This window comes from Sordaria macrospora, chromosome 6 (assembly GCF_033870435.1).
Source record: "Sordaria macrospora chromosome 6, complete sequence".
Taxonomy (NCBI): Eukaryota; Fungi; Ascomycota; class Sordariomycetes; order Sordariales; family Sordariaceae; genus Sordaria; species Sordaria macrospora.
In genome coordinates, this window is record NC_089376.1 from 1,715,017 (window position 1) to 1,942,409 (window position 227,393).

Sequence of the window (227,393 nt, forward strand, 5' to 3'; positions counted from 1 at the left end):
TGCCCGCGAACCAGCAACGCTGCGAGCTTCGACACATTACGATACTGGTAGCCTCCGAGACGGTGTAGAGCGCCCTTAGATATAGTGTATAACATTTTGTTATTGTCCTACGAAGCTAGCTTTAGCTGTGTGTGGAATAGGAATGAGCAGGATCGTGAAGAGCCCTACTTGCCTGCTGGCCAGCGACAGCTGCCTGCCGCTATCTTACCAGCAGCGGCCTAGCAGCTGGCACCAGTCATTGGTTGAACTTGGCCATGATTGGACAACCTGGGGCACTCACGGGCTAATCTGATGGCATAAGTAGAAAACCCGTTTTGAACTATATAGGTATTCTAATAAAATTCCGAAGGAGAAGGTCTTCCGCGGCTTCTTTACCCTCGGGTTTCTTCGGTTTAGGAAAATCAGAAATGAGTTTGAGTGTTGGAGGCTGAAAGTCGAAGGCTTGAAGTAGCCCAAGTGTGAGATCGTTCCGAATTGTACTTGGAAAGAGGTTGGGCGGAAGACCGGGCTCGAGTTAAGCGTGGTTTCTTCAAACACGATGGAAAAGGGAATGAAGAATGCTGGATTCACCAACATTACGCCGAGGATTACTATGTCAGACTTTCCTTGTCCGTGAGCCCTTGAGACGAGCTGAAGCTGACCCCAAGATCTAAGTTCCTCTCTCTCCCTAGTCTGATGACCCGAGGATGAAGCAGCTGGGTCTCTGCCAGTCTGTAGCGCTGACACATGACATTGAGGGCTTCCTTGTCTATTTCATGCCTTACTACCTGGGGTGGACCCCGAAGGAAATCACGAACAACGCCGCTACTGGTCGCCGAGAGTTTTCGGGGAAGCCAACGCTCTCTGATTTTGCCGCTAAATGTGATGACTTGGAGGGACGTCGTGAGTGGAGACTAAATGCTCCGGACGTTGAAAAAGGACATACCCGAGCTGAGCCGAGGAAGACGCACCGGTGGGGAGCTTTGCCCTAACAGAAACTGGCAAATCCTTTGCCATCATTGATGTAAGAGTGTTAGTGCACATTTGGATGCAGGTGGAGGCCGAGTAAGGCTGAAGGCACATGCCCAGTCTGGGGTCAACCCTGTAAAACAAGTGTGACGGTCATCTCAGGTTTTTAACTTAGCATGTTGTTTTTAGATTATTCACAGAAAAGGAGATATGAGGTTTGTTTTAAGGTAAAGGGATCCAACCGCTCATCGTGGGAGATTAGGTAAGTAACCAGCCCCGGTCGGTGTTGTTGCCCAACCGGACATTAAGTATCCAATAGCTTCTGGGCATACACCATGCGGTAGATGAAGTACGGATGAAGGGTAGTGTTCTTCAACTCCTTCTGCAAATGTTTGATGTAGATGTTGATCTCCTCCGTGGTCCATCCCATTACTTTACCAAACATGAACTGAAGAATACCATCAAGGTCCTGGCCCATAGCGACATATAGGTACAGACCAAGTTCGTTCATCTTCTTGTCCTTGGACCATGGGGAGAGAGGGACCTGCAATTATCCCGTGGTTAGAGTCTTCGGAAGAAACAGAAGCTGTGGGAAGCGGAGAATTTACCTTGTAATCCTTCGTTACTATGTTTACGAAGCCGGCCTCCTTCATCGCGTTCTCCATTAGGTTGGTGCTGTGCAGATCAACTTCATACCCAATCCTCCTTCCACCCTCCTGCCACATGGGGCCCCACTGGGCTATGGCATGAATTTTGTTATCCACGGAACCATCGTCGGACAAGACAGTACCGGAGGCATCCATATGCTCAATGTAACCGCCCGGCTTGCAGCATTGGTAAGCCTTCTTATACAAAGCAGGCCAATCCTTGACGGTGCCGCTAAGCCACCGGAGGTGTATGAAGTCGAAAAAATTAGAGTTATAGGTCCATTCCTTATTGTAGTCGTCGATTTCAAAACGGACATTGGAGGGTACCCAACTGGGCTGGATGGGCGAGATATCAGTACCCATGACGTTGCAATTAGGGAATTTATCGGCAAAATCGATTGCCCACAGCCCTAAATGTCGAGTTAGTATTTAAGGAACAACCACCGAGATAGTGTAGAAAGTCGGTGTACCTGTGCCTGTGCCAAGATCAATTGCATTCTCAGGATTTTTGGGAAGAGGGGCATCATAAAGCCTGCCATCCAGACAAATGGTCATCACATGATGGCTAGAGGTAGGCAATATTTGGTTAGCTACAAGAACTCGAAGTCTCGCGTACATGGGGATGCCACGACAGGGTGCTGACGCTCCCGTGAAAAAGGAGAGCTACTGCAGGTTGTACGTCCCAAATCCAGACGGTCGAAGGGAAGTCTTCGATCCTGGATGCTATGAGATTCGACAACAATGGTAGCGTAACCTGACAGCTGTTCAGCAGCCTCATGGGGCCTTAGAGGCGGAGAGACAGATTGAGTGGCTCGGATAAAGGTATGCATGATAGGTCTAAGAGATCAAACCGATGCTGGGAAGCATGTTTCACTTACAAAATATCCAGCATTTCATTCTGCTTAGCGTCGTTGGGGCCCCTGCATGAAAGTTTAAATTACTTGTTAGCATTGGGTGTTTCCTCTTACATGCGCAGAGCTTCTCTTCATCCATACTCTGGACTCTGGGGTAGAAACGACACCTCACAGACCCAATGTGGAGGCCAGACTGGGCGCTTCGAGCCCTGACGAGTAATCCCAAACAGACTTACCAATACTCTCCATCCGTTACGCTATCGCTATGGTAGGTTCGGCCGTTCATGGTACGGTATTTGAGGATACTCGAACTAATCGAAGCAGTCGAGCTCTCAATATCACTTCCAATGGTAGAATCCCCATCATTTTCCTCCTCCTCCGGAAGTCCCTATAGTGCGTAAGTAAGGTAGAAGAAGTATGCTAGTGATCAATTCCAATTATTATTGGGTTTGTGACCAGGTGACGAGGAACGAGAGGACCGTACCTGTTCGGCCCAGTGAGATCCAGGAAGAGGGCCAGTCGTTTTAACAGCGGGAGGTGCAGGGCCGGGCATGGGTGATTGGGGTGCTGGCGACTGAGTTTTTTTCGCCGGAGAACTCATGGTAGAATCTTGGATATCTTATCTTCTACCTGAAATTCAAGGTCGGGTGAAGAAGATAGAATGACCAAGAAGTGGTTCGGGTGCCAGCACCGTCCGATTTATAAAATTCTGCGAGTGCCAAAATGACAGGCACCCGGTTCGGTTCATTACAGTGTTCAAATGTGACAGTGTTCAAATATGACAGCGGATATCAACTGCCATTCACCGCTCAAAAATTAATATTAGGCTATGTGACATAACTACAGTGTCTAGCCAAAAGGGCACTGAGGAATATGTGGGAGCTGCTAGCTGACGCGGTGGCTGGGCCGGATAAATCGATTGCATACCATTGTGAATCGACTGTGTGGATTGGATATAGCTAATGATAGAGTCATGTTCGCGCCTGCCAAAGTTTGCCATAATGAACATCATACAATTATCCTCACCCGAGCATTCAACCACCACGCATGTTGTCATGTGTCAGATCACATGCACGTTCATTCTTCCATCGCATCTGTTATTGCATACAATGATGTTATCCCTCTCATCTGATGTAAACTAGCTTCCTCTTTCTTCTTCATCTTTAGCTATTTGTCAAGAACGTCAAATTATTTATGTGTGTTACGAACCATGAGCAAGGAACACATGCCAACCAAGCCACCGGTACACAACAGCCACATAAAGGCTGGGCAGTGTAACCATGACAAAGAAGGAAGGCTCATGAAGGTGAGCCAGGCTCATAGAGACGAGCCAGGCTCACGAAGATGAGCCAGGCCATAGGCAGTGAGCCAGCACTAAGGGATTCACGTCTACGTGGACATCCGGAAACAGATATCTCGCAGAGGGCGGGCAGGTATAAAGGGACTACGGGAGAACTCAGATTGTCAGATAGTTCGACAGTAGTCAATAGATCATTATCACCGAGACCAGTATTACGAGCATACTTGTTGTGAACCTTTTGGCTTCACCGAACAGCACTGATAGTTACTACCTTCAGCTATCTCATTTAGGCAGATCAGACTGCCGTTCGTCACAATGTGCCAGAGCCGCTAGACCCACGTGCGTGACACATATTAGACTATATAAAGAAATAGGTATGGAGGCTTGTCCAAATCCAACCGCCTACTGTGATAAAACAACCAGCTCCGACCGGTAATCTTGCCCAGCGTACCTCAATCCTCAGTATCCAACGGCTTTTGCGCGTAAATTATCCGGAAGTCGATGAGCCCGTGAAGGCTCATATTTGTGAAGAACCGTTACAAGCGCAGGAATATTATCGCTGGGAATATAAGAATAAATGTAGCAGTAGCCAAAAGGTACTGATAGATCGTGATAGCTATTGCTTGCTGAGGAGCCAGAATAACGAAGGCCGAGAAGCGGCCTTCTTATATACTGGCCTTCGAATCCGTCCCGTGCTTAGGATCGCCAAGTCCCTTCGTCGAGCTCATGAATCTGCCTCCAATCTTTATTCCGCCATCTTCCACGCCTGGAGAGGTGAATGTCACGAAGGACATGACAGCAGGCTATTTCTGGAGGACCGAATTCCGGACAGCAAGAGCTGCAGATCGGTTAATATGTCCCTAGCTTTTCCACTGGTATTTTCGACAATCCCCTCGGAAAAGAAGAGAGTCTGGCACGAAACAGTCGTTAAGGTACTCTACGATGAAGAGGGTGGTTTAAACACTTCCCACAGCGTGACATTCATCATCACCAGGGCTGAGCCTCCCAGGCCCTGGATCGTCCCGGTGGACAATATTTGTGCTGTGATCAACCCAGCCAGCCATATGGCTTTTGTTCTCACCAAACAACACAAAATCGGAATGATGATAGCGGGTGGCTCTAGGCTAGCCATCTCCGCCCTGTCCGCAAAGAGATCCCTGAAGGAGCTTTTCTCCATCCAACCAGACAGGCGACGCGGAGTTACCACTATACCTCTAAAGTTCCGGATGCTCCTCGCACTCCGACTTGCATCAAACCTCCTCCAACTATTGCAAACACGCTGGCTTCCCAACGCATGGTCACACGGGGAAGGCATATGCAGTTTTCCCCCGTCACGGGCGAAGCGGCTACGCGGGAGAATCTCTCCCTTGCTATTGGAATATGCTGGCGGCGCTTTATCGCTAGGATTCAAACCTCGCACTTCTTTTCGTGGACTTGCACGAGAAAGGCATGGCGCCAGACACTCTGGCAACAGCACACTGTCGGCGGTGGCGCCGCTGACAACCTTACGGGGTTTTTACGGAGTAGAGGGGTGGAGGTTGGCCATGGCCACGATATTGAGAGGGTTACGGTGGACTTGGACAGGCTCGTTCACCGTGCAAGGAGACGGGAGGAGGCCTTGCGGGAGGAGGAGAGCGAGAGCGAGAGCGGAGAGGAGTGATTTTGTCATTTCTTTTATCTTTTTCTTTGTGCTACAGGTTCCGTCATATACTGGCGGCTCGCCCACTGGGCGATTCGATTACAAGTGTTGGGCCGCGTTTACGCTATGGGCAACACATGATTTACACTGGCAATAGGCCTCGGTTTGCCCTCGGATCGATGGTTTTGGTGGACAGTTAGGGCATTGCTCTTAATTTTGTATGCTAGACTCACCGGTGCGGCACGTCTCATGCCCTACGGAAGGCGGAAGTAGACGTTAAAAATAACAACAACAACAACAAAAGGAAGTAAAAGGGGAGGATTTCGGCCTGCGTCAACCGCCAAGCTGCGTTGCAACATTACCTCCAGCTGAGCTACTCCACGGCATCACCACGACCGGCGCCCCCAACCCTCAACCCATTGTCACTGGGCCCAAACGACCGGTAGACCATGCCACCCAAAATGGCGTCCAACTCTGAGCTCTCGGGAATCAAGCTACTTCTTCAATCCCTTGCCTGAGGATTCAAACCCGTCAAGTCCGATGTAGCAGAGCTCAAGAAGAGCCAATCGCAAAGCCAACAGAGCAACTCAACCTGCGCCAAATGCGCAAACGCCGGTCCCGTATTATCTACCGTTGAGAAGGCGCTCAGCGACACCGAGACTAAGCTGCTGGCCAGGATACGCGATACCGAGACTGCGGTCCTGCAGCTTGTTGAGGAGGAGAAGGTCTTGATTCATGCTGAGGTTGTGCAGCTCAGTCGCACAGTGGGGTCTGCGCTGGAGGATGCAAAGGGAAAGATGATGGAGAAGGTTGCTGAGGTGGTGGATGCAAATGACCCTAAGCGCAGCAGGTCCACGGCTGATCTCGACGGGGATGACGACGAGGATGTCACGAAGAAGCGGGTTAAGCAAGAGGAGGAGGGCGACAAAGATTCCGATAATGACCGTTCTGACAACAACGACAGGTGGGAAAAGCGAAGACGGAACTGCACCGCTCTTGACCGGGCTGTGATGGACATTTCGGATACAGCATATGAGGCCATCGACTGCGAGGAAGTTCCGCCGGAGTGGATTCTTCCGGCACTGATCAAATTCCACTCAAGTGCAACCGACGAGAGGATCGAGCGCTGGGTCCTCTTTCAAAAGGAGGGAGAAGTTGGCTTCGATTTCTGCTTGTACGGCGTCTTCTACCATGGGCATAGGCATGCAGAGGTTGCGAGAGGAGGGTGCTTCTGTAGGGCTCACGTCCCGCCTGGCTTGAGGCAGAGGGCTACCAAGTGTATCCGGGTTCAGCGAAGCGTTGAAAGTTCTGAGAAGGTGCTGTTTTCTTGGGAACAAGATATTGGACCTGCTCCTGTTCTTGGTCGCTTTGAGTGGGGTAGATGGCCAGCTGTATACTATGAAAGCTCAGACGAGCCAAGTCCCTAGATGTGCCAGGCTGCGTGATGACAGACCGTGTGATGGCAGCCTTGCAGTTGTGCCTCTCGACTGCCATCGCAACTATATAAGACCACTTGAGCGACCGAATTGCCAGCTTCGGTTACTTGTATCCTTTTGGAACATATCCTAGTGATGTAGTGGTTCGCCAGCGCCGTGACATATATGTGACGAACGGCAGTCTGATCTGCCTAAGTGGGATAGCTGAAGGTATATAACTATCAGTAAACGTTCAGTGAAGCCAAAAGGCTCACAACAAATATGGTAGCGTTATACTGGTCTCGGTGATAATGATCAATTGACTGCTATCGGACTATCTGACAATCTGCGCTCTCCCGTAATCCTTTTATACCTTGCGTGTGTCCTTGACTCCCGTATTCCTGAGTGTCTGCTCACTCATGATGTTGGCTCACTTGAAGGTCCTGGCTCACCTTGTGAGCTAGCTCACGCGTGAGCCCTCATAGTCCGTGAGCCCTCCTGGTTCTGCGCCCTACTGGCTCCTATGATTACACTGTCCCGCCTCTGCGTGGCTGTCGTATCCTGGTGGCTTGGTTGACCCGTGTGACTCGCTTAAGTTCGTAACAATATAGTATTATCGGGATCTGTATTTGTTACGAACTTATGAGGACACACGGGCCAACCACAAGGCTGGTAGCACAGACAGCCCAATAAGGCTAGACTGCGTAACGCCAGGACAGGGAAGAGCTCACAGGACAACAAGGCTCGCGCTAATATTACTAACACCATCCCACACATCTAGCATCAACGACGATGATCCTGACGACTGTACCACCTCCGACCCTGGTCAAGACGCAAACCGTAATGAGGACCAGGACAATGACCCTGCCGATAACGGCCCTACAATGTCCACCTACGGATATGTCAAGCCTTGGAGAGGAATGAATCAGTTCATGGCTTCTTACGGGACCAGGCGGTCGGCGGAGGGATATGAGGAGGGAAGGGACTTGGCGAATGAGATGATGGAGGTGGCGCACAAGAATGAGAACCTCAAGTGATGATGGGGATCGGGGGGGTGGGCTGGAATGTGGCAGGTGAAAGTTTAGGTGCGTAGGTAGGTTCGGATGCAGCATGCATGCACGGGAGTAATTGTGGGTTGTCATGTATCGGTATATGCAGTGGTAAGCTTTACCTTGAAGGTGCGTAAGGCAGGAAGGGGTGAATCGCTTGGGAATCTGGGTTTTAAGCTGTTCTTCCTAGTTTAATGACGTGTCTCTGGGCCGAAGTCAGACAGGCAGATAATCAGGGGTGTTTATCGTGAGTAGTGTAGCACTTTCCAACTTTTTGCTTCTTTCCTCAATATCCAACAGGAAACCAATGGGACATGATGTGGCTGTCATAGAACCAGTCGCGGCTACCTACTTCTCCCATCTCCTCTTCCCAAACATCCGTCTTCTACCTCCAAGCTGTCTTGATCATGGCAAACGCCTCAGTGCCTGACTGAATCACAGCCCCTGCCAGCCATGGTAAAGTGGTCGAAGGCTTTGCCAACAACGAAGCCAATACCGAGTTGGGGTTCCTCTTTGACCAAAAGACCAGTCCGAGCGTAAAAGCCGTCAGGGTGAAAAGCCGGCGGACGGTATGACTCTGCTTGACGATCTTGTTCTTACCCGTTCGGCCCTGTGATTGTCAAACACATTTTGTTAGTTCACACGGCCAGCTAACAATCGAGCCTCTTGTAGGATGGATAGGTAACGTCATAAATATGAAAGCGGACCCAAGACTTACACTGAACCGCCAGTCCTTCCACGACGGGAACACACACGAGTACCAATAATGGGCCTGGGACAGGGGATAGACCGTCGCGTTCCACGGTTTCTTGCCGTCAACGGCACGGTTGTACCAGCTGGTGCATCCAGTAGAGAAGACGGTGTTTTGGAGCGAGCTGTGCACCCATTGGACGTATTTCTCTTCTGCTTCGCGTTTCACTTCGACCACACTGCCCTTGCCCTTGAGGACCGGCTCGATGACCCGCAGAGAGTAGTTGACGGCATTTTCGACGGCCATGAGGAACGAGGTGTGGCCTGTTGTTGTGTTGGGACCTGGAGGAAAATTGTCAGTATTGCTCATACCTCTAAGACATTGAAGGGGTCCAAGGGCAAAGGCTTACCTCCCAGCAGGAAAAAGTTGGGAAATCCGCTGAGACTTTCACAGTTGTACGCCTCAGCACCGCCAAAGGACTCCCAATGCTCGTGGATGGTCTGTCCCCCGCGACCGACAATCTCGCAGTCAAGGAAGAACTGATTCGTCTTGAAGCCATTGGCCAAGACAATCACATCGGCCTCCACGATCTCCCCGCTCTTCATCCTCAGTCCATTCGGCAATATCTCCTCCACCGGCTCATCTGTCAGTCGCAGGTGTTCGTTATGCAGGCTCTTGAGGTAACCGGAGTCGAATATCCTCCTCTTGCAGCCGACCTCAAAGTCCGGGATCAGCAGGCTGTGGTACTTCGCCGGCGCCGTCGCCCGCATGTACGCCTCCACCTGCCTCTGTCTCTTCTTCCGCCACGCCTTGGCAATTTTCCCATCTCCGAAACCAATGTACTCCACTTCGGCCTTGACGAACGTTAAGGTGCGCTGGATCTGCATTGTACCTGGGATGTTGGCGAGCGTAAACATCAGCCAGAACGGCACCTTCTCATCGAGCGGCGGATAAACCCAATGCTTGGACCGCACCACCTGCGTCAGATGGGCCGTCTTGTCCACGATGGCCGGCACGATCTGGGCTCCCGTGCACCCGTTGCCGAACACCACCACTTTCTTATCAGTCAAATCGACATCATGCCGCCACCTGGCTGAGTGAAACATGGGCCCTTCGAACCTTTCCGCCCCGGGAATCTCCAACTCCCTCGGCTGATCAAAGTGTCCGACCCCCGAATAAAGAAACTGGCACTCGTGCACAATCACCTGCCCGGTATGCTTCTGCCGGATCCACATCCTCCACCTTCCCTTTTCCTCGATCCAGACGCACTTCTCGACGGCGACGTCAAAGGTCATCCTGTCGACCAGGTCATATTTGTGGGCTACGCGGTTGAGGTACTCCCACAGCTCGGTGTAGGTGGGCAGCACGCGCGTCCAGTTGGGGTTGCACTCGAACGAGAGCGAGTAGAGTGCCGAGGGCACGTCGCAGGCGCAGCCCGGGTATTGGTTCACGTGCCAGGCGCCGCCGAGCTTGGTCTGCTTGTCGAAGAAGCGGATGTCGGTGATGCCGTACCAGCGCTGGAGGGTGGCGCCGAGGGCGATGCCGGAGAAGCCGGTGCCGATGCAGGCGAATTGGGAGTAGGAGAAGACGGGGTCTTCTTCTTCTTCGGTGTGGGAAGCCATGTTGGCTTAAATGAGAATGTTGATGGATAGCACTTGACGGAGGGAGAGGGGATATGTTCAAAGATATAAAGATGATGGTATAGTAAGGTATGTGCAAGAATCTCCCAGCTGATGCCGTTTTAGGTTTTAAAGAAGGGAGTAGTGATACAAAAATCTCAACAGAGCAAAGCAGGAAGACAAGCGGGAGAGATAAGACAAAACACACCAAGTTTATACGACGAGCCACGAGTGAGTCTGCCGTGTTAGGGAACACGGTGGATGTGGAAGATAATTCCCCGTACGAGCGGCGTACGGGTAGCAGCCGGCCGGACCAGGGGGATGGGGATATGTGTAACAACGGAGCTGTGAATAATGGTGCGTGGTGGCGTCACAACGCAACGTCGTAGTCCGAAGTATCCGTAACAAGAAGCTTCGGGGCACCCTGGCTGCTGGGAATCCTTTGACATTGCATCTCCTTATCGGATACCGATTCTTGTCGTGGCTGTTAATGTGTCACCGAGCGGCTCGCTTCCGCATGCCTCGGTTCTCTTGTCTTTGGAGGTGAGGGGAATGGCCGATCTCATATCCGTCGTCAACCCCAAGACTTGTTATGGGTCTCTCCCCTTGTCAAGCTAATTGAGCGCTAAACTCCGCTGAACGCCGAGACATTGTGGGGGGTCGGCTAGCCTGACAGGGCATTCCCCGCTGTAGTGTACTGTAGCATCGTGAATGAAATGGAATTGGCCTCGAGGAACTGAATCAACATGGTGATGTTCTGGTACCGAGCGTGCTCTGGCTATGATGTAGATATGCTGAGTTCCTTTTTCGTTTTTGGAAAGGTGGAGAAATATTAATACTATCTTTGCGGTGCTATATCTCAGCTTAGTCTTAGCCGGATGGCGATAAATCTTACACAGTACAGCAGAAAAGTGAGATGAATGTCGATGCAACCCGCTGACGGGACATGTTTCGGACCAATTGTCAAATGATCCAACACAAGGCGGTGGTCTTGCGATTGTGCGTGTCTGGTCTGTTGGCTGTCGATTACTTTGGATTTCCCGCGCGAAGACTTCCACTTAGTAGGTACCGCATAGGTTCTTCGAATGTACTGTGTGAACGAATCGAATGGCTCCAAGGTAATTAGGCCTCATGATCCTCGAGCTTAATCCCCCCAGTCTCAACATCAACAACTTGGCGCCCCTTGAAGTCAACCGGAATCTTGACAGTGGATTCCCTTGCCATTCTCAATACCCACTCGGGAGCTCCCCTCTGCAACACCACAAAAAAAAGGTTAGTTCAGTTCGATAGGTGCATGAAAGGGCTCCGAGGAGCGGGAAACTTACCAGTGAGGTGAGATAGCGCATAATCCCCGGAAGATAGATGGTCCTTCCATACCCGCTATACAAACTATCCACAATCTCCTCGCTGACCGTCCTAACATGCAACAGCGGAAAGATAAAGTTGTTCTGTCGAGGATGCGAGGCTCCGATCAAGGGCGTCTGGATAAAGCTGGGAATGGCCAGCGTGAGCCTCACGCGCTTGGCCTTGTGGGCGTGCTTGAGTTCCAGCTGGAGGGACTGTTGTTGTTGAAAGGATCAGTGTCAGGTCAGGTTTCGCACCTTGCATGATAAATGGGCGGATATCGACAGGACAGGCGACAAAAAGTACAAATGGCGCTACTCGGTGCTCACATACCTCATGCAACATCTGAACCCCCGCCTTACTCGCCGCATAATCGCCAATATACGGCGGCGGCAAGAAGGCGCTCATGGAGCAAATATTGACAATATGGCCATGATTTCTCCTCACCATCTCCGGCAAGAACTCCTTGGTCAGCAAAAAGGGAGCCGTCAAGTTTGTCCGCAGCGTCGACTCGACATCCCCATACGAGCCCTCCATGATGGTGAAACCCCTGGCGATGCCGGCGTTGTTGATCAACACGGTCGGGTGTCCGACCTCCTTTTTCACTCGCGCGGCGACGGACCGGATCACGTCCGACTTGGTCAGGTCCGCCTGGTAATAATGGATGCTCTTTTGGGCATTCTCGGGAACCGTCCAGCTCAGCGGCGCATAGTCGACTATCACTACCGTCGTGCGCGGGTTGCGCTCCAGCAAGCCCTGAATGACATTCTGCCCGATACCGCTGCTGCCGCCCGTGACCAGCACAATTTCTTTGCTCCAGTCGGTCCACTCGCCGTGCGCCGGGGAGGTGAAGTTGTTGGCGAACAAGTGGGTGAGCTGGTCGTTGGCGGCGAGAGTGGCGCCGGCGATGCCAAAGCCTGTTAGGTAAGTGCCGATGCGAGAGAGTAAGGAAAGGTCGATCCCGAGCAGCTCGTGCAGTTCCTGCAGGTGGAAGTCCCGGTAGTGGTCTGGGTGTTTCTCGAAATAGACGATGGCGGCGGCGAGGGGGAGGGTAAGGTACGGGTTTAGGACGGTGCGGCGGATTAAGCGGCCGACATCGTCGATTGTGAGACCTTCGCGGGAGATGGATGTCGGCATTGTTCCTGGTCGTGGTGACGGGAGTTAGTGTTTGACTTTGGCGGCGTGCTGGTTGTGTGTTAGTGTTTGTGTCGCTATGTCGTGGCCGGCGACGATGTTAGTGATGGGGGCAAAGATGTGATGAGCCACATCTTCTTTTTGGGGCCAAAAGACAGATGAACTCCAAGAGGCCATCGTGTCGTATCGAGCCTAGGCTACAAAACTCGTGAGGGGTCGTGAACATGTGGGAATTGGAGAGTTCATGATGATCCCCTGTGGTTCGTCGTGATCGGACACCAAGGAGGGCTAACAAACCCCGCGATGAAACGGTAGTGGTAGTAATAGGTGTGGAGCATGGTTCTAGGCGTTCCGGGGTTCTCCACGGACATTGACCACTCAGCGTCCTTCGGGTTCTTCCCGATGCGGGGGTTCTGAATTGTCCAACTGATGGGCGCAGCTAAAAGTGCCCTGCTGATGCACCGCTCAGGCACATCACCACCAGACTGGAAGTTCTCCAAATCACTTCCCTTGCAACCACCAGACGCAGAATCGGCAGCCAGCCGAGGCTACGGGACCACTGGAACTTTCATGTCGCTCGCTTGACACGGGACATTTGTTTGTCGAGCATCTTGGCTTCGATTATTGTCATGTCTATTTGACACCGTCATCTCGCCCATTCGAATTGATCCCATTCGAATTGATCCCAACTCGCGTTGTAACTGCAACATCTTTCTGTCCACCAACATGGTGAGTACCTGCTAGGTGCTTTCAGTTCCAGTTTTGTGAATGAAGCCATCCCGAAGTGCTCATTCGAAAAGGGCAATAAGTCAACAAAAGAGACTTGGGCGGCTAACAAACCACGACATGGCAAACAGGCTCGCGCACTTCGCAAAAACCCCCTGAGGTTGTGGGAAAGACTTTACCTTCTCGCTCACCTGCTCACGATTGGTTCGTTATCTTCCCTCTCCTCCCCTCACGGTTCTCTTCAGTAGAGGTAGAAATGAGAAAACTGACATACACCTCCCAGACGCCGCCCACCTGTGTCTCAACCTCGTCACCTGCGTCGGTCTCGCCGTCCTCCGGGGCATTCCCATCCGCCACTACTTCAAAGTTGCCTACAACCGCTTCGCTCTCGGCCGTCTCTCTCCGCGCGAGATCCAGCATCTGAGCCCGTCCACCGCCACCATCTACCGCAAATGGATCGCCTCCACCCGCTCCGCCGCCCAAGCCCGCCTCGACTCCGGCCAAGGAAACCCCGATGACCAGTACATCCTGGACCACCTAATCGCCAACGAAGAAATCCTTTCCGACGGCCAGTCCTCCATCCTCTGGGTCGGTGACCGCCGTCGCGCCTCCAAGTTCGTCCTCTTCTTCCACGGCGGCGGCTACATCGCCCCCATGCAGGATGGCCATCTCGAGTGGTGTCTTCGGTCTTACCTCTTGACCAAAGGACGCCGCGAAGGACAGTATGTTGCGGTAGCCGTGCTGCAGTACACCCTCGCCCCCGAAGCCCGCTACCCGACCCAACTCGCGCAGGCCGCCGACGCCCTGGTGTACCTCCTCAAGCTAGGCGTTCGCCCCTGCGACCTGGTCATCGGCGGCGACTCGGCCGGCGGGAATCTCGCTTCCCAGATCATGAGCCACTTGTTGCACCCCCACCCGGACGCCAGGGAGATTCCTCTTCCGCACGGGGAGCGGATTGCCGGAGTGTTTGCTGTCAGCCCCTGGGTTAGTGCGAGGACAAATGACCGGAGCATGAGCGATAACGCCTTCATCGACATGCTTTCGCCGGGCATCATGGAGAAGGCGAATCATGAGCTTTTGGGGAACCATGAGAAGTATAATGCGGAGAAGAAGAGGGGCCAGGGGTGGGCGATGCCGGCGGATGTGAATACCGGTGCGTGGTATAAGGGGCTTGGGAAGTTTTTGGAGAGGTTGTATGTCACGGTGGGAACGCAGGAGGTTTTTAGGGACCAGAGCGTGGTGTTGGCCGAGGGCATCAGGAGGACGAATCCTGATATCGAGGTGGTGTTGGAGGAGAGGTGGGATGAGGCGCATGATTTCATCTTGTTGGAGGGCGGGAGGAAGGAGGACGGGAGTGCCACGAGGCGGATGAGGAGATGGGTTGAGGGCGTGTTTTGGTAAGTATCGTGGCAAGAAGGCATACACCAGGCTTGAATAACACAGGGCAGAGAGGTCTATTGGTGTACGTTTTGGATAGGAAAGTCTAGCTAAGATACAAGTCCAAGTCCTTCAGGTGGCATGCTACACTATTTGTAGTGCATCCCATCCCGCCTTCGGAAGCGCACGATGGAAACGCGGTACCAAGTCTGCATGAGGGGGAAACTGGGTGCCAGGTCGTGGGTATATACTGTAGGTACGTTCATACCCCTTTGTGTAACCTTCACATCAGAGTTTGTCCCTTTCCAACTTTGCGTCTTCCAAGACTCCTGCCCTCTCCGCCTCGGTCAGAATCAACTTCTCATAGTGCTTGTTTCGGACCGTCATATCGACTGGAAAAGGTTCGGATGTCGCATGGAAATGCAGCCGTCTCGAGTTATAAGGTCCAGCCTATTATTGCAAGAGGTCATGTCAGTCAGCCTTACCGTCAAAATCTGGACAAGGAAAAAAGACGAGAAAGAGTGAGTCTTTGGGGGCCAAAACACTTACAGGTTTAAGGTCAAACGACTGAACCAATCGAGAGAGAAGCAGAAAAAGACTGTTCTGCGCAAGCCTATACCCAACACAGATGCGTCTGCCACCACCAAACAGCCACAAGCCGTGGGCAATGTTCGTCTCGTGGCCATCCAACCAGCGCTCAGGAACGAAGCTGTCCGGATCCCGGGCCTCCTCGCCAAGAGCAGCAATGTTCAAGACGAACCCGGTTCCGGCAGGAAAGTGATAGCCCTCAAAGTCGATATCCTTTGTCGAGGTATGATCCGGCGTGATGGGCAAGATGGGCCGCCACCGCATCACCTCCTTGGTCATGGCGCAGATGTACTTGAGGTCCTCAAAATCAGCCAGCGTCGGCAACCGCGCGTTGGCATCCTTGCCACAAACACGATCGACCTCCTCGCGCGCCTTACGGAACGCATTCGGATGCTCCAGCGCCGCCATGAAGGCCACGTTGAGCACCATCCTGGTGGTGTCGCTGCCGGCCTCCACGAGCTGCATGGCCGCGTACATGGCGTCGTCGTCGTCGCCCGTGTACTTGGTGTCCGGGTGCAGCAGCACGTCGCGCACAAAGGACGGGGGCGCCGTGCCGTTCTCGACCTTTTTCTTCACGGGATCCCACCACCGCTTGTAGACGTCGTAGTTCCACTTGTCCAGCCAGCCCCACGACAGCCGCCACGGCTGCACGAACCACCACGGCAGCAGCCGCTCCAGGTCCGGAAACCAGTCGACGGCGCTGGTCATGATGCTGCTGGTGAAGTAGGTGACGCAGTTCTGCATGTCCTCGAGCTCCTTGCTCGACTTGGCCATGCGCTCGCCCAGGGCGATCCGGTGGATCACCGAGTTGGCGTACCGGTAATGGTGCCGGTGCCACAGCTTGGGCTGCAGCAGGTACTCGGCCAGCAGCTGCGTGCTCTCTAGCTCCTGCCACGTGCCATAGAGCTTGAGGTGCGAGCCGGAGAGCAGGGAGTGCATGGCACGGCGCGGCTCGGCCCAGGCCGCCTGATGCATGAGGAGGGAGCGCCGGTGGTTGTGACTGATGATGCCGCTTGAAACCGGGTAGAATGAGCGCTCGTTGGTGGTGCTGCCACGCTTATTGATGATCTCGGTGGCGACGCGGGAGCTGTTGAGGAAAACAAAAGTCTTGGAGCCCAGGTGTAGCGTGGTCATCTCACCATACCGCGAGAGGGCCTTCAATTTGGTGTGGTCCTGGTGTTCTATGCCTTCTTTTACGTCCAGGAGGCTGCCGAGAATGGGGAGGCCCGAGGGACCAGGAGGGAGGTGGGGGACTTTGCCATCTTTGCCTTTGCGCTTGCCGAGAGGCTTGAAGTACTCTGCCAAAGCAGTGAAGAGGAGCAGAACAACAAGGAAGAATGCACTTGTGTAAAACAAGAAAGGGTGTTGCGTCCGGAAGGACAACAGCTCGGATCGGCTCGTCGTCATCTTGAGACTTGTTGGACCACCGGTTGGTTGAAGAGCTTGGGAGTCATGGTTTCTGCTGGAAACAAAAGGTTCGAGCAGGCCATTCTTATAGTAGTCTCTGGCTCTGGTCACCAATCCGAGTGCCCACCACGTCACACTCACTGCCTTGCTTGAATCTTAATTTCCCGTCGTGGTGATGGACCCGGGAGTACGCTGTAGAATAGGTGGTAAACAACAACCATATAAAGGGGATCACCGCTTACTTAAGCGGCCAACGCAATCTTGAAACAGCCCGACTCGACTCGCCCCATGAAACCGGGTGGGCCAAACCACAAAAAAGACTATGTGCAGCATGCCTTTTCGACCGATCTTCCAGTACTTGGGATCAAGTCCCATCACTTCAACACCGCCGGAAAATCATAGTCATGGTCTTATTATCATATCAACCATGCGAGCCACATTCTTCAACTTCGCCGGGTCGGGTGGGCACACGGTGATGATGAGCATCGTGATGTGTAGTTGTAAGGAGGTTTTGGGTTTTTGGTGTTGAAAGGTCGGCAAGTCTATCTGATTGTTTATATAGTACAGCTCCACGCCCGCTACTTGTAAAAGTTCCGGTTAAGGTGTTAGTGCGTCTTGCGGGCGGACTTCATATCCAAACCCCTCTTTCACTATGAGAATCATAATGCACTGTCCAGAAGGTCCACCTGTCACCTGCCAAAGAAATTGTTAGGCCTAACAAAGCTCTGGTCATCTACTGTTAGTGCTTCTTCCGTTTGCAACCTCTACCGGTAAGTTGTCACCCATTTCTCGGGGGCTCATTACACAGTAAGGGATAGTGATAATCCATTTTAATTCACAGCTTCCTCTTTACCTTCCACGTGCGGTCTATCCCAGTATCCGGTACCAACCCGGGCCACAACCCTGGAATCAGCTTACGGCCAAATCCCGAACACTACCTCCTGTCTTGCCAAGTCATCACCATGCCCAAACCGGATGACGATGTAACCTACTCCAGACGCACGTCACATGGTTGGTCGAGTATCAAGGACCGGTGAGTCTGGGGAAAGCCTCGGCCTTTTGAACTACCCCACAAACGGACTTGGAGATGTCTGGGGTAAGGTAGCTCACCTGCTCACCACTAGCGTCGTTCGGAATGGAGCCGACGACTCCCCCCTCAGTTAGAGTTCGGTCGGTGGTTGGAGATCGGCTTGGATGGGAAACGTTGACCGTACAATGGCTTAAAACCTTGAGGCTGGATTGGTCCATCATCACACGGTGAAAAACTACTATGTAGAGGAAAACACTGTGTTATAATCACCTCCTCTTGTCACTTGTTCTAACACCTTGCTATAAAGTCCATAACGCGTACCGTAAGCAAAGAGGAGGAGACACCCTTAACTTAACACTCCTTACTTGCCAAAACACCTATCTTGTTCAACGGGTAACAGTAACAGTCAGAATGGCGTCAGAAACCGCTATTTCCACCCTCACATTGCCAAAGGCGGTGGATTTCCCGCCTCTTGCGGGTGATCCAGTCAGCCCGGAGAGCTGGAGGACACTGATGGCCATCATGGACGCCGTTGCCCCATCAGTTCAGCGAACAGACTCCCTTGCGGCAGACAACGCACAGGAATCCATTGTCAACCTCTCCAAGGAAGAATGCGAAGCCTCATTAGCATCGCTGAGGCAGTACGCCGCTCCATCAGAAGACAGACTGAAGCAGCAAGACCTGTTCGAAGCCTATCTTGCCGAGAAGCCATCAGAGAATCCAGTCTTTGAGGCGCTGCTCAAAAACATTCTCTCACACGTCCCGCCGGCCAAGAAGCGCAAGTTGGAGATGGTCCTGTCACTTCTTGGGTAAGAACCACTCAACTTACATTGCATCAACTTGAGACGTTAGACGGTTTACTGACAGAAAAATCATCACACAGCAACCGCGGCGGCAGTCTCCTTCTAACCGGCTACATCACCCCTTTCACCTCGCTCTCCATCGTGGACCGCACCAAGGTCCTGCATTCCTGGCGCACCAGCGCCCTCTTCGCTCTGCGCGGACTCTTCAAAACCTTCACCACCCTCGGCAAGCTCGTCCACGTCCGCACGAGCGCCTACCACTCACCCTTGACCGGCTTCCCCGCCACCCCCGCCTCCTGGGTCGCCAACACCTCCTTCCCCTACGAATTCCTCGATTTTTCCTCTCCCTCATTTACCACCAACAGCAAGAACGGCACCATCGAAATCGACACCGACGTCGTAATCATCGGTTCCGGCTGTGGCGCCGGCGTCGTCACGCACCGTCTCGCCACCACCTTCGGCCGCTCTTTACGTGTTCTCGTCCTCGAAAAAGGCCAATACTTTGACGCCTCGCACTTCCCGCTCTCCCAAACACACGGTCTTTCCTCGCTAATGGAAGCCGGCGGCGTGATCGAGTCCGAAGACGGCAGCATCACGGTCACAGCGGGCTCGACTTTTGGCGGCGGCGGGACGATCAACTGGAGCGCTTCGTTGCAGACGCAGCACTTTGTTCGGAAAGAATGGGCGCAGGATCGCAAGCTGCCATTTTTCGAGAGCGAAGCGTTCCAGAATTGTTTGGATAGGGTGTGCGGCGTGATGGGTGTTTCTGACGAAAAGGTGGTGCCGAATTTCGGCAACAAAGTGCTGTTGGAGGGCGCGAGGAAGTTGGGGTATGCGGCGAAGGTGGTGCCGCAGAATTCTAGGGGGAGTGAGCATCATGATGGATATTGTGGCATGGGGTGCTGGAGGGGCGAGAAGATGGGTCCGGTTAATGGGTGGTTTCCTGAGGCAGTCAAAAAGGGGGAGGTAAGGTTTGTGCAGGGGATGAAGGTTGATAGGGTGATTTTTGGGAAGAACAAAAAGAAGAAGAAGGTGGCGGTTGGTGTAAAGGGGACGTGGACCCCCCTTGGGGAAGGGGGCAGGAGTGTTAAGGTGGTGGTGAAGGCGAAGAAGGTGGTTGTTAGTGCTGGAACGCTTTGGAGTCCGGTGGTGTTGATGAATAGTGGGATTTCGGTAAGTAATTCCCCTTCCATGAAGGAAGAGAGTTTGAAGATGTTAATGACTGACCTTGAAAACAGAACCCTCATCTGGGGAAGAACTTAAAGCTGCATCCCGTCAACTTCGTCTCGGCTGTGTTTGAGCAAGAGACCAAGCCCTGGGAAGGTGCCTGTCTCACATCGGTGATCAACAGCTTCGAGAACCTCGACGGCAAAGGCCACGGCACCAAGATCGAAGCCCTCTGCATGCTTCCCAGCTTCGGCCTCGCTTTTCTCCCCTGGGTTTCCGGACTCGACTACAAGCTCATGACAGCCAAGTACCGGCACCTCAACACCTACTTCAGCATCGCTCGCGACCGCGACAGCGGCTACATATACCGTGATCCCGAGATCGGAACGCCCCAGGTCGTGTACACGCCCTCGGAGTTTGACCGGGCCAATATCATGGTGGGAATCGTCGCCATGTGCAAGATCCTTTACGTCCAGGGCGCAAAGGAGATCCATCCGTCGCTGCCCGGGTTCCCGCCCTTTATTCGGTCTTCCACTGCCTCATCTACCTCCAATGACGTGCTCGCGGACATGGACACGGACAAAGCCATCACCGACCCGGCTTTCCTCACCTGGTTGTCCGACCTCCAGGTCCACGGCAACAAGCCGCCGCAAACAGCTTTCGGATCAGCCCATCAGATGGGCACCTGCCGCATGGGCGCGACGGCGAGCGAGGGCGTGGTCGACCCGAGGGGAAGGGTGTGGGGCACCGAGGGCCTGTACGTGGCGGACGCGAGCGTGTTCCCGAGCGCGAGCGGTGTTAATCCCTTGATTACGAACATGGCGATTTCGGACTGGATTGCGCAGGGCATGTGCAGGGAGTTTGTGGAAGAGGGCGTGGCGGCTGTTCGGGTGGGAGTGAGCGATGTGATGGCGAGGTTGTGAGATTGAGAAGATGGGGGTTGAGGGATTGGGATTGGTAATTGTTGGGGTTTGGTTGCGAGTTGGTGATTTTGCGCGCAAGTTCATAAGTTAATGTTTTAGCGCGCTTTAATAATGAAAGCGCCAGTGGTTTAGTGGTAAAATCCATCGTTGCCATCGATGGGCCCCGCGTTCGATTCGCGGCTGGCGCAATTCTTTTTCGGGTTTTTTCTCTTTTTTTTCTCTGTTGAGTTCCTGCCTCTCGAATAACTCTACACGCCTTCTCTTCAGTTCAATGTCCTCTTGATCAATCTGCATGCCGCAAAGAAGGACCGATGTTTTTGGCAGTAAATTTGATGCAGGTACTGTACGTCCCAACATGACAGGAGCTGCTGCCAGTGGTACCCAACTTCCTGTCTCCAACAGTCCGTCCGCCTTGATGTTCTCCCACTCATCTTTCTTCCTTCTCCCAAACAACTCCTCGTTTTCTTCTGGACACCATCTACCGTCAATTTTTCCCCTTGGATGATTCCCAACACATTTTTCTCTCCCCTCTCTACACCAGCCTATAGCACCACAAAGTTGGCTCCTCCGGCCACAGTACATTCCCCGTATGTATACAGACGTCGCACTGCACCAACTGCACATTCAGTTACCGGGTGTGCGGGGTACTTGAACTCGCCGCCTGCCCCCCCCCCGGCTACGCGCCTGCATTTCACCTGACTGGCGAATCCCTCCAGGTCCTCACCACTCGATGTTGCATTCGTACTTCTTCCTACCTACCGTGGTCAACATCTTCAGCACTGCCCCGCTAGGCTAGCGACAATGCGGTTCCTGAAGATGATTGGGGTGTGGATGTGGGACGACTGGATGGAAACATGGACTCTGCTGCCCAACAAAGTCTTCATCCACCCCATCCCATTTTCAACCACCTACTTGTCGCCGAAGAACTCGAGCAGCGCCATTACATGGCTGAAGTGATACCCTTCCGCAGCCCATACCTGTACCCGATGACAAGCTATGCGCCTCTCCTACAATGAACCCTGCCTCGGCCATCGGGGTCGCCAGCAGTGCCATCGCTTTTCTAGAGTTTGGTGCCAAGCTGATATCGGCCACCAAAGCCATCTACGACTCCAAGGATGGCATTTTGCCTGAACATACTGCGATAGAACAGCACTACAAAGACTTGCTTGCCCCGAGCTCGAACCCAGGCACCAAGGCCATTGGCAGGGCCCCTTCGCCAGAGGACATCTATTTCCAGAAACTCTCGTCGAGCTTCAGACAAGACTGCCAGGCCGTCATTGACTTGTTGAATGCCCACCGGTGCAATGAAGGCAAGAGGAGACGCCGCATCATGGGGAGTGTCAAGGCTGCCTTGAAACTCACAGGTATCAAAGGACAGCTACGCGAGATTGAAGAAAGGCTGGACAAAACACAAAAGGCAATGCAATTGCATGTTTTCCAACAGTTAAGGTGCGTCAAAAAAAACCTTGGTGGAAAATCAGGATTCACAAAAACTGACTGTAAGACCCGCTAGACAAGAGATATTGGGTATACAGGTCAGTGTCGTGGCCATTCAAGATCACGGAAATACGCTCTCAGTGAGACTCGGGGATATGACGGTTGTTGACAACGACAAAAACCCTTCGTTGCTGTCAGAAAATTTATCGTCACAGTCAAAAGACCCATCATCCCCATCAATTCACGACCTTAGGACGCCGATGAACCAACTCTCTGGCCTGATGGGGACTCTAGAATACCTGCGTGTCGAGTCTGTCCTAGCCAGTCTGAACTACGAGACTCGTAAAGTTCGTCACGATACGATTAAGGATGCTCATGCGAAGACCTTTGAGTGGGCATTTGACTCAAACTTCCATCTCTCGAAATGGCTTCAATCGGGGGATGGAATTTTCTGGATTCCGGGGAAGCCCGGGTCTGGGAAGTCAACCCTCATGAAATTCCTGGCAGATAATACACAAACCAAAAGCTTACTCAAGGAATGGGCTGGGGACAATGAGCTGGTTGTGGCCCGTCACTACTTCTGGTGCTCAGGCACCCTGATGCAAAAATCATGGGACGGCCTGCTCCGATCACTAATTTTCGACATCTTCAGGAGTTATCCACTATCCATTCAGGAAGCTTGTCCCGAGCGATGGGAAAGAGCGGGCGCACCAGGGGCAGCTTCCACGCTGTGGACAATAACTGAGTTGACCAAGGCTCTCCGTGCTGTGGCTAAGCTAAAAGACAGCTCATCCCTGAGGTTCTGCTTCTTCATTGACGGACTTGACGATTATGATGGAGATCATCTTGAACTTTGTGGGATCTTCGATGACTTGGTGCGGGGTGGCAATTTCAAGATGTGTCTTTCAAGTCGCCCATGGCCAATCTTTGAGGATGGCCTGGGTAACGACCCATCATGCAAGCTGTATGTCCAGCATTTGACATACGTAGATATCAAAACATATGTTGCAGCACAACTAGAGTGCCATCCTAAATGGAAAACGAACAACTTGACGGAAAGGGAAAGAATGGAGATGGTCGAGGCTATTTCCTGGAAAGTGGATGGGGTATTTCTTTGGGTATACCTCGTCACAAGGCCCCTCCGCGAGGGTTTGTCAAATTACGACACAGCTGCCGATCTCAACAAGCGACTGGAGCACTTGCCAGGCGATCTCGAGAAACTTTTCCGCCATTTAATGGACAGCGTCAACATCGTCTACCAGAACAAGATGACCTGTTTTCTACTGGCTGCTCTCATTGACACTACGCCCTCCAGCTCCCCCGATGCAGGAATATACTGCAATATGGAAAAAGAACTTGACAACCCAGGCTACGCGTTACAATCTTGCCTTTCTCAAATATCTCAGGCATCCCAATCCAATGATGCGTCAGATGTGTGACTTCACGAGGACCAAAGGAACGAGCAACTTGCATCGCCGGAATTTCGCACACGTCTATTGGAGCGATACGGTCAAATGCGCCACATCATCAACTCACGGACAAAGGGGATTTTGGAGACAATGGATCATCCATTTCCTCGACCACCCTTAGTCAGATTTTTCCACAGGACCATGTATGATTTCCTACGAACAAAAGATATGAAGGAGTTCCTTGCCTCCAAGTTGAGCAACGATTTCAATATCCATATTTGGCTTATGAAAGGATGCCTTATTAAAGCAAAGAGATACCCGGTTTTAATTTACAACATCAACTCTGGGTTCCTTGAGCTTCGTTCAGGGTTGGCGCAGGAACTCTTCCGCATGCTGGGACATGCACTGGACGCGTTATCTACTCTCAAAAAAGCAGCCAAAAAGGAGCACTTCAGAGCCGTTTTCGCCTTATTGGACGAATATGAGAGGACGTTTCATCATCATAGCCTCCAAGCTTTAGCCTCCCAGCCGTCATGTAAGATGCTGCTTGTGGCAGAGGAGGATGGCAGGCGAGCTTACACCAGCCTTGTCTCATACTTCCGCGAGGTGGTTCTCTTCCATGCCTGTGGTTGTCTGCTGAGTGAATACGTTGAATCCAAAATCAAGGGCACCCCTGATTATCTGAAAGCGGTGGATGTCAGCGTGTTCCTCCACTGTGTTACGATCCAATCGTTGAGCCTCATGTAAGCTAGATAGATTGACCAATCAGATAGGACCCGGGGTCCCGAGTCTACGGGACCACGGGACGGGGTTGAAGACCAGTATATAAGAAGGCCTCCCGGCCTTCGTTATACCTGGTTCTTCAGCAAGCAATAGCTATCACAATCTACCAGTACCTTTCGGCTACTACTCCGTTACTCTATTGTTCTATCCCAGCGATAATACTCCTGTGCTTGTAACGGTTCGTCACACACTGGTCAGCAGTTCCTTTCTCGTTCAGGCGCCTGTCCCGGTTTTCTAACAAAACTTCCCTAAGACCATGTCGTAGTCTGGTCGAGCTGCTTCTTTCCGCCGGGGCAAAACTGAACGAGCCATTCACTGACGAAACTACCAAGCCCTATTATGATGAACAGACCTTAGCACGGGTAGAGTTGCCGTCCCAGTTGATAATATCACCTTGGGTGCTTCTCATGCGGTGTTGTATTCGTCTCTACGGGTTCATCGCATGCGATTGTCTTGATTGCGCGCTGTCACGGGAATTCTCGTTTGTTCTAACAGGCTTTCCGCTTATCAACCTCTTTCTGAACCATGGGGCTGATTCTAATGCAGAGTTTTGGGGCCCCACAGGGCGCTCACGTACATTAGTGTTCCAAAGATGGATGTTGGGTGTAGAGAAACAGCGATGTTTTGGGGCTCGACATTCCCATCCGTAATATAAAAGCCCACGAGAAGAAGGTTTTTAGCTACCCTACCTTCAGCCACCCGGATCTCAGGCGTCTTTCCTGCTTTTTCGCCTACCTCTGGTATCCATTCCAGCGTGTATTCCCCAAGAAAGTGCACGCGGACTACTTGGCGACTTTGGATGTCTTCTTCAGCAAACGTCCAAGCCTGGACCGTTACAATGATGTTGACGATTTTATCACAACTTTGGAGGTTGAAACTTCTTTGGAGGAAGTTGGAGAGGACGAAGACACTGGAGGATGGTTGGCTGAGGGTTGGATTGTTGTGAACGACAGGTCAAGTCAGTTTCCCCTTCGTCCAGTTTTGTACACACATATGCTATAAGGACACGTGGACCGACAACTCAGCTTCAAACCAGTTCCGGTCTGCGATCATCAAGAAGCTGATCGAGTACTGTGGGACCATAGAGGCGGATGACAGATTCTTCGATTTGTTGCTGTTTGGGTTAATGCAGGCCAAAAACTGCCCCAGGGATATTAAGCGGCCGCTGGTGATCTTTGTCCAAGAGACTCGAAACCGTAATGGCAGTAGAAGTGGGAGTCAAGAGAGAAGCAGGAGCCAAGACACGAGGAGTGAGAGTCACGACAACAGGAGTGGAAGTCAAGACAGGGTTGAAAGCCAAGACACGGTTGAAAATCAAGACAGGGTTGAAAATCAAGACAGGGCTGGAAGTCCATACCGGATTGGAAGTGCGGTATCGGTTAAGAGAACAGGGAGTGAAGGTCAAAAGTTGAGAGAGAGATCCAGTTATGATAGCTGGAAGTGATTCATTACTCTCTAGAAATAGCGATCAAGGAGTAGAGACGAAGGCCTGCATAGGAGAGGATCCTTGAACGTGCCAGAACCGCCGTCAAAAAAGGTGCAGCGCAATGGGCTAGCGGTCTGGGCACCAAATACCCAGAAATCTCACAGGAAGTTAACGGAGTAACAGTGGCGGAGCTGACGAGGTCTGAAAGGCTTTCTTTCCATGACAGCAGGACTTTTGATGGTTGTGAAGGGTTTTGGATTCGGAAGGGAAAACTTATGTGCACGCGTAAGGAGCTTGAAGCGGCAGGCTCATCTGTTCTGCGTTAAGGTCGTGGGTAGGTACTTCGCAGGGGAACTCTTGATATTTTGTGGGCAACTGACAACTGACCATGAGATAGGTCCTATGAGCTCTGGCGGCCTGTATGATATATACCTCTGAGTTCGGAACCTCGTTGTTGTGGCTTTCGTACACTGCTTTGCTTTTTTCTGCTTTCCCTTCTTTTCTGTAGTCATCGTTCTCAGTTACCTGTCCTGCTTTTTTCCTTGATCGTTTCCTATGTTTCCCTTGCTCCTCTCTTCATTACCCTTAGGTCTCTACAAACCTTTTTTTTTTTTTTTTGTGATCTGGTTTCGGGGGAGTTCAACCGTCCACGCCTGCCTTCGTAGTTTAGACCGGATTCTGTCTAACGCGTGATCACAGGTCGATGTAGCGTTCATTATCCAAGCTATCTTGGCAACGATATTTCCACTCATATGCGTCGGCATCCAGATTCTGACACCATATACTTCCGCAAGCACTTGGAACAGGGTGACTACAAACAGCTCAATCCGGAGAATGCCACCCGGGACTTACAGACAAATGCACTTCCAAGGAGCCGACGCAGTCGATGGTGATCTCTGACCTCCGCAGAGCCTTCGCTGACTGCCTCGAGCTCTTCTGGTCAACCTGCTACTTCTTCGCCTTTACGCTCGTCATAGCAGCTCTGACCTTCAACGTTGTTTACAGATGCGGAGGCCACATACCTCGAGTCTTTCTGCGCAGGTACGACAGCTGCCAGTAAAAACTCGATGGCACCTTCTGCGATTCACCAGCATAGGGTTCTGATGCATGAAGCATTCGCGTACTCAAAGACATCTGACGCATACTTGCCCTGGTCCTAAGGTTGATGCTGCGGCGACTGGTACACATCAGAATACCGGAGACTACGTCTACGAGTGCAGCGGATGACAAGTTAGAAGCAAACACAAGTCAACAATGATCCACCGAGACCACAGGCCGGCCTGTGTGCCACTGAATCATCATTCTTCCATATGTTGACAATGACAGCTGTCCGTTCATGACATTCAACTCCATGAAGCTCTTTCCAACACTTAGTCTTTCCTTTCTTCACCTGGAGTCTTTCCATCCACACCAGTTCTGGCCGTTAACCGATAAACAAAAGCTAAGCCAAGCTTCGACGCCGGATAATACTGAAACAATTTACAGCATATCCTTTTGCCGAAGGAATCCGTGCTTTTGGCGGACATACCTCCAATTCCTATTACGGCATCTTCCTCGGTTCTAACGCCGACAATGGAGGACTCCCCTTTAATTCCTCGACAGCCACAACGTCCAAGTTTTTTCTGCACCCGGGTGGGAGAGTTTGTGTTGCTCTTCTTCATCCTGTACTACACGCTAGCTGCGACCATCCTCCTGTTCATCGTCCATGACCACCCAAAAACAGAGGTTTTCAGAGGTAAGAGCCGACTGCCATCATTACCATCATTTGGGCGATCGCTAACATCTCAACCCATCCATCCTAGGCACCTCCACTGCATTCGACACGCCTACCTCCTTCCACATCCGCAATACCACATGCCTTACCGACCCGTGCCGCAAGCAACAGGAAATAGCCACCATCCTCGCCCTGGTTGCCGGGTTCGTCGCTGCCGACCAGTGGTACGCGCATCACTGGATCTTAGCTGTGCTGAAGACCCAGGTGATCATCTTCGTCGGGCTCGTATGCTGGGGGATTTGGCTTCATGGAAGACAGTTTCAGGTGTGGCAAGTCACGCTTCAATCGTGGCTTATAAGGGGGTTGCTTGGGCTGGCGGGATGGTGGTCGATTGACTTGACGCTTTGGGTCTTGGGGGATTATGGGACTCCGGAGTGCCCGATTGGTAAGAATAAAGATGGGGGTGATTAGTTCGTCGGTTGGGAGAAGGGGGAAAAGAACTGGGAAGGTTGAACATTTCCGGAAGGGAGCAGGAGCGTTGGTTCAAATGACCGGGAGTCAGGGGCGCAGGCCCCTAAACTTCCGATACTTATCCCTTGTGGGTGTTGTTGGTTTGTTAGAGAAGGGAGGCACTACGGATGCAAACAGTTGTTGCAACGGGAAGGACTAACAACGACTCCCGTCTTGGCCCCAGCCGGCGAACTGAGTATTGACAAAGCCCGGTGAGTCAAAGGCACGGATCTGAGGGACTGGCCGTCGTTGGTCCCAAGACGACGATTACCTTAACTAGGTAACAAGATGATCCAACACAACACCATTATCCCAGCCGGCTTCAGCAGCAGATGGCTTTTGCCCTGCGCAAGATTCTTATTCCATTGCTTGGACATAAAGGACAAAATGTCCATCTGCATTGCCTGGTCATGTTCCGGGACACATGCCCATGTCACCTCCCTCGCTCCTGCCGCTTTTCATTCTCCGTTGTGTGGATCACAGGCAGCAACTTTTCCATCCATCTCTTGTGCAGCCACCTACGTTCCTCAATGGCTCGGTCAAGCCCTTCCCCCGCCGATACTAAAACACAAGACAGGATGGAAAAGGGATCTCCACTCGTCACCAGCCGCGCAACATGGTGGCCCCTTCTCAACTCAGTCCATGTTCCTCGACGGTTGAAGGCCCTCTGGCCCTTCCTCCTCTTCTTCCACCTCCTCTCCGCCATCTTCATCATCGCCCTGATCGTGTTCATCCGCAACACCGCCACCGAGCGTTATGGCACCGCCGACAGTGACAACATAGATCTCAACCTGTCCCACTTCCCCTTCCCACCACCAACAGCATCTCCCTACCCCTTCCACTCCGTCAACCTCCACGACCATTCACCACCCAGCCCATCCAACCTGACCAAACGATGGGGTCACTTCGACCGCCTGCCCACCAGTCAAAAATGCTACCAACAAGAGCGGACCGCCGCTTTGATCTCTCTTTTTGGCGGTGGCGTCTTGGGTGCTGATCAGTTGTACGCGGGAAACTTGCGGCTTGGTCTGACACGGCTTCTGTTGCAGGTTGGCGCGTGGTGTTTGTTCGTCGTGGCAAGTTGTGTCGGAATGGCACTGGAGAGCACGACGGTTGAGGTGATGTGTGGAATTGCGGTGATCTTGGCATTGACGGATTTTGGTGTGTTTGTTTGGGCGGCTGTGGATTTGGTGAGGTGGACTATCGGGGGATATTATGGTACGAAGGGGTGTCCTGTCTGAGGCCTGAGGGGGGAAGGAATAGGGTGGTGGAGGAGAAAACTGTGGGTGTTGGAGTGGGAGAGGAGAGTGAGCCTGAAGTTGACAGTCAGGGGTTTTGACCTGGGAGCGCTGGTCGGAACTGTGAAACGAAATTTGATGCTACGTGTATAAAGCATTCAATTTTGATGACAATAGCCCGGGGATAGGTATTCATTCACGGACACTGGGTCGTTGATAATGGATCCATCTACCGGTCTCGTGTTATAACCAACACGAAGTGAAGACCCGACATCGACGTCAAAGATTTTCATCCGTCTACCTGCCTACGGGGAAGCAAGCACGCACTGAGCAAGGACCCCAATTAATGGGCAACAATCTGCGTTGCAAAATACTTTGAATCGCAAAGGATGTCGAACAAATATTCCAGCCACATCTGCATCTTCATAGCCTACCCAGCGACTCTTCATGTCTGTACAGTCCGTCCATAAATAAATCTCTACCTCGCTCTCTACCAGAAGCCAACAACTCCAACCCGAGTACACAAACACCTTCCCACACACGAGTTACTACCCAAAATCTCATATCAACTTCCCTTCCTGGAATATCACAACATGGAAACCGAATCTCTCATCAACACCCGCCCCCTCCGCTCCCGTCGCCAAATCGACCTCTGGCGAGTATGGGACATAACCTACCCCTTCCTCGTCGCCATCTACGTGACCGTCATTGTCATCCTTTCCATATCCGGCGTTCGCGCCGCTACAAAAGGTCATCTTTCCGATCCCGATTCCAGCACTGCAAACGATGCAATTTCCATCCAAGAGGCATACCGCGCCCTCCAATGTCACACGCAACAAACAACAGCCACGCTCCTGTCCTGGACTCCCGTAGGATTCCTAGGAGCAGACCAGATCTTCGCCGGGAACGTCATGCTGGGCTTGGGCAAGATGCTGGTGGGGACCTTGGCCTTGATCACCTGGGCGGCGTTCTGGACTATCGACAAGGAGAAGTATCCCCTGTGGGCGATGGATTTGTTGAGTTTGACGGGTGCGCTGACGGCGCTGTGGCTGTCGTGGGGAGGGTTTGATGCGGTGGCGTGGGTTTTTGGTTGGGTTTATGGCGTTCCTGGGTGTTAGTTAGGTAGTCTAATGGTCTGCTTGAGGGACTGGACTTGGCGGTTTGGTTTGGTTTGGTTTGGTTTGGGTGTGCGCTGTGGTTTTATGAATACCTCTAGGCTGTTGGGATATCTTAGGGTGGCCCATTGCATGGTAGCATTAGGTACTGGTAGAGTAGCATATTATATCAGGAAGCGTTGTGTTTAAAAAGACTGGAAAACCGAGAACTTTGAAGGAAATCGGAATGTAGAGGATGAATGTGAGAACATTTGATGCAAATATTTTGTTGAGCTTCAAGTCGGCGTGCAAACCTAGCTCCGCACCTTCGGTAAATACTCATCAGGGTTATCTATCTATCCCCAATTGACATCTAGCAGTCATCATCATTAGGAGCAAAGTAAACAAATCCATCGTGTTGCAACAGTCACGGTGCGGGTTTGCTGTCAGGTTTTGTTCATGGAGTACTTAGGTACATGTGAAATCCCTGTTTTTCAACAATCATGCAATGGCTGGATGGCCGAGCGGTCTAAGGCGCTAGACTCAAGAACTCAAGCTTCTTCTGCACAAATGTGCGGTGCATTCTAGTATCGAAAGATGCGTGGGTTCGAATCCCACTCCAGTCACTTCTTGTTTCCTTTTTTCCCTCTCTTTTTTGCCTTTTCTTTTCGTGCTCTCGGCGATGGGATGCTTCCTCTTTTCTTCTACTTTTTTCCTTTTTTATTTTGTTTTTGCTTCTAGGAAATGGCCCGCGGAGGCGACCGAGGCGGTGTCGTTTGAACGCAAAAGTGAAAAGGTGACAGACTGTTAGGGCGGACTATGCAATGTCTGTTTGTGCACTAACTCGGGTCACTCTTCTATTGCAGTTCGTTCCCTGAAGAAAACTGACATGGAATAACGGAAGCAGCAGACTTCGATCAGCTCCCATTATAAGCAGGCGCCCTCTCCATGGGACGGAGAAAGAGTCAATATTCTATTCTCAGCCAATGACCATGATGTTATCGCGGTTCTTGTATCTTACATGAGACTGCAGTTCCGTGACATCTGGCCTTTCCTTTCGGTACTTGTGGTGGGTTGAAGTCAATCTGCCATTTGAGGTTCACGGCCCTCCGCTGTCGGAAGCCCCTGAACCCCTGAGCCACAGGGTAGCCGCATTGGTCCCTGCGCCCGCACTAACAGCTCCACAGAACATTCTCGTCTGGCTCGATGGGAATGCCCTCTCTTTTCGCTTCCCGCTGGACCTCGTTGCCTATAAAATCCCTACGTGTCAGAAAACCGTGAGAGCAAAATTTTCAACTGTCTTCGATTTCCTCAGCAAAAGTTGGGCCAAAGGTGCCGTCTTGGGCCTTGCCCCAACTGTTTGATTAAGGTACTTTACATCCAGGAACACAAAGCGACTTGACGTTGTTTCATGGCTTGCACTTCTCAAACGGCCCTTTGTGCGTTCCTTTGCCTCTGAGCGCAACACGGTATGTTAGGCACGCTTTTATGGCTTGGACGATCAGACGGTAGGTATATCTCCATTTTCGTCTGTTGAACCGGGTTTGTTTGGGCCATTCAACGCTTTCACCCCATGCGGTCTGGCTTTCATTCCATCCGAAGAGCCATCCTAGCCCCGATGATTCTCTGGATCAACCTCGGCGAGCAGTGTGCATCATTGCCCAGCACCCAAGGGGACTGATCTATGTTAACAAGGTGGCGGAAATGCATGTATCTACATGATACACCGATAGTAGCTTTGATGAAGCCGTAGCAGCCTAATGCCCGTCGTGTTTGGGTGACGGTGGTGGTAGCTGACGCGGATGGTCCTGTGACGGCAAATTGCGGTAGTAACCGGACAGGTGGTGTGGGTGCGTGGGATAACTGTCCCAGCTGTTTCGCTGCTTCAGAAAGTTGTCCACTCGAGCCTCTCTGCCCAGACCGGCCTGTTCACCATACCGTTGTCGCAATTCCTTGTTGATAGTGGCGTGCTTCTGCTCGTGCTCGTCCAGAAGAGCGACACCGCTCTGAACACCATGCGTGGCGTGCTGCCAGCTGCCCATAATGACGAAGAAGGAAACAATGGCGACGAATGCGCCGTTGGATACGAATATTGGTTTTTGTTGCCCACCAGTGCCTCCCGACTCTTGCTCCTTACGCCATCGTTCCCAGTCCTCCCATGTAGCATTCATGCTCGCACTACCGGGGCGGCGGTGCCAGGCATTGATAGTCGCGCGGACGTCTTCGTTGGGCAAATCTGGATGGTTGCTCCAACCAAGATCGTAGAGATCATACATGCGACGCTTCTGCGGATTGCTCAGGATATCGTTGGCGGCAACGACGAGGCGATAGCGCTCAAGTCTGGTTGTGTGAGGAATCTCGTGAAGACTCGTGTGGGGATGCCGGTCCGGATGGTAAAGCTTCACCAGCTCATGGAAGCGCCTCTTATTATAAGGATCATCTTTCCTTTGTCCAAATATCTCGTAGGGTGTAGGGCTTTTGGACGCAGGCCAATGTGATGCGGGGTGATCTTTCGGCAGCTCAGCGTCTCCTACGCCGTGATGGACCGAAGCGAAACGGCGGGTCTGGAAAGCTTCTGGGGCAGTCGGGACGATCGGACGACGGTGAGACAAGACCGGATGCACATTCAAAGAGCCACACAAGCGACTCGTTGAAGTTGATGCTGCCCGAACTAGCGAGAGCGAGCCCTGGGACGCGAGGGCGGCATTGCCGGGCCAGATGACGGCGGTTGATTTCCAAGAAAACATGATGACGGGTTCAGGTGGTCATGTTGGTGTTCACTGAGGCTGATAGAGAACCATGGCTCCGGGCGCGACGATTCAGCGTGCCCAAAAGTCGAGTAGGAGTGGAAGCCGGGAAGGGGATGGTTGATGGTGGATGGTTTACGGTGGGTGTTTGGACTTTGGTGGAGGAGGGAGGGGAATGGTCAAATGGATGATGTCGGTTCATGCTGGGGGCTCAGACATTGCCTGCCGCACTCTTTGGGTGTGTTGATGTGGGGCAGCTCCGAATTATGTACCAAGTGTACAAGTAGAGGTACTTACACATCGAGGCCCGACTGCATTAAAGTGACGGACATGATGCATACTCTCACCCATGTGGCAGGTTTAAAAGATATTTGACTGTTATTCCAATACGAGAGTACATAAACTTGCCATTTCCCGAAAACTTTTTTTTATTTTTTAAGCTCTTCACCATTGCTAATCCGAGACTCTCTTTTGTCCAGTTTCAACTTGTACTGTATCAGATGGATGTGGATGCTAGCCCGCCGCCCATATCCCATCGGTGGATGACGTACAGGTACAATGTACATACTGGGCAACCATCTCGACTACACTACAACTGGAAGCCACGAACTGCCCCTGAGAGTGGAACTGGAAGGCAATGCCGCGGCCGAGAGTTGTGGCCTGCGTGAGTGGCGCCTTCACTAGGAGAAACGGGATATGGAAAGGGCGGTCCCGTCGTGGTGGACACAATGGTGAATGTACGGTACACAACTGGAAGGCGCAGTGTTCGGCAGGGAGTATAAAGGGAACACGTGATCCGGGACCCTCAGTGTGCCAGTGGAGTGAACAGTTTTGACGAGACGCTCCCGGCTCCTTCGTCCACTCACCAGAGTCCCAGCAAGTGCAGCACTCAACTGAATCACGACTTCCGCACCGCCTCGCCTTCGTCCAAGCTTCGGAAGTTTCCCTCAAACTCTCTGCCTTTCTGCCCCGCTTTCAGACGACCACCACCACAACAACAAACCATCACAACACACAGAAACACTTTACGCTGCAAAGCACCATCTCTCTCGTCCCACTCTCCCAAACGGCATCGCACTCGTCTCTTCGATTCGCCCTCCATTTTTCACAGGCCAATCAAGACCCAGCCGTTGACACCGAATCGGATTCCTCGCAGCCTCTCCCACAAAAAAGACGACGCTCCAACTTCGAGGCATAGCAAAAAAAATCAACGATTGAGAACGTCCTTGGTGCTCCCACACGAAACGAGCCTCCTTGCGACCTTATCTCCCTCTACCACCGTATCACCTTTGCCCCACGACGACTACTCGCGATAGGCCTCTACCTCGCCTAGCTACTCTCGTCTGGCCCTGCTCACCGTCAACACACCGAAACAACAACTAGAGAAAGAGGGGATTCCCGCCACCACTAGTGCTCCTCTCCCCCTTGCCAGTCACCTGCGCATTTCGCTATACACCCTCGGAGACGAAGCCATCCCGCTATACGCTCTCCTTTTCGCAACATCTGAGCCCCTACCACAGGTCCCACAACCGACCAAGACCCTCTGACAAAATGTCCGACCAACTAGCGGATCAGTTGAAAGCTACTAGTCTGAGGTAGGTTGACCGCCTTCCCTTTCTGTCCCATACCCAACTGACATTGTTGTGATAGCTCAGGCCCGGAAGACTGGAAAAAGAATCTTAATCTACCTGCCAAGGACACAAGACACCAGACCGAAGATGTCACAAACACGAGGGGTCTGGACTGGGAAGACTTCATACACGACAGGGATCTCCTGATGGGAATCTTCGAGGCTGGCTTCGAGAAACCGTCCCCAATTCAAGAAGAAGCGATCCCCGTCGCCCTCACCGGCCGAGACATTCTCGCACGCGCAAAGAACGGCACCGGCAAGACTGCCGCTTTCCTCATTCCCGCCCTCGAGAAGATCAACCCCAAGGTTTCCAAGATCCAATGTCTTATTCTCGTCCCCACCCGTGAGCTTGCCATGCAGACGTCTCAAGTGTGCAAGACGCTCGGCAAGCATCTCGGCATCAACGTCATGGTGACAACCGGCGGAACTGGTCTGCGGGACGACATTGTGCGTCTACAGGACCCCGTACACATCGTCGTCGGAACACCAGGCCGTATCCTTGATCTGGCTGGCAAGCAGGTGGCTGATCTCAGCGAGTGCCCAATGTTCATCATGGACGAGGCTGATAAGCTTCTGTCGCAAGAGTTCACCCCCGTCATTGAGCAGCTCCTGCAGTTCCACCCCAAGGATCGTCAGGTCATGTTGTTCTCCGCCACCTTCCCTCTCTCGGTCAAGGACTTCTCGGATAAGAACATGACTAGTCCGTACGAGATCAACCTCATGGACGAGCTTACCCTGCGCGGTATCACTCAGTACTATGCGTTTGTTGAGGAGAAGCAAAAGGTTCACTGCCTGAACACCTTGTTTTCCAAGCTCCAGATCAACCAGTCCATCATCTTCTGCAACTCTACCAACCGCGTCGAACTTCTCGCCAAGAAGATCACCGAACTCGGGTACTCGTGCTTCTACAGTCACGCCAAAATGGCCCAGCAGGCGAGAAACCGTGTCTTCCACGATTTCCGTAACGGTGTCTGCCGTAACTTGGTCTGCTCGGATCTCCTCACCCGCGGTATTGATATTCAGGCAGTGAACGTCGTCATCAACTTCGACTTCCCCAAGAATGCCGAGACGTACCTTCATCGTATTGGTCGCTCCGGTCGTTATGGCCATCTTGGTCTTGCTATTAACCTGATCAACTGGGATGACAGATTCAACCTTTACAACATCGAGCGCGACCTTGGTACTGAGATCCAGCCCATTCCTCAGATCATTGACAAGAGCCTCTATGTTTACGAGAACCCCGAGTCTATTCCCCGGCCCATCTCGACCTTCAAGCCTGTTACCCAGCAGCCGCATCAACTGCAGCAACTGCAGCAGTCGCAACGGCCCCAGCAACAGCAACAGCAACAGCAACAGCAACAGCAACAGCAACAGCAGTTCCCAGTACAGACACTGCCGTCGAACCAGCTCCCGCCTCAGCAAGCCAACCAACAACTTGGCTTCAATCCCCAAGCTCAACAGGCTCAGAGACCCATCCCCCAGGCCCAGAGTGATTGGCAAGGGCAGAACGGTCGCCAAAATGGCCAAGGTTCTTCTAACAACCAGCCTAGACCCACCAACAACTACCAAAACAACCGCGGTCAGCCCGGTGGCAGTGGGCCCCGCGGAGGTCGTGGACGTGGTTTCCAGGGCCAGGGAGGTCGTCAGAACCAAAACCAGAACTACGGTGGTCAGCGCGGTCCTCGTCCCCAAGGTCAGGGTCAGCCCCAGGGTCCACCCCCTGCCCAGTAGGGTAAACTCTCCCAACTATTAATGGAAGGAGGGGGCTATGTGGTAATATGAGGAGGCGTGTAACCATGCGCCGCTCCCCCGTTATTTTGTCTTTGGATTGTACATATTAGTTGCTTCTCTCGGCCATCTTTGTCTCTTTCTCTCGGACTGTGGATGGGCTGCCATGACGACAAGCGTTGTCCCCGGCCTGTCAGGTTTGCGTTTACGCAACGGCAGACCGGTATAGCACACTCTTTACTGCCGGCCCTGCAAACAGTTCAACGACACCAACAGGGACTGTCCTACGACACAATCTCTCTTGGAGTTTGCCCTATTTCACGGAATTTTCGATACGGTGCAGCTTAATCCTGTTCGCATTCACGGCTTACAACGCTTCAGCATGGGCGTGGAGTCTTGAGCGGTGTGGGGTTTTATACGTCTTTGTTGGCTTTACGGCGGAAGCGGCTTTATACTCCACGAGGCGCTGCGATATTTTCTCCATCGGAACGCCTTTCGTCTCTTATACCCAACACAGTTCCTCGTTCCTCGAATATCCAGCCGATTTCACCTTTCGACACGAGCAAATCGATTTCTTATTTTTGGCTCTCACATTTTCATCATTTGATGATCACACGGCTCAACAACATCGGCTCTACAGGCGGATCAAGCTCTAGGGATTACAAAAAGGCGCGCACGCAAAACATACATGACGGATGGATGGGCTTTTTGTCATGGCTGGCGGTTTCACAGATATTTCGTGTTAACGGAGGAGGGATCGGCTTTTGTTCTTTTCGTTATAGGGGCTCATATAAACGGCGTTATGGGTTTGGCTTTTGGGCGGTGCGTGGCGTGATGGTCAGCCTGGGTCAGCTGGCTACAGTTGATCATGGTTTGGAACGGATACCATTTCTAGGTTGCGCCTCGCTGGTTCTGTCCTCTTCTTTTTCTATTATTCGGACGACTTAGGGGTATGGAGCTCAAAGGGGAATTGCAGTGTGCTGCATTCATGGTGGCGGAAAGGGATATCGACTTCTACATAGCTCGTCGACGCTTTACAGGAGTGGTGGTTGTCTGTTTTGGGGGGAGCTAGGGTGGCGGGAACGGCCGGAATGCGACTTGGTCCTCACTTGTGCGACGACTGGTGGTGACGTCGTAGGATAGTCACGCACTGGTTCTCGGCAGGTAGAGGAAGGGAGAGAATGGCCCAACGCGTAGAAGGATTGGAGGATATCTTGTGAGTCGGAGGACGAGACATCCTTGGGTCTCGACAATTGGTATTGAAGTGAGCGGGCATGGGTGGATGTTCAGTTGCGGTTGGGGAGCTGTGTTTGGTGTTCCTTCGGGGAACTACAGTCAGCGCCATTCACATAGCTGGGTGACCAGCGAACCTTGGCGGTTTTGCGGCCATGAAATTACTGCACGACACAAGATCCTTATCGCAATGTTGAAGAGTGTCAGCCATTGCTCATCCATCACTTTCGCCCTTGTCCGGCTCGTGGTGTTTGTGGATGGCTGGCATACCTCATTGCGGGAAGGGGGCATATCGGGAATTCATGGATCCATATGCCATGACAACGACCATCACCTCTGGAGCCTTTGTCAAGACCAGCAGTCTTTGCCTCAAGCATGCGTGCGAGAGAGTCACTGCAGCACGGGCCATCGAGAGGCAGGATGCAAAAAGAGCGAAAATCAAGATAAAACAACAGGAAGACAAGAAAAGAAGCGGGAGACAGCCATCAGACGGACACGATTTGACGATCATGGATATGCGACCTTGGGAGCATGGACCGTGGCGAATTGTGGACCTCTAGACAAGGTAGATAGCATTTGATGTTGGATGAATGTTATGTTTTGTCCCCCGTAATATTCCTCTCAGTTTCTCCATTTGTGTTGGTGGTTGTGATCTTGACTTGATGCTCTTCACATTTCAGCTTCAGCAGGAACAAAAAGTGATGCGTGGACTTGAGGAGCCAAAATTGAAGAGGAGTACCAGAGACCCACCGGCCGATGGGATGGGAAATTTTGAAAAACGAAAAAAAGTAAGTAAATTGATCCGACCCAGGCTCGATCTGGGGACCTTCAGTGTGTTAGACTGACGTGATAACCAACTACACCATCGGACCGTTTTTTGTTGAACTGCCGCCTTAAAGGAGGGTCTCAAATACGTGACTGCCTCAATCTTGACAATAACTCCCACCGATAATCGGAAGGAACTGAGGTGGCAACCGAAAAGGTTGTGACACACACACGCGGAAGGAACTCTCTCCCTTCATGTCCACTTCGAACCACTTCTCCTTTCCCTTGCAGCTTCTGAATTGAATGTGGCCGAAAATTCTTCTTCCCAAACTGCAACTCAATTCTCCTCCCATTCCTCCACCATCTTGCGGGCTATTTCTGATTTTGCACAATCTTGCAAGCAGGTCCCTTCCGTTGAAACACTCAATCACCCGAACACCACCCAGCATGTCCCGATATACATCCTCGGAATTCCGGTAGCGGGCCCCCATGCAGCGGTCCGAACCTCCTCCCTTCGACTGAATGCATACTGTACGCCGCCCCCAAAGTGCAGCAGTCTTTCCAGTCGATAGTCTCAAGAAAAACAACTCATCAGAACCGTGACACAAACTTGCCAGTTTGCACCAAGAAGAATATCCACACTGAGCATGACACATACAAAGGCGAGCCATGCTTCTCCCACGAGAATGCAGGGATGTTGTCGCCGTCATCTGCCCGGCTTCATGGCACAGAAGGTGTCCCGTTGGCCAGCCTGTCATTCTCCCATCAAGAAAGGATGCCGCTGGCTTGCATCCTCCGTCCCACCAGAAGGACAAAGTGTCCATCGGATGTCTATTTACACCATCTGGTAGCGGTAGGGGGGCGGCGGGGTGTTAACCAGATGCGATGGGTAGTCATGGCAAACAAAGAGCAACAGCCTCCGGCTACTGAGGATTTGGCTTGGCTCGCAACGCCACCTTCCGGATTCCCCTTCTCGCAAAGACCTTCCAGAACCACACACGCATCTAGCGAGACCCTCGGGATCGGGTGTGCCATTTTGGTGTCTTACCCATCGAGGTCTAGGCGCCGTTCAACTGTCAATAATCCGACCAGTTCCCCCATGGGGTTTGTCGAGTGGACTCAGCACTCCCGCCTCACCTCTTCCAGCTTCAGAGATTCTGTCAACAGACTTCACACTTCTTTGTCTGTCTTGAGCGGCCAAGCCACGTCTTTGTCGCCAAATTTGCTCTTACCACACGATCCAGTCTAGGCAACCCATTTTCTCAATCTTTCTGCCCAAGGAAATAGTTCCGTCCCCAATACATACATTGTCCAGTTGACGACAAGTCGATCTTCGTTAATTGTTTTTTTGGCAGCAAGTGAATGTTCTACGACTCAATCGCTGGTACGCAGTTTATGAGACATTTCCACGTGAATACCCCCAAACTTCATTCATGCGAAACACCACTCAGGATCAGCAAGCAACTCGGCAATATCTCGAACAGATTAGAAGATCAGCCTGATTCCAAGTTTAACACTCAGTGTCAAGAACCAGCCTACTGCCATCAGGCTCGGTTCTTTAACAAATGATGGAGGCACCTCCGCCTGTTGGCTGGCGTCCGGCGGCCAGCGCTGCCGGGCCTGTCGACTACATTCTCACCGGCATATCGACAACATTGGGAACCATCACACGGTTTATACGCTCCGTTCGGACCGCACATGCGGACCTTTCTTCGGTCACCCGAGAGCTTTCTGACATGCGCCTCTTACTCGAGCTGTTGCGTGACGAACACAATATCCCTCTCTTGTTGCAAGCACAAGTCTTGTCGCTTCTGGAGGATACCGGTAATGCGCTTAGTCGGATAGAGAACATTCTGATGCAGTGTCGTGGCGCAGATGAATGGGTCTCTTCAGGTAAGGCAAAGATGGCGGAACTCAGAGGGGATATAGAGACGTATCGGCGTGCGCTGGGACTGGTCCTTGATGTTGTGAATTACCATCAGTAAGGTTTGCCCTGATCGCATACCTTCAAACTCTTCTTCACTCAATTTTTCTCTTGAAACTAACATCTTTTGTTAGGTCACCACTCAATTTCGACCCCAGCGACTTGCAAGCCTCCAAATCCCAGATAACGACCGAAGTAGACCGGTTACGCAGCCATACTGCGTTGACAGGGCTCAACAATAGGAACACCTGGCTGGAACCATACATGAATGCCGTAATTAATTGCTTGGAGATCACTCGTGCTGATTCCCCTGTGATCAAAGACAATGGCCCTCCCAAAGACCGGTAAGCCACATGAGACCATTGCAACGTGAGGATAAGGCCCGCTAACAGACCGAGAAACAGTGATTCAACGTCCACGCCCAATGTTGATATCGTACAGAACGGCGTGAGATCTTTGAGTTTCGAGTCACAGTCACCGGCAACACTCCCTACCGCCTCAACACAGCAAGAAGTAAAACAGTCATCACCAAAATACGTCATAAACAGCCTCTTCGAATCAGCGGGACCATGGTACCCCCCAACCGGATCCATGGCGCTTCCCTTTTACAACGACGTAGAGAACCGTGCATCAACTGCTCCAAGTACGAGGAGGGAACCCCAGCAAGCGTCTCCACGACTTCGGAATACGCCTCTGGATCACTCGAGACATGCCCCAATACCGGAGTCTCCTACATCTACACAGTTCACACAGAGGGTGCAGTCACCCCCTTCTAGCCAACAAAGTTGGGACCAAGGTTCTCCGTCCACGAGATCCGAACCTTTTGAAGCAAGTTTTGTACCACACCAGGGCTTACGAGCTGACCGATGGTCTGAACCTCAGCCGGTTCAGCATCCCGAACAATACGGGTTTACTTCCACGCCGCAATCGCCACATCAAATGCTACGCGCTGCAACGGCCGGCTCAGTTGCAAGTTCTATACCGCCCAGTGAAAGCTCGCGAGGTTATTTTCCCAACCCCCAAATGCCAGGGTCATTTGGCTCGGGTTCTTATCGCCATGGTTACGATAGTGAGATCTTTTCGTCGGCAAACGCGCCGTCTATAGCTACAATGTCGTCTGCAAGTACCTTATCCCCGGCTACTATACATGATTCCCGCTGGTCACCAACGTCCCATTCTCAGTCCCAAAGTCAACAATGGCAAGCCACCACCACTCCTCTCAGTGCCCCCCCTCAATGGTCTCAAAGCAAACCAATGGGTCACGTCACCGCATACAGCAGCAGCACGGTAACTGTACAGTCACACCGAGCCGAGCTTGTGCCTGTACGACATCTTACCGATAAAGGCAAAGCCTCCGATGTCTTCCATATCGACTGCTCACCAACCGCCTCATATTTGGCAACCAAGCATTCCAACAATACCGTTAAGATTTGGGCAATTGCGAAGAACACGGTCCATAGCACGATCAAGATCAAATCGTACGTGCCGGCGCAGCCCCGTTCAAGAGAGTACTTTGTCCGGAGCCATTCGATTCTATCCGAAGGCCCCACGTCTCCATGCTTCATAGGCATTACTACGCATTTCGGGTTGGATCTCGAGATCTACAACTTCACCAAAAGGGGATCCGGAAAGAAGGTGCAGGTTATCAAAGAAGCGCACCGCTGGGCTGCCAGCCACAAGCTCGACAACAGTTACGCCCCGTTTGTGGTATATCGGCCCGGCGCTGACCGGATCGATCGGTACTTCCTATCACGTACCCCGAGTGCAAAGAAGCCCTTCTGGGAAGACGCAAGCAGCTGCCTCGATTTGACAAGAGCTGATCTGCCCTTTCTTCCCAAGTACCCAGAGCTAGCCTTCTCCAACGACGCACCCTTCCTGATAGCCGCTGCGGGCCCCCGGCCAGGTGATCCGCCCAGAGACATCAACAAATCCAACATCCTCCTCGTGGCCTGGCATCTAACTCCAGTCAACGAAGCCAAGCTCGCAGCCCGAAGCCCCGTGAACAGCGTGCATTCGCACATCCAAGAGTCGGGCGATCACAAACGGCACAAACCCTACCGTTTCGTTGCGCCCGCTTATACGCAACTGCAGACCGCCCTCCCTTCGGTCCTCGTCTCTCACGGCAGCGTGACTGTCTCTATATGGATCCCCGCCAGCCACGTCAACATCCCGCTTCCCGGCGGCAAGTTTCGGCAAACGCGTGTCCCCACGCCCGAGCGCTTCGTCCTGGTGTGGGACATGCCCACCAGCACGACCAAACTGATCCCAATTCCCAATGTGCAAGCGTGCGTGTCGCCTGACTGTCGGCTCGTGGCTTACTGCGATCCGGAGATGCAGAAGTTTGTTATCCTGGACGTGACGATGACGACGGCGGCGGCCGGCGAGGAGGAGGTGTGGAAATGGCCGGATGCGGCCAAGGTGAGCGGGTTTGCGAGTTTTGGGCAGTTTGAGGCTATCAAGAAGATCACGGTGTTTGAGTTTAGTCCGGATGGGAAGTGGTTGATTGTGGGCGATGCGAGTGGGGCGTTGGGTGTGTATGAGGTTAGGGAGGCTGGGACGAGGTTTGAGTTGTTGGATCAGAGCTCGTTGCAGGGGGTTTCGGAGCTTAGAGGGACCGGGGGTATTCCGAGAGGGAATGTTGCGGAGTTGATGTAGTGAGTGAGTGGTGCTGGAGGTACTTTGCTTGATGTTTGCATGCATGTTAGTTTGCGGTGTTGGATATATCATGATTGGGGTCAGAGGCAGGAGGGCTTATATAGATGGAGCTTTTGGATATGACCATGTGAGGCATCTGAGGTTCAAATTTTACTAAGATCGTGAGTAAATATTGCGAGCTAAAAGGGATTATTATCATTCTCTCGTTGCAAAAATACAGCCTCGCAGTTTCTGTATTCACCCACCGATCCAACAATAAACCGTGGCATGTGAAGCACCAGAATCTCAAGGAACGCAAAAAATATCACAACAACAGAAATTCTCTCAAAAGGATACAGTGCAAAAAGAAAAAAACTGCAAAAGAAATGGGACCTGGGAGGCTCGAACTCCCGACCTCAGGATTACTCCGGTATTTACACCGGATCATAGTTAAGATATGAGACCTGCGCGCTAGCCAACTGCGCCAAGGTCCCTAGCGACCTGTTGTAGGCTGTTGATGATGAAACGCTCCGAACCGAATTGTTAAGTAAGTAATTTTGGTGGCGAAGAAAATAAAATTACCTAGGGCAACAACGCGACGATAGTGTCGAAAGGGACACTTCGACTTTTCTATCCTTCAATATAGCTTTTGGGACCATAGAGGTATCCTCGAGTGGAAGGTGGAAGGTGTTGAACGAGATGATTATCTTGGTATTCGTTTATCGATCCACCCATGGATCACTCATCTCAGCTACTATATATCGAGTCACTCTTCCGCCTTCCCTTTGATGTTCTTCTTTCCTCCTCTTTCAATCAACAAGTTCACCCCAACGCACTTTTCCAATTCCCTTGCGCACTCATGTTTTCGTCCACTTCATTCACCTCGGAAAGAAGAGGTATCGTATCACGATTGAAGCTTGTTGTCCAAGGCGACTCACTGACATGGTGGATCATTTCTTCAACTTCTATACCGCCTCCTCAGCTCAGCCCAACGCATCTTCAACTTTCTCCAATGAGATGTCGCCCCATAAGGGACGATGATCCATTGCTGCTTGCACCATGACTGCGCAGTATTTATCTTTTCATCTCATCCCAAGTGAATGGTCGGGCTCATCCACCGGTTTCTCAGTCAACCCCCAGGTCTCTGCTCACTTTCCGGTCGAGCTGGTCCCAAGCTGGACCTTGGTCAGACAACCAATGGTGACAGGACGGTCTGTGCCGCCCCGGAATTCACAGCTGGGGCGTCCGGGACACTTCCATCCCTTCGCCGGACTTCCACCTCATTCACTCCCGCTCTTCGCCAAACAACGCATCCAGCTCTTGCTCGTCCTCAAAAAAAAATCCCCGCTAATTCTAGGTTCTCCCACAGTTCTCCCATATCTCGCTGACTTTCTTTCTCCCCAAAACAACCAACCTCATCCACCACATTATCTCGGCGCAACACGGAACCAGCAACGGCGCCCCATTCTCACCTCATCATGACTCAAAAGAAGTATGCATCTCAGGTGGCGGCACCGATGCCACTGTTTAGCAAGCTTCCCACGGAGATACAGATCATAATCTTTCACGAGGCGCTTCGCAAGCCGCAGATTCACTTTATAAAAGCGACGCGCGAGCAAAATCCCGGCGAGCGCAACCCGTCTTGGACTGTAGCCCTGAAAGCCAGGGACAAGAGCAGCGACACTTCCGGCTATCGCTTGCTCAACAACATGGAGGATATCGCACGCTCCTTCCCCGTCGCGGCCGAAGTGATGCGCAAAAACATCCTCGAGCCACATCGCCTACCACTGATGCCCGTCCCGAAAGAGGGCTCATGGAGCATCGACGCCGCCACGGATCTCGTGGTTATCGAATTTGATCGCGACAAATCAGGGAAGATGCGGTTCTGGCATCCACGGAACCGAGTCTACACTTCTACCCAGGACGTCGATGCAATCCGCCATCAGCTTGAGGGGATCAGAAAGGTAGCTTTTGTATACGGCGGGGACCAACAACCGGACGCTGGTTCAAGTGAAAGTGTATTCCCATGCTTGAATCATCACCAGCGGAAACACGCGAGTTGGCAGTTCTGTCCGGAGGAGCTGCTGGGGTTCATTTACCAGCTCTCCCATGTCGAAGCGGTGTATTTTATCCTCAAAGCCCGGATAAATACCAAAGTCGTGAAAGAGTATGCGACCAGCTATTTTTCTAGTAAGTTGCCCTGCTCCTTTGTAACTCATTTTTCCTTTGGCCCTGATTCCCTTGTATTGCTTCTTAATCTCATTGATATGACTTCCCAACTGACTGAATGCCGCTACAGTCCCCGCCGCTATTCGCAACAGCTTCGGCTTCGAAACTTTCTACTCCACCACCAGGAGCTACGTAACCGTCCCCCTTCCTTCCTACACCATTGGACCGGTATACCACGCGACCTGGAAAACGAAAGACTGCGTCTGGCCGGAGAAACCCCTTCCAGTACTCATTAAGATAGCCCGCGCGTCGGCTGCGACCCTTCCCCCGGACTCCAAAGAGAAACAGTACGCGGAGCACACGCGCAAGCTCTCGCACCTCAGTCGCAAACTAAACCATCGTGACAAGGTCAGTCCCTTGGTTTCGGAAGTGATCCGCCAAATGCGGGCCGACCAAAATATCCCGGTGTCGGCAGACTATGAGTGGCCAGATCCACCGCCACCTCTGGTCAACACCGCCCGATTTAAAGCCCACAAAGAACAACACAGGCGGGACTATAATCTCGACAATTTCACCAGGGGGAGACGAGATAATTTGGAGTTTGGCATGTTGCTTATGGTGGATGATGCGGCCCCGGCTGTTAGCAAGAAGGGAGGGGAGAAAACCAAGGGCGCCAAGTGTAAAGCTGGTGGTGCAAACACGAAGAAGTAGACGGAAGGTGGAAGATCGGTTGCCTAAAGTTGTTGGACTGAAGGATGACAAGCAGCGGGAGCGGGCAGTAAGAACGCGCTTGGATGGTTTTGTTCGTCAAAGAATAATGGTTGGGAAGCACAAACGCTGTACTCCCATCTGAGCAGCTTTCTTACGCGTCAACGGGCCTGAGGCGTATGACTAGGACGACTGGCTCCAGCACATGGGCGTTATTGAGGACCTCCGCCGAGGTATTCGCGCCCGTCTAGCGAGGCAGGAGTTTGAAAGGACGACACTAGCAGGATCGACCTCATGGTGTTCGATTCGTTGGATTGCAACATAGTTCCGGGGTGGTTGAAGTTTGAACTCTTGGTTTCCACATGGGCGACAGATATGGGTTGGAGGAGATTGCTACCGCAGGTTGCTTCGCATGGGAAGATGGGGAAGATCCAAGATCTAGGGTTCAAGTGTCACTCAGGGAAAAAAAGAGGTAGAGCTAGATAGCAACACGTCGACTATCGCCCGTAGTACTCTTGCTTGGTGCAATGTCGTCTATGAAGGAGGAAGTATCCGTATACGTGCCTGGCCTCGCATGCTTCCTATCCAAAAAAAATGACTTTACAAGGATAGTCGCCAGAAATGATAACGCCTCACAAAGAGGTTTACGATAAACGCCATGTATGCTCCACAAACATACCATCTGATAAGACATCAAATATGACCACTTAAGTGGAAGCTCGATTAGGCACTCAAGCGTCCGGATCTGTATCCTCTTCCCAACTCCTCTTCCTCATCATCCTCTCTTTCATCCTCATGATCCTGCGTTCCATATCCTCAAGCCCGTCATCGTAACTACCGCTACCACCACCAGCATCACCTGAGTGCCCACTTCCCAAGTCAACTCTTTCACCGTCTCCTCGTTCCTGCCCCTGCTCGTCCTGACAGATATCGTCCTCTTCTTCCTCTTCTTCCTCTTCTTCCCTCCTTCTCTTCCTCGACGACGATCCCCTTCTTCCTTCCTGTAAACTTCCATATCCCCTCATTTCATCCACCCCCGACATCTCCTCATCCAACCCTTCCTCCATAACCTCCTCACAAGCCCCCCTAACCCCCTCCACAATCCCCTCTTTTAGAGTCCTCATCTTATCCTTCCACATCTCATCCCTTTTTTCCACAGCCTTCCTAACCGCACCCTGAACCCGGCCGCTGACATCGGTGATAACTTCCATCAACTCTTTTTTTTCGCGCTGTAGCAAGAGGGCTTCTCCGCGCAACTGCTCGCTTTCCATCTGGAAGTTCTTGATGGTTTCTAGAGCTACGCGCAGGGAACGTTGGGTGCGAAGGAGGGTGGTTTGGAGGGTTTGGTTTTGGGTGGCGAGGGTTGTGAGAGTTGTGAGTTGTTCTTGGTGGTGGAGGGTGTGGGGTTGTTGGTTTGGGTTGGGGTTGTGGTGGCGTGCGGAGGCGGAGGTAGTTGTGGACGCTGGGGCGGGACCAGAGGCGGAACCGCAAGGAGGATAGGAGGTGCGGGATCGGGTTGGCATGACCTCTAGCTGTTCTTCGTTATTATTGAGGTTGTGAATTTGAATGGTGGTGGCATTTGACGTCCGCCTCGAACTCAACATGGCTGAGGCTGACCCTCCATGTCGCGAATTAGAGCAGGGTGTTATGGGTAATTCCGTACCAGCTCCAGCACCAGGGCGGGTCATGGGCATCATTCCCATTGCCATACCCATACCCATACCCATACCCATGTTCATGGGGCTGGTGGTTGGCGGGCTGGGAAATGGTTTTGCTTTCACTGCTGTTGCTGTTGCTATTGCTGTCGCTGTCGCTGTCGTCGTTGTTGGAAGTGGACGGCGATACTGTACTCGACTGCCCGAAGGAGGTGGCGTACTACAATCCAACTGAGCGCGAATAGCCTCGCTGAATTGCGATGTGGTCAAGCTAAGAGCTTCCGTCTCCGAGCCCGAGCCAGAGCCAGTGTCATGGACCCGGTGATCCAAAGCCGTGTGGAAAGTCGGATTACTGGGTGTTTCTGGTGAATCCTGTGGTTGTTGTCGAGCAACATGATCAGCTTCCCTCCTCTTTCCCTCCGTTACCTCCTCCCTAAGCTCCACATGGCCCCTAACCTCCCTCCCATTACTACTCCCACTGCTCCCAGCCTCAACCTTCTTCCCGTTGCCAACCTCCGGCAACTCCAACTCCAAATCCAAATCCAAATCCAAATCCAAATCCACAGTATCGTCATCCTGAGGATGAGACCTCTCAATCGCTTCGTTCTTTTCCTTCAACTCAGCTCTAAGCCTTTGAATCTCCTCTTGCGCCTCTTGCGCTTCCTTCTCCCTTCTGCGCCGTTCGCTGTACACGCGGTTCATCTTCTCCTGGATGCTGCGCCGCTTGGGTTTGCTCCGGCCGTCGTGGACCTGGCTGAGGCGGAGTGAAAGAACCTGGGGAGAAAGATGCCCCTGGATAACCTCAATGGTGGATGGGTTGGAGGTGTTGCTGGGTTTTGTCGTTGATGGTGAGGATGAGGATGAGGATGAGGAGGATGATGATGACGATAATATCGCGCTTGTGGCAGCGGGAGCAGACCGTTGACGTGATGGAGTTACTGCTGCTATGCTGTGAGTTCTATATGTGCACTTCGAAGAGCCCCGCGCCGCTGGTGCTGGAGACGGGGGTTGTAACGATATGCGCCGGACCATGGGTGTAAGGCCAGTTGATAGTGAGAGTTCGTCCGCCTCCACCAGTTGCAGGCTATTAACAGCGAGACCCGAAGAAAGGTGTAAGTGTGTTTTGTTGCCCCTCCGGACGGTGACGGTGCTATTTGTTATCTTGTGCTTCCAGGTCCGGCGTGATGTCCGTGGTGTCGTCGGGGGCGTAGGTGGTGATGTCTCTCTCTCTCGTGTGTATGTGACTGCCCCTAAATTCTTGATCGCAGCACTTCCCACGCCCGAGATTCGGCGCACAGTTCCAGTTCCAGTTCCAGTTCGGCGCGTCCGTCTCAGCGCTATAGGGATGCTTAGATCATCGAGGTCGTGGTCGTGGTCGGTCATGTTTGTGTATGTTCTGGCTAGTGTGATGGAAGAAACATAAGGGTGGAGGGATACACCACGAATAAACAGAGTGGGAGTATGCACAATGCAAACGGATAGTATGGAAAAAAGCAATGTTACCAGCCAGCCAGGTGGCAGATGCAAGCCGTTCGAACGAGGTGATGCACGACGTCAAAGTGACAAGAAGACAGCAAGACTGATGAATGGATTGGGAACAGAAAGACACAGGACTCGGGACTTCTTAAAGGTTTCACGGCATCAAGGACGCCATCAAACTCGCATCACCGTCGCGTTTTTTATTTAGATCCTTTTTTCCCTCCCGAGACTTGCGGGCACAGACACCAATGTTGTGGGAATTGTTCGTTGTCTGTCTGTTTGTTTTCCAGTTTGGGAATGTGGGGTCAAAACAATCCAACGAACGAGAACGCGCGACACTCCCTGGAACTTCACTGTTCACGCAGACCTTCGGCATGCTATGTCTCATGTGAATGGAGGGTCCTTCGACGCTAACATGCTGTTGTGATGCTTTGATGTTTTGATGTTTTTGAGGGGCATCGAGACTGATAGCTTTATCATTCCAGTCAGCAGTGATTGGGGTTTAAGAGTTTACACTTACACAGAATCAAATCGTAATGTTATTGTTAGCACCCTCGGAGAAACCCTTGATCATCGAGAAGCAAGGGCCACTGTTGACACTGTAAGCCGAAAGCAAGGGAGGAAACATTATCGCGTTGATGGGTTTGTCTGCCTGCCACTGGTATCTTCTTGATCACGAAACGCCCCCGAAATATAAACATAAAGTGTACAACGCGATAAGAGCGAACATACCTAGGTAGTGTTTGTTTAACAGAACAATAAATATCCTTTTGACGCCCATTCACCTGTTTATCCCCCATGTGCCACGTTTATAACTCGAACAATACAAGACATAACAGTACTAAGCCCCCTCAATTGGTCCCATCGCGCTTGTTTTTTGTGGTTCATCGCGCAGCGCCCAGCATCCATCTGTTCCTGGGCAAGCTCTACGCCGCAGCAACCGCATACCTCGGCAGCAGCGCCATCTTCTCCTCCGGACTGACTTCGCTATCGCCATAAACCATGCGCATATTCTTGTCCTTGCTCTTGCCCTTCTTCTCCCCACCAGCAGCATCCTCTGCCCTAGCAGGCGGCTTGCTGCCCTGCTCCGCGGCACGGATAAGCTGATCGATCTCGTCTCCTTGAGCTCCTCCTTGCCTCGCAGCGCCAGACACCAGCTCATCGACAGTCGAGGCTCCGCCGGGGTATCCAGCACCTGGTGGCGGCACTGCGCCACCACCGTTGTAGTTGTTGTTGTTGTTGTTGTTGTTGTTGTTGTTGTTGTTGTTGTAGTAAGGTGGTCTCTGCGCGAGAGCGCCGCCCGTCGGCCTGGCAGGGAGGTTGAAGCCCGCCGGGCCACCGGGGCCACCGGGCAGTGGGGGTGTTGGGCCGGGAGGGGGATAGACGGGAGGGTAGGTGCCGACAACACCTGGTTGTACTGGAGGTGGGAAGGCACCGGGGACGCCGACGGGTGGGGGGTACGGGAATCCTGGTTGCGGGGGAGGGAAGGGGGATGCCTGTGACGTAAACGTGTATTGATTAGCATGTCTGTGTCTCTGGAACAACAGTTGGAGGATATCATGATGAAACTCACGCCTTGCGCCGGACTCTGGCCAGCAACGGGCGACACAGAAGAAACAGGAACTTGAGCTTGCTGCTGCGACTTCGGCACCACAACAGGCACCGGCAGCGTACCACCATTGGCCTTTATCTGGGCGACCTTTGCTCTGTGGTCGGCCAACCTCTTCTTCAGCTCCTCGGGGGTCTCGATCTTGATCTTCTTTGCGGGTCCCTGGCCACCAGCTTGGCCGGGCGGCGGGTTGCCGGTAGCGGCGTGGCGCTCGGCCTGTGCTGTGTAGAAGTTTGTGATGATGCGCTGGTTGTGCTGCTGGACAATGTCGTCGGGGACGCCCTCCATGCCGAAGATCTCAATGTCGAGCCCCTGTCGGTTGGGCAGCGCGTTCTCGACCTTGTCGAGCGATTCCTTGTGCACCTGGTTCATGTGGACCGACAGACCGCCGGCCGTGTTCAGTCGCTTGCCGCATCGGTCGCACTTGAAGTGCTTGGCTTTCTGGTGGGAGATGAGGAGCTTGAGATCCTCAAAGTCACGTTCGCCTGGGTAGATGCAAGTAGTGTGTTAGTTAGGGCTGTGACTCAAGAACATGAAGGAATGAAGTAGACAGATGGTAAGTACAGTAGTAGCACCATGGACGAGCAAGGAGGTCCTCGACGTCGGGGTGTCCTCTCTTCTTTTTGCCCATCTTGATTGATTAGGTATGGTGGTTTGTGCGACAGACAACGAAGATTACTCCGAATTAGATTATCTTGACAAGATTTGGGGCGGTTGAGGACGGGCGCAATGAAAAGTGGTGGTGGTCGTCGTCGTCAATGGGAATGGAAATGGTTCGTTGTTGTTGGTGGATTGGCGATGATGGAATTGCAGTCGATTGAAGCTTGGGTTATCGCGGCGGGTCGCAGCGACGCGCGCGGACGACAAATGTCCAGCCACAGGTGCAGCAAGCTGGGGTCTGCCTACTACCACAGGTCCACAGGCCAAGCCGGGCAGCTGTGGCTGGTAGCGATTCAGCATCCTCAGCCACAGGTACAGCACGTGACATCCCTCATCGTCAACATCACCACCGCTCCATCACCATCAGTCACTGTTGAGATTCAAATCGATGAGGTATCATAAGTAAGGATTCGCTAAGTATGTACAAGTAGCATGTACTCAGGACATGTTTGTGTGTGGCTTCCAACTAGACGAAAGAAACAACAAAAGGCCCAACTCCAACTCCACCACAACTCCAAGGCCATAACACATGTCCAACAACGGTGTGTACATAAACCGGTATGCAAACATCCATCTTCTAGCCTAAAGTGACGACGCTTAACCCTTTATCCAGCAGCAGCAGAATTCCCTCTTTCGCCAATACGCTATGCAACACGGCCATCCCTCACTCGTCCTTACTGCCAAAGGGAAGACCCCGACTTCCTAACAATCAGCCCAGCCCCAATGGTAGTTCTCCTATTCTTACCATCAAAAGAACCGAACATGCTCAGCCTGCTCATCCCCGATGCAGAGGATGCAGAGTTGTCTTCGTCTCCATTTGGACTCCTGCCACTTCCACTTCCATTCCCATTAATCCCCATTCCCAACCTCCTAGGCTGAGCATTCGTCAGACCAGCACTTCCACTTTTCGACCCCGAGTTCGGCATGATCCCGCTCTCCACCAACCACGAGTTATTGGGGCCCAAACTGACTCTCCTGGCCGCCAACCCTGTCGCACTCGTCCCGGTCCCGCTTCTAACAGGAGGCGAGCCCGAGATAGTCGGCAACGGAATCCCGCCCTTCCTAGTGGCAGACGCCGCTGCCGCTCCCGACTTCTCCAGAGTACTACTACCCCTCCGATGCCTCGAGATACCGTTCGTGGCGCTAGCCAGCGGACCGCCCGGGCCCACGCCCATACTGCTTCTCCGTCCAGCGCCTCCGAGTCCAGGGTGATGGCCGCCTGCACCGATGCTAGCCCGGTGGTGAGCGCCCATACTGGCTCTTCCATGCAGACTGCCTCCGAAACTGGCTCTGTGGCCGCCGATGCTGGACCTGCCATGGCCGACGCTGGCTCTATGTGAGACTTTGGCGACGTTTGGTCGGGACGCCGCTGGCCCTGGAGTCGAAGCCGAGCCGTTACCGCCGCCGTTACCGCCGTTACCGCCGTTCGAAACCGGGGCTGCACTAGATGCCCTTCGCTTGGCTTTGGCGATCGACGCTGCGGTGCCCGACATCAAGCTAAGCCTGTCGCGACGCTTCTTCTCCTGCAGGGCCGATCTGAGTTTGAGGGGGTCGATGACTAGGGAGTTATCCGAGTCCGTCGAGCCGCCAGAAGCCGAACGGGGCGAGGTAGAGAGGCGGCGCGGGATCGCCGAACCGAGTGACAATCGAGAGGAAGACTTGCGCACGGCGACGGGCGGCTGGTTCTCGTCGACTTGCGGTAAGGAAGACATTGATGGTGGGGTTGGAATCTTCGGGCTGCTATCGTGGTTGCCGTTGTTCATCGTGTTCATCGTGTTCGTGCTCGAAGAAGCCGCGTTCGGTGCCTTGGCGGAGTACGAGACCGGGGAAGAGTAGGCATTAGCTGCTCGACTTACGGGGATACTCCTCAAGGGCTGTGCCGGTTTCTCCTCACCACCCCCGTTCTGCTGTGAAGTAGCATTATTGCTGTTGGCCAGATTCAAGCTAAAGACCGGTGGTGGCTGTGCCTGAAGGACCCCGTTGCCAGTGATAGTCGCTCCGGGGGTTGATCCAGCCAGCGAGGTCCTAGACTTGGACAAGAATCCAGCTTCGAACCTGTTCGGCTTGCCGATAGACAACCCTGAGAGATCTAGAATCGATGGCGCCGCTGGCCCGCTTCCATCGTCCATCTCCACGTCTTCGTCGGTATTATCTCGCTGTGGAGGCGGGGGGCTCTTCATATCGCTGAGATAACTCGGCATCGACGGCCGCACAGGCGAGATGCCATTCTCAGGCTCGCCTGGACTGGAGTCCCATTTTTGCGGTGTTTTGTCGAAGTCGGCCAGTGTTCCTTCCTCCGTCTCATCATCTCTCCATCGCACAGAGTGCTTCTTCTTTACAGGCGTGAATGTAAACGACGTACCGGCCTTTTTGGACGCTGCGTAGGCGACCTTCCTGGCCTTCACCGGTGAAAGATGAGGAACCGTCTCCCCATCCCAGTTCTCCATTGGCGCCTCTGTCTCCGCTTCCGGCTCCTCTATCGAGATGTCCATAGCAGTCTCGGTCGAAGTCGAAGTTGCCGTACTCACCGCCGCACTGGGAGTAAACACCGGTTGGGGAATCGCCTTTGCGCCATTGATCCCACCGCTCTTCCTCCTAAGTTTGGGCACGTTGAGTCCTAATCCCTGATACCCAGCCGTCGAAAGACTTCCATCGGGCTTGACAACCTGCCCAGCCGCCTGAAGTCCCGTCTCCAACAGTCGGTTCACCATTCCCTTCGCATGCTCCACCGCCTGTCGCTCCTCCATCTTCAACAACTCCTCCAGGCTGGCCATGATCTCAAACTGCGCCATCAGCAGCGTCTGCAAGACCGCTGCATCACCAGCCTTATCCTGCTCAACCACCTCATGGTACGCATCGCGCATGAATCCGGTTCTCAGCAACTCCGCCTCCCGCGCGAGGATGTCCCTTTCGGCATTGCAACCTTCGCCGTTTCCGCCCATAGCAGGTAACTGCGAGATACTGTGCTGAAGCGCCGTATCGAGGGACCTTTCCCAGTTACACCTCCCCAGGCGCTGGTGTACGTGGTTCCTGTTGGTCTCGAGCTCGTTTATCATGCCGATAGCAGTCCTGCGGATGGCTGTCAAGGGCGCAGGCATCTCGTTTTCACTGGCGCACCCGCGCGCATCGCAAACGGAGTCAAAGGCCGCGATCCAAGACGACAGCAAGCCGATCCTTCGCTCAATGGCGCGCTGCTGCTTCATGAACCCAATCACCTCCATGCGGTCCTTCTCAGCATGTTCGTAGGCGGCATGCAGCCTGGCCAGGCCCTCTCGTACCACGGTATCGCGCTTCTCGCTCTGCTTGAGGAATTTTGCGAAGAAGACCTTTTCGGCATCGCGCTGCTGGGCTTTGAGCTCGTTGATGAGTGCCATCTGCTCGTCAATCTTGACCAAAAAATCCTTGACGTGGCGATTGACGTTGAACACGTTCCGCGTGACCTTTGTCTGGATGTTCTTGGCCCGGTTCGCGTACCGTAGCGTGTTCTGCGTCTCATCAAAGTGCTCGCTCGACGGGCTCACGCATACAATCATGACCGTTTTGCAGTTACCGCCAAGACTGAACTTGAGCAACCTCGTCAGCTTGCTGTTTCGGTAAGGGACATGGTTGCGCTTGCGCGGGTCGCAGAGCGCATTGATGCAGCTGCCCAACGCGAGGAGGGACTTGTTGATGTTGGCGCCCTCCAGCAGCCGCTCGCCGCGGTTCTTGGTTGCGCTGGCGCGCTCGCTTCCGGCCAAGTCGATGATAGAGAGCGTGGCCATGGTGTGGGGTTCGTTGACGGCGGCGTTGCGGTCCTTTTGCGCCACGTTGATTTGCAGGACAGCATGTGAGCGTGACGAGACCGCGTTGGCGGCGGTGGGGGATACGGTGCGGTACTCGTTGCCTTGCACTATCATGTCCATGACCTCCTGCACATCCTTGGGCTTGTGGCTCGTCAGACCGGCAACGCTGACTCCTTGATTCGAGTCCTCACGCAACATCAACCCTTGCTTGTTGGTGGCGCTGCCAGGAGGCACGAGCAGGTCCCGGATAGTCTCGTTGTAGATTTCGAGGTAGGAGAGGGTGACCTCTGTGTGCTTTTCGCCGCTGCGCTCGTTGATCTTTTCGAACAGCTCCTGCATGGTGAGGAAGATGATGCCTGGGGACTGGGGTGTTCCGGTAATTGTGTGGGTTTTGCCGCAGCCGGTGGCGCCATAGGCGAAGACAGTCGCGTTGTAGCCGTCGAGGACACTATCCAAGAGGCCCTTTGTTGTTCCTTCGTAGACCTCCACCTGGGAGGCGTTCTCGTCGAATATTCGGTCGAAGGCGAAGACTTGGTCTTTGACTTTTTTGCCCATGGCTGGCACGACTGATCGGGAGAATTTCTGGATTGGGTTGTCTTCTGGAGGATCGAAAACACTTGCCATCGGTCAACTTGTTAGTATCCCTGGTCTGCATATCCCATCAGTCCCGCGTCCACGGAAGAGAACCTACAGGCATCTATCATCCACGACCTTGATCACGGGCCGGATTCCCCTCTGGTTGAGTTTTGGGGTCGGCGCAGCCGCCAGCGACCCGTCTCCCAGGAATACCGTGCCCTCATCTCTCCTGACCCTGTAGTATGCGACGGCACCTGTCAGTCTCGGTTCGTCCAGTAGTACGTCGAGCACATAACTGCAGGGTGGTGGGTGGTGATTCTCACAGCTGGGCAGCTTCTCTGATCGTAAATGGTCGGACACGAACTGTAGCAATGCTTGTAGTCAGCAACCACGTTCTTCTCTCTAAACACCAAAGTAACGCAAATAACAAGCAAGAAAACATGAATGATGCGACTGCACAGACTTGCGAAACATACCTGCGACCGTAATGGACGAAGCGTTCGGGTCCGGATAGCCCGACATCTTGGGGGGTTTCTTATTCTCACACCTCCACCTGTCAGTCTGCCGTCCGTAACCGGCCCAGTCCACCTTGTTCTCCTTTGGCCCGGTTTATGTTGTAGATTATTGCAGCAGGCAACCGGCGTCCTTTTGTAGAATATGCGGATCCAAAGCGAGGGATGAGACAAAGGACCGTTATGGTATCTCGTATAATCGAATGTTAGGTTAAGTCGGTAGGCTGAAAGTGGTGGCGGTTGGGTCGATTCGGTATGTATCCTGTTTTCTCCAAGAAAGAATAAGAGCGATACAGCCAAGGCGATTTCTTGTTCGTCGTCGTCGTCGTCGTCGTCGTTGTCGTGTACTTTGTTGTTGTAAAGTCGTCTCGTAATTTTCGGGTGCTATGTTTTGCAAAATGTGGTCTGTTTCTCTGTCGGTATGTCGTGCGTGGTACGATAGTAGTAGGTTTTCGTTACAGTCCCCTCCAAGGCGTTGGTCGAGTTGTTTTGTTTGGTGTTGCGATGTTGACCATGGAGGGGGTTGGTTGGTGGGTGATGCCAAAGCAAGTAAATAAAAAAGAGTAAGGAACAAAACAATGGACGCGACCCGTGATACAAGACGAATGCAAGACGCAAGGGAGAGAAGGAGAGGCGAAGAAGGAACAAGCGTCGTTACGTATTGAGGAAAAAGAGCCAGTTCTTTACACTTGGTTAGTTTGCGAAAGGGAAGAATGATGGATGGACAAGTTCCGGGCCTCTCTCTCCAGCATGTTTCCAGCGCGCCGGGCTCCAAGGGAAGTGGAAGCATGTTTATCGGGCCCGCTGGTTGCTGCAACAACGATTTGCTGAGGTGGCAGGCCCCACTTGGTCCAATGCGATGTATGCCATGCCGGCGGGGGGGGCGGCTTGCTTGCCCGCTACTGCCCGCTACTGCCCGCTGAAATGGAACAGGAACCGAGTTTGTTTCACAGCTGTAGCTTAGCGTTGAACAAGTGGCTGACAGGTGGGACGACAGAGCGGCGTTACAGCGCATCACTTCCACGCTTGTTCAGAATAAACCGGACACATTATCACCCAACTTCGAGGGGAAGTGGTCGGTTCTTTTTGGTCCAAACGAACCCCCAAAGCTCATCCATCCGCCATCCGCCATCCTGGCAGGAACTAAAACATACACCATTCATCTCGATTGATCACCTGAATGTATCCATCTCGACCTCCACCTTCGCACGTGGCATCCATCTACAAGTTGTGGCGCCAATGCTTCCTCAAAATGTTGAAATGGACAGACAAGACTCAAGACATCGATACAGATACCAACTCATTTGCTCATAAAGCCATATCATTAAGAACCATGTGCTAGAAGCATTAAATGCTCACTCATCCCATCCACCATCCATTCATAACCGTTCAAATCATCAATCAAATCATGCCGCAGCCGCCGCAGTCGCAGCCTCCAACAACGCCCGCTTATGCGACTTCTTCTTCTCGTACAGCCCACCGAGCGTATCAACGTCGGCCAAAAAGCTAGTCTGGTTATACTTGCCCACCTGGTCCCTACTGACCATGAAGCTCTCGGGCGGACCAAAGAAGCTCTTGCGAACACCACCCATGTCGACAATGATCTTCTGCACCACAATACCGGGCATGAGCGCCTGGAACCGGAGCTTGTACGCGCCCTCCTGCGGGACCGAGAAGGTGCTGGTGGTGTAGTTGCCAACGGTGCCCCACACGCTGTCGGCGACGGCGTAGCCCCAGCCCTCGGGCAGGTTGGTGCCAACCGTGGGACCGACGGGGCGGACCATCTTGGGCGAGGAGGGGGCGGCTGAGCCGGCGGGGTAAAGGGAAATGCCGTACTCGAGAGGAGTCCACTCGCCGAGGTAGTTAAGCGCCGGAGACATGAGGATCGTCACGTTGGCCTTGGTGTGATTGGTGAAGAAGTAGAGGTCGTACTCGAGCGCGGGCGCCGTCTCGACCGTGAGCTTCTCCGTGTTGAGAGGCACGAGACCGATGCCGCTGCCGCTGCGGCCGTACTTGTTCAAAGTGTGGTAGGTCACCTTGTCGTTGAGCTTGGACTTTTGCTTGGGCGGGACGATGGCCGAGTAGTGGGCGCCGGTGATGGCGATGTGTCCATCGGACTCGACGAAGCCCTTGGTGAAGTTGGAAGGCACGGACCGGATCTGCACGGGGACCTGGACCATAGGCTCGGCGTAGCCGTTACGGTCAAGGCCACGGCACGAGTTGGTGACGTTGATGTTCACTGTGCTGTAGAAGGGGGCCTTGGGCGCCTTGGACCAGTCGATGGAAACCTGGACGCGTGTGTCGGAACCCTTGGGTCCAACTGTGCCGTTGTACTGCGACAACTTGACCCATGGCTGCCACGGAGCCGCCTTCCAGGCGCAGTCCTTGGTACCGCGAGAAAAGACGTCAAAGTAGCGAGTGGCCGGGCCATAGGGATCCATGGGCGGGAGCGAGAGGTTGTTACCACTGTTGGAGTGGTACTTGTCGTCACCCTGGACAGTCGCGTTCGAACCCTCGACACCAACACCGACGTGGCCAGCCAAGGAAACAAAATGTGTCTGGACATACACCATGGCAGGCAAGGTGTTCCTCATGGGCTGCTGCCAGTAGCCGTCATATCCAAGATGGGTCTCTGTCTGTTTGTTAGCACACAGCTCCTCTGAATACCTTTTGACGACGAAAATGGGACAACTTACGATCCATAAAGTGCCTCCACTTGCCGTTGAGCAAAGAATCCCAACGCTCCTGCAACTGCCAATCCTCATCAGACGCCGCCAAAACCTGGTTGATCACCTCATTGGCGGAGTTACGCTTCTGTCCAGAGTACAGCATGTTCTTCGCGCCACCCGCATAAATTCTGTGGACGACCTCACCGCCAATGGCAGGGTGGAGGATCATCTCGAAGAAGGCAGGCTTGTAGGCCTCGTCAAGCTTGTCATAGACAGCCTGGGCCTGGGCACGGAGCTCAGCCCACTGCTGCAGGACGGCATCGGCCTCGTTGTAGTTGATGACCGAGTACGTCTGAGGCTCAACAAGCTCGAACTTGCGTCTGCTGGAGTACATGGCATACTTGATCATGATGTCGCCGATCTCATCGGCATACTTGGGGCCAAACTCACGGGCAGCCCAGGTCTTGGCCCACTCCTCGGTGCTGTCAACGCCCCATCTCTTCATGTCATAGCCCAGGTCGAACCAGTGGTTGATGGGGATCTCGTGCGCCTTCATGTCGCCGACGTTGACGATCCAGATTCTGTCGGCGCCGCGAGCATACGTCATGTGCATCTGCTCCGTCGTCTTGGAGAGCTGCACCGTGTTGATCCACTTGTAGTTACGCGGGTCACCGACGTAGTCGAAGTGGTAGTAAACACCAGCGCCTCCGGCACGAGAGGTCTCGTTAAGCAGCGGAAGACGGCGGACATGGCCCCAGTTGTCATCCGCCCACAGCAGGGTAATGTCCTCGGGAACCTCCAGGCCGGCAAAGAGGTAGGTCATGACCTCCTTGTACAGGCACCACGCCTGGGGAACGGTGGTGACGTCGGATACACCCAACCCCTTGGCCAGGATATCACGCTGGTTGTGGACCAGAGTGGTCAGCATATCGACAATGTGATCAACACCAAGACCCTCGATGGCCGTATCGCCGGTGCCGCGCATGCCCATGGTCCACAAGCTGTTGCGCGCATAGGGCTTGGCTCTCTGGACGCCGTAGCGGAAGTAGTCGTCGATGGTCTCGTTGTTGAGGTTGTACGCCCACGGGCCCTCGTAGAAATGGCCGAACTCGTTCTGCGCACGCATCATGGGCTCGGTATGAGAGGTACCAAGGACGATCTCGAAAGCGTCGGCGAACGGCTGGTTGCCCGGGTCATCGACCTCAAACATGGTTCCCCAGAGGGTGGGCCAGAGGTAGTTGGCACGCAGACGCAGGAGAACCTCAAAGATGAGGCTATAGAAGGCAGGCGCGTAGCCGGCGCCATAAGGAGTTCTCTCCCAGTGCTCCTCGACCCAGTTGGTCAAGGCCGGCTGCTCGTCGTTGAGGAAGAAGCCTCGGTACTTGACGGACGGCGGGCCCTGGACCTTCTTCTTGTTGAGGGCGTAGATGTTCTTGTTCTTCCTGGTTGGCACATCGGCCCAGAAATACCACGGGCTAACGCCGATCTGCTCGCTGACGTCGTAAATGCCGAAGATGGTTCCGCGAGGGTCGCTTCCGGCAATGACCAGTGCTGAAGAACAGCCCTGGAAGGGGTTCTTGATTACCTGGCTGGTGAAAGACTCCCATTTGCCCTTGGTGGCAGACACGTCGAGCTTCTTGGAAGCGATGAGGCTGTCGATAATTTCCGAGTGTCCGATGGTGCCGGCAATGATGACGGTATCGGACGGGGAGGTGTCGGAGTAGGCAGGACCGGTGAAGTTTGCGACTCCAGTGGTGCTGTACTGTATAGTTGTCAGCTAATTCTGATCAGGCGGCTCGGGCTCTCTCGGTGCTCGCATGATACCTACATGAGTGTTGTTCATGTTGTTGACCGGGTTGTAGGTGTAAACGGCCGGGCCGGCACCCTTTTCACCATTGGAAAGGGTGTAGTTCGTGCCGGTGACGCGACCAAAGTCAAGAGCGAGATCACCAGCAGCGCGGACAACACCCCAGTACTCGTTCTTGGCCACGCGGATTTGACCTTTGGAGATCTTGCCACCGGCAATCTGGAGAGCACCCGGTGCTTTGTCGAAGGAGATGATGGGCTCCTGGCCTAGGGCCGAAACCACGGAGGTGAAGGCGAGCCATAAGGCCCCCTTGGCGCCCGTGAGGAGCATTGTGAGGAGGGCTCAATGGCACGCTATACCCAAGCTATACAGTAGCAACTGTATGAAAGATGGGTATCGACGAATGCTTGAGAGAGCTCTGTATCTGGCGGCGTGGAGGAGGACACGGTGAGACACCAACTTCACGATCAACTGGGAAGACGTCGGTATAATATACCGGAGCGACGAGCGAACACGAGGACGGCCCATACGCCCTCAATGACGGCATGAAGCTTCTGGCCTTTCCCATCTTTGTGGATAAATAAATTAACCAGGAGGAAACCCGTTGGAAAGGTCACATTCGTTCTTCCGGAAGGTCGTCCGTGACCCTGTTGACCTGGTTCGGTTTCCCCACGGAAGGCTAGCGAACCGGCAAATACCACCTTGGCCACACTACCGTACCCCAGGAACCAGAGTTGGAGATGGAGGAGGCGGATCGCTACTGGTACGGCGGATAAAAAGAAGCTTGGGGACTTGGAGAACTATCTTTTCCTCTTCATGATTGGTCAATGAGGTTCGTTGGCGAAGGACATTGTCCCGCAATTCCCGGACGTAACCCTCATTCCGGCGTGGGAGTGCTAACCGTGAAGCATCCTTTCATAAACATTTGAGTTTAAAGAATGTCCAACAGTGAGGACCTGTCTGGTCATGGCCATTGAGCAACTGAGACCATACGGTATTCCACTCACGTCTTCAGCTCAAAGGAAGCTGGTAGTCCCATCAGCCAGGGACAACTTGGAAGATATAATGTTCGCCGCTCCTGGGCCTTGACTTTGAGATTTCCCCGGCAGAAGCCGAGGCGGGTTGTCTAGTCTCGAAGATGACGAACGATGGAGACCTGGGGGATCGAACGAACAACCGAAAATTTGGGGAAAAAGCGGACCTAGCGGTCCTCCAGATGGTAAGGTATTGCGGGGAAGCGGAGAAGTGGCACTCTGTTTTCTTTTTATCCGGGGAGCCAACGTTCTTGGCGACCATCGGCCCTGACTTTGATCCTGATGTTCGTTTCCTGGGGAACTTGGTGATCTCGCGAGCTCGCGTGCAAATCGGATGGTTGAGAGTTAATACTAGGCCCTCGAGAATGTGGGCTGAATACCGGATATTCATGGCAGTGATTCGGGCACAAAGCATGGAGACGAAATGGGTGTGCCTCTCCCTCATCGACAATGCCGGGGCCGAGATATGGAACTATGGAAAATATTCTTTGGACCTCAGCTGGGAACGTCACGACTCGAAACTGTCAGCGTGGAATACAAGCGCCACACGGAATCTGTATAAGAAGTTTTCTCCTCTTCCTTTCGGATGGATGGTTCAAGCATGCACATACCGTATCCAAGCTGTCGGGTTGGCGAACAAGACCGTCTACTGTGTAGTGTACCCTCAAGCGCAACCCTCCACTTTTATCGCTCCTTGATCTTCGTTGCCCCGGACTGGTGGAAACTGGGTGACAGTTTATTTCCCTCCTATGAGCGTTGTGTTAGGCAAGTAAGTGGGTGTAGAAGTCTATCATGGAACCATGGTGTGAAGTGCACCTCTCCAATTTGCGGCCGAGCACGTTGCGGCGGTGTTCCAGAGTTAAAAGGGGGAGATGCAGGTACGGTCTATATAGATAGATTAATTTGCGTCAATAGCGGCATCATCCCGCTGCGAGGTCCCTCGATGACGTTCCCGATGCCCCGTCATTCATCCTGCTCCAGATCGCGTTACCGTAGCAGGCAGGTCGTTCATGTCCTGCTCCCGACCCGAGTCAAGAACATTTGGTCGAGACCGCCAGTTTTTGTATGTTAGCTAGCACTCGTCAGTTGGCATCGATGCGATTATTGAAATCTCGCGGTGTATTTACCTTGCCGTTGGAAGATTTCAGGTGGATTACCGCACACAAAAAGAGAAGATAAAACGAAGAAGAAGAAAGCCATGGCCGAGACTTCCTGTTTTACGCTGACAACGGCCAACGAGCAAGGTACCCCTGGGCTACAACCCATCAAGTAGGCACTAGCAATAGTGTCGAAATGACAGGGCAGATTCGGTCAAATAAATGTGTGACATCAAGTATGGGACCGAGAACGCAAAGGATGGTGGTGGCTAGCTAGGTACCTATCTCGAGACGAAGTTACCCTGGCTCTGCCTGGCCAAGTAGTGTAAACATTAATGGAAGACGGGATTTCCCGTATCACTTATCTCAGAGGTTGCTGTTGACTCACTCCAGTCTGGGCCAGGGGGTTCTTCCGTGTGTGTTCCACTTGGTGTAAGGATACAAAGAACTCTAGTCATTGGGAGGGTTGGGGGTGGAAATAATCCTTCTGCTAGCTTGCGAGGCATGGCGGCGAAACTTCCTGTTGATTAATGCCATATTATCGCAGAGAGGACGGCTTCACATTTGTAAATACGTCCTTGAGAGTTCCTCAAAGTATTCTCGGGTTCTAACATACACTCACATACACTACCCCCGGAGCCTGTTGTTGTGGGGGAAAGTAAAACTGTGAACGTTCCAAATCATATCATGCCCAGCATGCCTACTTAGGTATAATTAATTCTTGTAGCACCGCTACAAACTGTCCGATTCCAAGCTCGCCAACCCAACGCTAATGCTACTGAACCTCGAAAGCAGAGGGGAAAAAAAAAAAAAAAAAAAGACGGAGGCGCAATGCAAAGCAAAGCAAGCCTCTCTCAGAAGAAGCACAGCCATCCATCCGTCCATCTACTGCCCTTAAGGTACTCAATAGCTCACAGCCTTCTTCGCCGCCAAATCCCACTTCCTCACCAACCTCTCAATCTGATCCTGCATATCACAGAAAATCCGAATGGCCTGGCCCAACTTCCTCTCGCTCTCGCCCGCCTCGGCCCTCGTGAACGCCAATCTCCACTGACTCTCATCCCTAATCAACTCTTTTAGCCTCAGAATATCACCATTTGGGCCCGTAATCGCCGCCGCGGCGCCCACCGTGCCCGCGCCCGGCCATCCCGCCGCCGGTGTCGCCTCCAGCTCTGTCAACAGTGGCGGGCTCACAGTGATATGCTTCACCGCCCCAGCCAGCCTCATCACCTCGTCGACGCTGGTAAGCGAAGCAGCCATGACTTGCGTCTGCGTCTGCAGGTTCAAGCTACCATGAGCGGATTTGGCGGCAGAGGTGGAAGAGGCGACTTCATCGCAGTACCGCTGGGCAGCGCCGCAAAAGAGGGCCGCCCGGTCTTTGTTGGCATCTGTGTAGGTGGTGTCGAAGTGCACGCGCAGCTCGTTGACGTAGGGCGCCACGTGGCGGCAGCCGGCATCGACGGCGAGAGCGATTTGTTCCATGCTGAAGACGATGGTGGCTAGGGTGGCGATGGAATGCAGGTTTTCGAGCAGGCGGCAGGCTTGGAGACCCTCCCAGGTGGCGGGGATCTTGATGCACACGCGCGAGGTGTCGAAGTCGGGGGAGAGGTGTTTGACGTGGGCGATGATTCCTACGTAAGTAGATTAGTAAAGGTGGTCTTCGCGATGATGCCTAGGGCAGACACATGTGTGCTTTCACTCACTCTCAGCGTTCTTGACCGTCTTCTCGATGGAATAACACCATCTCGGGTTGGTCTGGATGTGGATGAAGCCGTTCAGGTGAGGAGTGAAGCGCAGGGCAAGGCCAACGGCCAGCAGCTCGGCGGCTAACTCTTCTACTGTGGCATCGGTCTGCTTTCCAAACATCCAGTGGGCAATGGGGATGATCTCGTCGATCAGACTTTGGTAGATGAGCTTTCCGTTGGCGTCGGTTTTGGTAATTTCAGAAAGAACAATGGCCTGGGTCGTGTAAGTGAAAATGCTATGTCTCATCGCATAGTTACGCTGACATTCGATGTGATGTCCTTGGAAAGTGTAGACATACCTGATTCGATGTACAGTCCGCAAAAGGGCCGTATATGCGCGCGACTGTCCAAGTGTGTTAGTCTGTTTCCGGCGGGGATACATACATCTCTTGCCTTAGGTTGTGTTGCTTGCTTACCATGGACGTCGAGAGTGTCACAGTCGACCGTACTCAAGCCACGAAGTTGATTAAGGAGGGAAGCCATGGTGATTGGTGAGTCTTTGTGGTACAGCTTGGGTGACTCCGGTATGGGAGGAGAGTTGCAGGATAGTTGGTCAGCAATGGACCGTGTAAAATACGTGAATGGATAGAACATGGAGAATAAGTATGGGTGAGTGATTGTGAAGTGGAAATTCGATTGTTAGGATGTCCCAAAGTGCATGTTGATCTCCCACCGCCCGTTCAGGGACTGTTTGTTTGTCCAAGGCTTGGGCTATGACGACATTGGCCGATCTGCGCCGGGTAGGGCACCCGCTAATACCTGTTTGGTCACTTTGGTGTTTCAAATCGCCTAAAGCGACAAAAGGAGGGGTCCAAGCGGGATGAAAGGGGAAACAAAACAATGAACTTGACAAACACAAGGATCAGGGGAGCCAAGCTGCAAAAGGCGACGGGACGAAAAAAAAGATGTTGGAGACTCGGATACCGGGAGTCGAACCCGGGGCTGTTGAGAGAGCAGTCACTCCTGAGAAGTGAGAGTCAACGATGTTACCGCTACACCATACCCGATTGAACTGATATGGTCCGAATTGTGGTTGAGAATGGTTCTGACTATACCTTTTATCAAGTCAAACACTCCCCGCAAAAGTAGAGGTAGGCTGAGCTCGACCATGGAGGCTGAGATCAAACAGGCACATTGTGGCGGATGTCTAGCCCTGAATCCTTTAGGATAGATACCAGTTGACGTCAATTACAGTCTGCTCTTGTCCTAACAATGCATTCAAAGTCAAGAGAACATGGGGAGGGATGTTGAAGAACCGCCCGAGCCGAAGCGTGGATGTCTCGGCAGTACCTTTGATTCCTATCCATTGACCCGAATATTGTAAAACCTGCAACCATCCATCCATTCCTCGGCCTTGGTGGGACGAACTTGCTATCTGAAGGTTGACCCCTTACCGTAGTGTTAGCCGCCTAGATCACCACAGAGGTCGCAGATTTAGGACCGCCGAGTACAAGGCTGAGGAGTCCCAAATATGCAGATTCGTTCCATCCGCCGGTTGCAGAAACGGTTTGCCGTGGTGGGACAGGGAGTAAAAAGGAGGAATATAGGATAAGCGCCGGTTATAGTGTGTCGCGGCAGCTCGAACTGACGTCGTAGGTATGGATGGTGGTGTTGCGCTGTGTCGGGACTATGTACTGTCCTGGACGGTATCAGGCGCATCAAATGCACGGCAGTTTAGATTGCCAAACGTAGGTACCACGACGAACTCCCGCACGCATAACCTGATCTTTTGGTTCAATCAACGAGTCCCTGGCGAACCGCGAGACATTCTGTGCCGGAATGTGGCATTTATTTCCGAGAAGGGAGGCGCCGTAAAGACGATACTAGACAACGTGTCATTGGCGACTTAGACGCCCTTCTCCGAGAACCGGCGCTTAGAAGCCGTTCAACCAGCCATCAACGCGATGTTACAGCGGGAGAAGCAAGACTAAAGAGAAGATTCCTGTTGAGATTCTGGAACTCGAGAGATCCTTCGCTGTGCTTTCTGCTGCAGTTTAAGACATTGCGGTCATATGTCGGTCATTCGATATCTGTCTGGGTGGGGGGTTTTCGGGGGAGATGACAGAATGCAACCGTCGTCATTGACGGGGAGCTGATGATGCCAATCACGGGAAATGGAAATGGAAATGGAAATGAAAATGGAAATGCAATGAAGATGAACTGGCCCAAGCTCCCATCTTGTCCCGCTGTTTTAGCGTGCCTTGGTGGGGCTTTCTTAATTCTTAGCAGCGAGGATGGAAGCGGGACGGCAGGGCATTTGGCTTCTGTGCCGGCTCCGGTCCAATTCCCCATTCTCGATTTCTCGGCCGCCCAGTCCCGTCCCGTCCCCCCCATTTTCCCTATCCTCGATCTGGAATTCGCCCGGAACGCCAACGCCGACCCCGGTCGCTTCTCCCGATTACCCAGGCGACGGACGATGGCGATTCGAGCCGGCACCTGAAATCCTTCTCCCCTTCGAACGATGCGGCCGCCGACGTCCACCCTCCGACGCAATGTCCTCCTCGACAGAGTCGTGTGTCAACAACAGAGACTACTAGGACTACAAGTACCACGGAGCAGCAGGTTGTTGCCCAGTACTCTCAGGACTCTTATCACAACTTCACGCGCCTCTTCGGCCTCGACCACCCCTTCTTCACAACGCCTCAAGGCCGGTTATTTCGTCTCCAACGCCTTTCTCCCCTCCCGCGTCAAGACCAATGGCATCCACGACTCGGCCAGCTCGCAACGGAGCAGCACCGTAGCTGCTTCCACCACAACAACAGCAACAACAGCCGATACCGCCGACGGGTCGAGCAGCTCTACAACAACACAACCGACGACGACAACATCCACCGACCTACCACCGGTCGATAATACCCTCCTCCCCCACCGGCGCCGACAAGCTCAACGAAAGGCCGCAGCCGCCGCCGCAGCAGCAGAAGCAGCCGGCGAAACATCAACAACAACACCCCTTATAAACCCCGACGCCCCGACCGCCGACCTAGCACCCGATGCCTCGTCACAGCTCGCCGCCGCCGCCGCCTCTGCGCCCGCCGACTCCCTCAAGCGGCGCCTCTCCTCCATGCTCTCGCTGTCCAAGCCTCGCCTGACCGTGCTGGTCGTTTTGTCCGCCATGGTCCCCTACGCATTATACCCGGTCCCAGCCTTCCTGACCTCCTCGGCGCTCGACACCTCGTTGGCCCCTTCCTTGTCCCCTCTAACCCTCCTCTTCCTCACGACGGGAACCACCCTCTGCTCGGCATCCGCCAACGCGCTCAACATGCTCTACGAGCCCGACACCGACAGCAAGATGACGCGCACGCGCACGCGCCCCTTGGTCCGCCGGCTGCTGACCACCAAGGCAGCCGTCTTGTTTGCCGTAGGCTGCGGTCTTGCGGGAACGCTTGCTCTCTACTTCGGCGTCAACCCCACCGTCTCCTTCCTCGGCGCCGCCAACATCGCCCTGTACGCGGGCGCCTACACGCCCCTCAAGCGCATCAGCGCGGTAAACACGTGGGTGGGCGCCATCGTAGGCGGTATCCCCCCGCTGATGGGCTGGGCCGCAGCAGCCGGCGAGTCTGCCACCGGCGACGGGACATGGCGCGAGCTTCTTTTCGCCAGCGACGGCTCTTCGCTCGGCGGCTGGCTTTTCGCTGGCCTGCTCTTTGCCTGGCAATTCCCGCATTTCATGCCTTTGTCGTGGGGCATCCGGCACGAGTACAAGGCCGCCGGCTTGCGCATGCTGGCGTGGACGAATCCTGCCCGGAACGGGCGCGTGGCGCTGAGATACAGCCTGGCCTTCATCCCGCTTTGCGTCGGGCTCAGCGCCACGGGCGTGACGGAGTGGAGCTTCGCGGTGACGAGTCTGCCGGTCAACGCCTGGTTGGTTTGGGAGGCGATCAAGTTCTGGAGGCTGGAGGGCCACAAGGGCAGCGCGAGGGGATTGTTTTGGGCGAGCGTGTGGCACTTGCCGGTGATTATGGTGTTGGCGCTGGCGCAGAAGAAGGGTATGTGGGGGAGGGTTTGGAGGAGTGTGTTTGGACAACCTGAAGAAGAAGAAGAGGAGGGTGAGTGGATTTATGAGGATGAGGAGGAGGAGGAGGAGGTGAAGAAGGTGGGAGATGTTGGAAAGTCGGTTGTGAAGAAGTAGATGTATTTTGTACGTGTGTATATGTGTATTCTCTATGTGTTTTTGGGAAATTCTTGGTTCATCAATCATGGTATAAAAGGTATATTAAAAGAAGCAGCATATCATATCGTTGAAGGGTTGTAACAAACTGTACAAATAAGATTGTTCTATTTGCCCCCTGTAAAAGAAAAACGTAGATGAATAAACGGGAAGCAAAGATGAAGCATGAGTGTACTGTACGTGGTTTTAATGTGTACTACTGGTATGAATACTATGGGTTTCATTGACTTCTTGGTCTGAAATTTGAATGGTGCAACATGGAGGCGTTTACACTACTTGATAACTAAACTTGACTGAAAGTGGCGAGGACAAGGAGGTGCAGTGATCTCTGGCAAACTGTTTTTTGGTTGGGTCCATATTCCATTCTGTGGTATTGAAGCTTATCGAGTTACCTCATGAAATGTTACATTTCTTTTCTATGGCAAAAGATCTCCTTAGATCATCATCATCATCATCACCATCATCCTCAAGACTGTTCGACGCTGTCCTGTCTATCCATGCCATCGTAAGTGACATTTCTAATGCAAGTTTTTACTTTTCCGTTGCCCATGCTTCTGTGGTTCAAACAATGAATGATGATATCCGAACAGAAAGTGCATATCAAGAAATACGAAAAAGAGCTTTGAGATCAACAAAGAAGGCAGGAGGAAAGATGGGAAATGCCGATAAGTGACTGTGGCGTAGATAAGAGAGAGCAAGAGGGCCGGGATGGATGCATATAGAAGACGGAATGAAATTCATAGAGAGAAGAAGCTGAGGTAAGAAAATCCAGAGATGCCCATTTGTGAAGCAAAACCCAAGAACAAATGTCAGATGGATGCAATGATGATGAAAAACCCCATGTAAGAAATAGAGATAGAGATAGAGATGGAGATAGAGATAGAGATGATAAATGCATTAATGACAGAGAGCGCGTACCCTTCCTTCCTTAGGACTTGACTTTGAAGGCCAACAAAAACACCCTTGAACGCCGTTTGCGCACGCAAGGAAATAACACCGAAAACGCCTAGAAAAAAAGAAACCCGTGAAGGAAAAAAAGAAAAGAAAAAAACAGACAAAGCGATGAAACCCAGATCATACAAAACAAAACGCCTTCTTGTGCACGAACTGGGGTGTAATGAGTGTAGTATTAGCCCCCAGTAAAAAACCGCGCGTCCGTCAATGCTCCTTCCCAACCCAACCCATTCCAAGACAAAGACGAAAAGACGAGATAGGTATGATACAATGACCCTAAGGAGACATTAAGGATTGTATGTAAAGAGACAGACAGGTAAAGAAAATGCAGGAAGATGACACAATCTCAGTTGGCATCACGCCCTGAACCGCGATTGATAATGTTGTTGATACCCATATCACCCACGCTGGGAAGACGATTACCATGACCCATGTAGGGACTCGTCCCCTGGCTCGAGCCGCCGTGGTGGGCATATCCGCCGGTAGTGCCCGTGCTTGACACGCTGTTGCTGTAACCGTGGTGGGGCTGGTAACCGTAACTCTGATAGCTGCTTTGGGCGAAAGCCTGGTGAGACGGCGTGCCTCCGCTGCCGGTGCTGCCGCCGGAAGTAGAGTGTCCGCCGTGGATGGAACCAGAGGGCTCAGGGCTGCTGTAGTCATCCACGTCGTCGTCATCAATGGGCGTGAGGCCGATTCCCGAGATGCCACTGTCATCGTCATATCCTGATGAGGACTGGCCGTTTGCCAGGCGTTCTTTCCGGCCATACGAGCGAGCGTGGGACTGGATGTTCTTGAGACCGTTGGACATGCACTGTTGAAAACATGTTAGAGTTTGGCTGATACAACCAAACGGGGTGGAAAAAAAAAGCATACCTGGGCCTCGACAACGTGCCACTTCTCGCCGCACCGATCGGCCAAAGGCTTCCAGATCTCCTTGCGCATGCTCATGTATTCCTTGCTGAGACGTTCAAGCTTGAGACTGTCGAAATCGGTCTGGCCCCGGCGTTCCATCAACCGCTCATGCCTTTTCCGGCAGGCATTGCCAGTCTTGTTTGGGAACGCCTCACGCTGGATTTGGTTCCAATTCTTGCCCATGGCACGGAGGGAGAGCAGTGCTCTGTCATCGTCCTGATTCCACGCTCCAGAAGAGGCGCGATGCTGTGCCGGTAGAGGTCCGCCCACGGGTCCTCCCATGGTGGCCGTGGGAATCTGCATCGAAGATACGGCGCTGACGGCATAGGGATCGTATGAAGACATGGCCATCTGAGGAGCAGCCGCTGTCGTGGAAAGATCTCCGTAGTAGGCCGAGACCTGACGAGGTTGCTGATAGTATGACATGGTCGAAGCGGGCTGGCTAAGGGAAACTGGGATATGTTGATATTGGTGGTGGTGGTGGTGGTGGTGGGCCGATGTTCGAGCCAAATCAGGCATGATGTTCGAAGATTTGTCGACTGGTAATTCTCTTCTTCCCTGATATCGGGAAGTGGAGAAAATGAAGAGATGAAAACGAAATGATGAATAAATAGAGACCGAACAGAAAGGTCGAGTGTCGGTTGAATTAGGCGACTACCTATTAGACGATGAAGAGATGATATTCGATAGATAACAGGTAGAGACTTGATGCAAAAAAAGGAAGATGGCTCGTATCAAACGATGCAGATCAAGGAGACAGATGGTGATAAGGAAACCGAGACCCTGAAAAGGAAATGAGACCTAGGAAAACAGAAGAGAGGAGAAATGCGGATGATGGGGAAATTGTTGGGCTTGATTCAGATCAGATGGGTCTAGGAGAGGAGCAGAGGGCCGACTTATAACTGAGATGACCTCCACCTCCACGTCAACACCAAAGTGAATCCACCAGCCTAGAGGTAGTTTAGACTCGGCCAGGGAGGGCCACGGCTGCGGGTAGAGATGTAACTCTAGCATGGCTGCCGGGTTGAAAGATCTGAAACAAGGGTAGAGGAAGAGACGGAGGGCAGATTTCTGATCTTGAAACCGACAGAGTGTATCCAAACGAACGAATCTCGCCAGCAGCGGCCTTTGCTAATGGCTGGATCGTTTCGGCATGGCGTTCATCTGGAGTTGGGCGGCTACGAGAACAGGCCCTTTTGGAGTGGAGACTTGTCGTCGTCAAAAGGAGGTTTCTGGTTGGACGGCGGCTAATGCCCTATGGGGGAGCTTGGGCTGAACAGGGGTTGTGTTTACATGGGAATATGTACACTTGTGTTGTTTGGGAACTGAAAATTCCTGACATCTGGAGACTCGAAAGAGAACGTAAATTCGAGACAAAGAAGAAAGATGAGCCTGCCAGAACAGTCTGGCTTGGGGTATCTATTGACCCAACTTGGAATCACCAAGATATGACAGATTAGTGTTGGCAAAATGTTTGTTGATGTCAGCTCGTAGAAGTATCTACACTTCCAATAACGTAACGGTCAGATCGCCTGACCAATGGCAACACAGTAGGCATTGGACGTACTACGCCGCAAATCTGAAGGATAGCCAAGACAGCTCGCGGTTCGCAGGACTAGACGCAGGTACCGTTACGCCATCAGGAACGGCATATGCCACCAAACACCACCACCTCGATGGGGGTTCGAGCAATGAGGGAGATGACCCAATGGGAAAGACTGGGGAAATCGTTTGGCGGAAGCGGAAAGAGACGCACGCTTGTGGAGTGTCAAAAATAGCCGAGCGAAGCGGAAGGGATGCTGTCCTCCGTCTAGTAACAGGTTAACCGCCAGCCAGCCTTGTGCGATTCCCGAGCCCTGAAGATATCGGAGGACATGTCTCGCCTCCCGGTCCGTGTTCTCGAAAAACAGACAGACTTTGAATGTGGCAATGCCTTTGTGGATGAAACCCAGGCTGCACAAGGTATTGGGTATGAGTGTCTGGAACAGCAGAGACCAAGCCCTACGGGGCATGATGGGAAGCTCATGAACCCGCCGAGATGGCATGGCCTCGCGATGCGACCAACAGCCTAAGGGACGCGGTACGGGGTCGCCGGCCGTCATGGCAAGCAGCAGTGAAAGAAAAGGTCCAACAAGCTTAATCCATCTGCCGGGGACACCCCGAAGGACCCGGCAGAACGGAACTGGCTGAAAATGAGTTTAGGTAGACGCTCAATGGCAGGGTAGCATGAACCGACTGCGTGAAGCGCGATGACAAGATGAAGCTCGAAAAGCTGTCGAATTCCCGCTTTTGAGCGTCAATGATGTTGCACCTTGGGTAGTGCCCAATCCTCCAAGGGACCAGCGTGGGATTTTGGCCGCCAACAAGGGGCAGCAAATGCAGCAAGCATCGGGACAGCGGAATATACTGTGTGGGTAGGAGTAGTAGCATTGCGTTGTCTTTGCCGCGAAAGTGTTTGCATGTTGAACTGAAGGGACCGCAGATCGCAGCCAGTCAACCTCAAACGCGCCCCCACTGTCAACAACAATGAAGGAATTTGGAAGTCGGAGAATGCCGTACCTTTGTGACTGCTACTCATAGTAAAGGTACGTACATAGTAAGCATCAGATTGTCAGTGAAGACTTACCTCTTCAAGAAGAAGTCGAAAAAAAAAAGATGAAACGGGAAGACAAGTTTGACGGAGATTGAGGTGTCGTCGGATTGGCTCGACTTCAATGACGGCGGCTCGACATCTCGCATCGCGGTCGTTCCCGCCTTCCATGACACTTGCCTGGTTTGGCTTGGGGTCCGAACGGAAATTAACATTTCGAATCGCCCACCGAAAATTGAACAGGCGCGCGTCAAGAAGGGGAGGAGCGACAGTGACTGCATCACGGCGCCATTGCACTTTCCCAGCGTTGCAGCGTCACAGTCGCAGTCGCAGTCGTTGTCGATCTGGGGAACAGAGGACGGAGGAAAGAGCCAAGGTGGGGGCTGATCTTCGTCTACCCGAGGGTGGCACGTGCGCTCGCTTGAACTGTCCAAGATCGGTTCTGTTTTGTCATGTTAAAACTTCTGCTGGGTTTCTGGCGAAACTAACGCGAAAAAGATAACAATGTACTAACAGATAACATCTGAATGCATCTGCCGTTAGCGCCCTTACTTTGCAGCCACGATTCCTGCGTCTTGTGAGGGCCACAGCGGTTTTCCATATTCAACGCATCTTTAAGTTCTTCCACCTCGTCGACAAAGGGTTTTAAAATCCGAATACACTCAAAACAAACGCTGGGGATTATGTTGTTTACCCCGTTTTGACTCTTACCATAGTTCTTCGCCGCACTCGTTTCCCATCGCCTCTTGATGATTCTTGCTGAAAATGAGGTGGGTGTACGATATGAGAACCAGCCGGTCCCAAACTGTCCTTGTTGGCCTCCTTCGCCGCTTCAGCTGCCGTGAACGAAGCCGATCGGGGCACTTTACCGCGGCTCAGTCGTTGAGTTGATAACGACGGCGTCCAAACTCGTTCGCTTGCACCATTCTTCTCTGGGACAACACTACATCCGCCGGTGTGTACCCGATAGCAAGTGTTGTCGCAGGTCCTAGACCGACGTTTGCATGTTTGGATCCTGTCAGCTTGCCGTTTGGGATGACCGGGCCCGGGTTGGCGGAATCATAAACCCCTTGATGTACGTTGAAGGCGTTGTTGCATGTCGAGCCATCACCGGCAGTTACCCTACACGGCACGACAACAATGTCAATGTTGTTCAGGACGCCCAACGCAAAGCTACGGCCCCTGCAATCTTCAAGCCAAACGTTCAATGTTAATACACCAGAGACTTATATATGATAGCCTTCATGCGCCAACTCGGAGTCTTGGACAAGCTTGTGTGACAAGTGTCGACGGGCGGGCGGAAGCCAAGGACGCCATAAAGCTTCACCTAGCCATCCAGAGCCTTGAGACCGAAGCTAAGCCTTTTCAACCGTTACGCTAACGCTCCCCGGAAAAGTATCGTTCGACACCATCACGACTCCCATGTGAAAGGAACAAAATCTTCAATCCACAATGACCCTGAAATCCTCTCCTCCACGTTCCTAAACCGCGACCAATGGGCATTTTACATAATCCGGGGTACAGCGGACCAATGGGCCTTGCTTGGGATATATCAACCGATTCAGGCTAATTGCCAGCTTGCCTGTCCCAGCCTGTTCGCTTTTCCATTACGCTTGTGACCACGCACCAGCTCGACCAGCTTCCCCAACCGGCGTCCTACTCGCCCCTTGATACGCCGTATTTGGAGCAGATCTGCACCATGGTCGTTGGCCTTCAAGTTCACTGACCTCCCCGCCTTGGCGCTATCACCAACTGCATTCACTCTACGAGAGCCCGGGCACGCCTCTTCAGACTGTCATAGTGTCTCCTTGACAGCTCAGACCGCATAGTCTCATCTCCCGGTCGTCGATGACAACTATTCGCGGGTTCGGATGTTATAACGGCTGCTACCGTTCGAGTGCGAGCTCGACGTTCCACGACCTAGATAATTTGGACGGGTGAGGTTCATATAAACTCAACTCCGTGCCACCGAAGTACGGCACGGAATGCATGCAGAAGCACCCATGTCGATGGGATTATCACCCGGCCCTACCCCTCATCTTCCCCCAGATGGTGTTGACAGTGTGGTTGGAAGGTTACAGTCTCTCGGCATGGAAAAGACCGACTATTACCGGGGCTGCTTGCGATGCGTGTGGTGCGGTTCTATATGATGCGCACCGGTAATATCACACGCTTACGCTTGAGTTAAATCCATAATACTGTGATGGGTTCTCTTCCAGTTCTAGACTGGCGCGTTGATGCAGGGCTTGTGACATGCTCAGCGTCCCTACCAAAGATTGTGCTGACAAGACTGGGTTAGTGTTCCATCTGGACGCTGTCCGTTGACATTAAATACTCTTCAATCGCCCCTCTCCGAAGTTGTGGTTCACATCTGGTTACCAGCCTTACCATTGGTATCATTGGCCATTCTTGTCATTACGCTTTGTCCTCGCCAGCAGGCTTGTTCATTGTCACTTACCCAGTCAAGTTGACCGAACAGGGTTTTTACTCCACCAAAGTATATCCAGCTATAAGAGACAAGCGAAAGTCGACTTTTAGGCAAGATGGGCGGCGGAGGCGGCTCCGGCGCAGCCGGCTTTTATGATGCCGCTCTACAGAGGCGTGAGGCCATGATGGGGAAGAGTGGCCCTGGAGCGCTTGTCAAGAATTTTCGAGTCTTCTCTATCGCCTGCTTCGCATGTATCGGTGGTGTCCTCTATGGGTACAACCAAGGAATGTTCTCGGGAGTGCTCGCCATGCCAGCCTTCCAGAAGCGTGAGTTGCTTTCCTTGAACTTGAGATCGCTGACTGTCGCTAATATGACTGATGACTGTCAACAGACATGGGCGAATACGATCCGATAGACCCCAACGCGAGTCAGACGAAGAAGGGTTGGCTAACGGCAATTCTTGAGCTTGGTGCCTGGCTCGGCACGCTTTTGTCTGGGTTCATGGCAGAGGTTCTTTCGAGAAAGTACGGCGTGCTAGTGGCATGCTTGGTTTTCATGCTGGGTGTGATCATCCAAGCTACGTCTATGTCCGGGGGACACGAGACCATTCTTGCCGGACGATTCATCACGTACGTTTCACCTGATTATCCTCGAAGTGCCCCATCTACACCTACTAACTCGACATTGCTCCATAGAGGTATGGGTGTCGGATCCTTGGCCATGATCATTCCCATCTATAATTCGGAAGTTGCACCGCCTGAGGTTCGTGGAGCTCTTGTTGCTCTCCAGCAGTTGGCTATCTGTTTTGGTATCATGGTCAGCTTCTGGATCGACTAGTAAGTCTCTCTCACACTTGGGTTTTTATCCAAACGTGGGATCGCTGACACATGATATCACGCAGCGGAACCAACTACATCGGCGGTACCAAGCTCGAGACCCAATCGGACGCCGCCTGGCTTGTGCCAATTTGCCTACAACTTGCCCCGGCTCTCATCCTTTTCTTCGGCATGATGTTTATGCCCTTCTCCCCACGCTGGCTGATTCACCATGGTCGCGAGGCAGAAGCTCGCAAGGTACTCTCCAACCTCCGTGGCCTGTCTCAGGACCATGAACTTGTCGAGCTTGAGTTCCTTGAGATCAAGGCCCAATCTCTTTTCGAGAAACGCAGCATTGCCGAGCTATTCCCGGAGTTGCGGGAGCAGACAGCCTGGAACATCTTCAAGCTCCAGTTCGTGGCTATCAAGAAGCTCTTCCAGACGAAAGCCATGTTTCGACGTGTTATCGTGGCGACCGTTACCATGTTCTTCCAGCAGTGGTCTGGTATCAATGCGGTTCTCTACTACGCCCCGCAAATCTTCAAGCAGCTTGGACTCGGCGATAACACAACCTCACTCCTGGCTACGGGTGTAGTAGGTATTGTCATGTTCGTCGCTACGGTTCCTGCAGTACTGTGGATCGACCGTGTTGGCCGTAAGCCCGTGCTTACTATCGGTGCAATCGGGATGGCTACCTGCCATATCATCATTGCTGTCATCGTTGCCAAGAATATTGACCAATGGGAAACCCATAAGGCTGCTGGCTGGGCTGCCGTAGCCATGGTCTGGCTGTTCGTCATTCACTTCGGATACTCTTGGGGCCCTTGTGCCTGGATCATCGTTGCCGAGATCTGGCCATTGAGCACCAGACCGTATGGTGTCGCACTTGGGGCTTCGAGCAACTGGATGAACAACTTTATCGTTGGCCAGGTCACGCCGGATATGCTGACCGCGATCCCGTACGGAACCTATATTATCTTCGGAGTGTTGACGTATATGGGTGCCGCCTTCATTTGGTTCTTTGTGCCGGAAACTAAGAGATTGACCTTGGAGGAAATGGTGAGTGCCTTCCACGAGATATATGCCCATCATTCGAACTGGCTGAATGCCATAACTAATTCCAACTTCACAGGACATCATCTTCGGGTCCGAAGGCACTGCGCAGGCCGACAATGAGCGCATGGCGGAGATTAATAACGAGATTGGCCTTACCCAATTCTTGCGAGGTGATGGTGCCAACCACGGCGCGGCTACTGGAAGCGATACTGGTTATGGTGCGGAGAAGGAGAAGAGCGAGCACTATGCTCAACGCGTATAAGTCGCCGGCAATCATTGACACAACATGTCATTCTCTTAGCTCGCCTTTCAAAAGGTGCGCCGTCCCAGGTTTGAGAATGGTCCGTCCGGCTTTATCCCCCTTGAAAGTTTACAGCAGATAGAGTTATACGAAGACTGCTCAACATAGAACATTGTGAAGCGCAAGATATGAGATATGTTCTCGTACCGAATAAAGATATCCGTCTCTCATCTGCCTTACGGAGAATTCGTATTCCGGAAATTCGGGTACATCAGCAGCACGTACCACGAAGTGCGTCCGGGTGCTGCAGGTCGTTCATGTCCGCAAATAGTGCACGGGCTTCTTGCTTTCGGTTCATCTGACGATATCCTGACGTTCGCGGACTCGTTCGCGAGCTGGGAACCCACAAGATGAACGTTCAAGTGACGTAATGTCAGTTGAGACTAACCCTGTTGGCACACTACACTGGCTGTGCCTACTGGCTACCAGGACATACCTGACCAGGTAAGGGTGGTACCTGACTGGAGGAGTTTGGTACCTTTGGTACCGAAGTACCCGATACAATTATATATACCGTAGGAGTAGTGGTATAAGTATATAAGTACTTAGGAGAGCCTAATGGGTATATAGTTGCGGGTTCCCCGCTCCTAAATAGAAGTAGCTTTCTCCATCAATCAATTGCACTTTGTACACTCAAGTCTTTTCAAGCGCTACGCTTACAAACCCAGCCAGCTCCATCTCTCTCAATACTTATTCCAGGCATTTCCTTTTCCCTTCATTGTATCAACAAAGGTCCTCGAAGCTCACCCCAGCTCACCCTAGCTCATGTCCTTCGTCCTAGCTCGCACTCAACCTTTAACCTCGAGGCTTTTCACATCGCCGAGTCGTCGCACTCAAGTTTCCCTTCACCGAACAGCTTCAGCTTTCTTCTCAACAACCACCAAAATGGGCGCCCTCACCGAAAACCTCGAGTTCCCCTTCCGCCGCGCCTCCGGCCTCGACCCTCCCCCGGAGTTCGCCCGTCTGCGCAAGATCGATCCCGTCTCGCAGGTCCGCCTCTTCGACGGCAGCCTCGCCTGGATGGTGACCAAGTACCACGACGTCTGCCAGGTGGCCACGGATGAGCGGCTGTCCAAGGAGCGCACACGGCCCGGCTTCCCCGAGCTAAGCGCGGGCGGAAAGGAGGCGGCCAAGAACCGGGCCACGTTCGTGGACATGGATCCGCCCAAGCACATGCAGTATCGTGGCATGGTTCAGCCCATCTTCAACATTGAGCATATCCAGGAGCTGAAGCCTTACATCCAGAAGACGGTGGATGACTTGCTGGAGAAGATGAAGAGTAAGGGATGTGAGGGGGGGCCGGTGGATTTGGTGCAGAATTTTGCGTTGCCGGTGCCTTCTTATGTGAGTTCTGGTCCGTCTGTCTAGGTGGAGGACAAAAATGCTGATGGATATGCGCAGATCATCTATACCATCCTTGGCGTCCCGTTTGAGGACCTCGAGTTTTTGACCCAGCAGAACTCAATCCGTACGAACGGAAGTTCAACAGCGCGTGAGGCGTCTGCTGCTAATCAGTACGTTTTTTTAATGTCCATGGCGTTTCCAATTTATACATGCGTAACTGATATCATCACAGGGAGCTCCTCGGCTACCTCCGCCGCCTAGCTGAGGATCGTCTGAAGGAACCCAAGGACGACTTGATCAGCAAACTCATGACGGAGCAAGTCAAGACCGGCAAACTCGACGTCCCCGATGCCGTCCAGATGGCTTTTCTCTTGCTAGTGGCCGGCAATGCCACCATGGTGAACATGATTGCCTTGGTTCGTTTCCCCCCACTACCCACCATCCTTTCCATTTCATAGGTATCAAACCTCACTAACCACGCTCTTCTTTCCACACACACAGGGCATCGTAACCCTCTTTCAGAACCCCTCCCAACTCGAAGAACTCAAGCGCGACCCCTCCGTCATCCCCGGCTTCGTCGAAGAGCTCAGCCGGTTCCACACGGCTTCGGCCATGGCCATCCGCCGCGTCGCCAAGGAGGACCTCGAGATCGGCGGCAGGACCATCAAGAAGGGTGAGGGCGTCATTGCCTCCAACTTGTCGGCCAACCGCGACGAGGAGGTCTTCAAGGACGCGGACAAGTTCGATATGCATCGCGAATGGCCTGAGAGGGAGCTGGGCTTTGGGTGGGGAGAACATAGGTGTATCGCGGAGTTTTTGGCCAAGGCGGAGATGAGGGCTGTCTTTGGTGAGTTTGCTCTTGTGTTCTACTGTTGTCCAGTGCTTGCTGGATCAGGGGGAAGTCCGGTGCAGTAGTGTGAACGGTATGATGCTTTGGGAAGTGACTGACTGACTTTTGTCTCACGAATTCTTAGGAACCATCTTCAAGAAGTTGCCGAATCTCAAGATTGCGGTACCCATGGACAAGATCGAGTACACGCCTCTCGATCGCGATGTTGGAATCGTTAAGTTGCCTGTCACATGGTAAGTTTGGAGAGCCAGAGTCTATTAACACAACATGGTTTGGATGTAATGTAATGTAATATAATGTAATGTAATGGCAGAGTCAGCTGTATACTAAATGGAAGCCGAAACTCCCGCCCCTGTCGTGCCTTCCCTTTCCATATAAAGATGCCCTTGGGTTTTGCTCTTACTCCTTCATTTTTACATACAAACTCTCCAATATCCAGTATTATGTTGTGATATCTGACGTAACCGATACCTTGGCACTCCATCAAGCCAGGCACCCCATGCGGAACGGGCCGAAACTGAAACGGTGATATCCGAGGTGAGTGACTCACTTCCGACACAACAAAATTTTGAGGATGAGTCAAGGAAATCCGAAAGACAAAAGCGAATGGCCTTCCTTCGCTTCATCAAAAGACACAAGTAAACAAAGCACCTTCTGAAGCTTCTCAAATTTCCCTCTCCCAATCCAACTAACCCTTCACCATGGCCTCATCACCGTCACCTCCCCGGCCCCGGGACACCGTCCTCGTCACGGGATCCTCCGGCCATCTCGGCCGGGCCCTGATGCTTTCCCTCCCGTCCTACGGCTACACCCCAATCGGCATCGACATCAAGCCCAGCTCAACTGCCACTTTCATCGGGTCCTGCGGCGACGCCTCCCTTCTACAAAACCTCTTCAACCCCAGCTGGCTTCGCGCCCAACCTGAGATCTCTTCTTCCTCCAACGATCCCAATGGAATCGAACCCATCTCGCACATCATCCACTGCGCAACGCTGCACAAGCCGCATATCGAGTCTCACACCAAAGCGCAGTTCGTCCAGACGAACATCGCTGATACGTTGACGTTGCTTGAGGCGGCTGCTGCTACCATTACAACTACCACTTCCGAATCACCAGAGACAGAAAGCAAGAAGGAAGAAAAGACAACAATCAAATCATTCACCTACATCTCCACCACCTCCACCTTCGGCCGTTCCCTCTCCCCCCTCTCCTCCGTACCTGGCGCGCCCAAACCAGCAGCCCACATAACCGAAAAAACCCCCTGCCTTCCTAAAAACATCTACGGCCTGACGAAATCCAGCGCCGAAGATTTGTGCTACCTCATCTCCTCCCAATCCTCGCTTCCAGCAGTAGTCCTCAAAACCTCGCGCTTCTTCCCCGAAGCCGACGACGACGCCGACCGTCGCGCTTCCCTGCCGGATGATGAGAACCTCAAGCTCTGCGAGCTGGCTTATAGGAGGGTGGACATAGCTGATATCGTGTCTGCGTGTGTGGCTTCTATTAGGGCGCAGACTCGTCCTCGTCTTCCCAGCACAGAGGGAGAGGGAGAGGGAAAGGGAGAGGGACCAAAAAGGATCAAGTTCGGGAAATACATAATCAGTGGCCCCTCTCCCTTTTTGGACCTGTCACCTGAAGATTGGGTAGCGTTGAATACCACTTCTGAATCAGACCCAAATGCAGGGGCAGAAAAGGTGTTTGCGGAAGTGGCGGAGAGGTTGTGTCCAGGGATAGGGGAGATGATGGCACGGAAAAAGGGGTGGAAGTGGCTGAGCAGGGTGGATAGGGTTTATGACTCTCGCAAGGCTATGGATGAGAAAGAATTGGGGTGGAAGCCCGAGTGGACTTTTCAGCGGGCGCTGGAGAGGATTATGAGGGGAGAGGAGTGGAGGAGTGGGTTAACGGCCGAGGTGGGCAAGTTGGGGTATCATGATCGGGCTTGGGGGGTTTATACTACTGAGTGAGTGAGAGGCATGGAGGGAGTTAAGGGGAGGTTAGGAAGGAAGGAAGGTGGGAAGGATTGGGCATCGTGCGCATAAAAGGTGAAGAGGAAAAAGGGGGTGGCCCGTGCGTTCGGGAGGGATCATCCAGATGTAAACAAATGATTGAAACATAGGCACAGGGAGAAGGAGTAATGGGTACTAACTGTCTGCATTAAGTCTCACTGGACGATACGTAGCTATGAAAACCTGGACCATGCGAAAAAGAAACGTAACTTGGCTAAGAAATTGCCGGAGAACCACGAGCAGAAACTGAACTAAACCGAACTGAACCCATTTTAAGAAGCGCACGACTTTCCCACCACCGGCGTGTATGAGAAAACCACAATCATCCCTCCTACCTCCCTTTTATTAAAAGCAAGGAAAATGCCACTAAATCTCTCCCTATCTCCCTCTCTTCATCTCGAATACCCCCAGTCAATCGATCAATCCTTGGTAACGTAAAGATAAACCACCGGCTTCTGTCCCGGCAGCCCACTCCTGCTCTTATCCCAACCCAGATCCTTGCAAGTCTTTTGCAGCAGCTCCTTATCGTCCCCACGGAACGCCAGCCCGCGATACCACCGTCCGTTCCCGCCCTGCACCACCTCAAACAGCTTGTTCTTCTTCTTGCTCGGGTTGCAGGCGCCGAAGCCGTACATGAGCTCCTGCACCGTGGTGCTGACGGGCACGTGGCAGGCGTGAAACGGCAGGCGCGCGTTGGGCGGCTGGTGCCACGGCGGGGTGGCGCCGCACTTGAACACGTGGATCTTGGTGTGCTCCGGCGGGAAGAAGTAGTTGTAGCCCGGCTCGCACCCGACGCCGCCCGTGCTGTTCATCATGTTGGAGGCGGGCATGTTGGGGTTGATCACCGGGTAGGGCTGGGGGGTGCGGCCGCTGCCGCCTAGGCCGGAGATGTACTGGTAGGGCTGCGGGAAGGCGGAGGGGGTGGCGGCCATGGCGCTGCCCCAGGCGGGAGGAGCGGCGGCTGGGGCTGCGACGGCGGGCTGCGCGTAGTACGCGGGTGCGACTGCGGGTTGAGGAGCGGCGAAGCCATAGGCGGGAGCACCGGGGGCTGGCACCATGCCGGGGAAACCACCGGCTGGGTTGGGAACGGAACCGGGAGGGTAAGCGCCGGGACGGGGAGTGCGAGGAGGGGGAGGGCCGGGGTCACGGCCGAAGGCTGGGTTGGAGCCACCGCCGAGAACGAAAGACATCTTGATAGATAGATGTATGTGCCTAGTAGTTGCTGTGTGGGTAAACGTTGACCCAGGTCTGTTGAATAGGATCCCAGAGTCTTTGCAAGCCTCCGGGAGCAGGGAAAGAAGGGATGTAAGTCCGGTGATCCTGTTGGGTAGCGTTCGCGTTGACTCTAGCTAGAACAAGGGCACGCTGACGGAGATAGGCGAAGTCAGAATCCTCGCTTCCTGTTTCGCTGTGGGCGTAGTTGTCCTCGTGCTCGGTGTCGTACTGATCAACAAAGCGAGAAAGTGCTCGATCTGCCAATGTTAGCTTTTCAGCCCAGGTGTGGTCAAGAATTTCGATAACTTACCCTCTTCAGCGTGAAAATCCTCGTAAGTCTCTTCAGATTCTTCGGGTTTGTCGCCAAGGAAGATCTCAGTCTGCCAGAGGATACGGTCGTTGGCGTCGTAGAAAGCACCAAGGACAAGAACAGCCCAACAGCGCTGGTCGGGGGATGCGTGGGTGACCCGAGTAATAACGCACTTGACGGCCGGGTACGGCAAATCTACAGTAGCTTCCCACTCTTCGATATGAGGAGAGGCCACGGTTGAGGTTAGGTGTCGGCGGTCTCCCAAAGTCGAGAGGACTGCCGGTTAAAGGAGTGAGTGTAAGGGCTGAGGATGGATATTCTGAGGGCAATACACTGGATAGTGAGGAGTGGTCGAGAGAAAGCTTGTCAGGTCGATGATCTTGTTTGTGGTGATGAGGAGAGAGAGGAAAGGAATAGAAGGGGTGTACGACGTAGGCTTTATGTACTCGAAGGGACGGCGGTTTTTCGACAATGAGTTTGCCAACTTCATGATACGATTGCTGTAAGAAGACTCCCGGTGATCGAGTTCTGTGACAGGATGAGGCCATATCGCTATCCTCTGGGTAACCAGGACGGTGAAGAGACGACTGGTCGGGTTGTTGGTGACAATGCCAACAAGTGATAATTTCCCTGACGGACAGCCTGGGCAGCTCGGTTCCCTGATATGGTAGAACTCCGAGACCGAACGGTTCCTGATCATGAAGACGTCTGCCCCATCTTGTCATGTCATGGAAACATCTATCCGGCGAGTCGGGGCCTCGACGCACATCGGACTGATGATCGCGTTCTCCCATCACTGATAACGAGGGGCCGGTGACTCGGTGTTTGCCATCCTTGACCGGCCGAATCTGAGCACGCCATGCTCTGGAACCCCTAGCCAGTCATCCATAACGTCCAAGGAGATAGCCAACGACCGGAAATGTTGGATAATGGATCAGCTGGCGCAGAACGACGAGAGATGGACCGACGCAGTGTGACAACCGAGGTTTCGAAGACTGGCTCGAGTCACTACAATCAATGCCATCTCTGTATGGGGTACGGGCTGCCTTGAGATGCGTTTGGAGAGTGAATCACCGATCATGCATCCCTCAACCAGATGAGGTGTTGGTGCAGTTGGTAACACCGATGCCTTCACCCGTTTCCACGGATCTCTTTTCCTGTTGTCCTTCTACTTTGGTTAGTCGTGACTTCGTGACCGACAGTTTGACACAGGGAAACAGCGAACACATGCACATTGAGCACCGTGACGAGGACTGAATTCCAAATCTTGTATTTACTCACATCCTGTAACCCGTGAGCGGTATGCACAACTCCTCGCTCTTCGATCTAAATGCCCCAAATCGCTGGTTCCCCTATCATGGTTGGTGACACATGTATGCACTTTCCCACGGAATGCGCTATGTGGTGACATGCTTCCTCTTATCCCAAGTCCTAACTCTGTCCCGATTTCGCAGGACATCCTACGTTCGGAACGATCAGACGTGGAAACATGGTTAGCGTCAATCGCCCACATCCACGTCTCTTCCGACCAATCTCACAAATGCCCCTTTCACTTTATCCTTCTTGGAAAGCGGTGGTGGTGCGGCCTGGGTTTCCTCTGCCTCTCGTTTCGCAATCTTCCTTTTCTGCACCTCATTCACCAATCCCTTCAAGTACACCTCTGCCTGGACAGTAGCGCTATACTCGCCAGGCGTCCAGCTCCAGATATTCTTCCTGCCTGGATCCGCCCCAGCGGCCAAAAGCGTCCTCAGCACCAGCAGATTCCCATTTCCGCTAGCAAAGTGCAGGGCCGTGTTTCCATCCAGGTCTGCCTGCGCCAGCGCAGTAGAAGCCCCGCCGGGGGCCCAGGTGAGCAGGATTTGCACAACGGTATCGTGGCCGTTCAGACTGGCCTCCATGACGGCATCGCGGCCGCGAATATCCTGTCGCAAGATGGACTGCGGGTCATTTTCGCACAGGAAGTGGACGACTTCGGTGTGACCGGCCGAGGCGGCTAGCATGAGGGCGGTTTGGTGGTCATCGTTCAGTGCGGGGGTGCCCTCCTCGTGACCGAGCTCGACGAGGATCTTGCATATGGAGAGATGACCGAGGGAAGCGGCTAGGTGAAGGTTCGAGTTCGCATTCCCGCAGACGGAATGATCGGGGTTGTGGAGGAGATTGGGATGGGAGCGGAGGATGCGCTTGACGAGGAGGTGGTCGTTCACGTGGATTGCGCGCCGAAGGCGGATCGAAGGATCAATCCTGAATGGGTGACCAGCAAGGTTAGTACATAGACTGTTTGACTTGATTTGTCGCGGGTTTCATTCGGGCGGGTTGGTTACATGTTTGCGTAGAGAGCGTATTGGCACGTCCATTCTCTAGACGACTTTTGTGTTGTTTGAGGAAAACCCCCTCATGGTAGGTGGTCTGATGTGGCGTCGGACGACTTGCAAGATGGATTGGGTGGTGGTGGTGGTTTTGTGTTGGCAGACCGATGCATGTTTGGTGGCCGGAGGATGGCGGGGCAATTGCCCAAACAAATGCGCCGTGAAGCTGCGCCTTGTGACCCTCGTGTGATTCAGCGCCAATCGATTTGGCCAAGCAATTGGGGAACGTCTCATGCCGTGAAGTCCGGTTTCTCGGCGCTTGTACTTGTAGGTCAAACATCACACACAGCAAAGGTGGAGGAATTGCCTTGACAAGGTGAAACCATGGAAGCCCATAGTGAATAGAGGGTATCCAAAAAGAGGACATTGGAGTTGAAATGTCAAACCGTGGATGGATGTAACGGAGAACGGGAAAGAAGCTGTGGGGCCTGTCAATCCCCCAAACTTTAGCGGGTTTAACGGCCATGCGACGTCACAATCAGTGGGGGTTCCCCAGACATCCGACACTAGCTCTTTAACACGGGCAACACGAATCAAACTGTTAGTGCCGCGTGCATGTTATTCTTACCTAGCGCCCGGTTGTCGCTCACCTTCCACTTCTGCGACGACGACGACGACAACAAAGACAATAATTAGGAACCAGAGAAAGGCGCATACGATAAGGTTGAATTGCGTTCCAAATACTTATAGAAGCTCTAAGTGAATATGCAGGGCTTCGATGACCAATAGGCAACCGTTGTTCTGCAATTCGAGAGTGTCCTCATGGTGTTCCAAAGTGTGTAAAACGCCAAGAACCGTGAATAGCTTCATGCTATGACCTTTTAAAAAGCTCAAGTCCTCAAAGAGCCGACTCCGGACAGTGCTCAAGGACGCTTATAAACTTCTCACAGGTTTCTTATCAGAAAGCCTCAGTGACGCACGGGCGAAAGTCAGTGCCATGCGGTTCAGCGAGCATGCATCACCACTCACTTCACACGATGGTCGAGCTCTTCCATGGAGGCACTGACCCTGATTCTCAGACAGCCACAAGGATTATGGATAATAATAATCAACAAAATGATACACTGAAGCCGGGTCGATGATCCATGAGAAGAGCCCTTTCGAAATCTGGATAACAAAATCCTTGTGAATCAGATACCTACGAGCCGAAGGCCCTTCATAAGGTAACTCACACTCCTTTAACGTGTCAGCGTAATGAAGCACACCAATATATCGCAAAAACAATGGATCATCATAACACCCAACTATGCCACGTATAAAGCCACCCTTGTGTGCCACTCGATCCCAATAAGGCATCCGGACACAGAGCAACGGTACTCCAATTGACACAACATGCCCGATATCGATTATTTCACAGACTCCCCTCCGAGGAGTCCGAGTCCCCCGCCCCCAGCCGAAAGCCGCATCCTAACCGTCATCAACAACATCCAACTCCGCGGCTACCACTGCCGAGCCCTTCTCCTCCCCTGGCCACACTCTCTCTGCTCCGCCATTCTCGAACCAGCCCTCCTCCGCACTCTCCTCCCCGACTTTCCCTTTCTCGCTTCCTTCCAGCTCGGTCCGGCCTCCATGCCGGCCGCTTTCCCAACTGGAACTATCTCTCACCACGATCGCCTTTTCAACCGTTCAAACCCCGATCTCAGACCCCTTCTTCATCACCAGGCCTCCTTGAACTTGAACTCCAACACCAACACCAATACCAATCGGAACTACGCCCTACAACGTCTCAGCAACCTGACCCAAGGCGACATAGTATTCATGTACATGGACATGGAAGGAAGCGGGCGCGGGCGCGATGCAAACCCAAGTCATATTCTCCGGCCCGGTCCCAATCCGCTTCTACGTGTCCCTGAAGAGCGATATGAGCTCAGGTACGATGACGATGACGATGATGACGATGGATACACCACCCAGTCCCCTATGGGACTACGACTTTACCCCCGCCTCCCAAGCCTCCCAACCTATGATAACACTCCAGAAGACCCAGAAGACGTTATCAGGCAAATGATCACGCACCACGCGGAAGAAAGGCTAGAAATAACATTTGAGGAAATAATGCAGGAGGCCCAGACACAGACACAGGGCCAGGACTGGGACTGGTTAGACTCCCAAGCTTACCCCCTCTTGGTTCCTGGCGTTTGTTTCCGAATCCCTATCCCTCCTGACCCAACGACGAGTCGTCATCACCATAATCATCATCGGGCAGATATCATGACCGTGCAGCGCAATAGGCTTCTTCGCAGCCCGGGTAGTGGTTTGAATTCGGAACCAAGGGGGATGGTTCTGGGTGTTGCGATTCATGAGACTTTGGCGGATGCGAGAGGGGTGGTTGTTATCGTGGAAAGGCTGAGGAGGGAACTTTGGAGGGAGGTTGTTGGAGATTTAGATGCAGACGCTGATCCAGACGGAAACGGAGATGAGGAGGCATGGTGAGGAAGAAAGGCGATGATGCTTGGGATTAAAGTAAAGTTAGTTGAGGTGGTTGATGGTGGCATGTACGCTTGCTTTGAGGAGAGGAGGGAAGGCCCGCTAGGTCCAATTATACCTATACCTAGAGGTAGGTACTCGACAGATGGAAACTTTTTGGATTGGCGTGCACGTTCCTTCTATCACGATAGTTTACTGACCACACCATCCCGATGTCGGTGGTACCGGTCGTGCTCAGTACACCAGGTTTGCAAATCGACCGCTTGTTACGATCCAATCGTTGAGCCTCATGTATCTAGATAGAATTGACCAATCAGATAGGACCCGGGGTCCCGAGTTCACGGGACCACGGGACGGACCCGAGGACCCGAGTTTACGGGACTACGGGACGGGGCTGAAGACCAGTATATAAGAAGGCCACCCGACCTTCGTTATTATGGTTCTTCAGCAAGCAATAGTTTTCTCAATCAACCAGTACCTTTGGCTACTACTACCGTTGTCCTACATCCCAGCGATATACTCCTGTGCTTGTAACGGTTCGTCACACCGCTGAGTATTGGGTCGTGACGAACATCGGTTTTGCCGTGCCAGAAGAGGGTGTGTACGTTTTTTCTTCCCGTCATGTCGTGCCGTGCCGTCTTGTTTCCTCCTGTTTCGGTTTGTGTTGTTTCGTTGGCTTTGTTTCGTTTTATTTTGTTTCGTTTCGTTTCGTTTCGTTTTGTTTCGTTACGTTTCTAGCTTTTCATATTGGCATGCCGGCAAGGTAACTTCCTTGTGTTCCCCGTCGTGGGAAACACACGCACGTGTCAAGGGTTTCGGGTTAGGTGAAGGAAGTTTGTAGCAGCACGACGAATGGCAAATGGCACGCGAGTGACACACGGCACGCATTGGCCGTCGTTCATCCGATGGATCTGAGAAACTGTTTTGCATGAACACCTGTTCGGTGATACAAGGGTAGTCCTGTTTATTGAGTTCTCCGCATAATGAGGGCTGGGAAAAAAAAAAAAAAAAAAAAAAGAATTGCGAGAAAGAAAGGGAAAAAGGGCGCGCATGGAAACTAGCTCGTTGACTAACATCTGATCGTTGAATACCTTGGTTTCGACGCGAGCAGAGCCAGCGATCAGCGTACTCTTGGGCAACGGCGACAGCGACAACAAACTCACTGATATCTCTTCCAGAGTACAACCTCGCCAATACCACCACTACCATGGACTCCAACAATGACGACACCGACGACACCATCAATCTGGCAATGACCTACCTTCGCCGTCGCTATGACCCATCCAATGCGACTGACACGCTCACCATCCGCACCAGCTGGATCCGCACCGTGCACCGAGCCGCCCAAGTTTACCTCCACCAAATGACCTCGTCTTCCACCGACGAGGGCCTTCCCACCTTGTCAGGGGCTGCTAGCAATATCACCGAGAAAGACATCCTCTACGCCTACATCTGGCACTTGTTCGCCAGAGCGCGAGTGCGTGGCGCCACCAACTCGACCGACCCAACCGACCCCACGGAAGTAGTAAAACTGTTCACCACCGTCGGGGTCCACGACGTCTCCTTCCCTCCTCGTTTTGGTCCTCCCAGACAAACAACCCTAAGCTCAAACCAGGAGTACTTGGGCAACTTTCCGTCTGCCTTCCCCGTCATCGTCACCGCCCCCTTACACCAATTCTTCCTCCAGCCTGCCGTCACTGACAAGACAGCCATCCCTCGGCTCCGACGGTACGCTCTGCTCGCTAGCGCGATTCGCTCAGCCATCGAGGAGGCTGTTCAGAAACCTGAGGCCGCGCAAACGCGACTTGGTCTACTTAGGCAGGTGCAACATGAGGGACAACAACGAGAGGAGGGGCAGGAAGTGGCGCCGCGACAGGCGATGGTGGTAAAGAAGGATGGGATTCAAAGATGCAAAGGAGAGCTGTTTATTGTTTCTCTTGAGGACGTGAAGGGACTGGGTTACTCGGGATCGCATGGGAGACGGATGACGACGGTGGAAACTGGGTCGGAAATGATTTCGTCGTCATCGGAGGAGGAGGAGGTAGGGAGTGAGGTACACACTGGGTATACGCCGTCGACGCCGGCGACCGGTGACTATCATGCGATTGTTTTGCCAGTTCGGGAGGGGGGCGGTAAATGGAGAGTGCAGCTGCATTTACATCCGCTGGATAGGCAGTGGTTGAGGAGGTGGGTGGATGAGAACCCTGGGGAGGCTGAAATGGTGCCGAGAGTTTGAGTGAAGGCGGTTTCAGAAGCCCAAGGAGATGAGGTTGTCAGGAGGAGGTCTGGGGATTTGGCTGCGTTAGTGACTTTGGAATTAGTAGATGAATGGAGGGTTTTCTTTTATTTAAAAGATCAAGGCATCGGAGGTAAAAGTTTGAGTTTCCAAGGCTTAAGAAGTAGTAATATCGACTTGGCATGTCTATCGTAATCAATGCCAACGTCAATTTTGCCAAGGTCAAGGACATGCCCTACGGGGTCTCCACCCGCGGGAGCTCGGTGCCTGAGATGGGATCTCTTGGCAGGAACCCGGAGACGGCAGCGGCCGGCACGGCGCAGAAAGGGCGGGCCGCCAAGTAGTCAAGTAGTATCCGGACTTGCTGTCGTGCCGGCGTGGAAGGAGAACAGGAAGGGGAGAAAACGCCGGGCCAGACGGTGCCATCTCCGTCCTATCTCTGATGCGTTCAAGGAGCGGGGAAGGGCGGCACGGCCAGTGATGACCGGAGCGTGACCTCGCCCCCGGTTGGAAACAGGTGGATGCCCGGAGCAGCCGTACGGATTCGGTGGTTGGTTCCGCCTTGCGCGATATTTTCATTATCTGCTTCGGGGATCGACGCCGGAAAGACGTTGTTGAGTACGTAGGCTCATGACGATTTGCGAAGAGAGCTTTTCCACATTGATTCTCCCTGCCGGGGTGGGTAAGGTGCGGAGAGCTTACGTGGACAGCCGGTGCCAGAGAATGAGGACTCCATGATGGTTGCAGTCGATGAAGCATGAAGCGGCGGAAAGGGGGGACAGTCACAGGCGTCCGGTGCACTCGCATGTTTCACGCTTCAGGCTGGTCGTGGAGATGTCGATCAGTGATGACCATGATTTCAATGGTGGTCATCGTTGGAGCCGCAGTTGACGACACAGTCAAAGAGCCGCCGATGCCGATAGGATGATGGAAAGGCCCAAGTCTCGACTGGTGATGAGACTTCCGGGATTAAATCTTTTGTCGGAGGCGAACAAGTCAACGGCAACCAGCGATTCTTTTGCTGTCCCTGGTTGGTGACGAGTGTACATACCTGACCATGTATGACAATGCAGTGTTCCTGATCTAGGACCCGGCCGGTGGTCCAGTGTCACAGTTCCGTCGGCGTCGCCTCCGTTGCTCGTGTGGTGAGACCCTTCTACAACGACTTTGAAGGTGAAGGCAACCAATATCCGTTTGCCCGCCTCGCCGTGTCCATCATCCACTGGGTGTTGTTCATCGGTCCAGACGGAGCGGGATGGCAGGCATTGCGGGATTCTGACAGACCTTGTGAATGAACAAACCCGCGGCGTTCCCTGCCATCACGGCGGGCGAATGCGGAATCGACAGGCACCCACGAAACCTCTGAGCAGCTCCCAGCCCTCACAGAGTCAAAGAGAAGAATTCGTCGATTCCAACGGCATGTGGTGTAGGTAGTGTAGCAACGGAGGCGGGGGCCGCTAGGGGTGAACGACGCCTTGCCAGAACCGGTGGTGATCGTCGGTCTTGTCCCGGGTTCTTTCCTTTTCGTCGGCTTTATCGACAGATTTTGTTGTGTGCGAAAGCCCTCACTCGGGTCCTCCTCAGGCCATCCCCACCGCGACCAGTGACCAACACACATTCTCACATCGGAGCCGAAGTGGTTCCCCAGCGGAATCCGGCGGTCCAAAGGAGGAGGGCTGGGGAGGACGCAGAATCCCGTTCCTGTTCTCTTTTCCTCTCCAAACCGTATGAGCCAAGAACAGACCAATTTCAAACTATTACCATCTGGACCCTTTTTTGGGAGCTGACGTGTGACGAATGTGCTGGGCTGATTTTACACAGGGAAGGCATGTTGTGTGCTCAGGCTTTCGGAGGAAGGCGGCGAGGGAAACGGGACGAGAACATGACGGCTGTCGCCTTGCCCCTGTACCGGTACCTGAGCTAACGCGTAGAACACCCGCCCAAGTCAAGTTCTCGAAACCTAAAGGGTACTTCTAGAGAAGGGCAGGAAGCATCGAGGGATAAGGATCGGCCGATGTCGCTCTTGCCGTCATGTCGCCCTTGCCGTCATGTCGCCATTGACGTTGGGTGGCCGCTCTTTCCTGTGGAAGCAACGAATCCGTCGTGAGTTCTGCGTTGATGGCGTTCCTGCCGCGCAGAGAAAAGGAAAAAAAACAAGCGCACAATAGAGGCACACCCTGTCCGACAAAGCCAAGTCATCACACATTTGTTGTTGGCCCCCTTCCTTGTGACGGGCGGGCAAAGGTGGGCCATTGGCTCCAGGCAGAGAGTTATCGATCAGATAAGATGATCAGATAAAAAATTTGCGCCCATCAGTGCCAGGATCAGCAATCGAACAGGCAGTTCGTGCGCGACTTGGCAGTGTGGAGCTCGGCCGTGGTGCGGGGCCCTTACGTTGCGATTGGCCTTGTGCGACCAGGGGCGTCCTAGCCTGGAACTTGGAATTGTTGGTGGTGGGGTTGGTCTTTCCAATCCTCTTCCGTCGGTCAGAATTACCGATTGATTGACACATGACGGTTTTCAAGTGAAAAGAGAGCGTATTTTAAGAAAGAAGCATGTTGGAGCTCTAACAGGCATGAGCATAAGTATTCGAAGATGTGTCAACTGTTCTCAAATTCGACAGAGACATTTGTGTTGGGGAGTCAACTGTCTGTCTACCAAGGTTCCTACAGCTCTTTGACGCAGGAACTGGAATAGCTTCCGGCTTGGGAGACGGAACCCCCAAAATGCACGACGTAATCGACCCATATCGTCGATGGAAAACACACCGCCGCTTTACAAAAGCTCCATGGTAATTCCCGCATTCCTTGAAACTGAAAATAACCATTTCCCGGTAACAATGGAATTTTGGTGCTATCGAGGAATTGGCCGCGAAAAAATAGTAAACGTTTTCGTCCATATCGGTTCTTGGCAGAACACTGAACACAAAATATATGTGGTGCCATCTATCAAACCACTCTTCAAGGTTCACAAAGAACACTCGACAATGTTCCTACTCTAACAATTAATTGGGTGTAGTGGATGAATTTCAGATCTGTATTGCAACCCTTGGTCAGCCCAGTACCTATCATTGTTACACAGAGTCCAGACTCCAGACCCAGATGAGTGCTAGAATTAGCAGTGCCCGCACTCCTCCGAAAAGCTTCACTGCAAGTTGGGGTGACACTGCATCATTCTCGCTTCATTCTTTTTGTCGCGTGGGTTGTGGGATACAGTCTTGTCCACTTTGACGGCGCCTTTGGGTTCCATCACCACGTTGGGTCCCTTCCTTCTTCAACTCCATCGCATCCTCCCCCGTCACCGGCGTCAGGAATAACTGCCCTGCATATTCATCACGGGCATGTAACGTCCATGGAGATATCCGTTGCCGCGCAACAGCCTCCGGGAGGAAGGGTCTGAACTCTTGAATGGGGAGGTACCCATCCAGCCATCCCGACCCTTCGCGGACCCCGTCTGACTGTCCCCGTCTCGGCCGGATTTTGCTAGAGGCTGTCGCCATGGCCGCGGGTCTCGAGGAGTCGGCAGAGACTCCAGAACGGCGCAATGTCCTTTTCTGTCTCTAGGGCCCTAGAAATGGCTGCATGGGGTCCCCACCACTTTGCCTCTGCAACTTCCACTTTTTGCAAGAGCTACCTGGCTCAGTGTAACCTTGCCATCCTTGCCCTCCACTCCCAAGTCCCAACCACACACTGCATTGGAACCGCAGAAGCAGACCACCCCACGGCACAAGCTCCAATCGAGCCCCACCGGCCATGCCGTACGTGCGTGGGTGCACTTTCCGCCTTGTGCACTTTGATCTGATAATATAAACTTCGCTCCCGCTCCCGACTCTGCCCTCCTCCCGTTCTCCTTCAATCTGATATCTCCGTTCCATCCCCAAGCTTCCTTCCCCTCACATCATCTCCATTTTCCCACCCTTTCTCCTTCCCACTGGCTGGAGACTGAATCCCATCTGACCCAGATTGTGGTCCATCGAGACTCTTTTTTCTCTTTCTTGATTCCTCACATCGGCTACTCGGCCCTATTCTTCTTCCACCATGAGGAGTCTTCTCCACAAGCTGGGCCGCGATGCGGCTCCGGTCGACATTGTCGAGGAGGTCCAACATAACCCCAATGACAAGGAAGCCGCTGTCGGTGAAAAGTCAACCACCAACGAGTCTGACCCGGGTCACGAGACCGACTCCAGCCAGGAGATCTCCAAGGAGGCTCAGGCCGGTATCCAGCGTGTCGAGGCCATGACCAAGGTCTGGACTCGCAACGACATGTATATGGCCTACGTCACGTATGTTCCATCCTTCCCTTCCGTCCGCATGCTGTGGCTGTTTGACTAACATTCGTTCGCCTCCAGTATCTGGATCCTCTACTTCGTCGATGCCCTCCAGTCCGGCATGTCCACCAGCTTCTACCCTTACGTTACCAGTTCCTTCTACCTCCACTCCCTAACGGCCACCACCAGCATCATGTCCAGCTTGATCGGTGGTCTCTTCAAGCTCCCCCTCGCCAAAATCCTCGATATCTGGGGTCGTCCTCAGGGTTTCTGCTGCATGCTTTTCTGCTTGACCATTGGTCTGATCATGATGGCTGCTTGTGACGGTGTCAAGACGTACGCTGCTGCCCAGGTCTTCTACTGGGTCGGATACAACGGCATCACCTACTCGGTCTCCATCTTCCTCGCCGATACTTCGGCCCTCAAGAACAGAGCTCTGCTGTTTGCCTTTGTTTCGTCCCCCTACATCATTACCTGCTGGATCAGCGGTATTGTTGCCGAGCGCTTCCTCGACGGCCCTGGCTGGAGGTGGGGTTATGGTGCCTTTGCCATCATTGTTCCTGCCGTCTGCTCGCCCCTGCTCTGGCTCTTTTACAAGAACCACGTCAAGGCCAAAAAGGCTGGTCTTCTCCCCAAGCACGAGAGCAAGGGCGGCTTCTGGCCCACGCTCAAGTACTACCTCATCGAGTTCGACATCCTCGGCCTGCTCCTCATCACTACTGGCCTGGCCCTGTTCCTCCTGTCATTCAACCTTTACTCGTACCAGAAGGACCAGTGGAAGTCTCCCCTCATCATCTGCTTCCTTATCTTTGGTGGTCTTCTCATGATCGCTTTCGCCTTGTACGAGAAGTTCTTGGCTCCCAAGACCTTCATCCCCTACCAGCTCCTCATGGACCGCACCGTCATCAGCGCGTGCATCCTTTCCGGTGCCCTCTTCGTCTCGTTCTACATCTGGGATAGTTACTTCCCCTCGTTCCTCCAGGTCGTCAACAACCTTGACGTCGTTAAGACCAGCTACGTTGTCAACGTCTACAGCGTTGGCTCTTGCTTTTGGTCTCTTCTCGTCGGTTGGGCCGTCCGCAAGACTGGTCGCTTCAAGTGGCTCGCCGTGTACTTTGGTGTCCCTGTTACCATTCTCGGTGTCGGCCTCATGATCCACTTCCGTCAGCCCAACGAGAACGTCGGCTACATTGTCATGTGCCAGATCTTCATTGCCACCGCCGGTGGTACCCTTGTTATTTGCGAGCAGATGGCGGTCATGGCGGCCACCTCGCACGAGTTCATTGCCGTCGTCCTTGCCATTGAGGCCATGTTCGCCAACATCGGTGGTGCCATTGGTCTCACTGTCGCCTCGGCCATCTGGACCGGTGTCTTCCCCCAGCACCTGGCCCAGTATCTCCCCGCCTCGGAGCAGGCGAACCTCCCCACCATCTATGGCTCTATTACCGAACAGCTGGCCTACCCGTATGGCTCCGAGACCAGAAACGCCATTGCTCGGGCTTATGGTGACTCCCAGAGGTATATGCTCATCGCTGCGACGGCCATCCAGGCCATCTCGCTGGTGTCGGTCATGTTCTGGAGGGACATCAAGCTTAGTGATGTCAAGCAGAACAAGGGCTTGGTGTTTTAAAGTGGCGAAGAAGAAAATGGTTTCTTTGCAAGGTTATTTGGTGGTTTGGATATTAAAAAGAGGCGGGGCAATTGGAAAAAGGAAACGATGCAGGATTTAGGCATCGTGTCAGGACGTTTTTGTTGTTGTGATGAGATATACCCGAGATGTTTGCTCCTTTTCTATAGTGGCGAGGATAATGTAATACGAGTAATGAATGCCATTTACAATTTGTGCACCGGTTGGCCCATCGTCAAAGTTGAGATGATTTTTGATTGAAGAGGATTTCGGAATTGTCTATGGCTATATAGGCTTAAGGTTTGGGTCACATGAGTACCAATGAACAGGGGTGGTCCTTCTGCCTGCGCGGTCCCCGCGTTGAATCTAAGAAACTCCAAATTGAAGGTCGGCCGCTCGTTCAATCCCGCTCGTGTCCCAATTTTCGAACTATGGGAGAGCTGCCTGGGCAAGTCCTAGGCACTCTCCCATGGTGAGTTCACACCTTAGCGTAGTATAGCGAATAAACTTATCTACAGCGAACATCTAGCGAATACTAACCCATAGCGAGTACTAACCAATAGCGAATATTGACCTATAGCGAAGATACTAACCTATAGCGAGCATACTAACTAATAGCGAATCTCAGCGAATATACTAACAAGTAGCGAATATATCTATCTCAAGCGAGATCTGGGTTTTCACCAAGCGGTTTCCCAGCGAAGTAAGTAAATATTTTGTTTGCCCATATCTCTTTTTTTTTCCCGCCTCTTTCCCAACGCTGCCCTGGACTGGTTGCTTGTCAATCGTGAACGCTTATTAGTCGTGAACTTGTGACAAACCTTGGGCTCTCGATGGGCTTCTCTTTGTCGATAACGTTTTAGTCAGGGGTAAGTGCGGGCGATAAGCGACTCTTCCCCACTTTGACGTCATGGGCGTTCGTCTGAAGTCCCCGTCCCTTTCCGTGTAAGACAACAAACAATACCATTTCAATCATACACAAACAGATCCCCTTTGGTGACACATTTTGACCAAAGCCCGCAATCTCTCAACATTAGCTTTCACACCGTATAACCTTGTTCCGCTAAATTCTTTCGAAAATTAACTGATCTCGAATCTCGAAAACCACCACCTTACCCGAATCTCAGACACAATGGCCGAAGTTGCTGCCGGGGCTCTGGTTGCAGAGCAGATTGTTGCAACAGGCGTCGAAGTGGGAGCAGCAGTTGCCGTCGCTGCTCCAACACAGCCTTTGAAGGTGTCTCTTAAACAACTTGCGAGAGCGACATCAGAGGACACTACGTATGCCCTCACCCTCCTCCTTCTGATCACTAGTCCACTGGCTGCTCAAGGAAGCAACTGCTAATCATACTGTATCCCTACAGGCGAGCCCTTGCCAGATCCAACCATACCATTACCACCATCGGTAACAAAGTCTACATCTTTGGCGGCGAAGATATCGACGGCAAGCTTTGCAACAGCGATGTCCATGCCATCTTGCTTCCGAGCAAAGACAACACCGGTGCCGAGAAGCTCCACGATCACTACCCAGCATTTCCTTTGATTGATGCAAAGACCGGTGAGACATACATACCCGCGCCTCGGACTAAGCATGCCGCATGTGCTTGGGGCAACTCGGTTGTCATCCACGGCGGATGCGACGAGCACGGTAACCCGATCGAGGAAGACAACTGTCTCTGGCTCTGGGACACGGAGCACATGAAATGGACTAAGCTACAGGGCCAGACACAACTCGGCGTGAAGCTGGCGCCTCGCTACGGTCACCACATCTTTGTCGACGACAAGCAGGAGTTTTTGATCCTCCACGGCGGCCACACTTCAACCTCAGGCGGCAGCCAGCCGGAGACAGAGACATGGCTCTACAGCTTCGACCGCAACGCCTGGACTACCCTCCCCAAATCACCCTCTCCTCCGCTCGCCGCCGTCTACACCGACAACACCCTCTACACCATCAGCGCCAGCCCGGACGCGCCCAATCTCAGCGGCACCATCAACTACCTCGACCTGCTCAAGTCCACCACCGACCGCGAGAAGCCCGGCGCTTTGGTCTGGCAGTCCATCACTTACCCCATCAACCCGCTCACGCCCGGTCCGCGACCGCGCTTCGGCGGTGCTTTGGTGCCCATCACTACCGGCTACGGCCGCTCCTACCTGATTTACATGTTCGGCATATCCTCTGACGCCGTCGGCGAGTCCAACGAGGCTTTACTGGAAGAAGAGAAATACTACGCCGACATCTGGTCCCTCCAGCTTCCGTCGCACGGGTATACCGCCGCTGCGGCCAAGGACGTGATCCGCGACAAGCTGATGCCGAAGGGGATTGAGTCGGGCAAGTTCAGCTGGGCGGAGGCGGAACTGGTGGCCACTGAGCAGAAGGCGGAGCTAGAGGAGGGTAAAGTGCATCCTGGCCCGAGAGGGTTGTTGGCTGCGAGTGGTTGTTTGGAGGGGAAGGGGGTGGTGCTTTGGGGAGGAGTTAATCCCAAGGGAGAGAAGGAGGCGGATGGGTGGGTGTTGGGGTTGGCTTTTGGGTATGCTGATAGTGATCGGTTTGAGTAGAGGGGAACTGGAGGGGGTTTAGTGGTAGCTGATCTACCTTTTTCTTTCAAGTGTTCACATGCGGAAACTTCATCGTGATGATGGCTTTAGGGGATGTGATATCTATGCAGGAAAATCCATGCGGGAAGGCTGTTATGTTAGCAACGTGCCAAGAGGTTATGTTATGATTGATACTTAGGTCAATGTCGAGTTATTCAAAAGTTCATATTTAAAATCTCGATTCCAGTAATGAAGTTCCCCTCTATGGTGCGCGAGTGTCAGCCATTTCCGGATCCCACCATTCAATTCCAACGTAGAGGTTAAGTTACGATCGTATTCCTGAGGTATCCCCGTCACTCAGCCCTTCAATAAGATACGATCTCACCCTAAAGTAGCAGCCATTCGCATCTGTGCCACCGCCGTACACTACTGAAGAAGGAGAACCCATAAGTCAAACTAGATCGAAACATAACCTCGATCCAGGTCCTTGCCGAACGGACATCTTCGCCTTTTGGGCAGTTCAGATTGTTGGTGTTTCTTGGTAGACATTGGTGTTCCTTGGTAGTGTCACGTTTTTCGTCTCAGCCACTGGCAAGTTACCTAGCTGGAATCGGGATTGGCAATGGGGCACGGCAATGGTACGTGTACAACATGAGGTGCTACTGTAGATCAGCTCAGCTATGGCGTAGGAACTACAGTACAGTAGCTCTACGTGTATGTAGCGCTTACGGGAGGTCTAGTGATAGTTGACAGTGTAAGGAAAAAGGATTACAGTAAACTCTCTGTGCGGCAGTGGTGTCGATGTCACGATGTCCAGTTGACTGTTGTCGATTCCCTTCTTTCTTTTTTTCGTTATTTTTTTCGCGGCCGGATGTCAAATTTCAAAGAACAAGACGGCAGACCGTTCGGCACCACAGGGCGAGTGTCCAGGTTGAGGTGATATGACAAGTGACAAGCGACAAAACGGAGGGATGTCAAACTCGGATTCCCTCTCCCGTTCCCTGTTTTCCTACGACTCAAGCTCTCTCAGTCTCACAGGGCGACAGAGCACAAACTCTGATCCCGATGGAAACGCTCGGATTTATTGCGTAGGTAGAGGTAGGTATCGGATGCTTGCCGCTCAGGTCAAAAATTCGATGGAATCTCATCTGTCAGTCAGTGTTTGTATCACCTGCAGTGCAGGGAAGCTGGAGATGTACAGTGATCAATTAAGTGTTGCAGGATTGTTGGGCGGGACCTGACGGGATAGATGCTGCAGGTTGCCTACTATTGCCCACCTGCAGTTTGTCATTTCATTTTTGATAATGCATTAAGGTGACAGATTCCGTGGAGGAAAGGGAACCGCTTCAGGCACAAAACAGGATTAAGCACCAGCAAGCAAGTTCGTAGCCATGGCCACCACTCAGCGACATCAATTCTTTCCATTCTCGGGGGCGCTGCTCTCTCAGTCTGCCTGTGATATTCGACATGTGCCTGAAGTGGCGGAGCCGTGCCGCAATCGCGCTTGTTCGTTCCTTCCCAGTCTCACCAAGTTCCCCCTGGCTGGGCCGCCGTTCCAGGCACTGCACTCACCTCAGTGGGAGGACAGGACAGACAGAACCAAAGAAAGCAAGGGCGAACGAAGGACAACAAGGGAACGGCAAGCCAAGCATGAATTAACTTTTAGCAGGGGGGGCAGTGTAGCCGGCGGTGGCAATTCGTGATTGGCCTCTTGGCAGCATCAAGCGCCGTGTTCGACTGGTGTGGCCCAGGTGGCTTGACCTATTTGGGAATGGCTTCCAGGCTGACTTTCCAAACTTGCGGGGATGGTCAGTAACAGGAGGAAACGGGCAAAGAAACGAAGATCATCCATCATTCATCATCCATCAGGCTGCAGGGTTCTTGAGGGTCTTGAGGGGAGGGTTCCCTAACCTTGTTTTGGCGAGGGAACGTTACGAGACTAAGGTACGAAACCCAAGCCACGCTCAGTCTCACCACACTTCTTCTTGTCCGTCATTTCTTTATAACTTGTCGCATGCGCTGGCATGAAAACCTGTCGGTCAACTTTTTTGCTCTTCTTGCCTTCCTTCCCCCGAGATTCCATCGGTTTGCGTGGTAGTTAGCTTGAGTTTTCCTCGCTCCCTTGATCACGACCCCTAAACAAAGAAACGACAACGACGACAATAACGACGACCGCATCCTTCAGCGACGAACAATACCTCAAGCTTAGCTGCGCAATTGGGGGAATATATTTTCAACTGGATATAAAATCGAATCGAATTTTCTCCAAGCATCAATCATCAAAGAGTGAATAACGAGAGAGAGAGCGAAAGAAAACAAGAACAAGACCAGCAGCAACCGCAAATCGCAACCATGCCTCCCCCACCCTATATAATCGGTGACTCCTCGCCATTCCTCAAGCGCGTGCTGATTCCCTTCTGGGTGATCCGCATAATCATCATGGTGATCGAGCTGGCCGCCTGCGGTCTCGTCGTAGCCGCCATCGGCATCACGCACGACGATCTAGAAGACGACTTTGGCAGCGGTCCGGTGAAGGGGGCGATTGCCATTGTGGCGGTCGAGATGGTGCTCGTCGCCTTGTGTTTGGTGCTGGACATTGTGAGCATCGTCAAGCGGTCCCGAAGAACGCTGAGCCCGAAATTCTTCCTCATCACGAACGTCATCCAGACGACTATCTGGGTGGTGTTTATTGTTTTAGGCCTGATTGGCGTTAGGAGTGCGGGACAGATTATTCTTGGGATTGTCATCCTGTGAGTTTTGTTTTTCCCTTTCCTACCGACTGTTTCCCGTCAAAATCACTGTCATACCTAGTCACACTAACTCATTTACTTTCAAAACCCAGCCTCTCATTCGTAGGCATGCTCATCTACGCCTCCATCATCTTCCACCGCTTCCGCAAGGGCGACCTCAACCCCGGCGCCAAGGGCGACGGCTACGTCCAGGCTGTCAACCCCGCCATTAGCACCGGCTTCTACGCTGCCGAAGACACGGCCTACGCTTCTCAGGCATATGCCGCCCAGGCTCAGCCTTCTGGTCAGAAGTATCCTGCTAGCCCATATAGCGTCGGCGTCACTCCTGTCGATAACAACAACGCCCTCGCTTATGGAGCACCAGCGACGCAATATCCTAAGCCGACGTATTATGATGCGCCGGTGCATGGTGGTCAACACCAGCCCCAGGGGTATGAGCTTGAAAGCCGCAACCCTTAGGGGAGGATGCGGATTAAGGGTTAAATTGGGTTAATGTGTAATGATGATGTTGATGGTTCACGTTCTTTTCTGGTTGAAGCTGGTAAATGGAGGTGATGTTGAATTGGACAATGGGGGGCTTTCTGGATAACGGACTGGATAGACGGCTGAGAGAAATACGGCTAATTAGCTTGGTGATACAAAATATACCCCTCAGGACAGCATCGGTTATTCCTTATTGAGCATCCTTCCACCTCACAAGTCCATCGGTCTGTCAATCCACAAGTCCCCTCCACTGACACCCATCTCAAACCCGCCCATACCAACGGGCTCACCAGCCAAAGACAGCACATCTCCTTCTCCCTCCCCATCTCCTTCAAATAACCGAACACTCTCCGTCTTAGTAGGACTAACAACCAGAACCTTCACCCGACATTGTTCCAACCCTTTTCCCAATCCCAATAACCTCTTCAACAACCCCATAATCGCGTCCTCATACCTATCCATCTCATAATGCACGACACCGTCAATAACACACACAAGCGTGACACTACCTGGTAGCCGTCTAACCAAGCAGTGGAAGACCTTCCACAGCGCTTTGAGCTTACCCTCCCTCGCCGCGATGATATCGGCCCCAGCTTCTTGCTCGATATGCAAAAGGTTGAGGTGCGGGTAGTAGCGGAGGAGTTGGGCGATGAAAGAACGGAACATGGTGGCCGGCCAGGAAATGGTTTCCGTGCTGTGAGGTTCCGACCGTTCTTCGTCTTCCTTGTCGACGTGTAGGCCGCAGAACCATATTAGGGGGATGTGTAACTCTCCTCCTGGTGCTTGTCCTTGCATCTGTGTCTGTGTCTGTGTCCGGGCTTGGAGGTTCAGTCTGTCTCGCATCCCCTTTATGACAGCGGCGCAAAGGGTTGAGAAGGCGGATACGTATAGCGGTGGATATCGCTCAAAGTCTCCCACGATCAGCAGCCGTTGGGAGGAGGTGGTGCCTGCGCCGAACCACCTGTGAAATAATTGCTGGGGTCAACTGGGGCTACCTACAGGCCTGATACATTGGTGATGGTACTGAGGCAAGGGCCTAAAATGGTGAGATGATAGCTTGTTGTATCTGAGAGCAAGGACGCAGCTGATGTTGTCAAGGAACATGAATGTGTATTTCAGCAACAGCTGGACCTAGAAGAGGAAGTGTAGGGCCCCTTCATTATCGCCTTTGCTGCTGCGCCGCAGCGGGGACAACCAACCCAATGTGGTGTGTATCAGGATGCTACCCTTGATAAGATCCTGGACAGTTTTGTAAGCCCTTTGTTCTTATCGTTTCATTTGCGACTCTTCCAAGGCGCATACCGAGAGTGCACCCAGACAATTGGGCATAAGGATTGGTTGTGGTCGACAATGTACTGTATGGAATGCATGCTTTCAGTTTATGGGGTCCCGTTCTGCAAACTCGCGTGATATTTGCGCATGAGAGTTTCTCCACCTAAACTGTCTCACGGCCCGTCCCGGTGTGGACTTGGGAAAGTCCATCAAACCTTCATCCAATCTTGCTCGCCGAGTTGATGACTCCACCTCTTTCAACTCTTTTTGAACATGGAAGGTACGGTGGCTACGGCCACGGAAGAAGGGGCGGCCGCGTCGACAGATGAAGCACCAGAGCCGGCCAAGTCCTCTCCTCCGACCGCGACTCCTTCTCTGCCTTCCTCGCCTTCTCCGGCTATACAGCAAGTGAAAGCCTTGCAGTCCATGGCTCCAGCGATATCCTCAACCACAACTGAAATCCCCCATGACACGACGTCTACGGAAATCACGACACCAATTGTAAGCACCGACACAACAGGAGTTCACGATGACGCGAATGCGACACTTGATGATGGCGCTGCTCGGGTTGCGCCTCCATACCCGCCGTGTCCGACCTCCTTGGAAGAGGTCGGAGAGATAATGGAGATAATCGAAGAGACTGAATCCCGGATAGCCCGCCACCTTTCTCGAATTTATCTCAGTAATCAGACCATCATCTTTTTTAGTCAGGGGGCGGCCTGCAGCCCGTACGCTTCGCGTATAATTAATTGAGTCTTTCTAATACTTGGCTGTCAAGGGAAAAGTGAGACATTTTGCCAACCTCCTCTTAGAAAAGAGAGGGAATTTTTTTCAATGGGACAGCAAAATATTATAAGTCAGACTCTATATTATTTTAACACCAAACTAACTTAAACATATTTGTACTACTATATTGTACAGGGTTATTTACTACTGCAATGTAACCATAAAGTCTAAAATACTACCCAATTAAATAAAAATAAATGAACTAGCTATCATAGGATTAGCCTGTGATGGATGCAGCACGTGATGCCTGCCGAAGGCAAGTCATCACTGTCAGACCATGTTTGACTGGCGTACGCACGTGACCACGTGCCACGTACGTTGTGCGTGCCCGGCTATGCCCTTTATATAAGGCTTAGCTAGCATACTACTTCCTTTCTCCTCTCCTCGTACAACTACACATATCCATATCCATACCCAACGTCGAGTCCACCCGTGATACTAGGGAATTGTATTATTTGTTTAGTATAAGTACCTTCTCTAGTACCTTCTTTAGTACAAATATAAGTACAAATACAAGTGTAGGTACTTCCCTTTTTCTTATTAAAGTACTTCTTATAGCTGCTCTTTTTACTTCTATATACAATTTTATGATTTTCTTTATAAGCTTTATAATACTCTAATATAATATTTCTTCTAAAATTCTTATCTAAAATAAGATAGAAACAAAAGTAGGAATTAAGCAAAATAATATAAAAGTAGCTTTTAGGAAAACGGGTAGTAGTAATTTCAATAGCCCAACAATAAGCTTAGAAATAATGGACGAGTAATTAAATAGCGACTAATATATATAAGCAAATAGCAAAATCTAGTCTTCCTCCTCCTTTCCTCCCCTTCTCCTCCTCTTTCTTTTCCTCCTCTTCCCTATTATCTTTCCTATTGTATACTACTCTAATAAAATCATCGTCTTTATTATTATTATTAGTATCAAGTGTACTTTTATTTTCAAATAGTACTATAACTATTTACGTATTAAAATAGCGAATAATTTTGGTAGTAAGTTTAAAGATGAGCGTATTTATAAGAATAATAACTTATTCATTGATAGTTATAGCTATTTAAAATATAATTTTTAGTAGAGAAGGAGAACGAAGAAAACAGGAGAGAAGTTTTTGCTGTTATTAAGTAATGAAAAAATTAATTATAGTAATACTAAAGAAAGAAAGAAAGGGTTTATTATTGAAATTAAAATTGAACGAATTATTTGAAAAGAGGTTATTAAGCGGGTTATCCACCGCCTGCTAGAAAGCTCGTAGTAATAGAACACTCTTTTTATTCTATTAAAAAAATTACCTTCTTCTTTTATTAGCTTATTGAAAATATTTTATTCGAATGTTAGAATTTGATCGCCGTTTTTTAACTATTCTTATTTTTAATTCTTGAAGTAAACATTTTAATATACTTTGCTTTTACTATTACGATTTTACCTAGCAATTTTATATTTAGTTCTAATTATTCAATTCTACAATTTAATAATATTCAATTATTTCTTACATTCTATTACTATTGCTTTCTATAGCTATACGATTACTCTTTTATTAAATTCCTGTTTAAATAAATTAAGCGAAAGAGTCTTCTTAAAGATTGTAATAACCCCCCCTCTTAGCTTTGGTTTAAATTAGCTGCTCTTTCTTTATTTCATTCATTACACTCTTATATATGATTATATGATAGTAGGGCTTTATAAACAACAGTTTAAGCATATAAGGAGTATAGCATAGTTGACACAGATGCTGGTCAAAAGAATCGATAAGGTTCTACGAAGAGAGAAGGGAAGAAAAGGACGCTCCTTGGGCAGTCTGGCCGGCTGTCTTAAAGAAGAGACGTGCGCGCGCACAGGCCAATGTTGCCTGCCGCGAGAGTAGAGCACTCGCCTGGCAAGATTGCCAGGCATTTCAACTACAGGCACTAGCCTCATAACAAAGTAAAAGAATAACGCTAATAGGTAAGCAAATTAAACGCATATAAGTATTTAATTTTAGTATACTTTAAAATAGTGATAACTTTTTTGAAGCGGGTTTCATTAGAAAGTAATAAAATCAATACAGAGTTAAATTCCTTAGATTACTTTCTTTGAATTTATATAAGGATTTGGCTCCTATTAATTAATTTTATATTTGTATTCATAAAGTTGTCAAAAATATTCTACGGAATTATACTATTGTTGTGGATAGTTTAAAATATTGGAAGTAATATAGTAAGTAAAGTAATGAAATAGGGATTAATAGTGAAAATAAAGGGAAGGAGGAGAAAGTTAAACCTTAAATTTTTTAATAAAGGTCATCTGGGAAAAATCATATTCGCTACGCTTAATAAATTATTTTAAAACGTTCAAGTAATGGTTTTTAATAAACGAAAATACTTTAACGTTAAACGGTTGTATTATATGAGTAAAATAAGGAAGTAGTGCTATTAATATAGAGTTGAAAGTATTAGAATATTCTTTAAATTCTATATTATAATAACTGCGAAATTTATTGATAATCAATAATCAATAGATAACTTTATGTACTTATTTAAGTCAATTTCTACCATTAATATAACTGGGTAGTTTCTTTCTTATAAAATTCATTTTAAATCAGTTATAATTGTATGAATTTATAAAAGAGAATTCTTTTTCCTTTTTATTCCTATGACGAACAGCAGTCTGATCTGCCTAAATGAGATAGCTATGACAAGCTAGGGTGCATATGCTCAGACGGCCAAACCTACAAAAGATAGGACGATGTTCTGCTTGCAAGGCAGAACTCAGAATGCACACTATATAGCTAATGTCAACCTGTGACAGCCTGTCATATTAATAGATATTTCATATACGAATACAATATTATTAAAAAAATAGATGTATCTCGCTGCACAGCTGATTTGTATAGGTTTGCATATACCGAAATTTTCGCGAATTAACCCGCATTCGCGAATTGACCCGCCAAACCCCAAGCGAAGTCTAGGGTTGCCCAAGGGCGTTTTTAGCCCAGACGAGTATAGACCCATTGAAAAGGAAACACCAGCAGGCATACAAGCTCCTCGCGCCGGAAGACATGCGCTCTGCCAAAACGTCTCGTCCCATGCCGGAGCGCATTTGGATATCGTCTCCATTGATAACCGCCATTCTCGATTCCATGGCCATGGACGGCATCAACACCGCCCACCGCTCACAATGGAACCTGGAAGCAACCAGTGGTAGAAAAGGATTCATCATGGTGAGACCCTTCAGGGCGCTTTCCTATTTGAAAACCCAATTACTCCACCAGTACGATGTCATGAAGCGCACATCATTGCTTCAATACAGAGCCGTGAACCAAAGACAACTCCTAGCACCCCACAAAATCATGTATCAGATGCTGGCGAAGTCAAGGCGAATTCCGGGAATATCACCCCAAGTTCTACCAGCAAGGGCACCCCAGGAAGTGAGTCGGGTGCACCTAGTGTTTCAAGCCAGTCTCTCCAGAGTGAACCAACAAGTGATGACACGAAATTCAAGCATCTCAAGTGCCTGACGAACTTTATGACGGTGGATATTGATGAACGGATTGAATACCTCCACAGCCATTATGGTGAAAAAGCGAGTTTTTTTGATCTCTGGTACTTGTTCAAACCAGAGGACGAGGTCATTGACCATGAGGAAAACCAAGCCTACCATGTGTTGGAAGTCTTAGGGCCCTATCGCCAAACACCAGAAGTTGCTTTGGGAATATTCAGTGATGCAGGTTCGAATACCAGATCTTCCATGACTATATCTTGCTTTTACATCAACTTGATGGTGAACGGCTGGGTTCCGTCAACATCACATTTGACATTCCAAAATACGACGGAGAAAAGTCCGTGACCTCGTTGCCGGTTTATCCACTTCGTTTTGCCGACCGCAAACCGAACACCGGCGACGAAGATATGGGAGAAACCTTTCGGCAACGGTTGATCGAACGAGGTGTGAGATTTATGGAATACACAAAGATTACACACGGCTATTACAATGGCTATACGCTCGACACAAACGAAGAGGTTGACAGTGACGTTATCACTGATCCCGAACAAGCCTTCTCACTCCTGGCCAGGACGACTGGAAACCAGCACTTGAGAATTTGATCCAAAGCCAACCAAAGGGACAGTCAAGGGTCGTAACCCCTACTTGCTCGGCGGTTTGCTGCAGGGGCGAAGAAGTTTACCCAGATGCAGAGATCGACATCCTTCGCAACAAGGAGTACATTGCTAGCCTGAAACCCAAAAGGCGTTATATCGATCCATCCCTCATAATCTGCCCACGACCAATTCATACTTACAACATGTCAGCGTCGACCGGAGGTTCCAGGAGTAGTCGTGATGAGTTTCCTACTAACAGTGAGTTGGTAATTATGTCGTATCGAGTCCTTGGCTTCATACTCAGGCTACGCAAATTGGGTACGTGCATTTTCTTCAAGGTTCCAGAAGCCGTAACTCTAAAACTGATTTCATCTTGTAGGGAAATTGAACAACAACTGTTTTGCCCCGATTGATTCGGCAGACCGGAGCAATGGCATGAAAGGACAAACGTACGTGCATTGCGACAACGAAAAGTCTATAATTTGTTGCAAAGATGGAAGTTTAAATATCAGACACGGGAACAGAAGACATCATTCGAACATCTGGTTCTTCCATATGGACACAAAGAGATCGTTCTGTCCCTCATTGCCCAACACTTCCGAGACAAAGTGGCCCGAGGATCAGAAATCAATCACCGTGACATAGGCCGTGGTAAAGGTACTCTACGCTCCTAAACTACTGGCCCTTGTCTTATGTAAGTCTCTTTGTTTCTTGGCTCGCGTTTGCTGATATTTTGGTCCTTCAGGAAAGGGATTGATCATCCTACTACACGGAGCACTGGGTCTGGGAAAAACAACAACCGCGGGTAAGCAACGAAAGGCAACGAGGTCATTTTTGACCCTTGATTCAATCCCACTGACATAGCTGTTATAGAAGGTGTCGCACCTCATTTCAAGAAACCCTTGTTTCAGATAACCTGCGGTATGAAAAGTCCTTTGGCCTGTCCAAGACAATTCCTGGGCGTGAACTAAGACTTTTGATGTAGGTGACCTAGGCACGCAATCGAAAGATGTTGAAGCAGCTCTTGAGCGGCACTTCGCATTAGCTAGCCGATGGGGTTGCATCTTGCTGTTCGACGAAGCAGACGTATTCCTTGCCTCCCGTACCCCACAGGATCTTGCGAGGAATGACTTGGTTGTTACGATCCAATCATGGAGATTAGACTAGCCGACCAATCAGATCGGACCCGAAGGGAGGACCCGAAGCCCCGGGTCCTAAGCCCGGGTCCCGGGGACCCGAGACGAAGGTTCGGGTCCACGGGTCCAGTATATCGGGTCCATGAAGACCGGTATAAAAGAAGGCCTTCCCCGGCCTCTTGTTACCGGTTCTTCAGCAAGCAATAGCTATCACAACCTACCAGTACCTTTTGGCTACTACTCCGTTACTCTATTGTTCTATCCCAGCGATAATACTCCTGTGCTTGTAACGGTTCGTCACATTGGTTTCCGGTAAGCGCAGCAATAACTTGAATGATGCCACCTCAATGCTAATCACGATGTCAAATTATAGTGCTCTTGCGAGTATTGGAGTACTATAACGGAGTTCTCTTCCTAACCACGAACCGTATTGGAGACTTTGACGAAGTTTTTGCCTCTAGAGTTCATGTCAGCCTCTACTACCCACATCTCGATCTTCAATCCACGCCAAAGATCTTTGAGCTGAATCTTGAAAGAATTGTCAAACAGTCTCAAGAAAAGAACAGGGCGATCACCATTGATCAAGAAAAGATCATGCAGTTCATCCACCTCCATTGGGAGAGCAAGGACAGGATGCGATGGAATGGCAGACAAATACGAAACGGCTGTCAAACAGCGCTGGCTTTGGCCGAGTTTGAGGCGCAGGGCGGCAATCTCGAGCGAGTCGTTGATGCTAACGCAGAGGTCAAAATTACTTACAAGCATATCAGAATCGTTTCCAAGTCGTACCGGGAGTTTAACCATTACCTCGAAAGAGTTTACGACCGTGATTTGGACAGAAGGGCCAAGTACATGGGCATCCGCGCACGAGATATTGGAGCTACATCAGGCCCTTTTGGTTTTGAAAAGCAAAGTGTATTCAGCTAAGAATCCGATGATGACCTGGGAAAAATTACTAAGAGCTTGTTCGGACACTTCAGTCACGAGAGTTTACCCAGTATTCCGGCCCATCCTCAAGGGTTTCAACCACATCTATTCAATACCCAAAACACGACAATATTACGGACAACCACACCCTCCAGCACATTCTCAGATACAAGGAGATTCCAACACTTGACAGCATCCAACGTCGATATATACACAAGGCTCGTATACTTCAACACAAGCAGCCTACAATCAGAACACCGGCTCAGGCAACGGTCATCCTCAAGCGGCTTCATATACTGGATATGCCCAGCAAACGTCGAACGCTTCAACCTTCCAGGGACACATGCAGCATACACCAAACGTGTCCCAATCAACGCCGTCACTACAGCCTAGTGCACCGCAAGGGATGGTAGGCCTCATGGCTATGCAAGCATCACCGCCACCAATGCAACCACAATCACCAAGACCGGCAGGTAGTGGAACGGATGCCCAACAGGACACAACCCATACCCTCTACAACCAAGCATATACTCAGCAACATCAGTCTCCGTACGGACAGGTTTCGCCCATGTCACCAGGTCAAACATTGCAGACTGCCACTGGGCCTGCACCCATATTGGGGCCTCAATTAGCATCGGCAAACCTGCTCGGGGTGACTGGAACAGAAGCATGGCAATTCCAGAATATGGCGGCAGCCTATCAAACACAGAGCTGGCACGGTCAACTTACGGTCAACTCTACTGGCCAGGCTCAGACGCAAACACTTAGGGACAGCAGAGTGGACAGCTATAGTACAGTAGAAACCCTGTTAATGCAACTAATTCTGGCAGCCGGAATCTTTTGCAAAAGATGGGAGTTTGCAAAAGGAGGACCAAGCGCACAGATCATACAGGGTTTTTGGCCATTAGAGAGCCGCCGCGGGGCCCAAAAAGTGGATCCTCCAAAGCGACTGTATCTCAGGTAGAGGGGTATAAGTCTGCCTCTCCCACTAAAATTTTGCTCCTGTTAATGCAAAATCCGGGCCGTCAGCATTGCAATTGCAGTTTGCAATCCCGCCCACCAGAGGAAATGCAGGCAGACCAAAGTCTTTGCAAAAGGCGGGGGTTTGCAATAGATATATATATTGTCTTATCACGCTAAACTATTTACATAGTCTACCCAGTGGGTATGCGGTACTGCTTCCGTTCTTAGTCGGTGGGAAAAACCGTACCGTAGCCGGATGAAAACCCTCCGCTTCTCTATTGCAACGACGCCGTGTCGACGCCGTGCCTTTGATGTTTATCTTTCTCTCGGTATGACCTCACCGCCATTCCCGAGGCCCGATCTTTGATTCCGCTGCGTGGTTCCCCGACTTTGCAATAGATAGTCTTTGTATTAACAGGGGTTTCTACTGTAGTTGAGAAGGACTGTGTGAGGGAGGAGACTGAATGGATACCGACCATTTTGAACATACTTTCACTGTCCTCGCATCGCATACCTGGTAGACCAATAATGCACTTGACGACACTATTCCTGACGTAATATCATTCCCACTTCGAATGTGTCATCGAGGCTCAAATGCTTCCTGGATCACATCCTTGGTAGAAAAATTGCGGACAGATGGGATATGGTTCCGAACTATGTATCAAAGCTTTTCAGGGTTCGACTGCAGTAGGATTTCTAGACACCTGCATCTTCCAACAAGCATGTCATCTAGCATAGTAGTATTTGAAAGCTGGGAAAGGTCAAGCGCCGTTATTGGACTAAGTGGATCACCAGAAGGGTACGGATAATGGACGGGAGTTCGCTCCGCATAGAGACCGGCTAACGGGTTGTGATCGACTCCTAAGAACATCCTGTACTGTATTGACCAAGCACTTTTTTTTTTCCAGGAAGAAGCTTCACCAGTTACAGTAGCCAAAACACTCGACGGTCGCTCACGCAGGGGGTTTTGGATGAAACATGGAAGATGGGCGTCAAGAGCTGAGAAGGCGTCCTTTTTCGGCACCCCGAAATGTCTTGGTAGTCTGTCCTATCGGCTCGTTGGGGATGGGGGCCAGCTGATCCGCTTGCTGTTGGTCGCCAGTGTCTGCGGCGTTGAAGCCTAACGGCTAGAACTAGAGGATCTACCGACAATCCTTTTTTCTTTCTGTGGAAGCCTCACAGAAACAAAGCACACTCAACGCACGATGACACCAGGCCTTTTAATCCTTGCAGCCCGACTTCGATTGCAATTCTGGGCAACCGGCTACCGGGATTCTCGGATTTCCCCCCAGTTTGTTAGGGAATTTGGGTGTTTGGGAGTCACTGTACTCCACTGAGAGCAACGGGGTCAAGTTGTGCATTCCAAAAGCCCCAACCCACAAGTGTGATGGAATCTTTCAATCACCGGCTTGGCGAATGCAGTTCCTTCAGTTTGGACGTGTGACGTGGCTTTTGGAAGCCGGCACATGCAAGAACGTCATATCACAGAACTTGAAAACCAAAAACGTTTTCCTGGACTCACCTCCCGGGCGAGCCGGGTTGCCCAATATTTTCCCCTTTACCCACGCTAAAACCATGCATAGCATGCTGCCTGCACGTCGCGTTTCTCAAAGAGTTTTAGCGCCCTTAGTGGCTCCAGTTTTGTTTTTTCAGCCGCTGCAGCAAATTCCTGCTTTCTGCAGCACGGCACATGGTGGTACACATATAATCGGGGCGGATAAGCGACCGTATGCCTTGATAGAGTGACCGTATCGAACTTAAAGGAGCCTCTCCACCTGCATAGTTTGTTAGCTAAATGTCAGCCGTACCAAAATTTAATGGTAAGCAGTATGGTCATGCACCATTAATATATTGTGAGATTGAATATGTATTTTATACTATATTGTTGCTTGTAACAGGGATAGCATCGTTAACACAAGTGCTGGTATTATTGTCACAGGTTGACATTGGCTATATAGTGTGCATTCCGAGTTCTGCCTTGCAAGCAGAACATCGTCCTATCTTTTGTAGGTTTGGCCGTCCGGGCATATGCACCCCAGCCTGTCACAATTATAGCTTAATTAAGGTTCTATGAAGAAGAAAAAGTCTATCTAAGAAGCGGCTTTATTGCAGGAGCGAGGTTTTGATGTGGCGGCACCGACACAGCTACAACGCTACATGCTAGTTCTGGTCGTGGACCAGAGCTACAGTGCTCAGGCGGTAGCCCTATGACATTGCTATTAATATTACTATTGTTATTCTAGTATTTACGTTTAATATGCCTCGCTTTATTTACTTTATAAATATTTTCAAGCTTGCAATTAGTGTAATTGAGCTTATTAGCGACTGCAATGCTTTTTCTACTATTATGCCCATTGTACTTTTTATTATAATTTAAATTTCTAGCGACAACAAAGAGGAGAAGAAGTGTCTTTTATAGTTGCGGCGCTTTTATAAATAAGAGTGGTAGGATTATATAATTCTCTTTTATAACATTAATTACACTATTAAAACTGAGAACTTTTATATTATTATTAATTATAGTAATAATTATATCAATAGTCAATTCATTAGCTACAATCTTGTATATCATGAAGATAAAGATGAATATATTAATTATATTTTAAAAGATATTTCCAATACATTCAGCTTTAGTAGGAAGGGCTATGAATAGAAAGTAAAGGTTGTAAAATATAAAAAGTTTAATATGATGACACCCTTGCAGTTGTGCCTCTCGACTGCTATCACAGCTATATAAGACCACTTATGACAGGCTGGGGTGCACATGCCCAGACGGCCAAACCTACAAAAGATAGGACGATGTTCTGCTTGCAAGGCAGAACTCGGAATGCACACTATATAGCCAATGTCAACCTGTGACACCACTTGAGCAACCGAATTGCCAGCTTTGGTTACTTGTATCCTTTTGGAACATAGCCTAATGATGTAGTGGTCCGCCAGCGCCGTGACACTTAGTAGTATTTGGAAGTTCGGTTGTAATTAATATTAGTACAATTATGATTTTAATTGAGATACTACGGCGTATTTATTTAGTTATTACTAGTTTAAGTATATTTTTAACTAATTGGGAGTATTTTTAAGTATAGTAAATAATTTAAAAATATATTCAAGAATATTACCCTTGTATTGTAAACTAAAATTTTAAAGGTTAAAATTAGAAATCGGGACGTATTGAATATATTAGCCGCTGTTAAAATTGACAAGGTTAGCGCTTTTATTTCAGTTTAGTAGTTTTTATATCTTTTGTAAGAGAAGACATTCCGATACCGTAGGGAAAGGTGAGAGAGCCCACGTCAGGTGAAAGAAACGGTGGTTGGAAGAGGCAACTCGGAGAGAGTGGATAGCGAGGTGGCACGTTAGGGTGGCCGAGGCGATGAGCAAAAGGAAGAAGCTGAGTGCCGTAGAGGCGCGTGCGCGGTTCGATGGAACCACGCTGCAGTACCACACATGGCCCAGTACGGATGAGAAGTCATCTCCACACTACCTCTCAAAGGCTATGAGCTTACTCCTGGTGCAAATCAGAACGGGCAAAATTAGCTTACGGGCGTTCCTCTTCGAGAGAAGAGTGCCGGAGGTGACAACACCGTACTGCCGGTGCGGGTTAGCGAAGGAGACGTTCGAACATGTTGTCTTGGAATGTAGAGAAACGGAAGACACATGGTTATGGGGAGACCCAACGTGGCCGACAAACATTGAGCAACTCCACGACGAACTCGGGACAGTGGCGGGGGCGGAACGAATCCTTCGCTGGGCTTTATGACTGGGACGACTGCAGGAGTACAAGCTGGCAGTGAAGATCGAACAAGCGAAGGAAGCAGAAGAGCTACTGGGCGGTTCAGATTGATCTTTGATTCTGGAGAGCGGGAGTACAGTAGGGGGACCACGCAGCGGAATCAAAGATCGGGCCTCGGGAATGGCGGTGAGGTCATACCGAGAGAAAGATAAACATCGAAGGCACGGCGTCGACACGGCGTCGTTGCAATAGAGAAGCGGAGGGTTTTCATCCGGCTACGGTACGGGTTTTCCCACCGACTAAGAACGGAAGCAGTACCGCATACCCACTGAGTAGACTATGTAAATAGTTTAGCGTGATAAGACAATACATATAATATATATATATATATATTAGCTATAATAATAGTAATGAACGGGCGGGAAAAGATAAAGGCAACTGGGTAAATAGGTTTAGGAGCTGATGTAGAAGCGAGGTTAGAAACTGGGTTACTAATAGCAAATAGCTTTTAATACTAAGTATTTTAAAGAATTAGTAACATATTTAATTAAAAGATCACTATTAACTGTATATATTAATAATACTACTTTTATATCTTCCAATAGTTTTATATTAAATGCTAATAGTATAATATATATAATCAAAAGTTATTTTATTTCAATTAATTACTAGCGCCGCCTGTTAAATAGTAGTAAATACGCAAGTAAAAGTAGTAGTTTAATTATGTTTATTACTATTATGATAGTACATTAGATAAATTAGTGTTTTCAATTTAATAATATACTCATAGTAGCTATTCAAATACAAAACGTAATCAGCAGTTGAATCTTTATATTTTTAAATAAAAATGCAAGGTTAGTATAGTCCTAATACCAAGAAAAAGGAAATAGAGAAATTTACAGGTAAGTAGAACTTTTGATTTCCTTTTTTAAGAGTATCGCTCTCAGTCTTAATAGTAACAGCCGGCGGAGTTTTTTTAATAGTATGTAGGATACGGGTTTACTTTTCCGTCGAAGAAAAGGAGAAGTGGGAAATTATTAAAGTATATTCTTTGACAAATTAGTAAAGAGAGCCAAAGAAGCTGAATACGTAAATAAAAAATAAAGTATTTACAATAATTAAAAGTTTGTGATAGGAACTGTACTAGAGCTTATAATATTTACTCTAAGAAAATGAGCGAAGAATGAAGGAAAAAAGAAGAGAAAGAAAGAGGAGAGAAAATTTAAGAGAAGATAAATATTTATATGTAAATTTCTAAGTTTGAATAGTAAAACTGTTGTGACAGGCTGGGGTGCATATGCCCAGACGGCCAAACCTACAAAAGATAGGACGATGTTCTGCTTGCAAGGCAGAACTCGGAATGCACACTATATAGCCAATGTCAACCTGTGACACTACCTCCCCTTAAAGCGAAGTTATCTTTCAATAATCTTCAAGATAAGGCCCCGGCCCCGGCCCCATTTCCGAGGGCGACAATGTCGCGGAGGATTTATCGCAATGCGACAGCTTATATAGCACTACCTGAAAATGCAACTTCCCGCTAAGTTGGACATTTTCCAACGGGCCGATACGTGGCATTTCGGTACTCTTCGATTTGCATACATGGTCCTCAATTGTCATTGCATTCTTAGGAGCTGTGCTCGACTAAGTGCCGACAAGAGTATCCCAAAATCGCCCTCGAAATTGCCACGGTCGGGAATCGAACCCACCGTTTAAGCAGAACATACTGTGACAGGCTGGGGTGCATATGCCCAGACGGGCAAACCTACAAAAGATAGGACGATGTTCTGCTTGCAAGGCAGAACTCGGAATGCACACTATATAGCCAATGTCAACCTGTGACAACTGTACTACTATCTACTAATTCGCATAGTCACTATGTCATTACGATAAAGTAGTAGAAGTAATTCAAATAGAAGATACAAATATATAAAGGAGAGAGGAGAAAGTGGGTAATATTATAAAGCTACTGTCTGAATATTATAGCTCTAGTCTACAATTAGAATTAATATATAGCGCCATAGCTATACCAGTACCGCTTATATTAAAATTTCGCTCCTACAGTAGACCCGTTTCTTAAACATACTTTTTCTTCTTTATAAGATCTCAATTAAACTATATAACCAGCACCCGTATTAACTATACTATCGCTGTTATAATAAATTTAATTCTTATAGCTTGCTTGGTGATAAAAGTATAACTATGTTACTCACTGCTAAATTCTGATGCGGCTAATATTCTTATACTATGTGAGGACTTTCTCCTTTTGGTTAGATACGGTTACTCTATCGAGGCACACGGTCACTTTATCCGCCCCGCAAATAAGCTGCAAGATAAGGGCAGCGGATTGACAAAATGGGAACGCCTTCGCCCGCTTGATCGGCTTCAATGCTCGACCGGCGAAAGTGGAGAGAGCATGGGGCAGGGCAAGCTGAGGCTCCGCGTGGACTAAAAAAAGGTATCCACCAATCTTTTTTTTTTTCCTTCCATGTTTTTTCCTTCTTATATATATGTCTCAGATATTTAGGGACCTCCCCAAGTTCCCGGGTCTTCTCCCAATCCAGTTACCTACCTCTACCTACCTTACGCAAGAGGGAAGAAAGGCAGGACCCTACTTCCCCAAGTCCTTTAATTCACTTCATCACACTCCTTATTGACCAATTTCAAAACTTTATAACATCTCTTATCTCACACTTCACATCTCTGACATTCTACCCTAACCCACCATGCTCGTCAATATGGGCCACCTTCACGTTCACATTCACAAGATGGGACGATCACGCTCATGCCACTTCAAAGAGGACAACGGGAGATTTAGCATAGCTTCCGCTCTCTCTCAACATATCAAAGACCTCCCCGCGCCGGCGCACACATTTGCCCCAGCCCCTTCGTCACCCGTCAAATCCAGCTTCATCAGGAGGAGTCCCGCGCCGGCGGCACACACGTTGGACTCTTTGTCACCCACCAGATCCAACTTCACCAGGAGGAGCAGTAACAAGTTCCACCCAGTAAGGCCAGCCCTGCCAGCCATCTCCACCATGAAGTTCTGGGACAAGATCTTCCGTCCAGCAATGCGTGAGCTGCAGAGGCGGGAGGGCCCATCCATTCCTTTGCCTGAGTACAACATCCGGCACAGATCCAGCTGGGAAGAAGTCGAGGACTGTCTTGTCAGGGCATGGGCGCGTTACGACGGGGATCTGGGCCGTCGCCGAGGGAAGTTTAAGGATCAATGTCGCCGGGCGGTAGCAGATTACGGCCACGTGGGAAAGCAGGCGCTGAGGTTTGGGAAGGACCTGGAATACATGTCGGTGGTTCTGGGGATTGTTGAGATACTTGTTGACGTAAGTACCTTAGTATGGAAGGCTGGGTGTAATCAGGCCATAGATATTAACCATTCTCGTCTCTCACAGGCAGCAGTCGTAGCATCAAGAGTACGCGAATATGCCAGGTCGGCTCTCGAGCTTAGAGAGCTCAAATATCAGTTTGGCCAGATTGAGCTCCTTATGATGCTCCACCCACATGACACGAATATCCAGGAAGCGGCGACGGGGCTTGTAGTTCACATCCTCGAAGCCATTGAAGAAGGTATTGCCTTCTTCGTCAAGCCTAAACGTAAGTTTCCACCGGCGTGCCCCCAACGGCCCATCCAGTCAAATCCCTTTACTTCCCCCTTCGGCGCGCCTGAACCAGGCGTTTTCATTGTCCGTCTCCCTCCAAGTCAAATGAATGATGCGGCTGACATTCCGATTCATAGATCGGCGTGCCGTGGCAGCCATAGCACAGGGTGATAAGTATCAGCAACGGTTTCTCAACAAGCTGGAAAGCGTCAAAGTGAGCTGCGAGCGTCTCAGGGACAACGGGCAGCTATCCAGCACGTACTTCATGATCCATGCTTTCAAGAAGCTTCTCGAAGGTACCTACCTAAGAAGTAATCCCCGAGCTTTTCTTTGGAAATGAATGCCCAAGCTTATACGAGGTGGGACAGATCAAGCAGCGAACAGAGGCACGCAGGGCGCATATGGACATCAGGCACAACAACAGATGGTCACTCTTGAAGGTACGTTTTTAATAATGCATTGCTTGACTAAGTTCCCTAGAACTAACATTGCTCTAGTTCCTTGTCCTAGAACCAGTCACCTAGAATTACTCGCCCAGAGACTGGAGGGTGGCCTTGACCGTCTCGAGACATTCGGCCACAAGCTCGAATCTGGAGTGTTGCGAGCCCTGTGCAGCATTTCGTCGAGTGTCCCTCATGTGCATGACGTGGATAGTCAGCATCAACTCAGCCTGGAGCAAGAGTTGGAAGGACATGACCACATCATCCGCGTGCTTTCGAAAGTGAAGATGCTGGAGGATGAATCTGATGACGAGGCCGAGGAAGCGTTCTCGGACTGAATAGGGAACGAGATCGTGGGTTAAAATCTTGGAAACCGGCATTGGCGTTTTGGTGTTTTGCTTGGGGGTTCGGAGCTTGGAAAGAAAAAATGGTTGGGTAACATGGCGAGGGCTGGTCCCTGGCACGGAGTTATGACGGTGCAATTTGATATTTCTAGTCCTGGGAGGGCTTGGAGGGAGTTGGTAAATATACCCGGTGCTTGGACGAGCTTCAGTTCTCTCAAACTATATCAGGTCATCACATCTGGCTTGCGAAGTGATTAACTCAAATAACACAGAGTAAACGACTTTCGGTAGGCCACAGCGACGACTTGTGGGCTAGCGCAATCGTAAGCTCTGCATCGCCGAGCTCCTTGCATCTCAAATAGATGCCTGACTCGGGGAATTTGTGTGCGTAATCGTAACAGCCGATCCAGGTCAAAAGCTCCTTGGCACAGGTAGAACAGGTTCGAGGGTTAGTAGATCCGTAGGCAACCTCAAAAATAGCATCGCTGCACCCCTCGTCAACCCAGAACCTACTCCAAGCATGGGCTTCATGTTGGTGTTCCATGCGGATGCTTTCAATTTGACCTTCCTCCCTGAACAGTGGGATTTCCCATTGCTGCAAGCCGACAGTAACTTTCGGAACTTGAGAGATGGTGCCCTTGTGTTCTTTCATGGCTTGGTCAAGGGCCGAAGCGAACCGCTTGACGTCAATGAGTTGATGCGCATAGTAATATTCATCTGCAGTTGCTAAGCCGGGCTGTTAGATTGAAATTCTCGAAGAATGATGAGTTGGTAGCCCACTTACCGCCCTTTGTATCGATTTCGACCACAGTCGTCCATCTTACCCAGACAATTTTGGTCCAACGTACTGTTACGATCCATTCAGGGATCACTTATGTAATCACTTAGATAGACCAATCAGAGCCGCGCTGGGCGCCAAAGGGCCGGGGTTGAAATACCGGCGCATCGGCGCCATACTGAAGGACCAGTATATAGGAAGGCCTCCCCAGGCTTCCTGAATACTGGGCTCTTCAGCAAGCAATAGCTATCACAATCTACCAGTACCTTTCGGCTACTACTCCGTTACTCTATTGCTCCATCCCAGCGATAATACTCCTGTGCTTGTAACGGTTCGTCACATGTACATCTCCATTGCAATGCTCGATCTCGAAAGCGTGGTTACCCAGTCGTTTGTGTCTCCTTGTGTGGGCCCAGACGACCCCAACGACAACGCCCCATAGCCTTGGGGGCGTCGGCATGACTGGTATTCTGAATGATCTCCACACGCAATGAACCGAAGTCATCCCCGGTGTGTAGAGCGAGTGACTGATGGAACCCTTGATTCGACCAATTTTCAACTCTGCTCCCCATGATCGGTACTCCTGGAAGATTCACGCGACAGATGACCTCAACGGTGGTGGCATCCAAAGGAAGAAGGGTGGTCGAGTTAGGATCTCCAAATTCTTCGTTCTTGCTCTGGGAAATTAGTGACTCAGGGGTGAAAAAGGCTGCTTCAGCAACCCGGTTACTTCCACAGGGGTCCATGGTTTGCAAGAATGAAGGCCGTGTTGGCCGCTTGGGAGAAAAGCGAGAAGGTGGGAGGTAGGTGGTCTTGGAAATCAATGGATCTTGTTGAGGCAGTCGTGGCAGTTGAGTAATTGGACGTCGGTTGCGAAGGAGAAAAGAGAACTTGACGACACGGAAAGGAAAGGGGGAAGCAAGAAAGTGGCTTGCACTCCAGGTTGGTCTCTGCAGCTTGTCCCCAACTTTTGCCCTCGTTTGGTGACAGGATAGGGGGGAAAAAAAAAGTAACTCTGTCAGGCAGGGCTTGAGCCCTTTCCTTCAAGTCGTCTCGTTTCCGGACAAGAGAAGGAACCACCCACGATGGTAAGTGAAGTCAGCTACATATGGCCTGCTAAAGTGCTAGGCAGCAGAATTCAACGCGGCTGCTCTGGCCATTGTTAGAAAAAAGCAGGAGTAGATTACAAGTACTTCAGTAGCGACCGTCTATCAGTAGAAGGTGCCGCCAGCCTGGGCCCTCCTGGGACATCTCTGACATCTCTGACAACCAACTGAGGAAGGTACGATGATAGTCTGAAACGAGGAAGTGGGCATCCAGCGAGAGTAACGAGGTGCGCCCTCACGCTTTCCAAGTTCCCAAACAGTGGATACATCCAATCTTTCACTTTCCAGTTATAATCCCACTCGCAAAAGATTCTGCCCAGGCATAGCCAAAACCCCCTCCTCTTCCTATATTGCGCATCCACGACCATCCGTTCTGTTTTGTTGAGTAGCTCAGCGCTTTCCAACTGTTACTGGGTCACTACCTGGGAAAGCGGTCTCGCTCGTTCTCATTCCAACGCGATGTCAACATCACCTGGCAAAGCTGAGCTCGACGAGCTGTTCGCTCCCTCCATCGAATCCATGATTGCCAAGGGAGTGCGCGAAGAATTTCTATGGGAGCGCAGCACGCTCACGACCCATCTCCCTTTCGATCCCACCACTCTCGAAGTTCTCTTCCGACTCAACCTCCCAAAGGTCATTCTTCGGAGAGACTGCAACTTCGATGAGGTATTCTTCACTGACTACAGTTTTGGACGCACAATCAAGTTTACCTGTCGACTACACGACCAAACCAAGTCCGAGGGATCACCAAGTAGACTAAGCCTGACGATCAGGCAGAGCGACGGCTACGTGAATGCTGTCAAGACAATGAGCGAAGCTCTTCGAGGAAAGGAACGCAAGACCAGGAGTGAATACGTGCCTGCGAAAGGCTCGTATGGAAATTACAACCTGGAGAATCGACAAGCAACGGCATTCATTTGGGTGCGGTTTACTACTGTGGTTGAGCTACAACTTACTAGCCCCGGTCAGTCCAGCAGCACCCACCACGTCCGAGAGAGCAAAATTTTAAATACTAACCATTAATTTACTTCAGATTCCGACACCGACGTGATGATAGACGCTAGAGGCCTCGCGACAGCACTCGACGAAGCCATGAAAGATCATGAAGGGCCCACATCCACAGTTCCAAAGGGGTGTATCTATGGTGCATTCATCCCAGCCCGCTTTACCATCGGCAATATGGAGCTGCTGAGTTTCGAATTCAGCCCTAGTACCGATTCCAACAGAGAGTTCGCTGTAAAATAAGAGGGAATGGCATTTGAAGTAAACAAAGCTTTGAACCACAGTCCAGTTCAGGGTATAACGGCTTCAGGTGATCTAGAAAACAAGCTTCAGGCGACCTGTCGAAAGGTTGAAGCGAAAGCACAGCTGGTCATTCGAATTGCTCACAAAACTTCGATGTGGCCTACCGAGAAGGTGTTTGAGTTACAATGCTTCAGTCGCTTTGAGGGGTCCAACACCGACGAGAAACCAGATTGCCTAAAGAGCTTGGGAGACTGCGAGGGCCTGGAGAGCTTAGATAGCATTCCCAAAGACGAGTCTGCTACTTCCTGAAGGCTGTCAGCTTAGGTCTTCGAGGTCACGGAACATGGTGGGAAAGGGACCTATTGTCACTAGTGGTGAGAATTGAGTGAGCTACAGTCCTTTTGAGCTGGTAACTCCGTAGGGAATGAAGTTTCTCTGCCTAGAGTCAAGCATGTACTGCCCCGGGAAGATGTCGTGTGTTGCTGCGATGGAAAGGCTGTACTAAGAGACTAAAGTGAGTAAATAAGAAAACGGGGACGGACATACCTCAATGAGACGACGGAGCAAGTTGCAAACCACAGAATGCATGGAAGAATTGGGGATAAGATTCAACGTCAATGAAGAAGATGATGTTGATAGAGAACGAGCAAAACACGGTGTGAGTTGGCGCAGATCCCTCAAGCCCGTGTAGCCAACTTGTCATCAGGTAGAGATAACGAGGCACTAAATTACAGACGTTGCCGATCGGTGACAGGAAAGAGAATGAAACCGTTTCCATTCCTCGGTGGTGTCATCAGATAAAGCGAGCTATTTTTTGAGCCGAGACTGAATGAACTACTCGTCAGGTTTCAGAAAAGCGCCCCTACTCCTTTCCATCTAAGTGTCAGAAGGCGATTCAAACTCTGACGAGTACCGGATAATGTCACAAAAATCCGACACCCGAAGGCAGGCATGAGGCAAGATTGAAGGTGTGAAGAGGAGGAATTTGAAGCTCGGTACAGACCTGGTCTTTGCAACCTCGCGGGTTATCAGGCAGCAAATCACGCACAACCTTCACGAGTCGTCCCGTTTGAGGAGTAGTTGAGATAAAAGGAGAGAGAGTTTTCTGCTCAGAGTCGGTAAGCGAGTGACAGAGATAGCACGAGATCAACACTCCTGACAACAAACAAGCCATTTTGGCGACAGAACTTTTCGTCCCTTTCTCAACCCGTGTTCGAAATGATTGCGAACACTACGCACCTCTCTGTCCCCATCTCTGCCTCTAACTCCGGTTGATCAGATCAGACTGAATGGAATAAAACGCGGCGGGGATTCAAGGAGAGATCAACCTTCCGCTCGAGGGATATAAATAACCCCCCTCACCCCCCACGAGAGAGTCCTGACTTTTCTCCTCCCTATCACAACTTGCCTCTCGGTACTTCTTCCTTCATGAGAGAGCTTTCTCGCAAAGACATTGACGGACATCATCACACCCAGTCTCACTCGCTGGTTATCTGCTGCGGCAACGTTACGGCCCCTCGACCAACAACATCGACGGCTATTCTCACCCCAGCCTCACTCCCCGGCTCGTCTTTGCATCAACGTGCTGCCTCCTCCTCCAACAAAATCAACGGACGTCATCACCACGGCCTCGCCTCAATGACTAATTCTGCGCCAACGATGTCAGACACAGACTTCAGAGACGAAATTGCCGAGCTGCTTGCTCCCTCAGTCGAGGCCAGAACCGCAAAGGGCCTCAACGAGGATTTTCCCGACGATCCCAACTGGACCACGCATCTTCCCTTGGATCCCAACACCCTGGAGGCCATCTGCCGCGTGAACCTTCCCAATTTTCTGATTGACCGCCACAGTGTGGCCAAGAGGTTTAAGAACCATGGCTTTGAGCAGAGTGATCTTGGAATGTCGTTCACAGTATGGTGGCGAACCCGCCTATTACCTCGACGTCACAGTCACCCAGTGTACTAGCTACGTCAATACTATCAAGGCAATGAGGGATGTGCTGGAGAACGAACTCGCTTGGGATTGTTTTGGCCCTACGGACCACAAGCTTGGAAACTACATCCTCGAGCAGAGTGATGGATCGATTCTTATCTGGGTCAGATACACCACGGTTTTCGAGTTGCAACCTCAGGAACAAGGCGACAGTAAGTAACTTCCGGTAACCTAGGAGGCATTCACATAAGGAAGATTGTGTCTGACTCTTTACCATAACTAGCCGACTGCAAATTCGCATGGAGAGACATAGGACGTATCGTTGCAGCGCTTGACAAAGCCATGACGGAACACAAAAGATCTGCATCCGAGGTGCCGAAGTCGAGCATTTTCCGGGCCATTCTACCAGAACGCTTCATTGTCGACAAATTCCAGTTGGTGAAGTTCTTTTTCTCAGAGGGTGCTCATTCCCATAGAGAGGTCAAACTGGAATCGTACAACGCGTCTCCGATGGTGGACTTCAACGGTGTTCAACGCCCACATGGGGTTATCGACACCGAGTTCAGGGTCATGTTCGACTCCAAAGGGATGGCAAAGCTTGTGGTTCGAACTGCCCACAAATCTTCGCTTTGGCCCAGCGAGCACGTGTATGAGTTGGAAGCTTGAGACATGGGGTATGAAAGTCAGAAGACAGCTCGTTTGGGTTACAACGGGCAAAGCGGACGGCAGAGGCTACTTTGTGTACGCGGTGGTGCCGTGCAGTTGCGCCATGCGATGGTCAGGACGTTGCTTCCGGGCGAGCCTCAACATAGCGTGGCCTTCTGGGCAAGGATCAAGTTCTTCGCCAATTGCGTCTGGGTTCTATCCGTGGACAGGAGACCGTGGAAGGGTGTAATATCAATATTAGCAGTAATTGCGCTGGAAATTAGATGATTATTGAAGTATTGGGTGTTATGCTCCTCTCCAGAGTTACGCTTTGAGCTGGTCCTCAAAATCGGAAAAGAAATGAAAGCGGATTGTCCCGCTCCTTGACAGCCTCAACGAGGAAGGTCCTTGCCTCGGTCTCATAAAACACTTTGGAGGTCTGACAGTCTAGAACGTAGACTTGGGAGCACGTCGGCCGTGAACCCGGAACCTATGTCTTCCAAAGACTTGGCGATGAGGAAGACTGGCATCTGGCATCCACTCATCTCCAGAAATGCACTTGGGTGAGCGTGCGAACCAAGGTCCAGATTCGTTTGAACTGCCGCGTAGTTTCACTTCTCAAAACAACAACCGGGAAGGCTCGGTAGGCACCGAGGTAAGGGAAAGAAGTATGGTCTTTCGTATTTCGTCACCAATCCGGCACTTGCCTTTTAGCAATAGATGGATGGGTAAGAGTCTGAGACATCAGTCGGAAAATCTGCACAAATCTGGGGAATGCCAAGGGGTTCGGAGCAGTAGATGTAACGGCTTGGCGACTGGTCTGTATCGAGTTCGGGCTACATCGTGAGATGAGCTGACAGAGCGCGGTGGTGATGGCAGCCACGTACATGGCGGACTTCTTGAGCTTGGCGTTCGGTCTCCGGTCTCATAATAAACTTGATGTTGCGCCTAAAGGTGAGTTGAGGAAAGGAGTAGCAATATCAATTGCGTGCCAGCGTTGGAACGAGAAAAAAGGGGAAAGAAAAGGGGGCCCGGTGCGAGGAGGATGCAAGGGTTAGGGTTGATACTTGTTATTCAGATGTAGTCAAGTCGGAGTTGCCAGCAACCCACTTTCAGCTTGTCGAACCTTCAGGAACGGTCACTGTCAGCGGTTTGCCTGGCTTCCGCATAGAGATCATTGAAGAGTCAAAGTGGCATATGGCGGTCATGGTTGACGTCGTCGTGGCTTCGGATGTTGCGGACGGGCTGTCAAATGTGCCATGCCGGCGTTCGTCTCCCAATTCCGATCTTGCTCTGAGAACTGCGGTGAAACCATCCAGTCGACGCATCGTCAATTCGTGGATGTCCAGCAAGTTGTGGATTTCTTGGCCTGTTGGGTTTGTCTCTCGACTGCTGTATCGCATCGCTGGATCGCTGGATCGCTGTGCTACTTCAAGTTTGAGTCAGTCAGGTTTTGTCCATATCGTTGTCGACGCGCACAGCGTCTCTTGGCAGGGAGGCATTTGCGCGACTCAAAAGTAGTACATAGTCAAGAGTTGAAGAGGGAAAGATGTGATATTACCTCCTGAGATTGCAAACATCAAAGTCCGTACCCCTTTGAGCATTCAGTTGTCAATATTGGTGCCAAGTTGTGTCAGGCAGATCGATAGTTCGGTATTACTCGTGTGAGTAAAAAAGGAGGGTTTTGGCCGCTAGATTCTTGGAAGCGCAGATCATGATAAGGTTGGACTGCGCCCTTGAAGCCGCGTACGACCCCTGATGGCATTGGTATCTGGTAGCTGTTTGGGACCTGCAATGGCTTGGGACATTGCGTATTTCCAGGGCCTCGCAGGGCAGAGTTGACGAGTGGTTGAGGGCACGAGGGCCCGACGATGGAGCGATCTCGCGATGGGCAATCTGCCAAGCCAAGCCCCCGTCTTGGCGCTTCATCTGTGTGGTTTGGGACCAAGACTTTTGGCGGTTGCCAGTGGTTTGAAGCTGTGTGAGGCTGTGAAACTGCGTGCGTATTACTGTCGTTGATCAGGATGACGGGACCTTACAAGACGGAAGTGTCAAGGTTAGAGTTGCCCGTCTCACAACTTGAACCAAGTCTGTTTGGTGATGAGGCGCTCGCGGGTCACGATGCCAAGCCAAGGATCTGCAGCGAGGATTAACACCGGTGTCGGCTTGGCGACCGCCCAGAGACCGCCAAGCCGTGCAGTGCTGTGGCTCATGGCAGGAGCAAAGTCGAGGTGAACATGTCCGTTCCAAACCGGTATTTTTTGAGATCCGGAGGTCGATTGGAAAGAACTGGCAATCTTGTATGCAGTTGGAAAGAGCGGAAGATGCCGTTGCGTGGACAGTTGCTGACTTGCTGTTGCTGTTTTCCAAGCGACATGGTGGCCCGTGTAGCGATTGCTTGGCCCAACTTCCTCCTTACAACCCCGGATTTGCGACAGGCATGCATCGACAAACTGGAAATGATGACACTATCAAAAATAGCTTCATGTGAGCAACGGATATCTCCATCAATCGGGGTGAGTTGGCAGTGGATAGTGGTGAACTCGTGAGCAGAGCAAGAGTCGCACTCGGCAGCAACCCCGCAGCAGATATCCTGAGGTTGCTGAGCTACAGCTGCCGAAAGGTGCAAGAGGAGTCGGGTGGAACTCGAGCTTGCCCTGTTCGTCAAGGTGTGTGTACAACAACACGCGCCCGTGACACCACACTGCAGTGGGCATTTGCGCCATTTGGGGTCCAATCTGGGCCAATCTGAGGCTGCCGGTACATTAGCCTGCCAAGAACACCAAGCATCAACACTCCGACACCACCGTTCGCTGCATCACCGACTCCCTCCATGCCCGTGGTTGTGCGCCGCGGCGGGCATTGGTGATTTTCTGGTGGGGGTCCGCGTGTCTCCTCCATCTTCTTCATGAGCCCATCTACACTACATATCCCGCTCTGCGTCTTGGCTTGAGCTTGGCTTTTGTGGTCTCCATGACGAATGTCATATGTATTTCCTCTCCATTATATTTAAAGGCCTCATTCCCATACCTCACCTCCTCTCATTCCACTCCGATTCCCAACCCACATCTCCAAACAACCACAACAACAACAACAACAACAACAACAACAACAACAACAACAACAACAACAACAACAACAACGTCTTCAGAGCTTCTCCTCTTTGGGTAACCCTCCTCACAGTCAGACGCATTCACCATATCTGTCTCTATTTGACACTTCAAGTCACTCCTCTTACAACAGCTACTTCACCACTCAGTCAAGTCAAAAGCAAACAAACATTCAAAATGGGCTCTTCCATGTCTAGACACCAAAACAAGCACGGCGATTTCCTCTTCAGCAGGCCCAAGTCGCCTCGCCACCGCTCGCCTACCCCCTACCCTCACGATAGGCGCTCCCTCAACGACGACAACGACAGCATCCGCGTCCTGTCAAAGGTGTCATCAATTGCAAAGCCTACTCAGACACCCACCAAGATCGCCGAAAGACCCCTGGCTCGTCAACACATTAGTTTCGAAGACAAGCCCGCTGTCATCGGCTTCGAAGTCCACAACCCCCGAAGGTTGAACCGCTTCGAACGCCTCACCAATTGAATAACGCCCAACGATCAGGAACGGATTATCAAAACCCGGATTCCATTCAGCACTTCGGCCACGCAACGCACCAGCCAAAAACCACCAAAGCGCCACAACTGAGCTGCACTGGATTTCATGATGAACTCTCGGCACTGAAAACGCATGGAATTTGCTCCATTTTTGGTCTGCATTAGGGCTTGGAAATGGCGTCGGACCACATTACGAACACGTCTACGGGTTAAGGTTCTGGCTTTGCATTGCATTCATTGCATTGACGTTGCATTGTTTACCTTTTGTCGACCTCTGTCTTTTTCTGGTGGATCGATCACATTCATTCGGCATATGGCGCCAAGTACTCAGCGTTCGGCAGTCAACACGATCTCGCTCGGTCTTGTGCCACCATCATCACCGCACGATACTGCTCGGCAACAACTCGGACTACCTCGAGTTCACCGACCACAAAATGTCAGATCTCACTCAGAGAGACCAACATCTGATATTTCAGCCAGTCAGCTCGTCAAGCCGCGCATGATGCCCCCTGTCCCCGTGTGGCAGTGGCATTTGCGGTGATGGGCTTGGCACGGATATCCCGTCTTCTTGGCTGCATCGCAGCAACGGCCAAGGAGAGCGGCATTCAGGGCACTGGACGATCACTTCTTCCAGAAAAGGCCCGAAGGTCAAGGGACATGAAGCGAGGAACGTGTGAGGTGGAAGAGGATAGCACAGCACAGAGGAGAAAGTACCTGCTGGCTTGCATCGGGAAAAAGGAGTTCTAGTAGATGGCATATGCTTCTTGGTGGCTTCTTTTGCTTTCCATCACGTTGGATTCCTTTTTATCGGCGTCATCGTGCTTTGGTGTTGTCATACCTCGTTTGCATTTCACAACAGGAGGTTGCCTTTCGTCGGAGATATCCTGCGGCATTTTACCTTTCACGACATGAAGAGGGATGTTAAACTGGCATGCAGTCATGACCGAGCCAGCTTACGGGCTAGCTTGAGAGAAAGGAACTGAAGGAGAAGACTGAGGAACTGGACATGACAGTCACACTGCTGTCGGAGGAGGATGCATATATCGCTCATGGCACTTTTTTCCTTCCGGTTGTACAACAAAAAGAGGAGTTTTCTTTCGGAGTTATGTACATGTGGTGTACCTGGTATACAACAGGATGAGTGTGCAGAGAAGGATAGGCAGTTGGCATTATTGTATTACATGGAGGTTATCTACACCAGTGGGCATCACAGACACGGCGTTATTTCGGAGTCCTGGGAACTCACAAGGGGTAGAATCGACTATAGACCTGCTCAAAATACGTTCTGCCATCACTTTATGGGCCTCATGTGATCTACTTTGCTACAATCTCTCCTCGTGGGAATCTTGATCGCTTTCAACGAATCGATTCGACCGGCAACCCCGGTTTTGGATCTACTTTCCGCAGTCCTGAGTCGGCAGAATTCAACTAGTTACCTACAGCAGAATTCCGGCGCGTTGGGTTCGGGGTTGGGACTAAGTTGGCAAATGTGGCCAAATCTGAAATGTATACCTCTACAGCATGCAGCGTTCAAGCCCACCAAAAATTCTATGCAAGACGGTGGTGATTCTGAATGTCCCTACACTCCCTCCAGCTCGCTGTCCTTGACGGGTGAAAATGATATGGTATCCATTGGAAGAATCTGATTCGCACTGCCCTACCGTAGGCTCTATAATTGTCTCCCCATTATTTTCTGCGGGTATAAAAAGCACATATTTGAGCAGTGCACAACCGCAGAATTCCGGTAAACAAAACTTGTGCTTCCCTAGTTAAGCCCTAGAAAATCCACATAAAATAGGTGTGTTCTGCAAGGGTTTAACTAGGAAAGCCCAAGTTCTGTTTACCGGAATTCTGCGGTATGCTTGCGTTTTCTGCTTGCCTTGCCGTAAGTCTCAAAACGAGTTGACCGGACTGGAGTTATGCGGTACCTCGGGCTCTTCTGGCTGTCTCCCCTAAATGATTCTTTTCTCGGGCATGAAAAGCACAGCACATATTCTTGCAGTGTACGTTCATTAAGATTTTGCTAGATTTGGCCAGCTTAGTCACATCCCCGAACCCCAGACGCCCCGGAATTCTGCGGTAGCAGCCCGCCTGTTGAGCCTTTTTCATCATCGCAAAGACACTTGCCTGCCTCACCTGCCTAAGCACAGACATGTGACACATGAGGCTTGGACTGACGGTGTTTTTTGCTGTCAAGACTGGACTCACAAATCTCACTTCTAGTGCTTGGCTTTGATCTCACCTTTGCATCACAACTCCTTTGGTTGGTCCCGTGGATGTAAACGGTGAGTGCAGGCCAAGCTGCGGCGAGATTAGATGCCATCAATTGGCTCATCTTTTGCTGGAGAGACCGATACCTCGGTGTTTGCTCCGGAAATTCAACGATGTGTTCCTATCGGATGACTTTCTTCCCCTTCTATTCACGATTACTGCCCCGAAGGCTGCTTTTGGGAAGAGTCGGGTTATGATCTGATGACGCAAGCGATTGAGCTGATCTGGTGAGAATGGCATATTTTGTCGTTTCATCTTGAGAGCTAGGAAGGTGCTACGCAAGTACCTTCCATATCTTGGGAATTGAGATAAGATTATTTCTAGTCGTGACTTCCGCCTCCAAGTTCTTGGAGCGTTGGTTTACTTCGGTTAGAAGGAGCATCCGTCCCATTGCCTGTCAGGTACTTTCTCGCCCGTTGCCTGTTATCTCAGACTTTTCATCCCCAAAATGCCTTCGGTAAGAGGAGGAAATCATGAATCTAGGAAGCAAACAAGAAGTGAGGCTGGCAATTTTTCTTTTCTGCAGAGAAAGGATGATGGCCTTCGAGATGAGATTGAGACGATTGCAAGTTCCGTCTCCAAATCCTCGGCATTGTTGTTGGTCCCAATGGCAGGAGTGTCGGGTGCGGTAGGTAGACGTCAGAGTAAACGCTACCTGAAAAGAGTGACGCTCTTACTGTCTGGTACTTTGGTCGGTTTGCTGTTTACTGCGGGACCGGTTCTTCATTCGAACTACTCTCGAGAAATCAACCACACATCGATCTCACCGGCCAAGAAGTACGTCTTACGATAATTCATCTTAACTAGAGATAAGATGGCATTGGAGTCAGAATTGCGAGTTTTGGGCTCTCGACACCTTTGCGCCGTGGCCCCGCTTCCCAAAGGTATAAAGGCTCGACCTTTCTTCCACTCTACACGCTTCTCTCCGTCCTTTCTCCTTTCAACTCAAAAACTCATCAGTCCAAGCTACGCCCGTCGAGTGGCATCAAGCACACAAACCCTCATACCAACAACACAACCACCATCATTCATCAGCTCGGCAACAAGAAAAATGCCATCCACCAAGTCCGAGATCGCGAAGCTACTTGAGCCTGTCCCGTCGGTTGAGTCACTGATTGCGGCGGGATTCAACGAGGAGTTGCCCAACTCCCAGCGCACAACTCTCCTTCCTCTGGACATCGGAGCGCTGGAGGTCATGTGCCAGCTTTATCTTCCTGGGGCCCGGCTTGAGCGGCTTTCGGTCAAGGAATCATTTCTCGATGAGCCCCTTGGCTTTCAGCAGGTTGCCAGCTTCTCCTGCGGTACCAAATTTCGCCCCTTTCAGATTGCAATCACGCAGACTACCAGCCATATTGATGCCATCAATGCTATGAAGGTGGCCCTGTTCTCCATGATCAACCAACATGGCGAACGTGATCTGGAAGCCGTGGAGGACAAGAAGCTGGGAAACTTCGCCGTCAAATCCCCGGATAACAAGCTTGTCGTCTGGACCCGTTGGACAACAACCATTCAACTGAATTCCCCTGGTAAGCAACTTTGATGTCTTCGTTCCTGGGAGGTGGCCGTTTTCTAACCGCGCTATAGATCTTCCCGCGTATTACGGCAGGCCGTCCGTGGACATTCTGGCCCTTGCCACCTCCCTTGATAAGGCTATGAAGTCCCACAAAGGAACCATCACAGAGGTTCCGAAAGCCGGCTTGCTTGAGGATCTTGGAGTGCTGGATCTCTACGACGTCAACAACCCTGCGACTATCAAAGCCAAATTCGACGATCAAATTCACCAAGTGAGAGAATACAGGGTGATCCAAGCTGAGGGGGGTTTCGTCGTAAGAGATGACGTTGGTAAGATGTATGGCAACACCCTTAATTCCGGAGGCCGCTTTCGCTCTGATCTGAAGGTGACTTGGTACAAACACAACTTCCCGCTGAAGATTGTTTTCCTCATGGCCCACAAGTCTTCACTGTGGCCAGTCATGGATGAATATAATATGGATTGGTAGGTTGCTGTTTTGCTGGAACTTACATACAATTGGAAAGAAGAGGACTACGGGTTAGCAGTCACGATTCTGTCACGAGATCACCGCTAAGATGGAAGCGTCTCACCAAGTCCGAAGTTATCAACAGCAATGTTGTCAAGTTGCGACTTATTGCTTATCAGTAGAGCGGGTCAAACATAGCACAGGAGGGGAGGGACAGTTTACCACGATTGGGGATATTTCTAGGATCTCAACAAGGTTTTTTGTTGACGAGCTGCTTACTTATCTGCTCCATGATTTGCGTCTCTCAGTCTTAGGACAGCCCCATTTAGTTGGCAGTTAGTAATGGCAAAGAGATCAAATTGGAAGAGACCTTCGGGTAGCTAGCAAAGGCAGGAAGTCGATAGAAAACATTTCGAAGTTCGCCATTCACAGTCCTCGCTCTCTGGCTCAAATAAGTTCCTTAATCTATCTTCCTTAATCTATCTTCAGCTGTGATTTTACATGCCCATGGTCTTTTGAAGTTCTGCCGAGTCACGAAGACAACAGCAGACAGGGGGTGGGGATAGCAAAGCAAACGCTGGCCATTGTCCGGAAATGCATCCTGACGTCCCCGCTAGCCTTTCAATGTTTCTTGTTCATTGAAGGGGAAATTCAAGTTGCATCCGAGCCCCGGTAATGCCGGCTTTGACTCCATTGTCCGGAGTCCGGATGGCCTTGCCCGCTGATGTGGCGATTTGATGGAACGCGATCCGAAAATCCGCATGGAAGAGCGACTCACTCGGAAGCAAAACATTATTCCATGGATCGAGGTTGATAGTTTTTGAAATGCAGGTGCGCTAAACTCCGGGGCCCCTGTTTTCTGTATTGCTTACCTTTGGTAGGTACCTAGCTGTCTCTTTCCTGTTTTTGATGTGACTGCAGGCGCATGTTGGCATCGCGATGTCTTCAATTTCATGTACCTCTAGATATGCTGTCATCCCGACAAGCAAATGAGACACTTGACCTTTTCCACGCCGTGGAAGTATCAACTGAGTGGAATTTATTCTGGTCTTGGCCATGTGAAGCTTAAATATCCAGGTCCACTTCCCGGCGTTGGGCTACGGGTGGAGGAAGTGGCCAAAAATGCCCAAGGGAGTTCCAAGTGTCTGCCAAACTTTCATCTTGATTGAGGGCACCTCAACCATGAAGCCCGGGCGTACCTTCCACTTTTCATCGGATGGCTACAAAGCAAACACTGACGCACATAATAGCTTGGACAAAATGATTCAAAACATCAAACGAAATACACGCACTCCCCATTTCAGGCAGCAGGACTAGTCAAATAGTGTCCAAGACAATAACAGGGCTGGATAGACTCACTTCTTATTCACTACAAATTCAGCAAGGTCAGCAATACCAAGGCCCCATTCACCAGATGCTTTCTCGTGTATATATTTTCTCATTCTGCCATTCTCCCTCTTCTCTGAGGAATCACAATCAACATCACCCCCTTCACAACAGCTTCTCCCTCGCGCTTTCTTCATCACAAAGCAACTCTTGCTCTTTCCATCTATCAACACCTGGCCAAACGACGAACACACTTTCCTCAAACGTCATATTCACTCGGCGCAAAGCATTACCGCCCTACCTCGCCCTTAATCAGCCACGTCTCACCTGCGTGAGTAGTGAAGGAAAGTATTCACCACCTCACCAGCCTTTCGCGCCTTCCCAAGCGTCCATACTCGACCGCATCACTCACCGAACACTCCACAGCCAGCTCACCAGTCCTCCTTTACCCCGCCAAAACTGCCATCAAAGAACATCACAGAAACGAGACACAAAAGAAAATAAGTCAAAATGGGTCGCTCAGGTTACGAAATGCCCAACAACCGCTCTTCCATGTCTGATCCCGACGCGCCGCCTCCCCGCAGAGCCGGTGTGGGCTTAATTGGCCCCAGCCCCTCCTGGTCGGCACAACAAGACCCCAAAGGAAAAGGGAAGGAGCGCGCTGATGCACCTCCTGCTTCATCTGATGAGGCTCAGCGCATTCCTAATGCGCACCTTCCTCCGGTTAGACGGAGCGCGGATTTCCGCGAAGCTGTCATTGAGCCTTTCCCGGTTCTGCCTGAGAGCAGGAGGCGCCACCGTGGATTTGGACTTGACGTGGGTCCTCGAACCTACACTCCGGTTGCCGCCGGAGGTGGTGGTGGTGCCAGTCGCGAGACTCACGCTCGTCCTCGAGCATTGGAGCTGAGGGGTGGCAGTAGCAACCAACCCATTGATGTCGACATGGGCGGCACATCCGCTTCGTTGTCGGCTGGACCAGGTGGCGCTGACAACGGTGATGGTATCGACGATGATGACCTGGAGACTCCTCGCGCGTCCCAGTTCGCGTTGCCGGATTATTCACCCAGGACTGCTTCTCAGTCTTCGCAACACCCTTTACAACCTCAACACTCGCAAACTTACTACCAGGGGAACAGACAGTACAACAATCTCCCTGCTCCTCGACGCGTCCTCCCCTCACAAGCCTCTCAGTTTGGCCTCGCCGCCAATAACAACAGCAGCGGTGGTAGCGGCAACTTCCAGTCCCACTCCCAGGCCTCGCAACCGGCCTTCAACTTCAACAACAACCCTCCTCCGTCTTCGTCTAGGCACAATGCCTTTACCTCAGGTACATCTCAGCCATCTCAGTTGTACGGTTCGAGTGGCTACGGAACTGGCGCGTACGGTTTGGACTCCTCCTCCTCCTCGTCCTCATCCTTTGGAATGAACAATGCAAGGGGCATGGCAACCCCCAACCCAGGTTCGATGGGTTACCCCCCGGGACTGGGCCCAATGTCTGCAGCGGCAAGCAGCAACCCCAGGACCGCCTTCAGACCACCGTCCGGATCCAGCTCCGGATCCAGCTCCGGATCCAGCTCCGGCTCCAGCTCCGGCTCCAGCTTCGGACAGGGACAGGGACCGGGACCCAGACTCGAGGACCGCAACTTCTCTTTCTTTCCGCCGCAACCACCAACCCAGGCCGAGAAAGACCGGCGCAGAAAGGCGGCTCTGGATGCCGGGTTTGAAGAGTTGTTGGCTAAGAGGCAGAAGAGGAACCACTAGAGGAGTGAACTTGTTGTGAGCAGTTCCAGTTCTTCTTCTGGTGTTCACGGACGTGATACTAACTACCTTAGTCGATTTTGCAGTGTTTCTTTCCGCCCGCCAACCGAGCACATAGTTGGTTGCATCGGATAACTTGCCTCTCGCCTAGGAGGTCCTCTTCACCTCCAGGCTCGTATCGGTCGCTAAGTATTGCCGACCTATCAGCACTACCTCCCACTCCAAGTGAAAGAAGTGCCTGCCAAGGCTCTTTTTTGCTTTCAGTCACTTTCATTTTAGCTATTAGACGCTAGGTCTAATAGCATCGCTTTTATGCTCTTTTTCTTTTCTTTTCCTGTTTTTCTTCTTTTCCTTTTTCTCGCCTTTCCTCGCCTTTTCTCTTTTCCTATTTTTTAGTCTCTCCTTTTTTTACATCTTTTTCTCTTCCTCTCCTTTCCTTGCTTCTTTTTCATCTTTTCCCCCTTCTTCTTTGTGTTACTATCTATCAGTCCATGCCTAGCAAGGTCTAGACATGGCCTCAATATTTTCCCAAAAGACATCTCCATCAGTCCAAAACGTATTATTTTTTTTCTCTTATAGAGATTCCATGTCTTTGCAAATGCGTATAAGCTACTTGCCAATGCATTTTTGACCACTTGAAATCCCTTTTACGTTTTTCTTCCGGCGTTTCGTACTTTCCATAACTGACTGACGGCTTTGCTGGTTGAGTAACCGGCACATATAAACAAGTTTCCACGACCCTTGAAGATCGTAGTCTCAGTCGTAGCACGGATCCTCGTAAAGTTCTCTTGCCTCACAGAGCACCTTCTGGTATGTATGGCAATTATCCTCATCCCTGGACAGGTGGTCAGGACTGTCGCCGTGGTTATAATTTAACTTGGCATAACGATACTGTGAATTGTTCATCGTGATTTCGAATTCGAAGTCGAATGTTGTAGGACTAAGCAAGGTGCGAATAATGCAGCGAGCTAACATACATGCCCAAATGAGGACTAATCAGGCTCACAGTATCCAAAATCTGAAACTCTTGACAAAATTGTACTTTATTTTTCCATTAGAAAGTTGGTAGATGCCGGTTCTCATATCTGTCCCGGTCACCAAGATAACCGGGCTCTGGATTACGCTCTTATATCATTACAAAGCAGTATGTAATACCAACGTCCCTGCCCAAACTCCGTGTTCCCCGCTAACAGATGTAATTTTCCTTGTGCCGTTGAAAGCTTTTTGTCTTTGCCGGCGAATATCTGTCTCTTCCAGATGTAATTGCTTAGAAATACCCACGAAACTCCAGCATAGAGCAGTGAAATTTTCTGTTCTGCTCCGTATTTTCCTTTGTCACGTCATTCATCAATACTAAAGTAGCATCATCAATTATTGAAAGTCCCAGCCATCACACGCCGCCACCGTTCCAATCCACAAATGTGTCGTGGTCGTTATTCAACAGTGGATCAGGCTCAGTATCGTATTCCCTGGACTTCTCTGCCTGTATTTGAAAGAAAATAGGTGTGCCTTCGTTTTGTTGTGCAGATTGCGAGTATGACGAGCCTGACTCGTCCGGATCAAGGGGCTGCTGTGACAGGCTGTTATACATGTCATCGAAATGCTCAGAAGAACCATCGACATAATTGGGATAGAACTGAGGCTCGCTAACCATCTGGTTTACAACCGCCGTGGAAGATTTCGGGGGAGCAGCGAGGTGGCCTGGCTGCGTCGTCGACATTACGGACATTTCTGACTGGGGAGTAAGAGGGGCATTGGATCTGGTTGAGGCAACCGAGGACTGTCGATAACGACGCTGCATCAACGTAGAGTTGTCGAAGTTATCTTGGCCAAAGGTTGGGGTGAGAAGTCCCGATAGCGGAGGTGTGCCATCGCCGACGCTTGGTGTGAGAGCTGGAGGTGTCGAGGTCTCGGACATGGACGAGTTTCTTGTGTGAGGACCGGCAGGGCGGTCGGAGACAGACATGGATGGCGAGCTGGTCGATCTGGGTAGGACAGCAGAAAGTGACTGTGTCCTCTGTCCAAGGCCTTGAGGCATATCAGAGTTTGTTGAGTTTCCCGAGTTTGCTGATACTAAAGGGACGTTTGGGGCCGACTGTGTCCTCTCGTGGAACTGCTGCATGCCATGGGTTGGCGGAAGACCGTAAGAGGGAGCTGAGCTGATGGTCATGGTCGACATTGTTCGCGGCTGCTGGGGCATGGACATGTACTGTGGGACAAGGGGCATCGCCGGCGGTCGGTTTAGAGTTGGAAAGGCTGCTGCAAATTGGGCATCGACCCTCTGGTAATGCTGCTCCAAGGCATAATCCTGAAAGTTGGCGGCGGCATATGGTAGCCGGGCTGTTCTGGGTTCCTCTTCCTCCTCGTACATGGCGTCGTTCAACACAGCCTCAGTGGTGATCTTGAAGCCCTTGCCGGTACGCTTCTTGTGGATTTCAGACGCCAACCTAGCCGAATGGATACGGGCCTCGAGACTGCGGTCTGAGCGGCGTGATGCCGCGACATAGGCCCGCTCCTGGTTGGCTTCATGGGTCCGAGCATCTTGAGGCTTTGGTAGGGTTAGCATGCCTGGTCCTGAATTTCTGGGGACTGTCGAATGGTCGACGTACCTTGGCCTTTGGCTTCTCTGTTCGACCTGCTACAACCTTTGATCTAACCTTCTCTGTTGTGTTTACCTCGATGCTTTCCTGTGTTGTCGGGGCTGGTTGGCTGGATTGGGAGATGCTCCCTCCCCTTTGCTTGTTGGCTCTCGGATCTCTCGGTGCCATGGTTAATGCCTGTCAAGGAACCCTCTCTCTGGGCTCTGTTCATACAAGTATACACCGTAGGCCAATGGGTGGTAGTTTGCCCAGGCTGACTACACAGGACCCGAGAGACAGGATATCTGTGCCTAGACCGAGCCGTGCCTCGAGAATGGTGTGGGTTGTCGGGCAGTGGCTCGCCAAGTGTTGTTTCGGAAGTCGAGGAATTCACACACAGCCTTTGAGAATAGTAGTAGTAGGTTTGATGGCTGTCGAAGCTCGTGGGCGGTCGTAGTATCAAGCCGAAATTGGGAGCATGAGAAGGGCGAAGACAGGGTGAATAGTCGGAATGGTGGTTGTGGATTGTCGACTTGGATGTGTACCGGTGGGAAAGGATTCGGGACAGGCGGGGGTTTGGTAGGAGAGCAAACGGTGTTTTATTTCGACGCTGGGAGCCTGACGTGTTTGCAGGTCTGTTTCCAGTCAGCACGGCGAATGCGTGACGAACCCGCCCAGATCGGGATCTGGGACAAGTCAGTGGTATCTTTGACGCAAGCCTGCAAGGGCGAGCGGAGACAGCCTTGGAGGTGGAGAGGGCAGGTGCCGGGTACCCTGACTCTCGCTCTCTGCGCAGGGGCAATACCGGTAATTGATCTGTGACCCCCTCGCACTTGCTCTGGTTGCCTGGTACGTACCGCTAGCTGAGGCCCGCCTACAGTACGTACATGCCAGATCCGTAGCTTCGGCCTGGGGCGAGTTCAAAGTCGTGTCTCTCGTGCCTGGCTCCTTGTTCCTGGAAGTGCTCACACTAGCAATAAGTGTGGAGGTACCTAACAGTTGCTCCGGATGGGGGAACAGGATTGGCCTATTTGGCGAGTTTCTAGTGTACGGTACCTCTACGGAAACTACTGTGGCTGGCAACAAGGGCGACAAGAGGGACGGTGGCTGCCATTGGGACAACTAACAAGGCGTACAGTAGGAACCTCAACTGAGGCGGCGCTGGTTCCGTCCAGAGTTCTATCCAACAATCGATCCACAGGGCCGCTGACAGACAACAACAGCAACAACAACAACAACAACAACAACAACAACAACAACAACAACAACAACAACAACAACAACAACAACAACAACAACAACAACAACAACAACAACAACAACAACAACAACAACAACAACAACAACAACAACAACAACAACAACAAAAAGAGTGTTGATCGATCGATCTCGATCGTGGTTGTGGTTGCAAGCTCGCAATGGAAGGCTTGGCTGTGTTGTTAACGTCGCCAAGTCGTGGTTCAAGTACTGATAAGGGCCAAAGAGGACACTGTGGGACTGTGTTGGATTCCGGACCAGGTTACAGCCAATCAGATAATAACTGGTGGTGGCTGCGGCCTGTCACTTGAGGTACGTACCCCTCGGCTAATCCACTTGAGGTGCCCACTGCCCCGCTCTGGTTTCGGTACTTCGGTACCTTGATGGACGGGAGAGCTTTGGAGAGCTTCAGAAGCTTCAAATCTGACAATGGCTTCCAAATAAGCTTTTGAGCTTCAGTCTTCGCTATGTTCGCCTTCCATGTGTCCGTTACACTTCTTTTGGCTACCTTGATACTTTGCCAGAGTTGGTGGACCACATTCCGTCGTTGAGAATCCAGCTGGACATTACATTTGGTGATGACATTTGCCAGGACCAGGTCTGTACCTACAGCTCATCGAGGCATCTCAGCTTGCATGCCGAGCTCAAGCTCAAGTTGTCACTGCCACCTCTCGTTGGTGCCCGCTCTGTATGTAAACAGCTGTCTTTGGAGTCTTGGTAGCTTTCCGACTTGTTGGTCGTGCATTGAACTCGGGGTAAGCTCGTCTGGTGTTGAAGCTCTGTTTTGGCCGGTTGGAAAAGATCTAGAATCCTCGAGTAGCTTACACGTTAGTTGTCTTGGTGTCTCGCGTAAATCTCAACTCAATTCGGAGACTACGTCTCCCAGTTTGTTGGCACTCAACGTTGACAACCTCTGGTGAGCCAGATGAGCTCGATTGGGCCCGTTCACTTCGAGGGGGCATTCAAACATTGCTCAAACACCCCGATTGGGGCCAATTCAGAGCTGCACGAAAGACAATTGTTCCAGACCCCGGGGAGGGAGTTGCAGATGTGGAAACCGCCAAAGTCAAGGCTGGATACTACTACGGGGGGAAGTGGATGGTGCCAAAGTCGGCCAGCATGTACCGGTAGCAGTACTGGTACCTCTACGTCATGTTGACGAGGAAGCCTGGATACCCTTATAGGTCGAGAAGAGAAACGTAGCAGGGAGGTTATTAATGGGATGGTCAGATATCTTTATACGATCCTCCAGACTGTAGTCTACCGGACGGCAGCGGGGCTTGACCTGAGCTTGCTGCATGAAACTCCTCCGAGAGCATGCATTGAGTCTGATTGAGCCATTGACAACAGCTTGAGCAACTCCGCAAGGGCTGGTGCGTGTCTGCAGTCAAGAAGTGGTCCCGGTTTGACCCAAGTGGGAATCTCCCGCGACAATGACTTCAGATGAAGCATCTGGACGTTTGACAAGCAAAAGTTGGGGTCCAGGGGTAGCTCGGCGGGGAAGCCTGGGCAGGGTCTCAAAAGGTTAAACAACAGAGGTGAGGTGATGCCTTGCACCCTGGGAATCATTGGCTTCACCGTGAATAGGTAGAGGGCGACAGTGGAAAGGTTCCCGGTGATAACAAACTTGGAGATGGGAACACGAGGGTGGCACGGTGGTTATCAAAGTCCGATTGTTATCACCCTAGATAAGTCGATGTGATGCCGGATTACCGAGGGAGCTGGGCTACCAAAAGAGAATGCCCGGCATCGATGAACAACCACACAACGTGCAACATATACACATAAAGGAGAGCATAACACTGTGTCTTTGCGAAATGCATTCCATCGAGATTCTGGTATCGCCGCTTCTGTGTCGTGATGGTTCAACAGGGTAGGGTATTGGCGCCCTGTTGTGCTGCTCGATTCTGTCCTTCTGGCCGTGGCGTTATTTGGGCTTTGGTTCTTCTGCGCAAAAGGTGGCCCGGAGAATGTGCTCCGGCCAAGCAGCCGAGAAAGGACAGTGCGCATTGCAGACCGCGGGAGACTGGGAAGGTACCTGCTCCCTCAGAGCGCACTAACAATTCTTTCCCCACAACTTTCTTCTACACTACAAGCTTCGCTGACCAATAAGATAACCCCAAGTCCTCACACATCTAGAAATCGTACCAGTTTTCTCCGCTCGCTCAGAAGCTTCCTCTTCTTGCGTTTCAATTCCGATGCAGTGGTTCCATCCTCTTCAGGTTCAACTTTGGTTGCAACGCTGCTATGTACACATATTGAAGAGATTCCTGTGCCTCCACAGCTCCTGCCACATGCAACCGCCCCGGAGCTAACCTAATCGTCCGGAGAATAGCTCCTTGCAGAGCCTTTCAATTGTGATTGATTTCTCAGCATCCATGGTGATGTGCAATGTTCAGTGTGCCGAGATGAAATATATGGCCTGACATGACCACAACTAGCAAGTGACAGTCCTCGCTGACTTGACCGTGGCGATGCAAAAATTCAAAAGTGCGACCCGAGCGGTTGGCCGGGATAGGGAAACACGAGCGAAGGGGGGAATGGAGGGGTCTTAGAGAGGGGAAAAGATTGCCAGTGGAGTTAGTGTAAAGTACCTCTAGCGTATGGGATTTCGTCTCTCTTTCAGAATGCCATGTCTCCGACGGACTCTCCGCTGCCATGCGATTGACGTTTTTGGTTCCCGTCGCTTGACCCCACCTGTGCCGTGCCTGCCCGGCTCCACCGTTGCGTCATTATTACAGTACCTTACCTTGTCTTATCGATAACGGTCGATTCCCACACAATTGCTAGAATTGCCCAATTGCTCTCCCGAATTCCAATTGATGTCATATGCTTTCGACGACAATTCGAGAACCGCAAATCTCAGGGTCGCGCGGCTCCATTCAGTCCCGTCCATCCGTATGACTCCAGATCCCTTGCTCTTCACCGAGTCCGCGATTATAGCATCATCCAAATACCCAATGGTGCGACTACTGGATATACAGTCTCTGCAAATTATCCGCTGTCAACAAAGCAGTAAAAGGTACTCTAGGCACTCTGCTCTTGTGGAGCAGAAAACGTTGACAGTTAGTGACATGCAAGTCACTTGAGACCACTAGAAAGCGCTTCACATGCTGACATGCCATGCCATTGTAAGCGACATGCACGTTCAGATCAATGTTGGATCTTCCTGTATCCCATTTGCCACGGCTACTTTTCCGACAAGAATGGAACCCCTGCAAGTGTCCTGCTACCCGCTCACTCGGCCCTTGCAGCCCCCCGTCTTTAGGCACACTAGCCCCTTAGGTAACATCAACCTCAGAAGAGGAGGTCTACCGAAGTGCAACCAAATGTTGCCTTGAATGCTTTTTAAACCTACGGTCAGGCTTAGGTATGTCGATATCGCCAACGTGTGCCCATGGCGACATGCTCAGTGTATCCCGAAGAGCCTCACCACCTTAACCCGTGCAGAGTTTAGCTCGACCCACTATGGTAATGTAAAACCGGCACTTTCACCCTATACTGGTAGGCGCCGTGTCTCTTTTTTTTTCACTCTTTGGTGCTAATCCTATCCCAGTCCATTGAGAGCTGGCTTACCACGCTACCAATGCAACAGAAATTCTCGGCAGCACCGTTCCGACAGCACAGAAGAAGAGCCAAACTCAAAGCCAAGCTCAAGCCCATTGCCATGATCGAACACGTTTTCAGACGTTATAGCCTTGGTCGAGTACACTCACACATGTCTAATCAGATATAATTCGTCCCCTCGCTTCCCGTCTGGGAGTTTGTTCGTGAGCATCTCTCACTTTTTCCAACTGTACGTTGCTGCGGTACCTTGAAGAGAGTCTGGCCGGAGACTTTACTCCCCGCACCCGCACTACTCATCATTCGTGCCTTTGTTCTGAAAATTCTAGCAGAAGCCGGAATCCCCTCCGCATACGGCGACTGAGATTGTCATGCTTTCGTCATTTCTACATGTTTACCCCAACGTCCAAGCGAACAACATCTGCGCCTATCTGCGAATTAGACGATTCTTCAAGCGATCTCAACGGAATGGAGCCTTAACGCCGGCGTGGTAGGGGACCGCGGCTTGGAGGCCATCAGTAAGACTAGACCACTCTCTTAGGACCACATAAACGCAGTACAGTAGTATCAATCCATCGAGGACCCTCTTTGTCAACAGAACCGCTATCGTAAATATGACGTCGGCAGCCCTCGCGCGTCTATCGGAGCCAAAACTGTACAAGTGTCGAAATGTTTAATCTGGCAGCATCAGCCACGCAGTCAGCCCATCAGGTTCAAGCCACGGCCGGGGAATATCGCAAAGGAGTTTAGACGCGTGCGGACGGGGTAGGTATGTAAGCCACCACCGCGAAGAATTAGTCCCGTCATCAGCAGCTAGAGATCGGAATATTTCCGTCCGCCTTACACGTGTAGCATACACAGACAACATACGCAGCACAGCACAGACACTCGTGCTTGTAAGGATTATGTTCATAGTGTAGTATTAGATCCAAACCCGGGATACTGCTAATTCTCATTCGATTTGGATACCTTAAATGGACGTGCTAAACTTCTAAGAGTAAAGACTGGCCCCCATCTGCACGCCCGCTGTCACCCTCTGAGCGCCAGACACTCGCTTGAAGACTTAGATCGGGTATGGCGGCACGCTAAGAGGAATCCAAATCGAATGAGAATTAGCGGTATCAAGCGTCCCGATCTTTCATCCCGATCCTAGGATGTTCTCTCCCACTCGAGCGGGACGGGAATAAAGGAAAGGGTTGGTGCGCAACCGCAGCAGCACCCTCTTCCTTCATAGGTAGGCAGGCGGCTATAGCACCTGTGTGAAACACCGTGTCCATTAAATGAAGTCTAGTCTGTGCGTGCGTGTATGTCTGTGTGCTTGTGCCGCACGTTCACACGCGGAAACAACCTACACATGGGCAGCACATTCCACGCACGCAGTGCATTCACTGAAGCAGGACCAATTCCTCCTGGACTATCAGACGAAACTAACCCCCCTCCTCGCGCCGGGAAGTTAACAACCCTGACACACCAAACACACATGGGCAGCCACATTCCGCGCACGCATTGCATTATGTCAAAGCAGGACCAATTCCTCCTGGACATCAGACGGGACGAAACTGCCCGGGAAGTTAACTTCCCGTGCCAGCTGCGCTCGAACCCAACCCCGTTTCCCGTCTCTGGTACAGTACAGTAGGTATGGCAATGGCAATGTCACGGGAATACGCGGCAAAGTCGTACGCCAGAACAAAACTCCTCTGCCGAAAGATGGTGGCGGAATCCGGGTCAAAGTCGTGTAACGTCAGTCAGGTTGGCTCACGTCTTTGTGCCTGTATATGTGTGTCTGTTTATCTGTTTTCGTCTTGATGCATTTTCCCTTCCCCTCTTTGCGTTTTAGAAATCCAATTAGATCCTGCCCACGCCGATTTTCGCTTGCATATATCTGATAATATGAATGTAGAAAGAATGCCCGAGAATGGCATATAACGCAAGGAGAGAAAAAAACCCTAAAGAAGAAAGCAGCAAAAGGCAAGGACAGGCAAAAGAGAAGGGGGGGAGAAGAAAGAACAAAAAAGAGAAGGCGCAGAAGACGCCGGGAATTGAGCCCGACGTGGGGGTCGAACCCACAACCTTGAGATTAAGAGTCTCACGCTCTACCGATTGAGCTAGCCGGGCAGCTGGAAGCTGCCATGATTGGTTAATTGCAGGCCTTGGAATAAGATACTATATAAAGATCAGGAAATCTGAGCTGGATATGTAGCTGACTCAGGTTGCGCTTCAAAGCAAGAGAGTGCATGCAAATGCTGGAATGCTGCTGGATTAGGATGACACTCGTGCTTTCTTCGTCGCGAAATCTGCGAACATACCTGCCCTACACGTTTTCGTTAGATGTGGGCTAAGGAAGAGGAAAATATCGATGCGGCTTCGGAAACAATTTGATTCTCCAGAGGATGGCACTGCGCGTGCAAAGCGATGTCTGGAACACTACCAAAACGTGGGAAAACTATTCTATTGGCGAAGTAGAAGGAAACTTTCGCCCACATTGCCTACATATGTATTTAGTTAGAAGTCCTAATCGGTAACCTTGCACTGCCTTGTAACCCACTAACAGCTGAGAAACTTGTCTGTCTGTCTGGACTTGCCAGACTATAGACATTATTATTCCTCAGTCGTTCCTACGTAGCCCGAAATTTGTGTCAGCTCCTTCTTGTATCTAGGAAGGCAAGTCTGTCACTACTCGCGGAAGTCGGACTGGACCTCTTACAAAAGGCATATCTAACCAATCATTATGTTTCACGGATGGGGAGCGAACACAACTACAAAATCCATGTTCACAGAAGAAGTAAAAAAACGTAAAGAAAAGGACAAAAGAAACAAAACATAGACAAGACAGTTCAGCGAACATGGAGAGTTCAGCGAACATGGAGGAGTTTCACGCAAAAAAAATGCAAAAATGTGGGTCTCTCCCGCCGGGAATTGAACCCGGGTCTCGAGCGAATCGAACCGATGATGTTCAAGCTTGACAAGCTCACATACTGACCACTATACTACGGAAGATTTACAGTTGTAAGGCAACTGTCGTAGTGTTTGTTGCAGAATTGCTCGCTAAAGTGAGTTTATATCCAAAGTTCCAAACGGTACCGTTTTGCTTAAGATGAAGATGAAGATGCAGATGCAGCTGTAACTTCGCAATCCGACGAACATGTTGTTGCCCCTGACATTCACATCACATGCACTGCAAATGTAAAGTTTGGCTACAATTTGCATGTAAAAGAAATTGATAACTTTAGAACTATTGTCTAGAAAAACTAACGTTCCTGTAGTATCGTATCATGAAGTCGTAAAAAACATCCACCATTCTTTCCCATGGCCTGCCTCTCTGTCTGAAACGCCATTTTATCTCATCTTCCTTCATTCATTTCTTCTTGAGGTATCTTTCATCCAATCCTCCATCTATCAGAACATTTCTACCGTTCTATTCCTCTCACTACTGAAGATGCTGCTCACTAGCCACCCTCGGCTGGCCCTTACTCCACAACCCCGTATGCGGCCACGTCCAGTTCTTCAAGAACGGCGGGTCCATACCGACCTCAAACGCCATCGTCTTTGCCTTGAGCTGCTCATTCCTCAGCTGCTCCCTGGCGGCAGCCCCACGATTACCCAACAAACCCGTCATGTGGTCGATAGCCTCCATGGCCAAGCTAAACCTGTCCGTACCGTTGCGGATGGCCAGCTCCAGCGGCGTGTCGATATTGCCCTTCTCGCGATACCCGCGCACGTGCACGTTGTGCGAGCCGGGACGCTTGTAGGTCAGACGGTGGACGAGCCAGGGGTACGAGTGGAAGTTGAAGATGACGGGCCTGTTATCGGTGAAGAGGGCGGTCCACTCGGCGTCCGTCAGGCCGTGCGGGTGCTCGTCGTGCGAGATGAGCTTGAAGAGGTCGACGCAGTTGACGCAGCGGATCTTCAGCTCGGGGAAGTGCTGCAGCAACAGGTCGATGGCGGCCAGGGACTCGTGCGTGGAGATGTCGCCGCACGAAGCCATGACTAGATCGGGCTCCTCGCCGCGGTCGGAGCTGAACTGCGGCCAGATGCCGATGCCCTTGGTGCAGTGGATGATGGCGTCCTCCATGGGAAGGTACTGCAGGTGCTCCTGCTTGTCGGCCACGATGACGTTGACGTAGTTGGCCGAGCGCAGGCAGTGGTCTGTTACCGAGAGCAGGCAGTTGCCGTCGGGCGGGAGGTAGATGCGGACTACCTCGGGCGACTTGTTGGCTACGACGTCGAGGAAGCCAGGGTCTTGGTGGGTGAAGCCGTTGTGATCTTGACGCCACACGACGGCCGTCAGAAGAATGTTGAGGGAGGCGACCTTGTTACGCCATTCAACCTCCAGGCACTTCTCGAGCCATTTGCAGTGCTGAATCCAAGGTTAGTGATATGACGATGTGATGAGAGAAAAAGGAGCGAAACATACCTGATTGACCATGGAGTCAATGACATGAATGAAAGGCTCATAGCTGTTCAGGAGACCATGGCGACCGCTGAGGATATAGCCTTCCAGCCAACCCTCACATGTGTGTTCTGAGAGCATCTCCATCACACGACCCTCGAGGGCCAAGTTACCGCCGTCCTTGTCCTCCTCAAAATATTCTCCCAGCCAGACCTTCTTGCCCGCCTCGTAAACCTTTCCGAGCTTGTTGGACTCGGTCTCGTCAGGACCAAAGAGTCGGAAGGTGGTAGGGTTCTCTGCAATGATATCCCGGAGGAACGTGGACATGTTGGTCATGCTGGCGGCCATGGTCGATGCCGGCTTGTCGACCTTGAGAGCATACTTGCGGAAGTCGGGCATCCTCAGAGGCTTCCTGATGGTGCCGCCATTAGCGACGGGGTTGGCGCTCATCCGGCGCGTTCCAGTCGGGCAGAGCTCCTTGAGATCTTCGCTGATCTTTCCATCCTTGAAGATGCGATCTGGCTCATAGCTCTTCATCCACTGCTCAAGGATCTTGAGATGCTCGGGCTTTTCGTGCACATCTGTGATGGGCACCTGATGAGCACGCCAGAACCCTTCGAGGAACTTGTCGTCGATCTTGCGCGGACCCGTCCATCCCTTGGGGCTGCGGAGGATGATGACGGGCCACCTGGGCCTGAAGGCCTTGCCGGACTCCCTGGCCTGCTGCTGGAACTTCCTGATCTCCAGGACACAGTGCTCCAGCGTTGCGGCCATAGCCTGGTGCATGGTATCGACATCGTCGCCCTCGACGAAGTATGGCTCGTAGCCGTAGCCGCGGAACAGGTTCTCCAGCTCGAGGTGGCTAATGCGGGCGAGGATCGTAGGGTTGTTGATCTTGTAACCATTCAGATGCAAGACGGGGAGGACGGCACCGTCGGTGATGGGGTTGAGGAACTTTGTGCTGTGCCACGATGTCGCTAGGGGACCGGTCTCGGCTTCGCCATCACCCACCATGGTCAGGGCGATCAGGTTGGGATGGTCGAAGACGGCGCCGAAGGCGTGGGAGATGGAGTAACCCAGCTCACCACCCTCGTGGATGCTGCCTGGTGTTTCAGGAGTGGCGTGCGAGCCGATTCCGCCGGGGAAGGAGAACTGCTTGAAGAACTTCTGCATGCCCTCCTCGTTTTCAGCCATGTCTGGATACACCTCACTATAAGTGCCCTCCAGGTATGCCTGCGACAGAACGGCGGGCGCACCGTGGCCAGGGCCGGAGATGAAGATGGAGTCGAGATCATACTTCTTGATCAGACGGTTGAAGTGCATCCATGTGAAGATTTGGCCGGGGGCGGAGCCAAAGTGGCCGAGGAGACGGGCTTTGAGGTGTTTTGTGTCGAGAGGCTCCTTGAGAAGAGGGTTCTCGCGGAGATAGATCATGCCCAAGCTGAGATATAAGCTGGCCTTGAAGAAGTCGTTGTACTTCTCGATCTCTTCCTTGGTAAGGGGTTCTCCCTTGATTGTCGAGCGAGCTAGCCCATAGGGGCTGATGCTCTCGACCTCGACCTCATTCGAATCACTCATGCTGGGCAAGTTCCCGCTGGAGCTGTACGAACAAGAGGAGGTATGTTGTGTAGCGTTGTAAAGCAAGTACCCAACCAGGTGGCCAGGTGTTGTTCGGTGGTTAAGAGAAAGAAACCCTCGGTTGGTGTCTGGGGTTTCACTTGGAATGATGTTGAGAATGATCGAAGGAGGGGTAGAACCGAAAATGAAAGCATCCAGGAGGGCATTGTCTCTTATAGCAACCACCCTCCCTCTCCCATCGTAGTATTACACAGCATGAGCCACGAGGTGTGTGGTGACGAGTGGTGTGCCTATACTTGGCACCTCAACCTACCCTTGGCCACCTGGCTTTTGCCTTTCTCCTCACGAGAGTCCCAAACCATGCGGGATTCATGGTGTCGGACGACGAAAAGGGCACAACTCCGTGTCGGTCTCAAGTCAATCATTGCTATATCGGCCCTCTCATGGGAACCTCGTTACTCGACCCGTACGCGGACAGGTTGCTGCTTGACGGTAGGGGTAGCAATCCATGGATCGCATTGGATCGCATTGGACCCCATACCCAGCACCCTGGCACGACAAAGTCTGTCCAACGATAAGCCACTGAAGGATGCTGAAGGGAGCATTCAAAGTAACCTGTTCTTGGGAATTTGGAAGCGCGAGAAGGGCTTCCAGTCCCAGTGCCAAGGATCATAACAGGCCATTATCGCAGTAACCGGGAGATCTGGGAGAGGTGAGCACGGGTTGAATGGCTGAAATGGCTGGGGGTCGAGAGAATGGGGAAGAGGTGGTCTGATGTTGAACGATGACGGAAGGTGGGTCACCTATGCCATTGATTCGCGTATGTAGAGAATTGGGTGACATGACTTTTGGGGACTTTGACAGGGCGGCATTCCCGGCATCGTTCCTAGGTATCTACCACCATTAATAACAGCATCGAGCATCCAGATCGCATGCTAACGACTGCAAGGAATCCTCCAATGGAATCTCAACGGCCTCATGTTGAACCAACCATCTCGTCGGATTGAGCATGGTGTGGGGATATCGTTTCCTCAGAGGTTCGTCGTCTTGGGGAATCTTCAGACAGGGGGAGCTTCGTTTTCATGGCGGGGAGCTAGTAGCTAGCTAGCTGTCTGCTCACTGCTTATCTCATGTGTGCCCGCACGTCGAGCCACCCCATGTAGAGATAGAGCTGGGTAGAGGTAGTCAGGTACTCACTATCAAGGCCCGTCTTGCCGCCTCGTCTCATGTTTCTTTTCCATCCGGACAAGCTCGATCCAATCGGACGAACCTGCTTTGCTTTGACGAGATGAGACACCAGACGGACGGCAGACAAAGAACAAGAAGACCGGATGAAAGCCACATCACCCCGCTTTGCTCTACACGCTCGTCATCTACTCTTTCAACAACCATCAGTCTCTTCAGACGTCAAGCAGCAGGGATGAGCAACGTCGATCATTCCTTCAAATGCGGGCTGTCAATATTGCTGTTATTAAGAAATCGAGAGTTGGCATCGCGATCGTCTCCCTCGTATCGAAACATGTCGGGTTGTCGGCGCTTATGATTTTGCCGTCTGGTCCCGTCTGGTGGGATGAAAATTGGATGGAATGGCGGGGGGGATGAACGCAGGCCGGCAGGCTGGGCAACCCCCAAAGACAAGGTAGAGAAGTAGCGGGCTACCCGGGCCGTTGCGGGGACGTCCGGGTCCATCGGGGCCCTGTTAGGCTGCTGCCCTGCTGCTGTGGCCTGCTGCAGCCGAACGCTTTTTAGCGGGCCCTGGCACGCTGCACGGCGGGGTTCGACGACAGGTCGACGGTGGGAACCGAAGCCGGGGGCCGGGGCTCACTTTCGTCCCGGCCTCTGCCCATTCACGGCAAGTTCCCCCTTGACAGTTCGGCGGGGTGCGATTGGAACGTCGTTGTTTTGAAATGCTCGAATCACCAAATTTAAATTTTCGGGACGATAAGTCTAGTGTATTGGATGGGGTGATGATGGAAGTCTCTGGTGAAGCTAAGTAAAAAGGCTGAGGCTGAGACATGCAGTAGTGAAAAAAGCTAGATGAGCCCACGCAGGCCATGATACAAATGACGGATGACAAGTGTGCTTCAGGCGCCGAAGAGTGGTCCAGACTCCCATGTGGATGTTGAAGGACCCCTGGGGCCTGACCACCACCGAATAACTTCCTCCCGTACACCACTACAGATTGAAGAAACTCATGAGTCACGATAACATCGCGGAGCGCTACCGAGCATTTCGACTACGTATTTACATGTCTACATCCTCTATACTCATTCGATATCATGGATGTTTCGATCACTGTTTACCCCAGACACATAACGTTTCTCGCTTCCAGGGTGCCCCCACACGTCCGTCCCCGGCCGGTATTTTATATATCGCCATCCCAGATCAAACACTTAACAGGTGGTACTGTACCTAAGTAATGTACCAGGGGCGGCACGACATTGGCCACGGCATGCATCCATCTAGGTCTGTCATAGGACGAGACGATGACTGAACCATTGCGGGGAGGTAATGTAGATAACCCATACACCTGCGATGAGCTTATCTTACGCCTATCTTCCCGGATAGTACCTAGGTAGTATACATACATCCAATGTCTCTTCACTCCCCATCCTCCTCTCCCCTCTTGTAACACGTCCCTTTCCGTCTCCTACATTTCCGCTTCTCCCGTGTCAACTCACCTACCCTTACTTCTCCTTTCCATAGCGCAGCCTAAAAAAAGTTGAGAACCCAGTTTTAACATAATTCATACAGCGAGAGTATAGAAGATTAGAAACCCAAGACACAACTGAGAGAGAGTAAAAAAAAAAGGGTATCCCAGCTCGACTTGGAAGTCGACCAATGTTACTTTTCCCTAGATTAACATGACACGAAAACCACCCTCCTAGTCTTCTTCCACATTTGTTCATTCCTCCTCAGTCAGCCAAGTACAACAACCGGCCGACCCGTCACCCAGTCCAGCGCGCCTTGCGCTGCGGACCCGCCGAACTTATTAGAACCAACCCTCTTTGGTAAAAGGTGAGGAAGCCAATCGTACGTGGGTATCATTGCAGCCTCGCCGTCGGCTTTTCTCTCTGATATAAAAAAGGAAACTCATTCGAATCTTTCGTTTCTGATCACCGGCTCCGCCAGTTTATTCGCATCCTTCGCCTTCTTCCCCGCCTTGCCCCAGGGCTTTCTCAACTCTTCGCTCCTTTGCCTCCATTCCCCCCGTTTCAACGCATTTGCCCAACATCTCCGGCATCATACACCCCGTCTCGAACCCCTCGAAACTGTGCCTGTGTGTCGCCCACAGCTTCCCGTCCTTTGTTCGACTCGCTCCTCCAGATTATTAAGTAGTACGTAGTAAGTAGTATGTAGTATGCGTAAAGATGATGTTCAATCCATCCCAAGCCAGGCCAGCCGAGCGGGATCGAAATCACTCTTCGTGGGTGTCGTTGTTCGTTCGTTCGTTCGTTCGTCCGTCCAATTCGTCCGTCCGCCGAGTCCCCTCCAGTTGCATGGTAAGAGAGGGGGGAAATCCATACCGCGAAAAGCCAGGAACAGCAAAAAGCCAGAAGACATACGAGAGATGATTAGGTACATGAGGAAAACACAAAAAGTGGATCCTGCATTGAAAACGAGAGCGGCATGATTGACGGTAAAAACGAGGTGAAAAGAAATGTTTCGTAAAACGACAGGAGGTATAACCAAAACGACCAAAGATAAAAGAGAGATGGAACATCAGCTCGCTAACTATGTGCATATATATACGCAAATAGAAACGACCATGATTCAGAGATGTTGGGATGACCGATGGGATGAAAGCCGGAGGAGGTCAGGCGGGACCACCCCGTTGCCCCTCTCATCCGGGCCAGGCCAGTTTTGTAGGTGAATGGGTATTGTGAACGACGTGAACTAGTGGGAACCGCAAAACGAAAGTGGTATCAAGAGTCAGATGAAGAGACCGCCAAGCAAAAACTCCACCAACTCCTTGTGAAGGACATCAACCTCATGGTGATATAATCCTTCACTTCGCAACGCAAAGTAAAGCCAGACTGGGTGATATGTCTACCACCCCTTCTTCCGGGCGAAGCGCTTGTTGAGTAGCGCGAGAACCTTGGGGACGTTGAACTGCACGTATTCGAGGTCCAAATCGTCCTGGTTGTCCTTCTGCATTTCAAGGAGATCGTCGAGCTTGAGATCCAATTCGAGGAGTCCTCGGTTGCGACCTACAGAACTGTCAGTGATGTCCATCAATGATGGCAACTGCGGAGACTCACCCTTGTAGTGCAGCGAGATGACAAACGTTCCCGGAAGTGGGCTCGTGAAGTTGAAATAGATGTTGGCCCTCCTATTATCAGGGACATTGCTCTTTTGAATGACACCCTCTTTTTCAAGCTGCTGATGGGTAAACTTGTACGGGCCTAGCACCTGTTGCTTCTGTTGCTTTCTGGTCTTGCCCTCGCTCTGGCTTCGTACGTTGTGGAGATAGCTCTTGTAAGTGTCCAACTGGTTGACCAAATAGGCGTTATGGTCACGGATGGTCTTGTAAACCTCCTCGAGCTTGATAGTCTCGGCCATAACGACTTCTTTGAGAGAGCCGAGATGTTGAAGTTCCTGCTCAACCTCATCTCGTAGCAACGAGAATTGGTCGTTCTTGTCGACAACCTTGAGTTCCTGCAGCTGACTTAGCAGCTCCATCGCCCGAATACCTTTGCGGACCATAACCGCATCATTCTTGGACGTTGCAGCCGCTTCTGCGACGCGTTCAAGCCGCAGCGGCCTCCTAACTACTGACGAATTCGCGGGGATTGTTCGTATGATCTGCACGAAGATCGACTTCGCTTCCATAAAGAAAACCTCTTCTTGGGTAATGTCCAGGGCGGCGGTCAGGTCGTCAATGGCCGTTTCCCACCTACTGAATAGCGGCAAATTGACGACCCTGTTTTCCTTTCGCGGCACCTGAGGTGGAGCAGGACCCAACTCTGACATGATGATGGCCAGATGTGAGTTCTCATCCTTGTAGAGCTCACCAGCGTGCTTCTCGAGCAATCCGTGCATAGCGTAGATCTCGTTAAGTGTGATGTCCAGCTGCAAATCCTTCTTGGAAAGGGCAACATAGTTGTCCATCTCAAGTGTCTCGTAGAAATCTTGCACATCGCACAGTTCGAGCATGAATCGGTTGACCTTGTCCTTGTTTGCATGGATGAAAGGTTGTAGCTTCGCCATGTACGGTTCCTTGGCGTATGAGGGTTTGTTGGCCAGATTCTGGAGCATTTTTGCGACGTAGGTAAGCGTCTTTCTCGGCTTCTCCGCGGGTATGCCGTCAATGAGCATATACGACTTGGGCGTGACAATTGCTGGGTTGATGAAGCGAAGGAAGAAGAAACTGCCAATGAGTGTGCAAATGACCTGGTCATTGGCATCGGGATATTTCCTCTTTGTCAGACTCCGAATCTGCTTGCAAATCCACCGAATTCCGTATGGGGTTTCTTCGAGACCATCAATGATGGTTTCCAAAAAACCATTGGCAATCTCTGTCAGCATTGTCAGCCGCGGGTTGATGATCTCCTGCACCTTTGGGTTCTCAGCGGCCTCTTCCTGCGTAATTCCCTTGGGCAGCATTGCCTCGGGGCTCTCAGGGTCTTTCGCTTCGGCCTCTTCGATCATGCGCTCATAGACCTTGAGAGGGTTGATTTCGAGGTCTAGATCCTTGAGCTCAATCAGGCTGTTGATTCTATCAGCCAAAACTGATTTGAGAAAGGTCTGACCTGGACCTCTTCTCGTGTATGTCGTCATCATTCTCGAGACCGGGGTGTTGGCGCGAAGAAGCGAGGAGTATTCGGGTGTACTGTCGAACTGGTAGGTCAGGACAGACTACGGCAGAGTTAGCAAATCCTTCAAGGTGACGACCTAAGGAGAAGGGCAACACTAACCTGAAACATGGTCAAGAGCAGATGCTCTTCACGGCTTTCGTATTGATTTCCGTAGATGGTGAACATAACCGTCTGAAGCAGTGAATCAATCTCGGCCATGGTGACAAGTCTACACAGATGCGCGATATGCCTGGGCTCGGACTGCAGCAGGAAGAGCAAATTCCCGTATTTTTGTGTTCTGTCGTCGTTGGGGAAGGAGCCTTCTTGTATATCGGTTGCGTCTTCCAGGTGACTAGCGACTTCGTTTTGCTGTAACACGAGTCAGCATGCTGTGTAGGGAAAGAAATCGCCTAGGCGGCATACCTCTTCTAAAGCCATGCGATTTTGGATCAGCAGGGCAATCCGCGAGTCCAGGTAGCGAACGTCCTTCTCAAGCACGAAGTTCTTTTTCGATTGCGAAGAGATCTTGGTCTTGAGGTCCCGCAAGACCTTTTGGGCTGTGGCCAGAGTTAGTATGTATCATCGACCGAGTTGGTGCACATGGGACTGCCAACCTCTAGCAAGCTCATCTTCGATTATGAGGTCGGACTCATTGGCGGACATGGACATGTACAAGGCCGACATGGAGTACCGCTTGGACTGGCGGGCGGACCGTGAGCCCTCGTAGGAAGACATGGTGTTTTGTCGGGAAAGAGGTTGGAAGGAAGAGTTGGATCCGGTAGAAGCTCGAGAAGGTGTCTGCAACATCACAGACATTCTGGCAAATCTGGCGGGCGACGATGAGGTGTCGAGAATGGCAGACGCGTGGCCTGATGGAAACGATTGCCGGATAGAGGCAACGCCGACGGAAATGAGTGTTGTTGTATTAAGTATTTAGGATTGATGGGTCGCGCGACTGCGGTCGGTTCGACGTTTAAGCGTGGTCCCGCTAGGACACGCTGATGGAGATTAGGGTGCCAAGAGATTGCGAAAGGAGCGACGGTCGACGTCCACAAAGGTCGCACGAAGACGGTTTCGGCAGGGAGCGAAAGCGATGGTCGTCCAGCGAGCGCCACAATAATTATCCTCTCGGGAGCAAGTGTCGATGTAGCCGACGCAGCGGACGGGGGAGGGGGAGCAGGCGGATGTCGTCGTGACAGGTCGAGGTCGACAAAGTTGGAGTAGCAATTGGGCCTCACAGTCTAGTCGCTGGGGGATGGCGAGAGGCGGTCGACTTGTAGCTGGACGCGGCCGTGATGGCAACGATGCGACTCGAGAAAAAGGAAGGAAGCGGGCGTTGACGTGGTTTGTTGATGTGCTTTGGATAAAGAGACGGATCGGTTCGAAACGGTGGGTGTTGTTGGTTGTCTATAGGTGAGGTAGACAAATGCTAGGGGCCTGGGTCGTTGGATGGCCGATGGGTTTGGTGCGATGGGATAGTTGGACCGTTGGACGGGGTTCCGGTTCCTCTTGGAATTGCGGGAGGGACCCAGCGCAAAACTTCCGGTTGGACTTGGGCCTTTTTCTTTGTTGGGGGCGAGACCTGCTTTGACGTGCACTGCGCGCTGGGGAGGGGGTTGGTGCAGCACGAATGCACAAGAATGCAGCAGGGAATTTGGGAGTTTGGGAAATTTTGGGCAATGAATGAATGCGATGCGATGCGATTGTGGTCAAGCCGCCCTCGACTCGACTTTCGCTGCAGGTAGAAAGAAGGTGAAAAGAGAGACCGCCTCGATCGGTCTGGAGAGACCAAGAGAGGTTGAGTTGAAGGTGAAACTGTGGAGAGGGAAAAGAGGGGGAAAGAAACGCGTGGGTGGGAACCCTTTGGAGCGAAAAATCGCAGGTGCAACTGTGCAAGTGGTTGCAGCGGTGCCGTGGTGGGTGCAGTGCTTGATACAGCAAAATACGGTATAGTCTGGTGGAGTCCAGCCCGGGACCTGGCGATGCTTTGGGTTTGGCTTCAGTTCGGGGGCGCCTGCGTCCGTAGCGCAGCTGTGGAGGTAAATTACCGCGTCACCACACAGTGGAGGATGATGACCCCAAGTCCTCAAGATAGCCTTTGTTCCAACAATTGGGGGCAGGTGTTATGTGTCGGAACAGTGTCTTTAGTGTCTCGAGTTGAGTGCCGAAACAAGCACGTTATAGTACCAAAAGAAAATGTGCGGTCCGTCTCAAACTATCAAGTTCACCTCAGTTGTCGATGGTAGGTAAAGAGGGGACGGGACCAAAAGGCATGGATTGTAGTCAATGGTGGAGCAGGAGACTGGAAAAGGAAAGAGAGGATCCAAAAGTGAAGGAAGGGTTCAAAAAGGGTTCGGAGCCCAATGACAGGCTGGTTTCTCTGATCATGACCCTGCGGGAACAATGAGAAAGAGACGGACGGGAGGCAGGGCAAGGGCAGGTGACGGGGATGTCTGTTGCAGAATCGCCTTTGCCGGCTTCAAAGTCAGGAACCAGAAACACTTGGCTCAAAGGCAACCCCCGTGCACAGTTCCATCGCCATGGGACGCCGACTCGAAATGGTTGCTGCTGAGGACGGGAGGAAGGTATAAAGAAGTCGTGTTAAACATGGTGTCCGCAACGGGGCATTGGATGGACGGCGCCGTTGGTGATTCAACCTGACGGGCGAATGAGAGGCCAACTTGAACTACACCCACCCACACACAATCCACGACAAAGAAAGGAGGCTGTCGCATTCGACAAAGCAACCCCAATACCAACTCCCCCGAGAAGAAAGAAAGTCGCCTTGGTGTTTCGGGTTCCCCATTGCAGGGCAACTTTGAAGCCATGTGAGAGAGAGACTGATGGACGTCACAGACAGTGAGGTGGGGGGGGGTTTGCTGGGGATGCCCTCAAAGGGAGACAGGGGAAGTCGACTGTCCATTGGTCAGAAGCACCTCCATTGCGCTAAGGCCAGGGGTAACACGAGAGAGCGGGGCCATTGATTGGGACGGCCGAACACCCACAGGCCGCCGTTCACAACTTCCACTTCTCCAACCTGCATCTATCCCGCCGGGCCCAGGGCAAGTGCCCACTGCCCACGGCCCTGGAGGGTGCCCGCCGATGTCGATGTGTGCCGGCGGTACAGTGTCAGAGTGTCCACTCTTAGGAACTGTTTCCTACCTCAAACCTCTTCTTTATTATTACCTCCAGGTCAATTCGCTGATATCAAAAATACTTCGTCCAAAAGGGGACGGTGGACAGATCGAGCCAAGTCCAGATAATAAGACCATCACTGGCATTTCCTTGTTTTGATGTCCGCTAGATCGACATCATTCTCCATCACGACCCAAAAGGGGATCCAAGTCTCATTCCGATTATCCGAAGTATATGTCTAACACTCGTTGCCTGGTCTTCCGTGCAGTTCCTGATACTCGAATACTCGGGGCCTCTGTTCTCTGGGAAAGGAGCCGCAATCTGTCCAAATTGTCATACACTTCAGTCATGCAGCCAACATTTTCATCTCCGTCGCTGGAGGCTCTTTCTCTCCAACCAATTGTCATATTTGGTTAAAAGATGAAGATGGCATCATTTTTGCTCACCATCTGCGGAGAAGTCTCATCACACCATGATGTTCCTGCAGTGCGTTGCATCGTCCATGTTCGAAACAGCCTAGCTTGAGCTCTGTGCGTCACTTGGGAGGCCCCGTTCGTGGCTAAGCCGGCAACAAAAAGATTGCACCTCCAGTTTTACGGTTGCTATTTTCCTTATTTCAGCCGCTTACGGTATCTTTGCGTTGCTTCGTCCGTATCAGTCTTTTCCTTTCTTTTTGTCACGGTTTTAACCCTCCTTCATATCACATCCTCATCACCTCCTCGCAAACGTGGTACATCGCACCGTTCGGATCCAGCAGCTTGGAGCACATATCGGGTAACCTTACCGGGTTGTAATATCATCCATCACACAAGCATGACGTTTGGAACTAAGCAAACCCCCCGTTATGCACAACAGCAAATTACCACACCAGGCACAGGCGACCACGACAGCATTTGACAGTTGATGTGTGTGTGACACAGCTTCTCCAACAAGTTCAAACCCCCTTGAGATTCCACCGGTCTATCTTGTCTGAACTGTCCATGAACTGGTCATCGAGGAAGACGATTTCCACATGCGTTCGTCCCTGGATTAGCAAAAGAACAAAAGAAACAACAGCATCATCAACATGTGCAGACAAACCGGAGCACGGCCATGATAGGTATAATTCTAATCCTTCCAATGGTTTTGTTACCCGAATAACCTCAAATTCTGCTTGTTATGGCCGCCCCCTGTTCCTGTAAAAGTAACAAGCATGCAGACAACGATCTCTCCCCCACAAGCATTCCAGTACGTATGCTGCTCTGGATCGGGCCCTTGACGAAGATGATGACAATGATAGGATCAAAGAGTGACCAGAGCTTTTCTTTTTTCCATGGGTTTACCTTGACTTTCTATTCTCTCCTTTTCCATCTTCACACTTCCATACCCAGCACAATCGACCACCCAGCCAGTAACCAGTCAATCGTACCTGACAAGGCGTGAGTTAAGCGATGTCCCTGGGAGCAAGGAAGAAAGAGAAAAGAAAACAAAAACAACCCTACGCCCGTTTGGCTTACAAGGATGATTCGACTGGTTGGTTGTCTTGGTATCACAAGATTGGCTGCAATCCGCGCGCTCTTGGTTACACACACAACTTCACTCAAACAAAAGCATTTGGATAATTTCGCAACGGCATTCGGAGTTGAGTATTTCTGGACCAAAATGCAGCGTTCATCTCCGACGACGCGGCCGGCGGCTGGATGGACTGAGCTGAACTTCTTGAGAAACATTTTTTTCGTGTCTGCCGTACGGTTCCTGCAACAAATGAGCACGGCATAGATAGCATTGTTGAAAACCAGTCAATGTATGTATGTACGTCTGTCAGGTCAGGTCAGGTCCGTCTGTCTGTTGAGTAACCTCGCTCACTAGCGGATGTCAGTGGGCAAGCCCCGGGAGTAAGGTGAATGAACGCCGGGGCCCTATCGCCGTCGACGATAAGTCGAAACACAGCCAGCTGGAATGTAGCATGTGAAAAAAAAAACCCTGGATTCGTTGGTGAAGATGATTATGGTTGGTCACTGAAAGTAATACAACCAAAATCTCGATTTGGTTGCGTATCATCTCTTTTGGTGGTGGCTTTACACCCACCACAAGCACACAAACAAAACAACGAATGAAGGCCTGTGCACTGCAAGAACCTCCTCTCTGACTTTGAGTGCAGTGCTTGTTGATGCGCGACGAGATGACGGGTTGGTGCGCTACGAGATTGCATTCATTCCGAGGCAAATCAAATCAAATCAAATCACTTTTCAGAGATACCGCAAAATCGAAGAATTGGAAATTAAGAATGGAGAGGAGAGAGACGTGGTCGTTGTTATTATGCCCGATCAGCAAAAAGAAGAAAAAGGAGGTGGAAGAAAGGGCGGCGGAAACAGAGCGGGCAAAAAAAATTGGAAATAGAAATGCGCCAGCCGCGAATCGAACGCGGGGCCCATCGATGGCAACGATGGATTTTACCACTAAACCACTGGCGCTGATTTTAAACTGGTTAATAACTTTTCCTAACATCAATACCTATAACTGGAAATACGTTATTGTCATCATGGCTCGGAAGAATGACGGTCAACCCATCGAGCTGTTGCATCGACGTTCAGGTCATAAACAACTGGTAGGGCCCATTATAAAAGTTCAAATATCCGAACTAAATGTTACTTTAATGGGTATGTAAAGACAGCTTCTCAACAGCGGCGGACGTTACAAAGATATCTTGGAGTGTCTACCAAGTGACCTTGAAGTGGACTTCTGCAAGTAAAGCCGTGAATGGAGATGAAGATTGAAGTGTATACATGTCGTTTCTTTGAAGTCAACAACCCGTGATTAAGCTAACCCGAGATTATAGTAGCTCGTATGACACCATAGTGGGCCAGAGATTTGGAACAGCACCACTCGAGTCTCTGCCCCCATTCTTGGGCATTGTGAAGTACTTCAATGAACAGTCCCTATGAAGTGAACATGTTATCCCGCCGACTATCCTTTGAAGATACATTATGACTGAGCAATTCTTTCATCGGGATAAAGGAGTAACAGACAGAGGCCTTACACAACCCCTCTTTCTCTCTTGACGTCCTCGGCACTTTACCAAGAGAACAATGCCCATAGAAGCCAAACATGAAAGACATGAACAACATGATTTTTTCTACAAATACCCCGGTCCGGAACCCCTGATCCAGAACCTTTCCATTCAACCATCACCAGCAAGCGCAAACGACAACCCAAAGAACTATCCAAGGTAACGTCCCACCGGACCCAAACAACAATCGCCCACCATGTCCTGCATCGACACCGAAGCCAACCACAACCTCCTCCTCTCCATCTACAACGCTTCCTCCTTCGTTCTTATTCTCCGCCACTTTCGCGACACTAATCCTCGCTCCACCTACATTTGTTATGACTGTAAACGTGAATTACTTCATGCACTCGTCTACGGAGCCTCCGATCGCGCCCTCTGCCACATTCTAGGAGGCGTCTTCCCCTTGCACACGTTGCTCAGAGACGCCGGACTAACCGCCTCCAGCAACTACGGCCTCGACAAGTCCGAGTCCCGATCTTTTAAACCGGAAGCCCGGGCTTACATGATGGCACTGGGATCTCCCGAGAAGTGGCATCGAGTGTTGACCAGGGGATGGGGCTCGTTCTTGGCCCAATACCTGATGTCCAGAATGGACCCGAGATACGTGCACTCAGAGGATGAGCTCTTGCAAAAGCACGGAGCGGAGCTGGCAAGCCTGACCACAAAGCTCCTCTTCCTCTGCAAGGGAACGTACACCGCCGTGGACCTGTATCGCGGCCGTCCGTTTGGCGTCTTTGTCCAAGAGACGACCGACCTGCTCGCGACGCTGCAGTGTCCCAAGGGGTCCTGCGGCGCCTTGAAATGGCAGGAACTGGTGGGTAGAAAGAACCGGTGCGATTTCCCCGCGGGAATGGTCAAGTCGATGGATGGCGAAGACGCGGTCGCTTGGGCCAATTCCGCCATGTTTACCGTCCGGTCGCTTCTGGATCCCGCGTTCTGGGAGCGTATCGACTTGTACCCCGGTCTCGTGCCGCATCTCGAGAAGGACTTTGATCCGAGAGTGGTGATGCCGTCGGCAGCAAAGAAGTACGCGTGGAGGCCTCAGCGTCTTGTTCACTTGCTTATTAAGGACGCGGCCGAGGCCTTTGACGCTGCCAGAGAGAAGAGTTACTTTGATGCTTTGATGATGGAGGGCAAGGAGAGATGGCAGTTGGCAAAGGATTTGAAGGAGGACGAGGAGAAGGAGGACTATTATGCCTAAGTTGATAGGTTTGCTTCCACTTCTTGTAACCTCTTTCCCTGAGTTTCTACCATGTTTTTTTTTTGCGTCATATTGGGTTTGGATACGCGATTCTGGTTTGTCTGTTTGTCCTTCAATTCTTCGATTGGTAAGTACCAGGAACCACCCTTTGAGGGGATTGGTTCCGTATCAGGAGTCGCGAATAGGTAGATATAGTGATAATATAACGATCACCTGGAATAGCTATGAAGCTTTTCTTACGAGCTCAAGTCCAAATGTGTGAATTGATCAAGTACAATGTATTGTATGTAAATGCGGCGAGACGGGTGTTATTGGTGATATCTGTACGAAGTGCTGCGGGTCGCCGGCCCAGGAACTGCCGAGAGCGGGGCAGCGGGCTTCTTCCTTCCCGAACACTACACGGGAAGCGATCTTTGCATTCCAGTACCTCCATCAATTCTGACCTCCATTGATCACCTTTTATACAAACAACGATATTTGCGGAAAGCAGAGGATTATTTTCATCCCCCCAAAACCTCCACCCAACACGATGGACCGGTCCGGACAATGGCGCGGTCCCCGGAAAGCAGCCGTCTGCCTCACCTTGGACAACCTCGGCGAAGCACAAGACGTCTACAAAGGAACCTGGGACAAGCCCATTGGCAGTCATCCATCCGTTACCGACCAGCTCCCACGAATGCTCGACCTGCTCAATAAGTACAACATCAACATCACCTACTTTATTGAGTTCTGGAGCCTAGCCGTCTATCCAGACGTGGTCAAGGACATCATCGCTCATGGTCACGAAGCTGCATGGCATGGTCTCCAACACGAGCCCTGGGCTTCTCTTTCCCCAGGAGAGGTGCGCGACAAACTGGCCAGGAGCTTCAGGATAGCTGAGTCGTCAGGGATCAAGTACGTTGGGTTTCGACCGCCTGGGGGAGGGCTGGGAGATTGTACTTCGTGGAATCTGATGAAAGAAAAAGGGTTGGAATATATTTCTCCGGTAGACGATGAATTCCGGTGGTTCAATCATTTGAATGGTATTACTGTACTGCCATTGGAGTGGCCTAAGGTAGACGCTTTCTACTACATGGAGAAATTCGATGATAAAAGAGAGGCGTTTCGAAAGCAGAGGGAGGTCATGACGCCAGCTCAGTTCAAGGAGCACTTGATGAGCAAGATCGATCTTGCGTTGGAAGAGGAGGGCTTTTTGTCGATTCTATTCCATCCTTTCTTGCAAACCAGCGAGGAGAAGCTCGAGGTTTTTGAAAATGTGCTCAAGCGTATTGCAAATGATTCGGACATCTTCTGTGCCCTGTGTCGGGACGTTGCGAAGATCGCTTCTCGGTGGCAGGGGAATGAGAATGGAAAATAGGTCAGATGTCCCGAAGGAGTGCGTCGAAGGAATACAATTATCCCGTCTCACCCTCGATTCGACCCACTTAATCATTCGACATTCTCCCGATAACGTGGAATTACGTCGTGTTGGTCAGCCAATACCTGAGGTAGCAAATATTATCCCCGCTTACCCCGGCCAAGATGGTTTCACCACTTCTATCTACTTTCTGTCTCCTCACTCAGTCACGACCTCACTCCGCCACAACCTCATACCAAAATGGCATCCCGCGCATTATTCGACCCTCTCACTCTCCTCCGTCTCGCCCCCATCATCAGCAGCACCGCCTCCCTAGCACTAGCCTGGGACCAGCACTGGATGTTACGCATCTTCACCCTTCCCGAGCTCGAGCGCGACAGCGCTCAATACCTGCCCAAATGGTTCTCCGCCTTCTTCCGCGCCGGCTTACCGAGCATGTTGGCTTTTCTCTCGGTCACCGTGGCGACAGCGACAGTCAATCTCTGCACTACAGAGAGTCTATTACTCAAGCAACGGGGTTCTTACTACTGGTATGTGGCCGGGGCGGCGCTGGCTGCGGGACATCTGCTTTTTGTTCCAGCTGTGGCGCCGAGGATTCAGGCCATTGTTGCGGACGAGGGCAAAAAGGGAAGTCGGTGGCAGAGCTGAGGAGGTGGTTGAGGGTTAACGCTATCCGTGGGCTGACTACGGATTTGGGGACTTGGGTGTGCTGTGTTATTGCTGTGGTTAAGACTTTTGGTGTGTGAAAGAGTGTGTGCTCTATAGAAGCTCGGCGAGAAAGGGTGCCAATGGGCCATGCCGTCTGCGACAAAGGCATTCAGCAATGGTCTTTTTCTTACGCCGACGGACTCTTGTTCGAGGACCGAAGGAATTCATTGTCGTCGACAATGCACTTGTCGATGGTCCATGGTTATTCGGATATCTTGAATGGAAACTGGACTCCCATCCTCGACCTGCACAAAGAGAATGGCCTTTACCTCAGTCATTGTGCGAGTGCCGGATCGGGGTTTATCCACCATGCTCAAAAGCCTTTAACGAGTCAAAAATATAGAACAATGAACTTGCGATCATGGGAACTCGAGTTTCTTTGACGAACAGAGTCACGGAGCCGAGAAGAACACGCTTCAGGGAAAAACTATAAGATCGGGACGGGCTGTTCAGTATCACGATGTTAACTGCTCTGTTCACCGTTCAGTTCAACAGCTCACACATCTCCAACATTCAGGGGAAAAGAAACCAATAAACAAAAGCTATACACCAGCAAGGAGCATTCGAGCACTAGTTAGTAATACCTTACTTTGAAAGCAACAGAAAGAAAGAAAGACCAAAAGAATGCCACCAAAAAAGGCCAACCGCGTCACCAAAGGCGGCAAGCTCGGCCACGGCCCCAAATGGACGCCCTTCGAAGCCTGGAACTTCGAGCGCACCGTCCGCGAGATCATCCCGGGAGCCGTCTGCAAGCAAATCGAATCCTTCTACGCGGACCCTCGTCGCTGGACCGTCTCGGGCCGTCCGCAACGGCCGCGCCTGACCAAGTTCCCGGCCACAGAGCAGGACTCCAAGTCCGGCTGCATCACGGACCACGCGCGCGCGGCGGTCGCCGAGCCCGTCGACAGCCAGGGCGTGGCCTGCTTCACCTGTTTCGAGTGCGGCTGCAACCCCGACGATCCCGCCTGCGGGGTGGACTGTTACGATGCGATCCATTCCGGCTACGGCAGCAAGGGGATGAAGACCTTTTTCAAGAAGTGGCTTGAGATCCGCCACACGGGCAGCGCCGATAAGGGGTACGGGATCTTCGTCAAGAGCACTGGCCGCTACGAGATCCCCCAGGGGTCGTATCTCGGGCATTATGTCGGCGAGATCATCCCCGGCCCGCCCAAGACCAAGGGCAAGGATGCCGACAACAGGTACCTCTATGAGCTGCAGGTTGGGCTGGAGTGGGATGCCGATCGGCCACTTGTGGATGCGAGCAAGATGGGAAATTGGACGCGCTTCATGAACTCGAGCTGCGATCCGAATGTGGGCGAGAGGATCATGCAGATTGGGAAAGTGCGGGTGATTGCCTTCTTTGCGAACAAGATGTTGAAGAGCGGCGATGAGCTTTGTATCTATTACGGGGATGATTATTTCAATGGCCATGGGCTGTTGTGTAGTTGTGATGAGATCGCGGGCGGACCGCATGATCCCTCGGCTGTTGGAGCGGGAGAGAGGGCTAGGGAGAGGCTGCAGGAGGCTCTGGCGGATTATTGATCTTGAAGAGAGGTTGTTTGGCTTAGTTGCCTTTAGATGTACGTCTTTGGACTGGCGCTGTAGGATACCCGATGCATATAGACCTGGTTTTTGTTTTTGGATATATATAAATCTTTCTTTCAACTCGATCGGTATTTTGCCTACGTGTGAAACTCCAATTAGCCAACATCGCTCTTCATCTCCGCGAAGATGAGCATGGGAAAGGCGCACACTAGTAGACTAAATTTGTACAAGAACTTTTCAAAACTATATCTTGTCATCCCATAGGGTATCATATCAATCAACTCTCAGCATTCTCTTCATCGATACGGTGCTCTTACCAAGCGGCCCGGATTCATTCGCTCCTTCTTCTATGCCTCCGCCTCCTTCTTCTCAAACTTCTTCGCCGCAAACCCCTTGAGCTTCTTGGGATCAAAGTTCTTTCCAAGATATCCCTTCGGCTTCTTCTCGGCCTCCTCCTTCTCCTTCTCCTCCCTCTTCCTGGGGATCGCCGCTACTCTCGCCGTCTCCGGGTCCGTCTCCTTCGCCCACCTGACCCAATCATGGCGTCTGTGGCTCCACATGTCGCCCTTCCACGTCCGCCACACGTTGCGTCCCAGCCAAGTCTCTCTGAGCTCACTTTCGTAGTTCGCAAGCTGCGAGATGATGTTCTCCTTCATGTGGAAGGGGACCGCAGGCGCGTTGGGCTCGGCCGGCTTGGATGGCAGAGAGATGATTTCGTTGAGGACGGCGGAGCCCTGTTGCGAGGTGGCGAGCTCGTAAACGTGGGGGAGAAGAGACGACACGAGGACCTTGTGGAAGGTCGGGTTTGTGGCAGGCGTCTGGAGAGCCTTGACGAGGATCGAAGAGGTGTTGTGAGAGGTCGTGGCCATCTTCATGACCTGTGCCGGCTTAAGGGCGGCAAGTGACGCTTGGATGGCCTTTGAAGGCTGGCCGGGAATGGCTAGCAGGGCAGCGACGAGTTGGCAGCCGTGGTTGAGCATGAAGGCCTTGTTCTTGGCTTCTTGTGTTTGGAACTTGGGCTGTAGCTTCTCCTTCTTCTCCTCCTTTTTTTTCTCCTTTTCCTCTCCTCCTTCCTCGGCCATCTCTACGTCTGGCTTTTGTTCCTCCTCGACGACATCCTCATCGAGCATGCAAAGCTTAGGCACGAGCTTCTTCCAGTCGTTGCCGTAAGCAGATGTAAGAGCCTTAAGAAGGGCGTTGATCTCATCAGTTCCATTACGGATGTGGCAGCGCTCGAAAAGGGTCCTGATAACGTTGAAGCGACCCTTGTCGACGAAGCTTGCCATCTCGGGCAAGGACTTCTCAACGGCATCAGCGAGATCTTCTCTGCTGAGACGGTTGAGAACCTTGATGGCGGGGTAGCAGGCGATATCGTTGCGGAGCAGACTCTGGATACGGGGACCGAAGATGTGTTGCTGGAGACCCTTGAAAATCTTTCCAGGGCAGTGGGTGATGAGTGTCTCAAGAAGTCGGGAACCGATCGGGTCGTAGATCATGGAGTTGACGAACTCGGCGGCCTGGGTGGTGTTATCGGCAAATGCGGCGGGTGCGTCGGGGACAAGCATGCCCAAGAGCGTAACCTCGGATTGTGTCTCTTCCTTCTTTTCCTCCGCCTCTTCATCGTCCTTCTTCTGCTTGTTCTTCTCCTTCTTCTCCTTGCCCTTCACGAACATGGTCAGCTCCAGCTCCAAGAGCAGCTGCAGTGTCGGGTTACCGGTAGGATGCTTCGCCAGCACCCTCAATGCCGTAGCATCCATTGTCATTGTGGAATCGTCAATGATCTTCTTGATCGCCATGGTAAACGACGAAGGCACCGCTCTGATTTGGGAGCTCAATTCACTCTGGTTTGCCGCAGCGCCCTCCACTGTGATGTATTCCTTCTTCCTGCTCTGCAACATACTCTTTGTACCCGCCTGATCCAGCGGCCTTCCGGAAAGGATGACGAGCAGCGCACGGATGGCGTGCGAGCCGAACCTGTCAGTGAGCAAATACCCCAAGTGTTCCTCCAACTCGTCCAGCGTCAGGAGGAAGAGATCCTCCATTGACGACTTCATGGCCTCCGTCTCCTCCTCGCCCTCTGGCAGGGGCTCCTGCTCGTACTCGCCGCTCAGCTCCTGGGTGACGACGGGCGCGGATTGCAAGAAAAGCTTTTCGCAACAATGACTGGCAAAACGATGGGTGACAAGCGAGATGAAATGGCCGCCAAAGGCGTCGAACAGGCTCTTCTTCTGGCGGGTGTTGGACAGCAGGATCAGGCGTTCCATAAGGCGCGAGCATGACTGACTGCTGGCCACCTTGAGCTCCTTGCCGCGCAATTCTTTGTATACGTTCTGCAAAAAGATGTCGCGCTCCTCGGTGGAGGGGAAGTCATTCAGCTCGAGCAGCTCGTCGGCGTGGCGGAAGTACTCCTGCTCCTGTTCGGCGAGCATGCCGAAGAACTCGCGCTCGAAGTTGGTGTTGGGGCCATTGCGACGGCCCTCCTCAGGGCCACCTGGGAACGCATTCTCGTCGTAGGTACCGTCGAGGGGAGGAGGAACATATCCGGCGTCGGTGACGGGAGCGAAGGCGTCTTGGTGGGCTTCCTCTTCGCGGCGTTGCTTCTTGATGTCTCTCTCTTCTTCGTGTTCAATTTCCAATCCTCTCTTCTTGGCACGTTTCTCGTCGCGCACCAATTGGCGTTTTGACTTTCTGTTCTTGCCCATGTTGCCGGCCGCTCGGTTTCTCGGTCGATCGGTGTGGTGTAGAGTGGTGCAAAGAGGTGCGGGGTGGAGAAGATGATGATGGGTGCTGGATGAAGTTGCTAGAATCCAAATAAAAAGTTTCGTTATCTTATCACTGAGCGAGGACCTTGGGAGCTTGGGTTGCCAAGATGGATTCTCTCTTAATTTTGATTGGGTGCTGAACCTGAAATGACGGAGCTAAATGCCCAAAATGGGAGACAGTGGTGGGGTTCTGTTTGTTTGGCTGTCATCGGGGGCGTTGTTGGTTAGACCCTAACCCTGACCTTTATCTGGACAGCGAGTGTTGTTGATCATCACCGATGGCTTCACAACATCAGTGAAAGATTCATCGAAAGAAACATTGACGGTGAAATACCATTTTAATTTAGCAAAACTCCTCTATAGATGGACCCTTGATCCAAGTCCGTTCGTTGGAAGTTCCAACTACGACACTCATCCCGCGTCGCGTCTCTTGACCCCCGTCCAACGCCAACCATCACCCAAGAGAAGAACAATCCAGCATCATTGCTCTGCATGAACAGACGTCTGGAGCAAAAAGATACACGCGATTATGATTGTCCGTTAAAGAAAGACCAGAAGGAAGCCGACTCAGGAACGAAAAAAAGCAAAAAAAACAAAAAAGCAAAAAGCTCGGATGGCCCCGTGGTCAGGAGTCGAACTCGAGACCCGGCGCCAACTTACGAATACACCACTTCAAGCAGCACACCTACCACGTAGGCTACTGGGGCATTTTCGTACTCAACCAACGCGCTACTAGGTAGGCTACTGGGAGTTGTTGGAACGTCTGAACCCGAGGCTTATAAAGTCCCAATCAGTCACGGCAGTACCTTGATCCTGCCTGCCACTAATAAACAGCTGGGGACCGTACCGGTCGGTGTGCCTGTTGGAACTTCCGTTGGTGGGTCTTGCCCTTCCATTCCGCCTTCACTTGATCCGTCTCATCACTTTCTTCTCTGCATCTACTCATTCCACCCAGCATAGCCTTCTCTTCTCCAATCACGGCTGGAAACGCCGGCCCAAGATCCGATGCTTCCCCCTCCCACAACGACCTTAAACCGTCGCAGTCCTAAGCACTGGCTTATCATCCGGACTCCTCCCGTTCCTGTACTGCCACAACCTACTCAAATCCTTAACCTTCACCTTAGCCGGCTTACTCTCTCCTCTCCTCAACCTCATCGTTCCTCTTCGCTCCACGGTAGGGCTATGGCCACCATGAACCGCAACCCCTCCCACATTATCGCCATCAACCGCACTCCCGTTCCCACCAATCCCATTAGCAAGCCAACTAATCTCCATCGCCTCCTTAGCAGCTGTCATCTCGCTGCCCGCCTCGCCAACCGTAATCTCGCTCTCCATAAACTCATTCTCGTTCTCCGAGGCGCCAACAAAAGCACCGGTCTTGGGGTCCTTTTCGAGCGGGAACATGCCATCAAGGTAATGCTGACAAAGCTGGTGGCCGCCGCGGACCGTGGTGCGAGCAAACACCCGTCCGATGAAGCGCGGCATGGTGTGCTGCCCGGGAATGGAAGTGGCAAAGTGCAGGATCCCCCACAAAGCGACGAAGTCGGTTGTGTGCGCGTAGTGCTCGATGTGGCCGATGGCGCGGCCCGAGACGGCTGAGGGGGTGCTGGCGCTGGTTTCGGAAGTGAGGGTGGGGATGCTGGGCTCCTCTACCCAGGAGGAGGAGGGATCCTCGCCGTTGGTAGTGTAGGTGTCCTTTGCCGCCGCCGCCGTGGTTGTACCTGCAGCTGCGGGAGTGGTACCCGTGGTTGTGGTCCTCTGCTGTGCCTGTGGGGATGTTTCGCTGGTCAGGGGTTGGTTGTCGGACAGGGCTTCCTGGGCTTGCTCCATGTTCCCACTTGCCGCTGTCGTGTTGGTGGAGTCGGTGGATGCCGCCAGAGGGTTGCTGATGGCCTTGTGTTGGGACTGGATGTTCCGATGCGGGTTGTTGAAGTGGTTGGCGGCATTTCCGAACGTGTAGACTTCCAGCTTTGAAAGCAGGTTTTGGGGTAGTTCTTGCAGAAGCCAGTCAATGATCATGCCTCCCTCGATGGCACCCTGGGAATGCAGGACGAAGATGACCTTGGAGTACTGCGGGTTGTAGAGCTTCTCCTTGATGATCCGGTAGCAAACACGCACGTCTGCTGTGGCGTAGCCGAGGTTGCGTTGGACGAGACATTCGATGACATCGAATAGGATTCCGGCACTGGATCGGTGAGCTTAAGAGTGACACAAAGAGTTCCCGAGACGGTATAGGGACTCACGTTTTATTGTGTATCCCAAGGATGGGGCGCTTGAATGTTATGGCTAGTCGGTTAAGGTTACTCTGCATCCAGTGCTCTCTACCATCTTGTTAGCTCAGCTCGCTCATGAACCGTGGGGGATTGTGAGACCAAATCTCAGCCAGGTTGACCTACCCTACTGCCACACCGTTGATGAAGATCCATTGTTCATGGGCATGCTCAGGAAGCGCTGGCGCGTATTTGGGATCGGAATGGTATTCGACTTCCGTTCCGTTCAGCAGAGTGCAAAGCCAGTAGTTGACAAGCATAAACAGCCCGATAGCCAAGGCAGCAGCCCAAACTGGGAATAGGATTAGTGTTGGGAGGGTCACGATAAACCCAAGCTGCAACACAACAAGCACCGCGTGAAGACCAACACAGAACAGGTTTCCCCGCGTGATGGATAGCTCATCCAAGTCTCCTGAATCCGATGGCGACAGGGGAATCAAGACGTAGGGAAGAGCCCATATGAACTTGAAGAAGTAGTAGATATCAAAGGCCATCAACTTCAACGGTCGATCCGTATAGCTGTAGTTGATGACCGACTGCTCCCCGATCTGAGAGCCAAAGAACTTTGTGTTGTTGGAGGTAGGCGTCTCCGCCTTTCGCCATTTGGACGCCATGAATGCGAGTGAGGCAAATATGGCCACGATGGTGAAGCAAGATATGACGAGAAGAGTTGGCATCGTCAGTGATGAAGAAGACTAAAAGAGGCCATATAAGAAGGGATCAAATCCTGTGTAGAACTAGCGCAGCCTTTTTATGGTTACACCAACTCCGATCCAAGTCGACTCCGTTCGGCTGAATGATGACATCCACTCAGTCCACGCCTAGCAAGTCTGGCTGGCGTCAGGAGGGTACTTAAGAAATGGATGGATCTGACCAAGGCTGAGTCTGAGTTGGCCTTGTTTCGGCAACTTGGCGCCCAATTGGCGGTTGCATCCAAAACGCGGTTCCCGCCCGTTCTTGCAGGGCCAACAGTGCACGATGATTGATGAAGCCTTCCAACAAATTGGCTGAACCCCAAAAGATTATCCCCGTTGGGACGTCAGATGCCCTCCCTGAACCATTTTGACGATTGGTCGGCATGATGGCTGGTTGGCTTGAGTTACATCCAGCCAAGACACGGCCAAGAAAAGACGCATCAGCCGTGCTGTAGGGCTGATCCACCAAGCCATCCAAGCCTCCCCACTTGACGTTCTCATGGCGCCAGCTGATCGTGATGGCGTCAAGGTGCGTTCCACAACTGGCAATGCTTTTTTTCTCTTTTTTTTTTTTTTTTTTTTTTTTTTTTTTTTTTTTTTTTTTTTTTTCAATTGTGAAGCTGAGTCCAACCAGCCGTGCCGGTTGTTTGGGGCATGTTGGGAGCAAGATTCAGTGCCTGCCGTCCCGTCTCTGCTTTCCTTTCTTCCCGCCTCTGCTTTCCTTTCTTCCCGCCTCTGCTTTCCTTTCTTCCCGTCTGTGCTTGTGGCATAAACATGAATGCTGGATTTTCCACATAATAAATCCATTTCCAGTTACTTGTTGGTTGGAAGGCGGAGAAGAGTGATGTATAAAAAGGAAAGTCAAAAAACCAATGTCGTTTTTTACATTTGCGGGCGACCGCAAAAGAGCATTGGTAGTTGGTGCGTTGTGCTGCCGACACTATTGCTGAGGTTAGAACGGTTGAATGTGAAGGTAGATGATGAAGTATGGATGGCATATGCATTGCGCCATCAGACAAACGATGATATCTGGAGTCTACATAGAGTAAATCAACACAACCTATGTAGTAGTTGATGTACGGCTAAGGTACTTCCTTTACATTGCGGTCGGTGGTAGTTCCCTCAGGCCGAGCCGTTATTATGATCAAGGTCAAAAGCACGATAATATGCAATTTCATTAAGAGCAAAAGGGTATAAAAACATAAAACCAACATATGCCACCAAAGCACCGCTCCATCAATTGCGACGACGCCGCAACCCTCTAAACGTCACACGGCTTTCTGTCACCATTTATCTACTTCCCCCAGCGTTTCCCCACCGTCCCGTCAGCAACGCTTCACTATCTCCCTCTTCGCCCTCGGGAGTCACCACCAGTGTCGGAATGCTTAGACTGCGCGCATTGGCCAGTTCATAATAATCATGGTAATCGTCCTCGGTTTTCCTTTGTTCGTTCGCGTCAATGTGATGATCTTCGGACGTATTCGGGCCCACCGCTCCAGTCTCGGTGACCCAGCTTTGGGCCCTGTGCAACTCTGCCGGTCGGGTGGGCACGCCGCTCTGAACCGATCCGGCCGCAACAACTATGCCGGAACGCTCCGTAACGCTGCCCGACGGACGGCTTCCCCAGCCGAACTCGGCGCCGATTGCCTGGTCTATTTTGGATTTCAACGCCTCGGGTGTTGGCGACGGCTCCCTCGTGTTGTTCTTCTTTCCGCCCCATATTTTGACGGTATAGCCTAGTTTTTCCGGCCCACGGGCGTTGCTGTAGCTATAGCCTCCTGATTTGTTGTAGGCCAGGTCGTAGGCTTCGAACTTTAAGAGGCGACGATATGTGTAAAAAGCGTAGAAGAGCACTATAAGTGTTGTGCCACTGGATCAAACGTTAGCCTAGCAGATTCACAACATTCAAGACGGCGCTCTGTGCTTACAGAAGGATGCAATCCATAGCCAAGCCAACTATGGAGTAGTGGCGGTCCGGATATCTCACATAGACGGCAGCATCTAAGCCCAGCATTCCGCTGGCCAGTGTGGATTTCATGAGATGTGTGCATAGCATGAAAAAGGGCGTCAGCGCCTCAGACCTCGCCTTCCATAGTTCCGCTACCGTGAGAGCTACAGAGATGAAGGAGAAACCAACTTGGATGGATTCCCAACTAATGAAAGGGCCTTTGTGTTAGCGCGCCATTTGTTTGGCGGAAGAGTGTTGATACGTAGAGTGTTTCCTGACATACACTATTTGAACTATAGGATCCCGGCCATGAGAAATCTCGTCGTCGTAGGTGTGACAGGTTACGGAGAGTCGGTAGGCAAATAGTCCAACCAGGCTGAGAAGAACCCCAACCTGCATTATCCAACATGGTACGAGGAAGCGAATGCGCCATTCGGCGCGTGCGAACAGCACCTGGTCCAGGTTCACAGTCATGGTGGGATATTGTCGATTATTGCATGCAAGATGCCCCGACGTATAAACGCGTGTAGGTGTGAGTGAAGAATGCGATTGTTGGTCGAGGTCATGGAGCGCTGTTCATGAGCGTGGATCGCGTATCCTGTCCCATTGATGCCGGCCACCCCACTTCTAGGTCCCCGGTAACTATCCCAAAAGTGGCAGTGAAAGTCGGTAACGTATAATGAGATCGGCGGAGGTATGTTGGCAGCTAAAAGGCATTTTCTTTCCGGATCCGCCGGTAGGAGCGGAGGGAAGATATTTGTCGGAGGAGAACGCTTCGGCATTTTATCCGTACCTCTTTGCAGCTCAGCACCCGGCAACCCAACGAGAAGGAGCTGAGAAGTGGATTCCTTTAGGGCTCAAAAGGGAACAAACCGCAGAGGTCCACTGGCTCATGGAGACAAGCCCCCGTTTGTCCTTCTGGGTTCGTTGTCTCGGAAAGCGTTGGCTGGGCTGTATCAGTGTTCCCAGATTAGGCGGTGGCTGTCTCGCGGCCGCTCCATGGCAAAGCAAGGAACAGGAAGATCGATAGAAGCCACTTCTTCCTGATTGGGTTTGTGAAAGTGCATGCATGCCCAAGTGGGCTAAAAAGCATGAGCTAGTGAGCATTAGGACTCAGAGGACAAGAGGGTGGTGGGAAAGCGTCGACAAGTGGACGACGACATGGTCACAAAATGGACCCGTACACTCTAGGAACCAACAGCGCTGCCTCCAGCGCTTGTCGCGATTATTACCCGTTTGGCGAAAAGATAGAGCTCATATTGCCCGACATCGTGGATTTCTCATTTGAGGTTGTCTAGATTATAATGAGTTGTCGTGCATATGGGGATTGGAGGATGCGTGGTGATTACAAGCGCAGGAAGCGGGAAAGGAAGGGAGAGGTCCAAAAATAAAACCAAGCGCGAGCGAAGTTGCCAGACTGACCAATGATCGGATAGAAAGAGCGTTGCCTGCCGGCTGCGCCTCAAGGAAGGAAGCGACAGCTTGTGAGACCCACTCACGCTACAGAAAATAATCCAAGAGGGCGGCCAAATATTCATATTTCTTGGAGCGGTCGGTCATTTGTCACTTTCTCTTGAACAGCCAATTTTTGTCTGACATCGATTCGATGCGAGAAACTCTGCAAAACCAAAGTGTCCATTCTTTATTGTAAACCTCAAAACACCCAATTGCCCTGCATTGACCTGGATTCTCCATGATCGCCGCCCCGTTCGATCATGGCATCGGCTATAGGCAGATGATGGCGGTCTACACTACTCAGTCCTGGAGCCCGCAAGGGACGCCAGCCTCACAGCGAAGCGCCCAGCAAGATCAACTTCCTAGGCCATCCTCACTTCCGTCCTGTGGTGGTTGAGCATCCTCATTACAGCCTCTCCCTTATGAGCTTGGCCCGGACACGCCATGACGCTCCTTGATGCCCTGTTTCCCCCACTAGCCCTGCCCTGTGGGCATCGGCGTACAAATGTATTGTTTCCTTCATTTTCGCTCCTTAGCCTCATTGTCCGTTGGCAGCGGCACCTTTGAAAACAGAAGTGCTGCTGAATGGCACGACGTTACCGCTGGCATCTGACATGGCCGGTACACTGGGATCAACGTCATGCTGAAGGTCCTGACGTCTCACAAGTTGAGCTGCCGCTTATGTTAGTGTCGTGAATAAATCACACTTCCACATGAGCTTGGCTTACTCACCATTGCTGATGCCGGTGGGATAAGCCATAGCCACAGAGACGAGGGCGAGCACAACAGCACTAATAAGCTTCATTGTGAGAGTGTCGTCGACGTTGATTAGCTAGGAAAAAGCAAGTGTTGGGCGAATATATAAACGTTAGAGAAGTCGTAAAGAGTCGGCCGGCGACGATGGTAGAAGAGACTGAGAGTGACTGGAATTGAAGCGAACGGCGCGGATATCAGACTGAACGAGGGCGATGAGTAAGACTGGTCCAAAGTCAGATCCATTGATGGCTATTGCTGACTATTTGTAGCATTGTGTCCAGAAACATTATGAATTCGTGGTCGAGATCTGCTTGGTTTCGTGAACGATATGCGTTTCAGGATACGATTCATACAAAGCACTGCCTTCGGGTTGAGTACAAGGTGGTAGCCGAGCGGCTAATCCACTTCCCCAGAAGCTTGTTTGAAACGCGGCAAGGGTTCCTATCCACGGTAATCCAGAGACGCCAACTTTCTCTTGAATTGGGACGGAACTGAAGGGGGAACTGAAGCTTCGGTGGTTCTAGGGTCCGGGAATTCGATCATAATCGCGGTTGGCAGCTATTTGCAGTCTGGACCTTGAGTAAGAGCCGATTCCAGTACACCGTCACAACGGTGATCTGCGGGCTTACTACTGGGAAAGGTCTGTAGTATTCGACACTTGCTCCGCATCTTCCAACTCAGGCATTGCACTGGTAATATCATTACTCTACCTAGGCCAGAAGTAGTCGGTCTTTGACCGTCCAAATTGATCAGGTTTCCAAGGCTGGATTCCGTAGGATTCAGTGAGACCAAGACTCTGGACTTTTTTTGCATTTGGAACATTTGCAGCGAGGATCCAACACGCAGTACCAACCCAGCCTCTATCCTTATAGTCGCAGGGGGCTGAAACTGATATTCTGGAACTCCGGTCGGTTAAGATGTTGCAATGGCTGCCCCAGAGCCCCGGTGGCTTGCACATCAAACCGTGACGGGCCTCTTCCGGGGTTCCGTGTTGCAGCCCTGGCTTCCCCCTGTCAGAGCCTAGAACATCTAGCATTAACGAGCTGTCAATCCTGTTTGATATTCGCCAACTTTCCCATCTCAGTTTCTAACGGATGAACGCCATGAGAGGAGTCGATCGCATAAGTGGCAGAGGCGTAGAGCAGGGCTCTCCTTGGTCGGACCGTGATACTGATAGGGGAGAAGGTTTATTGTATAGAAGCGTGCGACGACCGCACAGGATGAAATACGGGAGCCACAATTTGTCCACTATCTCCATACTTGGAGGCCATGTGGCACAGTCGATAGATACCGGCATATGTATATCAAGGTAGCACACCAGCGGGTGACAGTCACCAGTTGCTTTTGACATTCCACAGCTTCGGCTCTGCGAGACTTTGTCGCTGTTTTCGAAGCCCACGTCAACTCCAATCACTGACGTTGTCCAGAATCACTTGCCAGACTCGCAGGCGTTGCGTATACCGCACACGTTGCCAAAGTGCCCGAGAGAGATCATCGATAGAATTCGACGCTGGGACATTCGTACGCTTATCGTGGAAGTTTGACCGCAGGGTTGGACTTGTGATCCGTTCAAGGCTAGAAGAGCCCACGGGTGAAGCCTGAAGTCAAGAGGACTTATCGATAAGGTCCAGAATCCTCTGGATCGTCTGATGACAAGAGTCTGGGGAGACCTTGATGGCTGTTGTGGTGGATCTTACCGAGATCCACCGAGATCCACTGAAACCCGTCAGCTCCACAGGTCACTGTCGAGGTGACGCTAACATGCTTCGGTGCCTCAACTCTAAATGGATGACCTGGACTTATGTAGGTGGCTGTTGTTGTCTTCACAGTTGCAAGTCATTGTCGCTCTGGATTGACTACCTTATAACTCTCTGATAAATGATGAGCGTGGAGAGGCCGGACCTCTTGGAACGAGAACATCCAATGCACCCAAATGGATCAAAATTCAGACAATAGTCATCCATCGAAGCAAGGACGGGATTGAAGAGAAAGACTTCGATGTTAGGGAACCATCAGCAGCAACCCCCTCAATCCCTGCTGTCTTGTCCCACCCTGGATTAGTGGCCACTGTCGTTGACCGGAGACCCGTCGAGTTACCCCTCGCTTTCGACACCTTTCTTCCATTCATCATCTGTTTCCGTTTGTGCTTAGAAACCATGACCCGGAAAACGACTCAAGAATGGTGACCACACCATTTCCTGACTGGCGGTCATCCTTGGCCTGGAATTCGGATGGATGATTCAGCCACGGCTCCATCCGCCTGACTACCGCTCGTGCTGATGATGCCCTACCTGGCTGACGACTGCACGCCGCTGTGGACGGAGGCACACCCACCCTGCCTGCACAGCACACATTCCACTTCCACTTACAGCCCAAGCTTGACGGTCCTATCGTCCCCCACCCCCCGCACGTCGTTATCCTCTTCCTTTCCTTTTTCTCCGTTGTTGTCTTCCTTTCGAAGAGCATGGTAACCTCTTCCCCCTCCTTTTAAATGTGACTATCACCAGTTTGCAGAACCAGAAACATACACCCAATCAGCAGTCGCTATCTGCTCTACCGTCATTATTATTCCTACAGCTATTACAGCATCACCGACGCCGTCAAGACGTTTTTGTACAGCCACGTTCTCGCCAAGAAACGCACTCCCCTCCTCCCACCTCCTCCCACCATGGCCACCGTCGAGCACTGTCTCTGCTGCTTCGAAGCCCTCGTCGCCTACCATGAGCGTCGCAAGCCCATGAGCCTGTCGGAAATCGAAAAGTCATGGGCCGAATACATCAACAACACCATTGATGACGACGACGACGACAAAGAAGCTACTGCTGTTTCCAGCAGCAAAGCCCCCCAAATCCCCGCGCTCCGTAGGCTGGTTGAGGCTACACTGCCGTCATCATCATCGTCTTCCTCCTCAACATCCCTCGCCACAACCAGTAGCAGCAACAGTAGCAGCAACAGCAACACAACCTTCCAATCCGGCATCTCCACGCCTGCCACATCCATTGCTTCCTCCGCCTCCCCCGCACCGCCTTCAGCACCCGCACCCGTTTACGAATCCCCCCTCTTCGTAACCTGGAACGTCGTCCATCATGACTCCTCATCGGATGATGACGATGACGATGACAATGATGACAATGTCTCCCTCCGCGGCTGCATCGGCACCTTCGAATCGCAGCCCTTATCCTCCGGCCTGCCTTCGTACGCCCTGACCTCCGCTCTGCAAGACACGCGCTTCCACCCCATCAGCCGCGCCGAGCTGCCTTCTTTGCAAGTGGCCGTGACGCTTCTGACCGATTTCGAGCCGGCCGCCGACGCCATGGACTGGGAGCTCGGCAAGCACGGCTTGCGCATCAGCTTTGTGTATCGCGGCCGCCGGTACGGCGCGACTTACTTGCCGGACGTGGCGCCGGAGCAAGGGTGGACCAAGGAGGAGACGGTGGTGAGCCTGATGCGCAAGGCCGGGTGGGAGGGAAATAAGGCGCGGTGGAGGGAGGTGGAGTTGCGGGTGGTCAGGTATCAGGGGAAGAAGGAGAAGTTGAAGTACGAGGAGTATAAGGCTTGGAGGGATTGGGTGGATGAGAAGAGGGCGGCGGCGGCGGCGGAGTGAACGTTAAGAGGAGGGGGAATTGCATGGATCATAGAAGGGTTGGTTTGGTCGAGGAGTTACGGGCTGGAGCATATGGAGTACTGGTAAACCGACGAGGTGTTTGGCGTACTTGTAGAGGCATGGGGCGTAGATGGTGATTGATGGGAAGGAAAGTACGCGCGCGCGCGACACGCTTTCAATGAAGAACCAGAGTAGTAGGAGCACAGTTCAGAAGACAGAATGGGGGGGATTTCACGAGCGTCGACTTCTTAGGAGTCTATCTAGGGCATATCGGGAGAGGTTCATACACCACCATCTAGAAAGAAAGAGATTTCAATACCGATGCAAAGAACTGGACGATGATATGGTTGGGCAAGAAAGGACATGGAGTCATGCATGATAGACAAGCACAGTCAAGAATAGAAGAATGCAAGCCGACAAGAGAAGGCCGAAAACCGACAACCTCGAAGAACGTAGCCCTGTAGAGAGAGATATGCATCACATTACAACTTTTGAAGTCAACAAGACACAATCATATGTTTGAAATACCCTCTGCGTTGTCTATGGCTCCAAGCATATGGAAACGATATGGGAGTCAGTTCAAGTTTCAGGATATCAGGTACATTTCATGATGAACCAGGACCTAGACCAAGAATTCCTTACTGTATATACATTTCACTTCTTTTTCTGCCAACCATGCCCATGAATCCAATCACAATCCATCATCAATGGTCGCTTCAGTCAAACAGTAAGGGAAGGGGGAAGAAAACGACATGACCAGAAAATGAAGCTAATTGTAAAATGGCAAATAAACCGCCGCGTGTGGTATCTTGATCTCTTTTTCGAGTCGCCTCGCCTGCAAGCAATAATAAGACAGAAAACAAGACAGAAAACAAGACATGCTGACCGCCGATAAACGCCTACCATAACCAGCGACTCCAATCCCAGTCCGACCTAATCCTGTGAATTGAGGGTCATTTAAGGCCCAGCCTTATTTGGCCCCCATATCCACGAAAAGCTTTGCCTAGCAGCGAAAGAAAGAAAGAAAAAGCATCAAAAGCGTGAACCAAGCAAGCCCAATCCAACTAATCCTTCTGGTCCTACCAGCACTTCAGAGACTTCAAAAACCTGCTGGCCCCTCCCTTCTTCTTTTTACTCCCACCCTTCTCATCCAGCCCACCTTCCTTCCCATCCTTGGTCGGCAACGGACTCAACGGCTTCGTTCGCCCCCTACTATTCCCCAACAACTCCTCAGCCGCCTCCTGATCAACGCCCGTAATCCCCAACTCCGCCAGCCTCCTCTGCTCCACCACCCTCCTCACAATCAGCGCAAACGTCTCCTCGATGTTCACTTCCAGGCGCGCACTCGTCTCCATGAACCCGCACCCCCTCGACCTCGCCCACTCCAAGCCCGTAGCGGCTGGTATCACCCGGTTCTCTGACAAATCGCATTTGTTTCCCGCCACAATCTTCACCGGTGGAACAGCCTTGGCTCCCGACCCTGCTCCACCGCCCATATTCGATCCCGTCGCGTAGCGGTTGGACATGCTTCCCGAAATCTGGGCCGGCGATAACCCCGCCCTCCGTGCCCTCGCCGCGTTATCTGCCCTCGTTTCGGCCTCCATGTCGATCAGATCATTGAAGTACTGTAGCGCGTCGAGGCTGTCGCGCGAGGTGATGTCGTAGACCATCAGAAAGGCGTCGGCGCCCAGGTTGGACGAGGCCCACATGCCGCGGTACTCCTCCTGGCCTGCGGTATCGGTTAAGCTCAAATGGTAGGTGACGCCGTCGATGCGTCGTGTGATGCTGTAGCTGTCTTCGATTGTGGGGTCGTAGTCTTCTGTCCATTGCGAACGGACGAGACGGAGCGTTATGGAGGATTTACCGCAGCCGCCGTCGCCGCAGATGGTGATGGAGATGGGAACCGGTGGTTGTTGGGATTGCTGCGTGCCTTGGGTGGGAGAAGAGACGGTGCCGGCGGTTTTGGCAGAGCCGGTTGATGCCGAGTGCCCGTGACTACGGGGGTTTTGGGATGGCATTTTTGAAGTTTTTGTTTTGTTGTTGGGCGAATTATCGTTGGCCTTGTTTGGTGAAAGATGGTTGGTGTTGTAACTAGCGGGGGGTAAAACGCCTTGCTAGTTCTGTATGTGATATTCCAATGGCTTTGGAAAAAGGGGGTGCTGTGCCCGCTTTGATATTGCAATTGAATTTGGAGAGGCCAAGTTGGCTTATCCTTAGGTAAGATATGATTTCGAAAGGAGGGTCAGAAAAAATGGTATGATTTGGGTGGGAGCAATCTGAAAGATATTTGATGGTAGACGAGGACAGCTCCGTATAAGAGGGGTCGCAGGTCGGTTGGGTCGAGGTGGGTTGCAAGATAAAACAAAAGTTTGGGTCGAGCCTAGAAAGGAGGGGTGGGCGCACAGACAGGGCGATGATCCGGCCTTGTTCCTGGTGAGTGGTGGTGCTTGATATGATGCAAGGTGGGATCCCTCCTTTTTCTTTCCTTATTTTTCACCCCGAGGTGCGAGCGCGTCGTCGCAAGAAAGTTTGGTTCGACGTCACGTTTGACGGGAAAACCAGGAAGAAGCGAGGAAGTGTGGGGCGAAGTCAGGCCGAGAAGCAGAGACTGCAAAAAGGAACTGAAAAAAAAGAAGGTTGTTTTTAGTCCGTCCGATAAGCTGGTTGTAAGTAGCAACTGCAGTGCGGTGCCGTAAAAGCAAACAACTGAGCGAACGAACGAACGAGCGAGCGAGTGTGCGTTTTAGTCTAGTGTTTCTGGTCGAGTCGTTGCGTTGGCTCGCAAGGGAGAAGTGGCGTGGTTGGCCAAGATGGATTGTGATGATGTTTTTGTTTTTGTTTCCAAAAGAACACCAAAAATGAGGGGCGTTGAGAAAATAGTTACCGTATTGGCTGACAAACCTCCAAAAAAAGTGAGAGATGAGGAACAATGAGGGCCAAGGGAAGAAAACCGGCTCAGCTTTCGAAGATGTAAAAGAGAGGACGGAAGATGATGAATGGACTCCTCCTCGTATCATGGAATATCAGTGGGAGAGAGCAAGAGTCCAGATGGGCCGTATTTGTTGTTCCTTCCGGGGTTCGTGAGTTCATTGAATTTGATTTGGGCCGATACCCACCTTTCATCTTGCCCGCAATTGGATGCCCACAGGGGTGACGTGCATGGGCACAGCGATGGGGCCTCCCGGGGAAGAGCCCTCATGCGTTGAATGCGACGGTCACCAGGGGAAAGTTGCAACTGTTCCCACCCCCGGCGTTCGCCGGAAAGAAGACGGCGTTGACGATGATGCTAGCTATGATGCACACTGCTACGCTGTAATACACGGCAGGTTGGAAAACAGAAGCACAGCAACGAGGCATGGATGTGATCATCCTTGGGCACGATCTTGTCTCTCGTCACCGGATCTGGCCCTTTCCGCCGTGGACAAGGGAGGGTGGACATTTCGCGATGGAGGCCATTCATCGTTGATAACCGCCATGCACTACGGTATAACACAACAAAGCTGTCTGTCTGTCTAGGTGAAGCAAGTGCAACTTGCAACCGCCCGCTTTCTTTCTGTTGCTTCTTGGACGAAAAAGACAATGAGTCTTGTTCTGTTTAAGATGGACAATAGGGGTTGCAAAATGCCCCTTTTTGCTTTTCCAGGAGTTGGAGAGGATCAGCATGACATGATAGGATTGGTTGGCTGTGATGGAAAACTCTTTTGTGCAGATTGTTTTTCCCGCTAGGCGCGGTTTGTTACTGGCTTGTTAGCAGCGGGACCATCCCCAAATGCACGATCGCTCAACCGGCTGCGCTTCCGGCAGGGCAACCATGACAGAATGGCGCACTGCGATTGCATGCAGCAGGCGGTGCCCGGGTTGTGGTTGCGTCCCCAGGAGCCGGCTTGCAGCTGAATGGGATTTTGGGGAAAGCTGTCACATCGAAAGACGGTTCGGTTGGAGGAAAAACCACAGAAATCAAGTCAACGAATACAGAACAACAAACGTCTTTTTTAGCTTCTACTAGCCGCAGAGCAAACCAAACCAAAATACCTAATGGGATTGCCTTCATCTTGAAAACGACAAGTCACATGTCAGAATTGGGCAAAAGATGGGCGAACGGATACCGAATGGAGGCGATGCGGAGATTGGCTGAAATGATATCAATGCGCAAAGCGAGAGCCCCACAACTTGTCAACAATTGGCCCACTGTTAACGGAGAAGGTCAGGTCCCCCATGTGCGATAAAAGGTCCACACAGCCCGCCGGTCGCCGGGCGGCCGCATTGCCATTGCCTTCCGTTGTCTTTATGCCGGTCGCCGTTGCTAGACACCCGAACAACCGGAAGACACTGCCTGTCATGGTGTCTTCTGGAGAGGGGAAGAAACCGGAGGTAATGATGTGTCTTCTTTTCTCTTCTCTTGACCAACGCGATAAAATGCAAAACCAACAACAGGCCCAAACAAAAGCACTGCACAGCAGGTCACAGTTTGTCTGTTTTTTTTCTTTTATTTTCCCTCTAGTGAGCTGCCAATGGACAATGGTGACCACCAACAGCAAGAGGTACGACGAAGCAATGAAATCCTTCCTCGGTTGCACCGCCGCATTCGCCATTCTTTCGTGATTCCTTTTTTTGGTACCGAGTGAGCGGGGGTCGTGGGGGGATCCCAAACCACTCAAACGACATTTCAGAGGTGCATCTCGTTAAGAACACCGATGTACAGGTGGAGTATTTTCATCTCTCCTCATTCATCACCTTTTTTGCTGAAGAGGTATTATACATTCAGCGTACACTACTGCCCTACCTACTGATCCAGAGGAGCATGAAAATCCCACAATGAATATTGGTCCACGGTGAGGTCATATTGCGAAGAGGTCGGGTGCAGAGCCGATTGGATCCCCACTTGTCCAAGACAGCACTTCCATGCTCCGGGGACGGAGGAGTCGCCGGCGGGTCTGTACGCCAAAGTTTCCCAAATCCAATGCGGCCATGTGCGGGATTTACGGGCTCCGCCTTCCGGGCTGCCCTGCGGCTAAAGGAACGGCTGTCGGCGGAGCGTTGACGAAGAGTGGATTCTTGAACTTCGGGGTGGACCGGGGGCCGCTGACTTCTGTGAGGCCCAGACGTGAACCGCGGTTCGGTTCACCCGTTCCCTTGTTTACGGCGTATGTGACGGCACGCATGGGGGGGCTGTGGGTGAGTGCAAAAACTCTGACTCCTTCGGTTTCTTGCTTTGTTTCTTTCTTTGGCCATGGATTCTCTTCTTCTCTCTTCCGCTATACCCGGCCAATCCTGTTCTTGATTCCACGTTCCTATTTGGAGATTAACGGGGCAAACACAAACACAAACGGTGAACAATGAACGGAACTCACAGTACGGACAAGTCTGCTCTAAACAGGGCAGGCGAGGTTGATCGTGTAAGTCCAATCAAGGATCCTAACTGCTAACCCTAACCCCCCTCATCCCCATTGCACCCCCCAAGGCCTCAAGAAGTCCCTGAGGTGGACAACATCCACTCAACCACATTTTTTACTTTCACCAAAATACTTGATTAGATAAGATTGAATCTCATATTAAAGGAAAAAAGAAAGTAAACTAACTCTGATTGTCTCCATGAAAAGCTCATTGATGCGGTCAAGTCCCTAATCGTCCCCTTCATCCGGGACGCAGACAACGCCGCCTCCTTCCGAGCCACCGGCCAGCTGCCCCCAGACAACCGCAATGTCCTCGTCGAATCCCTCCGCCCAGAGCAGCTCGTGAAGCAGCTCGCCCTATCCCTCCCGCAAGGTGAGGGCGCAGGTCAGGATGGTCTGCTCCAAACCATCCAGTCCATCCTCTCTCACTCCGTCAACACCTGGGACCAGGGTTTCATGGACAAGCTCTACGCCTCCACCAACGCCGTCGGCGTCGTCACCGAGCTCCTCCTCTCCGTCCTCAACACCAACCTGCACGTCTACCAAGTCTCTCCCGCCTTGACGGTCATCGAGAAGCACACAGCCAAGCAGTTCGCTTCCCTGTTTGGCTTCACCGGCCCGCGCGCCGGCGGCGTCACCTGCCAGGGTGGCAGCGCTTCAAACCTGACCTCCATCGTCGTTGCCCGCAACACGCTTTTCCCTCTCTCCAAACTCCACGGCAACAACCACACCGAATGCGGCGCCCCGGGCCCTCTGATCCTGCTCACCAGCGCGCACGGGCACTACTCGGTCGAAAAGGCCGCGGTAACATGCGGTTTCGGCTCCTCATCCGTCTGGACCGTCCCCGTCGACGCGCAAGGCCGCATGTGCCCCTCCGCCCTCCGGGAAACCGTCCTGCGCGCCAAGCAGGAGGGCAAACACCCGTTTTACGTCAACGCCACGGCGGGCACCACGGTCATGGGCTCGTACGACCCCCTTGACGAGATCGCGGACTTGTGCGACGAGTTCGGCATGTGGATGCACATTGACGGGTCCTGGGGCGGGCCGGCGATTTTCAGCGAGAAGCATAGGCATAAGATGCAGGGGTCGCACAGGGCAAGGAGCTTGACGGTTAATCCGCACAAGATGCTCAATGTACCTGTTACGTGCTCGTTCCTGTTGACGGATGATGTCAAGGTTTTTCATAAGGCGAATACGTTGCCGGCTGGGTATCTGTTTCATGGCCCGGCCGCGGCGGCGGGGGATGACGAGGGTATTGATGAGGAAAAGAAGACGACAGCAGAAGAAGAGGTGTTGATAAATGGAAACGGGTGTGGAAACGGCAACGGCCCAAAAGAAGTCTGGGACCTGGCCGACCTGACGCTGCAGTGCGGCCGCAGAGGCGACGCGCTCAAGCTGGCGCTGTCGTGGATCTACTACGGCGCAGCCGGGTTCGAGCGGCAGATCGACGGCGCCTTTGAGATGGCTGCGTACCTGGCCGATCTAATTTCGCAGCGCAAGGACTTTGTTTTGGTGTCGTCGAACCCGCCGCCGTGCTTGCAGGTGTGCTTTTATTATGCCCCTGGCGGCAAGCTGGCGGAGGATCCAGAGGAGAACACGCGGAGGACGAGTAAAATGGTGGAGAAACTGATTGCGAGAGGCTTCATGGTGGATTACGCGCCGGGCGAGAGGGGAAGCTTCTTTAGGGTGGTGGTTAATTGCCAGACGCTGAGGGGGACGGTGGAGGGCTTGGTTAAGGGGTTGGAAGCTGTTGGGAGGGAGGTTGTTGTTGTCCCGCCAGCGATTTGAAGGCAAAGGCTCAGATAAGGTATAGTAATTTGCTTTTGAGCACCCACCCGTCTCCGGTCAATCATTTCGATACCTATTCTGGCGAGAAAATTTGGATACCTACTCGTCTGGGCTAGAAACGCCCTTGGGCGACCCCAGGCTTCGCCTGGGGTCTGGCGGGTCAATTCGCGAACGCGGGGCGTTTTTAGCCCAGACGAGTACCTCCACGATCAAATCCAGCACAACTTCAAAATTTCACAATTCTACACCATGCGGATCGACTTGGGCGTCGTTGCAGCACGACAACCAAAATTAAACGGGTTTGATATCACGGTTCCGGCAACTTATAGAGATGATAGAAGATTTTTTAGACCCAGCTGGGCTGTGGCCGATTTTCATTCAAACTGGTTTGGCCTAAACATCGTACAATGTGTTCAAAGATTTCCCGGATTGATTCCGACGACGACGGCAAACATTCAACTCGGACATCTGGCAAGTTGCACATATAAACTCTCCCTAACCCACAACCTCCAACGTCCTACACAAGCCTAGTACTTGTCGTTCTGAGCCTTGCGAAGGTCGAAGACGCGAATGGCCTCATGGGCAGCCTTGACACCGCTGAGAGCCATGGCTCCAAAGGTAGGTCCTGTCGTTACCCCCAAGGTTAGTATGCAAATCGATCAACCAAGAGAGAAGAGCTCAACATACCCATGCGGTTAGCGCCATCAATCTCGGACAACTCCATACCGCCAACGATCAGACCTGGGACAATCTCGCGCGTGTTGTTGACGATAGCATCCTCGGCAGACTGCATATCCAGTCCGCGCATGCCATTCAGGCGCTCCATCTGCTTCATGCTGACCAGGCGCTTGACAGAGAAGGCACCAAAAGGACCATCGTGGCCCGTAGTGCTGATGATAACGGGAGCGTTGATGGTGTTGGGGTCCATGCAGCTCTGGTCATCGTGGTGCATAGACACCAGAGTCCAGTTGGTCACCACGCCTGCAATCCTGACCTTGGCCTCGTCCTCGGCCTCGCCATCATCCGACAACGACACAGACTCGGCATGGTGCTTCCTGGTGATCAAGTCCTCAACGGTCGTGGCATTGAACAGCTTGACATTGGGCCGCTGCAAGACTTTGCTCAGCACAGTGGAAGTGAACAAAGCAGCATGCTTGACCACCACGTAGTCACCCTCGTCCTCATACGGTACGCCAACCTCGTCCAGGAAGACGTCGGCAGGCTTGCGCATCACCATCGCGCTGAAGAGCTGTCCGCCCAACCAGGCGCCGCCGCCCGGGGCGACGCCGGCTTCGATCATGGTGATGCGCAGGTCGGGGCGCAGAGTGGACAGGACGTAGGCGCAAGAAAGACCGCAAGAGCCGGCGCCGACGATGACAATGTCGGACTCGGCGTGGGCGTCCAGGTCAGCAAAGTAGCGGCGGGTCATGGCGCGCGAAACAGTGGATTCGCGAATGGGGGAGAAAGTGAAGGCATCAGTGCCGAGGGTGGGCATGAGCTCGAGGAGAGGCTTGGACAAGCCCCTGGTATCACGCTCGACACTGGCGGTGGCATCGTTCTTGCCGGCAACCTTGAGGCCGACATCGACAAGAGCGGGAACGCTCTGGGGCTCGAAAACGGAGGGAGACATGGTGATGGATAAGGTAGATGGTTATCTGGGAATGTTAGGATGACTGTACAGGGGAAGGGGCAAGTAGGGGGAGGAAGTTGAAGCATGATCCTTTCGCTGGTATTATCCAGATCAAGTTCGTCGCCGTATATTCTCAGCCTGTACTCCTCCCCCTAGTATAGGTCACTTGCTGCCCGTTCTCTTGCTAGAAAGCTGAAGCGAAGCAAACCTATACACAGGGGAAAAGTTGGCACCGGCTCATGCATTCAGATAGTTACCTCTGAAAGTATGTTTTGAACGTAATCGACTCATGGTATAATCATCCAGCCAAATGGGAGTCCATAGCTTCAGCCCCTCCTGACGAAATGGTTGGTGCCATCTTGGTGGAGGTGGTGGGTGGTCTATACCCTTGTGTTGAGTTATCTATCTCTGGGATAGGGGTATTAGTATGTCAACATGTGGTGGGAGGAGGAAGGAGGCCGAGTATGGAAGCACGGTGATACTTGCGTGTTGGTATTGACGGTAGTCCTTGAAATCGACGGCGAAGGTTCGCGTTAGAGAGGTGGGTGACGGTGGAAGAGAGAATGGGAAAGAAGAGGAGAACATTATGGGGGGAAGCTCTTGCCCTTTTATCATCGCCAGAGGTAAGGTAAGACAGGTGCACTCGTACGGTTGCTGCTTCCGGTCCTGTTCGCAGCTGCATCCCCTTGCATCCACTTGCCCCCCTTTCCATCCACAGAGGGCATCGTAGCTACCCGAGTTCAAGCGTTATCTCAACATGCTACCTTCCCACCCTTGGTTATCTTCCATGTCTCCCTTCCCCTCCTTTGCCGAAGTTTCACGACATTGTCGATGATCCTTCCATCCAGTCCATCAACATTCTTCTCCCGTCGAGCTATCAAGTTACCCCTCTTCATCCCGTCCTCTTCCCATTTCCAACGAGTGTTCACCCGTTATTATGGTATCTCGATTCTCGACAGTGCGTGCAGCTTGCATACATACCCGACGTCAAAGCGCGAACCGAACACCCAGACACCCCCACTCCAGACGTCGGACGAACTCGCTGAATGGCGTGGAGATGAGGAAAGCGAATCGGATAGCCACGGCACATCAGGTTGACGATATCTACAGTACCTCGACCCCTCATTCCAGATCCAACAATCAAAGTTACGAGCGTTAGGATGAGTGGTACCGCCGTGTGACAATATCCGACACCTTGCCGACGCCGAGAACCTTTGACGGCTCCAACGTTCCCTTCTACTGGCTACGTTTGTACTTACACAGTACCTTATCACCGTCCACCGGGAATACTACCCGCCCACTACGAGAAGCCAACACAAAAATCATGTAAGTGCTCTTCATGGAAAGATATTATCAAGGTCCTACTAACAAGTATCAACATTACAGACGTTACTCTACCGACTGACTTTTTTCGTTTCTCCATGATATTTTCCCATACAACCGTATCCCTGCCAACCATGTATGCATGTTTCCTCGCTTCAGTTCGCTTCTGAATAACACGACCATGAAACTCCCTCATCTCCATCTCATTACAACATGACTGACATACCAAAAGGACAGCCTCTCACATTCATTTACTAACCACACTTTTGCGTGGGGGTGAAGTGTGACTGTGTGACTGAAGCGGGGCAAACCGACCTCAAGACTACCAATCGGTTTGGTCAACTGAGCAAAATCACCACAATATACCCAAGCAACCCTAGGACCACCCCGGCACCAGCACGCCTGGCCTCGATGTTGGAACCCGGAGCACCGGCTAAGATAGGACTGTACTCTGGCCCGGCCGCCATTGTGGGGCGATATGGAACAGCTGTATTGGTGACCATCACCGGATCCGGGTCCGGAGTCGGCACCGGTGCTGTTGGAGTCATGGCGGGCCCATGTGAGTCACCATTTGACACTCCTCCGCTCCCTACCCCCGGCGCTCCCGGTACACCTGGTGCGGAACTAGATGACTGAGGATCGTGAAGAGGAGGAGGAGGAGGACCGTAGGTATACCCAGCTGGGTCGTGCTCATTGTCGCTACCACCAGGTGTGGGGGGATCGGTATGAATCGGGACGATAGCCGGTGATGTTCCCGTTACCGATCCTGCCGAGCCTGGTCCTGGGTATCCGCCGCCTACTCCAACAATAGTCGATGTTGTACATTCCGCCTCATTACTAACACTTGCTGCCGGTCCCGCTGGTTGAGTCACAATGATTGTTGGGTTGAGCGCCGAGAACCACACCTCCGAAGAAGGACGACCAACACCCGGGTCAATGACTGTCACCGTTGAAGTAGCGTCTGGTTCGCCGTATGAACTGCATGCATGGCAAGGACCTCCCGGTGTGTGTCCAGGAACAGTTCCAGTATAAGTTAATGTCGTGCAGGTGTTGCAGGGCTGGATGGTGACGGTTACGGTAGGCTCCGTTGCGGTTGTGCACGACGTCTAGATGGGCAAAGGTTAGTTACAATCACACATCGATGTCTGTATTACTGATGTTGGAACTTACCCTAGTAACAGTGAAAGTATGATCAGACGAGGTATGAGTCCCCATAATACAAGGGTAACATGGGAGGTTCGTTGCTGAAGTTTGGCAGATAGGCCGAGACATGGTGGCAGTGGTTGAGGTCGTTGTTGTCGTGACTGATCCCACTCTATGTCAGTATAAAGCACTCTAAAATATCTCTGGGACTGTGGCTGACTTACCTGTAGCCCCTTCAGGACACACCTCGATCTCCTCAATCATATAAATGATCTCGACACCGATCCACCTATCACAACTCACTGGGGTTGCTGTCGGGAAGGGACTAGTAGCTCCGGATCCTGAGAATATCGGAGCACCGGTACCAGCACCGCCCGATCCAGCACCGGTGGGCGCAGAAGAAGAACTAGCTCCTGGCATGGTTCCGTTTACGAACCCAGACGGCCCTGTATGAGAAGCTTCACCACCACTACCAGTTCCGCCGTTTACCTGGCCTGTAGAAACGGCAGAGCCTGGGCGAGTGTTGTTTGGGTCTTGTGTCAAAGTCCCTCCAGACGGAAGGCCGGGCAGGGTGGTAGGTGATCCAGAGCCAGATACGGAAGTGGCAGTCAGTGATCCTCCAAAGGATCCAGATATGGGTGACCCTGAAGTCAACGACGACTGACTGTTCGAAAGTGAACCAGACGCAGTACCACCGACAGGCTGTCCACTGCTAACCGCCCCTGAGGGACCCGAAGTGAGGGAGCCACCCGCTCCTGAGCCGCCATTAGAGGGGTTGGTTGTGCCTGTCCCCCCAGGAGCTTGTGCAGATCCCGTTGCTGAACCGGAATTGCCACTACCACTTCCATTGCCGTTACCACTGCCAGCACCACTGCCAGCCGAGCTGCTGCTTCCGCCCATAGTCGCGGTACCTGATCCTGATACAGGGACAGGTGTAGCAGTTGCAGTGTTCAAAGAGCCTGCTGCTGGGGATGAACCAGAATCCTCTGTTGGCTGACTACCGGTCACGGATGATGCACGTGTTCCCGAGGAGATGAAGGTAGCAGTTTGGTTGCTGAACGGCGGGTGACTGGACGAAAGTTGCGACGCTGTCCCCGCTCCAGCCCCAGCCCCAGCTCCAGCACCGGCACCAGATGATGGGCTTGCAGAGATAGGGTCTCCCGAGGCTGTTTGAGCATCCGCATTGGTGCTGGACGGGTATTGTCCAGAGTCCGTGGGTGTAACCGGACTATTGGACGGCGGCACTGCTCCGGGGTTTCCATTTGTGTCGGGTCCCTCTGTATCAGACTCGCCGCTGGCGCTGGGAACAGCCGTCACTGTTGATTGAGGGGTTGTATTCGCGCCCGAGCCCGGGCTGGATGGAGAGGATCCGTCAGGTTGAGAAGATGATGATTCCTGACCACCAGCACCGGTACCAGCACCACCGCCAGATGACGGCTGCAAACTGCTTTGAGCTGAGGGTTGAGCTGTCGCTGTCACCTGGCCCCCAGAGGCGCCGGGGACATCACTAGACACGCCGGGCAAATTCGAAGGCGAGGCAGAGCCTGAGGAGCCCGGGATGTCTGAGAACGAACCTCCTCCTGGTGCTTGAGAGGACACAACCGGCTGGTCAGGCGGCTGCGCCGTCACCGTGACTGTTTGTGCTCCCGACTGTGGACCAGAAGAGGAAGGAGAGCTTGGAGGCCCTCCAGTGGCAGTGCCAGATCCAGGTGCTGATCCCGCAGGGGAACTGCTCGAGGATTCCATACCAGGATCAGCCGTAGCTGTTTCCGATGATGGAGGTGCATTGCTATTACTGGGTCGACCGGATCCGGAAGCGGTCACAGTGACCGGCCCATTGGGTCCGCTAGACGCCGAACCGCCGCTTGACTGGGACGACGGGGATGAAGAATTGCCAGACTGCGAGGGCATTGAAGACGGAGGAGCGCCGCTCATGAATTGGGGCAAAGCTGTAACCGTGACGGGTCCTGATACAGGGTTTGATGACGACGGAGAGCCGGAACTTTGTGGAGAAGTTCCATTGCCGGACTGAGATGACGGAAGAGCTGTGACTGTGACTGGGCCTGAACCTGATGGCGATGAGGGTGGTGAGCCACCAGAGTTGGACGGAGATGATGGCTCGACGGTGACGGTCCCCGGTGCTGATCCTGATGGATCTTCAGGAGGTGGAGGTCTCACAGTGAATGTTGGTGGCAGAACCGTGACGGTTCCGGGCGGTATTCCTGATGGAACATCTGAAGGGAAAACAGTCACCGTTGGAGGGGGACGGGGAGGTTCAAGCGGCGTGGTGCCATTGCCGTAAGACACGCTCGAGCTGTTGTTTGGTGGAGCAACCGAGGAAGGCACAGGCGCAGGCATAGGAGTTGCGGTAATTGTCGGTGGAGCACTCGAAGGAGAGCTGGGGCTGGAGGGATAGACGGTCACCGTGATGGGATCTGTCTCCGGCCCGGTAGGATTAGGAGTGCTGGAGGAATTGGTAAAGGTGAGATTTCCCGTCATGCTGCTGGAAGGCAGCGCTGCCGTGACTGTAACAACGGGCCGAGAAAAGGTTGAGTTTGCAGGGAGTGAAGTGCTCGAAGCGATTGTACTGCTGACTCATGGTTAGGAACTTTTCATCGGTCTGTTCCGCGGTTGAGAAAGTAACTTACCTAGAGTTGCTAAAGACCGTGGAACTTGACATCTGACTGGTAGTCGTCGATGTGGTATTGTCTTTGGGACGACACACGCCTGGACTGATCATGCCATAGATGCACTTGCACGACGCCGAGCAAAGACTCTCCGGAGTACCGTTTGCCTTGCCTTCGTCGCACTGCTCGTGGAACTTGGTGTCCGTCACGTTGTTTCCGCACCCAACAGGAGTTGCTCCACGTGCAATAATGTAGGGAATACCTACGGTGCCATCAGCAAACTCCTGCTGCCCCGGACCAGAAGCTTTCACGGCCACGGCAAGCGCATTGAAGCCACCAGACCCTTCTCGAGGGTAGTCCGAGAACACTTCATGGACACTGCAGTTCCAGTCGCTTGCCATGCCGTCGTTCAGCGAGGTCATGACGTCGGATGTAGCCACAAGATGGGCGTCGTTCAGACACGGGTGGCTGAGGTTGCCCCGGACCTGGAAGTTTCCAATCTCGGACAGAGACTGGACAGCCATCTGGCTGGAGTTGCTTTGGTAGTAGCACGAGAGCGAGAAGTACATGCCTGTGCCATTCTTGTTGCCGAGCGTGACGTGGCTGATGGCGTCCTTCATCATGGCATAGGCGCCCGGAAGCCCGAACCACTTTGCGTGGAAGGACGGGTCGGTGCCAATGAGGACCATGTTCCCCGTCACGGCCGGGGACCATACCTTTTTTGTATCGTCCAGGAACTTGATGGTGTTGAGACTGGTGTTGCAGAGACAGTCGGGGACGATGATGGCCTTGTATTTGGCAAAGTCTGCCGTGGTCATGCTGTACCATTCCGCTTCATCTTTGCAGGTGTGGACTGTTTTTGTTTTGTCTTTTTGTCAGTCTCTTTTTTTCCTCACGATGACATTAATCTTTGATGATGATGCTAACTTGTCTCATCTTAAGAACTCACCTGATAGTCCCAACTTGACAGTCTCATTATACTCTGAGTATTTTAGGCCATGCATATACGGGAACAAGACATCTTGAGCCAACGCAATGCTTGCCAGGCTGGCAAGAGCCAAGTGAATGATAAGGACGAGCCTCATGAGGGAGTGAGTTATTTTGGTTGTGTCGGACTTTTGTTTAGTCAACCTTGGGGAAAAGAGGGAATACGGATGCGATAGATGCGATAGATGCGTCTATCAAACTGGTTAGTTGAAACTGCAACGTCTGGAAACGAGCGAGTGTAACTCCCGCAGATAATGCCGAAAAGGAATGCAGGAAGGGAAAGAGAGACTGAGCAAAGTCAATTGAGGAAAAAAAGACACCGTTCTTCTAATAATCCAACGAGAAAAGATAATAAGTGAAGTGAGGGCGGATCTTGCTATTTGAGCAAAAGCCGATGCGTTCAGTGAAAGCATAAGATTAAGGAGAGTCAAGGTAACCATGGGGTTCTGGGATCTCCATGGAAGCAAGTTACAAGGGGGAGTTGTCTGTCTGAAGGATCTCAAGCTGACATCTTGCTGACTTGTGCTGTCACCACCACCTCTAGGATCTCGTCCACGCCGCCGCTGAACTGAACTGAACTTGAAAGAAAGCTAACATGGTCTGGTCTATATCAGGAATATCATGTAGCACACTCTGTAACTCCGATATTAGACATAGTAAGATATCCATCTGGGGTTCGTCGAGGAGAGCCAAGAGGCAAAGAGGCAGATCAGACACACGAAACGAGCTTCCTCTATCTGCTCTAGAAGCAACGTTGGGCCATGCCATGCCATACCATGCGTTGAGCCACGAGACTGAGAGAGATCTAGCGTGATGAGACGGTCTCTTCAGATCCATCTTCAGTGTCTCTCTCTTCTTTGCAAAAAAAGCCGACTTTGTTTTGTCATGTCATGTCTGTCTACAGCCTTCGGCTGTACCATGGACTGAGGTAGACACTTGGCAAGGCATTTCATCACGCAGCTGACAGCTCGTCCAAGATTCAAAACATCAGCAAGATTTTGGTCATGTCTAGTAATGCATGTAATGCCGAGATTCCCCGTAGGCGTTGAGGTACTCCCAGATCTATCTCATGTTGTGAAGCGTGGGCGTCAAAACACAAAAAGCGGAGAAATTACGCAAAAAGCTTTTCCAGCCGCAGGAAAGTCAGTCAGTCACCGAGCCTCTTGGCTTGCCTCTACATCTACCTCTAGTCAGCCTGGTCTGAGTCTGACATGATTCGTCTTCACTTTCCCTGATAAGCAAGATGCCAAGACGGGCAGTCAGTCAGTCAAGCACATCCCCTCATGTTACACATAATGGACGTTAGACATGCGTGCAAGCCACTTGGACAGACAGACACACAGGCAGGCAGGCAGGCAGATCGATGAAATTTATAGTGAGTGAAAAGTGGCCAGGGCCAGGATCCAGGAACTAAATGAATGCGTGTGCGAGACAAATTTGTCTTGGAGTGCAATTTTATCTCAGTCCTACCTACAGAACCTACCTACTTGTGCTTAATTATCACTCACTCCTACAGCAGCAGCAACATCTTCGGTAGTTATCAAAGCAGAGAGAGAGACTTAAGATCTGGAAAAAAAAAAGTTCAATTCAGTTCAGTTCAGCAAGGCCATACCTACATAGCTCAGTTTGATGTGACTGGCGGACATACTAGTAGGTGGACGGACGGTGGCGGGCCAAGAGAAATATGTCTTGAGCTCTTGAGCTCTTGAGGGTTTTGGAGAAACTCAGCTGATAAAGGTTTGGAAGTAAGTACCCGTTCAGCAGCTAGCAGATAGCAGTCAGCAGGTAAAGCCCATCACTCATCACTCACCTCTCATCATCCACGAAGAAGACGAAGCCAAGAACGCAACGAAGAACGATGTTGATGTTGATGATGATGATGATGCATGCATCATAGTTCAAATATTCCCGTTCCGTCCTACTCTGGAATCATATATATCCGGAAAGTTGGTAATGTCAAAGTCCGTCCGTCCGTATAGTAGTGTTTAACTCTGACTTTGACCGAGGGAGAGAGATACTGAGAGAGAAAAGATATTATTGGCATATCGCTCGCTCGGCCAGTTGAGTTTTGAGTCTTGAGTCTTGAGTCTTTAACGAACAGCGGAGCGGAGTGTTTTGGTTTCGGCTGCTCTCTCTATCTCTCTCGTGTCCGTGACGGGATGACTGACTGACTGAAGAGAGACTTAGACATACATAATTTGATATCGGCAGCAGCGGGCGGGATTGGAAGGCCCTTTCTCGTGTCGTGATGACCGAAGAAAGACATATCGGATACCGGCGACAGCGGGATTAAAAAGTGAAGCGGAAAAGGGAAGAACTCGAGACTATGATGTCAGACGAAGACACGGTTTTTTTTTCTCTTTTTCTTCCCGCTCGTCTCGTCGCCTAATTGCGCTCCTTCCTTACCGTCCACATCTTCTTCTTCCAATTGGAGAAAAAAGGAAGGAGCTAACGGCGGAGCCGGAAAAAAGAAAGTCCATCGGGTTGAACGAGTTGTGGAAATGGTGTTTTGGGAGGCGGGGGCAGCAGCGCCCACGTTTTCCGTCCCGCGCGGAACCTGAAGGCTTGAATGCCGTTTCATCATCTAATAGTGGCGGCCATATCGTGTTGGCTTGGGCCGTTGAACTAGCATTTACTACCAGAATTATTAAATCGTGGAGATGCATCGCGTCAGAACTATGAATGACCGGTAGAACCCTTTTTGCTGGAATTGATAACACCATCTGGAGATGCAGAATCTACATATCTACCCCAGGAGATGAGGTGGCGCGCCGTCAAAACCCCCAGCCAGGAATGCATCATGATTGTATTCCCAGTCCCTCGCTCCTTCCTGTCATCTAATATCGGGTGGTCCATGTCCTGACAGCACCTGCCAGGGTGTGCTTGCCCGATCCAGAGATTGTGTAGATTAGTCTCCAGATGTGTTAGGAAGGCAGGTACGATGAGATCTGCCTTGGTCCCCTGTGCAAACCGAGCTAGTGCCTACCTGTGGAGATGGCCAAGGGGTCAGGTTATACACAGATCCAGCACTCTCTTCCTCTCGTGCCTCTCAGTGCTAGTAGTCAGGCCAGGGCCACCATTGCTGCACCATATGTCAATTTCTCAATTTCCACCATTTTACCACCTCCCCAGATCCGTCCGCCTACTCCTTCCCAAAAGCCCAAGCAGGCATCTTGTTCACATCCCAGATCTCAAACGGATCCGCATCCGCCTCGCTCACGAGCACCTCGGGGTGCTTGACGCCCTCCTTCTCCAGCTGCGCCTGCAACTGCGCCTGCAGCCTCTTCTTCAGAAACTTCCTCTCGCTGTTGCTGTGGAACACCGTCACCACCACCTTCCCCTTCATCGTCAGCGCCAGCGCGTAGTGATGCGTCATCTCGCCGGTGACAATCAGGTCGGCGTCGCAGTTCTTGAGCACGTCGGCGCCGCTGCCCGCGCAGATGCCGACGCTCCGAATGGTCGTGACCTTCTTGTCCTTGGGCGCGGCGATCATGATGTGGTTGAGCCCGCCAAGACCCTCGGCGTACGCCTTGATGATGTTGCCGAGGTGGACGGGGTGTCCGAGCTCGACGAGGCGGCCGTAGCCCGAGTTGAAGAAGGCCGGAGGCAGGGAGGAGGTGATGGAGCTAGAGATGGGCTGGCAGATGCTCCGCTTCGTTTCGACGCCGTGGCCGTCGAGCATGTCGGCTAGCCAGTCGTTCATGCCACCCGGCGCGGCGTCGACGGCGGTGTGAGGGGAGTAGACGGCTATGTTGGCTTGGGCGAGCTGCAAGAGGATGCGTTGCTGGGGGTCGGCGAGGGTGACGGACTTGAGGCCGCGGAAGATGAAGGGGTGGTATGATACGATGACTGAGGCGCGCTTGCGGATGGCTTCCTCGGCGACGGCAACGGTGAGGTCGTTGGTCAAAAGGACGGTTGGGGAGACATCCTGGCCGCTAACAGCAATGTTCTCTTGAAGCAGGCCGACGTTGTCCCAGGCCTTGTCGGCGAGTTGCTCGGGGTAGCTGGTCATAGTTAGTATCAGTCATGGAAGTCGGCCATAGAGGATGAAATCGTTCTTTAGACCACAAGTTGGGAGCACTTACAGCGCGCGCATTGCGGCTACCACCTGCTTGGTGAAATGGGGGCTCTCGAGGGTGGATGTCATGGTGAAGGCAGGGTTATTATACGTGTTTTGACAATAACGTCTGCTGAAAGATCTTGAGAGAAATAAAGATGGGTTATATGCAAATGCGACAGGTTTAGTGAATAGCCTGGTGGTGATCCTAGTCGGGATCTTGAAGACTGCGCTCATGAGTGTGCCCGGGGCAACTTTGTGTTGTTGATGACTTGATGCTCAAAAGTGGGCAAGCTCCGGGAAATTTTGAACTGTGGTTGGGTCAGCGGGGTTTCATAAGAAAATGGAAGAATAAAATGAAAGTTTATTTATCGTCTCCAATTGATACCAACATACAGATTGGGTTCTACTCAAGCCTTGTTGTCCTTGTCAATTGCTCAAATGAACTGTTTGTTTGTTTACAACCTCGACTCGAACGAGGGAACTCCAGGCGGGGTGGGTGGGTGAAGCCTGTTCCATCCGAGTTCGAACCTTGCAGCATTATTATTTCCACCCCCAACCCTAACCCGTCTTCCCATTTCCTAAGCTAAAGCTTGATGCCAAGACCATTCAATTCGCGGGGCATCATCTTTCTTCACACTTTCAGGTTCAGTTGCTGCAGTGGTCCCTCAATCATTATCCATTTCTTTATTCCCACTCCATCTTTTCCGACTCGATCATTTCCAAGATCTCCAAATATCAACTCTCCCCCCTTCTACACCAAAGACCAGACATAAGGTACAGCCTTACAAAAGGCATAAAAATGGCCGACATCCAAGAACCAGCGATCACGGAGGACTTCCTCTCCGCCGTCCTCAAGACGAGACTCAATGCCACTCACGTAGAAGTAACAGACATGTCGGGTATGTACATATTTTATTTCAGATACATCACTTTATTTACACAGTATACAACTCCTTCTCGACCTTATACACGCTGCACATTTCCACCGAGCACCTACCTTCTCTTGTCCCGACGTCATGTCACCGCCGGTTCGGAGCTCTCTGGACAATCTGATGATCTGATAAAATTATCTCCATTTTCCCGTCCCCGTCGAAACCCACTTCACCTCAGTCATCATGTCATGTCACATCCCCTATTCCTATTTCTTCAACATCTATCTGTACACACACCTAGCTTGACTAACACCCAAATTAATACAAAAAAGGCGGTTGCGGCGCCTCCTTCACCTCCCTCATCGTCTCCCCCGACTTCGTCGGCAAGAACAGTCTCAAGCGGCACCGGCTGGTCAACGCCGCGCTCAAGGAGGAGATTGCGCGGATCCACGCGTGGAGCGCCAAGTGCCAGACGCCCGAGGAGTACGCCAAGGAAAAGGCGGCTACGGGGGGCAACGACGGCCCGCCGATGGATGGGACGAATGCGCAGGGGAAGGTGGAGGGTGTTGCTGAGTGAGTGGAAAGAAGAAGGAGTGAGGGGCGAAGGAGGGAGTAGGGAAGGCAAAGACCTTCCATTGTAGATGCAACGGAAGGGAAGGGACTCAGGTCAGGAAGTGGGATTCCAGGGGGCCTTGGTTGCGGTGGTGTACCCCGGCGAGCATAAACAGCGCGTATTGCTCAAAAAGGGCGGCATGAGATCTCGTGGTCATCTTCTGAAGTCATCTGCAGCTGATATGGGAGATAAGAAGGAATGACAGGAATTATCAAGCTAAGGTGACAGACGGTAAACTGAATCGATGCTTGTTGTATTATATTTCTTCTCGATATGGATATTCACTCGCACTATATCTAGGACAACAACAGACAAAGCAAGAAAAGAACACAATCTCATATGCATGTCTCGACACCCACCCAAGTTTTTGTCTATCGAAGCGTTAGATTTTCGAGCGAACAGCTACACCTGCTCGATCCTCGCTTCATCACTTGCAGCCGGATCCTCGATCTTTCCTTTGTTCCTCCACCATCTGAACAAATTCCAGCGATTCATGTTTATCATCAAGGCGCAAAACCCTCCCATCCGTTCCATCATCGTCCGTGGTCCTCCTCCACGGATCTGATGTTGAGGAAGTAGACCATGCCGGGACCCTCCTCTCTTTGCGACAGACCCGGCTGATAACTTTGACGAAGACACAGAGTATGTTCTTTTGTCTTTGAGGCCAGGCCTTTTCCGATCTCCTCGCCTCTCACCTAAGTCCTCGTTTCCATTTGCCCTGGACGAGTGGTCCCTCAGTTTGCCGTAGTCACCAGTCGTCTGCCATGCGTTCGTCGAGGGCGGCTTACCAAATAATCCACTGGTATATCCTTCAATCTTGTTCCCCCACTTCTTGGCTTTTTTCATCCCCCAACGAGTCTGGAGGGCAAAGATGACCATGAAGAAGGGAATGCAAACAGTAATTAGAGTAACGGAAAACCGCCAATCGTCGACCGATATCTCGAGAGTGGTGATACCGAAAACGGACTGAGACTGTGTTAGAGATTCCCCTGGGCATGCGTAGGATTTCGATCCATTACGAATGGATAGGTTTCTCGGGCATGGAAAGGGCAGATGTGAGGGGCTGGGGAAAAAGAAAACTGGTAGAGTACAGGCGTACGGTGGTAACACGACGAAAATGAAATAATGAACATGCGGTAAAATGAAGTGGCAACAATGTAGGATCAGAAAAGAATAGGGGAGGCTGACTCCTGACTCACAGTAACAAAGGTCAAAGGCAGAAAGAGCATCGACACCACGGTAAGGATTTTGATGTTGTCTCCCTGCTCAATAGCCCTCCTGGACTCCTTAACACTGCTCCCGCTGAAAAGTTGGTCCCTCAGCGAAGCTATCTCATCTTGCGTTTTCTTATTCTTTTCTCGCACCTTCTCCAAATTGTTCACTTCTCTATCCAGCTCATGTCTGAGGACGCCCATGCATTTAGCATAAGCTTCACCATCACTCGAGTCCGGATCTGGGTGCGCCCAAAGCTTCACGAGCTTCCCTTTCCAGAAATCATTGGTAAATGTTTCCTGGTAGGCTGATATCATCGAGTCGATTCCCACATTGATCACACCGAGGGTGTTGTATGCCCAAAAGTAACGGCGGGAATACGAAAAATCTTCGTCTTCAAAGAGGAGACCGTCTCGAAGCTCAGAGTTGAACATGAAATCGCTCTGTGATCAATGCGTCAGTTGATACCCCCTGGGTTCTCCATGTGGTAGCACTCTTACCGGCGGTGTGATCAACTTGGTCACCTCGTCGTTGATCTGACTGTATCTTGTAACAGCATCATGGTATTCCAGGGCCAAACTATCCAGAAACGCAAATGGGCCATTGCAAAACGGTCGTTTCAACCCCTCGCTAGTCCTCATTGTGTGCTCGTCATCTGGGAAGCACTGGATACTGAGGAGTTGCCACGGCGCCGAAGTGTCAAAAACCACATGGTCCTTGGTATCTCTTTTCTTCACCTTTGCCCGGTACCGTTTGATCGGATCACCGCCGAGTGACAATGCCAGGATTGAGCTGCACTCTGCGATGTCGACGTGATCGGGACATTTTCGGTCAGCTGGGCGTCTATCATGACTTTGCCACGGTGCAGGAGTGCACTTGTTCTCGTTGACAACTGTATAGTACTTGAACACGAAGAAGAACGTTCTTTGCCTTAACGGGGTTGATTCGGTACTTCGATCCATATAAGCCTAGATTTGGTATGTTCTGTTAGCATCCATGAGGTGACTGGATGATGATGTTACCGACTTTGGTCATCCCATTGTTTCCGTCCTTGTAAATGAGATGTTGGAGTAGCTCATCCATGTCAAAATGTTTCTTCAACGTCATGTGAACCGCCCCGAGTACAAGGGGGGGAACCTCTTGAAGAATACTTGGAAACTGTTAACAAGAGCTTCAAACTTCCGCAATAGTAAGCTTCACTCACATTATTCTTCCGACCGCCTCTCCATTTTTGTTCACCTCTTTGAGGGTATCCCAGACGCTCTTGACGCTGAGGGATTGCTGAGAGTCTTCTCCGTTCTCCTTATGCTTGGCGACGGGAATGCATTTCTGCTCACCACTCCCGGTTATCTCATATACCTCATATGTTGCATTTTTGTGCGCGCCGTCATCCCTTCCATCCCAAAGCTCCAAAAACTGATCCGGGGCGGTGATGTACTCATCGCGCCATTGATCCTGCAGCTTGGTATCCCTGGCCCAGGTGGTGTCGTTGACTGATTCAAGATGATTTCTCAAATCCTGGTCTGTAAATGACTCCTGCTCGATTGGCTTGATCGTGCAAAGAGAATGGCTCAGAAGATCATCACTCTCGTTGTCGGCCATTGATGGAGCCCGCGATGCTCGGCTATTGAAAGCCACTTCGGTAGGAAAGTGATATGGTCTCGAGGTATGCAGCTCGTTCGTTTGACGCTAACAACGGTTGGAACCGAATGTGTACCAAGAAAGACTGTCGTGGGAGAAACCTGAGCCTCTAGGTGGCGTCGGTGGAGGGCTGTCGTGGTTGCGTGAGCGTTCGATGCCACTGCTTCGAGGGAGAACGGAAGGGGAGTTGTTCCTTAGGGTGAGGTCATGAAGGAGCCGAAGATTGGCGATATATAGTTCGTGGTGTTGCTCCATGGCTTTGAGGAGTTCGTCGGGATTTTGGGAGGGTTTCATAATGAGCATGCAAATGACAAAGAAGTGGGCTAGGGGAGTTTCAACAAGAGACAGATGGGGACGAGGATCAGTCGGGGCAATCATGCTTCAAAGTTCGTGCTTTAGGAGAGTGATCGCTCATGGAAAGCTTGTCAATAATGTAAGCTGAATACCGTGAACCAAGTCTCTACTCGGGTGGTGGATGACAAATATTTGGCGGCTGATTGTGAAATGCTACAAAATGATGGACGAAGATCGAAAAGGATTCGCAACAGACCGCCGCTGAGGGGTTGAGCAAAGAAAAATGATTCGGCTAGAGTTCTAGGAGTGGAGGGTAAGGTGGCTGTGAGGTTGTGCTTCGGGAAAAGTTGGCAAATAAAGGATGAGGAGTTTGGTGTCCCAACTGGGGGAGCCCCCAAAAAATGAGAAGTGAGAAGTGACTGGAAGGAGGAATCACGAACCTTGTTCCGAGTTGGTAAGTACGATCTAAAAAGGTGGCGTGACTGAGGAGTGCCTGTGTAGGTATGTTGGTCGCACGCATCAAAGGAAAGAGTAATGAAGTGTGAAGTAGGAGCCTTCCACCGAACGAAGAACGAAACGAACAAGGAAGTTGCGTATGGGCGGGTATGTCCCTCCTTCTCTTTTCTTTCATCAGCCGATCAGCTCCCAGTGAACGAAAATGTCTACCACATCTCCCTGCTTCCCTTGCCGGCCATCATATCACTACATATTAATTGGCCCCATACTACTCGTACTACTATGTATTTTGGACGTAAACATGCACTCAACCTCTTCCTCGTTCTTCTGGCCCTCATACTGACCAAAGTCTTTCCCTATGCCAAGCTGAACTCAGGGATCTCGCCCATCTCGGCCTTTGCTTCTGCCCCAACCTTGTATGATACCCTCCACCTGAGCTTCACGCTCTCTACCTTCTTGGTCTTGTCCGCGGTGTACCATACGTTGACTGACTGAGTAATGCCCCGGCTCTGCTTAGGGGAAAGGGTACGTCCTGTCTGAGGCTGGAGTTGCAATTCATATCCCTGTTTGGGCCGCTTGGTCAGCATCTCTATTAACAGAAGATACATGATGCAAGTAAGCTTACCTTGGTAACAGCCAACTGGAAGTGTATCTCTGTGATGGGTTGCGCTGTATTGTTGCTGAAAGCAAATTGCATAGAAATGGCTGGAGATGGGCCGTTTGACAGAGATCTGACAGCCACCATGTCAATCCTGACCGCAGTGTTAGAGACAACGGCCCTGTGCTCCTTTGGTTGGGCTGGTGCCGTCTCAGGGGGCAGTGCCGAGGAGAAAGACCACTCGTCATCGTCGTTGCTGGTAGCAGCTGGTGCTGGGGCTGGTGCTGGGGCTGACGCTGGCGCTGGCACTGGCGTAGACGAAGAGGAGAGAGAGGCTAAAGCAGAAAATGGGTCGTTGGACGCTTTTGACGACTCAGCTGGCGCGGCAAAGGCGGATGCCATATACGCGGGAGGTTTGGGAGTGCTTGATTGGGAAGCAGCTGGCGATGAAAATGAGTTGAAGTTGTTGAGAGAGGACGGGCCAGACTGAGGGGAGGGGCCCCTGGCGGTGCTGTTTTGCGTAGTGGACGAGAGCAGTGCCGGTCCAGGAATGTCTGTGGTGAGCGTTAGTAACAGTCTCCCTTACGATTCTGCAAGTATAGCAACGAGTTGACGTACTAGTGTTGGCACCGAACCCAAGTGCAATGCCGCCTCCTTGACCGAATGAGCTGGTTCCCCCCAATGACAAACCAAGCAAGTCGTTTTCGAGACTGTTTCCTCCCTGAGATGCCGTCTGGCTTGCTGAGTCTCCTTCACTCGGCTCAGCATCAAAATCAATAAGCGACAACTCTTGCGCCGCACTCTTGCCACTACCACTGCCGTTGCTTGTGCTCGTAACCGGCGCGCCACTTGCCAACGCCTTGGCACCTTCTAGGTCGCCCCTCTTCAGCAACCTATACCTCTCTACAGTTCGGTGTATGCTGTCGTTGATTTCGAGAAGCTTTGCGACTGCTTCATGGTCGTCCGACTCTTCCTCGCACATTTTCTGAATCTTTGGCTGGGCGCTAGACAGGGCGGCGGCAAGCTCGGAGAAGACGTCGCCGTCCACGATCTTGTCACCGGGTTTGAAGGCTTCTAGCCTCTCCTCGAGGAGTCTCGCTTTTTGTTGAATCTTCCCCACATCCTCGGCGGCCTTGGCGCGGTAATCGACCTTGGATCTCGTGTCATAGCCAGCCATAACCTTCATGAGTCGATTAGCCTCCTGGAGATCCTCGGGAGTACCTCGACGGATGAGCTCCTGCAGCTTGGCAGATTGCGCCTCGCGTTCCTCCGCTTCCATCTCCTCGACGGATTTAAGGTTCTGTAACATGAAAATTAGACATGCTTCAATACTGGCACAAGGGGGATAAGGAAGGGAAGACTTACATCACTCGGGTTAAGCACAGCTGCATCCTCCCTTCTAACTTCCGGGAAGGTGTACCCCTTATAACTCAGCAAGCGGTGCATGTCCCTGATGAAGCCCAAGTCCTCCTTGTACCTGCTCGTCTCGCAAATCGTACAGCGCCATTCTTCAATGGCCTCGAGGATTTTGAGCTGAACGCGGGTGGGCCGGATCGGGGGCCGCTCGGGAAAGCGGCGTACCAGCTCATTGAGGAACTCCTTTGTGCTGATCTGTAGGTGGAAAGGGTAGCCGCAGTTCTTGACGCAGATGTCGAGCAGGTTGAGGGCAAGCAGAGAGACGTTGGGATTGCGGTTGTTGATGTAATTGACGATGGCCACCGAGGCCTCTCGAGGGGCGGAACCCTTTTTGGAGTTGATCAGGTCGGCGATCTCGAGGTTCAGGGCCAAGTTGGGCTCGTAGTTGTCGGGACTGCAGGCGGCCGTGATGAAGCGCTGAAGCTGGGACGGTGCCGGGCGGCCCATCTCGGCCCACCGGTCACGCGTGGCGTAGCGGGCAGACGCCGCCTCCATGTTGCCGGGGGTATCGGAGAGTCTGAGGAGGAGATTGGGTTGCTGACGAGATTGACGAGACTATAAGAGATGGACGAGGTATTGGGGCCAGATTGCGCAGCTTGGCGGGAATCGCCTGGGACAAAGGAAGTTGGCGGCCAGGACCCAAGCCTCGGTCGGTCAAGCTCTATAAAGGTGTCGTATTCTATAGTGAAGCTCTGTTCCGGGATTGCCGTTGGGATTGACCTCTGGTTGGTACTCGGAGCAAGAGTAAGGTGTTGTGCTGGTGTTCGAGTGAGATACGTATACTACGGTTACGGAAATACAGAAAAGACAGAGTGGATGGTATGATTCGATCCGAACTTCTGGACAACAAATGACGGGATTGTCCATCGGATCGCTGGCTGCAGTGATGGAAGGAGGAGGCCTGGGAGCCAGGCTGCTGCCAGGGGATGGGAGCTTAGACTCGTGGACCCCTCTCAGCGCTGTGGATGGGTTGGGCCTGTTGCCTGCCGTTGTTGGGGCGCAAAGGGACGGGCAAGTGGAGCCGTACACCCATTTGGCCATATTTCGATACGTGCATACATCTCTCGTAAATGAAAAATACCCTCTATTTCATTTCCGTCAGCTCGACAAGCGCCGCGGAGGCGCCACCGTGACAGACGCCTGCGGATTTGTCCATCGCGCAGCAACCGGTGAATTGCATGAATTCGGGGAAGATGTCAATCATTAAGGTCCGCAGCGGACCCCACCAACCCACCTGCATGACCCCAAATCGATGTCGTCAAGGTCTTCAACTGTATTGATAACTTTTTCGCCATCTGCCACTTCGAACTTAACACAGCGCAACCAATTCGGGGGGTCCAGCATATAACACGTACATATCCGCAGACACCCGCCACTTACCCAATTTTTTCCCTTTCCACAACAGGGCAGTGCTCGTGTCAGAACCTACCGATTGCGACATAAAAAGCTCGATCAACTGCAAGCCTCGTCCTTGAAAACACACCATACACACGAAACTCAGATCTTCATCATCATCACCATCACCATGGTCCGCCACAAGAAGGACGGCTTCTCCTCCCGCGGCGGCAAAGGCGGTTACGGCCGACACCCTCCCCGCAACAACCCGCGCGCCGGCAAAGCCTCTGCTCAAGACGGCAACAACAGCGGCGGCGAAGACACCACCGCCAACCCTCACGACCCCTCCACTTCCTCGCGCCCCTATCGCCCCCCGTTCAAAGCTGCCTGCTGGGACCTGGGCCACTGCGACCCGAAGCGATGCTCCGGCAAGAAGCTGATGAAGCTCGGCCTCATGCGCGAGCTGCACATGGGCCAGCGCCACTCGGGCGTCATCATCACCCCCAACGGCAAGAAGGTCGTCTCGCCCGCGGACAAGGAGCTGCTGGAGCAGTATGGCGCCGCGGTGGTGGAGTGCAGTTGGGCGCGCACCAAGGAGGTGGACTGGAGGCGGGTGGGCGGCAAGTGCGAGCGGTTGCTGCCGTACCTGGTGGCTGCCAACACGGTCAACTACGGCAAGCCGTTCCGGCTGAACTGCGTGGAGGCGCTGGCGGCGGCGTTTGCGATTTGCGGGCATCTGGAGTGGGCGGAGGAGATTCTGGCGCCATTTTCGTACGGCAGGGCGTTCCTGGATATCAACTCGAAGCTGTTCAAGATCTACTCGGCCTGCAAGGACGAGGACGAGATCAAGCAGGCGGAGCAGGCGTGGAGGGAGAGGCTGGAGAAGGAGTATACGGAGAGCAGAGACGTCGAGGCGGATGATATCTGGACGACTGGAAACACGAATCGGAGACCGGTCATGGACGACTCGGACGAGGAGGATGAAGACGACGATGACGAGGAGGAAGACAGCGATGACGAGGAAGCCGGTAGCGACGACGAAAATGACAGCGTAGACGGTATCTACCTCGGCACCAAGCCACCACCTAAACAGAAACAACCAGCCGAGGAGGAGTCAGAAGAGGAAGAGGAAGACAGGGACCCCTTCGCCATATCCGACGACAGCGACGACGAAGCCGAAATGGAGGCCATCCGCCGCAAGATCCTCGCTTCCAAATCGTTTGCCAACCCCGAACCGCCCAAGAAGACGGTGGAGACCATTACTCGACCCCAGGGACAGTACAAGCCGGATTCAGATGCCGAGCCGGACTCGGACAACGGGGAGGAAGATGACGAGTTTGACAACATCATTGCGGCCACGCCCGTGACCGATAGGATAGGGCTGCAGAAGTTGGAGAAGGAGCGGTCGCGGGCTACACTGACAGGCACGTTCTCGTCTGCTTCCATATCTGCGCCCAAGGGAGGAAGATAAGAGGAAAAAGGAATGGGCCAAGGAGGGTTTATCACTTGCTCGTAAGTTTATTTGATGAGACCGAACAGTATGGACCACAAATGCATTACATCTTAACATCATGAATTCATCCAATTTAACTACCATGCTCAGTTGTCTTCAAACCTTTGATCAGTTCGCACACACGCCAGACTGTTGATGTGGTTCTATCATGTCTACAAATATCTACCCCAGTAGCTGCTGATATATGCAATGACTATATATCCGCCATCACCCATCCATCTTTTGACTTTTCCCTACAAGTGCCCAATCTTTTTGATATCCCCGGTAATTTGTACAGTCGTGTAGTGTAGTGTAGTGTGTATGGTGTTACAAAAAGGAACAATCCAGTTCCTTTACAGATGCCTCTTCTCCACAATCTCCTCCACGACCTGGATAAGATCGCCTTCCCTGATATCATCAAACTCGTCACCAAACTCAAGACCACACTCGGTACCCTTGCGCATCTCCGTAACCTCCTTCTTACCGTGCTTGACTGAGCTGATGGTACCTGTTTTGTTTTATCATTGTTAGTAATTGCCCAACCGAAAAGGGAAAAGAAAGAAGCGGGGGAAGGGAGGGAAAAAATGGAAAAAAAAGACAAAAACACTCACCATCATAAACAACCTCTCCCTTCCTCTGCAACCTCACCCGTGCATTCCTCGACACCGCTCCGTTCCTGACCTTGACACCCGCAACATTCTTGTACTTGCGTCCCTTGATATTAATAGCAAACACCTGCGCGATCTCGGCCTCGCCAATCACCTTGTACGAGATCGTGGGGGCCAAAGATTCGCTCAGGATCTGCCGCACCTCCTCTGTCAGGTTGTAGATGATGTTGTGGTCCATGATCTTGACCTTGTTCTCGATAGCCAAGCGCTTGATGTGGCCCGGGATCGGGTTGTTGAAGTTGATAATCGTGCTGCCCGAAACCGCAGCGTGCTCGACGTCCGACTCGGTGATCTGGCCCGGGCTCGACAGCAGCACGCGGGGACGCACCTCGTTGCTGCCGATCTCAAGAATCGACGCGCACACGGCCTCGACCGAACCATGCACGTCGCCCTTGACAGTGAAGTTGATGGTCTTGGGCCCGTCTGGCTTCTCATCCGCCGCCGCCTCCTCGGTCCCGGCTTCGGCTGCGATCCGCTCGGCATCGCGCTCGCGCCTGACCCGCTCCATCTCCGTAATCTGCTCCATGGCCTCCTCGCGCTCCTTCTGCTCGATGCGGTAATGCACCGCGATCTTGGCCTTGTCTTCGTCGGGCGCCTGGAGGACCATGTCGCCCGCCTCGGGCGGCTCCTTCCAGCCAAGAATCTCGACGGCTGTTCCTGGGGGCGCCTCTTCGATCTCAACGCCCGCTTCGTTGCGTAGACTGCGCACCTTGGCGAAGACACGGCCGGCGACGATGAAGTCGCCGGGACGAAGGGTGCCACGCTTGACGAGCACGGTGGCCACGCGACCGATGGGCTTGATGCTAGACTCGAGAACCCAGCCCTCGGCCATGCCATCGGGCTCGGCGCGGATATCGAGCATCTCGGACAGGGTAAGGATGTTGTCCTCGAGATCGTCCATGCCTTGACCGGTCTTGCCACTGACGCAGACAACCTGGACATCACCGCCGTAGTCCTCGATCTCGACGCCGTTGGCGGCCAAGTCGGACTTGACGCGCTCGACGTTGGCTTGATCCTTGTCGATCTTGTTGATGGCCACAATCATGGGCACCTTGGCGGTGCGGGCATGCTTGATGGCCTCGATGGTCTGTGGCTTGACACTGTCGTCGGCGGCGACGACCAGGATGACAATGTCGGTGACGTTGGCGCCACGCTGTCTCATGGACAGGAAAGCAGCGTGACCAGGGGTATCCAGGAAGGTGATTTGCTTACCTGAGGACATCGCCACGGAGAAGGCACCAATGTGCTGGGTAATACCACCGTGCTCACCGGCTGCGATGGAAGACTTCCGCAGGAAATCGAGCAAAGTGGTCTTACCGTGGTCGACGTGGCCCATGATAGTAACAACCGGTGGCCGTAAGGGTACGGTAGACATGTCCTCAGGAGGAGGGCGTGGCTTCAAGTCCTCATCCTCACCAGCATCAACTGTTGGGTCGAAGCCGTACTCTTGGGCAACCAAGGCGGCCGTCTCGCCGGTCATGATGCTATCCTTGGCGATATCCTCGAACCCGAGCTCACCCAGTTGGGAGATGAACAGGTCTGTCTTCACGCCAAGGGCCGTGCCGAGGTTGGCAACGCTAATGAACTCGGGAAGGAGAATGGGGATAGGGCCAGTCTCCTCAAACTGGAGCCTTTCCTTCTCGGCCTTCCTGGCCAACCTTTCACGACGCTTATACTCGTACGCCATATCATCGAAATCGTCGTCTTCCTTGTAATCGTTCCGCCTGCCTCCCTTCTTCTTGGGCTTCTTTTCCTCCTTGATATACCGCGAAGGAATCGGTATCTCTTCCAGCGCAACCCTATCGTCTCTTGCCTGTCTTGCGTTATCCCTGCCTCTGGGCTTTTCAAAGTCTTGGTGCTCCAGCTTGTTTCGAGGCCTTTCAAAGTCTTGGTGCTCCAGCTTCTGTCCTGCGTTCTCCTTAGGCTTTCTTCCGTAGTCGTCAGCCCAATCCCACCCATCTGACATCTGCTTCTTGAACGCCTCAGTAGCTTCTTGAGTCCTCTCGGAAGTCTCCCCGGATTGTGCTGGCCTGGTTACATATCGATCTTCAGCCTGCTTCATAAAGTCGGCACTATCTCTGGGCCCCGGACGTCGTTCTTCCTGAGATGGGGGGGCAGACTTGACAAAAGCGTTATTATCAGAAAAATTGTTGAAGGTTCCCTGATGTGGAATGCTTGTACGGCGGACGAGCCCCGACCATTGCCTTTCAGTTTCACGCGGAGAACTTGAATCTGGTGGAGGTGCAAACTTGGATGAGATTGACTGGTAAACCTCACGAGCTGAAGTTCTGGGCGGTGAAGGAGCAGGAGGCTGAGCGGCAAATATGTCATCCCATGCGTCTGTATTGTCCGCACGGCGCTCCTCTTCCTCGGCATTCTGCAAGTTGTCCTTCAGAGAACCCGTTTCTTGACGTTTCCGTAGATCCTTGGCCGAGAATTGACCCGTCTGTCTATCATGGGCAAAAAGACCATCAGCAAGGCTTCTCAGATTCTTTGCAGGGGTCTGAGGCTGGTTCTGAGCATGTCTTTGCTGCAACCGAGCCCTGGCTGCTATCTCGTGGGGAAGGAGCTGTTGTGTCTGGGGTTGGCTGGTTGGCTGATTAGCGGCTGAAGAGGCGCCCCAACTACTTGTTCCCCAACTGCTCGTTCCCCATCCTCCACCGGCCGGTTCAATAGGTTTGCTGGGCGCTGCACTGGCGGCTTCCAAAGCATCCCAATCGCTTTTCCCTGAAGTCCCATCAACTTGTTCACTAGCTTGGCTGGTTTGAGCCGGCTTTGGTGATGTCCTGTTGGAGAGGCTCAATAGGCTGCTGACAGTGGGTTGACTTTGAGCTGTTGGTCCCTGTGCTGGTCGGCTGGGAATTGGTTCGCTAGGAGTGGTTTGACTGGAAGTTGATGGCTTCGGAGTTTCTTGAGGCTTAGGCGCCTGTGCCGGAAAACGTCTTATACCAAGAGGCGCTGATACCGTGCGGACCGGAGTCCCAGCTTTTTGAGTTTCACCCTCGGTTTTGGGTCCTGGCGTGTCTCTGGTAAGCTCTTGACCTGGTTGTTTCGGACGCAAGAGCATCCTGCGCACTACAGGTCCCTGCTGTTCCTTCTGCGGCGCAACCCCCTTGTACTCGTTCTGTTGACCTTCAGGTAGCCGGCGCACCGGGCGGTCACTCGGGGCGCGTATGAAAGGCTCTGGTGCTAGTTTTCGAGCGGGCTGAGGAGCGGGCCTAGGAGGAGCGGGCTTAGGAGCCACAGCGGCTGCAGCCATTTTCAGCAGGCGCTCTCTGGCGGCGATCTCGTGAGGAAGCAAGCCAGCGTTAGGGTTGGCGGGCTTGGGTTGACTCTGTGCCGTTCCCGTTCCGGGTGTCGTTTGGGTGGCCGGTTTCCAGGAACCACCCCATCCTCCTCCTCCTCCTCCTCCTCCTTGCCCTCCTCCATCTCCTCCAGCGCCTGGTGTTACGGGCTGTTGTTGGGTACCCCAGCTAGGTTTATCGTCCCACGAAGAGTATACGCGGCGGGTATTCGGCTGGATTCGTTGTTGATATTGCTGGCGAAGTTGCCATCTGTGGCGGCAGAGCAGACACACAGAGGAAGTGCCCTGCTTCTATTATTTCCAGAATGATGGTCTCCACGTTAGCTAACCATTGACTTGGACTGACCTGCTCTACGTCGTCATTAAGCAATGCGCGCATGGGAGTCAGCAACTTACCTGCAACAATCCGCCCCTCATCATCTTGTTTTATCACAGGGCATAGTTTGCCCCAGCAGGAACAGAGAGAAAACTTAGAACAGGAGCCTGGCGCGACAAGCCAAGGTTGGGATTTTGCATTGTACTATCTTACACGGGCGATCCGTTTCGTCCCGCACTTCAATCCGCCAAAGCTTCCATTCGTACTGGTGCTGCAGCACAGCGCTACATAATTAAAGTGGGTACCCGGCTGACTGATAAGATAAGACAGCTCCATCGTAACGTACTGTAGAGGCAGCTGCAACTGCTGCAGTATGTACAGTGTAATGCCCCTGCGAGGGGTCAATGTCCGGCAGGCAAACACAGCAGGCGGGTTAGGGTTCTTGCGGTACCTTGGACCAAAGGTAGCGTCAGGGGCTTACAAACAAGACAGGTACGTACCGTCGAAGCTTTCCCCTGACGTGGACCCTTTCGGCCACTCTCCAGAAATTTGGCCGCCCCGACACTTGTTCTCAACGAAGTCAGGTTGTCAACTTTCCCTTTTTCTTCATTCCTTCACCGTCTTCTTTTCTTCTCATATCGGCTTCCCATCCTCACGCCAAACCCAAAGCATGGCGCCCAAGAAAACCAGCAAAGGCGCAAAGAGCAGCTCCTCCTCCGGAGGGGGGAGTGGTGCTCTCGAGCCGCCCAAACCCTTCCGCGTCGCTCCCGATTCGCTCAAGCCCTTCACCTCGTCGCTCTCCAAGAAACACGTGTACATCTCGCACGTCGACCAGAAGCCGGCCTCGTTCAAGCGTAAGATCTTCTCGGTGCCGATCCTGCTTAACGCCTTCGTCTTCGCCATGTTCCTGTGGCGCATGTGGTACATCATCCCCTACTACGTTGAGCTCCTCAGCTCTTCGTTCTTGGGCTACGAAAACTCGACGACGATCCGCATGGCCGACCTGACCTACCGACAATTTTTCATGGTGGCTGGCCGCCGCACGCTCACTTTCCTGTTCGACTTTTTGCTGGCCGTGTTCGTCTGGCCGTGGCCCATCGAGTTCGTGTTCGGGCGCAAGCACGGCAGCCCCGTGTCGTGGCGGACAGCGGTCGGGTTCCGCGACAAGGAGATTTACGTGCGCCGCTCGCGCTCGTGGGACACGCAGGTTTATGGGGTGGACATCTTTTCGGAGAAGCCGCAGGGTAACGAGGCGCGCAGCATTCTGTGGGGCATGGTCCGCAACGCGACGAGCCCCATGCTGCTGCAGGAGAAGACGGGATATCTGACCATGAACGGCGACTGGGATTTGGACTGGAAGGCCATGGTCAAGGCGACTGCGTTGGTGGATAAGAAGGATATTCCCCTGGACGCCTTCAGGACGCTGGTGCTTTGCCACCACGACAAGTTTGGGTGGATTGCGATTGATATGAATGCTTCCGGGGAGAGTGCGCAGGAGGATGAGCGCAGGAGACAGGTGTTTGCGTTCCGCGATGCGCTGGCGGCTGTTGGAAAGGAGAACCTTTTCTATCGCTGGATCGAGGTCATTCAGTTTGAGACCCAGCAGGGCGGTTTTACGCAGGAGAGGCAGCTCGAGGTGGCGCAGAAGATTAGGGATCTGTTCAAGGAGAACGGGGTTGACTTTGACGAGTTCTGGAAGGAGGCTGTCGGGTCGGATCCTTCAGTCGGGATATAATGACCCATGTTCGAAAGCGAAGATGAAAAAATGTGGAGGGAAGAAGGCAACGACATATACACACCGGCTGAGTTGACCGGAATAGGCACATATTTCACGGGCAACACATAGATGATAATGCATATACAGGTATACACGGCTGGAGAATAAAAGGTACCGGAAGAACCCAAATAATTACCGCTGCATATTCGCCGCGGTCTATAGAAAAATAAAAATGACCAGAGAAAGCAAAAAGAGAAATCAAGGTTCCACCCTCGTTGCCTTTATTTCTTGCTGCTCTTAGCCTTCTTCTGGGGACCAAGGGCGGCCTCGCGCCTCTTGGCCTCCTTAGCCTCGAATTGTTCCCTCTTGAGCTTCTCCTGGGCTTCGCGCTCTTCCTTCTCGGCCTAATAAATTCAAAATCCATTAGAATCGTGTTCGGGGTCTCATGCACTTCAATGGGATCAACCGAAGATATGCCACGTACCTGCTTCCTAGCAGCCTCCTGTTCTCTCTTCTCACGAATGAGCTTCAACCTGGCGAGATCGGCCTTGGCCTGATCCGTCTTACCGGCCTCATGCAGCTTCTGATACCTCTCCTTCGCCGCCGCCGCCGCAGCCGCCTCGCGCTCCTTCCTGTTGCCCGGAGCCGAGTCCGCTATGCTGAGCTTCTTAACACCGGCGGTAGGCTCGTCATCCGATTCCGCCGCAGCCTTGGGGGCGGCGGGCTTCTGGGTCTGCTTGCGCGCAGCCTTGGAGTGGTTGGGGTTGGCGGGCATGGGCGCATCATCTTCGCTCTCCTCCTCGGAATCGCTGGGGGGCAAGTCGCCGACCTGCACGGCGGCAGCCTTGGCGCGGGCGATGGCGGCTTCCTTGCGAGCCTTCTTTTGCGCCTTGAGCTCCTCACGGGTCAGCTCGGCCTTGGGGGCCTTGCTGCCGGAGGGACCAGCCTCGTCCTCCGAAGACTCCTCCTCCGAAGACTCCTCCTCGGACTCGGAGTCGTTCTTCTTGGCGCCGGCGCCCCACATGCCGATTTCGTTACCATCAGCGTCGAGAGGGCGAAGATCGCGGGAGAAATGGTGACCACCTAGAAGGGGAAGGGGGTTGATGGTTAGCATCTAGACCGGTTTTGCAGAGGTTTGGGTAGAGAAGAGTACTGCCGCGGCAGACCTTGTGTTTCCAGAAAACATACCTCCACGAGTGTACTTCTTGAACTTGCCGCCGCGTCCACGACCAGCCGGGCCAGCACCGCCTGCCATTTTGTCTATTTTGGGTTTTGGGCGTTGGTTGGTTTGAGTTTGAGAGTTGTGATCGACGGTTTTCCGGTCGAGTGTGTCGTGGGGTATTTATCGACTTTCGCTTGAATAGATCGATGAGTCGCAGAGAAATATCTAGCCGATGTAAAAGACTAGAACAGGAAGTCGAGTATGAGTTTTACAACAACAATGATGGATGCAACACAACGACGGCACGGCCTTTTCCTCGAGTTAAGTCGCAGAAAGTTAATGGGGACTTCCTGGAACAGCCCGCATCCACCCCCTCGGACTCTGGCAGGCTAGCAGTTGAGCAGATGCCCCGCATTAGGCAGGTACGAGAGTACATGCGATAGACTGAGTGCGACCGCACGCTTACGCCAACCACCTAACCGGCAATCCATTATTGGCTATCCCGCTTATCGGGGTCTTACTCCACTGCAACTTCAAGAGCCCCGTTTCCAGTTTGTGGCTCAATTCTTGCATGAGGCAGTGCACCCCACCCGCAAAGGCACAAAGAGTGGCTTGCGTTTACTTTAAAAGTCTGTCCCGTGGCCCAAAATTTTGGGAATCTTCTTTTTCTTTTCCTTTTTTCTCTTCAACAACACATAAAACATATGTTCCTTCGTATTCACTCCGGTTTCCGTCTACTGCAATGACATTCTGGAGGGGAAAGCGGAGGATAGAAGAGATTTACTTCAAGCTCTTACCCTCTACCTTTGTTCTCTGTCGAGGAGTAGAGAAATATTTTGCCTGGGACATTTTGACACAAACAATACTCTTCGTTATTTGAGGGTATATGCTCCTTTGCCATTGACTTGCCTGCCTCACGTTATCAGTCGCGCATGTCGTTATATGCGATTTGTGCCCATGGCAAACCAAATGAGCCGGTCGCCTGAAGAATGCACATTGTCTTGATGAATACCCGTAGCCTGACGATGACTTGAACGTTCTTCGCCTGTTGTATTCGCGCGCAAACAGGAAACGCGAAATGCAACCGTTGAACGTGCTCTCCGTGTGTCACTCGCTCTAAAACATCAATGAACGGTCATGTCGGTCCCTTTGATGGAGGTGTGCACGCTACATCATGTATCAAAATCTGTTCCACGACGCCTCCAGGTTGTTAGGACTCGAGGAAGGCGCCAGTTATCACAGACACGACATAGAGCTGGTCTCAGTTCTATCCCCGCGATGTGTTCGTCTTGTCAAATTTTTCTCTAGCTGTCTTAATCACCAAGGCCTTCCCTTTTGTGGAAATCGAATATTTTCCAGGCATTTTTGCTTCGTAGTCTTTTCCATCTCAGCATTTTCGTTTGTTGAACCCGCATGACAGCTAACAACATACACCAGACTGACTTGACCTGGATCGTCAACATAGCTCCACTTGGGACGAAGGAAACTGAACAGCACATTTCTGGCAACATCATCGTCATGGCCACCACACAGCACTGGCCTCGAAGCTCACATATGCTGGGCAATCGAGCGAAGGAGACCGTAGCAAAACACGTATTTTGAGTTCCGCAAGGCAACTCTCAACTACCCAACTTGATAACCACTACTCTAATCCCATCCGTCCCTCAACCTTCTATCTCCCGACACAAGACATCCTACGCTTAGTGACCCTCCTTTTCCAGAGCCTCCAGCTCCTTAATCACGGAGGACTTGGTGGCGATCTTCTTCAGCTGGGTATCCTCCAGCTTCTCGCCACCAGCATGCCTCATCTCGAGGTCCTCAATGGCACGGATCTTCTTCTGGAGAGACCTGATCTTCTTGGCATTGGCGCTCTGGGCAGCCGCTGTGGCGGCGTCAACGACCGGGGCAACCTGCTGAGCAGGAGCAGGAGACTGGCGCACGTTCGAGCGGCTGCGGTGGTTGTTCTGGGTGCGGACAGCCAGGTTGTTGCTGCGCGACTGGCTGCGCGAGTGGTGACGCTGGTGGCTGCGATCGGGGCTGCGGCCGTCGCCAGACTCGCGGGGAGGGGCCAGACCACCCTCATTAGGAGTAGTCGCGCCCTCACCCGCCTCCTTGGTCTTCTTGTTGCGCTTCTTCTTGTTCTTCAGGGCAGTCTTGGACAAGTTCTCATCGTCCACAACGGCGCCAGGAACAGAAGGTTTCGCCGGCTCGGCAAACTCGGCGCCAGGGATCTGACGGCGCGGGCGGCCGAACCCATTAGGACCGACCTGAGGCACGCCGTTGCTAACCGAGTGAGCAGCACCTCCCTCATCCTCACGCTTGAAGTGAAGAGGAGTGGAAGAACCGCGGGCGCCGGGCGGGCGGTAAGCACCGACAGGCTTGGAAGGCGTCTTGACAGTACCAAGGTAGGCCAAAGCCGAAGGGTGAGGAGTGGGAATGGGGTGCAGCGGGTCAACGTTGGGAAGGCTGGCAGCAGGAACAGGGCGCCAGATGACGTTGTACAACTCAACCATGTCCTCGTTATACATGATGCCGCCACCAACGTGCCAGAGCTTGATGCCGTTATCGACACGAAGACGGGGAGAAGTGGTGGCCGTCAAGATGTAACGGCTGTCGGGAGACCAAGTGCAGACACTAGGGTTGCCGCTTTCAATGGTAGTGATCTTGCGGTAATCCTTCTCGAGGTCGTAAACATCGATTTGACCAGCCAAGTTACCGAAACCGGCAACCAAGGCGAACCGGCCAGTAGGCGAGAAGATGATGGTGTTACGGGGACCAAGAGGGAAGGAGTGGGTGGCGACGGCACGATGGTTGAAGATGGTGGTCTTCGCGGGCATGTAGCCGTACACAACACCGAACTCCTTTGAGTTGGGAGACCACGACACGTCGTGGATAGGGCCCTCCTTGTCAAGAGTGACGCGAGCGTCGAACGAGCCGTTGGCGCTCAGGAGGTACATGTTGGTCTCGCCGTAGTAGCTCTTGTTGGACTTGTCAACCTCTGTTTGCGCCAGCACAATCAGAGCAGTTCCGAGCTGGTTCCACTTGAGCTGGACCTTGTCGGCCTTGAAGAAAGTCTTTTGCGAAATCGGACTGGTGAACTGGGGAACGTTGAAGACCTTGACGGAGGCGGGGTGTCCCTGTAACCAAGAGTTAAATAAAGATCCAAGTGCAATTTCGCGCGGAGAACACATACCTTGCGCTCAGGAACAAAGACGGCAACGTTCTGGTTCTTGCCGGGCGCGAGGGCAAAGTCGGAGACACCCTCAACGCGCAGCTTGTTCCACACGGTACCGAGATCGTCGCTCTGGTAGAACTGGACCTCGTTGGTGACGATGCGCGCGCAGAAACGCTCGTCCTCCGTGTACTGCAGGTTCCAGCCGTTAGCAGACTTTTGGACGAACTTGCCAATGGGCTGCTTCTCGGCATCATCGGCGAGCTCCTCGATGGTGCGCCAGATCTTGAGGTTCTTGGTCGCATCGCCATTCTCATCCTTGGCGGGGCGTTCCCAGGTGCTCAAGTAGGTACCGTGGGGGGAGAAGCTGAGATCGTAGACGGTAGTGATGGGCAGCGAAGTCAAGACGTGGCCGACGGACGCGTCGACGATGACGACGCCCTCGTTAGTGGCGTAGGCAAAGTAGCGGCCGCATCCCGAGTAGACACAGCACCGGAGATTCCCTTCGGCGGGCTTGGTGAATCCAGGAAGGGCTTCGTAGACAGGGTCGGCATCAAAGACGCCGATGGCCTTCTGGGTTCGGTAGGCGAACTGCAACGGACTGGCCATGACTAGCGAAAGTCACAGGTGATCGCGGTGTGCAGAAAGCGGTGTGGGTTTTCGTTTCGTTACCTGGCTCCTTTTTCCCGGGGGACTGGAGTCGTCGCTGCGAGCAAGAGGCGGACCTTTTTCGAAGTGGTCACGCTTGATGTCGAAGCTGCGAGAGGCGAAGCTCGTAAGCTTTGGTTGAGTGTTGGCGAAGGGTGGCGGAGTGGGGGAAGAGTATCGGTCTGGCGCAACACAACAATGGTGATTGCGCAAAGGTAGAAACTCGACTAGCAGATGCAACACAAAGCGACGCTTGTTTGCTGAGTCCTAGGTGGTTGGTGTTTGGGAAAGCGACTCAGGGACGGGGGCGGGAGGCGGAAGATATCAGATCTTGAATCGCAGGTTGCCAACGAAGGGAGACCGTGACGATGGGACAAACAATGCGATGTTGCTTTGGACGACGGCGAGGGAACAAAGGGCACACGCCGTGGTGGAGATCCAAGAAGAATAAAATCGACCGAATTCAGGAACGGGAACGATGGAGAAGAGAAGCACCCTCAGGGAAGGAATTGGCAAAGGCGGTGCGAATGCGGTTGACGGGGGGGAGGGAGTGAGAAGAGGGAGAAGGAAAAGAGAGGGGGGGAGGTGGGTTAGGAGAAAGGGAGGAAAAGTAGGTAGGACGATGGAGAACGGCAGAGAAGGACGCGAAGAAAGTTACGATACGGGGGGCGGTTCCACAGGTATTGTGGTTTCGGTTTTTTTGGTTTTTTATTTCTTTCAACATCTCACTGCAGCATCCATACAGTCAATTGGCATTGGCACGGGCAGGCACTGGCCACCTACCTGACCTACCCGACCAGCAGACGGGAGCTGAGGGGACCTACCTTAAGAGGTACCGGTATGTGGGCAATACGGCTTCGTACACGAACACATAAGAGGTAAGGTATTCCAGCGCGACGGCAAGGACGGAGTCGTTCGCCGTTTGTTTGGGCGATCTCATTATTTTTGGGAGGATCCATGCATTCGCGGCGGTTGTCCGTTCGCTGATTCAGACCTTCGTCTCACCCGAATTCCAGATTTCAGCGGGAGACCTCGAGGAGGCCGAACATGGAACGGCGCTACCCCGCCGTGGGGCCGTGTTCCCTTCAAACTTTCGGTGACATTGGGTGACAGTCGTTAGTGACGGTACCGTTAAGCCCCGTAGGGACCAGGACGAGCCTATCAGATGTTAACGCGCCCTATCACAGCGGCCAGCCGATCTCCAAACATCTCCAACAGGTCGTGGGCCCCCGGAGTTCTAGGCTTTGTTGTCTCTCGTTTGAGCCGCGGCGTGGACCAGTCAGCGGCGTGCCAAGTCGCGGACAGGGCCCCGCCCGATTTCGCCTCGTCGTCAACGTCAACGTCAACGTCAACGTCAACGTCAACGACCTTCGTAGGACCCCGACGACGCTCAGGACGGGAGACAACTAGGATAGCGGACCGGGAGGCGACCTCGACCAAAAGGATCATAATGTATCTCCTAACAAATATAGGTCATCCATTCCGTCATGACCTGTCCCACACCGTCACCACTTCCCTCGATGCTCCATCGCGCTGAAGCGTTCCAGGGCCAACTCAAAGTTCCAAGTAAACTACCGCCTCCAGCTTGTTTCGTTCCTGGTTGAACCGTTTCATGATGCACACACACTCACTTCCAATGCTAATTTTCCTGCCTTGCCTGCCAAGTGGAAGGTTAGGGAGTCATGACTCCGTTCTGTGTGGTCGGTGTCAAGTGTCCTTCATGCCTTACGCTCAGACGTCCAGCCCATCGTGGTCAATGCAGCATTTGTACTAGAACGCCATGGGATAGTACGGTGCTCTTCGTGGGTCTGCTAGGTTTTATACGAGACGTTTCTGCGAGACTATCTGGTTCCTTTACTTCCTTTGTCTTCCGGTTGCCTACTCTATACATCTGACTTTTTCCTTCTCTGCATCTCCCGACAATACAGTTTCTCAACGTGAGAGGTGGCAGTTGTCTCCAACTTTATTTACAACACATATGCAGACATTTTTTTTCTTTTGAAGCAAACTGTCCATGAGCAATTGCCAAATAAAACAGTCCTGGTGTTGCAAATGCGCCGACATGTGATGTTGGACTTTCAGACATGCCCGACAAAACAGACACTCTTCCGGTTCTCTAGGGTACCTTTATCAAGTGAAAGTTCTGGCTGCCCCTGGTGACCGTCGATGGAGTCCGAATGAGGTGTAACTGAACGGCAAGAACGCTGCGTCACTCTTTGTCAGTCATGGGAGGAATGGAAAGAGCTCTACACCAATGGAGGTCTTCAAACGCAAGTGCGAACTGCAGAGGCCGAGATAGGCATGGAGGGTGTCTCGGTTGATATCCATCCCAGCCGCACCTTCCTCTTTGCGAGGAGAACGGCGTTTGGGTTTTGGGTCGGGGTGCAACTTCCACTTGTTGTTCTTGGGGCTCCAATGCCAAACTCTTCAATAGAGCCTCCTGGCTTTTCATTCTTTGGAACAGCTGACAAACCCATCGCTGTTGAGGATATGACGAATAGTTCATCTCAGTAACATTACTCTCTATATTCTTACAGAGAACATCACTTAGACGCATCCCCGTTAGCCCAGGTATGTTCTTATTCGTCGCCACCATATCAGAGTATCAATGGACATGTTATTGACTTGGCCAGTTAGTGTTAGCTGTTCTCGCTGATACATATCGTTGCCACTGAAGTCTCGTCCATGTGCAAACTCAAAACTGCACATTTCGGGAGTGAAGGATGCGCATCTTGATGCCGCAACTCCACCTTCGCGGAATATTTTCAGGAAGCACAAGTTTCTGAACATCTTCACCTTTGGTCTGGATCTTCTTGGTTAGTTCACATCCAAGCCAAATCAGGGATCAGATTATGCGAAAGGTAAACTGTCCGGAGGAATCGAAACGAGTTAATACAGTTACCAAAGTTTCTGGGTGAACTTCGACTTGCGGCTCTGCAGCCAGCATCAGACTTCCAGCATCGACAACAAGACACGGTATCTGGGGCGGGAGGAAACAGATAAACAAATAGGTCTAGTCGTGTCATCCGCGTCACCCGCGTCACCCGCGTCCTCTGTCAGCGTGCCGATGGTTCGGCACGGGGTATTTGACGGACCTTGCAAGTCGCCCGGAGCCATTCCCTAGGTGACTGGAAACTGAGGGAAACGCGGGCCACCCTTCACCTCCAGGCGCCCGCGTTTGCCACGTTTGCGCCAGCTTTCCATCGACCGCCTTTGCTTGCGTCTTCCTCACTACCCCGCCACAAAACCAACCCTTTTCGAAACTTTTTCGACTGATATCGACCCGCAACATTGCAACTTAACCACACTACGGAAACCCTCAAGGAGTTGACATATTCAAAATCCCCAAGCCGCCGGAGACACAACAAAGTCGTGATGGAGTCCTCTCGTGCATCGGAGAGTAAGGATTCTGCAGAGGTGACACCTCTTCGCGTCCCGCGGTCACGCACCAGAGAGCAGACGCCGCCCCCTCGCGACAATTCTGACGATGAAGCCGAAGTCAAGGACACTAAGGGTTCAGATACTGCCTGGGTCGATGTTGACGAGCTATTTGTCGCGGCGCCGCCCACTTCACCTACCCGAGACGACAGTGAGCTTGCCAACACTGGAATGACCCGCCTTCCGGCTCCCCAACCTTCTGTCGAGATCGAACATCACGAGTACAGAGCGGAAACCCCCGGCAGCGATGGCGGCAATAGGATTCCAATCAGCCTGCGCTCAAAGGGCCCCAAGAGTAACGCCGATCTGGGTGGCTACTATTTCAGACAGGTCATGACCCTCCTTGAGAGGAAGCACCAGGATATCATGTTCTATGAAGAAGTTGAGAACCAGAGCATCATGCATCTGGATTGGGCATACGAGGAGGGTAATGGCCTGGCTTCCAAGGTGGAGGTAAGTGCCACAAATAATATAACGTGGTTATGCTGTCACGCAGCCTTAGGCCATCTGGAATTACCTGCTAACATCCTACCTTGACAGTGGGGAAAAGCCATGTTCTTCGGTGACTGGTTGTATACCGACAACGGCCAGCGAGAGTATTACATGGAAATTCAGATCAAACACATCTCTGGTGAGGATGACCAAGTCATCCGCAACTTGGGAATGAATCCTAACGAAGTCTGGATTGGTATGGGTATGGTGAAGGAAACTCCCACCCAGGGTGGGGATAAGCGCTCGCTTTCTTCAAACAGCGGTAGAGTGTCTGCTGTCCAGCCAAAGAAGCTGCTCCTCTCCTCACTTGCCGGCACCCATTCTGGTTTTCCTCGGAGTCCCTCGGAGGAGCGTGACAACGAGGAGCTCGAAGACAATGCGACGCTGGCCTTGACTAATATGAACAGGTGCCGACCTTTGCCGACTACTCCTCCTGCCAACACCTCGTCGTCTGCAAGCAGCGGTGATGGAGATGCCACCCCAAAGAATGTCCACGTCGGATCCGAAGACACTGACATCCGCGATCCTACTGCCGCTGTCAACTCTCCTTCTAATTCTCTTTGGACTCCGCTCAAGCTGTCTGGTAGAAAGACAGCCACCTCCAAGTCTGAACAGGGCATCGTGGCCGGCCCATCAACAGCTCAAGCTCTTCAATCACCGCGTCTAAGTTTTCCGCACCGCTTCAGTTCAAGATCACCCCAGCCCGACCCTGATCGTCCCATCGGCACAGGTATTCCTCGCAGCAAGCCCCTTGTTCCGCATAGCACCAGCTTTGACAGCATCGATGACGAGGGCGACACCATTATGAGCGATGACATTGTGGGCGAAGCCGGAGATAACGGCGGAGGAGAGAACTATGAAGGCGACACTACCCTGAGCGAGATCGTCATTCCTGGAACTCCATCGCGTTCACCCTCCCCACCCTCTTCTCCCATCAGATATTCGCCCGACAGCGATGAGGACCAAGCAGCCGAGTCCTCAATCTCCAAGGAGAACCAGAACCCTCGGGACCATCATCACTCTTCCGTTGCTTTAGGCCATGACACTCTCAACCGCCTCTGCACCCCCGATTTGGACGGTTCCTTTGTCGCCCGCAAGAAGCGCTCCTCTATCTACACCGTCCGCGTCGTCGCCGTCTCCACCGAGCATTCCCAAAACGACAACGGCTTCAGCGGACCCCCTTCTTCCCAGCGGCACGCTACCCTGCTCGGTCACGGCGGATGGGTTTGCCCGCCCTTCGAGGAGCGCGTAGCCAAGTGGAAGGCTGATCACGGCCATTTACCCCTTAGCTGTTCAGCCATTTCGGAGCACGAGAAAAAGCAGTACAACAATTCCCTGCAGACACGCTGCCGTGCGATGCCAGTCATGTTTGACTGGTCGGTCGACGACCCGCCGAGGTACTACGGTGAGCCGGCGCCCATATGGTCAGATCTCGGTGATCCGTGCCTTGAGGACGTGTATTGGATGGTCTGGCAGCTGTTGAGCGGCAAGCAGTTTATCGGTTTCAAACGCGGTACCGGATTTGGTTTCCCTAGGACTCATACCAGAGGTGACGATGCGCTGTTGGAGAGATGCCCGTTTAAGAGTCCGAGCGGAGAGGCTGGAGTCGGAAGTCTGGTCAAGGGGGAGGAGATCAGGCTGAGAGAGATGAGTGCCGATAAGGAGAAATCGAGACTTGAGGAAGAATGGCAGGGTATGGTGAACCTTAAGGGCGGCGAGGAGTAGATGATGAAAGGTGGTGTGGTAAGAAGGGCTTCCGTTTGGCAAGAAGAAGGTTGTATACCTTTCTTCTTTTCAGACATGTCTTAGAAGCCGGGCCATACCTAGCTAGGACCCTTATACTGGCTCTGTTCTGGCTTACAAGTGCACACAGAGCATTGGTTCTAGCCTGGCTGCATTTCTTCCCACCCTCTTTGTCATTTATTCCCATCCTCTCTGCCATTTCTTTCTTGACACGGTCCTTTTGCTGTTTCTTTTTTTCCCTTTTCTTTCATGAGCGAAGGTCACGCGTCACGGACACACCGTATTGGCAGGTCGGATAGACATTCACACGGGATATTAGGCTCAGGTTTGGACTCGATGGATCTGCAGGGGTTTGCTATTACAATACTTGGGCGTTACTAAGAGCGGAACTTCTGGGATTAAGGACTGGTACTTTGCACCTGTGTTTGGAGTTTCCAGAAGGGATGGATAGCATCGGTTGAGCGTCATATTAGAAAGTAGATATTGTAGTAGTAATGTGTCATTATTGATCAAACAAAAAGGCCCCTCAGCGCTGTGCCATCTCTTCCGTTTCAGGTACTGTGGATTGGCATTGGCTCGTCACTACCAAATCGTCATGTTGTGAATAGTCGCCAGCGAGGAAAACACACTGCTCCTAACAAAACCCCGACTGTCCCAATCGACACTCTTCCGAAATACAGCTAAAAAAGCTTATAAGAGCAAAACATATCTTATATCTTGAACCTTACAACCTATGAACATTCCCTCGCAAGTTTCAATGGACATGATTTGCCTTTCATTTACCTTATAGCTTCGTCTCGTCTCTACCTACTGCCCCTGTGCTCTTGCGAATTCTTTTATCCCTGAGCGCAACATCCATGCTTTATTTACCGTATAATCTCTAGAGATTGAGGTTCGGGTAAACATCTTTTCTGTGTAGTTGTAAGCATATAATACAGTATATATACCACCTGTAGCTTTTTTGAAGAAGGGTAGTTTCTAGTGCCCCACCGTTCAGCTAGCCAGACTATAGTACTTTAATTCTTCTATCCTAATTCGCCCACCTTCATCCTTCCTACTTTATAAAGTTTGCTATTATTATCTCTAGTATCAATAGTCTTATTACTATTACCTTCCATTACCATTACCTTCCATTGCTATTACTTTCTATCGCTATTGTCACGGCGCTGGCGGACCACTACATCACTAGGCTATGTTCCAAAAGGATACAACTAACTGAAGCTGGCAATTCGGTCGCTCAAGTGGTCTTATATAGTTGTGATAGCAGTCGAGAGGCACAACTGCAAGGCTGCCATTACAGCTATTATGTTACGAACTTATGAGGATACACGGACCAACCACAGCGCCGGTAGTACAACCGGCCTAAACGAGTTAGGTCGTGTCACCCTCCCAGGCCAACAAGGACAAAGAGGCACACGCACGGGCTCACCCGTGTAACGAGCTCACAGTGAGCCAGGAGGGCATCGTGAGCCACCACGCATTAGATAGACCTATGGGGCTCGACACGAGCATCCGGAGACAGATATCTCGCAGAGGGCGAGCAGGTATAAAGGGACTACGGGATAACTCAGATTGTCAAATAGTTCGACAGTAGTTAATAGATTATTATCACCGAGACCAGTATTGCAGACATACTTGTTGTGAACTCTCTAGCTTCACCGAACAGCACTGATAGTCGTCACCTTCAACTATCCCACTTAAGCAGATCAGACTGCCGTTCGTCACATATTACCTTCCATTGCTATTAATATAATTAAAAACCTCTATTAGTAGGGAAACTGCCCTCAATTATTATTGCACTAATACCGCTTCTAATACTATTAAAAATACTATCACTATTTTATTCTTTAGAAAAGAATCACACTAATAAAAAAACTGATCTTAAAACTATTAACTACTGTTATAAAGTAGTAAAATAGAAGGTTGCTATTATAAAAGTAGAGGGAACTTATTTTTAGATATTTAAAATCTATATAAAAAATACAATATAAATTTTAAACAACTGAACTAATTGTTGATACTAGCAGGTTTATGCCTATATAGTACAAGTAAAAATGCCTGTTACAATTGAATATACAAATCGCTCACAACTACAATAGTATTATTATAGAGCATAGGATTATAACAACAAGTACTTCATTAAATAAAGATACTACAATATTTATAACTATAAAGTAGCTACTGCGAAAGCGTG

The 227,393-nt window shown here is 51.9% G+C and overlaps 64 protein-coding genes and 8 non-coding genes across 72 annotated transcripts; 36 read left to right on the forward strand and 36 right to left on the reverse strand.

The window, feature by feature from the left end:
* Positions 1-1,098: 1,098 nt before the first annotated feature.
* On the reverse strand, positions 1,099-3,126 carry SMAC4_12885 (uncharacterized protein). Its single transcript, XM_066091133.1, has 6 exons — positions 2,934-3,126; positions 2,686-2,837; positions 2,474-2,515; positions 2,066-2,160; positions 1,557-2,005; positions 1,099-1,492 (listed from the first exon to the last, which is right to left on the reverse strand). Exons 1-6 carry the CDS (start codon positions 3,048-3,050, stop codon positions 1,253-1,255), a joined length of 1,095 nt encoding a protein of 364 aa, XP_065947467.1. The 5' UTR covers positions 3,051-3,126; the 3' UTR covers positions 1,099-1,252.
* Positions 3,127-6,354: 3,228 nt separating this feature from the next.
* On the forward strand, positions 6,355-6,815 carry SMAC4_06356 (uncharacterized protein; the record flags this gene model as incomplete). Its single annotated transcript, XM_003344654.2, has 1 exon — positions 6,355-6,815. Exon 1 carries the CDS (start codon positions 6,399-6,401, stop codon positions 6,813-6,815), a length of 417 nt encoding a protein of 138 aa, XP_003344702.1. The 5' UTR covers positions 6,355-6,398.
* Positions 6,816-7,687: 872 nt separating this feature from the next.
* SMAC4_13965 (uncharacterized protein) lies at positions 7,688-7,840 on the forward strand (the record flags this gene model as incomplete). The annotated part of the gene is made up of 1 exon (XM_066091717.1): positions 7,688-7,840. One exon carries the CDS (start codon positions 7,688-7,690, stop codon positions 7,838-7,840), a length of 153 nt encoding a protein of 50 aa, XP_065947468.1.
* Positions 7,841-7,870: 30 nt separating this feature from the next.
* On the reverse strand, positions 7,871-10,464 carry SMAC4_06357 (uncharacterized protein). The gene is made up of 3 exons (XM_003344655.2): positions 8,953-10,464; positions 8,571-8,884; positions 7,871-8,462 (listed from the first exon to the last, which is right to left on the reverse strand). The coding sequence occupies exons 1-3, from the start codon at positions 10,163-10,165 to the stop codon at positions 8,238-8,240; spliced, it is 1,752 nt and encodes a 583-aa protein (XP_003344703.2). The 5' UTR covers positions 10,166-10,464; the 3' UTR covers positions 7,871-8,237.
* A 199-nt stretch (positions 10,465-10,663) lies between these two features.
* On the reverse strand, positions 10,664-12,785 carry SMAC4_06358 (uncharacterized protein). The gene is made up of 3 exons (XM_024655826.2): positions 11,840-12,785; positions 11,488-11,721; positions 10,664-11,413 (listed from the first exon to the last, which is right to left on the reverse strand). Exons 1-3 carry the CDS (start codon positions 12,641-12,643, stop codon positions 11,285-11,287), a joined length of 1,167 nt encoding a protein of 388 aa, XP_024511651.2. The 5' UTR covers positions 12,644-12,785; the 3' UTR covers positions 10,664-11,284.
* Positions 12,786-13,109: 324 nt separating this feature from the next.
* On the forward strand, positions 13,110-14,940 carry SMAC4_06359 (uncharacterized protein). Its single transcript, XM_024655827.2, has 3 exons — positions 13,110-13,369; positions 13,498-13,570; positions 13,650-14,940. Exons 1-3 carry the CDS (start codon positions 13,367-13,369, stop codon positions 14,765-14,767), a joined length of 1,194 nt encoding a protein of 397 aa, XP_024511652.1. The 5' UTR covers positions 13,110-13,366; the 3' UTR covers positions 14,768-14,940.
* A 91-nt stretch (positions 14,941-15,031) lies between these two features.
* Positions 15,032-16,738, reverse strand: SMAC4_06360 (uncharacterized protein; the record flags this gene model as incomplete). Its single annotated transcript, XM_003344658.1, has 2 exons — positions 15,032-15,193; positions 15,293-16,738. The coding sequence occupies 2 exons, from the start codon at positions 16,736-16,738 to the stop codon at positions 15,032-15,034; spliced, it is 1,608 nt and encodes a 535-aa protein (XP_003344706.1).
* A 4,040-nt stretch (positions 16,739-20,778) lies between these two features.
* On the forward strand, positions 20,779-20,849 carry SMAC4_13966. Its single transcript has one exon. It is a non-coding gene; the product is annotated as a tRNA-Gly (tRNA).
* Positions 20,850-21,081: 232 nt separating this feature from the next.
* SMAC4_06362 (uncharacterized protein) lies at positions 21,082-24,265 on the forward strand. Its single transcript, XM_066090441.1, has 2 exons — positions 21,082-22,110; positions 22,175-24,265. Exons 1-2 carry the CDS (start codon positions 21,674-21,676, stop codon positions 23,535-23,537), a joined length of 1,800 nt encoding a protein of 599 aa, XP_065947469.1. The 5' UTR covers positions 21,082-21,673; the 3' UTR covers positions 23,538-24,265.
* Positions 24,266-29,771: 5,506 nt separating this feature from the next.
* On the forward strand, positions 29,772-30,296 carry SMAC4_06363 (uncharacterized protein; the record flags this gene model as incomplete). Its single annotated transcript, XM_003344661.1, has 1 exon — positions 29,772-30,296. One exon carries the CDS (start codon positions 29,772-29,774, stop codon positions 30,294-30,296), a length of 525 nt encoding a protein of 174 aa, XP_003344709.1.
* A 486-nt stretch (positions 30,297-30,782) lies between these two features.
* On the forward strand, positions 30,783-30,898 carry SMAC4_13967. The gene is made up of 2 exons: positions 30,783-30,820; positions 30,855-30,898. It is a non-coding gene; the product is annotated as a tRNA-Leu (tRNA).
* A 315-nt stretch (positions 30,899-31,213) lies between these two features.
* SMAC4_06364 (uncharacterized protein) lies at positions 31,214-33,155 on the reverse strand. The gene has a single exon (XM_003344662.2). It carries the CDS (start codon positions 33,017-33,019, stop codon positions 32,030-32,032), a length of 990 nt encoding a protein of 329 aa, XP_003344710.1. The 5' UTR covers positions 33,020-33,155; the 3' UTR covers positions 31,214-32,029.
* A 740-nt stretch (positions 33,156-33,895) lies between these two features.
* Positions 33,896-36,380, forward strand: SMAC4_06365 (uncharacterized protein; the record flags this gene model as incomplete). The annotated part of the gene is made up of 2 exons (XM_003344663.2): positions 33,896-34,614; positions 34,670-36,380. The coding sequence occupies exons 1-2, from the start codon at positions 34,571-34,573 to the stop codon at positions 36,378-36,380; spliced, it is 1,755 nt and encodes a 584-aa protein (XP_003344711.1). The 5' UTR covers positions 33,896-34,570.
* Positions 36,381-38,408: 2,028 nt separating this feature from the next.
* Positions 38,409-38,482, reverse strand: SMAC4_13968. The gene has a single exon. It is a non-coding gene; the product is annotated as a tRNA-Val (tRNA).
* Positions 38,483-39,940: 1,458 nt separating this feature from the next.
* On the forward strand, positions 39,941-42,954 carry SMAC4_06367 (uncharacterized protein; the record flags this gene model as incomplete). Its single annotated transcript, XM_066090442.1, has 3 exons — positions 39,941-40,356; positions 40,434-40,643; positions 40,704-42,954. The coding sequence occupies 3 exons, from the start codon at positions 39,941-39,943 to the stop codon at positions 42,952-42,954; spliced, it is 2,877 nt and encodes a 958-aa protein (XP_065947470.1).
* A 366-nt stretch (positions 42,955-43,320) lies between these two features.
* SMAC4_13969 lies at positions 43,321-43,427 on the reverse strand. Its single transcript has 2 exons — positions 43,390-43,427; positions 43,321-43,356 (listed from the first exon to the last, which is right to left on the reverse strand). It is a non-coding gene; the product is annotated as a tRNA-Met (tRNA).
* A 984-nt stretch (positions 43,428-44,411) lies between these two features.
* Positions 44,412-46,363, forward strand: SMAC4_06368 (uncharacterized protein; the record flags this gene model as incomplete). The annotated part of the gene is made up of 3 exons (XM_003344666.2): positions 44,412-44,897; positions 44,979-45,123; positions 45,233-46,363. 3 exons carry the CDS (start codon positions 44,412-44,414, stop codon positions 45,811-45,813), a joined length of 1,212 nt encoding a protein of 403 aa, XP_003344714.1. The 3' UTR covers positions 45,814-46,363.
* Positions 46,364-46,541: 178 nt separating this feature from the next.
* On the reverse strand, positions 46,542-48,848 carry SMAC4_06369 (uncharacterized protein; the record flags this gene model as incomplete). Its single annotated transcript, XM_003344667.1, has 1 exon — positions 46,542-48,848. One exon carries the CDS (start codon positions 48,846-48,848, stop codon positions 46,542-46,544), a length of 2,307 nt encoding a protein of 768 aa, XP_003344715.1.
* A 724-nt stretch (positions 48,849-49,572) lies between these two features.
* On the reverse strand, positions 49,573-51,328 carry SMAC4_06370 (uncharacterized protein). Its single transcript, XM_024655828.2, has 3 exons — positions 51,118-51,328; positions 50,518-51,038; positions 49,573-50,440 (listed from the first exon to the last, which is right to left on the reverse strand). Exons 1-3 carry the CDS (start codon positions 51,182-51,184, stop codon positions 49,871-49,873), a joined length of 1,158 nt encoding a protein of 385 aa, XP_024511653.2. The 5' UTR covers positions 51,185-51,328; the 3' UTR covers positions 49,573-49,870.
* Positions 51,329-51,586: 258 nt separating this feature from the next.
* SMAC4_06372 (uncharacterized protein) lies at positions 51,587-56,421 on the reverse strand. The gene is made up of 4 exons (XM_066090443.1): positions 56,048-56,421; positions 55,895-55,934; positions 55,687-55,806; positions 51,587-55,611 (listed from the first exon to the last, which is right to left on the reverse strand). The coding sequence occupies exons 1-4, from the start codon at positions 56,091-56,093 to the stop codon at positions 51,888-51,890; spliced, it is 3,930 nt and encodes a 1,309-aa protein (XP_065947471.1). The 5' UTR covers positions 56,094-56,421; the 3' UTR covers positions 51,587-51,887.
* A 1,068-nt stretch (positions 56,422-57,489) lies between these two features.
* Positions 57,490-61,002, reverse strand: SMAC4_06373 (uncharacterized protein; the record flags this gene model as incomplete). The annotated part of the gene is made up of 3 exons (XM_066090444.1): positions 60,581-61,002; positions 58,780-60,514; positions 57,490-58,715 (listed from the first exon to the last, which is right to left on the reverse strand). The coding sequence occupies exons 1-3, from the start codon at positions 60,887-60,889 to the stop codon at positions 57,490-57,492; spliced, it is 3,270 nt and encodes a 1,089-aa protein (XP_065947472.1). The 5' UTR covers positions 60,890-61,002.
* A 2,591-nt stretch (positions 61,003-63,593) lies between these two features.
* SMAC4_06374 (uncharacterized protein) lies at positions 63,594-65,133 on the reverse strand (the record flags this gene model as incomplete). Its single annotated transcript, XM_003344671.2, has 4 exons — positions 64,852-65,133; positions 64,735-64,778; positions 64,394-64,649; positions 63,594-64,321 (listed from the first exon to the last, which is right to left on the reverse strand). Exons 1-4 carry the CDS (start codon positions 65,027-65,029, stop codon positions 63,594-63,596), a joined length of 1,206 nt encoding a protein of 401 aa, XP_003344719.2. The 5' UTR covers positions 65,030-65,133.
* A 217-nt stretch (positions 65,134-65,350) lies between these two features.
* SMAC4_13970 lies at positions 65,351-65,442 on the reverse strand. Its single transcript has 2 exons — positions 65,407-65,442; positions 65,351-65,385 (listed from the first exon to the last, which is right to left on the reverse strand). It is a non-coding gene; the product is annotated as a tRNA-Glu (tRNA).
* A 1,454-nt stretch (positions 65,443-66,896) lies between these two features.
* Positions 66,897-68,629, forward strand: SMAC4_06375 (uncharacterized protein; the record flags this gene model as incomplete). The annotated part of the gene is made up of 1 exon (XM_003344672.2): positions 66,897-68,629. The coding sequence occupies one exon, from the start codon at positions 66,897-66,899 to the stop codon at positions 68,562-68,564; it is 1,668 nt and encodes a 555-aa protein (XP_003344720.1). The 3' UTR covers positions 68,565-68,629.
* Positions 68,630-69,605: 976 nt separating this feature from the next.
* On the reverse strand, positions 69,606-71,326 carry SMAC4_06376 (uncharacterized protein). The gene is made up of 3 exons (XM_003344673.3): positions 70,618-71,326; positions 70,431-70,536; positions 69,606-70,368 (listed from the first exon to the last, which is right to left on the reverse strand). The coding sequence occupies exons 1-3, from the start codon at positions 70,986-70,988 to the stop codon at positions 69,904-69,906; spliced, it is 942 nt and encodes a 313-aa protein (XP_003344721.2). The 5' UTR covers positions 70,989-71,326; the 3' UTR covers positions 69,606-69,903.
* A 3,665-nt stretch (positions 71,327-74,991) lies between these two features.
* On the forward strand, positions 74,992-77,868 carry SMAC4_06377 (uncharacterized protein). Its single transcript, XM_003344674.2, has 5 exons — positions 74,992-75,813; positions 75,879-76,116; positions 76,183-76,323; positions 76,389-77,361; positions 77,435-77,868. Exons 1-5 carry the CDS (start codon positions 75,603-75,605, stop codon positions 77,618-77,620), a joined length of 1,749 nt encoding a protein of 582 aa, XP_003344722.1. The 5' UTR covers positions 74,992-75,602; the 3' UTR covers positions 77,621-77,868.
* A 400-nt stretch (positions 77,869-78,268) lies between these two features.
* On the forward strand, positions 78,269-80,202 carry SMAC4_06378 (uncharacterized protein). The gene is made up of 5 exons (XM_066090445.1): positions 78,269-79,003; positions 79,061-79,173; positions 79,236-79,419; positions 79,505-79,850; positions 79,978-80,202. The coding sequence occupies exons 1-5, from the start codon at positions 78,425-78,427 to the stop codon at positions 80,088-80,090; spliced, it is 1,335 nt and encodes a 444-aa protein (XP_065947473.1). The 5' UTR covers positions 78,269-78,424; the 3' UTR covers positions 80,091-80,202.
* Positions 80,203-80,492: 290 nt separating this feature from the next.
* SMAC4_06379 (uncharacterized protein) lies at positions 80,493-81,814 on the forward strand (the record flags this gene model as incomplete). The annotated part of the gene is made up of 1 exon (XM_003344676.2): positions 80,493-81,814. Exon 1 carries the CDS (start codon positions 80,555-80,557, stop codon positions 81,812-81,814), a length of 1,260 nt encoding a protein of 419 aa, XP_003344724.2. The 5' UTR covers positions 80,493-80,554.
* A 461-nt stretch (positions 81,815-82,275) lies between these two features.
* On the reverse strand, positions 82,276-83,046 carry SMAC4_06380 (uncharacterized protein; the record flags this gene model as incomplete). The annotated part of the gene is made up of 1 exon (XM_003344677.1): positions 82,276-83,046. One exon carries the CDS (start codon positions 83,044-83,046, stop codon positions 82,276-82,278), a length of 771 nt encoding a protein of 256 aa, XP_003344725.1.
* A 1,593-nt stretch (positions 83,047-84,639) lies between these two features.
* On the reverse strand, positions 84,640-86,103 carry SMAC4_06381 (uncharacterized protein). The gene is made up of 2 exons (XM_066090446.1): positions 85,703-86,103; positions 84,640-85,622 (listed from the first exon to the last, which is right to left on the reverse strand). Coding segments are annotated over exons 1-2 (744 nt in total). The 5' UTR covers positions 85,705-86,103; the 3' UTR covers positions 84,640-84,880.
* Positions 86,104-87,079: 976 nt separating this feature from the next.
* Positions 87,080-88,498, forward strand: SMAC4_06382 (uncharacterized protein). Its single transcript, XM_003344679.2, has 2 exons — positions 87,080-87,305; positions 87,410-88,498. Exon 2 carries the CDS (start codon positions 87,506-87,508, stop codon positions 88,178-88,180), a length of 675 nt encoding a protein of 224 aa, XP_003344727.2. The 5' UTR covers positions 87,080-87,305; positions 87,410-87,505; the 3' UTR covers positions 88,181-88,498.
* Positions 88,499-89,381: 883 nt separating this feature from the next.
* On the forward strand, positions 89,382-90,410 carry SMAC4_06383 (uncharacterized protein; the record flags this gene model as incomplete). The annotated part of the gene is made up of 1 exon (XM_003344680.1): positions 89,382-90,410. The coding sequence occupies one exon, from the start codon at positions 89,382-89,384 to the stop codon at positions 90,408-90,410; it is 1,029 nt and encodes a 342-aa protein (XP_003344728.1).
* A 3,770-nt stretch (positions 90,411-94,180) lies between these two features.
* SMAC4_06384 (uncharacterized protein) lies at positions 94,181-96,719 on the forward strand. The gene is made up of 2 exons (XM_003344681.2): positions 94,181-94,692; positions 94,759-96,719. Exons 1-2 carry the CDS (start codon positions 94,448-94,450, stop codon positions 96,305-96,307), a joined length of 1,794 nt encoding a protein of 597 aa, XP_003344729.1. The 5' UTR covers positions 94,181-94,447; the 3' UTR covers positions 96,308-96,719.
* Positions 96,720-96,740: 21 nt separating this feature from the next.
* SMAC4_06385 (uncharacterized protein) lies at positions 96,741-99,707 on the forward strand. Its single transcript, XM_003344682.2, has 3 exons — positions 96,741-97,007; positions 97,342-97,585; positions 97,669-99,707. Exons 2-3 carry the CDS (start codon positions 97,437-97,439, stop codon positions 98,858-98,860), a joined length of 1,341 nt encoding a protein of 446 aa, XP_003344730.1. The 5' UTR covers positions 96,741-97,007; positions 97,342-97,436; the 3' UTR covers positions 98,861-99,707.
* Positions 99,708-99,853: 146 nt separating this feature from the next.
* Positions 99,854-102,264, forward strand: SMAC4_06386 (uncharacterized protein). Its single transcript, XM_003344683.2, has 2 exons — positions 99,854-101,589; positions 101,682-102,264. The coding sequence occupies exons 1-2, from the start codon at positions 101,192-101,194 to the stop codon at positions 102,046-102,048; spliced, it is 765 nt and encodes a 254-aa protein (XP_003344731.1). The 5' UTR covers positions 99,854-101,191; the 3' UTR covers positions 102,049-102,264.
* Positions 102,265-102,282: 18 nt separating this feature from the next.
* Positions 102,283-103,164, reverse strand: SMAC4_06387 (uncharacterized protein; the record flags this gene model as incomplete). The annotated part of the gene is made up of 1 exon (XM_003344684.3): positions 102,283-103,164. Exon 1 carries the CDS (start codon positions 102,913-102,915, stop codon positions 102,283-102,285), a length of 633 nt encoding a protein of 210 aa, XP_003344732.2. The 5' UTR covers positions 102,916-103,164.
* Positions 103,165-109,342: 6,178 nt separating this feature from the next.
* Positions 109,343-111,019, forward strand: SMAC4_06388 (uncharacterized protein). The gene is made up of 2 exons (XM_003344685.2): positions 109,343-109,528; positions 109,714-111,019. Exons 1-2 carry the CDS (start codon positions 109,483-109,485, stop codon positions 110,265-110,267), a joined length of 600 nt encoding a protein of 199 aa, XP_003344733.1. The 5' UTR covers positions 109,343-109,482; the 3' UTR covers positions 110,268-111,019.
* A 6,444-nt stretch (positions 111,020-117,463) lies between these two features.
* On the forward strand, positions 117,464-119,615 carry SMAC4_06389 (uncharacterized protein). Its single transcript, XM_024655829.2, has 5 exons — positions 117,464-118,304; positions 118,374-118,575; positions 118,718-118,876; positions 118,949-119,020; positions 119,078-119,615. Exons 1-5 carry the CDS (start codon positions 117,690-117,692, stop codon positions 119,356-119,358), a joined length of 1,329 nt encoding a protein of 442 aa, XP_024511654.1. The 5' UTR covers positions 117,464-117,689; the 3' UTR covers positions 119,359-119,615.
* An 8-nt stretch (positions 119,616-119,623) lies between these two features.
* Positions 119,624-120,319, reverse strand: SMAC4_06390 (uncharacterized protein; the record flags this gene model as incomplete). Its single annotated transcript, XM_003344687.1, has 3 exons — positions 119,624-120,090; positions 120,149-120,183; positions 120,249-120,319. The coding sequence occupies 3 exons, from the start codon at positions 120,317-120,319 to the stop codon at positions 119,624-119,626; spliced, it is 573 nt and encodes a 190-aa protein (XP_003344735.1).
* Positions 120,320-121,707: 1,388 nt separating this feature from the next.
* On the forward strand, positions 121,708-122,493 carry SMAC4_06391 (uncharacterized protein; the record flags this gene model as incomplete). The annotated part of the gene is made up of 2 exons (XM_003344688.1): positions 121,708-122,212; positions 122,282-122,493. The coding sequence occupies 2 exons, from the start codon at positions 121,708-121,710 to the stop codon at positions 122,491-122,493; spliced, it is 717 nt and encodes a 238-aa protein (XP_003344736.1).
* A 1,428-nt stretch (positions 122,494-123,921) lies between these two features.
* On the forward strand, positions 123,922-125,091 carry SMAC4_06392 (uncharacterized protein; the record flags this gene model as incomplete). The annotated part of the gene is made up of 3 exons (XM_003344689.2): positions 123,922-124,404; positions 124,459-124,637; positions 124,709-125,091. Exons 1-3 carry the CDS (start codon positions 124,367-124,369, stop codon positions 125,089-125,091), a joined length of 600 nt encoding a protein of 199 aa, XP_003344737.2. The 5' UTR covers positions 123,922-124,366.
* A 3,266-nt stretch (positions 125,092-128,357) lies between these two features.
* On the forward strand, positions 128,358-128,663 carry SMAC4_06393 (uncharacterized protein; the record flags this gene model as incomplete). The annotated part of the gene is made up of 1 exon (XM_003344690.1): positions 128,358-128,663. The coding sequence occupies one exon, from the start codon at positions 128,358-128,360 to the stop codon at positions 128,661-128,663; it is 306 nt and encodes a 101-aa protein (XP_003344738.1).
* A 3,096-nt stretch (positions 128,664-131,759) lies between these two features.
* SMAC4_12946 (uncharacterized protein) lies at positions 131,760-133,314 on the forward strand (the record flags this gene model as incomplete). The annotated part of the gene is made up of 2 exons (XM_066091180.1): positions 131,760-132,471; positions 132,530-133,314. 2 exons carry the CDS (start codon positions 131,760-131,762, stop codon positions 132,943-132,945), a joined length of 1,128 nt encoding a protein of 375 aa, XP_065947475.1. The 3' UTR covers positions 132,946-133,314.
* Positions 133,315-134,760: 1,446 nt separating this feature from the next.
* SMAC4_06394 (uncharacterized protein) lies at positions 134,761-136,011 on the forward strand (the record flags this gene model as incomplete). Its single annotated transcript, XM_003344691.1, has 1 exon — positions 134,761-136,011. The coding sequence occupies one exon, from the start codon at positions 134,761-134,763 to the stop codon at positions 136,009-136,011; it is 1,251 nt and encodes a 416-aa protein (XP_003344739.1).
* A 1,022-nt stretch (positions 136,012-137,033) lies between these two features.
* On the reverse strand, positions 137,034-139,307 carry SMAC4_06395 (uncharacterized protein). The gene is made up of 2 exons (XM_003344692.2): positions 138,618-139,307; positions 137,034-138,556 (listed from the first exon to the last, which is right to left on the reverse strand). The coding sequence occupies exons 1-2, from the start codon at positions 138,774-138,776 to the stop codon at positions 137,399-137,401; spliced, it is 1,317 nt and encodes a 438-aa protein (XP_003344740.1). The 5' UTR covers positions 138,777-139,307; the 3' UTR covers positions 137,034-137,398.
* A 6,143-nt stretch (positions 139,308-145,450) lies between these two features.
* On the reverse strand, positions 145,451-145,523 carry SMAC4_13971. The gene has a single exon. It is a non-coding gene; the product is annotated as a tRNA-Lys (tRNA).
* Positions 145,524-146,309: 786 nt separating this feature from the next.
* Positions 146,310-146,405, reverse strand: SMAC4_13972. The gene is made up of 2 exons: positions 146,369-146,405; positions 146,310-146,344 (listed from the first exon to the last, which is right to left on the reverse strand). It is a non-coding gene; the product is annotated as a tRNA-Asp (tRNA).
* Positions 146,406-151,544: 5,139 nt separating this feature from the next.
* SMAC4_06397 (uncharacterized protein) lies at positions 151,545-157,766 on the reverse strand. Its single transcript, XM_003344694.3, has 5 exons — positions 155,789-157,766; positions 155,598-155,731; positions 155,295-155,543; positions 153,639-155,235; positions 151,545-153,587 (listed from the first exon to the last, which is right to left on the reverse strand). The coding sequence occupies exons 1-5, from the start codon at positions 155,988-155,990 to the stop codon at positions 153,427-153,429; spliced, it is 2,343 nt and encodes a 780-aa protein (XP_003344742.2). The 5' UTR covers positions 155,991-157,766; the 3' UTR covers positions 151,545-153,426.
* Positions 157,767-160,691: 2,925 nt separating this feature from the next.
* On the reverse strand, positions 160,692-160,762 carry SMAC4_13973. The gene has a single exon. It is a non-coding gene; the product is annotated as a tRNA-Gly (tRNA).
* A 792-nt stretch (positions 160,763-161,554) lies between these two features.
* Positions 161,555-162,559, forward strand: SMAC4_06398 (uncharacterized protein; the record flags this gene model as incomplete). Its single annotated transcript, XM_003344695.1, has 1 exon — positions 161,555-162,559. One exon carries the CDS (start codon positions 161,555-161,557, stop codon positions 162,557-162,559), a length of 1,005 nt encoding a protein of 334 aa, XP_003344743.1.
* A 427-nt stretch (positions 162,560-162,986) lies between these two features.
* On the forward strand, positions 162,987-164,082 carry SMAC4_06399 (uncharacterized protein). The gene has a single exon (XM_003344696.2). It carries the CDS (start codon positions 163,089-163,091, stop codon positions 163,914-163,916), a length of 828 nt encoding a protein of 275 aa, XP_003344744.1. The 5' UTR covers positions 162,987-163,088; the 3' UTR covers positions 163,917-164,082.
* Positions 164,083-164,156: 74 nt separating this feature from the next.
* SMAC4_06400 (uncharacterized protein) lies at positions 164,157-164,564 on the forward strand (the record flags this gene model as incomplete). The annotated part of the gene is made up of 1 exon (XM_003344697.2): positions 164,157-164,564. The coding sequence occupies one exon, from the start codon at positions 164,157-164,159 to the stop codon at positions 164,562-164,564; it is 408 nt and encodes a 135-aa protein (XP_003344745.2).
* A 684-nt stretch (positions 164,565-165,248) lies between these two features.
* SMAC4_06401 (uncharacterized protein) lies at positions 165,249-166,166 on the forward strand. The gene is made up of 2 exons (XM_003344698.2): positions 165,249-165,603; positions 165,660-166,166. Exons 1-2 carry the CDS (start codon positions 165,308-165,310, stop codon positions 165,913-165,915), a joined length of 552 nt encoding a protein of 183 aa, XP_003344746.2. The 5' UTR covers positions 165,249-165,307; the 3' UTR covers positions 165,916-166,166.
* A 350-nt stretch (positions 166,167-166,516) lies between these two features.
* On the reverse strand, positions 166,517-168,871 carry SMAC4_06402 (uncharacterized protein; the record flags this gene model as incomplete). The annotated part of the gene is made up of 1 exon (XM_066090447.1): positions 166,517-168,871. The coding sequence occupies one exon, from the start codon at positions 168,869-168,871 to the stop codon at positions 166,517-166,519; it is 2,355 nt and encodes a 784-aa protein (XP_065947476.1).
* Positions 168,872-169,250: 379 nt separating this feature from the next.
* SMAC4_06403 (uncharacterized protein) lies at positions 169,251-172,064 on the reverse strand. The gene is made up of 3 exons (XM_066090448.1): positions 171,328-172,064; positions 171,175-171,252; positions 169,251-171,116 (listed from the first exon to the last, which is right to left on the reverse strand). The coding sequence occupies exons 1-3, from the start codon at positions 171,876-171,878 to the stop codon at positions 169,961-169,963; spliced, it is 1,785 nt and encodes a 594-aa protein (XP_065947477.1). The 5' UTR covers positions 171,879-172,064; the 3' UTR covers positions 169,251-169,960.
* A 943-nt stretch (positions 172,065-173,007) lies between these two features.
* Positions 173,008-175,185, reverse strand: SMAC4_06404 (uncharacterized protein). Its single transcript, XM_003344701.2, has 3 exons — positions 174,128-175,185; positions 173,825-174,049; positions 173,008-173,766 (listed from the first exon to the last, which is right to left on the reverse strand). Exons 1-3 carry the CDS (start codon positions 174,316-174,318, stop codon positions 173,187-173,189), a joined length of 996 nt encoding a protein of 331 aa, XP_003344749.1. The 5' UTR covers positions 174,319-175,185; the 3' UTR covers positions 173,008-173,186.
* A 205-nt stretch (positions 175,186-175,390) lies between these two features.
* Positions 175,391-176,314, reverse strand: SMAC4_06405 (uncharacterized protein). Its single transcript, XM_003344702.2, has 2 exons — positions 176,032-176,314; positions 175,391-175,971 (listed from the first exon to the last, which is right to left on the reverse strand). The coding sequence occupies exons 1-2, from the start codon at positions 176,102-176,104 to the stop codon at positions 175,838-175,840; spliced, it is 207 nt and encodes a 68-aa protein (XP_003344750.1). The 5' UTR covers positions 176,105-176,314; the 3' UTR covers positions 175,391-175,837.
* A 2,148-nt stretch (positions 176,315-178,462) lies between these two features.
* Positions 178,463-180,002, forward strand: SMAC4_06406 (uncharacterized protein). Its single transcript, XM_003344703.2, has one exon. It carries the CDS (start codon positions 178,724-178,726, stop codon positions 179,657-179,659), a length of 936 nt encoding a protein of 311 aa, XP_003344751.2. The 5' UTR covers positions 178,463-178,723; the 3' UTR covers positions 179,660-180,002.
* A 184-nt stretch (positions 180,003-180,186) lies between these two features.
* Positions 180,187-182,166, reverse strand: SMAC4_06407 (uncharacterized protein). Its single transcript, XM_003344704.2, has one exon. The coding sequence runs from the start codon at positions 181,675-181,677 to the stop codon at positions 180,739-180,741; it is 939 nt and encodes a 312-aa protein (XP_003344752.1). The 5' UTR covers positions 181,678-182,166; the 3' UTR covers positions 180,187-180,738.
* A 2,829-nt stretch (positions 182,167-184,995) lies between these two features.
* On the forward strand, positions 184,996-186,840 carry SMAC4_06408 (uncharacterized protein; the record flags this gene model as incomplete). Its single annotated transcript, XM_003344705.1, has 2 exons — positions 184,996-185,055; positions 185,260-186,840. 2 exons carry the CDS (start codon positions 184,996-184,998, stop codon positions 186,838-186,840), a joined length of 1,641 nt encoding a protein of 546 aa, XP_003344753.1.
* Positions 186,841-187,191: 351 nt separating this feature from the next.
* SMAC4_06409 (uncharacterized protein) lies at positions 187,192-188,486 on the reverse strand. Its single transcript, XM_066090449.1, has 2 exons — positions 187,528-188,486; positions 187,192-187,465 (listed from the first exon to the last, which is right to left on the reverse strand). Exons 1-2 carry the CDS (start codon positions 188,468-188,470, stop codon positions 187,368-187,370), a joined length of 1,041 nt encoding a protein of 346 aa, XP_065947478.1. The 5' UTR covers positions 188,471-188,486; the 3' UTR covers positions 187,192-187,367.
* A 1,325-nt stretch (positions 188,487-189,811) lies between these two features.
* Positions 189,812-194,648, reverse strand: SMAC4_06410 (uncharacterized protein; the record flags this gene model as incomplete). Its single annotated transcript, XM_003344707.2, has 5 exons — positions 189,812-190,899; positions 190,964-191,097; positions 191,161-193,526; positions 193,585-194,416; positions 194,513-194,648. 5 exons carry the CDS (start codon positions 194,646-194,648, stop codon positions 190,132-190,134), a joined length of 4,236 nt encoding a protein of 1,411 aa, XP_003344755.1. The 3' UTR covers positions 189,812-190,131.
* Positions 194,649-197,203: 2,555 nt separating this feature from the next.
* SMAC4_06411 (uncharacterized protein) lies at positions 197,204-199,102 on the reverse strand. Its single transcript, XM_003344708.3, has 3 exons — positions 199,004-199,102; positions 198,636-198,918; positions 197,204-198,554 (listed from the first exon to the last, which is right to left on the reverse strand). The coding sequence occupies exons 2-3, from the start codon at positions 198,842-198,844 to the stop codon at positions 197,693-197,695; spliced, it is 1,071 nt and encodes a 356-aa protein (XP_003344756.2). The 5' UTR covers positions 198,845-198,918; positions 199,004-199,102; the 3' UTR covers positions 197,204-197,692.
* Positions 199,103-199,234: 132 nt separating this feature from the next.
* On the forward strand, positions 199,235-200,362 carry SMAC4_06412 (uncharacterized protein). The gene is made up of 2 exons (XM_003344709.2): positions 199,235-199,509; positions 199,815-200,362. Exons 1-2 carry the CDS (start codon positions 199,410-199,412, stop codon positions 200,057-200,059), a joined length of 345 nt encoding a protein of 114 aa, XP_003344757.2. The 5' UTR covers positions 199,235-199,409; the 3' UTR covers positions 200,060-200,362.
* Positions 200,363-200,452: 90 nt separating this feature from the next.
* SMAC4_06413 (uncharacterized protein) lies at positions 200,453-203,396 on the reverse strand. The gene is made up of 5 exons (XM_024655830.2): positions 202,512-203,396; positions 202,334-202,457; positions 201,808-202,275; positions 201,295-201,750; positions 200,453-201,061 (listed from the first exon to the last, which is right to left on the reverse strand). The coding sequence occupies exons 1-5, from the start codon at positions 202,907-202,909 to the stop codon at positions 200,498-200,500; spliced, it is 2,010 nt and encodes a 669-aa protein (XP_024511655.2). The 5' UTR covers positions 202,910-203,396; the 3' UTR covers positions 200,453-200,497.
* A 299-nt stretch (positions 203,397-203,695) lies between these two features.
* SMAC4_06414 (uncharacterized protein) lies at positions 203,696-206,617 on the reverse strand. The gene is made up of 4 exons (XM_003344711.2): positions 205,662-206,617; positions 204,915-205,596; positions 204,324-204,850; positions 203,696-204,261 (listed from the first exon to the last, which is right to left on the reverse strand). The coding sequence occupies exons 1-4, from the start codon at positions 206,205-206,207 to the stop codon at positions 204,055-204,057; spliced, it is 1,962 nt and encodes a 653-aa protein (XP_003344759.1). The 5' UTR covers positions 206,208-206,617; the 3' UTR covers positions 203,696-204,054.
* Positions 206,618-207,237: 620 nt separating this feature from the next.
* SMAC4_06415 (uncharacterized protein) lies at positions 207,238-208,518 on the forward strand (the record flags this gene model as incomplete). The annotated part of the gene is made up of 1 exon (XM_003344712.1): positions 207,238-208,518. One exon carries the CDS (start codon positions 207,238-207,240, stop codon positions 208,516-208,518), a length of 1,281 nt encoding a protein of 426 aa, XP_003344760.1.
* A 157-nt stretch (positions 208,519-208,675) lies between these two features.
* SMAC4_06416 (uncharacterized protein) lies at positions 208,676-212,931 on the reverse strand (the record flags this gene model as incomplete). The annotated part of the gene is made up of 3 exons (XM_003344713.2): positions 208,676-209,047; positions 209,151-212,802; positions 212,908-212,931. The coding sequence occupies 3 exons, from the start codon at positions 212,929-212,931 to the stop codon at positions 208,893-208,895; spliced, it is 3,831 nt and encodes a 1,276-aa protein (XP_003344761.2). The 3' UTR covers positions 208,676-208,892.
* Positions 212,932-213,212: 281 nt separating this feature from the next.
* Positions 213,213-214,651, forward strand: SMAC4_06417 (uncharacterized protein; the record flags this gene model as incomplete). The annotated part of the gene is made up of 1 exon (XM_003344714.2): positions 213,213-214,651. The coding sequence occupies one exon, from the start codon at positions 213,213-213,215 to the stop codon at positions 214,560-214,562; it is 1,350 nt and encodes a 449-aa protein (XP_003344762.2). The 3' UTR covers positions 214,563-214,651.
* A 75-nt stretch (positions 214,652-214,726) lies between these two features.
* SMAC4_06418 (uncharacterized protein) lies at positions 214,727-216,099 on the reverse strand. Its single transcript, XM_003344715.2, has 3 exons — positions 215,733-216,099; positions 215,029-215,627; positions 214,727-214,948 (listed from the first exon to the last, which is right to left on the reverse strand). The coding sequence occupies exons 1-3, from the start codon at positions 215,797-215,799 to the stop codon at positions 214,826-214,828; spliced, it is 789 nt and encodes a 262-aa protein (XP_003344763.1). The 5' UTR covers positions 215,800-216,099; the 3' UTR covers positions 214,727-214,825.
* Positions 216,100-217,406: 1,307 nt separating this feature from the next.
* On the reverse strand, positions 217,407-220,215 carry SMAC4_06419 (uncharacterized protein; the record flags this gene model as incomplete). The annotated part of the gene is made up of 2 exons (XM_003344716.2): positions 218,900-220,215; positions 217,407-218,843 (listed from the first exon to the last, which is right to left on the reverse strand). Exons 1-2 carry the CDS (start codon positions 219,485-219,487, stop codon positions 217,407-217,409), a joined length of 2,025 nt encoding a protein of 674 aa, XP_003344764.1. The 5' UTR covers positions 219,488-220,215.
* A 2,066-nt stretch (positions 220,216-222,281) lies between these two features.
* Positions 222,282-225,703, forward strand: SMAC4_06420 (uncharacterized protein). The gene is made up of 2 exons (XM_003344717.2): positions 222,282-223,417; positions 223,505-225,703. Exons 1-2 carry the CDS (start codon positions 222,902-222,904, stop codon positions 225,179-225,181), a joined length of 2,193 nt encoding a protein of 730 aa, XP_003344765.1. The 5' UTR covers positions 222,282-222,901; the 3' UTR covers positions 225,182-225,703.
* Positions 225,704-227,393: the final 1,690 nt, after the last annotated feature.

What these genes read in the sequence shown, in the direction of transcription:
- SMAC4_06389 (XM_024655829.2), top strand. Translation starts at nt 117,690, where the DNA reads ATGCTCGTCAATATGGGCCACCTTCACGTTCACATTCACAAGATGGGA. An exon ending in TTGTTGAGATACTTGTTGAC is followed by an intron (nt 118,305 to 118,373) that starts GTAAGTACCTTA and finishes CGTCTCTCACAG; the next exon opens with GCAGCAGTCGTAGCATCAAG. An exon ending in CTTCTTCGTCAAGCCTAAAC is followed by an intron (nt 118,576 to 118,717) that starts GTAAGTTTCCAC and finishes TCCGATTCATAG; the next exon opens with ATCGGCGTGCCGTGGCAGCC.
- SMAC4_06412 (XM_003344709.2), top strand. Translation starts at nt 199,410, where the DNA reads ATGGCCGACATCCAAGAACCAGCGATCACGGAGGACTTCCTCTCCGCC. An exon ending in AGAAGTAACAGACATGTCGG is followed by an intron (nt 199,510 to 199,814) that starts GTATGTACATAT and finishes AATACAAAAAAG; the next exon opens with GCGGTTGCGGCGCCTCCTTC.
- SMAC4_06372 (XM_066090443.1), bottom strand. Translation starts at nt 56,093, where the DNA reads ATGTCGGGCTATCCGGACCCGAACGCTTCGTCCATTACGGTCGCAG. An exon ending in TTCGTCCATTACGGTCGCAG is followed by an intron (nt 55,935 to 56,047) that starts GTATGTTTCGCA and finishes GCATTGCTACAG; the next exon opens with TTCGTGTCCGACCATTTACG. An exon ending in ATCAGAGAAGCTGCCCAGCT is followed by an intron (nt 55,807 to 55,894) that starts GTGAGAATCACC and finishes CGCATACTACAG; the next exon opens with GGTCAGGAGAGATGAGGGCA.
- SMAC4_06418 (XM_003344715.2), bottom strand. Translation starts at nt 215,799, where the DNA reads ATGGCAGGCGGTGCTGGCCCGGCTGGTCGTGGACGCGGCGGCAAGTTC. An exon ending in CAAGAAGTACACTCGTGGAG is followed by an intron (nt 215,628 to 215,732) that starts GTATGTTTTCTG and finishes TTCCCCTTCTAG; the next exon opens with GTGGTCACCATTTCTCCCGC. An exon ending in AGGAGGCTGCTAGGAAGCAG is followed by an intron (nt 214,949 to 215,028) that starts GTACGTGGCATA and finishes TGAATTTATTAG; the next exon opens with GCCGAGAAGGAAGAGCGCGA.
- SMAC4_06362 (XM_066090441.1), top strand. Translation starts at nt 21,674, where the DNA reads ATGAACCCTGCCTCGGCCATCGGGGTCGCCAGCAGTGCCATCGCTTTT. An exon ending in CATGTTTTCCAACAGTTAAG is followed by an intron (nt 22,111 to 22,174) that starts GTGCGTCAAAAA and finishes AAGACCCGCTAG; the next exon opens with ACAAGAGATATTGGGTATAC.
- SMAC4_06377 (XM_003344674.2), top strand. Translation starts at nt 75,603, where the DNA reads ATGGGCGGCGGAGGCGGCTCCGGCGCAGCCGGCTTTTATGATGCCGCT. An exon ending in CTTGCCGGACGATTCATCAC is followed by an intron (nt 76,117 to 76,182) that starts GTACGTTTCACC and finishes ATTGCTCCATAG; the next exon opens with AGGTATGGGTGTCGGATCCT. An exon ending in GATTGACCTTGGAGGAAATG is followed by an intron (nt 77,362 to 77,434) that starts GTGAGTGCCTTC and finishes CCAACTTCACAG; the next exon opens with GACATCATCTTCGGGTCCGA.
- SMAC4_06358 (XM_024655826.2), bottom strand. Translation starts at nt 12,643, where the DNA reads ATGCCGACATCCATCTCCCGCGAAGGTCTCACAATCGACGATGTCGGC. An exon ending in GGGTTCAGATGTTGCATGAG is followed by an intron (nt 11,722 to 11,839) that starts GTATGTGAGCAC and finishes CAACAACAACAG; the next exon opens with TCCCTCCAGCTGGAACTCAA. An exon ending in TGCGCTATCTCACCTCACTG is followed by an intron (nt 11,414 to 11,487) that starts GTAAGTTTCCCG and finishes GTGGTGTTGCAG; the next exon opens with AGGGGAGCTCCCGAGTGGGT.
- SMAC4_06384 (XM_003344681.2), top strand. Translation starts at nt 94,448, where the DNA reads ATGAGGAGTCTTCTCCACAAGCTGGGCCGCGATGCGGCTCCGGTCGAC. An exon ending in ATGTATATGGCCTACGTCAC is followed by an intron (nt 94,693 to 94,758) that starts GTATGTTCCATC and finishes GTTCGCCTCCAG; the next exon opens with TATCTGGATCCTCTACTTCG.
- SMAC4_06411 (XM_003344708.3), bottom strand. Translation starts at nt 198,844, where the DNA reads ATGAGCGCAGTCTTCAAGATCCCGACTAGGATCACCACCAGGCTATTC. An exon ending in GTAGCCGCAATGCGCGCGCT is followed by an intron (nt 198,555 to 198,635) that starts GTAAGTGCTCCC and finishes AACTATGACCAG; the next exon opens with CTACCCCGAGCAACTCGCCG.
- SMAC4_06406 (XM_003344703.2), top strand. Translation starts at nt 178,724, where the DNA reads ATGGCCACCGTCGAGCACTGTCTCTGCTGCTTCGAAGCCCTCGTCGCC.
- SMAC4_06386 (XM_003344683.2), top strand. Translation starts at nt 101,192, where the DNA reads ATGCCTCCCCCACCCTATATAATCGGTGACTCCTCGCCATTCCTCAAG. An exon ending in ATTCTTGGGATTGTCATCCT is followed by an intron (nt 101,590 to 101,681) that starts GTGAGTTTTGTT and finishes TTCAAAACCCAG; the next exon opens with CCTCTCATTCGTAGGCATGC.
- SMAC4_06413 (XM_024655830.2), bottom strand. Translation starts at nt 202,909, where the DNA reads ATGGCCGACAACGAGAGTGATGATCTTCTGAGCCATTCTCTTTGCACG. An exon ending in GAGGCGGTCGGAAGAATAAT is followed by an intron (nt 202,458 to 202,511) that starts GTGAGTGAAGCT and finishes ACAGTTTCCAAG; the next exon opens with TATTCTTCAAGAGGTTCCCC. An exon ending in TGCCTTTGACCTTTGTTACT is followed by an intron (nt 201,062 to 201,294) that starts GTGAGTCAGGAG and finishes ACACAGTCTCAG; the next exon opens with TCCGTTTTCGGTATCACCAC.
- SMAC4_06359 (XM_024655827.2), top strand. An exon ending in CGCTCACCTGCTCACGATTG is followed by an intron (nt 13,571 to 13,649) that starts GTTCGTTATCTT and finishes TACACCTCCCAG; the next exon opens with ACGCCGCCCACCTGTGTCTC.
- SMAC4_06399 (XM_003344696.2), top strand. Translation starts at nt 163,089, where the DNA reads ATGGACCGGTCCGGACAATGGCGCGGTCCCCGGAAAGCAGCCGTCTGC.
- SMAC4_06404 (XM_003344701.2), bottom strand. Translation starts at nt 174,318, where the DNA reads ATGACTGTGAACCTGGACCAGGTGCTGTTCGCACGCGCCGAATGGCGC. An exon ending in GATCCTATAGTTCAAATAGT is followed by an intron (nt 174,050 to 174,127) that starts GTATGTCAGGAA and finishes CCCTTTCATTAG; the next exon opens with TTGGGAATCCATCCAAGTTG. An exon ending in GCTATGGATTGCATCCTTCT is followed by an intron (nt 173,767 to 173,824) that starts GTAAGCACAGAG and finishes CGTTTGATCCAG; the next exon opens with TGGCACAACACTTATAGTGC.
- SMAC4_12885 (XM_066091133.1), bottom strand. Translation starts at nt 3,050, where the DNA reads ATGAGTTCTCCGGCGAAAAAAACTCAGTCGCCAGCACCCCAATCACCC. An exon ending in GATCTCACTGGGCCGAACAG is followed by an intron (nt 2,838 to 2,933) that starts GTACGGTCCTCT and finishes TACGCACTATAG; the next exon opens with GGACTTCCGGAGGAGGAGGA. An exon ending in TGATCTTGGCACAGGCACAG is followed by an intron (nt 2,006 to 2,065) that starts GTACACCGACTT and finishes CTCGACATTTAG; the next exon opens with GGCTGTGGGCAATCGATTTT.
- SMAC4_06414 (XM_003344711.2), bottom strand. Translation starts at nt 206,207, where the DNA reads ATGGAGGCGGCGTCTGCCCGCTACGCCACGCGTGACCGGTGGGCCGAG. An exon ending in CTGTGCTTAACCCGAGTGAT is followed by an intron (nt 205,597 to 205,661) that starts GTAAGTCTTCCC and finishes TTCATGTTACAG; the next exon opens with AACCTTAAATCCGTCGAGGA. An exon ending in TGGGTTCGGTGCCAACACTA is followed by an intron (nt 204,851 to 204,914) that starts GTACGTCAACTC and finishes CGCTCACCACAG; the next exon opens with ACATTCCTGGACCGGCACTG.
- SMAC4_06395 (XM_003344692.2), bottom strand. Translation starts at nt 138,776, where the DNA reads ATGGCACCGAGAGATCCGAGAGCCAACAAGCAAAGGGGAGGGAGCATC. An exon ending in CAGAGAAGCCAAAGGCCAAG is followed by an intron (nt 138,557 to 138,617) that starts GTACGTCGACCA and finishes ACCCTACCAAAG; the next exon opens with CCTCAAGATGCTCGGACCCA.
- SMAC4_06378 (XM_066090445.1), top strand. Translation starts at nt 78,425, where the DNA reads ATGTCCTTCGTCCTAGCTCGCACTCAACCTTTAACCTCGAGGCTTTTC. An exon ending in GAGGCGTCTGCTGCTAATCA is followed by an intron (nt 79,174 to 79,235) that starts GTACGTTTTTTT and finishes ATATCATCACAG; the next exon opens with GGAGCTCCTCGGCTACCTCC. An exon ending in GGAGATGAGGGCTGTCTTTG is followed by an intron (nt 79,851 to 79,977) that starts GTGAGTTTGCTC and finishes ACGAATTCTTAG; the next exon opens with GAACCATCTTCAAGAAGTTG.
- SMAC4_06401 (XM_003344698.2), top strand. Translation starts at nt 165,308, where the DNA reads ATGGACGCCCTTCGAAGCCTGGAACTTCGAGCGCACCGTCCGCGAGAT. An exon ending in TCCCGCCTGCGGGGTGGACT is followed by an intron (nt 165,604 to 165,659) that starts GTTACGATGCGA and finishes ACCTTTTTCAAG; the next exon opens with AAGTGGCTTGAGATCCGCCA.
- SMAC4_06385 (XM_003344682.2), top strand. Translation starts at nt 97,437, where the DNA reads ATGGCCGAAGTTGCTGCCGGGGCTCTGGTTGCAGAGCAGATTGTTGCA. An exon ending in GCGACATCAGAGGACACTAC is followed by an intron (nt 97,586 to 97,668) that starts GTATGCCCTCAC and finishes GTATCCCTACAG; the next exon opens with GCGAGCCCTTGCCAGATCCA.
- SMAC4_06405 (XM_003344702.2), bottom strand. Translation starts at nt 176,104, where the DNA reads ATGAAGCTTATTAGTGCTGTTGTGCTCGCCCTCGTCTCTGTGGCTATG. An exon ending in TCCCACCGGCATCAGCAATG is followed by an intron (nt 175,972 to 176,031) that starts GTGAGTAAGCCA and finishes CATAAGCGGCAG; the next exon opens with CTCAACTTGTGAGACGTCAG.
- SMAC4_06407 (XM_003344704.2), bottom strand. Translation starts at nt 181,677, where the DNA reads ATGCCATCCCAAAACCCCCGTAGTCACGGGCACTCGGCATCAACCGGC.
- SMAC4_06397 (XM_003344694.3), bottom strand. Translation starts at nt 155,990, where the DNA reads ATGTCTGTGATGTTGCAGACACCTTCTCGAGCTTCTACCGGATCCAAC. An exon ending in TGCTCTTGACCATGTTTCAG is followed by an intron (nt 155,236 to 155,294) that starts GTTAGTGTTGCC and finishes ACTCTGCCGTAG; the next exon opens with TCTGTCCTGACCTACCAGTT. An exon ending in CATCTCGCTGCACTACAAGG is followed by an intron (nt 153,588 to 153,638) that starts GTGAGTCTCCGC and finishes ACAGTTCTGTAG; the next exon opens with GTCGCAACCGAGGACTCCTC.
- SMAC4_06382 (XM_003344679.2), top strand. Translation starts at nt 87,506, where the DNA reads ATGTACATGGACATGGAAGGAAGCGGGCGCGGGCGCGATGCAAACCCA.
- SMAC4_06388 (XM_003344685.2), top strand. Translation starts at nt 109,483, where the DNA reads ATGAAGACCGGTATAAAAGAAGGCCTTCCCCGGCCTCTTGTTACCG. An exon ending in TCCCCGGCCTCTTGTTACCG is followed by an intron (nt 109,529 to 109,713) that starts GTTCTTCAGCAA and finishes GTCAAATTATAG; the next exon opens with TGCTCTTGCGAGTATTGGAG.
- SMAC4_06420 (XM_003344717.2), top strand. Translation starts at nt 222,902, where the DNA reads ATGGAGTCCTCTCGTGCATCGGAGAGTAAGGATTCTGCAGAGGTGACA. An exon ending in GCCTGGCTTCCAAGGTGGAG is followed by an intron (nt 223,418 to 223,504) that starts GTAAGTGCCACA and finishes CTACCTTGACAG; the next exon opens with TGGGGAAAAGCCATGTTCTT.
- SMAC4_06403 (XM_066090448.1), bottom strand. Translation starts at nt 171,878, where the DNA reads ATGCCAACTCTTCTCGTCATATCTTGCTTCACCATCGTGGCCATATTT. An exon ending in ATCAACGGTGTGGCAGTAGG is followed by an intron (nt 171,253 to 171,327) that starts GTAGGTCAACCT and finishes ACAAGATGGTAG; the next exon opens with AGAGCACTGGATGCAGAGTA. An exon ending in CTTGGGATACACAATAAAAC is followed by an intron (nt 171,117 to 171,174) that starts GTGAGTCCCTAT and finishes TCACCGATCCAG; the next exon opens with TGCCGGAATCCTATTCGATG.
- SMAC4_06357 (XM_003344655.2), bottom strand. Translation starts at nt 10,165, where the DNA reads ATGGCTTCCCACACCGAAGAAGAAGAAGACCCCGTCTTCTCCTACTCC. An exon ending in CAACTTTTTCCTGCTGGGAG is followed by an intron (nt 8,885 to 8,952) that starts GTAAGCCTTTGC and finishes ATTTTCCTCCAG; the next exon opens with GTCCCAACACAACAACAGGC. An exon ending in GGAAGGACTGGCGGTTCAGT is followed by an intron (nt 8,463 to 8,570) that starts GTAAGTCTTGGG and finishes TGACAATCACAG; the next exon opens with GGCCGAACGGGTAAGAACAA.
- SMAC4_06376 (XM_003344673.3), bottom strand. Translation starts at nt 70,988, where the DNA reads ATGCCTGATTTGGCTCGAACATCGGCCCACCACCACCACCACCACCAC. An exon ending in AACCAAATCCAGCGTGAGGC is followed by an intron (nt 70,537 to 70,617) that starts GTTCCCAAACAA and finishes CGATTTCGACAG; the next exon opens with TCTCAAGCTTGAACGTCTCA. An exon ending in GGCACGTTGTCGAGGCCCAG is followed by an intron (nt 70,369 to 70,430) that starts GTATGCTTTTTT and finishes TGTTTTCAACAG; the next exon opens with TGCATGTCCAACGGTCTCAA.
- SMAC4_06364 (XM_003344662.2), bottom strand. Translation starts at nt 33,019, where the DNA reads ATGTTTTCTTGGAAATCAACCGCCGTCATCTGGCCCGGCAATGCCGCC.
- SMAC4_06370 (XM_024655828.2), bottom strand. Translation starts at nt 51,184, where the DNA reads ATGGGCAAAAAGAAGAGAGGACACCCCGACGTCGAGGACCTCCTTGCT. An exon ending in TCGTCCATGGTGCTACTACT is followed by an intron (nt 51,039 to 51,117) that starts GTACTTACCATC and finishes GCATCTACCCAG; the next exon opens with GCGAACGTGACTTTGAGGAT. An exon ending in GCCAGAGTCCGGCGCAAGGC is followed by an intron (nt 50,441 to 50,517) that starts GTGAGTTTCATC and finishes TTTACGTCACAG; the next exon opens with GCATCCCCCTTCCCTCCCCC.
- SMAC4_06409 (XM_066090449.1), bottom strand. Translation starts at nt 188,470, where the DNA reads ATGTCTCCCTCCGTTTTCGAGCCCCAGAGCGTTCCCGCTCTTGTCGAT. An exon ending in TGATGGCGCTAACCGCATGG is followed by an intron (nt 187,466 to 187,527) that starts GTATGTTGAGCT and finishes GGGTAACGACAG; the next exon opens with GACCTACCTTTGGAGCCATG.